The sequence below is a fragment of the Chamaea fasciata genome, unplaced genomic scaffold, assembly GCF_029207755.1.
Source record: "Chamaea fasciata isolate MVZ Bird 193981 ecotype frontalis unplaced genomic scaffold, bChaFas1.0.hap1 SCAF_1, whole genome shotgun sequence".
Taxonomy (NCBI): Eukaryota; Metazoa; Chordata; class Aves; order Passeriformes; family Sylviidae; genus Chamaea; species Chamaea fasciata.
The window spans coordinates 117977644-118186531 of record NW_027094086.1 but is presented as its reverse complement, the minus strand read 5'-3'; the positions used below and the strand labels follow the sequence as shown (position 1 = coordinate 118186531).

Here is a 208888-nt window from a genome sequence, read left to right as displayed (position 1 = left end):
ACAAGAAATTACGTTTAAAGAAAACATCAGCATTGAACATCAGTGGCCATGTTATGTACTGTTTGAGTACTTGAACTTCCCCTGTTTAAAAGAGAAGTAATTTTAAGACTGTTTTGACTTTAAGACATCTTACACACTGTTCATGAATTTATTCAAGAGCAGTTATGAAAAGCACAGAAGAAGCTGTGAGACTGCAAGGATTTTGCATCAATGCTTCATGTGCCAGATGGCAGGTTTGTGCTGCTGAGAAAAACACACCATTTTTTCCAGAGCAATAACTAGATTAATTGCTATAGCTGTTCTACTGCAGTGAAGAAGTTGGGAAGGGAATATTCAAAGGCTGTTAATTTGGGGTTAAATTCAGACAAGTGAATGTATTTTCAAGCATTATAATTTAATGGGGTCTTATTGGCTATTATGACTTCATCTGGGTAATGGCTGTTGAGTAATGGAATAAACACAAGTGTTCCTTTGGTGAGTCCTTGTGTTCCAGCTGCTCTGTTAGTCAGGCTGAGAGTAGCAGAGCACAGGAGACAGGAAAGCTGGGAGTCTCCCTTTGTTTTGGTGGTCTGAATTGATTCAAACTCAAACCACTACAGCTACAAGGATGAGTCCTGAGAGGTGCTCAGTCAGCTCCTGCTTTGAATGAACTCACTTTCTGGTTTCAGAAAGCAAAACAGCCAAAAAATTGCTGAATTTCTACCTTAGGGTTTCTTAGATACTTCCACAGAATTAGTGTATAATTATGGAAGGGCTTGGGCTCTATCAAACCTCCCTTCTCCAGTCTGAATCCCTGTGAGTCAGGCCCTTGTCAAACACCGCTCTGACACAGCAGCACAACCAGTTTGTTTATCCTGCAGCATCTGTTGGACAGAAATATGGAGAGGGGAATGTCTGTATCTCATTAGGCATAAATTTGCTGCTATAAAAGTAGGCCATTCCACCACAGGGTTATTAAAGATCATTCTTTGGCACCCATACCCTGTTCTTGCTGATTGCTGCACGATTCCAGGACATACAGGGTGGAACAGAAAAGCATTTGCTTGTTGATGCTTCTGCTTCTAGTACCACATGACCAAGTCTGAAAGAATGGAACAATGAACAACTGGAGATATCAGCTCTCAGGACCCTCCACCTTGGAGGCTGAAAAACATGCAGCTTCATGCACTAAAATACTCTTTGGGATTTAGTTCCAGAGCAGACCATTATTACAGTGAGTCAGGCTAAACAAATAAATAGCATTACACATATTTGCTACACCACACATGGGTGGCTTCTGGAAGTGTGTGCTGGAGCAGCAATCCCAGCACTGCTCTGTTCCCAAACAAGCCTGCAGTCTTGTGAGTGAAGCTACTTACCACGTGCTGAGGAGGTGTGAGAAGGCTTCAGCAAGGCTGATGTTCACTAGTAACACACTGTCATGCAGCCCATCATCTAATGGATATGAGCAGTTTCATTAAAGCTTCCTGAGCCATTCCTGTCTGAGAGAGGAACAAAACCAAACCAGGACACAAGGATTTTTGACATAGAGGAATAGAGCTGAAATCTAGAGCAACTTTTAACCGCTCAGTATGTGGACCAAAGTGAAACCAGGATTTGGGAGTTTGTACTGACACTAAAGAAACTTCCTCTCTGAGACAGGAGGGGATGGTGTCTTTAAAGGACACTGCTCGTGGAAAGGATAACAACCACAGAAACTCTCTGTCCAGGTAGGAGTAACAGCACGTGAGTCAGAAGGGTTGGAAGGTTCCTCATAGGGATCTGCTGCTTCAGGATTCACAGTGATTTTTCCAGGTGGATAGTGGGATACTCTCCTTACCGTGAGAGAAACACCAGAAAGCACATCGAAGGAACAGCTGGAAAACAGAGCCTTGGAGTTGAGCTATCGAGAGGCATGGGAAGAGGCTGAGGTGACAATCTGTTCAGATCAGAAACCTTCACAATCCCTACTGGGCATAAGCTCCTTTAGGCAAATCTCAGCCGGTGAAATGAAAACCCCAGACATTCACAGGCTGAACTGAATTATCAAGTTTTTAAAAGTCAACAACAATGAAAATCCTTGAGAGATCACTGTGCTCTCCTTTTTCCCTGCTCTGGGAGAGCAGGTGTGGGCAACATAGGTCAGAAATCGGAGATAATAGTAGGACCCACAGCAAATGAAACAAACTCTTGGTAGAAGAGATCAGAAAGGCTGAATTAATTAAGACTTAGATAGATTAGGAAGATTTTTAAGATTTTTAGACAATTATGCAGACAGTTTGTCTGTGTAATGCCAAACAAAGTTTGGCAAGGGACAGAAAATACTTGACAGGGTACATGAATCACTAGATTTTGCTTTAAAACTATTTAAGCTATCTAACCTATTCTTTTAACATACAACACCTGACTTATGTCAGATCCCAGGTATTTTACAGAGAAGAAAACCTGCAAGTCTGTCCTTTGACAAGGCTTCAAAGCAGGTTTTGTTTTGTTCTGTTGTAAACCTGAATAGCAAGAGTTTTGGCTGCATCTATTGCAATTTTAATTAAAAAAAGAAAGATTGTAAGGTGTTTTTTTCTTCTTTAAATATTTAGTGACACCATCAACATGAAAGGCTCTTTACGTTCTCTATTATTCAACTATGTTTACAGTTACATGGGGGAAAATTGCAAGATCTCTTTCCCAACCTCAGCTTGAAAATTGCCAAAACATAGCATAGAATGAAGTGAGCTAAATTTATCCTAATATAAAATAACACACAGCACACCAGGGATGCATAGATAATTTAAATACTGCTTTATTTCAAGACAAATAGTGTGCTAAAGAGACTGGCATACCAGGCTGGAAAGAGCTGCAAGAAATCTTCAAGCTCTGTAAGCAGGGAGTGTTGTCTTTCCTTGTCAGGTAAGTTCAGTTGTGAGACGAGCTGCAGAATTTGAAAATTTTAGTCATGTTTATAACTAATCTTTCCCAGGGAAATGAAACCAAAACAGTCTTGTGATCTTGCTGGGCTCTAGCTGCCTGAACAACTGAACAAAATGCTTTTCAAAGGCTGCCATCTCAGATGATTTTTCTCTCAGTAGGTTTGAGAGGGAACACAGATCAGGCTGGGGGCCTGGGTGACATTCACCATGTCCAGCCAGGCATTTCCTTCTCCTCTTAAGCAGTAAAATGAAGGAATTTTGTGATAAGGCTTACAGATTCTCATAACTACAATAACAGGATAGTTTCTTAAGAATAGCCAGTTGTTTTGTCATTAAAATTAATACACAGTGATATCTTTGCACTTAACATTTGAAAACATAGGGATATTACAGTGAGAGAAGGACTCCAGAAAAAGCAAAAAGCCAATGCTATCAGCTAAAAACGAGGGCTGTGCTGTGTCTCTTCCCATTTCATAGAATATGATGGGAAAGGACCCACTAAGATCGTTGAAGCTCAACTCCTGGCCCTGCACATGGTCACCCCAAGATCACACCACATTCCCAAAAACATTTACCACCTCAGGTTCCAGTCTGTAAAATTTGGAGCCCCATGTTTTAAATATTCTTATCTTGTCCAATTCAGAGTCACAGCTTCACACTTACATACAAAAAAACATTTTCCATCCCAATCAGAATTCTACTGCAATTGTCCTGCCAGCTTCTGCAGCATATTAAAGAGGATTACAAGGAAATCATCACAAATCACTGAGATTACTGCAAGAGACAATAACTACTGATCGTGGATTTAAGGTTTTGTATAAATTGCCTTGACCAGCTTTAAGAATTTAAATACTTACCTTCTTGTGGTATTAATATCAATTTTACAAAGTTTGAATTCAGACCTATGGAAGTTGTGTTAGAAGTTTAAACTACTTATTAAGAGATTAAAAAAGGCCCTTCTCTCCAAAGTCCAGTTAGTCTGATTCCAATAGGACTGGATTATCAGAAATTACTGTCAGTGGGAGTCAAAGCTTTTTAACCGGAAGTGTGATGGCATTTCTTTTGTGGATACATACCATTAGCAGAGGTCCAGTGCAAAGCTGTGGGAGCTGAGGAAGAGTTTAGTTTACTTCAAGCTAAACTTTGAAGTATTAATTTTTACATATTAACTTATTTTTCAACCAAACACTTGTTAGTTCTTTGGCCTGACAGCCAAAACCAGAACACAGACAAATCAGAATTTTAAACAAAATAAATTACCAGAAAAAAACCCCCAAACAATTACAGCCAATCTATGTTTAAAAAGTGCCTAGAATAAAAGCTCTGACTGTTCCACATATATTTATACAACTATTTTGGAGACAGCTAAGCATGAGAAGGCAACAAAAATTTACAGGAGGAAATACAAAGCAGGACACAGAGATTTTATATGGAATTACACAAAAAATCTCCTCAATTACAATAGGGTCACTCTTAGGGGGAGACAGACTGATTCTTCATCTAATCAGCATGCAGCATTTATCCTGCAACATGACACTCTAAAAGTAACAGCTCAACCTATGAGGTTAATACTGACTTGGCATTTTCTCCTGCAGAACATTTATCCTGAGAATGGAAAACCCATAAAACATCCCAGAAGTCAGAGTACATAGAAAGCTGAGCAGAGCCAGCTGTCCTCATTCCTTAAGTCCATTTGATTTTTTTTTTCCCCAGGAAAAAAATGGTTTCTTTTATTCTAATATATTGCTTCAGTAGTCCAGCCAAGGCTCACTGCTCTCCCTTGGTGAAAATCCAAGAGATTGTCTGGATAAAGGCTGTCAGAATAACTGTGCAATATTCATCTGTAGAAAATCAGGAGGATTTCTTTTAGAAAAATGGAGGTTCTGACATAATTTTGTGGAAATGAACAGACCTCCAACTGAGATATGAACCTTTTTTTTTAAACCCCTACCAGACACCGTCATCATTATCTGCTTTTCAGAAACAAGGAACCTGCTGTTCCTTGACCTCTCATTAAGGAAGTGGTCTCTGAGCACAGTAGCGTGGTCTTTAAACAAATCACGTTCCATTTTTGGAATTAGACCACATTATAATAATAATTATCACTTACAAGGTACAATTAATGTCCTACCAATACTGCCAGGTAGTAATAGAGTTTTGGGGATTTTTTTTAACAAATACATGCAAATTTCAAGGTACAGGCTCAATGAATAAACTGCAATGATGAGATACACAAATCATGCAACTATGAACTCCTAACTGGATTTAATAATTCATAATTAGAAAAGACAGATATCTAGCTCAAAAAAGTTCACAAAACCTAGGTTAAAATAATGCAATTTAATGCAGTGAGAAACTTTTCCTCAAGAGGCGAGTAGCAACAAAATGAAAGGAACAATTTCTAATTGACATAAGGAATCAAACATGTTCAACAGCATGGTTTTCTGCATGTCCCTGTATTCCATATCTAAATCTTTGACTTTTCACGAAACCAATGCCATCTGAGCTTTTCCTCCTCTGTCACCCAGACACACAGTAGTCATGAACAGCTCAGCCTCTACTGCACTGCAATTTTTCCAGCAGAACAGGAATGTCCCCTGCTATAGCTGGTGCCCTATGGCTACAGACAGCACACAGAGATAACAGGTCATCTCCAAGTCAGACAGAGGTCAACATAGATAATAAAGGCCTATTAATATCATCCTTTCACAGTGCTTTTGAATTAACATCAGACAGTTTCACGAACAGAAGCATGCAGCTGTTACCTTTTAAATAACAGACACACCACTTGGCGCTCTCATCAGGTTTCCCACAAGCATTTGAGGAAAAAATGGCTCCACATTGCTTCAGCCTTTGCATTTAAATGCTTACAGTGAATCCCAAGACAGGCCAATGTGGATGTTGTGAGTGCTGCCTGTGGCACAAACATCACTGCCACAGAGCCACACACGTGAGAGATTCAAAGGGAAGAGAGCACAGAAATCACGACCTCCCTGAAGTCCTCTAACTCTGCTCACAGATAAACAATGAACACAGGCACAAATGGTTAAGAAAGCAGTATTCATAAGGAAGCCTAAAGGAATAATGAAGTACTGTAATATTTAAAATTACTTTAAGTAGCTCACCCTCACTTTAGAATTAAAACACTGGCAAAGCCTTTGTGAAGATTTTATAAACTCCAACAGTTCGACAAGAGACTTTGTCATTAATTCTTAGTACATACAAATAAATTATTCATTAGTAGAACTCACATTTGGGTTTTATTATACTCTGTAAAATATACAGGAATCTTGAAGTACTGAAAGAGTGCAGGTAAATACAGTATTCAAGCAGTCACTATTTCTATGTACATGCTCATTAATTCTTCAAAAAACCCACAAAATTATCAAATAGATCAAAATATTGTCCCATGTTTCCACACTATGTTCAGAAAAGCAGCTGTTAATTTACAATATCAAAGTTTTCCAGTTTCACAATACAAAAAAAGGATAAAAATGAAATTGGAATCAGTTTGTAGTAATTTATTTGTACTTTGCCAGGACACGCAAGGATTCCTTGCATGTACATAAACAAATTCACTTGAAAAGTAACAGTTATAGTTAAAGCAGAGCCAAATAAAGTAAATTCATATTTAACAGACAAAACTTCAGCTTACTTATGTCAGTTTTTCATTTTTCAGGCAATTAAAGAAAACACAGTAGTCTGTTATAAATTAAAAAAAAAAATAAAAATTGGGCAAGTCTGAACTACATTACAGGGACCTGTTTCTGCTGTTTATTTTCTAAATGGAGCACAACAAAGATACACAGCTCTTCCCACAGACCAGACACTGTACTTTTTTCTCTAATAGGGAAATATACTTTTAAATTCACCTCCCCTCCTCCCTCCCCCCTCTATAAATCTGGGATTGAAAAAAAAAAAGGTGACAGGGATATACAATTTTAATCTTACATACAAATTTATGATGTAAGGAAGTAGGTAAATTACTGAAAAGAACTCTCAGTCACAACAGGGTTATCAAGACATTTCAATTCAGGTTTTTATGCAGTTTCATAGTTTCCAAGTTACTCATGTATTTTTAAATTAAGAAAAATTCCATCCCAAACCCAAGAGTTAAAAAAAAATCTGTAACTGTGCAACAATTACTTCTTCCCTCCCACATCTCCCACCCCTTCCTTCCCTTATTACACTATACATTTTTCACCCTGACTTCACCTTGTTAGCTGGTCTAATTTTAGTATTATAAAAGTATGACCGATCATTTTCATTTCACCTAAAAGAAAAAGAAAATAAAACTTAAAAGCACATCTGCTTTTTTTCATGGTACATTTAATAGTGTCGGAAGGCTTTCAGATGATTAAAAAAAAATAAAATTCAACATTTAAACCCAAATCTAAGCTTCTTTTCCAGAAGTAATTAAGGTTTGGTTGAAATAACTTCTCAAATAACCTATTCCAGTTTTCACAAAAACGTATTTAATTAAAAAAATCTTTAAGTTATTTGGTCCTTTGGCAATTTGCAGCACAAACAATGCCTACTGTACCAAACTCATTTATTGCCTTCAAAATGGTTTTAAGTTTATTGAGAGCATTTGAATCTAGCATCCTTTGTCTTGTACAATAGTGTTGTTCATTTACACCAAGTTGGGTGCCCAGTCTGCAGGAATTGCTCCTGGCACCAGAAACAGAATGGTAGAATACAGTTAAATAAAACAGTTTTGACATTCTTTTTTTTTTTTTTTTTCCCATCAATTCCAAGTACTTATTCAAGAATTTATGCTTCTTCTGCAAAATATGCTCTTAAAAATATTCCTAGAGTCTCACAGATTTATTTTTTTTTTATATGCAACCACAATAAAAAACATCTTCTCAAAGGTGTCTCCTCCTTCTGTATTCAAACAGCAACAGCTTTCCGAGAGCACAAGTCTGACCTTCCAGCGTGAGGGTTCACTCAGACCTACAAAAAGTATCTTCTAATAGGTCTCAGAATCTGAGTCATTGAGCTCATCTTCTTCTGTGTAGGGGTAGCCACCTTCCCTGCCAATGTTGTTGAAAGTACAGTAGGAGCTGTGGTCACTCCTCATGATTGGCAAGGAATCGAAGGTGACAGTTTTTGAGGTGTTGGTGTAATGATTAATGGCATTGAAGGTGAGGGAGGGCAATGTGCTGCTCGATGACACAGGCATCATGGTGGCCAGGATGAGAGCCAGGCAATCGGCCACGTCCTTGTTGGGCGCGCAGGCCAAAGCCGGCGTGTAACCTACAAACCAAGAGAAAGCAAATCCTTCATTTAAAATAAAGACGAATGTACAGATTTCTCCAAGTTCATACAATCTGTCAGCTGCAAAAAGCATTTTACATTTCTTAGTTCCGCACTGTTTAAAAAAACAACAACAACAAAAAAGAAATAAATGCATTATCAATTAGTATTTTTAAACTTCTGGTTACAAAAACAATCTTGAAATTAGTGGGCTTTGCAAAAAAGATGTAATTGTTTTGTTAAGCACAGCCAAACACTCTAGGCCAGTAAGAAAAGCCCAGATCTGCAAATGGTGAGGAAGTCACCTGGCTGAGGAGAGACAACTAACAGCAGCCAGCAGTGATAGGTGATAACATTCTCTAAAGAGCTACTGCAGAAACTACAGCTCAAATATTTCTTCATCCAGAAGCTCCACCACAGCTGTTCATCACAGACAGTTACTTTAGTAACACTGTGCTATCTCAGTAACAAGCTGGCTAAAGGATCAGGGCCAGTTAATTGAAAAGGCAGAGTATAATTAACCTATACTTTATTACAATATTCAGTAATATAAATTATAAAGCCAATGCCTAATTTTTATTTGCATGGTATCAGTTAAGAAATCCAGAGAAGTTTGAGGAAATGCCAGCTGGGTTAGCAGGCTAGAATTTGCAGGGACACCTCTTGGTTGGCCAGCTGGTCCAACCAAACTTCTGCCAGGCATTGCTGCTGTGACAACCCCCAAAGCAGGAGGTCTTGGGCTATGGAATGATTTGCAGTCAGGTCACGTAGCTGTGACATCTCTTCTGGGTTTCTTTGGCTCTAATAATCATCCACCATTGTTTCTTCTGCAGCTTCCCCTTCTCTGTGTACTTGCCTCAACTCATTCAGTGTCAAGAAAACTGCTTCAAATTCTCCTCAGCAGAGATCTCTACATTGCTCCTGTCTCAGGCTTAACCATTCGGACGGTGCCTGGGGGTGAGTTCTGGCACAGGTCTCGGTGCAGCTACAGCACCAAGGGACCACACTTGGTGGTGCCATTGGCAGCTCTAAAAGCAGGGCAGTCTCCTAAATACAACCACATCTCACAGCTAATTCTGCCGCCAAGAGCAGGACAAGTTCTCCTCCCTGGCTCCACCCAGCAGCGTGTGCCCAAGTCACCCTGCAGCATCTCGCCCTGTGTGGGACAGAAATGCCCACAATGAGCTCAACAGGAAGACTCATATTCAGGTACATTTGGGAGTCTGAAGTCCCGCACTACCCCAAAGTCCAGAACGTTAAGGTGTACGACATCCGAGTAAAAAGCACACAAGTAATTCTAAATAATAGAGGGCTTTAACCCAAAGTACATGATAGACTTCTATCCAGACTTCAGGAAGGCAGGGAAAATGAGGCAGTGCTCATTCTACCAGCAAGTGTTTCAACTACTTCAAAAGAATCATCTTTAATTTTAGAAGTAGGTCCAGATCAAGTTTTATGATAGAGCTCAGGAGCAGTTACTGTCTTGTACCATTGCACATAAGTATTAAACCAGTAAGCACATTATGGGAAATAACTGTAGCTAGAAATTAAGAAAACAGCAAGCAGGGGACAGTCTTGCAGTTGAACTATTATTCGCTCAGGACAGACCTTGTGCTTGATGCTTTGAACAGAGCAAGACAAGAGTCCCTGCCCAAAGGAGCACACAATCCAAGGAAACACAGAGAAGTCAAGCACAGAACGCACCAGCTGACCATGCGATAGGGCCGTACAGAAGTGCAGCGCAGCGGATGTTTTCATTGTTAGTAAGGTACCACAGCACTTAAACAGCTCAGAGTTAACAGTGACAGTCTGCAGAAGAGATACATTTTGAGAGGATTCAGAAGCAAGGGCCAGAGCTCGCCACACCTGGATCATGACTGCATTTCAGGCATGTAAGGCAGAACAGAAGGCTCAGAACTGATACTCAGATGCACACCATTTAGTATCTACAGTTGCTGGAGGTTGTATGAAGGTAAGATGACACAACAAAGTAAGTTTATTCAAGCTGGTCATATTCAACACCATTCCTTTCACTAATGTGACTTGATAAAAGTTCAAAGAAGAAAAACAAGCAGTCACCTGCTATTTTTAAGGATTTTGTTTATTTGTTTGTTTGCCCCCTTCCCCCCTCCCCTCTTTTAAAGACTTCTAGGGTCCTGACTACTCATGCTCCTTCTGGAGCAGAGCATCCCAGTTCATCCTAAAAAAGGTTAATGTAAGGATTAAACAAAATACTTGCTTCTGTTAAAAGTTTTCTGTTTTCTAAAAACTGTGTTTATAATTAATATACAATCTCGAGCTCCTGGCTTTCATAAGCAGGAATAAAATATCCCAGTTTTATTCTTGCCTTAGACATAGCAAGATGAAGTAACTGCTTACACCACGAAAGACTGACATCTGTGTCCTCCACCATATTAACTTACATTAACTCCACTATATCAAATTTAAATTTATAAGAACAAATTGTTATTTTATGTCACTTGACTGCAGAGTGATAATTCATAAGTCAGGGAAACAGCTGATATAAATACTTTATATTTCCTTTGAAGATGATGTTAGTAAATAAACTGACTCCACTAAATACTCTTACTCAGCTCTCCTGTAATGGTCCCCATAATCTGCACTTGTACCTGCATAAGGCTTCGCAGAACACAAAATATTTACTATCTTCATTTGTAGATGGGGCAATAAAAGTAGAATGAGTTGGGGCAGCATCCTTGCACAACAGAAAACAAGAGTCTGCTTGATGGACACTGACTTAAGGCTGGGGTTCCCCCTGCCCAAATGCAGAGCTGCTCCCTCCCCTGGGGCCTGAAAGTTGCTAGGAAGGCGTCTACAGGAAAATCAGAGGGTTATTAATGTGGTCAGTGTAATGAGAATTCTCAAGATCAGCTGAATGACGTATTAACACTGGGAAAGAGATGAGAGTCTGAGGCACAAGTCATTTTATAAGCACTTACAGAAAAATTCCTTGCAGAAAACTGGACATCTCCAATATAAACTAAAAAAAAAATTTAAATATCCAGGAAAAAAAAAACCAAAACACAAAAACCCACTACAAAACAAAACAAACCCCTGAAAAGTTGCTTGAGCGACAAAATAAAACCTCATATGGTGTCAAATGAAAGAAAAAGTCAAAAATTTATTTTAAGACAGGCAAATTTGTCCATTTCAACAGAATTTTTGTAGATGAAGGTGATGGCAATTTCATCATGACTGGTAGGCAAAAACGGGTAAAAAAAAATTGACTAAGAACTGCTCTCTACAGAGCAGAGAATGAACCCTCAACACAACTGCTTTGGGGAAGTGTACTGGACAGTTAATTTGCTGTTTCAGCTGCATTTAATCTGTTAAATGCAGATTTAAATTAATTAAGAGGATTAAATTTTTTCTACTGACATTAGTTCTTCAACAAAAATGATCTCACCACTTTAAGAGATGCTCTATGACAAAAGCAGTGTGACTTCAAATTCACAGTTTTAAAAATCTTATAGGTAACTGGAGTGATGTTGATTTTTTGCAAAGCTCATGTTTTTCAATAATGATCTATAGCTCAGATATAGCAGCAGAGGACTCAATTTATACAGCTGTAGATATGAATAGAGACTGCTTGCAAATGTCAATGTAGTTTTTACAGAAAGGGACAAATTCAAAGACAACAGCTGAGGCTCTACTGGTTACATGCTCTATATATCAAGACAGGCTTCCATGTAAAACACCAGAACTTTCTAAAACTAAAAATGAACTCCCGTATCATCTAATTCTGTATGAAATGCCAATCTTGTTTGGCAGATCACCGAACTTATCTGGACTATGGTAAAGTAAGAGAATGCCAGCGGTGTGATCCAAAATATTCCACTGCCTATTTCTTCAGTCAGAAAAAAGAATTCATCAAGGCTGCTTGATATATTCTCAAGGCTGCTTAAGATTTTATAAACAAAGCAATTGCTATTAGAAAGAACCACAATGAGGAAAAATATTACACAGCGCTCAGTCTTACTTTAAAATTTAAAATGTGAGCAGAATTAAAAAGAAGATTTTTAGATCCCCAGGCTTCCAGGGTACTTTGACACAAATGTTTTTCCTCTGTTATGTCAAAGATCCATTCTAACAAAGGACTGGCTGGCTGTATGTGAGAAGCCCACAAAAATGCAAATGTCTCCAGTCAGCTTACATGTGATGAGAAACAAAAATAAAAAATATATATCTTTCAGTCTTTTCATTTTAGGGAGTTTCTTTTAGCGCTTACTCTTGTGCCCTATTTTAGGCAAGGAATGATCTTTAAGTCACCCCCATGTCACTTTAAGCAGTGTAATTTGAGAAACACACAGAGAAAGTCACACAGAACATTAAAAGAGGAAAAACTTTCCAAACTGGAAATATAATTAGAACTATTAGTTAGGCATCACTTCTGGAATAAAAACCAACAAACAAACCCAAAGAAAGCAAAAAAGCAAAAAATCCATCGCCTCACTCCTCCCCAAATCCCAGCTACTGCTTTCATGGCATAAGAGACAAAGACTTACACTTTCAAAAGCACAGCTTCAGAGGACTAGGGATATTTTACATGAAAATATGTAAATTAGTCAGTAAATCTAATTTTCTTTTGTTCTTACAAGATGCAGGATTTATTCTCGTGATAAAGCAGTTACTTCTTACTTCTATGTGCCAAAATACTCTGAAGAGCCAGAAGCTTGAGAACAGTAACTGTGAGCTGTAAATCATACTAGCTTTTAAAAGCTAACACCAATGTACCTACTGTGACAAAACAAGTAGCAATTCAATCCAGCTTCTTAACAGCTGAAAGTTATATTTTACTTTGAGCATTATGTTTTTCTGACCATTTTTGGTATGCCAAAGCTAGTGCATTCATGGGTGCATCATAAAACTACTTTTATAGTGCATCATGAAACTACAAATGCAAACCAAACATTTCTGTGCCGTAACCTGCTTCGTTCTGAAAGTCTTCACTCTCTCTATACTTCTGCTGCTTTGCAAAAATGATCCATCACCAGTGCATTCTTTTCTGTGAGGGCAACCTACTGCAAAGGCTCATCTGAAGTTTCCAGAGTTAGTGCTTTTCAGGGAGTTGAGTTTAGAACCACAGTTCCTTACAGGAAAACAAAGTTAGGTTTTTCTTACCATTTTCATCTACAGCAAGTACACTTGCTCCCTTCCCTAAAAGCTCTTGAACTACAACCGTTAGTCCATTTCGAGCAGCAACATGCAGAGGTCTGTGAAGACAAGCACACTCATATATAAACCTTAGAACAAGTCATTAAGATAGGTAGCTTGCATCTAGTTAAATGTAATACTTATACTTCTATGTTATTTACACATTATATAAATATTGTAGATATAGTAACCCAGATGAGAAACTGAGCAAAACTCTTTTCCTATTGCAAAGAAACTCTACAATAGCAACTATGAACTTCCTTCTTTCCATGGCAGCACACAGTGAGGAAGCAGCTGCTAGTAAAGATGTGCCTGCTTATTGACTTTATCATGTTAAAAAGTCAGAAACACTTGGCACTCTCTGTTGATAAATCCCCCACTCAACTGCTGTAACAGATACTGTCGCATCTGAGAGTTACTGCATATCACTGTCATCAGTCACTGGAGTTCAAACAGCAGAATGGCAGTCGTTTTGCTGCTACATATAAATGGTCATAAGAGATGCAGAAGCACTTCGTCAGCCTGCCTTCTAGAAACCACTATATTCCATTGTGATTAGAGATGAAAAAACATTTCACAGTATAATGCATGAAGCAAGAAGAGATTACTTTTCAAAACCTCAAACTATTAGCCATAAATCAATTTTGTGTTAACTTGCTCTATAAAGGAAAGTGTGGCTTTATCTCAAATATTCTAATTATATCTTTTTCAAATGCAACAGTTTTTCAAAATTGGTTCCCACTGGCTTGAATAAAACCTCACCATCACTCAGCAGGAAAAGGAATAATCAGCTTACTTCCCTTCGGCTGTATATTGCTCTCCATTCATTCTAAGATTCCTGAAGTTGTTTGAATTAACTATAAGCTATATTTTGAGTTGGAAACAAATGCCTTACTTACATATCAGAAATGCAAAATATACAAACACGAGCAGCTGTATCTATGGTGCTTACATTAAAGTATTAAAAATTCAAGAACAACCACACCCCACAGATACACTGAAAAATGTACTGTAATTAAAATAATTTTAATGTAGAGACCAACAATTTCCATGCTTATCTTGCACAAAGAAGGACTTTAAGCTGTTCAGAAAGTCAATTTAGTTATTAAATATTCGCTAAAGAAGTCATATTTTAAAGAACTGTTAAAACCTTGCAATTTATGAACACTTCATGGATGTGCAAATGTGTACCTATTTTATCCCATGACATCTCTTGATCAAACTATTTGAGCCAAGGCATGTGGGTGGAATTACATGAGCCTGTGGTAGCATACTTTCCCACATCTGTTCCCATCTCCTTTTTGCTTTTCCTTCTCCCAAGACATCCTTGCTTAAAGCCAGAAACGAGGCAATCAATCCTTTCCTGCTTTCTGGTTATTTCATGCTGCCTGAGGTGCACCATGGTGAGCAGCAAAAGCAAAGGAAGAATTTTTAGTATTTTAACTCCTTAATTCAAGCAGATGTCAGGGAATACTTGGAAGCACTGTATAAGCTTGAACATGGCAAGATTCCAGAAGGAATGTAAGGCCAGAATAATATGTGAGCTGCTTACAAGTTCCAGTGTAAGGTGTTTTTTGGTGTTTTGGGATTTTTTTTTTTTCCTAAATGGACTGTGACAGCATTACTGAAGCAGTCTAATAATTCATAGTATGCATAATTCAGCTACACCTCATGTGTCAAGTATTCCCTGTAACACTCTAAAAGGAAAAAATGCAGTAGAGTCATTTTAGTAGCCCATCCTGATGGGTATGACGTACTGTACATTTCTAAGGTTTCCTTCTGATTTAGGCTAACAAAAGAGGTTTAATTCTACTTGAGATATGATCTTCAGGAAGGTTTAAGAATAGTGTATTCTCCATGATATTTAATAGAAAATAATGTTTCATCCCTGAAACATGAAACAGAAAGCATGCTGAAGAATAAAAGCACACTTCAGGCAGTTATTTTTTTTTAAAGTAGCTGTCTTTGAAGACCAAGTCTTAGTTTGCCTCAAGTTGTTAAATAAAGTGATTTTTAATTGAAAAACTGGATAATTTTTAAAATAGAAAAATCTCAGTTTGCAGGTCATCTCAGTGTATTGCAGTAACTCCACAGAGGAATCACAATAAAGTAAATTTTATTTATCATCCTATTCACCCTCAAGGAAAAAAAAAAAAAACCAAAACATCTAGAGCTTTATATATGAGCAAAACAGCAATTCAATTCCAAGTTGATTCAACTCTTAACAGTTTAATTAAATGAATTTGAACAAAAAATTCTGCAAAATATTCCTCTTTATGAGCAAGATACACACCAAGAAGCCAACTTTCAAACACCCTCCCTGCTCATACATACGTTTGCAAGGCTGCATTGGTGGCGTTGATGAGGTTTCTATCCGTAATCTTCTCCAGGATTAACAAGGCACTAGTTTCATGACCCTTAACACAGAAAAAACATATGTCACATAAACAAATATTCTTCACAAATTGCTTTGAGTGTTCTTTTCAAAGTAACAATACTCTCAAACAGTGCTTGGTAACACCAAGCTCAGCACCGATAAGTCAGACCATGCACACACCTTGCTGCAAGCCAAATGGAGTGCTGTGTTCTTAGAACTGTCTTGCAAAGTCAGATCAGCCTTAGCACTGCTAACCAGCACCTCTGGGGAAATAAAGACTTGTATTACCTAAAAGCATACTCCTTAAAACCTAAATGGCAAAATGAAAACAGAATTTTGACAAAATATATTCACAAGAATGTTAACTGTAAGGGTACTTCAGCCACAGTAAGATTACCAAAGCTAAGAGCAGAAATATATAAAGCTTTCTCTTTACCAACTGTATTCGTCTGTCCATTTTCTGCAGCCATCATTAAAGGTGTTTTCCCAGAAGAATCTACAGCATTTACTTGAGCACTGTGACCAAGCAGAAGCTGTAGACACTCAACGTGATCTGTAAAAGCTGCTGCATGCAGAGGAGTTCTACAACAGATCAAAAGACAATATGGCCATGTTCAGCCATGCTATTTACTGTATTCAAAGGGGCATCCCTGGCTGTGATCCTACAAATAAAAAAGACTCTACAGCCTCTCCCACTGATCCTTTGCAATCAGCATTGCTGGAGTTGTGACTGCTGCCTTTAAAAAGTCCCTTTCTAGTTTCAATTAATGTCACCTATGCAGGTTATAATAGAGATACAATTTGATTTAACAAAAATAAAAGATGCATAAAGTTCCATCCACAAAGTGATAAAATTTAAAACGTGCTCTAAGATGCCCGTATAATTAAATGCCAATTCAAGTTTACTGAATCAGAACAGGATTTTTTAAATCTAAAATTTATTTCTAGCACAGAATAAAACAAAAATCTTCAAAGAATAAAACCAGGGGAATGAGGGATTAATGTTAAGTAGCAAATACAAAACCCCCAAATGACTGAAGAATTTAGCACAGCCACTGTATGACATTATAAACATTCTTTCTGCATTACACTTACCTTCCTTTTGAATCTGTTGAATTTACAATACCAGCACCTAGTGTATCAATTAACATTTCTGCAGCACCTTCATTGTCATTTATCCTATAATGAATTAAACAGACTGTTATTTACAGAATGATAAATCTTTTGTTAAATACAGCAATGAAATTTATGAAGAATAATTTTGTACTTCCTTACACAGCACAATGCAAGGGACTGAATGAATTTCCTTCCATTTTCTGAAAAACTTCCTGTTCCAGGAGCAGCTCTACACAACTGTCATGACCTAAAGCAAATATAAGAGTTAGGTACTGAAAAGAAGGGAAAAGGTCTAACTATGGCTTACAATGAAAAATATGTATCTAAAATAGATTAAGCAGTATTGTATTTGAAAGTTTCAAAGAAAGACTTTTTATATTCAACAGGGCTACATTTAGGAGCCAAAACACTCTTAGAATCTGGAAAATCAAACCGACATGTAATACTACTGTAAACTTTATGAAATTTATAAGGTATCTCATGCTGTCTGAACAACATCCAGAACACCTAATTTAATTCTTTACACCTCTGCATTTCAAATTCTTCTGTACATTCCCCACTTTGTCTCCATGAAAACAGCTCCACCATTTGAGACTTATTTTTGTTCCACATTTAGTTGAAATTATCACCCAGCTGCATCAGCTCAGTAGTTATTCACTTAATAATAATTGGTGAAATTAAGGTTTAATCTCTTACTTCTTTTTTTTTCTCTATTATGTCATTCAGAGATGAAATAATAAAACACCTCTACTATGTTCTAAATGAACACACAGAACAAAATCTTTAGCAAAGGAGCTGAGTGATTTTCCTGCATTTTAAGGCCTCCCTCACTTTCAAATCCATGAAAAGTATCAGTGAAGAAAAAACTAAATTTTTATTGAATCACTTTTATATACTTGAGTTCCTTATACCTACCATAGTTTATATGAAGCAAGTTTAAAACCAGATTTAATCTGAAACCATTACTCCCTATAAAAGTTTTTCTTTTGGGATCTGTGTCACATTTCTGTTCAAAGGTATTATGCTGAATTTCTTTTAAGACTCCTTGAGGCATAAAACTAAAATAGTATACGATAAAAATGTAGGACAAAAGTAAACATCTCTTATGTATTAGATGTTAATACATTCCTCTTCAAGATATCATGTCTGTCATTTTCTCTCATTCACTGAAAGGAACTGAATGAGGACAGACTTTATATTTTGCTTCTGTAAGTATTAATAATTTCTACCTCAAAATCAACAAATGGGTTTAGAGCTGTATTTTAATGCATTTTACCATTATAGCAGGCCCAGTGCAGTGATGTATAGCCATGATTGTCTGCCATTGCAGGTGCTGCATCCACAGAAGAAGCTGACTGCAGGAGAGCTCCCAGAACACCTATATGGCCACACGCAGCTGACAAGTGGATGGGGGTCCGTCCCCTACAGTCTCGTAGTAAGGACTTAGCACCATGTTGAAGCAATGCTTCCACACATTCCTCATGCCCAGTAACTGCCTGTGAGAGGGAGGCAGGAAAGGGCCAGTTTGAAAATATTCATGTGTATAAGCCAAGGTGTAGAACTAAAGCAAGCAAACCTCAGGCAAATTCTTGCATTTTTAAGGCATAACAAAATAAGCAAAGTAAGTTGTCATTTTTGTTCCTGAAAACAGCCATTCTGTTGGGAAAATAGCAATGTATTATAATACTTATGACAGAATATTTTCTCGAAATAACACTGAATGAACTACTAATCTCTAGGGCTCATTCAATTGTCTGGCAGACACTATGAACAAAATATCTGGCATGTGGCATGCATCATGCTTTTCTTCCTTCCATCAACACTACCTTCCCCCCAGTAAAAAACTGTACTCTAAGACCTCTCCAGTGAACACTTTACAGCAAGATTAGGAGGTTCTAGAAGTCCAAAGGAATTCTGAGGGTAGGTAGCAAACAGGCAAAATCAATCTTTTGAATGCAACTAAAAATACTATTAAAAATTAAAATGGCAGGATGAGAATAATGAGAAATTCATTAATACTACATATTAAGTCTTTCTTTGAAATTAGCATGAAGGAAACTGGAAATGAAAGAAAAGGAATATTCTCTTACCCCTCTATGTAATGCTGTCCTTCCCCACTTATCTTTGGCATCTACATTTGCTCCTTTGTTAAGGAGTGAATAAACGCAGTCAGTGTGCCCATTGAGAACTGACAACATCAGAGGCGTCCTAAGCAGAGACAGAAATAAAATGGAAATTTACACTTGGAAATTTAACTGACTAGCACTCAGCTCAAGTATAATAACTGCTATGCTTCCAATCAATGGTTAAGATTTACATCATCAATGACATTCCACTCATTTGCTTTCTAGATTCAAGAAAATAAAGTAACATGCCCCAGTTCAGAAGCCCTGATTAAGTAACTAGAATCCGTTTTCTCAGCATCTGGGCACTAAGACACATTTTTAGTTTCCATCTGACTGAACAAGGACATTTTCACTCACAACTTTATGTTTATTGCAATAATTTTCTTTTAAAATAAGTTAAAAATAAATACTGTAAAATATTTGCTTTTCTCCTTTAAGAAATGCAGTAGCTTGTGTAGAACAGAATGTTCATCATTTTAACTCACTGTCCATTTCCATCTTGAATGTCCACTGCATTCTGTGGTTCTGCATTTCCTATCAATAGCCGCAAACATTCTGAATGACCATTTGTAGCTGTAAAACATTATAAAAACATGGGATTTACATTAATTGCCTTTGAGTAGAGACCTCACACAGAATGGCAACCTACCTGCTCAGACTAAAGCCCATTAGCTTGAAAACCCACTGTACAGCTTCACCATTGTTATAACTTAAATTAAAATATGAACACTACAAAATAATTTCAGAAATCAGGTATTTTTGACTGTACAGTGTTAGAAACAACTCATTCCAACTATCAATTGCCAACAGATTTTTTTATGTATATAAATGAGGTTGCACATATTAAAAGTAATTGGAATATATGCTTATACAACATACACAGGAAGGAACATTAAAATATAGGAATTAGCATAATTTTTGCTTGTTTTAAGGCACAGGTAAACACAGACCTGGCAAATCATAGTCAGATTTTGTTAGCAAGTGTAGTGTGTGCATAGTTATAAAATAATAATGGAAATCACATTTAGAAAAGGGAAGGAAATGTAATGCATAGATGTAATAAACCAAGCAGTTAAAAAAAATGGAAAAAGAACAAACAGAAAATTGAGAAATCTCATTTAAATGCGACTCATGAAAGATAAATGATTGCTTCTTGGAAGGGAAATTACTTCCGACCTACAGCTGCAGTATTCAGTCCACACAAGCACAGCAACAATTCATGTTTCTGTAACTGACAGACATGCTAACACAAGTTAGGAAAGCTCAATCAAATAGAAGAATGCGGCTTGTGCTCATGGACAACAAGTTAAGTGGTTAGAATGATGATGTTTTGTACATAATGCTCTTTTTAACTGCAACACTTCTGTAACACCATTACTATAAATGTCAAATTTAATAAGCCTATTTTTAATGCAAGGAAAAAGATAAGACTATAGTGTGGATTCCAGACTCAGAGAAAGGCAGGCCTAGATTTTTTTTTTTTCTAGGAAAGTCAGCAAAAAAATACTGCAAAGGATTGCTGTTATTTTGAAAATGCTCAGGAGTCATTTAAATCCTTGGAAAAAAATCAAAGTAAGTTTTCATGTCTCTTCTCAAACTGCCAAAATTCTCCAAGACTCCAGTCATTTTTAGCAGCATTTTACTGCCAAGACAGGCAATGCAATTTGCCTATCTAAATTTGGGCCTGCAGTTCGGGCTGCGTGAAGGACGAGGAGAGAAGCAGGGACATGTCACTGACACCTGTCAGCAGAGCCAGTTGAATGGAAAAGGACAATGCACCCTTCCAGAGGGAACTGTGGAACAGCAGCCCTTTGGACTCAGGTGGCGTGTTCGATTAATGCTGGTTCCTGCCTGCAACTCTTTTGCTACATGCTTCTCAGCACCGCATATACCTTAAAAGTCATCCTCTGCCCCTAAACATTATTTCTTAGAACATTAATGACAGAGACTTCTAAACAGATTATCCACTTCAAAAGCCAAAATTTTGGAGATTAGTGGCTAGCACATACCTGCAGCATGAATTGGGGTCCTCTTTACAACATAATCTTTCACCAAGATTGATGCTCCCTGATTAATGAGCACATCTACACATTCCACGTGTCCCTTAAAGGCAGCAAGATCCAGTGGTGTCCTTCCATTGTTATTCCTCACATCAAGGTCCACCAGTGACTGTACCAGCACTTCCAGAGCTTGATGGTGGCCATGATAGGCCTACAAGAATAAGAAGATCCTTTAATTTTCCCATCCTTAATGTTTTTCCCTTTCTTGCCAGAACTACATAAATGGAACTGTAAAGAGACTATTCTTATTTTAGCATGCAGAAGAGCAACTGATGCAGCACATAAGTAGTTACAACAGTTACAACAAATTTAAAAAAACCCACATATTCAGCAAGAAGGTTGGTGGGTTTTTCTATTTTATCCTTTCAGTCAGCAACTGCAACTACTCTCAGAAAATCATCTGTCTTTGATCTGCATAAATAACAGTATTTTGACTACTGCATGTTCCATTGCTTTATTTTGTAGTTGCATCATCCTCAGATTATTTCAAGTGAGGAATATAAGCAAACTTAAGTAATTCCTTTTAACTTTTTACATAAAATATTTTTAAAAAGCACCTGTAAGAAACATGCAATACAAATAGTTTTCATTTACCACTATCAAAGATTATTTTTTACTTTGTAGATCTATCTTTATGTACTGCATGAGACTCTAGTTGCAGAAATTATAGTGTGGTTTTTCAATGGCTTTAAATTCAGTGAAAAGATCAAAGCTACACATTGACCTGGTTAGTCTGTATTTTGAATATATTTGTATAGACAGAATTTCATCACTGTCCTACACCACTCCCATTGTGCAAATCTTTCTTAAAGTATTGAGGACAAACATTTCTCATACTAAACAATTATGAGAGTAAAACAATATAATGATTTAAAGTCATAATTACTTATAGAACAAGCCTTGTAAAAGTTTCATTAGCATAAATTTTAATTAGAAGATTCCACATGAAAGTTGTTCCATAAAGCAAATTTCAAGGGACATACAAAAATTATCCTGTATACCTCATTCAGGAATATTAGTACGTATGTTTGCATTTTGTTTATTAACCTATTTTGAAAAAATCCACAATGAATAAACCTGTGAACCACTCTTTGCTACCAGATGAGCTGTCATCACCAATGAACTGAGCACTTACAGCTAAATGCAGCGGGCTTATAGGCGCTCTGTTGTCTGAGTCATTCAGCATGTCAGTACCTGATGTTTCCATCAGCTTAAAGAGAGAAAGTCAGAGTGAGTGCAAAACCCCCTCACCTTTGAAAACACTCAGCAATAATTACTACAGTTTCCCATATAAACAGATTGAAAAATAAAGGAGAAAAAGTAGGAAGAACAGTATAGAATTACAGATGTCCTGATCTTCAACTTTAACTGCAACACCTCCCCCATATTCATGCTTCAAACCTGGTAGTTTACTTTTGAATAATAATGCAATAATTCAATCAGAAACTAAACTAAAATGAATATTTTTTTCTGAAGTAGCAATATGAAAGATGAATACAAAGGTAAGACAAGGACAGGTGACAGCAGCAGCAGGAAAAAAAAACCCCAAACATCAGCCAAGTAAGCATTTTGATTAGGTGAGAAGTCAGCAAGAAAACAAAATATAAGGCCAGAAGGCAGGACAAATTTCTCAGAACAGGAAAACATTTCTCAGAGAGAAAAAATGGACTCAAAACAGCATTTCAGCATTAAAATATCTATGTATATACATTTCTATTTGTGACTTTCAGATGTGTTCTAAAGTTTTACTTCAGGGTCTTTTTCAAGACTATATCTAATTAAGTACATTAGTAGAATTAAAATATTCAAAGTATTTGAAGAACACCAAATACATTCAAATGAAATTTTCATTATCACACTTTTATATCATGGTCATGCAACTGTGTAAGTAAAAAACCACATGGCTTAAAAAATAATTTCCTGTTTTAAAGTTACAAAGTCCAGTTAGATCTAAATTGCAGTTGAAATTAAATAATACATTCATGCATAAGCTGAAATGGTTAAGTCTAAAAAATAAGCAGTATTTTTAACACTACATGTTCCCTTTTGCTCCACAGTAGTACTTAAAAAATGAGAAATAATACACTTACAACATCTAGAGGCGTTTCGTTTGCAATCTGTGATTAAAAACATCCACAATTCATGTTTGAATACATTTAAATATAAAAGCACAATTTTAATAAAAATATGGCGATTGTATAACACAGCATATCAAATAACCTACATATTTTTGCAAGGGGAGCAATAAAAAACTAACTATGGCTTTATTATCTGAAATTCTATTATGTGGCCTTTAGTTCCTGTAACTGCATGAATTATTTTATAAAGCACCCTTTCTTTACAGGTTTCCCCCACGTTTTCATTTGCTCCATTCAAATTACAGTCATGAAATTTCTTAAAAGTTCTCAATGGGATAACTTGCGGTTATTTTATTTCAGCCACCAGCAAAAAAGTAGTGTAGTCTAAATGAAGAAACAAACCAAAACTAATATATCCCACAACTACAACCAGTTATCTCTTCATCTGAGATTTTTTTCTTCTTTTAAGCCAGTATCTAGATCTAGCATCCTAGCTCCTCACCTTGCTTCTAATTTAAGAATACCAAATGCTTAACTTTATCTGCACAGAGGCTGAAAACAGTATTGACCCAGCTGACAGCCAAGGTGAAGAAATCTCCTGACCTCTCCATCACATGCTGTAAAAGCAGCTGTTACACCTTTCATCTAGGATATGTTCTCTTACCAGTTCAAGACATAAGCGGTGACCATACGCAGCTGAATAATGAACTGCATTGTATCCTTGTTTGTCTCGGATCCCCGGGTTGGCGTCGTTTCTTAGCAAATATTCCAGGCACCTATTCAAATTGACATATGCAACCATGTATCTAAATGCTGAATTTCAACTTAATGCTAAGTGATAAATTGTTCCAATTCAACTGGAAAATAGAATACAGCACACAGGGACACTGATTTAATGTACGATATTGGCTAGGACTAGAGAAAGTCTACCTCATTACATCAAACATAAAGGTCAATCACAAAGCTTCAAAATTTGAAATAATCCTCCTCTGCAGACACCCTGTATCTTCTGAGTTATCTGACTTGGTTAAAACCAGTATTTCATGGCTGTTTTCCTCCTAGCTAACACAGCTGCAGTTACCTTTGCTAATACCAGTGATTACTATTTTGTATGCTTTTCTGCATTAATCCCTTCTTCTGTATGTTATATGGAAAGAAGAGAAGCAGTTCTTCATGGTAGCATACAAGAGTAACACACACTTCCACTACCAGACACTATTTTTTTTTCATTTATTTATACAGTAAATACTCAGTTGTTGCCATACTTATATCTTACCATTCCTTACTTTCAGGGGACAAATTTATAAGGCAGAACATGATCAGCCCAGTTTCAACCACAGCCAGGAGGATGAGAAACTGGGGATTCAAGTCAGCTCACTCCCTAGTTTTCTAAGAGACTGCATGTGTGCACACCAAACGATTGCAAGCAGTAGTCTTGCTATTTCATAATTTTATATTGTCTATCATTTCAGCAACGTTTTCCAAAGTCATTATCATGACCTTGAACTTGCTGGTGAAGCCATTTATTATTCTGAAGTGTACAACCATCCAGGATCACCATCCTTTCTTCTCTCTGAGATCACTAAATACTTCTTTATCGAAGGTGAACTCTCATTTCCATCATTTTTGCCCAGCATAAACAAGGGCTTAGTATGTAGTGAAAAAGGTAAAATTTCTTGAGTTTTAAAGAATAACATATGTAAACATAAGATGCAAGTAACTTTAAAACTAGTTCAGTGTAGCTAATAAAAAGCTACTTGTAAAGCATATCTAACCAATCAATTCAGGTTTTATTTGCCCAGTAAACAAATGCCTGGATTTCATTAATGACAACTGTGCTTGCATGTTTTTGTTTGAATTAAAATGAGATGAGATTTCTGAGAACCCAGAGACAAATCAATTTGTCTCAAGTAAGAATTATAGTTCTTACATTTCATTTGTTCAATCATCTAACTTTCTTTTTATTTTTTCAGCAAAAAAATCCCTGTCTTTAAAATCTGTCTCTAAAGATGTCTGAACAAAGACCACAAAACCACATATAAATATTGTTGGAATTTTATACAGATGGTTTCCTGACATGTTTTTTTTTTCCCAGGCTTTATATTCCAACTCCAGTAATCCTTTTTAACTTCATTCTTCTTTTGAATGACCTGAGCCATACTGGTTTTCCAGCTGTTACTACTCATCTTGGTGCATCAATATAAAAAGCTTCCCCTCAGGCCGTTCTGCTTTGCAGCCTGTGTTCCAGAGACCTAAATGTTAATCAGAAGGGCAAGAGCCCCTGGGCTCCAGAGACGATGCTTTGAGTTACCTCACAGAGCTCTGCAGTGTTGTCATCATCATCCCTGCTCGTACCTTTTGTAAGACAGATGGCAAAACAATGTCATCTGAAGAACCATTACAGTTTGGAGGTTTTCAGAGCAACTGTGAAGCTAAAATTAATCCTAGCTCAACTTGTGAGAGGGCAATTGAAGTAAAATTATCTCAGCAAGCTCCAGCAGGAATTGAAATTATTTCTAAAATGCAGCAGACAATTTAATTTTGAAATTTGGCTCTACATAAAAAAGGCACATTCTTCAAATATAAGTTAAATGGCCATGAAAGTATTCTTTATTTTGGCTTCAAAACCCAAACTTGTAAGTTATACACAACCTCATTCTTATTGCTACCTCACCCTTTAAAAGGTGCTGTATTAAAAGAAAGATGATTTGCAACGAAACAGCACTTCTCTGGGGAAGGTGTCACTGTGTGAACGTGGAATGTGCTGCTGCACACCACGACCTGCATGTGTGAGTGTGTGCACAAGAAATGATGCACTTCTTGTCTCCTCAATATATCCAACGTCTGGAGTTAAAATAAACTCACCAGTTTGGTGCTACCTATATACACTTTGCATATAAGCATTTAAGCCATTAGTAAGTATGTCAAATATAACCTTTGGTTAGAAAATAAATACATGTAAGAGATCAGCGGATTTATGAGAGATTCTGGATGTGTTTTATTAAGAAAAGTGTAACTACCTTATAAAAATTTACACTATAAAGGGATAGTCATGTTTGGCATTACAACTCTGGTTTACTCAAACATCAAATAGATGAAGCATCCTATATTAAAATACCAAGTTAATATCCATCCTTCATCAGAATTTGATTTTAGGGCAAAATGACCCTACTGCCCACAACTAACTTAAAAACCCCCACAAAGAATATTTACTCAACTGCTACACAGCAGATGGGATTAAGAACTCAATTCCTTATTAAGGAAATCTGCATTATAGGACATAAAATTTTTATAATACCTTTTTCTGTTGTTCATTTTTTTCCTCTGAAATATTTTTTTACATAAAGTCTTTTATATACGATGCACACACCACTGTCAAGTTTAATCTTTAAAAATACAAGAGATGCATTTGGCAAATCTGAAGGCAGAACACACATGAAATTCACAGCTCAAATGTTCCTAATGAGAAAGGCTTTAGTACAAAGCATGCCACTTACTTCCCATCTGTGTCTGATGCAGCTGCATAGTGCAGAGGTGTACAACCCCTCTCATCAAGGTCATTCACACTAGCTCCAGATCCCACAAGGGCAAACAGGCACTGATAATTACAATTGGCAGCAGCATAATGGAGTGGAGTTCTTTAGTACACATTTAAATAAAAAGTACAATGGTAAATAACAGCAAAATAATATTATAGAGACAGAAAAAGCAAAATAAAGTGAAACTTAAATACTCCTTACATTTTAAAATAAGTATTTGTGATGAAAAATGCATCTTTACAGTACTAAAGAATTGGGCCATTTTTTAGGGACCACTTAACAGTGCTGAACAATATATAGTGGATTTATTTGCCAGCCAAAATATGCACAAAGTTCATATTAAAGGAAGCTTTATGTGAATTTTCTTGTGTAAACTTAGAGAGAGAAATCCAGTTTATATTAGAAATACTATTTTCTGTCAAGTTATTTTAAGCGACATGAAAAAATATGGACAAATCAAAAATTGCACAACAACTAAATATAGCACAAATAAAATAAACAATAGCACAAACAGACATTTTGAATAAACATATCACAATTTGCCCAAGAGAGGAAGACATTATTTTAATCTATACTGACATAGCAGAGGCACTGTTAAATATGCCTTGTCTTCTTGTAACAAAACCATGAAATGATAGCATTGATGTATAATCTCAGAGAAAACTTATCCTAGTTTCAAATAAATAAACAATTCTCTAAATCTGCCAGTATAGCTAAAATTTTAAAGAGACCAGTATGACTCAGAATTCCATTTTCTATTTTTAAAAAGAGACTGCTGCTATAAATATCTTGATTTTGAGGAGACAGGTTCTTTCCTCTCACTGAAAATGTCTTTTTCCCATTTGTCTCCATTTTAAACTATTATTTTCCACCTCCTGAAAAAACTGCTCTATATAACATGGACGTTAAACCAAAATCCAAACCAAACCAAAAGGAAACCCCAACTTTTGATGACAAAAGTTGTGACAGATAGTTGCTCCTTTCTCAGGAAATAACGGAAGTGGAATTTAAAGCAAAATACAACTTTGGATCTGTAACTTTTTCTTTAAGTCCTACTCCTGTGCTCTTCCCATCCTGGAAAAATCATATTTTCCATGGCGTGATGTGAGATTTTACATGAGCACTGATCCTGCCATCTAAACCTAAATAATCCTATACTAAAAACAGAAATTAATGTCATTCCAAAAGAGTTCAGAGCTCAAGCAGGGAAACAGAAAAGGATAGATGTCATGAAAGGAAAAAGGTGAAGCAGTTATAATAAAGTACTGTTTTTTCTAAATAAAAGAGCTTAGAAATAGACACAGATTTATAGATTTGACTAATACATTATTTGGAAAACATTTAGTCATGTCCTTGGATGAGAGCAATCTAAACCCCTGTCATAAGGAAAAAAGGTTCACAAAAATTACAGATGAATGTGAAATTCAGTCTTTAAAAACGAGACTGAACACCTACCTAACAAAATAGGATTACAAAATATGTTTGTGACTTTTGAGAATATATGCTGAAACAAAGTTTATTAGAGACATCATATCATTAAAAAAATTTAAACTGCAAAACAGACTTGGTCACATATCAACAAACTGCTACTGCAATGCTTAAAACAGCCCTTTCCAACATACAAATCTGGAATGTCTTACCTTCCAAATCTGTCCTTTTTGTTGAAGTCTGCACCAGTATTTAGCAGAAGATTTAGGCACTCCAAATTCCTGTTAAATTAATACACTATTATTTGTGATTGCAAACTTTATTTTCGTAATATTGGCCTCTATAAATATCAGAACCGCTACACATGTACATCTTGTATGTTAGTTAATGGAACTGAACTACAATGTGGAATTTTTGATATATACATTTGTGTATGTAAAATAGATTCCATAATTTCTGGACCAAACCAATAAAGAATATAAATTATTTCAAGACCACATATATAAATTTAATTGATACCAAATGGCATGCATAAAGCACATAAACATGAACCTTATTCAATAAAATTCAATTCCTATAAACAAACAAACAGTAACGCCTGAATGTCACATGCTTTTGCTACCAGGATTCCTGCACAGAGGCAAGATTTTACTGCATATTTTTTAAGGCCAAATGTAAGTTGAAACATTTATATTTTACTTTTTAGTGTAATCAATTTTCAATAAAATATGATCATCATAATAGATACACTATATTGTTTAAACACTATTTTTGGTAACTTTCCTAAACTGGAGATGAGTGAGGAAATGTGTCACAAATTATTCAGTTTTTATATGAAAAGATAGCATTTTAACCTTTATCACTTACAACAAGGATGTATCTAGCGTGTACTTTTGACTTAGAATGATTACTTAACAGTATTACTTAAACAATATTCAAACAGAAAAATGAAAATATCAATATCATGGAGTTTTTGTGTCCCACAAAGTGTATCATGAAATTTATTACCCAATTCTTCCAGGCAATTTTGAGTAGCTGCTATAGAAAACCTACAATACAATAACAATAATCAATATGGATCACAACTCAAGTGATGAGCAAGTAGTTCTGACTACTTCATCCACCTAAATTCTGGAATTTAATTATTGCTTTTAGTTTATTTAGATTCACCTTTTATTTATGGATTGGGTAAAAACAAATTTCCCAAAGTTGCTGTTCTCTGTCTCCTGTCCCTCAGTGATCTGAGGTGGGCATGCCATCTTTGAATGCTGTAAATTCTATAAATTTCATCAGCATCCTTGGGAAATTAAAAAAAAAAGAATCAGTTCATCCCCAAACATAAACCTAAGGTAAGGCTGATGATACTTGGACACTGTACTCCAGCAACAACTTACTAAGCTGAACAGTTAATTAATTTTTTGTTTGCAGATAGAATCCATCTTGAAATTATTTTCATGTTTACATAAGTTCCAAGGGGAGAGGGCAGGAAAAGCAGAGAGGAGATAATAGAAAAAAAGAACAAGAATGATCAGCAGTTGAAAAAGAAACACTGAATCTAAAAGCATGAATGCTTTTTTACACACCCTCCAGCTGCAGCTGCATGAAGACAAGTCCTGCCAAAGTCATCTGGTGTGTCAATGTCAAAACCTACAAAGCAAATATTTTGTAAAATCATTATGTAACATCACCTTTCACAAAACTGCTGTCATCTGCTGTTAAGAGAAATGCTTGCTAAGCAAACTTAACAGCTATTGGCAAAAGAGCACTCAAGCATTAAAAATTACTTCATTTGAAACATGTCCTTGCTATTTACAATGTTTTGAAAAACAGGCATTTAAATAAAACTGAAAGGGGTAAGGTAAAAGACAAATAGCTGCACTGAGGCTGTGTTCCTTCTCATTCTATTTACCTGCTAATATTTCAGTGCCATTTACTATTGAGTATAAGATATATGCAGGTTATATGAAAATTGAAGAATACACTAGAATTTATCATTGTTGTGCAGAGATTATTAATTTTTGGGAATGACAGTATTACTAAATATAAGAGCTACTTAAAATTTATCTTTGAGTTTAGTGCCTTAGTCCCAAAGAAAGAACTTTATTGAGTTGGAGTGATGGCTGCAAATAGCAGTTAATTACAGAGGAGCTCTTTGCAGAACACTGTCGTTTTCTCTATCCAAAAAGGCTCAGCTGTGGAACTTCAAATCCAAGATCACAAACTTTAACTGTGTAATTCCATATCTAACCATATATTTTGACAGAAAGATTACTATTTAAATCAGGTTTCAAAGCTACATTTTTGTTTTGAGAAAACTACCATGCTCTCAGGAGAGGTTTGTTCTTGTGTAATGGAACTGATTTACTAAATCTCCAGTTGTCGAACCTGGGAATGCTGGCTTTTTTTTTTTCTTTTTAAGAGATGTTTAATAAAAATAGATAGTGGATAACACAAGATGTGTTATTCAAGAACATTATTATTTCAAGACTGTTTTCCTACTCCATATCCCCTAAAACAGGTTTTGTATGCACCATTATGCTCTTATCCCATTTCAACAGGGAATGCTCTATAGCAATTAGCTTAAGACAGTTTACTAGTTTGGTTTGAAGAATAGCATTTGATGCCTGTCCACATCTCCAAGTTGCTTGTCTACCATCACTAACTACTTGAATGTCATTCAGTACTGGGACAAGGCAGATTGGTGCCATTTTGTTAAGGTTTGCACATGAATATTAATGAATTTAAAAAACAGCAATCTTTAATTTACATAAAAGAGACATTTCCCAACCACAAAAAGGACACGTGCTCTGCACATACCAATCCCCACACCAAGAGTACACCCTAAAAGCTCTCAGCAGTATCTAGTCTTTCTAGCTGAAGGCTGAACATACTCTTCTAGTCCTTATCTGGTCCAGGCTAGATCTGCATCCAAGTTTTCTCAATTCATGTAAAGCCACTCTTCCAAGTCCTCCACATGACCTCCTTTGCCATACAGAACCTCCAGTAAGGCACAGCCAGCACCACAGCACGTGCAGGAACGAGAAAGAGCCAGTATCCCTCATTTTGAACACATCCAGTTGAAATATTGTCAAGTATTGGACAGTTCTTTCCTGAAGTGAATCCTTGCAAGTTTGCCCATGACAGGACAGTAAATAAAAAGCCTTAGCAGGAGGTAGCTTTAGTTGTATTTTTTGGTTCTTCTCCTTTTCCCCAACTCTCTCCTCCCCACTTCTCTTTTTTCAAAAAACATTAGGTGGTTTCAGATTAATACAGAACCATTTAGTTTATTCTTATCCTTCTTCTGTTCCAGAAGCTTCATTTGGATAATTCTACTTTCTCAGAATTACAATAGTTCAAAGAGCTCAGAATTCACATTAGATTCTGGCCAACAAGAGAAGTAATGACCATCCAATATCAACATCTTCAGGGAGGAGTCAAACATCAAAAGAAAAGTGCAGTTTGCATTGCATTTGATAAAAAACATAATACCAATGCAACAGTTTCTTAATATAGCAGTCCACAGAGTCTTCAGAGTTATTAGGTGCCCACTACAGGAACAGATAGGAATAGACTGATCTGTATTAAGCTAAAGGCATCATGGAATGGAAATTGGATGCTCCATGAAGTAATAAAAAAGACTATCAATCTCTCTCCTCGAAATTTCATTATAGTCTAAACCAGCCATCCCACCTCTATGGCTAAATGCACAAACACAAAGTTAAAGCAATTATAAATGCATTATTGAAATTTGGACGAATTCTTTTTAACTTATGTCTGCAAAGGTTTGCATACACTTTAACTATTGACTGTCCATTAAAAAACAAGCATTGGGCCCAAGGTACCAGTAAACTCTAAGGACTTCTATGTATCACTAAATTAAGATTTAATTAAAAGCTATTCTGTGAAATAAAAAATGAAGTTCAAAGCACTTTGTAAGAATTTAAAGGAGTATCCTACCTGATGAGAGGAGCTTTCTGCAGCAGTCTGAAAATCCACTTAATGCTGCCAAATGGAGAGGAAACATCCCATGTATACCCCGCCTAAGATACACCATAATCAGGTATCACAGTTTCATTACAATTATAATAAAACAAACATGATTGTGTGCCAAAGTGCACATGCATGGTGGCTTCAGCAAGCCACTTAATTAGAAGAGTGAGCTAACTTCACATCTTAAACACTTCCTTCCAAGCTATCAGCATGCATTATCAGTGCAACAGCCTATTTAAACTTTCAGAGCTTTTACTTCAAATGCATTACAGAAACCTCTATTTCTCTTTGTTTCAGTACAAATTGTGATATACTGACTAGCTACTTCCAAGTATAATACAGGATAATAAACAAAGTATTTCCTATTGCAAGTTGATATTAAAAATTGTACTAGTTCTGTTAACCTAATAAATACACTTCTAAATTATGTCAGCTTGCATTCACGCCAGTAAAGTTACCTACTTTGCAGTGTCAGCACCACTCGTAATCAGAGTGTTGATTAATAGCTCATGGCCATATCTAGCTGCTATGTGCAAAGGGGTATTTCCATTCTTATCTTCACAGTCTATTTCAGCTCCTATAATAAAGAGTAATTACTAAGTAAGGGTATATGTAGGCATACAGATACTTTGTTAGAAAATCAAGACAGATGATCATTCAAGCAACGTCATTAATTGTCAGTGACTGACTAGTTTGGATTTAAAACCTATATAGATTTCAGTGGTAGAGAAAAGCATTTTATAATGTAACCTTATGGGACAAACTCTCTACAACCTGGGTTATGGAAAACAAATATATATATATATATATTCCTGCATTCTGAAAAAGAAATGGTTCATCAGTGTAACTTGTCAAACTTTATAAACAGATATGCCAGACTCCACCACTATTACTGGGGACACCTGACATGAAAAAAATTCAGCATATTGTTAACCAATACAAGAGGATGAAAACGTCCAAATGGGAAGGCTTATGACAAAAATACTCCCTCCCCCTTTTTACCATTTTGAATGATGGTTTGGGATCTTGAAAATCTACCATGGATTGCTGTCATGTGCAAAGGTGTTTTCCCATCTTTACTCTGGAAAAGAAAAAAAAATCCTGTGTTTACTTACGGCCAGTAACAGCAACTAATAAGAACTGCAAAAACAAACAAACAAACAAACAACACAAAAAAAACCCCCACAACAAAAAGGACATTTCTTTCTTCTTTTCTCTCTACACTCCACCCTTTAAATTGTTTCTATGCACTTTTGCCAGACAGATGCTGGCAATGACAAGTTAGCATGACATGGCAAGCTTTTCACAAGAGCTGCTCTTAGTCACTCTTCCAGCTGCGAGTGACAACTCAAGGATGCCCACTCACTCACACTTATGTCCTTAAGATAGTAACTCTCAAGAGGATGAGGACAGCACACAATTTCAGCAACATGTCTATGTCCAAACCCTCCCCTTTCCAAGGCTAAAATAAAATAATGTTTTAAGTTTGTTTCTTAAAAGAAAGTAGCTGTATTTACTAGAGGGCTTTACACATTATATTAAAAGACAACACATCACAAAGTTCATGTGTTTCCTGGAAATTTCTGTAAAGTGATGTTTGTAAGCAATTTATCATAAACCACAAGTAGCCCTAGGGTAGAACTGTTCAACCCTACTAGGTACTATACATTTGAAATGCTCACCTTAAATGTGCACTTAGCCATTCACCCAGTAAAGACATCCTTGGAGCAGGACAACAGTAACACATAAGGAAACTTCAGTTTTTAACAGCTCAGCCTCAGTGCATTTACAAACCCATTTTTTTCAGTTGCTATTACTTTGGAACTATTTTCCCCTCGTACTTACCACAGGTAATGGGAAAGCTTTACTGCAGAAATAAGTTTTTACACATGCACCCAAAAAATTGCAAACACGACACAGAAAATCAGAGGACCCTTGAATGCACATGCATACCGCATCTATGTCTTCAGTGATGGCTTTGAAGAGTATGAAATGTTCACAAAATACAAAGTTATATTAGACAAAGATGGTAGGGGAATATATGATGTGAATATTTGTATTGAAACATCACGAACAGCTGTTGTATGCAAAAGTGTCTATCCCTATTTACTCTCCTTTTGACACCAAATGGACATGGTTCTATGGATGTGATACTGAAAGTCTGCTGGAGACCCTTTTAGGGATGGGTACAGAATTTTTCATTGTTTCACTGCCCTGAACAGCATAACAATGCAATTATATGAAACACTGTCTTCTCAGACCTAGACTGAAAGAAATAAAATACTTGATAAGGAAAGCCAAGTTATCTCCAGATTTTCCAGCTAGCAGATTTCTTTGACCATAAATAATCCAAAAGACAACATACATACATCCATAGCAGATGCAACTAAACACAGAAAATGGGGTTGAAATCCTCTTGAGAAATTAGACCATCAATTTTATTGCTGTCATTAGAGGCCTTAAGAAAAGGCCAAATAAACACACCATAAGTGTCAACTTCCCCAAGCAACCTCTGTGCTCCAATTTTCTTTCATCTTTCTCCCTACAGTTAGTTCTCATCTCTTCATCTAACCGTTAACAGTTTCTGAGTCCAATTACTTTAAAACAACTGTTAGACATCTGGTGACTTTTTCCCTTACTTCTATCCTTCTTCAACCTGAGGAATCTATAGAATCTATTAATTTAAAGAAAAATTATCATATAAAATAAGCTTACTGAAGTAACAGACAGAAGAATTTCAGAACTCAGATGAAAGTAGCCTGCAGTCTCACTGGCTTAGACAGGATAAATCTGTATTTCAAAGGAAGGCTAATGAAGAGGAAGAAGATGGAGCTGAAAAAACAGATCTAATAATGCACCTTACAAAAACATAGGAATAACTTAAGGTGACAATATTAGAAAGTGAAGAGCACTGTAGTTAAGTGAGAACCCTCACAAGAGAACTTTAGTAAGATCTTGCAAAGAACAGCAAAACAAGCTACTCAATTGTTTTCCACTTATAAATGAAAAAACACAGTACAATCAATAAGAGAGTTTTAGATTTACTCTGTTCAAATTATTTAAAAATGCACTTAACATAGATTTCTAAGACAATGAATTTTATGAGACTGCCTCTTTCATGTCTAACAGTCTCAGGTTCCTTTCCAGCCCAGGAATAACAGAACATGCAATTGTCTATCAAGATATAAACATGGAGCAGGTATAAAATTAAATTAATTTTAATTTGACAATTTGTATATTGAAGCTGAACTGCTAGGAATAGGACTGCATTCAGAATCCCCCTCTAGAACACGAGAAAAGGATATATAGGACCAGAACCAGCAGCCAAACATTTTTTCAAGCAATGAAATATCAAGGCTCTATTAACCAAAACACTATTTCCTGAGATGCCAGGAGACTGGACTGCACAAGCAGGGAGATATCTTCTAAATTTTGCTTCCATTTCCCTTTCTTTATGTCTTTAAGGTCTTCTCTCTAAATAACAAGCTAACTACAGCTGTGTGATTTAAGGAGATCAGATAGGATCACAGCACATGACAGGACAGCTATGGGCTAACAATAACTTTTGTTGTCTTCACTGAAACTCAGCTAAATGTGGTAATAGGAAAGAAATCATGCCAATCTCCTCTGTCACTAGAGAAAATATATCCACAAAATACTTAGGTCATAGCAAATTTGCTAAGAACAGTAATTGTTAATAACACACAGCACAAGGTGTCTTAGTGAGTGATTACTCACATATTAACTGTACTCAGACTACTGAGCTTCCCTGCAGGAGAGGAAATGTGGGTCTATCATGTCACAGCATTCCTCCAAATGAAATCTCCCCCCTAGCAACAATTCTTATGTTCTAGTACCAGCAATGGAAGTAAAAAACTTTTTCTATTTAGGTCACTGAATTTTCAAGCAGCAACCGAGTCCATAAAGCAATTAATACTGTCCCATTACATACTCATTTCAATGTGTTCTTCCATGCATGGAAATCCTGAATAGTGAGGAGGGAGTGCTGCAGTAATGAGCAATACTTAATACGATTCACTGTTCTACAGTGGACACTGACAAGGCTATGAAAACAAGTAGGAAATTATGTCCAGAGGTGACAAAAAGCATATAACTAACATATTTCTACTGTTCTATTATCTTCTGCTATATAATCCCTTCTTGAGATGAGACCAGCATTCACAGATCTGCACAAGAACTTCCCCTCTATCTGCCATCAAGAATAGGAGTGTTTCTCTTTCGCTCTCCCCACCAAGTCATCCACAGCAGGAAGTGCTATAATAGTACTGTCTAGTCTGCACCTAGATTACCATCCATACCCACTGTCTTACCTCTAAAATCACAGGAAAAGTTGCCCATGGGAGGAAATGATTGAATCAGCCTACACAAGCAATATAATTATGATTAAAAAATACATCTTATAGTCCTTTTAAGAACTACTTTGAACTCCAGCCTCAGTATTTGGAAACTGAACAGGCTTGGTTTCAATAAATATTTTGTAAGAACACCCTAATTCCATCTCATTTTAAACCCACAATTCATTCTTAGTTTACACAACATATTCTATTTTTTTTTTTTAGGGATTGCTCTTCTGATTAAATCCAAGATTTATCTTTATAGGCCTTTCCAGGGAAGTAGCAGTTAGAAATTATTTTCTTTTGTTCAAGTTCTTGCACTTTTCCACAGTGCAAGTTCTAAGTTTTCATATGCAAAGTAAGGCTGCTCACGCCTTCAGGTGCAAATTTACAGGCCAAATTCACTCCTACTGGTATAAACCCACAGAAATGCTACTAACAGCATTACAACAGAAACACCTTGATGAGGAAACTGGGGGAAATGCTGTTTTCAAGGTATAATTGCTTAAAATCCCTACACAGCCCTACTCATTTAATTTCGCACTTAAGAACTTCAATATGTACAAAATCAACACATTTTAATAACAACCAACCTATAGCTAAAGCTAAAGTTGTTTCTGAAATGTAGCCCTGCCCACTTCTTTCTTCTGCATCAGAAATATGCACAAAATCATGAACCCTTGCAGCCTTGCATTTAGAAAAACAGTAATTCTTGGCTTGTTAATATTTGTCTTATCATCACAGAAGAGTTTGGGTTCAAAGGGACCTTAAAGATCATCTGGTTGCAACCCCGCTAGCATGGGCAGGGTTCCACTTAACTAAGTAGCTCAAAGCCCCATCCAACCTGGCATTGAGCGCTTTCAGGCACGGGGCATCCACAGCTTCTCTGGGCAACCTGCTCCAGTGCCTCACCACCCTCACAGTAAAGAATTCCTTCCTAATAGCTAATTTGGTCCTACCCTCAAAGTCTGAAGCCATTTCCCCTTGTCCTATAACTCCACGCCCTTGCAGAAAGTCCCTCTCCAGTTCTCTTGTAGGCCCCCCTTCAGGTACTAGAAGGTGCTACAAGCTCTCCTTTGCTCTTATTTGTGTGAGTAACACACAAATATAATCATTAGTATATTTAACAGTGTGGGATTATTTTCATGGCAGACCACACTTTACTGAAAAATGATGTTTCAAGAATGTAGGACAAAAGTCAGCCAGCCCTGCAACACTGAACACTCAGTCATATGCAGCCTGGGACATTATGCAGAGCAGAAAGCTGGCAACAAAAATAAATGGACTGTGACCTGGATATTTTAGGACAAGTTGGCAATAAACCCTGTAACACAGCTCTTTACTTCTGCAGGGCACTTTGGTGATGAATTTTTCCACAGCTGAGTTATGCACATTTTCATTAAATGAGCTGCATGTCTAAATATATGTAACAGTGAGCAGGAACATACGTTTAGGATTTTTCCACATCAAAGACCTTATTCTTAAAATACTCCCAAATTTTCAGCTGGCTATGCGTTTTGTACTAACAATAGACTTCAAACTGTGTTTTGGAATTAATTAGCTGAAAATCAGCATGAATCACTGTAAAAATACCTGCTTACATGAAGTGAACCAAAAACCCCAAGATTTTTAACAGAAATGTCAGCTTATTCTAACATTCACCTCCTGTACAGATTGTGCTGAAATTCAAGCATAGACCTACTAAGCAGATTTTTTTCCCCCCACATTTTTTCAAGAAATTAAACAACAGATAATTCTCTTCATACTACATGTGGGTGACAGTTCAGACAACCAGACATTTTACCATTAGGAACACTTGGACTTTTCACTCCACATACCCATTTCCCACTTCCCTCAGCCTAAAACCTGCCAAGACACCAGATACTGCCACTAAATATTTCTGAACACAGTTTTCATTACAAGACTAAAAATCAACATCATACAAACCAGAAGGTCTTACATTTCTTTCACACATCTCAAGACCTTACCCTACACACCGGAGAAGAAAATAGAAGATACAGGTTATAGTTTCCTTTGAAGCTTGCTTGTCTTAAATTCTACCTACAATAAGGCTGGATTCTAAGGACTATCCTGCAGTCAAAGACTCGTGGCCAAACAGTCAGTAAAATGCATATTGACACTGCTCACACAATTCTTCTGAAGTAATTAAAACACCAGCTGTTTAAGATTTTCTATTGGCCTGATCTGCTTATCTTTGTATTGTAATACACTCTTCCCAAATCTCCCTGATGGATTAGATTTTAACATCTTACATTATCACCTTTTCAACTGCTCCAGCAATTAGCCAGGTCATATACATCTCCCTGAAATATCCTTGATTATGTCCATATTACTAATTTTTAAAAAAAAACATGTAGTTTTGCATTTTTTCAAATTATTTGCTCTTTTTTATATGGCTATACTAGGGAAAATAAATCATACATAATTCTGACATTTAAATGTAATTGAGATCAACCAGACAATATTGTCACTCTTCTTCATCCTTTTGGGCTATATATAATACCTCCCATTGAGGTTTCCAGATTCAGATCAAGTTTCTGGCTCCTTTTCACTTGAGTACTTTGCAAACAAATACTCCATCTGTGAGTAGGAACCTCTCTCCATGTTATCAAAACAAGTATTTTTGAAAACACTACCTCTGATAAAGATGTACAGCATTTTTAAGGGTGAATGGACGGCTTTGGATATACCTACCTTTATATTTACATCTGCTCCATTGCAGACCAACAGCTCTAAACACAATGCTCCGTGTGTTGACGCAGCAGCAAAGTGCAAAGGTGTAAACCCCTTCTCATTCACTTGATTTACATTAGCACCACAGTCTATGAGTTCATTCACTACAACGTCTTGCCCATTGTAACAAGCTACATGGAGAGGAGTATTTCCATAGGCATTTGGCTCATTCATCTATAAGAGAAAAAGCCCCCAAGGTTAGTTAGTAGGCAAAAAGCTGTACTTAATGCAGCATTTAATTCTAACAAACACAAAATCTCATGTCATGAGATTATGTTTTGGAACTCTTCAAAACCAGAAATTAAAAGCAAGTTCTGGATATAGCATTTTGACTGAGATCTGTGTCCTGGGGGAGAGTATGATTGCTTTGCAAGTGAGCCAACCTCCTCCAATTGTCTCCACACCAGTTTCCTGTATTCAACTTAAGAGAACCCACACATGCCAAAAATATCAACTGTGGCAATTTGCACAGATGCTACACACAAAGCATAGCACAGACCTCTATAAAACAACATTGCAAGTTTTCATTAAAAACAGAGGTCAAAGAGCCTTTTTGTATGTGTATGTGCACATATAGAAACAGAATTTCTTGTACACAACATGACACTGAATTCTGATCTACTTCTCAATATTAAGCTTGAGTTGCAATCTCCAGCCTTGCAAGACTAAGACTGTGATTCACAATCTAGAATTCTTACACAGTTTCACAGTTTACTGTTAACACACTTTTTATAGGCAGCTATTGTAGAACCTTTTAATTTATTTTGCATTTCAATATTAATATGGTCTCACTTCAGTACTGAAGTTTCTCACAATTTTTAGTATTAACTAAAATTTCTGTCATGTAGGAAAAGTCAATTCCATGTATATTTTACCAACCGAGGAAAAAGCATTTAATTTCCTGCACTTCAAAAATTATTGTGGGGCAAAGCTAGGATCGGAATTCCTATTTCCTGACTTCCAGCCCAATGAATTAAGAGCAAGAAATATCAAATAAACAAAAAGCTCTACTAAATACACATTTATGTTCCAATTATTGTGCAAAATCTGTAAGGCTCTTAACAAGGTTTTCTTTTAATAGAGAAATGAGGGTTTATAAAAGAAAAAGCAGTATTTCCAGAGATCTTCCTTCACATACTTTCACTATATCCTAACTGTCCCTAACTAATAAACAGTATGCTACACAATGTAGCAGTGTACCAACAAGAGCATTTCAAACAATTAAAAAAAAAAATCCCATTTAATTTTATTTTTCCTTACATCAACTCCAAGATCCAGAAGATATTTGACTACACTAATCATCCCACTAGATGCTGCAGCATGTAAGGGTGTATATGATTTCTTGTCTTTGCATGTCACTTCAGCTGTATGGGTCACGAGTAATTTCACAACTTCAATATGACCTAAAATAATAAAGACAAATAAAACACAGCATATTTTATTAACCAGCGCAGGTTCACAAACTTAATAATTCTACAGTTGTTATAACATGATCAAGACATTATGCCTTTGGACCTAACGTGGAAAACAAAGAATTGTTCTTGTTTTCTAATCCTATCATGAACTATAAAAGCAACATAATCATCTCCACACACTGCACCCAACAATCATAGCATTTACATGGCAAAAAAAAATTTGTATACTCAAAACACAAGCCTGTCTTCTGCTTAAACAGAAGGGGTTTTTCTGAAGACTTGAGAAGTAGAGAGGCAAAATAACTTCGTAATTATTAAATATTTACCACAAATTTACATTAACAACTTGAGAGACAATGTGACTGTCAATCTTCCACCATCACCCCAATTCCAAACATGCCCATTAAGATTTTTAAATCTTAGGTAGAAACTTTGAAAAATTGTTGCAAATACAAAAAGAAGAAAATATTCTACTTTTACATAAAAATATATCTATCTCCCCAATCCAACTCCCTTTACCCCAAAGCATTTAAAATGTTAAGCCACATCATACAGGATTTAGTACAGCTCTATTTTCAAGACTGACAAGATGGTCTTTGAGGAACTGCAGCCTTTTAAAAGCATGAACTGCTCTCCTAAGACAATGGAAGGAGAGTAAGAGTAAGAGAGCAAGAGCTGGGATAATGAGGAAGGCATGACATGGCGGAAGTTCCAGGTGGAAAAGAGAAGGGAGGGCAGGGAGCCCACCCTGAAATGGTGGGCAGCAGCTCTCACTGCCAGCTTTGGGCCAGGGACCCCAGCACCAACACCCACCCCTGCTGCAAAGGCAATGAGCTTTCCCCTTCCGTGCCCACATGCTCCTCTTCTGCTTCTAGGCACTTGTGACGCTGCCTGCTAAGAAGCCATGAAAATGGGGTAACCAAGTATCTGTCATTCTTGCTCCATTGTTAATTTAACTGCCAAACAACTTATCACTGAAAGCACATGGATAGTCATGACAAAGACTGCAGAATAAAGAAATACATGACTTTATCAGAGCACAATATGCTCGGGGCTTTACCTTTGTAACTGACCCATACAGACATACGGGACTCTTTATTTTACTTTTCAAGTGACACCATTTCCTTAGTTAATGAAGTGGAGGGGCACACTGAATACTTATGTTTATACTTATCCAGCCAGACATCTAAGTAGAAAGTATCAAATCCAGCTTTCAGTTTAGGTGCTTCACAAAGAGTGTGGGTCTTTGCTTTTCAAGCAGTTAAGAGAATTTGCAAAAGTTTGAATAGGAAGTGCCTACCCAAAGAAGTACAGACAAAGCTATTTTTATAAACATTCAGACACTGTGAGACTTATTTTATGCTGCATACCCAACAGCACACAAAACACCGTTTCACCTAGCTATACAAACCAAACCTGTAAAACTTTACCAGTGCAAAGTGAAGTGCTGCACTAACATTTCACTTAATTACCTCAGTATAGTAGGAAAGAAGTGAAAGAGAAATACAAGCACAATACTCATCATTTGACCCAAATATAATGGGGACAAGAATGAAAACAAGCCCTACAGGAGAGACAGAAGTACAGAAGATATAGAAAGCAGTGAAAGGAATAGAGACAGCGAACAAAACAGTGGCAGAAAAAACTTCAGAGGGAAGATAAAAAACCAAAAAAACCACCCTGACCTGCACTGAAAAGGCAAGCAGCGATCAGTGGAAGACTCTCAGAGAGAAGAGCAAGGTACTTGAGGTGAGAAGTGCTGCAGGGACATGCCGGTGCACCAGTGAGGGCAACAGCAGCACACAGGATTGTCAGTCCATTCCAGTCGCAGCTTTGCAGCTGGACGGCAATGGAGCCGGGTGAAAAGCAGGAAGGAAGCAAAACAATGGATACAGCCCTAGAAAGTTATTTATAGTAGAGTGACGAAAAGCATAACTTTTTTATTTTATGACCAGTTTTACACGGTGGAAAAGTTTTTAAGGTTTTCTCCAAACAATTGGAGCAATGTAAAATGGCTCTAAATTGTGAGAGAGAATGTCATAATTATTTTTACTTTGATTGAAGACTTTCAAAAGCTTTTTCTTCTCTATTGTCTACAAGGAAATTTAGGTAGATCAACATCAGTTAAATTACATTTTTCCTGCCCAAACTCTGTTCGTTAAGAGAGTTCCCTCTAAATAGCCTACAAAATAGCACTGATTAAAACTGGAATAAACTTAGCTTATCTGCAAAACAGAACACTTTTATCTCATTTAGACAAGAACAAGACAGAAGGTGTCTCTGACCTTTCATTGACATTTGTCAGTTCTCTGAAATTTCATGTACAAGTTTCATTCAACAAAATTTTGCAAATAACCACATTTAGTAAAGTGGCTGCACAGACTGTCACAGACATTGCTTTGCAAATACAAGTACATTAAAATCACCAATGTGAAATACTGAAAGAACATTAGATCAATAATGAAGATTGTCCTTTAACTTCTGGGGTTTTAAGTACTGGTATCAATACCTCAAGTGCAATATCATCGAGCTTCAAATAAAGAAGAAATTAAGAGCATTATTACTGTGATGATCACTCCATAATTGAATGGCACATTCAATTCTTTTCAAGCCTGACACAAGGCAAGGAAGAACATTACTCTGGCAGTATTGCCAGGGCATTGATCAAGACCATGAGAACAGTAATTACCCACTCTTGGAATAAGAACGGCAAGGCAAGAACTTGTAGTTTCAGAGATGAAATATTCTTTGAAAATACAATCCCCAAGGATGCTGTAATGATCTTCTGTTTCAAATGCCCCTTAAATATTAACTGCTTACTTTTTATTTAGCATTACTAAATATTTCTATTTTATTTTATGATTTAATTTTTAAATTACTAAATATTTGCAAAATTTTTCGGCTGTGACTAGACTTGCTGACTGAAGAACATAGGTCCTCCTTTTTAAAGAACAAAACTACCTACCTTACTTTTCTTTTTCCAACAAATTGATTTTTCTCACCACGAAACACACATTAACAAGGCAATTTGAACTATACTATTAAATTTTTTGGCAGACACAGATAATCTCCATGCTTACAATGCAAATATTTTTCCTAGAAGTATGTCAAACCACTAAACATGAGATGATTTTTTTTATTACTACAGTATTAATCAACAGAAATATGTACATACCCATATATGCTGCCCAATGTATAGCTCGTCTGTCTTTCTTGTCAAATGCATTAATATTGGCCCCTCTAGACAACAGTAAACTGACCATCTGTGAGAAAGAACAGAAATCTTCTGTTCATAATGGAAAAAACTTTGCTTCAACAGAGAAAAACCATGGAAGAAAACAAAAGTTTATGCATTTTAAGAGGATTTAAATGCGTTGGGTTTTGAATATTCCATAAGTCTTAAAAAACTGTCTGTCACAATGAAGTGACTGTAAGGAACACAAAACTTGATACAACAAAAACACTTCTCAATTAAATATTGCAAGCCATGAAATCTTTTAAATCTTCAGGTTCTTACTAAGGGACTAATGAGTCAGAGCTTATTACATATATTTCCTCTAAATTTCAGTGACAACATACTCCCTCTGCTCACTATTTACTAAAAAGAAAAATATCATGGCTTTTTCATTTTACATTTATGTGTTCCTAATTTAACTCCACTTAACTCGACGAATTTGGTTTTGTCATAAGAAAAGTGAACACTGTAATAAACTTCCAATTAAATGACGTAACGTTTATTTTCCACAACTTTTCTGCACAGAGATGGATACGGAAACCAAATTCAACTACAAAATAGGACTTGAGGATTTTTGAGGGAATGGGGGAGAAATTGTTGTAAACTCAAAAATGAAACATCAGTAATGTGAGGGACAGAATGACGAGTGGAAGAGAAGAAAATTAACTTTTACCTCAACGTGTCCACTGAAGGCTGCATGATGCAATGCCGTTCTGCCTGCTCGATCAGACACGTTTACATTGCTTAGGAGAGGCACCAAAGCTTCAGCACACTTCACAGCTTTGTTTGCAGCTGCTATGTGTAGGGGTGTCTGCCAGTTTTTATCACGAGCATTGACATCTGCTGAATGCTTTAACAACACCTGAACAGCATCCTGGAAGCATTTACAAAAAAAAAAAAGCTGCTTAGTAAAGATCAGAAACGACAGCCTCTGATTTAAGGACAGTGCAGTAGAAAACAACTCTTTACAATTCGCTCATTTGCAAACATAATCTTTAGGATACTTTGGGATTTGTACTTTATCATAAATCCAAACTTGGAGATGTTCTCAATGACATGAATAATTTAACCAAATCAACCATTTCCAGGTCTTTTATCCACTTCCTTAAGCCACATGGAAAACTGATTTGTCATCACAACTAATTTCCAAAGTTCAATAAACCATCATAGGATTTCTTCCATTAGTGGATTCCTTAGCCAAGGATTAGTGAAGTACTATGAACTTATAATGAATTTCCATCAATCTGGCAAGCAAAAGTTTTCAACTGTCCAAGTCTACAAATGGCAAACCTGAGACTATTGAATGTACATTTAGAGAATGACAAATAATACAGTGCACGGTCACAGAAAGTTTCAACATACACTGTTGCAAAACTCCGAAAACCGTTTTAAAATATTGCACTTAATTCTGTCTCTCAAAATGATTATTCTCTTCCTTTTGTTAGAAGTACAAGCTGTGAAAATTTGATAAATAAGGCTGTAATTCTTACAGCAAGATAAACAAATCCCATTAAAATATGCACACACAATTGGAATGCATAAAAAAATAAACACGTTGGCAGTATCAACATGATGATGAATATTGCATTTTGCATCAGCTGTGTGACCTTCCCATGATCCACTAATTGCTTTTGGTGACTGCCAACTCAGTCACTGAGCACACAAATAATTGATTACCACTTTGAACTTAAAACATGTTACCACAGGTTGTTACTAGAGATCCTAAATTACACTGCAGTACCATAGCAAGGTCTATGGACAGAATGCTAAGTCACTATTGATCCTATTTATATTAGAATAAATCATATTTTAAATGTTGGAATTTCTTGTACTGTCAATAAAAACAAGGATTGGAACAAACACAGAAGTGAAAATACTGCATCATAGGCTAGTAGTTTAATGAGAAAATTGAATAGGTCTTCTCTAAGAAACTGAAGCAGATTTAGTACTTAAAAAAACTAATTATATTTTAAGTCTTGCCTTTTTTAACCCAAATATTAAGAAATATCATATCAGAACAAGGATATTTCAGAACAGCTATTACCCCTATTGCAGAAGGAAGCACAACAATATTAGTATAAAAATAATGTATCGCATTTTTATATGCATTTGCATGAATGAATTTCATGACTGAATTTACTTGGGTTTTTTTTTTTTTAATTTGCAACATACAGCAGACACACACAAATAAAAATGGCACTGTCTTGACTGTCATGACTGCCGGAACTTGTGCAGCTGACAGCAGCTATTTTTCCTAAATTTCAATGTCCTTGTTTAATTGCAGCCGTCTTAACTGCAAGAGTCCAGACATTTTACTGAAAACATTATCTAGTTTTCTCATTACAGCTTTTCACCCAGTACCCCAAACCCATATAGGTCTGTCAGCTAGAAAATAGTGCCTACACGTATCAGCCCTGGTTATGGGCTCCCATGACTCACTGTATTTATAAATAGAGAATTCTGACGAGTGTCTATCAAGCATCTGACAGGTTTACTTGTCCTGTTTGCCTTTGATTAATATTTTGTTTAAAATCTTCCATATTAAAAAAAAAAACAACACAAACAACAAACTATGACCACAGTTGCATTTCTTGAAGTTATCATCTAAACCCAGTTTGTTTGCAGCACACCCCTGCCTCTGCAAGCATTACTGATGTGGAGAGCTTTTATCGTTCCTCAGCTCTGAAGAATGCTGCATTTGGTGCTTTGGTCAGCTCCCAAAGGAACAGTCTAAAAATATCTCAAGAACAAATAGCATTTGGGAATAACGTGCCCTTGAAGATTCATTTTCAAACACTGTTTTTTTGAATAACATGATCTCTACATAACTTTGCTATTAATGCTACTGACAAAATACTGCAATTTATCCAGGGAATTCAAAAGCAAAAACTGAAACAAAGCTTGTTTAGATAGCTCATGATCAAACACTTGAAGTTCAATGCTTGTCAAAACTAAAATATTCAATTCTATCTTCCCAAACAAAAATTTACTAATAAAAAACCTTTATTTGAAACGTACTGAAATGAGCATCAGTTTGACTCAGGATCTCAAAGGAGATAGTTTTGCATAAACTCTTCCACATAACAAGCTTAGCATTTTTCTGTTTTGATCTTCTACAGGCATTTGAATTTTTTAGTAGGACAACCACCACAGAGAAACAATAACCAAGTAATTTCTTGCATTATGATATTCTCACAACTGTATAACTGGCAGACTTCAAAAAACAGTCTACATTCCACTTAAAAATTTTAAAGTGATATTCAATACTATTAATTAATCACTTTTTAAAAAAAAAGACACTGGCAGGCCTTTAAAAGAAACATTTATTTCTTCAATGCCTGAACACACAGCATGTAAAATATATGAAGTAATGCAAAGACCATGCTGTACAAGTTGTTCCAAATCTTAATTCATCTGTACTTCTCTCATGCTGAACTGTCCTGGTTACCTCAGGAGAAGTAAACTGGACTTGAGAACACTGCATGCAGACTCCTCTGCTAGGGAAGTCACAGAGAGCAAAGCTGAGAACTCAGAGTTTATAGTTTTCCTCCTTTCTTACAGCTTAAGCAATAGCTATGCATATATACATACCCTCGAAAAGCACCAAAAAAAAAAAAAAAAAAAAAAAAAAAAAAAAAAAAAAAAAAGTGAAAATGTTCTGCAATTCCAAGTGTTAGGAGTAGTTTCACTTTTTAAAAATTGAACAACGGACAGAAGGTTAATTTGAGATGTCTTATTTTAACACAAAGTAGTCAAAAAAGAGCAACATACCTCACTACAAGATGCTACAGCTCTGTGTAAAGGAGTCAACCATTTGCTGTCTTTGGCATTAACTCTAGCTCCTGTAACAAAAAATAAAAACAGGAATTTAGAAGATCTTTACGGAATGACTGAAATATTTTCAAGCACAGAAATAGAACTATTTACTTATTCTAGGCATTTCTTTGCATTTTTCATGCAAAAAATGAAAAGGAATCCTTTCTCCAGCTGAAGTCAACCCTTTCAGAAAATGCTTTTAACATTATACCAATAATACTCTTCCACATCAAAATATACCCATATTTTTACACTAGGTCATGCTCTATAATCTTTTGCCCCTCCAAAGCCATATAAAAGGCTGCTGTGCAAGAAAGATAAACTCCTTGCCTTGACACAGCAACAAAGATTTCATAGCTTCCCATTATAGTTGAAATTCTCCATGAAAATACAGAAAGAGGCTGCATTTACTCCCACACCTACAGTTTCCTTGTGGTTGCCATGTCTGATGGACAGGTGTAAGAATGAGGACAATTCTTCTACTGGGACTTACTTTGGGAACAAATCTTCACTACTCCAGCAGGTCACCTAGCCCATCCCAGGACCTCCTGGTCCTCTCTGAGACTAACAGGCACCACTCTCTACTTCTGAAAGCACACTCAAGGAAAAGTCATCCCTGCCCCCAGGAAATAAGGCTGCACAAACATCTCTAAGGGACACAAGCCTGGGTTTGGATTTTAATTTTTTTCTTAATAATAAAAGGAAAGAAGGGTTTGGGAACTTCTTTCCCCTGAAAGAAGCAGCTGAACTACATCTTAACTTCCAGTGAACTCCAACAAACAAGAAAACCTAATGATTCAAGTTAATAATTTAATTTCTTACTGATACACACACATAGAGAACCTTGTAGCATATTTATACCTTGATTGGAAACTTACCTGTTTTTATTTCAAAACTTCTGAGAATCTACAGGGATAGCTTAGACAAAATCTTACACTTTTGAAAAAAAAGAGTTTGGAAATACTATTGGAAAGAATCATACAGTAACATTAATGCTACATGACCAGAACTGATAAACATCTCAAGCTAAACATTATGTCAGGTATGTCAGTACCAACTGCAGTTTCTTCTATGCAAAGAACAGAAAATGATGGAAGGCTAATAAGACACAAGATGCCAAAAAGGTTGCTGGTCAAGTCAAGACATTCATTTGAGAGACAGGAATTTTGATCCAAGATCTGCACCAGCAAAGAAGTCTCTCCCAGCCAACATGATCAAGAAACACAGCAGTGTGTACAAAATCACGGTTGTACATATCAAGTAACTCAAATATCTGAGGTGAATTCTCTTGAGTTTCTAATCAATCCATCCCTTTCAGTCATAAGAAGAGAACACAGAAGCTGATGCAGGATCCAAACTTCCAGTTTCATCTTAGGTCTTCCATGCACTGGACGGAGACTGAGGTCTAGTCACTGGCTACAATTTCAAGGATTTCCATATTTCCTTACCTAAATTTCAGAATAGAATTTTGTCCTATTTTCCTAAGTGCAAAAGTTTTTGAAAAATAAGACTAGCAAATAGGGAAGAAAGGCCAAGCCCATTTGAAGAAAACCCCCACAGACTAACACAAGTTTAGGAGATACCACAAGTATCTTTTTTTTGTCACAAATTTAACAACCCAGTGGTGCACTGCAACACATGTGCCACTGCAGACTGTACTTTATCAAGTCTTGCATAGAACTCAAGCAAAGAAAGAATCTGAGTATTCTAAAAGTTACTAGAAATGCCTGAGGATTTTTGGCAATCCTTCCCAAAAGACAGTAAGTGATGAATGCCATCAGAAATATAATGAAGTAATGATTGGTAGGTGAGAATGTAATAAATATATTTCAAAAGTATCTGTAATTCTTGATTATATTCCAGGTAATTGTTGGCCACATCTTGGTTTTAGCAGATGAGACAAAAACAAGAGCCAAAATCGTACTCCAAACTCCACCTGACTTCACATCCAGCCAACAACCAAGGAATAAAGACTTTCATAGTCTGATTTCTATCTCTAACTTTAGGATACAAATGCCTTTAAAGCATTTGAAAGAACTTGAGTGAGTGACTAAGTCATTAATTACTGTCCTGATTTTCCTCAGGAAAATGCGTTTGCAAGACTTGGGGTCAGGTCAGATTCATCGACGTAATGAGACCCAAGATAGGAAAAGCAACATGCCCATCAGATGAGAAGAAATGCACATTTCCACTACAAAAAAAGCAGCAGTTACCTAGGCTCTAGCTCAAAGTGAAAATGTGCTTGGAGTCCAAGCAGTGTTTATGTGTCCAGATTTTGCTGACATTTCTGGTACTTTTAACACACAGCCTAAAAACTACACCAGAAGAGAGAAGAAATAAACACAAAAAGATACTGTACTTTACCATAAGTTAATCACACCTGCTTAGACTAAAAGAAAAGAATACGTGAAAGTAAGGAAGAAAATCAGCATTAGCTAGAGAAATATCTAAGGAAATCTGAAGTGATATCTAAACGTAATATGGTCCTCTTAAAAGAACAAAAATCAACAGCAAATACCTGCCTCCCATTCCGTAAGTGGTCTTCCACCCAAAGAAACAAGGATGCCTAGGTCTGGCACATTAAAATAGTGTAAAATACAGATACTAAAATAAGTTAACTTTTCAAATACACAAAAAATGGTAGATTCTGTGACACAGGAAAAGCTGAAGTTGACTTTTGATAACAAATCTGAATATCTGATGGGCTTACTGAAGAAAGAATCACCTAGCTTTTTTTTTTCCTTCCACAACAAAAACTCTTAAAGAAGTTGCAAAATGATTATATTGAAAGAAAGTTTTTAAGCAAGAATCAGAATAAATGTACTACCAAAAAACACATATGCATTATTAATGTGGGGATTGGGAGATCTACAGATTTAGATACATTAAACAAAATAACATTTTTAAATTAATAGGGAGATACTTTGCCCTTAAATTTCTCCAAGAAGCCATGCTGCCAAGAATCATTTAAATTTCATAAATGAGCTTCTCCAAACAGCCTTGTATCTGAGGACATAATCCTCCTCTCGGGTGTTCTTTACTGTGTAGCACATGATTTGGGGAAAATGTCACTGTTCCTCCCTGACCCTTCACGGGCTCCCTCAAACTTACCACAGTCCTACCATGCAACAGTAAGGCAGTTTACAGCCTTGATTATCTGAGGTAAAGCTCTACTCCAGCCCACTGCAAAAAAATGTTACAAAAATGTATTACACCTCTACTGAATAACTTTTGCTTTAAGATATTGCTTCACAGTTGACTTAAAGAGTCTGGACACATGTATGTGTATAACCAGCCGCACAACACTGCCAATGCAATATTATCCCTGTAAAGCTCAACCTGCTGACATGTTAACCAGAGCATTTCTCACATTTCAAATGCCAGCTATGAGCAGCTTGCTCTTTTAAAGCACAGTACAGTGTACCTTAATTCCCTGTGTGCAAAACCCAAAAAACCAAAACAAAAACCAACCCTAAAAAACCACTGTTCTCTCCCCTCCCTGCCTCCATCCCTTGGATCTTCCAGACTTCAAGGGCCAGGTCTTAACATGTTTATCAAAACTTCTCATTTGTTTACTGTAAAATTCCTTATATTTCAATTCTTTTAATGCCATAGAGTTTGCCGGAGAAGGATTAGGGCGCTTGTGAGAAAGAGCAATCACAATGCTGAAACACAAATATTTGACTTGAACTTAAGAATCAACCACATAAACGACCCTCCCCTAAAACAGCACCTTCCAAACAAAGCAAATTATTCTTCCATGTTGGTGCACTAAGCCAAAACATTAAACAAGATCACCCCTTTCATCACTAATTTTGCTAGTACAGTCCACTAAGTTTACACCTCTAGGCAAATATAAAAGCAGGAGTTTTGCTCTGCAAAAGGTGGGGTAAGAGGAGGGAATGAGAGAGGTATTACCTAATTTTCTTCCCTTGACCCTGAATCTTACATCTCATCTTGCCAAGTTGTACTCACAAGACTGGCAATTAGAAAGACATGTTTTATTTAGTAAATAAAGTACAGAAGCTATTGAAAATCTGTGATGCTTACTTCTAGCAAATTTATGTTTCAAGAGACACATTTTCTAATTGAATACATGCACTGACTTACAGAATGATCCTGGAAGGTTTAATTCTACCAGTCCACAAGTAGCAATTGCACATTTAAATGTGCTATTAGCCACCAATTCCTGGACATATGTTTCTGCATGCTTCCTGGTGTCCACATCCTTACATTCCAGTAAGAGCTAGCATCTCAACTATCCCTTAGAAAGACAGACAGAAAAGAACTACTGGGAAGGAAATGCTGCAAAGAACAACCACACATCTCTTCTTTCACCCAAAAACTTCCACACAACTCTTCCACTGCCCTGTCTCACACCACCTCTGTGTTCCTCTCACAAAAAAAATCTTGCTGTGACACTCCTCCACAGCTCCTCTGCACCAGAACTCTTCCTATATGGAAATGTCCTCAGAAGACTAATGAATGCAGTAGCTGAATTACTTATGCGTCACTAGTTGGAAATAGATTAAGAAATACAACAGAACTGACAAGACATTTTCATCTTTGCTCACAGTACTGACTTAAGTACTCAATTGCCTTCCACTGTTCTGTTTGCAGCCTGTATTTTTAGACTCTCGAGGATGGTATTTTCCTTTGTTATTGTACAAGATGTGCTAGTGACTGAGTAATATCATAACATAAGCAAAGAAAGCAAAAGTGTTTTCATTCAATTATGCAATACAGACACCCAATGTTCAGTATCTGAAGCTCTGAAATGCCTATTTAGGAGTAAAAAATGTAAATAAGATCTTTATAGAGAGCATTTAAGAAAGTAACAAACTTCATCCTAAAAACTAGTATAATAAAATAATTTTAGATATGATCTTTGGAGAAATTAGGAAGATCTCAGGTATAAATCACTGAGTGTAACCACTAGTTCTACTGTAATTAGATTTTACTTAATTATTTTCCTAACACCTAGTAATAGGTGTAGAAGTTCTTCCTTTTCAATGATCTACTTTTTTATCTAGAAACAATGACCTTAGAAGCACTTAAACTGGCAAGCAGAAATTCTCAGAGTATACTGAGGAATAAACAGAGATGAAAACTTTTCCTTAGATAGAAAAATATGCGAACAGTCTGGAGGAGATACAGAAGTTTTTAAAGTATAAGAAGATTTGAGATATGAATTTGAATAATCAATAATAGGAACTGAGTAATTTCCTATTGAAAACTTGGATACTTGGAAAATCATTGCTGCAAAGATAATGAGTAAGACCTTATGGAAAGAAAGCTTCTTGCTATTTAAGAGCTAAATGCATAGTATAAGGTCTATAGAATAGTGAAAAAATCCAAGAGGAACACGTCTGGAATCTTTTGTCCAGAGAGAATGAGACTTCAAGAACAATTTTTCTTTTTGTTCCTTAAGAAACAAACAAAACCACTCCCAAACCCCAAAACAACCCCACAAAACAAATACACACGGAGACACACTGGCCAGAAAAGGGAGGAAAACCACAATCAAGTTGAAGCCATCCTTCCAGGACTTTATTGATCTGTCAATATAAGCCAATTACCTTTCAGAATTTCAGTTTCTGCCGCATCTCAGCCACCACCCCCTTGAGCTTCAGTGAGCAACATTAAGTCCTCCGACTGAAGCTACCGAACAGTTCTATCTTTTCCTGAGTCAGCTTAACTTTTTCTCTCAAAAAACATCAGAGCTACTTTCTTTACAGCAATTGACTTTTACCGCTGCCAGGGGCAAGTTAGGCCAGCTTGGAAAAGAAAAACATCAGCCAACAACGCTGTCAAAAGAAGAGGAAGCGGCCAAAAGATTCAGTCAGTGTCAAAGGGGTCCCTGTGAAACGCCCTCAGTGTGTGGGTACATCTGCAATCCAAACAAAGGGAGCTTCATTCGCCTGGGACTGAGGCAGCAAGAGCCTTTCAACAGCTGAGCTCTGTGACTGTCATGGCATGGATTTCTAATACTTGCAGAGATTCATGATTAGATGAAAGAAACACAGGTACAGTGGTGTAACACTGAAGGGTCTTTACTATCTTTCAAAATCTGTTATTACTACAGTGGCAGTTTTCCAGCATCAGCACAGTTCGTACATTTTCCAGCTGACCCAGAGGAAACAAAAACTCATGGGCTGCCAAACCTTAATGAGATGAAGTTCAACCACATTCATGTAACACTGAGCTTCATGCAGAGAAAATGTTGGGTTAAGCAAACAGCGATGTGTTGTGTTAATATTTAAGTATCAGTGCAATATAGTAACTAAATCTATTCAGAAGAAAACAACAGACAACTCAAATGTTGATTGTTGTGAATTACATTGATTTCAGTGAAAGCAATAATCATCTCTGTGGTATTTTTAGAAAATAAATGGAAAAAGTTAGTAATCAAAAGAATACATTTGGTGATCACACTAATCTGTTCTGCTTTTCACATGATACTTCCTGGCACAGTAGACTCTGATGGAATTAAAAATCATAGGACAGCTGGAAAGAACTATTTTTTTATAAGGCAAGAAGCCTCTCCACAACAGTTTGCATGCAGGACTTAAAGAAGGGTTTGATTTTTTTCATCAGGACTTCTTGGAAAGAACAAAAAGCTGGACATTCAGTTACTTTAGACTTAGCTATTATACTTTTTTACTTTTCAGTAGTTTGCCATCATTTACACTCTAAAAGTCAGTGCAATTATTGCAACTATGCAAGTAGACAGAAGTATTTGTGTACCAGGATGCAGAGCTGCATAAAGGTCATAAAAATACAACTGTGATGAGTGTTACTACTCTTCCCAGAGTAATACAAAAAGGAAAATGCTTCTAAAATTATGATTCTCAAGTGACTAAAATATAAACTTCTGTTCTACCCTTCTGGATGCTATAAATCATCTTCATGCCTCTTCTTGGTCACTTCCCTACACAACAAATTTAGGAATGCTGGAATAATTGTTTATCAAGCTACAATTCCAAAGTGAGATATTATTTGAAAATTTAGACTTCCACAGACCGCAGTGGTATGAAAAAACTGTTGGTAAGACATTCACATCCTCAGGGGATGAGTTTATTAGTGTCTCAAAATAAAATCCAAAAGGCAATTCAATGTCCAGGTCCAAAATGGAGTCAGTAAAGCAATTTTCTTTGATATTTGGAGCCTGTATCCAAACCATCACCTAACAGATTCCTTGTCCAGGTGAAGGACAAAAGAAAAGGTCACAGAGCAACCTTAAGATTTAGTTGAAAAAGATCTCAAGAATTCAACAACTAAGTAAGAATGCTCTTGAGACTGAAAACTTACTCCAAACAAGTCTGCAAAAAGGCTGAATCAGTTATATCTTCAGGATGTGCAATATGGGTTACTTAGATCTGTGGCAAAGTAATATAAAGACACTGTGATTGCAATATGTGATCCATAATACATATTTGAAAGCAAAGCGGATTCCCTGGAGCAGGATGAAAAAGTCTAATCAAATTTTAAAAAAACTAAGGGGTCTATAATAACACTGTAAGAATAGAGAATAATGAGAAAGAATCAAGTAAGAGCCACCGAATAGCAGAAAGATTAATACTGGCTTCAGTAATTTTGAGGTCCAGTTTGAAGAAAGAATAAAAACATCAAAGCAAACAGTCTTTGTAGAATAGTTCGCACAGCAGGAAAACTGTAAAGTGGTTCCTGGTAACATTCCAGCAAAGCCATGTTAGAGGACATTACAAGTTGCAAGGACAAGCTTTCACAAGGTGAGAAATGTTAGGATGAAAGAAGTCTACACTTAACTCAATCCCTTGTGCAGGTATGTTAAATAGGTCGGTTAGTGCCACATACCCAACTTTTACATGCAAATTTACTGCACAGAAAAAATGGTTGCACAGAAATGCTATTTATTCAACAAACCACTTTCCTCAATTTTATAAAAGAGGTCTTGCAACACAACAAACAATTTTCAAGCCTTGCTGTGGTAACAGATGTTCTTTATTTGCTCCCTAATGCTCATCTATTATGACAAAATGTAACATACATCTGTCTCAAAGGAGATATTTGATTTCCAGCTGAAACACAACAGATGAATTTTCCTTATCTTTATGAAATGGAGATGATAAATACACTTAACCTCTGTTCCCCACCTTTCAATTAAGAGAGCTAAAAGACAAATCATAGCTTGTGTATTTTGAGACACCTAGACCTGATTTCTCTGAGAAGCAGCTGGCTCAGCGCTTCTGATACAGCTGAGTGCTCATATTTCACCAAACACAAAGATTTCAAATCCAGCATTCAGAAATGAGGAAGATTAAATTGGTGAATACTTTTTAAAGATTTAAGAGGCTTGCCTAAGACTACTGCTTGCAGGCAGGCAACATACAGATTTGTGCCCAAGTACAGCACAGCCTTGCAAACTGAACAGCCTGAACACTCAGACATCCCTTTCACCCTGCAGTTGATGCCCCTCTTCACTCACTAACAAAGGTATCAACAATTCACACCTACCTGTGCACCCCTCACTGCATCACCCCAGCTCACTCCCAGTGCAGCCTCTCTCTGGGACTTTCAGGAGGCTGTGCCTCTCCAGCAAGGCACAACACGGTACTGCAGTCCACAGCGCCACATGAGAGCACAGCAAGGTTGGACTGACATCGCCACAGCTTTCAAAGCTTTTGATTTGCAACTATCTAATGCATCGTTTTGTCGTAAGCAAATCTTGATTTTCATTAAATAAATGTTATCTGGGACATATCAATGCCTCACATCCTCCCTGAACAATCTGCAGACACTGCAGCACTCACAGCCTCACTTCCATGCAACTGCTCAGCTTTGGACTATTTGTACAGTCCTAATTCTTACCGCCCTTCTTTGTTCTCCATTTTTCCTTACACTTAACCCCACAGTACATGCCCAAATAGCAAGAGTAATATTTCTTCTCCTACCACTTCCCCCCAGTCAGGATCATGTTTCACTCCCATCTGAACTAGAATTCCCCTCCTTCCATATGCCCTTCGCCCAAGAAAGGGGTATTTTGTTCTATCATGGCTCTGGTAAATGGACTGTGTTCATCTAAACCAGACATAAGATTCACTCTCAGAAGTAGCTGACTACAACTTTGCAAAGTTTGTAACATTGTTAGTTGATGAAAGGGTTCCTTCCCTATATATTTTCAAGAGTTATCAGAACTTGCCTTTCTTCTTGATAGGGAAAAACAGCACCTTTTTAGCTTTTCAAACCTTGCACCTTTTCAAAAGTGAACTTTTCTGGACAAAATGTCACTATAGAGTATGTCCATACAATAGATATATTAATTAATAGCACATCATGTATTTTTACGGTATGTGTATATACTTACAGAGAGATCACAAGTAATAAATATAATGAAAATATTACATCATACTAAAATTAGATAAAATTAATTAACGCCTAGCAAATTCAGATGAAGGTCTGGAAGTGACTCCTATAATCCTAAAAGTGGTATTTCCTTAAAGCAGAAGTTGTTAGAAGGAGTTGATGGGGGGTGGTGGTGATGGAAGTAGGCAGCTTTGCACAGGTGAGGTATGCAATTAAGCAGACTGAAGATTAAAGTAGTTCTATGAGACTGCTACAAGTTTTCATCTTTCTATGAAAGCTTGAAGCCTTGTATTACAAATTCAGCCTCAAACTACTTGATGGGTAGGTCTCTCCAAGATCAAAGACAGTCAATTCAGTCCTTCAGTCATGATGTTCTTCAGGTTTTTAGTTTAGTTTATTGGTTTTCTACCCTTTTTAAAAGAAAAAAACAAAACAAAACAAAACAAAACAAAACAAAACAAAACAAACCCCAAAAAAACCAAACCAACCCAAAGTATACTGTTTTACAGAACTTGGATTTTTTTCTTAGTACAAATAAATAGGGGGGGAAAAAGTGATTTTAACATTTTCAGATGTTTCTAATTATATTCTCTGCATTTAAGCCAACAGGCAAAGATACTTAAAAAAATACAAGCAACTCTGGATGGTGTCTTTATGATCAAATGTAATTGCTTTTCTTAAGGGCATTTCAGAATGAAAGCAATGCTGCTAACACCTGCCTGTACCATATACACTATTACTTCTTTGAACTAGTGTTGAACTATTGAAAGCTGATCAAGCTACAAGTAAAAATACCTACAACCAAGAAAGCTTTCTACAAAGAAATATTTTAGAGTAGAACTATAGAACTACACAGTATTGTAACACTAATAAGTCTGGAAAATAAAATTTCAGTACAAGCATCTTCAATTTCTAGTACATTAAATATCTCACTAAAAGCTACACAGACTAAGATGTACATAAATACTTCTTTGGATGTGCATAGAGTTATTTGTTTTCCATTAAGAGGAACAGAACATACCAGATAAAATAAGTAGTTCAATAATTTCTGCATCTCCCAGATAGGCAGCAGCATGTAAAGGGGTCCTTTTCTCATTATCCTGTGGTAAGAGGGGGGAAAAAAGGTTTTATTTAAAATAAAAAAAAAGTACGGTTTAGCATTTTGTATGTTACGAAAACACTGCATAAAAGTTCATCTTTCAAATATTATACATTATATATTTTAAAAAACCATAATTACTCTGAAGACATCAGTCACATTTACTAAGACAAGCATGCTTCTCCCTAAGGAGCTCTTAACACCTACATAGTGAACCACTGTTCTCCTGACACACACACAGAGGATGCTCATTCCCATCTTTAGATTAACCCACCAGTTATAAATCACCATTCACTTGTCCCTAGAGACAAGAACTTGAGTCTGCCCTACACAGTTAAAACAGTGTGTTATTGTCATATGCAACAATTAGTCAGAAACATTTTCTTGGTGAAGTTTAAAGCAATTTCAGAAGTTTTCATTTTAATAGAAAATAGAAAAGAAGCTAGAGTGTGTAAGGGCAAAAATAGTGGAATCCAATTTCAACTGTTTTGTTTACTGTAAATGAGAAAAGACAAGATAGAGGTGAAATTTATTTTGCAAAAAACCCACTCTGCAAGTAATACCCAGTACTTTTAATTAGTTCAAGCTGATCTAAGGTGCTTCTGAAGGTACCAGTAAGAAAAGTTATTTACTCAAGCACAATATATACCAATGAAGATTCTCTTTTGAAAGATCAACACAAAATATCTTGTAACTCTTTCAGAATCAGTGCCGATTTCCCTGCACCAGTTTATAGTTTAAGCAGAAAATTAAGATCACATCACAGTGAGTTATAAAAATGGACAAGAACCAACCAGTTTGCTCTCTGAGGGAAGTCTGGTGAGAAATCAGAAAAGAGACATATAATCAGTCAGCATCCTGGTTCTGGCCTAAGCCCTGCTTGGATATCCAGATCCTTTTAGTAGAGTTTCAAATACACTGGGGATGAGGGATCAAGATTATATGCAGCAAGAAATTTTAAGTGGCAAGGCATTTCTACTAATTCAACTGTTGTGTCAAAACTATCATAAAATTAACAGACATTTTTATTGACATTTTTATTGTGAAAAGCATTTTTCTCCCTTGCTAGAATAATCTCATGTAGTGAATCCCAACTTGAGAGCTAGCATCACGTAAGGATAAAATTAGAGTTCATAGCAGGAAAGATCTTATAGCAAAACTGGAGCTGAGACTCAAGAGGTTCTTCTGAAACTTAAAAGACAACTTCAGAATTCAGAGCATTCAAACCACCCCCTCTAAAAAATATCACCTGCTCCCTTTCCTAGTCCCAGCTCAGAAAAAGTCAAAGCAACACAGTTCACCATATTAGCAACGTTTCCTAACAAAATTTCTGAATTACACGCAAGAAATTCCAACTTGAGCAGTGCAAACCTGACACTGATGCACCCTAAGGAATCAATGCTACACTTAACACCACATAGAACCTCACCAATTTCTTGCCAGGATGTCTCAAATGCAGCTTTCACATCTAGGATAAAAAAAGACAGGACCCTGCCACAAAGGACTTGCTATCTTGAAAAAAAACTCTAAAAAAAGGAGAAAAACGAAACACCCCCCCCCAAAAAAAAAAAAAACAAACACCAAAACCACAAACAAACAAGGAAGGGAAGGGAAAAATATTAGAAGCACAAATGAAAAAGAAAAGCAATACAAGTATTAAACTTGCTTCCCCAGTTGAAAGACAGTAAAGACCAGCCAGCAATGAAAATCCGTTTTCATTCCTCCAGTACGGAGAACAGAGCTCCTATAGGTACCTAGCACTGAAGCCTTTTTGATAATGCTAAAGAGCCTATAAACTAGAGATTAGGGAACACATGAGTATGATAGGATATTGTCTGCAATTTCATCATAGAATTAGAGAAAATAAGATGGACCATGAGCACTGTCTTCTGCAGAGACAGCATTTACACAGGAACATGAGAAAAACTGCATTCCCCACTCCAAGGGCAAAACGCATTATTATAAAAATGTTTATCACACTTGTGTTGTTGGTTACTTTGTTTTGTTTTGGGGTTATTTTAACATCTCAGTGACAGAAGTCATACCAGTAACCAATGTGACAGAATGAATCACAAATCAAAACTAATAAAACAGCGGGCAGAAGGGAGGCATTTATCTAGAAATACACTAATCACCAAACCACAAATACATTTTCCTGTAAAGAATACCAAAAAAATCCAACCTCTATTAATAAAAACGCATCCTAAACCCACCAAGATACAAACATAAAAGCAGCTTAAACACAAGCAACGTTTCCACTCCACCACTCCTGTTTCCAAGCTGTGAGTTTCCAGCCATGCAAATATTTCATTTTTGCTGCTCTTAAGCTGACAAACTGAAAACACTCAAAGCCCAGCTTCCAGTTCTGCAGCACGGAGCACAAACTGGGAGCATACCTAGGCCAGAGGTTGGAGATGTCCCTGCTCTCTGCAGCACCAGGGCAGCACTGCTGGGACACTCAGGGTTTGTCGCTTTCTGGGTCAACTCCAGAGACTGGAATTTCAAAAATCCCAAGCCCTGGGGTATCTACCGACCACAAATATTCCACATGCTGAGGGTGCTTTGACAGAAGCCCTGGCCTTTCCCTCCCCTCTAGTTTCACAGCTGGCATTTTTTATTTTTTTGATGCATCCAAACATTTTTTTTTTAATTTAACATCTCTGTGCAAAAGTGTTTAGTTTAGTATTTAAAAAAATGGTTTTCAGAACCTATTAAAAAAAAAGAAATGCTGCATTCAGCAACCTGTCATGAAGAAGTTTTTACTTCCACTAAAGGAAAATTCTCATTTTGCTCCATCTGAAGACGTACACTTAATGAATGAATTTTAATAAATGAAATCTGAATAAAATTAAAGAGAATTCTGTATTTTAAATACTACTAAAATACTGAACATCCATGATCAACTACTTTTTATTAAAAAAGTAATCATTTGATGAACAAAATTCATCTGCAAATACAAACTACTGTGCATAAAGGACTACTTTAAATAACACTAAGAAAGCATTCAGCCTTAACAAGGAACTTTGGAAGTCAACATCTTGCAGCACTGGTGTTGACATACTAATATAAATACTGGCCCTAATATTCTTCCTTTAATTTCATAAATTTAAATGATACTAAAAGAAAAATTTCACTGGAAAAGGGATTTTGTACATTATAGTCACTGTTGCACAGAATGTAAAATCTAACACTATTGGTACTCTTTAATTCCAAGTGTTGAAGTAGTATTTGACAACACAGAAAAGAAGTGTTGTGGCACCTTCATTTTCCAATCCAAAAATCTGCAAGGCAAATGGAACTCTAAATCAGCTGTAATGGTAGTAAGGACACAGATCACATTGATGGTATTAAGCAGGTTTTACATAGTTGAAAGAGTACTTTCAACTTTAAAAAACTTGTTTCCAGTGGAAACAGCAAAGGAATTTATATTCCCAATAAGAAACTCTCAAGTTTAATTCCAGATATTGATCAGTACTGTCATTAAACTAAAAAGCAATAAAAGGGCTCAGTTCTTAAGGAATCAGTTTTCAGAATGATAGTGTTGCATCACAAAAGCCCCAGCATCATATCTCTATGTGCCTTTGGGTTGCAATACATGAAAAATACATAATCCTGCCATTCCCAGTACTTCCATTTACCAAGTTTCCCAAGCATTTCATCTACACAGGAGTTTGCATAAGATGGCAACATGAGAAATGCACAGGAGAAGGCCTTATGACCCTGCCAAAATCAAGTTTGGAATAAAGCAACACGGATAGTGGCACTGTGAGCTTAAAATCTAACCTAGAACAATGGTGATGCCACCTTTTGGCCTAAACCAGAAGCTTTAATTGCTTCATTGCCTATTTCATGGATCAAAACTTCCACAATGGACAAATCTATGCTAATTTAAAGACAGAGGTTTCAAACCTACCTCTTTTTAAAGTATCCTTTGAGTAAGTGTCCTTTGAGATTAAACAATTTATTCCTGGTTTGGGCTCTATCTCAGTAATTGATTTAGAGTAACCACATACAACTACAGTGAGTTTTAAGGAGCTAGATGCCTTAAAGGCAAATCTCTCATCCCATGCATATTCAGCAGGACTGCCATAACCAGTCTATGAGTCCCCCAAGAGTACATTAGAATATGATTTCAATTTGCCCTTCAAATAGTTCAACATCTACTAATATGGAATCTTTGAATTAAAGCATTTTTTGAAATAGCTTGAATGCAACTTCCCCCTTCATAAAAACTCCTCTTTAGCTATCTGCTCTTCAAAACCAAATTCTGCAATAACACTTTAGACTCTCATTATTTCATGACCACACTTAGAAAATATCATTTAATAGGTGTTTTGTGCTGTATGACTTGTCATCTGTCTGCTTCTAGTGCCATCTGTTCCTGGTAGAAATCAACCCTAAATACATGATCACAAATCTTGAACGAGTTTCAATTCCAACACACCCTGCAGTAGCTTTAACAAACATTCCTTTTAAGTGAAACTGGGTTTTAATGTAACTCTTAGTGTATTTTTCAGTTAGTTTAGAGAGACAGCACTTTTCAACCAGGATGATGTATAACTCCTGAGTTCACAGAAAATGTCGAAGAAATGATTACAAAGTATTTCCAATTCTTTGATAGTGTCCACCATCACAGTGGGAAGTCCCAGTGCTACTCTTGGGAGTCATTAGAACAACAAATTTTAGTTACAAATTTTGCTGCAGTTTTTTAGAATACTCATTTCCTCAGGTGGACTAATTGTCTACTCTAACTAAATTTTTTGTTCCTATATTAAAAAAAAAAAAAATCCCCATGTAAATATTTGGCCTTTACATTCCAACTTCAAACTTCTCAGAAGTTTACTTTAGGTACTAGTTTCCAGAAATGAGGACTAACTCTTTGGAAGTATGTTCAATCACAACGGTGTCCTAAAAACCTTCTAACGCTAGCATTAGAAAATTAGTGAATTGAAACTAGAAGAAAAAGATTAAATACTAGTCTTTCAAGACTTGTAAATATGTGAGAAATTAATAATGTATCCCTACCCTACCTTAACCGTAATTCATCTGATATTTCTTTGGATTTTTTTCTGGTATTTTTACATCAATTCTCAAAACTTAGCATTGCCAAAAATCAACAAATTTCTAAGTAATTTTGTTTGACTGAATTTTTGGAAGCAGACCTCTATTTTCTCCCCATATGTCAAAATCCATACCCAATACAGAGAGTGAGCTAATGTTACACTGATGGTCTCCTGGCATGCTTAAAATATGAAGAAAGCATGACAGTAACAAAAAATCCAATACATATTACATGGCTAGCCACAAAGTATCCTTTGAAGCCAGACAATAAATACATTTTAGTTTAAATTATTAGATTTGTCATACTGACTGCAATAATTTCTTGAGCTAATTGTCATGCTCCTATTTGTATGAACACTTGTACTGCATTTGCAAGAAACATTTTTGAAAGCCAGTATTAAACTTTCACTAGTAAGACCTTATCACTATTTATTAAATTTCAGGACACGTCCTTTTCATGCCATCTATTAGGAGGGCAGAGCAAATCTAGACCTCCAAACAATCGCAAAAAACCAGAGAGTAATCTTTGCCCTCTTGCTCATTAAGACAGAGTGACCATTGACTCGAGAGATTTTATCTTGTAAGAGAAAAGTGGTTTTAGCAACAAGGGTCATGTCAGCCATAATCTGCCAACCCCGCTGTTGTTTCTAGTTAAAATCTTCAGTACCATTTCAAAAGTGCATGCTCTTTACTTGCTTCTAGCTGATAATAATGACAATGATAATGGTAACAACAACAATAATAAAAACTGGCACACCATGGAATAAAGCACAAAATCATTTACTCATGACTACCATTTGTGGCACTGTGAGTTTGTGGAGGCCTTAAAAAAAAACTGGATAGTAGCTGTAGGTTACAATAAAAAGTGAAAGATATGTTAGAAGAGAACTACAAGGTAGTCTGGAAAAAGTCACCAGAGCATCATTTTATGACGTTTACCTGAACATAAATCTATCTAAACACCTGAGTTCCTTGAGAGCACAGCCCCACAGTTTTCTAAATTGTCACAAGAAACAATAATAAAGAATAAAGTCTGATGATAAGATAATTTTTTAATAGATCTACATTGAGCCACAGAATAACCATGAAGCACCATACTTGTAGCATGTAAGAAGAAACTACTATTAGCTGTATAATTGCAAAGGAGACACTAACTTTCCACTCCAAAATATGATTTTCCAAACATCAAAATCCCTCAGCAACTGCAAATGGTCAGATCTTGCATATGGGCATAATTCAGAAACGAGACCGAAGTTTAACTTGAGTCTGGGTGAACAGGATGAGCAAAAGGTGGGAAACCCATGCTGAGTGGCATTAAAAACTACAGCAGTGAAAAAGTCTGATCTATTCTGATTTCATTATCTAGGGCAGTCATAATTGGCTAAGAAATTTGACTATAAAAGCTATCAAGATACATTCACATTTCCACCACGAGAAATGAATGAATTAGAGCAACACAGTGAAGCTTGGTCTGGAAACCTCCTTCTCTTGGACAGTAAGTTATCTGCCATGGTGAAAACCTAAAGGGGGAAAAAACGTATCACGTATGCCAAATTGGAGTTTTAGAGTCTACAAAAACAATGACCAACATTTCATAACCAAACAACTGTCCTTTCCTTTTCTGATCACTGGAATATCCCAAGCAATCAAATTTCTTTTCTAACATGAAACCTGGGGAACATTTAAAGTTTTACAGAAAAAAAAAATCAAACATCTGAGTTTTACTTTTATCTAGAGAAGAGCAGAATCACATTATCTGTTTGCACACCATTCCACATTGCATGCACACAAATGAGCATCCCCACCAGGGAGGCAGAGGAGAATTCACATTGCATGGCTTTGCTGTATGGACATACTTGGCAGCTCCAAAAGCATCCTCGTTTGGCATGATGCCTCCAGGCATTTTTAAAATGGAAATTTTGTGACTGAATTTAAGCTCATGTTAACAGACAGCACTAAAATCCCTGGAAAAAAATTTAGTACCCATTCAGCTAATGATTCTCATCAAATAATAAACCTAAAACTGATAAAAATCTCTACCCTTACTGAACCACTGCATACAATGAATACATAATGTAAAAACTTATAAAAATGAAGCACACTGAAGGTATGGTTAATTTCTAAAACACCTGAACACTAAAAACAATCTGGTGGGAATCACTTAAAAATTAAGTTTGCACAGAAAAAAATATCATTTTATACATACATACATATATATATATATATATATGTATGTGTATATATATGTATATATAGGTATATGTATGTATGTATATATATATATATATGATAGAGACATGTTGTATTGGAACATTCACTAACATTCAATCACTTCTCATTAAAAATTCCTTTTCAGAAACAAGATATCTCATTTGTATCTTTCTAATACTTTTAAATAACACCAAGAAATATTTTTTATAAATATTGTACAAAAACCACTGGATGCCAAACTACCCTTTTCTAAAAGACAAACTAGTTTTTAACTTTGACATAGTAGAACAACTTGACAGGAGGAGGACAGAAGAAAATTTGCTGGCTTAACTTTTACTGAATCCCAAACTTTCATGTCCATAGAAACTCTAGTGAAGTGAGAAATGTAAGTTAATACTACATCTAAAAAAAGATTGGTAAAAATGGAACCCGAAATTCAGAACAATTCATGTTGTTAAATAACACCATTCCAGACATCTTTCATTCCAAGAGTTAACTTCAGATGCTGTCTTACATGACAACAATTAGGTACAAAACACCATTCAGGTGTAATTGTTTGAAGCCCTGTTCCTCTTAGAAGAGTTGCCCCAATAGAAAGATACACAAAAGAAAGGGAGTCACATTTAGAGCAAGGAACAGCTATTAAGCTTCAAACTCCACCTAAAATTATGATTGCTGGACCTTACAGCAAGCTAATGTCTCATTCAGAACAAGAGAGTAAAAAATTCTCATTTAAGTATGTACAGTAAAAAAAAACCCAACAAGTTATTTTGATGTGGTTAAGATGTTTAAGAAGTCAGATTCAGTATTTGAGCATGTCTTCTTCACAGATGAGAACAGGAGTGCTTGAGGTGTTCTGGTAGACATTGCATCTATATTTGTCTCAACTAAAGAGGTCCGCAACAAGACTTTTTGACTTGTTGTCAAGTATTTAAAGAAGCAGATTTTGAAACAACTAAACATCTCTGCATTTTTCCACTTCCAAGTAATTCAGCTCAAAACAATTTATCTTCAATTATTCTTTTCTGAAAGTACTGAGTCAGATTATTTTTTGGAAATACACATTTTCTCATACCTTGTAACCTTGATGTTCCACACAGGTTTTGTAATATTCCTCTCATAATTGCACTGCTCAGGTTTTAGAACTTGTGTACAGAACAAGCACAGCTTGTAAGAAAAGCTAAATCCAGGTTTTTACATGTTTCTACATTTTTACATGCTATGTAGACATTTTTACACATGAAAGTGTTTCTGGCTGAATTAGAACGGCCAGGGTTTCTTGTGAGCAAACTCAAGCATTCATTTGGATATTGGATAAGGACCTGAATAACTAAGCAGGTTTTGCAAGCTACTGCACTCTTTCACGGAAAAGTTCCAACATCAAGAACTGGTCCCATTTATCACTTATAAAGGTTACTGAATTCTTGCCCAATACATAGAATGAATAAAGAGCTATTCTGTACCCTTTGGTAAGAGCAACTCAATCTCACAGCGCAGCTGAGGCATTTTGGATTATTTTCCTTACTTTAACTCAGGAATGAAAAAAAAAAAAAAAAAAAGCAACTTTTAGGGCCAAGACAACTTGTTAGCATGCTAGATTCCTGTGGGGGAGAGAGCAACAACAACAAAAAAAAACCCAAACAAAAAAAAAACAACAAAACAAACAAACAAACAAAAAAACCCCACTAAAATTAAAACATACCTATCCATTAACCTCTAGAGCATTCAGAACTCTGCTATACTAAAAAAGAAAAAATAAACACACAAAACCCCAACAAAACAACCACCAAAAAACACAACCCCCCAAAACCGGTAATATATAATTGAAAATATTTGCCCTTGGCTTTATCCTTCCCAAATGCCAGTTATACGAATTGTAAACATTTACCTGGTAGTTATGGCAGAAGAAAAACCCAGCTTTTAAACAGAATGAAGTTGCTGGTAAGAAAAATGAAAAATAATTCTGAAACTATTTCTGGGGGAAAAAAAAAAAAAAGTAGTATGAGAAAACAATGGATATTCTATAATGAGAGTACAGTGCTGTGGAGCACATTACGTAATCCAGCCTATGCTCACAGAGTGGGCTGGAATAGGGGCACTGCCTCGTCTTACAGTGTCATCATCTGCAATGTTTGAGGACACAAATAAGAAAATATGCCAAGAGAGAAAAGAGTACAATACAGGCTCTGTTTATGCTCCAGTGAAAGATCACACACCACACTAGGTAAGGTATGCACATCTCCACCACAGTTTAAATCCAGCACATTACGTTCGGGCCACTGACACTTTTGTTCAGAAAAGCTGGGGTTTCTGCCCTTTTCACTGCAAAGGCAAGTGCTCAAATGACAAGCACCGATGTAAAACAGTTATTTGTCCCACTAACTGCACCGTCTTGCTGACAGGAAAAGATGCGCTTTTCAGGTTGTATGTTTAGTGTTAGCACCTCTTCTTGGAGCAAGGCAAAACATTTTCCTGGTGTGTGTTAAGTCGAGCAGCTTCATGAGGTAAGGTCATCCAGCTGGAATACGCAAAGCCCTCCTTTTAAGAGACCTCTGCACCATTCTGAACTCCAAACAGCATACAACACAATCTATGCTAATTCAAAGGCTAATTGTTAGGCAAGAAAAATCCTAGAGAACACATCTATTCTGAAAAACATGAGTGAAATGAGAGTAAAAAAAACTTCCAGCCACTAACAGTCTGCAATGGAAAATGAAAAGTCCCCACACTGATCACAAAAGAAACCCAACAGAAAGCCTCTGATAGTGAGGATAAGAACTCATCTAAAGCTGCTGGTTACCTTAGGATCTAAGTATCTTACAAGCGCTATTTCTTAGGCTAAGTGGACACAGGAAAAGATTAGAAGATAACTGTCATTACAGGAAAAGCTTGCAACAACTAAGGCAAGATATCTGCACTACTTTGAGATAGCAAGTCAGCATCATGTAATTTATTTATAAGTTACCATAATTATACATATGTATATAAGTAGTATTTAACGCAAATTCAAACAGAAATTAAATTAATGATCAGGAAGGATGATAATAATAAAGCAGGACTTTAAAAGACTGAAAAGACAACAGAATTCCACTGGTTTTGTAAACAGAAAGGTACAGGCTGATATCATAGGCCTGAGAAAACACTCCCTCAAATTTCATAATCAAGACATTGTATCTGAACTTTCGGAGCATACTCTTCAGGAAGAACTCATTGCAATGACCTTCCAGTTCCTTGGTCCCGACACCTGACACCAGTATGAGCCTTTCCAGGTTCCACTGACAGTAGACAAGAGTCCTCCTCCTTGGGTATTTATGGGACAGCCCTCCCTACATCATGTAGCAAACAAATGAGAAACACTTTCTTTTCACTGTTTTTGCTGTACATCCATCCTTTAATAAAGAAAATTTAAGGACCTTAAAAGATGCATCTACCTAACGTAGAGCTTGTTTACAAGGGCCAAACTGGACGAAAGAACTCATGTTTACTGATAGCATATTGGATATCCCACAGTAAGCTTTAACAACTCGCATAGTAGAGAAAATAGTCTTGTTCAAAGGTATGTTGCATATGCATAAAGGGTTTTCATTCAGAAAATTACTACAAATAATCAGTAAATTCAAATCCTATCTTGCTTTTCCCAGCAATGCCCTCTTTAAGGACTGTGTCTATGTTGGGAAGCTAATGCACATTAAGACTATTGAACTTTTTCCTTCTCTCTGCTCTTTCAGTGGGGATGTTCTGTTCTAAAATACCAATCCTTTGCATGTCAGGCACAGCAACTGCCAGGAATAACTCCAGTAAGCTCTAACTATTCAAGACTTTGCCTCTAGCTTGTTTTGTAAAAGCAGCAGGAAATGCAGAACTTTAATTATGCTTTGAAGGTTACAATCTTAAGCAATAATCGCTAAAAGTAAAATGGCAAATCAGACATGATCTACAAAATCATTATCACTAAGAATCATACTGGAGACTCAAACACAAAACCCTTGAAACTTTAAAACCTCTTGAAACTTTTAAATTTGAAGTAATTATTCATGGCTCTGTACACCAATGAGAATTTTTCAACATTAAAGAAATCACAGTGACTGAAACAAAAGCTGTCTGTCAAATTCCCAATTACTGCAAAAGAAATTCAGTGTTTGGCCAATACTGTAAACCACTGCCATGCAGACATCCAGGCTTGTTTGCCCAGTTTAGCAAACAGTAAATCCACATTAGGATAGTACTGGGCAAGCTTACTAGGCCTGATGAGAAGGAGGATATGTTTGCCTGAGTAGCACACTAATATTAATTCATACTAAAGTCTTTAAAGAATAATTCCCATTTCCTGTTCGAGGCAGCAGCATGCCATGTAAGCACAATGTTCTCAGTTCTGCCCTTTGCAATGGCAACTTTCAAGAGCTCCTGCCCATAAGATCACTGTACTGAGTACCAGTTTGCTGATGTTGGTCAGATTGTTCTGTAACTCTGTTGAAGGTTTGTTTGTACCACTCTAATAAGAGTAATAACTTCATACATATGAAAATCTCATTTGCAGAAGCTAAAGACAGTGCTATTGACACAAAGCAAATAATTATTCCTCTCTAGACTGGCAAGTTTCTCTCATTAAACATTTCAATTCTGAAGGAAAATGCCTAATTATGGAGATTTGTATTTAAAACATCTTGAATCTATTTCTACACCAGAAGAGGAACTCAACACCATTTGGACAGACTTTATATTGAGGCTGAAAAACATGATTCACTCTAAACCACTACAGAGGAACTAAGATATCTTATTAATCATTACAGATGACATGCTTGAAAAGCATCCCACACTAATGAACAGGAAATGCTCAACTTTAAAGTTAAGTTACAGTAAATAATTTCTGTATGAAGAATTTAAATAATCTTTGAGCAGCTGGTGGATACTGTTTACAATATACAACTGGCAGTAAGTTCCCACTGCACCTGGAAGAATTACTCTCCAAAAGTCTCCATTTCTGGAAACAGTCAGGCTTCAGATCAATGGATCAAACAACCTAATATCCAATCCTTTAGAAGTAGAACCAGCTTTTGTATAGAAAGAGTTTCCCTACCTTTCCTGCAGCAAAGTTTTTTCTTATCTCTTTGTCACAGAACATGAATATTCATGTATTTAAGAAGGTACTTAATTCTTCACCAAAATAACTCCCAGACATCCCCATATGGTAGTGCTGCACTCCACTTCCTCCTTGAAAAACACCTCACTAAAAATTGATCAGGCTTAGTGACAAGGTGTTTCACAAGCACTGCCTCTTGTTAATACAACACCACACACATTGATTGGCCTGTGCTATTCACCAAATGTCCTTCTGAAAACCAATTCCTGGACTTTCTTACATGTGAAATATTTCAGCTCCACATTAAAAGCCAATGCACAGATGCAAGTTCTGAGCAGCCACAACCTGCTCCTGTTCATTCCAGATCACAAACACTCCCCTCAAAACCAGAAGTCCTCACAAAATTTTTCTTGCCAAATTTCAATTAACTGAACACATTATAAAGCAAGAGTCGCATATGACTCATCATTTCATCAGGCTGGTCACACAGGAAATGGGGACTCCTGCTTGTGGTAAAAACACTTAGAAAGTTTAGTACAGAGATTATCTAGAAGCAGAAAGCAATACAGTACACTGAGGCGGACATTGGACAAAAATCCAAACACAGGTTTAAGGAGAAAGAAACCTCTTGCTCCCATTAGAAAGCTGTTTTTTATTAGAAGTATGTGGGCAAACTAATAGAGAAGATAAGAACAACCATCAATCTCTGAGGTTATACACTATATTTTTCTCACCCATACATTTAAAAAAGTATATTTACATATACTTTGCACAAAATGAAAACATACCAAATTAAAGCCATCAACTATTTTAAATGCCTCTATCTAATTAAAAAAGCTCTCTGTTTTTCTTAGAAATCAGTTCTTACTAAGAGATAGGTATAATTATGTTATTTAAATGGGTAATAAAAATTCTTTTATTAGAAGTCAACAGTAGAGGGGTCTGAAAACACACACAGCTTGTTCTGTGATTTATGTCCACCCTGAGTTCATCTGCGCTTTGTGAAGTCTCATAGCCCCTCACTTTCCCAATATAAGATTTCTTGGCCTCTGCTCCAGCACCTGAAGTTGGGTTCCAGGCAGAGGCTGCCAGGCAGCAGCTGCTCCCCTCAGTTTCTCAGCAGTGTATTTTACTGCAGGAATTCTCATTATTAGTGTTTGTTTATACAGGAATGTTTTATTTCCTCTCCAACCTCCTGCAGTTATTTCAGAGGACTGTTCTCACTGTCATTTCATTATATGCCTACTGTTAACATTAGGTAAGTGACCTCACACTTTATATATAACTTGCATGCATTCATATACAGGCATACACATGTACGTGTTCTTGCAATATCCAGTCCTTATTTGCAAGAAAACTGAGGGGGAATTACTGCTTGAAAATCCAAAGGATGAAACTGAATTAAAATAACTGGTGCCAAGCTCTAAGATATAACATATCCTATGTTCTCATCATATTAAAAATTCTTTCAAACTCACAAATACCTGTAATTTTATCCCCCTAATCTGCTACACTCTCAACTGAAGATAAAAACATATTAGAAAGAATGTTCAACCAAGCAGAAACTTTTCTAGTGAAGAAAGAAAGGACTTTGAGGTTGAACAGATTTTTAAATAGATAAAATAACATGGGAAATTAGCAAGCAGTTTAAAAACAATTTTTCCCCTAGATGTGTTTGGTATGATGTGATGATATAAATATTAAGATACACAGAAGCTATTAAAAATGCATTACAACGATAGGAAACTAAATTTGTCCTTATTCTAATTATCTCTGAGGAAAAAGTAGTGTTCTCAATACAGGAGAAAAACATGCAGGTATTTCTACGCACTTTATTAATACCTCAAAAGTCACCATTTTTCACTAAATACTTCTTTGCTATGATTAGAGACTCAGGACATTACAACATTTTTAGAAAGAAGACCTTAAATTCAAGTTTTATTTTAATAGGTCTAAACTGTGCACTCCTCCAAAATACTACTGCAGCTACACTTTCACAATGTCAGTCTAGATGGTTCAAGTTACAATAACTACAGTGTCTCTTTATTAAAAGCTTGCCTGTATTTGGAAATTAGCAAAAGACTCAATAAAAAAACAGCGACTGACACTATTAAAGAAGAAAAACGCGTAACAGATTGAAACTCTTAAGCAATGAAATGAGAAGTGTATAACCCGACCTACTAAAATAGGAACCAAAAAAATAAATAAATTGTGCTCTTCAGAATAGTTTTCAATTTTCCGGGCATCTTTTTAATTCCTCCCTCGCATTCAAATGAGCAAACCAGACATTATGTCTGTCCTGCCAAGGAATACAGCAAGATGCTGCTCCACAGTAACAAATACTTTAGTGCAAGTTTTTGTTGCCAACTCCAGTTGCCAGTGAAAAAGTCCTTCCTGTAAATCATCTGATGTGCCTGCAGGATCATGACAAAATAGTTACCAACACTGGGCGGGTGTGAGGCATGTCTGGGACAAATAGACTGCTTAACAAACCCATAATCTCACCTCTTCAGAAACACAACTCAAAGAGTTAAAAACTTTTCATAACTCCTGCTTAGCTTTTGCTACATTGCACCCGTTTTTAAGCACTATTTACTCTCACCAGTTTAGGTACAAAAACCAGAGGGTCGCTTTGCTGTGATAAGCCAGAAGCTTTCTCTAGAACCAAGAGGTGTTACAGCTGAACTGGCCTGGAAAATTATTTCCCTGCAAACATACTCTGAGTGCACCAAATCACAAACCACTATGAACCCCTTTTCCTGATCAATAGTGTCAGCATTGCTGAAGTGGAAAGGAGGACTGTTTGGACATACCTGTCTTCCCATTGCTTTTATCTGGCCCATACAAATCTCTGTAAAACCGTCAAAGTCTTCTCCCCAGTCCTCAAAACTATTTCCACTCCCTGTTAAAAACAGCCTCTCTGAGTCCTGCCCTCACCAAAAGCACAGAAACATGGGGCTGCACATCAACAACCACTGTTTAAAGAACATCATATATTAACCTGCTTTCAGAACTTCTTCCAGTTGTCCCAACTTGCAGATTCTTACACTAACAGTTACTGATAACAAAAGGCATAGCTCAAACACTTTCTGCATATCTTAATGCAGAAAAATTTCTAGAAGCACAGATAAGTCAAACTAAAATGAATTTACATTTGTAGTCTGCATGTATACTTTTCCTAAAATAAACCCCAAATAAAAAAGAAAACCCACATTAGTAATTGGTAAAATATTTGGCTACAGAAAGATTGTGAACACAAAGGTAAGAAAATACCTAACGATTATTTTTACCTCAGTACAAATTATGGCTTCTCGTTCATTTGTTTTCAAGCAAGTCCATGGTATTTACTCATACAAGGTTCTTTACACTGAGAAATATTTCAATGTAATTGCTGAATTAGGGAGAAATTACAATTTCCTACAGAAAAACATATATAAAATTTCTTTTAATGTATGAAATAGGCACAGGATTCGTTTGTATGGTCAGAACATCACACTTTATTAAATCTTATAGAATGTTCCATACTGCAGCCAAATAATTCAGGCTTTCCTGTTCTACACTGCACTCTCCAGTGTACAGAAAAACACTTGCTACTCCAGCAGTTCAAACAAGGAGGTTGTTATACTTTATACCAAAGTACAAAGATGAAAGCCAGGTCACCATACATCCATTACCTCTTTTTACTATTTAATCTCTTTTAGGGCTTTGCTGACCATAACCATCATCTCAAAGGACCTTTCTTGTTATTTAAACTGTACTGAAATTTTCATTATTCATTCTTAAATTACCAATATATTTCAGACCCTCAATAATCTAATTCTCCTGGTACCCAGACCCAATGCTGTATAAGGAGTCCTAGACTTGTCACTAGACTAAAAAGCAAATTTTCTTCCCCTTTCACTATATACAGTGACCTGCAGAGTAGGATAACCTAATGTTGTGTTTTACCCTAGAACAACATCCAGCAGCATTCTCCTACAATGCAAAAAAAAACCAAAGAAGATGTTATGCAAACCCACATTTGGCAGGACTGGGAATGAAGCCCACATGTCTACTAGAACAGTCATCCATGGAGCCACCCTACCACTCAAAATACCAGCCAGACACAGCTTTAGCCACCCTGTTTATAACCAGCACTTTGGTGCTACAGGATCATCCCCCTTGTCAGTCCCACCAACAAAACTTGGGATTTATGGGCAACACATCATTGCTATTTAATATAGGTGTGGATTAGGGAGCACTGACCAAAGACCATTTGGTTCCATAGCTTTGTTTTGTTTTTCCCTTTTTCCCAAAATAGCAGCACAGGTGAATTTTTACTTTGCAGTTACTTATGATACAAAAAAGACATTAAATTAAGAGCCATGCTGGATCGATAATTTGGAATAGAAATCATACAGAGAACCCTGATTGCTACAGAGTAATAATGGCTGTAATGGTACAGTATGAGGTATTTCGCTTCCCATTTTTACATTTTACATTGGGGAAAAAAACCCAAAACAACTCACACACAAAGCAGCTTTAGAACATTTCATAGTTTAAATATCTTTTAATCTCATAAAGCACAATTTACAGTAAAATCCAGGTATTTCATGTTTAAGTTCTTTGTCACATATATCAATGTAACTATTTTATATAGCAACAGTGAGCACTTTTGAGCATTGTGAGAGATCTGTGTGATTTTTGGGAATCCTCAAAAAAAAAGAGCTTGTTTAGCTTTAGTATGAGAAGAGCAAGGGGCACACTGACACCAGTTCCAGAGAGGATCAGATGTTTGTCCCCTCAGCTAAGATCAAGTGCAATGGGGTTATAAAAAATGCATATTGGGTTACCTGAAGTATCAATTTTCATGGCAAGAAATCCTACCCTAATAGATCTAGGAGGAGGAAAAATTGTTCTGATTTTGAGCAGTCACTTCAGTAGTCATATTTGCAACCTTTATATAATTTCTGACAGTGTAATTCTCTCGAGAGAATTACATTCTTAACTAATAGCTGAGATGAAATATTCCATTTTCATGATCTTTTAAACTAAACATACACCATATGAGTTTTGATTACAAACAGAAATGGCAGAGTTTACAATAGTAACAGGTCTCCAAATCTTTAAAATAAAAAAAGCCCAAGCCAATACTAATTTATAAATGCAATGCTGAAATCATTCCGCTAGCTAAAACTAATTGCTGAAAAGTAGAATTCAAACCAGCCACACTAATCTAATCAGCAAGAGCAGGAAATGCTGAGGTTTTCCATTAACTAATAGATATTAAATGTGTCATTATCATGCAAGATTTTCCTTTCTGTCATGTCTCAAAAGCTCAGCATGGTACCAAGCAATAATAATAATATTTTTTTAAACAAAAAAACACCAGAGCATAGCAAAAGCCATGCTTGTAACAGAAACTCTCTGCTGTTTGACATATGTGATGCATGTGATTTAAGCCTGATTTATGAAACAAGCAGCTACAGTTACTCAAGCTTTCTTGGGGAAAGAGGAGTGAGAAGCAACCCCTTCCCCTCTGGTTTTTTTTTTTTTTCTTCATTCACTAGAGCCTCAGGAAGTACACCTTCCAAACAATTTATTTGAACAAAATTCCTGTAAATCAGGTTTTTCTATAAAGAGCTGCATATTTCCAGCTTGCAGAGAGGGTAAGCCTTTTTGAACCTCAGTTTAAGCAGCTAGGGATACACTCAATTTGCTCTTTCTTCACAAAAGATAACAAGAGCAGACAAAATACAACACATACTTTCTAAATCTAAACTGAGCCTGGGACTCAGGAGGCTGATGTGGCATGAACAGAGAACAATCTTCTTCCTGAAAAAAGCCCATTTGCTATTTGTACATCATCTTACAGTCACACACAGCAACTCACGATCTGAAAGACTTTGTAAAAGTAAGAAGGTAAATGAAGATGGATGAAACAGATGGAAAAAATACCCACATTTCATCATAAAAAAACTTTCCTAGATGAATGTCACTGTCACAACAAAGATATCCAACAGCCCTGTCTTCACTTTGGGGCAAAATTAACTCACAGGACGCTGCTGGGTCTCCAGTTACAGAGCCCAGCCCATGCACAGGGGAAGGGAGGATGGAAGGAATCTCAACTATTAGAATACAAACTGCAAAATAATTAGTTGCTCTTGAGAGGGGGAAATGACTCTGCAGAGACATTGGAGGGAATGTCTCTGGAATTCAAATAACTGTATGAAATACTTGGATAGCAAAGTGGAAAAAAATCCAGTGTATACACTGGTTTAATACAATCCACAATGGTCTAATCCTTCTCTTTTTTAGGATCCCTCCAATCCTTCTCTTTTTTTAGGAATATAAATAACTACTTCATTTTCTTCATTTTTGCCTCCTTCTATCCACACCAATTTGTAACACCTAAGTCAGGGAACAGCTCTGCATCTAGACTTATGTAGAGATAGATTACCTCCAGCCAAGGATGTCTTCAACAAAAAACTCAAGGAAAGGAATAAAATGCACAAAGACACACAGAAAAATGTACTAGGCAGTCTACCTCATTTCTACCAGACGATGGGAGAATCTACATGTTCATTTAGTCCCAACAAACAGCATCTAAGGGACAAATGTCAATTTAATATTAAATACTGTAGTAAGACTAGTATTGCCCTAATAATAAACAGTGGTCATGTGTGATAAGCATCTCCCTACGCTGAAGAAGGTGGTTGTGAAAAAATGGCATATTTGTCCTGCATGGACTCTAACCACACCTTGGGTGTTACCAGGATAACACCTAGTGCACACATGTTCTATTAAAGCAAGATGTATCAACAGAAAGGAATAAAATATATATTAAAAAAATAATATATAAAATACTAAAACCTTCAGATTTTTACTATTCTGCCTGGCAATCTGAAGTAATTCTCTTCAAAGACAGCAAAAAATTATGAGATTTCCTATTTCAGCACATCACTTGACTTCCTGTCTTCCTAATAATTTGCAACTGTTTGACAAAACTTGAGAAAGAACAAAACCCAATAGCAAACCACTCCCACATACAGACTGAAATACAGCAGAAGCTTTGGCAACACATAATAAAAAAAGCAGAAAGATAGTAAACCTAGCTTTGTTTACAAGCTCTATAGCTATGAATGCTAAACTTGACTTTAACACATGAATGAATACAAAGTAATAACACAAACTTCTAAAAATAAAAATGGCAATGTGACCAGAGCATATAGATGCAGACATGGGAAGGATACCAAAGTAATGTTCTCATAACAAGAAAGAATATTAAGTCTTCTGGTATAATTCATCATACAATCTTGCTTAAGGACATATAAAACTCCTGAAAGAAGAAAAAAAGTCCAACCTTATCAAAAAAAGCTGCAGATTTGACAGATTATTTCTTTATATAGGCTCTTACTCAAGCTCTTCAAGACAATTGGAGAGCTCCCTTATACTGGGACCTTTCAGCTGGCTGAAAAGCTGACAACTTCTCAGCTGTAAATTCTGCAGAATGCTTTTAAATGTCAAAAGAGACATACCAAGTTAAATATTTGCTTTTGGTTTACATCTCCCCAGAAGAAAGTGTAAACAATCATCATGGTCTTAAATGGGCCGCTAGGTAGCAACTACATCTTAGCCTCTGCCTTTTAGTATGACTCTTGTTCTGAGGCACTTGGAGGAGAAACAGCCATATACATTCCTGCAGCATAAGCCCCAAATGGTTTGAGCCAGTTTGCTCTAATAATCAAAGCAACTTCTAATCCGTGTAGAGTTTATGCTATATTATCTTTCATAGTGTCAAACACACATATTAGAATTTTAATAGAAATACAGTAACTGCCTGCTGTTCAAATCTTGAATTTCACCCAATGGAACAAACTTAGTATCATTTTAATATAATTTTTATGTCTGCAGTGCCTGAGTTTGCAGCGCTGCAAAGATATAAACCCAGTTTCTCATTCTTACTAATATAATCATCAGGCTTCCCTGTTTAAAATCCACTACTAAATGTACTTACTGAAACCCCAGACTATGTTCTTATAATTGTCTTATGTATCCTATATGCTATATTCGATTTAAATAGGCTTCAAGTTACATAGTATCACACTCAACCAGTCTAGCTTTCTGTAAATTAGTCTGGTGCAACTGTGTAAACAAACTTTGCAGCTACCCAAGCACTGCAGAACTAACATTTACAAGGAATATAAAATTAGGTCTTTACTACTCACACAAATCTGCAAAGCTAAACGCCTGATTCCCAGTATTAAATGCATGTACAGGCTTTACTTTGCCTAGCATATAGAGGGTACAGCTCAAGAATTAGCAAAGTTTTAAAGAGATTAGTACAGCAGAAAGATATAACAAACAAAATTCAAATATATTCAAAATTAAAATATTTTCAAAGATAATGATATTTGATTTTACCTGAAAATTAACATCTTCTTTCTTAAATATTAGTGCTCGAACTTCATCAGGATCTCCATTAAATATAGCTTGAACCAATGGTGGCTGAAATGAAGAAAAAACACATCTTAAAATAAAACTCTATTTTAGGTTTCAGTGATGTTCGTAGAGTTTTTTTGATACACAACAGAAACACAAGGTAATGACAAAAAAACCCCCATTCCAGGCAGTAAAACAAAGAAACCAGCACCAGTATTTAGAATCAAAGAAACTGCAAGTTTTAAAAACCTCAAACACATGGACATCCTCTAAGTCAATTAAGTATATATGTGAAAGAAAAAAAAAATAATTGAGAAGACAAGCTTGTAACAGCTGAAAAGAGAACGCCTTAGAACAAAATTAGGGTTGTCATTACATGCTGCAAATTCTATACAGTATAAGCAAACAATCCCCTTTTACATTAGCAAGTGACTCAAGTTACTGGAAGTCTTTCACCTGTTTAGACAGAGTGGGAAAGCAAAGTGCATCAGATAAGTATGGTAACAAATTCACACTCACACATCTATTACTAAATATAGCAGGATTTCTTAGTAAGTAAGAAAAGCTGCTGAGGTATGCTAGCAAGATTTAAGTCAGTCACTTGACAGAATAAAATGATTTAAAGTACTAAAAGCACAGTTCCCCAGTGTCGATCATTTCCAGAAAGTGCTAACTTGACTCTAACAGTTATACCAAAATTGTGACTTACATTAATTTTTGTTTTAGCTTAGAATTGCTCTAGTTTGATATAACGATATATTCCATCCATTCTCAAAATAAACACAGCCTGTTATTATAATGCAATGATCACATCAGCTTCCAAAGTGGTACTGCCTAAATGTACTATTGAAGAGTGGGAAGTGGAGCAGGGAAAACCCATTTACTTAAAATACATTTCCTCGAGCCTTCTAAAACCCCACTGCTATTACACAAGAATCAAGACCTGTTCTTGCTGCACCATAAATAAGATTACATGAAATAGAATGGACCTTTGCAAGCAGAAATTCTACCACTAAGTTTCAGCTTTTCCCATCTTTATTATGAGCAGATTTTACCACCTTGTCTTGTTTCAATGTTGCAGGTATTCATCCTAATCTTAGGAATATAGCTATTGGTATTTGAGACAGCATTGTAAGCAGGAAATATGCCAACAAACAACATGCCTTACCAGCACATTTCCAGAGGGTGATGGATGTACAGATGCATTTTCCTGAGGTAAATTGGAAATAAATGTGGGAGAATCATCTTCCTCCTCCTCCAAAACAACAATACAGACTCGACTCATTCGATCCGTTTGAGGAAGCAAAAGCAAACAAAAAAATGCCAGCAACGGTATTTTTGGAAGCAGACTGCAGGTATGACAATAGTGACCATAGAGGAAATACTTTCACCTGTTTCACATGCCCTCACAAACTTGTGAGTGCTACTGCTGGTGCCTTAGCATCTAGAAAGGGACATTCCAATCCCCCCTCACACTTCATTTTCCAGACTTAAACACCACAAGATGTTCAAGACACTGCTAAAAAAAAAAAAAAAAAAGTTGTTCTTTATAAAATAAAAAGTCCCTAAGCATCAAAACCGCAATAACGAAAGTGTGGAACAGCTGATAAAAATATCCCAAGATCCAATCCCATTCGAGCAGCACTCACTGTCGCACACAGCTTTCCTTTCACGAGCAAATTTGTCTTTGTTAATGTCACAACTTCCACAGCGTCCTTCTACCCCCACAGTGAAGTCATTGTCGCAGAAGACACGACTCTGTCCTGCAGAGGACGGAACAAGGAACAATTGCCCCGAGAGAGACGGCCGCAGCTATTCCCACTCCTGCAAGGTCAGTTTAAATCAACCCTCCCAGGCTTTCTGGTGACTGAAAATAAACGTGCCTCCCGATCATCCTGCCATTCTACAGCTTCCCTTTCTCAATGTCAAAAACAGTCCAGACAGAAAAACACATCTCGGTTCCAGCAGTTATTCAGGACCTGCTCAGAGGAAAATAATTCTTTCCCATGCAAGAAAAGAGCTGCAACGTGCAGCACGGCTGCAGCACATTTACATGCGATGAGTCAGACCACAGGGACAATGAACTCCTTGAATAAGACTGCCGGCTGAATCCAGCAAAAGCAAAGCAGCCGGTGTTACTCCGTCAGGGACACGAGCAATGCGGAGCGTTCGTTTTTCCTCCACCAGGCAGTAGCTGTGGCTTCTCCATCAGGGAATGCGTAAGGCAGAAATACTGTTGCGGAGGAATGCTTCAGCAAAACAAGCTAGCTACTGCACACAAAAGCTCCAATTACTGCCTTAGACGACTTCTGCAAAAGCAGCTCATCACTCAAGTGTTTCTTTTGATCACCATGTGAATGCAGTTCCCATGATAGTCTTCATTCAGATTGAGGAGGAGGAAAAATAAGGAAAAAAAAAAAATCAGACTCTGTATATCTTCTCTGAGCCAACTTCTTTATTCGAACATCTGTCACTGCGCCAACCTGATCCTCTTCTTCAGTTACAGCTTCTTCTTATCAGGTTTTTTCCTTGATGAATTAAATGATACAATCAGCAGATAGCCTTGTAAAGCTCAGAGAACAGCTTGGCTGTCCGAGGCGGCAGGAGCGGCGCACCAACCACTGCCACGGCAGCGCTCCCCCTGGGCAGCAGCCTGGCGAGCAGCGACTGCAGCCTGGCAGGGCGAACTGCCTAGTAATGCTCACATGTCACACTTACCAGAGCACCCAGCCACCGCTCCCAGGGTAACTTCCTCTGGCACCAAAAAAAACCCGCCTTTTCATTTCTTTGGGGGCAGTCTTTGCAGTCTGCGCCAGTTCGGTGACTAACGCGGCTGAAAACGTAAAAATTCTATAACTGAAGAAAGAGCGACTGTTTAATATTTTCCACTAAAAGCCGCAAAGAAATGTGGTGTACTGGCTCTGCTGACTAACTACACTTCAGGCGGTAAACAATTCCAGCGCTTTAACTGTTTTCATATGGCACTGGTCAGAGCAGCAAAACAGTCCTCACTTAACTCATTGAAGACAACAAATGCCCCACCATAAATCCTCTGAAAATTAAATAAAAAGTAAAATCTTAAAGCAATAGGCTGACTATTAAAAAGCCAGCTATTAATGACTAAACCTCTGGATTTTTTGCAATTAGTACAGACAAACATAACCTCAACTTGAAAAAAAAATTACATCAAGTATAATTTAAATATAATGTTATTAAAATATACCACAATAATGAAGTATAATATGAAGCCCTACAACTTGCTGAATAGATACTTCAGCTTGAATCTGCCTAAATGGTGCTGGCTCGTGGGTGTATTATGTAAATGGCTTCTGTCAAAAGTTGCTGGATAAGCTTCAGTGTTACAGGAACAGAGGGAGGGGTTTTGCTCCTGCTGTGCAGCACGAAGGCAATTCTGGTGTCCTTCAGTGGCTGCTAAGAGCAGAATTTGTCAATGGTGAGCAAGATTATAGCTCTTCAATAAAGTATTTGCACTCAGGTTTCACAGAGGAATCCAGGCAGAGAGAAAGACGGGTTTAAATAGTGTGTAAATGGTCTGGATATAAATAGACATACTGAATTCCTACCTCTGCGGACCACAGGCAGGAAAAGCTTACATGAACTCTTTTGCAAAAATGTCTACAGTAGCTTCATTGCAACATAATAAATTGCTTAAACACCTCCCTTTCCCCCTGACACTTTGTGCAGGTGAAAGTTTTCTAAATGCAAAAGAGTACCTTGGCCAAGGGCTCCCTGACCTCAAGAGTCCTGGCCTGGCAGAAAATAGCACCAGATTTTGATTCATCATGAAATTTCTGATTAAAATTTCTCAAGATTAACAAATACCTTTATAAATATATTCTGTTCATTACATAGAGTCTAGTTGTTTTGAAATCTCATACTTTTGGTCTTAATTACAAAAAAGCAATGATTTGTACACCACACTGCTTTGTTCTAGCATTTCAGCCATTTACTAAAAAAGCAACAACACAGATTCACATGAGTACATATGAAAGCTCGTGTTCTTCTTGGCCACAGCAGAACTAGTTTTAATAAACTATGGACGTCCTCAAAGCTCAGCTACTGCAACACCCTACTGTCTGCTATGGAATACAACAACCTCAACATAGAAAACAGCTTGTTTTCTATTTGTCTAAGGAACAGACACTTTAGCTTATTTGCATAATTAAACATGCCTTTTTAAAAAATTAAAAATCAGATTTTATGTGTAAAAGCAAAATACTGGCAAAATGCATACTCAAGCTTCATATGATACACACACACTTGCTAAATAATGGTTTTCCAGCTAAGCCCATACGTTCAGTGTAAATGAATACTTTTCAAGAGTCAGTACATTTATACAGTAAGCAAATGCCAAGGGTTCCATATGCTTTTTTTGGAATTACCAACTGGACACATTGCTAGATAGAGATAATGCCTAATTTGGTTCAAATTATCTGAACATAGTCCCTTTTTTACTTTTGTAATTAATGTTTCAAAGTCAGCTAGAAATTCAATAGTTACCTTAAAAAGTACACTTTCACACTCAGTTAATTGCAAAAATCCATAACATTTTCATTTACTCTGATAATTATTCTAGCGATCTTAGATATAATTATAATACAATTTATATCAACTATTTCCAAAAGAAAGTTAACAGATATCTCACCTAACATTGTACTTTTTTGAATTGTGACATTACTACAGAGAGTTAAAAGCCAGTACATTGCAGTTTGCATTGGAAAGAGACCCAACACAACTGAGTCAATATTATATTGATTTCTATAGCAATCTAAACCATGTAAGTTATCAAAAACACCCTACTCATGATAGGACTGTGTGTGAGCAATTGGTTCCATAACCAAAGAAAAACCCAGCTCTGGATATTGAATTTTTGCTCGCAATTAACTGGCATTGCCCCCTTACATCCCCTTCAACCAAAAGAAGTGCCTTCACCTCAACGCAAACAGCATCTCTAATCACCTCTTCTTTCAACTTCAATAAACCATCCAAAGCATCTTCTGGTGTGCAAAATGCAGTTTCTAATGTTACCTAAGAGGTCTTCTAAAAACCAAAAGCTGTTTAGAATTCTACTGTGAGAAACCAAATGAAGGTTTCAATTTTTCAGCAGCTTATCTAGACTAACAACTTTCTATGCAGAAGAGTTAAGAGTAGCAGAGAATGGAAGCAGAGTAAATTCAAGATGATTAATTTAAGCTTCTGTTCCTCAAACTAATTTAGGAATCATAACAGAACTTTGCGAAGGTATAAAGAACATTGCATCTCAAACAGTTTGTATTAATAAAACTTAAAATAACTGAAGACAGCAGGTCATCACCATCCATCTTCTCCAAATGTCATCTATTTCCAATAAAAAGGTTCTGAAATGAGAAGTAGGAAAGAAGGCTCAGAAATGGCCTAACTAAAAAAAAGAATGCCATGTCTACAGGGGTTTAAGTGGTGATCTGATGACCTCCATAAGATCTGTTAGCAAAGTAAGATCTCCACACTTAACTCTCAAATTTTAAGAAGTGCAATGATGATACGCATTTTTGCAAAAATAAAGGCTTTTTTTTGTTGTCATGATAGCTGTAAGGAAAAAAAAAGTGTCGTAATTTTCAAACTACAGTTGTCTTTAAGTAAATCAAGTTTCAAGAGTCTTTAATGGGTGCATATAAAGAGAATATATTACAAGAATGCAACCTGCAGGTTAAAACACAGATGTCTGCCATCTATACTAGAGAGAAAAACATGAACTCTGAATCAGCTAAAAATAGCAACCTTTTCTATAGATCTTCCCTCTTTTCTAGGAACAAATGAGCAGAAGACTATAGCAGCGCTGCCAATGACACCGAAAACCAGAGGACATTTAGTATCAAAGAATCTACTCAGATAAAGATTTCTGTCTTGCCAATCAGCATTTACCAAGTTTTTTTTTCTTGGCTAATGTTAATCCAACTGGTTTCAGGCAATATTTTGTATCATTAAAAAGATCTAGGAAAGGAAGAAAGTTGTTCTGTCAGGTTCCAGTAAAAATGAAAAAAAACTTAGAACCGAGTCGTGTATCAACTCTGCAAGGCAAACACCTAATCTGTGTATTTCTTCAGAAGACAAAGATTGCTTTTAACAGACACAGCTCTAAGTAAACAGGCATGCCCCAGTATAAGCTGATTTTATCAAATACAGACAGAGAGAAGTGTTCAGCATCACCATGAATATAAGTTACAATACTCCTAGAATACTTCTCATGAGTCACACATCTGAACTCCTCTGCTGTTTCCTCCCCACTCCTGAGGGAATGAGGTGGAGTCAGGAAAGAGAACAGTCTAAAGCAAGAAATTAGTACCTTTCTTCCCAGTTTTGTTCCTTTTATTCCAGACCATCTGGATCTGCAGAATAGTTTTAACCCCTGGACTCCACAATTCTGCTTCTAAGGACAAGCAAAACAGCTCTGCTTGCACCTCATGATACCATAGGCAATTAATACTTTTTAAATGCAATTATACAGTCTCTTTAATCTAAAGAACTATTTATTTTTTAAAGATCTTTGAACATTTGGTAATTAATAAAATCCAGTATCTGAACAGCCATTTCAGCTGAAACTGAAACGCAAATAAAAAGAAGAAAAATAATCCAGCATTCATTCTAACTTTTCTCAACTGGAGCAACACAAGAAAAGTTAATAACAAAAAATGTCTGTGACTCAGACATAAACTTCAGTTGTATACTTAAACACTCTGTAACATGTTAAAAATATTATCTGATCAAAGAGGAATAAAGCACCTTGAAAGTGTTAAAAGTCTACTAAGCAATTTTCTTTTTAAGACTTCTCTTTTTTTATGTCTGAACAATACACCTGCAGACAAACGCTTGGCTGAAGGACCATAAAACAAGATACAAGATAAGTAAATACCTTAAATAATTATTTCTGGAGTCCAAAATATGGAGTCTAGCAATCAAACTGTGCACAGACCAAAACCCAGAACAGCAAATGCAACTCCTATTTCTCTTAAAAGAAAGTGAAAACGAGAGTCCTGCATCTTCCAACATGTTTTCTAGCTAGGATAACAACCAGCACACTTTCCTTTTAGGCCAGATTTAAACTCACTGGCAGAAGGAGGTTCCTTGTGCACTTTCGGTGCACTAGCCTAAAATCAAAATCAACAATTCCATCTTACATTAGCATACAGCACATAAAAGAAGTCCTCCGGTCTGTCTGAATTCACGGTCTCAAGGTACTTTGTAGAAAATGTGTGTGCTCAGATTTATCAGCTGCACCCAACAGCAGCCACCTCTCTGGCTTTTGAGAAACAGAAGGCAGCTATTACATGCAACAGCTTTTCTAAACAACAACCACACAAGTCTGACAGTGGTATTGCCAGACTTGTAAAACAACAACAGTTTCAGGGAAGGGAGACCACAAAAAGGTGCACCTATCCACATATATTATTATGAATAGTTAAGGTAAGTTTGCATCCATGACGACAAACAAAGATCTTGACAAACTACTTTAGCTACTGTGGCATGGATTTTGGACAGAAGACAGGTTGTTTTTTAAGCAATTTTTCTTTTTGGGAGAAGGTAAGTGAAAGAAGATAACTACTGTTCGAAAATGGAGAAGGTATTATCTTAAAATACCAATTTAGTCAAAGAGAGAAGCAGGCAAAACACTTCAGCATTTGTTACACCCACACAAACACAAAATTATTAGAGTTGGAGTTTTTGCAAGCATGACAGCTTTTAGAAATGTTTTCATAATACAAAAAAACAAGGCCCACAGGTTTGTTAAAAGTATTTCCACCTGTTGGCAGAGTAAAGGCAGAAAAGACACTGATAGAGGCAATTCTTCTGGCCTCCTTAGCTCCTTCCAGCTCAGATCACGTCCACGGCCAATTTTGGGTTTTGGCACTGAAAATAGCATCAATTACAATAATAACCACAGTGTCCTTCCAGGAATAATTACTGAGGGCACCAATTTCAGCTGTGGACACCAGCTCTAAAAGCAGAGTTGACGAAAACAAAACAGAAATCAAAGGCTCAGTCTCAGCAGTCCCCATTTGCTCTTTCACATGTCAACCACCCTCTCCCAGCACACCCAGCCCGTTGCTGGGAGGTGAGGCTGGACAGGAATGCCAACAAGAGCAAAAACAAAAACCCCAGACACACTGGAAGACCAACCCACTGTCACAGCTGGCACTGACAGCCTGATGCTTCAGGGAATGATGATATTACATTTTTCCAAGGAGAAGAAACAGGTAGCTTGGCTGGAGCAAATGAATGAATGGAGAATTCCTAATCATAGTTTTATATCATCCATCACCTTGCTTTAAAAGTGTTTATACCAATACTGTACACACTCCAATAAATTAGCTAAAATATGATCCTACTAAGTTATATTAATGCAGCTGGTGAAACAGCCAAGTAATTCCCTTTGGGCCTGTGGGTGCACGCATACACTGAGAAGAATTAGTACATCTCCTTTGATCTACTTTTTTACTGATCTATAGTCACGCTCAAGATGAACAGAGGAAGTGCTGATTTTACATATTTCCTCTTTGAAAATTTCTTCCTGCAATACTGTTCCCGCAGAGAAAAAAAGAATCAAACTCATTATTCATTACAGAAAACGAGCCCGCATCACAGAAGGTCAACATAACACTGCCTTCTTTTTCACCATGCAATAGGTTTGCTCTTCCCTCTTCAGAAGGAATTAAGGGGTTTGTGAATAGAGTATGGGATTCAAGGACAGACACTATAACAGACAAGAGCACGGCAAGCCTCTCAGAGACTGCATCCTTGAATACCAGAAATTCCTTGGGATTTTCTAATGTACGGCATAACAGGCTTCTTCTGTCCTGATGCACTGAAACCAATTCTCTATGTTTGTATCCCAAAGAAAAGAAGCAGTTCTCACCGGGAAGCTGCTTACTCAAAAAAACCCCTGAGTGTGATCTTTCATTGCTACATGGGAAAAGAAGTCGTCCCAATTTCACTGGATTTGTATGCTTTTCTGCTTTGTTTTTGAACAAACTGCTGTTTCTCCAGCAGATGATTAGAACACATTACATTTGATCTGTAGGGCCCAGCTTCCCCACAGAGGCTCATTTAGCTGGATGGGCTATAAACCAATAACCTTTGTCCTTTGCTCTTTTTCTAACTTTGGTTCTTTAGCTGGAAGGCTGGAAACCCCCTTGAAGGAAAGGCAGCACAATGCAAAACACCTAGATTCAGCACTGGACAGTGCTGGTTTTGAGACTGAAAATGAGGTTCTCACTGGGGCCAAGAAATCTGGCATAAAGTTTGTAATTTCCTCATTAAAACTCTGTTAGGCTGCCATGCTGCTGAGCTTCTGAAGAAGAAAATGGCAGTCAGGTAGATTTCTAGAAATGAGAATTGCTCTGCTGCCTACAGTGAGTAACCCCTCTGATTCAATCCCAATCTGCACTATATTGATGACATATCAAACCTTTCATTGGACCATGTTTGATGAGCTTGGGATGACAGACAAATCAGTTAGCCCTTTCCAGGTCACATCAAGGTTATCCCCCTAATACCATTCTTTAACACAGATGTGCTGATTCTTTTCCTTTACCCCTTCTCTTTCCCCTATAAGATTCACTAGCTAACTGATTTTTTTCAGTACCATTTCAGTAAACAGTGGAGTATGCATCGTTTTTGATGCTCCACGTTATGTAGAAAGAACAAGGAAACCTGAAATTACCTAAGAGCATATGAAACTACAGAGGAGATGTGGGTTCATAAAAAACATCTCAATTTTGGAAGATAGGAACAGTAGCAGGCAGCCATATAAAAATGCAACACAAATTCTAGCATTCTACGAGACATTCTATGCACTTGAAAAGCAGTTCTCATGACTGAACTTTTATCCTATACCACTTAACACATTTTAGGTAGAAAAGTCAAGTCAGTCATGCCAGTCAGAAGAGGACTTTCAAAGTTTTATGTCACCAACCACATCAATCCTTGTGGGTAAGTTGTCATCGTTACAAAATGTTTGCTTTTATACATTTGTCAGAAGTTCCTATGGAATTCCCTCATGACCAAAATCAGCAGTGGCTGGGAGTGCTCCACCAACATTTAGGAACTTGAGTCAGAAACACATACCACTTCCACTCAGACTATTATCTGGGAAACACTAAAAAAAATGATTCATACCATTTTGAGCCATGGAAGGGAGGAAACAAACAGCATATTCAACTATTTAAATCCTTCACTGATGACTCACATCAGTTTTGAACATTTCCAGAACCAGTTGCTTTCTCAAGTAACAAACAGCAGTTGCCTATTCAAAAAAATAAACAACACTGACAGACCCGCTTTCAACAGAACCATTCAATGATGAAAGAATTAGTAAAAAGCAAAGAGTTGGGAGGATTTTTTTGTCCTCCCCTCTCCTCCCAAGGCACAAAACTCAAGAAGCTCAGTGGATCTATCTCTGTTAGCCAAGGTCAGAAAGCTCACTGACTTCCAACTGCTAATTATGCTTATTTAAGTTTGATTTCAGCAATATTTGCAAGAATCAGCTCAGATATGCTGCTACAGCGAACAGTCCATTACCTGTCTCATATCAGCAATATTAGCAGGTTTTTATCTTAGTCCATGTTTTGCTTGGACTCACAGTTGTGTTATTTCAGCAGCAAATACTAACAAAATATTAATCCAGTCACAGAAGCAAGAAGATATAACCGATTAAAAGTGAGAAGTAATGAACACCCTGTGAAAAACTAAGAACCGGAGCAGAGCAATGCATCCAAAGGAGTGTTAAACAGCACTCACTGGCTTCCAGTGGTTAAATGACCAAGAGGGGAAATAACACAGGTTGGATTGAGGAGCAAAGATAAAACCTAAGTAGGAGCAATTATACTGTACAGGCTGCTTTACCTCTACTACAAGGGCATCAGGAAGAGAATACTTCCAAATCTGACCATCTTAGGGAAGGAAAGTTTACTCAGCTTCAAATGTATGTCTGCTATTCACTCAGTCTGATAAGTAAAAGAACTAAAATGCATTACCCATCTATACCAGGAAACTATTTAGAATGGCAGAGTGATAGCAGCATATATTTTCTAAGAGGACCCCATAATTTCTGCTATTCAAAACAAAGCTCTGATCTTGTTAAGAAGAAAAGGACTACAAAATCTGCTCGTTCAAAATACCTATTCAATACTTTTGTCATTACTGAAACTCTCCTAGCAGAAAGTTGAGGGAGTCCGTAATACTGAGGGGAGGAAGAGGCTGAATTATTTCATAGCTCTAAAAGAAAACAGAAAAACTGTGGCCTTCAAAAGTTTCTGTTCAGATTTTCCTACTCATTAGTCATGTGATGGTACAATCTGCCTACAACCCAGTCTCCCCCTCCCTGTTCCACCCAGGGATGAGTGTTGCAGGGACAGAGGAGGTGAAAAGGGGGGACACTTTAATGGTGAGGGCTTTTTTCCCAGGATGGAGTTTGGGAGGGAAAGGTCCTGAATACATTAATTTTTTTAGAAAATTTAAAAGTTTTCTTTTAAAGAAAACTTTCTTAAAATCAGTTCCCTCTTGCAGAAGAGTTATAAGAGTTGGAACAAACTTTTAAATAAACAATTAACTATTATAATACTAAAAATGCATATAACATTCCTACGAGTGCAACACTTTTAATTCAATTTTGGGTAGATAGGAATAGATTGTGACCACAGAAGCCACAGTTCAGCTGGCTTGCTCACATGTGAAATTTTGGTTTCCATACATGCCAGGAACTCAAAATACTGTATGTGAGTGAGCAAAATGAATCCCAGTTGCTATGGATACCACATTTTATTTTTCTCTCTTCAGTATGTAAACAGTCAGTGTCACTGTACACAAATTACTTTGATTATCTTTAAAATAGTGTGTGTCAATAGCTGCCTCAAACATCAGAATTTGCAGCTTGGGGAAAGCCAAACTTCCTAGAAGTTTCTAGGAACCCCTTACATCTCCCTTATGATGTCCAAGAAAAAGCTCCTGTCTGGCAACTGAAAACACTCTATAAAACACAGCTGGATAAAATCCCCATGTTCACACACACACACACACACACACATACAAGCACTAGTACAGGATGAAAGAGCTCATCTAAAATTTCTGCAGCTGCCAAAATAGATGTGGCTTTTCCCAAACTGAGCAGGGAGAAACACAGCTGCAGACAAAAATCTCCCCTGCTTGCTTCAAACCTTCCAAGGAGTCCTCCCCACAATGGAAGCAGCTCTCAGGAGGGCTCTTACATATTGCTACAGGATAAGAGCATGGACACAACCTTCACTACTTAGTTACTTTTCCCGTCAATTTTTCAATTCTGTGGTTAAAAGATTAAAAAGCACTTTGCTTAAAAAGTCTATTACCAAATGAAGTTGCATAAAATGCAACAGAGTATTACTTTAGAATGCTAATTTAATTCTTACCACCCTAGAAATCTGTTTGTTTGTTATTTGTAGGTTGCCTTTTTTTGTTTGTTTGTTTAAGTGACATTTGAGAAAGTGTATTAGTCTGATTTTAACGAGTGGTCACCAGACAGACTCTTTACTCCTCCCTTCCCCACATGATCCTTGCACATTCACATCCCTTTCCTGAGCCAGCACAGGCAGCTTATGTGACCCAACTGCCCCTATTTACTTTTTTTTTGCTGGTGAATTGTGTGAGCCAGCTCACCATGGGCCAGCAGCTGCCACAGAGCAGTGGGAGCATTCATATTGCTCACTGCAAACCCACACCCATCAACCGAGCTGCCTTCATCAACCATGTGTCAGAACTATTCCATTCCTTGTATTTTCCTTAAAATATCTCAAAACAGTTTTCATGACACCTGAACTTTTCCAAACTTGGACACTATTACAACCAAGTATATCACTCCTTAAATTCTTTCCAATTACACAAAACCATAGTTATGCAAGAATTCTAAGTTTCTCCTCCCATGATTCAATGTGTAAATTGCTCCTAGTAAATTTCCCCTAAAAAAAGCATTTTGCAACACAGAAATTTCACAGATTGTGTTAATTAAACTGTCCCTACAGTACTAACAGAATTTATAAAGCATATGGCTTTATAAAGAAAATACTAGAGGATTTTAGGGCCCAGACTTCAAAAAAAGCAGACAAAACCAATTACGTATCCAGAATCCACACACAAGCAATTTATATATTAAATACAAGCATAATAAGGTAGTTACAACTTTTACACAATTATCCATATATGATCTAAAACTTGTGAGGTTGGGGGGGGGGGGGGGGGGGCACTGTACTTTTTTATTTTTTAAATCAGGATTGTTTTGGACTTCATGTCTTCCAAAATCTTCCTAACACTGCCTTCAATGAGTGATTTATTCAATTAAGACGACACCTAGAGGAGATCTTGCAAAGTAAATTTTGGCATTCTTATGAGCCAACAAATTGCATTATAAAGGAATATTATCATACAGAATCAGAAAGATGGTATCAAAGCACAATACATAATACACAACACATACGAGCGGCATATTACTTATTCAATATATTAAGAAAATTAACTTCCATACACCCTTGCCTCTGAAACTCCTTTAGGATTACGTATCTTAGAACCTACAAAAAACCAAACCCCAGTCAGCAAATAAGTGGGTATAAAAGGGAGAGTATTTGGTCAAGTTTTGTGGCAAAAATTAGGCCAGAGAGCATCTCATATGCAATTGTTTTCTACCTCTTCTTGGCAAGACAACGTTTATTTTATAAAAGCATTATGAAAAACCAATACCAGATTTCTATAAAATATAAATATGTTACAGAGGCTTCAATATTTAGTAACAAGAAGTCAGTAATATGGTTAGGAGTAGTCCTATTAGTTTATACCTTACATAACAAGCTGTGGAGTGTGTTCCCCAGAAAACACCTCATGCAACCAGCATGCTTATAATGCAGGGTAATGAAGAGAGAACACCTCTGAACACATGAACTGTTCTGCAAACTAAACTAGAGCCTAGAAAATACATCAACCAACTTGCACATCTTGGTTAAAAAACAGCACATAACTATGAAAATGTAACCTCTAAGTCATGCAGATATAAATTTTTAAAGCCTTGACTCAGCTGTTGTAACCTTCTGCCCTAGAGATTATTTCAGCTCCTAGGAAATAAAGGCAACCAATTATTTATTCAGAAGTGTTGATCACCCAGGTTTCTTTTTAGATGTACACTGACACCTCATGGCCATTTAAAAAATACTTAAAGTCTACACTCTCTTAGTTCTGTTTTTCTCTCTTTTTTAAAAACTCCAATCAATTTCTTTTTCTTTTAATGAAATGTTGTCCTCTTTAGAAATGTCATTCTTTAGATGACATTATTTGGTCTATTGCTCCTTTTCTTTTAGTAAGAAACTACTTAGCATTAATTTTTGATAAGCAGTGAGGAACTCTGCCCCCCCACAAACACTGAATCATGGAAGACAGAAGGACAAGTATCTCTTCTCTCCAGCTTCAGACCCTGCAAACTGCAGAGAAGCAACCACAGCTGCTGTAACTCTTCACAGAAAAGAGAGATCAGGAAGATAAATAGGACTACTGCCATATGAAGAATGAGACCAGAAATGTTCTTCCCCAAATGACAGAAGCAGCCTCTGGATAAATTCCTGGCACTATGCAAAAGCCTTTTATTCTTTGAAGTACATGAAAACCTTCAAAGTTACACACATGATTACCTAAGAATATTAATAAAATTCATTACTTCCTCCAGATTCTCATACTGGAAGTAGAAGTGTGTTATTTTTCACTTTTTCCAACACGGTGATGTAATATATATGAAAAAAACACCAAACCTCTGCCATTTCTTCCTTCTTGAATGAGAACTCTGTGGCATACCTATACGAAGAGTGAAGTCACACACTACATATCTCAAGACTGATAATCTGACAAACTACTCCTTGCTAACTAAAATTATAACAGTGTCTTCAACTGTGAAAAATAAAGAGGAATATATATGTAATAGGTTTGTAATGTTATTTGCTAGGGGTATTACCAACTCTTTTAAAATACTGTAGAGCTAACTGAATTAGCGTTATCCAAGAAATGTTAATATCCATACAAAAAAGACTCATTCTTTTGAAATATTTATCTTTACCTAAATATGCAAGACAAAGCCATTTAGAGGATATTGTCAGTTCTTAAAATGAAAAGCAGCTACCTGATATCATTTCTTTAGAGATGCTACTTCAAATTTCTTGACCTTCTAAGAAAGAACACCTGAATTCTGTTCTCCAAAGTATTTATAACATTAATGAATACAAAGTTAATATTTTGGCAAAATCTGAAAAACCTTCCATTTTTAAAATTGTTAAAAACAAATTAAAAATAAGCCTTTGCTCCATCCTTTTACCAAGCCTAAGGGAAGAGGAAAAGACTCTCAAGCATTTACTCTTTACTTAATACAAGCTTTGTTTTACATATTTTGAAGTGGAATTCCTACAACATCAAAACATGATCAGAAAGGACAAAAAGATTTCCATATCAGAGAAACATCCAACCAACTTCTTGTCCCACAGAACTCCTGCCTTTAACAGAGATGGAACAAGCAAACTGCCAGTCAGCATATTTTTACAACACATTCCCTCCCACCCCTGCCAAAAAGCAGCAGCTGATAAATTCCATTCATCATAGAAGGGAGCTTATTTTTCAGTCATTACTATCACCATCTGGTCAGCAGAAGGGAAATATCACAAGTAGTCACTTAAAAGATTAAAATGAGGTCATCTTGAAGTGCACACTGGAGAAAGAATCCAAGGTAACACAACTAAAAAGAAAACTTATTTTGCTCCTCATTATTTGCATTAAAGAGCTACCACAACATCTGCACAAATGTTAGACCACGCATACTAAGTGCCACAGGCATTCAGCTTTTTAACTCAGCCAAAATTCAGACTCAAGTTTTCTGAATCAGGTGCCAGATGAGTTAAAAAAATATAGGGAAAAGAAAAATTTTTTTAAACCCAAACAAAACCAAAAACAAACAAAACCCCCAAACAACAACAAAAACCAAAAACACAACACAAAAACAAAACAAAAAAAACCAAACAAAAAACACCAACAAAGAACGTCCATCCACCCAGTATTATTAAGATTAGGAGAAAAATAAATTTTATCTTCATCTCTTAAATCCACACAGTAATTTAAGTTATAGGACCATAAGGGTTATATAGCAGTATATTATATTATATTATATTATATTATATTATATTATATTATATTATATTATATTATATTATATTATATTATATTATATTATATTATATTATATTATATTATATTATATTATATTATATTACATTATATTATATTACATTATATTATATTATATTATATTATATTATATTATATTATATTATATTATATTATATTATATTATATTATATTATATTATATTATATTATATTATATTATATTATATTATATTATATTATATTTCAGCTGGTACTGAAATTTTGAAAGGTCAAAGAAAGAAACATGCACCGTTCTGGTACACGTTACACACAAGTAATTGATATGTTAAAGTCTCTTATCTGTACATGACCAATGTGTTTGGATAGCTTGTAGCTGTCTGGTGACCCATTTTCCTGAATAATTTACCCCAAAAGAACAATTTCCAGGCACAAACAATTCCTATAACATGTATAAAGTGGACTGCATGTCCCACCCCAAAACCAATCACCCATCTATCAGCAAGTGCATTTTGGAAATTACTATAGCTAGCACTGTATTTCCAGTATTTCTAAATAAGGACATGCATCACGCTTGTATTGACACAAAAACAAAAAAAGGTTTATCAGCTACCATCGTTTTCAGTTTCAACACTAAACCACTATAACCCATCATCTTCACAGCCAAGGGCAAAGTCCTGCATGTGGGTTGGGGCAATCCCAAACACAAGGCTGGGCTGAGAATGGATTGAGAATAGCCCTGGGAAGAAGGACCCAGGTGCATGGTGGACAAGAAGCTCATTGTAACCCAGCAATGTGTGCCTGCAGCACAGAGAGCCAGCTATGTCCTGGGCTCCATCAAAAGCTGCATGGCCAGCAGACCAAGGGAGGTGATTCTCCCCCTCTGCTCTGCTCCATGGAGACCCCACCTGGAGTGCTGTGTCCTGTTCTGGGACCCCCAGCACAACAAAGACTTTGACCTGTTGGAAGGAGCCCTGGGGAGAGGCTTAAGTTGATCACACAGGACAGTCGCACCTGTCCCACAAACACAGGCTGAGAGAGCTGGGGCTGCTCAGCCTGGAGAAGAGAAAGCTCCACAGAGACCTTAGAGCAGCCTTTCAGGACCTAAAGAGGGCCTAGAAGAAAGCTGGAAAGCTTTTCACAAGGGTATGGAGTGACAGGACAAGGCAGAATGGCCTTAAACTAAAGGAGGGCAGGTTCAGACTAGATATTAGGAAAAAATTCTTTTCTGTAAGGGTGGTGAGGTACAGGTTTTCCAGAGAGGCTTTGGACTCCCCATCCCTGGAGGTGATCAAGAGCTGGCTGGCTGGAGCTCTGAGCAGCCTGGTCAAGAGGGAGGTGTCCCTGCCCATGGAAGGGGCACTGGAACTGGATGAACTTCTAGGTCCCTTCCAACTCAAACGATTCTATACAGGGAAAGAGACCAATGGATTCCTCTCTCCTTGGGGAAAATAAGAAAGGTTCTTGGAAGCACTTCAACAATACTATGAACAACTGTACTCTTGGAAACCAGTGAAAATATAGCCACTTTTTTCCCTGTGAGGACTAATTTAAAGCATACCCCTCAGAAAGGTACAATGTTGCAGGCCCTTACTGGGCTTCACCACACAGTACCAAATCAGGGTGCAAAGGTTGACTGCATAGACTGATGGGAGCAGGCAGAGGTTCTGCAAACCTCAGTATGTTCCCTACTAAGGGATACCTATTTTTAATCTAATTACAGTCCTGTATCAGTAAACTGAAGCACTTCTGGGTGTCGGGGGGGTTTGCTGTTTCTACTTTTTTGTGTGTATTTTTTGTTGGATTTTTTTAAGGTTTCTACCAGTTGCAGGGTTTTCTGAATATCAACAAAATTGTTCCAATTCAAGAAGAAAAAAACATCAAATTACTCATGCTAGCCAGAAGGTAGGAACTTCTCATATATTCAAATGTATATCCGTTACAGCAGTTGTACAGCTTCTCAATGAAAATTAAAGCTTATGAGGGTAGGGCAGGTGAGGCAGCCAAGAACAAAAAAACAATACAGTGATAATACCCAGCCCCTATACAAATCTTGATGCTTCTTAATCATTAGGCTACTTGATCCAACTTTATATGCAAAGTTTACAACTTTCTGGGGCAAGCAGATTCAAAAAGATATACCTTCTTCCCCACTGACAGCAGAGAAAACTATAACAAAGAATTCCTTATAGAGGAGGCTTTTGAAAATATCAGTCACAGTCCAAAATAAACACCTGCATAAACTGAACAGTTTGGAGAGGTTGTTCTAACCAATATCTGAAAGAGTTCTGTACACCATCTCTCTCCTGATGCCAAACATGAGTTTGGCCATCTATTCTGCTGAAATTCTGAATATAATTTACCTTGAAACCCTGGAAAGACATAATCACCCTAACCATAGAGTAACTATCACAAACTGAACACCTCTGTGCAAATCATAGCAACTTCAGAAACATCCAGACAAAACAAAAGGAGTATAGTGGAACCATCTGAAGTCTCTTCTAGCCTCAAGAGGAATGTGTCTTGGAAGAAGGCTTTAATCAAACTGTACCAGTTTTAACAATTTTGCTGCAAATGCTGCAAGTATAGTCAGGAATAGCCACAAGCAATACTTACCAACCAAAGACTCTACTGTTAAGCTCTGCAAGTTAAGGGTCTTGCTGAACATCAACTCACAAGGGAGATGGTTTCCCACTGCACCCCAGCTGGGGAGCCCCCAGCAGCCAAACCCAGTCCCTGCATGTACAGGGCCAGAAGTATCCCATTTGCTGGGGACATGGACTGCCAGGCTGTCCAAGGTCCCAACAGAGATCAGGGTGAGATCAGCTCTGGTGGGCTGTGAAAAGCTTGCTTCAGTTTTATAAACAGACTTGCTCACATGGAGCTCCAAGACAAATCACAGCTTTTTGGTTTGATTTTGAAAGTCACATGTTTAAGCAGTAGAAACACATGAAGAAAGAAGGATTACTGTATAAGCATGAAAGGTGTCAATAAACTAAGCGAGGGTCATGTCCCACACCATTAAAGCAAAAACTTCCAAGAACTAAAACCACCATTTCATGACAATCTTCCTCATCCAGTACAAGAAAATTGTTGAGACTGGAGAGAGAAGTACTGAAACTACTTCCTCTTACATCCAGCAACAATTCCTCTGTTTAGAAATCCATCACACTATCATGAACTTTTAGAATGCAAAGTTCTACCAAAATTGTCCTAATATCATTGTTACCGCTCCCAGAATCCGGTGCTTTCAAACAGAAATAATACGAACAACACACCTTTTCATTATTGGCAAGAAGTATTCCTGCTGTTTGTTTCGATGTCACAGTATACATGGAGGTGGTATGTGGAACAGGGTAAGAACATGCTAAGTGACAACAGCCTCCAATTTTCTAACCTGGTGGTAGCAGCACAGAAAAAAAAACATGTAGGTGCTACTTCGTTCAAAGTAGAGGTCTTCTTCAATACAGAACCAGCACAGTAAAAACAAACAAACAAACAAACCCCATACTATTTAAAACTCATGAACATGCAGCCTGTTGGTCAAAACTGGCATACTCAGCTTCTATTCAGCAGTAATAATCTCAAACTATGTACACTAGCTTCCTAGGTAAATTCACTTTTGAAGTCAAGCATTAAGAACTGCAACGATTCTCCAAAAATCCAGAATAGTCTACAAATAACCAGTTCTTCCTCAACAGACAAGAAAAAGATGGGATTTACATCTTCTCTAAGCTCTTATGATTTTTTCACTATGCCAAGTTTACATATCTTTACATCTGTAAGTGTTTCCGCTTAGCAAGAGGAATCAACAAAAAGAGTGTAACAGCTTAAAACTGTTCTGGCCCCCATCAAGAGCGAAGCAACTACTTCAGACCTATATAAAAAAAATTACAGAAAACCTGTTGGGAAAAAAGAGTAGTTTTATACCACTAAAGTAGCTATGCAAGCAAACTCTAAATTAGACTTTTGTCAACAGGGACCACTTTGTTCAAAGAATCCATAGATACTACACTGGCAATAGCAGCATAGGATAATCTCCTCTAGGGAGATTCTAGCCCCAGGGGAAAGCTTAACACTAATGCTCTTTTTACAGTTTCAGAACTACTTCTTAAGTGTAAAGAGTCCAGATCTATTTTCCCATACTAGAAGGAAGAAAGGAAGCAGCTGAACTAGTCTAAACCGGAAGGCAATAGACCAACCAAGAGTCACTGTCATGGTTAAACAGGAAAACATGCCTCAGTTAAAAAAAATTTTAAAAATCTGTAATTTCAAATGAAACAATGATGTTTAGTGTTGAAACTGAGATCCATAAGACAGAGTTCAGAATCTGAAGCAAAAAAACCCCAACATGTAAGAAATGACAGCGAATGCAACTTCAGATGCAAAGCTAAAACACATCCGCAGCACTAAAGCAGCAATGGAAATCTACTTGCGTTCTCCTAAAGGCTTCCATAACCAGTGACCTTCTTTATCAACCTAAACCAATTTTTCTCATGGCCTTCTACAATCCAGATACTATCAAAATAAATATAGTTAAAAAAAAAGGGCTGCCACAAACCATATGAACTCATACAATTTACTTGTTACAATAGTTACCTTTGTCCAAACACACAAAGGACAGAAACACTGCACACAAAACACTAGCTCAAGGTACTCAGTGTACTGGCGTTGGCTGGGACAGAGGGTAATTTTCTTCACAGTAGCTGTAATGGGGCTGTGTTTTGGATTTGTGATGAAAACAACATTAATAACGTAGGGTTGTTCTACTTATTGCTGAGCTGTGCTTGCACAGCACCACGGCCTTTTCTGCTTCTCACAATGCCCCACCAGCAAGCAGGCTGGTGATCTGAAAGCTGGAAGGGACAGAGCTGGGACAGCTGACCCCAAGTGACCCAAGAGATATCTCATGCCATATGAGATCATGCTCAGCATATAAAGATGACGGAAGGTGGACAAAGAGAGGAGTGTTTGGAACGATGGCATTCCCAAGTCATCATTATGTGTGATGGGGCCTTTGCTTTCCTGGAGATGGCTCAACACCTGCCTACCCATGCAAAATGGTGAATTAATTCCTTGCTTTGCTTTGCTTGCATCCACAGTTTTTACTTTCCCTATTGAACTGCCTTTACCTCAACTCACTACTTTTCTCATGTTTATGTTTCTGACTCTCTCCCCCATTGCACTGGTGGAGAATGAGCAAGTGCCTGCATGGGGCTGAACTGCCCACCAGGATCAAACTAAGCTAGAAAATGACAGAATTAAGGTAATGTACAACCTTGATATATTTACCTTAAACAGAATAAAGACAGTGCTTAATTACACATCCCTACTACTTCGAAAGTTGGGAGGATAAGTGTTTTTTAATTACAAAATCAATCCCCAATACACTAATACACAATATCTAAACACTTTGGATATTCCTTTATAGATCAGTTCTGTAAGGGGGACCAATGAAACTTATGTCATAGAACACAGAGTGGATTTCATTAAATTCACTTATTTTGCTATTTTAATAAGTAATACAAGCACTTGAAGAACATTAGGAGAACAAGGAAATATGCATCAGGAAACAGAGCACTTAATGAAATTATACAGAAGCATCTTAACCCTGTAAAATGACATGTGACTGTTGCAGCCTTTATGCGTCATGAGACAGGAACACTTACACTGGAGCTGAAATGGCCACAGGCAAAATTAATTCCTAATTTACAGGGAAAAAACCCCCAGAACTTAAATCCTCTTTCACTAGGTTTAAATATAACTCAATATATCATATGCTGGATACATTTTACAGGAACGACTACTGTCACCTCAGAAGTAAACGTTTTAAGTATGCTAAAACTGTTGCTATAGTTTACTGAGGTAAACAAAACCGTACCTTGGGTAATTAATTTTTTTCTTTTGCAAAATAAGAAGCACAGATGGCATATTGATAGGCCAATACTTTGGGACAGAACTGGCAGCATAGTCAGCAACACGTGACTTTTCCTGTGCCAGAGAGATCTCTGGAAGCTTCAATGTATTTATATAAACAGTTTTAGTCTTTATTGCTATTAGGTTTTCCTGACGGATTTCCTCTCTGTGGACCAAAACAAGTGAATCACTGTTTTCCCCTCCTCCTTTACGCATGATATTTACAAAGAAAGCCTAGCCTTCACAGATGCCTCCCTTCCACCTGAGGAGGGGCAAAAGGGGAGAGCAAGCAGCAAACCTCAAAAGATTCAGCTTTCGTAGTTAAGAGAGGGTGTAGAATGCAAATGGAAAGGTAACAGCTGTGGCAACAGGTACAGAACAATCCAAAATAAGGACACGATTACAACACTGTTTAGATGAGCCTTAATGATAAATTAATTACTCAGGTTAAAAAACAATCCTCAGTCACCTTTCCAAACTGGGTGGAGTAGCACGTGGCACATTCAGCCCCAGCAGAGCCAAGACCAAAGACAGACTGCTGCTGTAGTTCCATGTTCCCGGTGGGTTTTTTGTGCTGTCACTGCATTTACCTTACTGTCCCATAAGCTGGCCTACAGAGAACGACCGGCAGAAAGCTAAAACTGTTTTTTGCTATTTCAGCCCCCAAACTAGTCTGCTGTAAGATCTGCTGAACAACAGTGCAAGAGAACAGCCAGGAAACTCCCAAGGGACCAAAATGAAAGAAGACCACTTTTTCTAGCAAGAGGTTGAAGTTTAAAGTCTTTTAAAAGAGCACTTAGGATGGATTTGCTAATCTGTGCAAATTTGGCTACTGGTCTCATTCTCAAATCAGACCTTTAATCAAGCTCCCCATGATGCTGTAACTAAAGTCTTAAATGTCTTAACTTTCTTAGAAAGAAAGTATAATTTCACTGCTCAGCAACTTTTATAGTGCTCAAGTCTGTAAGAATCAGAAGAGTATAAACAATCAGTGGCAATGCATAATCTTTTCTAATTTCTGCACCCCACCATCATTTCTGTCCACACACTGTGCCCAGCAGGTCAAGTAGACAGCACACCTCAGATGTGTGAACTGCACAGAGTGAGGTCACCCCCAGCACCCCATGACCACCCCACTCTATCTGCAACACTCTCCCCTTAGACACACCAACAATCCTTTATCTTATCAAGCAAAGCAATTTTTGCATAGATTAGCATAGGGAAGTATTTTGAGCACTTTGGGTCTTGCTCAGAATATTGGTTTGATATACTGACTATTTTTATAAGATTGTTCATCAAAAGATGCCCTGAAATGTCTAAATGTAGGATTCGGACATTAATTCCATAATCCATTTTGATCTGCCAGATATTGTTTTTCGATCTCAGCATTTTTATACTTGATGTTTATGTTCAGACGCGTGCCTACATTGTATTGTTTTGGGCTGAAGATTATTTCCAATCATGGAATCACAGGATGGGTGAGGTTGGAAGGGACCACAATGGGTGATCTTGGTCCAAACCTCCCTGCTCAAGCAGAATCATCCTACAGCACACGGCACAGGATTGCATCCAGATAACTCTTGAATATCTCCAGTGATGGAGACTCCACAATAATTTACAGAATCCAGAATATCTAAACTGAACAGCAGAATGATGGGGAGAAAAAAGCTTAGTTTCAACAGTTTTTTTTATCCTAGAAATTTTCAGTCAGACTTTCCAAGCAGTCATGTTATTCTGAATAATAATTTGGAATATTGTATGTGAATGTACCAGGAGTGTAAAGTAATATTCTAACTTTTTCAGTTTGAAAGAAAGAAAAGAGTCATTAGTGGAAATCAGTCCTTACAAAAACCCAAAACAAAACCAAAAAAACAAGAGGAGCAATATCAAGCCTTGTCACTTGGTGGCAGCACACCAAAGAAAACCAAAAACACTTGAGCAAGACCACAAAATTTCTTCCCAGCCAGCACATACTACTTAAATATCTCTCCTAAAAATGCCAGAATTCCTGGAAGGCTCTAGTCACTTCACATATTTAAGGTAGGCACCTAAATTTTTAAGACTACTGACTTCACATTCAAGGAGATACTAAAGGCTCAAAATTAAAAGAACTTTATTTCAGTCTTTTTGACATGTTTAGAGGTTCACCTTCCTCCACTAAAACTGCCAGAAACGTGCTAAATAGTATTCCCAAAAAGGTGCAAGGCTGAGCAAGCAAACAGAAGCAATAGTTGAAAGCCTGACATCCCAACAGTTCCTACAAACTGAACAAAATAGGGGACTCTGAGTCAGATGCACCATGGATTTAGATTTTGTGGCATCGGAAAAGGCCTGACAACACACCAGAAAACTCCTTACAGTCCTACATCTCTTCCACCAGCTGAAACTCTTGTGAGGATCACACATGAAAGGCAACACCGCACACAGCAAGTACCCAACCGTGTGACTGTAGTCAGTGACAATGAACGAGAATTCATAGTCTTTATCCATTTAAATAATTGATGTTAAGCAAAGGTTAGATTTAATTAAATTAGTAATATTTAATAGTAATTAAATAATTTAGCAAACACTTTCCAGAAACATTTGAACCTACTACCACTGAAGCAGGAAAGAGATGCAATGAGAACACAAAGACCTGCTGACTTCCTTCTCCTCTGAGTAATGCTGTAGCAAAGCGTCGTTTATCAAAGGGGCAACAGGATCGCTATTTTTTCTCTCAAACTGGTCTTCTACACACAGATGTACAAAGACATACAAACTATACAATGTCTTATTTCTGTAACCACATGATAAACAGCTTTGTTTTGCACTATTTGTAATCTACATGCCTAATTTACTAATAAAAGATTACCATATGCTATCACATCATTAACACACAAGTTGCAATGACAGTTCTATTTTCTCCATATTAAATCTTTATTAGTATAACTACAAGATTTAAAACACAGTCGTTTCTTAATAATAATCCCATACAAAAGCAATTAGTGAAGTCTTAATAGTACTGAGGGTTTTTTGCACCAAACATAAGATGATATTATTCAAACAATTGATTTCTGGAACAAATAATTTGAGCTTAAAAGAGCAGAGTACTCATACACAAGCTTCGGGGAGATAAAGTAATCAGTTTAAGCCAAGCATTAGGAAGTAAGTATGACTTGTACCACAGAAGAGTGACTGCAGTAGTTAAAAATATTAAATAAATTCAAGTAGAGGAGATAAGCTCTCCCTCCTTTCCCCTACCTAACCAAAAAGCTTACTGTTGTCTAGTATACATACAGTCTGGTAGGGCCCTTCAGATTTATCAGCCTCATTAAAACTGCACTTTCAGTGGGACACACATGAAACAGCAGCCTAATCCAGCTCCGCAGCAAGAAGATAAAATGGAGACCAAGGGAGAAAGATGAAAGTGAACACAGAAAGCAAGAGAAGCGCAGCAGTTTGCCATTGGAGGGAGTACGAGCCTTAAACAAGAGTGTTCAGGTTCCCGGTGGGAGCAGACACACAGTTCTGTGATTATGAACACCTACACAGGTTTAAGGGAGGACTGGTCCTCCTAATTCTTGTTGAGAAACAGCATATATGTGAAAGAGCGGCAAGGAAACAAAGGTTTTGTTGTAAAACAGAGCTGCTATACTATTTTTACAAGTAAAAAGATATAGCCACGGGAAAATGAAAAACAACTTCAAAGTTCTGCCCATTTAAATTCTAATATCAAAAAAGAGTTAGGAAATGTGCTCCTGATCCTTTTTCTCAGTAAACTTACCACCTTCAAAAGAAAAAAAAGGCATTCCATATCACAACATGGAACTTGATTTTGGGCCTGACTGAAATGAAAAGGGAAACACTAAACAAATAAGGCACATGACTATATATCAACCTGCACTTTATCCCAAACTCTCATCTACATGTCGGAGCTGTTCAGTGCCAAGTATGCCTTCAACACACTGCATGCTCCTCCTCAACATGACCTGTAAGAGCAGATCCTCAGCTGAGGTATGGAGAAAAGAGAGGTGAATGATTCTGTGTAAAAAGAAATAATATTCCACCACTAGCACCACCACACACAAGTTCCAAAGATTTCTTTTTTATCCCTGCTCCGAAAGAGGAAAGATAAACCATTCAGCATATCCAAGACTGCCAGACAAGGTCTAGACAACAACGAAGTGCTATCAGACCCACTGTGTTTTAGAAAGGAAAGTGTTTGCCCATTTATCTGTATCCCAAGTTGCAGAATACACAAACTTCCTCATATACTAGGAAAACCAGTTCTCTATATTCCAGAGGTACTGAAAAAGTAGCAGAGTAGGTCTACAGTACCTCAGTGCATTTTCTACATCCAAACAATAGAGCCATTCATTTGCTCATCTTCATTTTTCCTATTTACAAGTGGTCTCAGAAAAATCAGCAGAGCATCTTTTAAAAATAGTGTCAGTTGCATTTTAGATAGGGGAAAAAAAAAAAAGAGACTGCTTCCCTAATTTTAAAAGGAAAGCGAACTCAAATCTGATTGAATCATTGCAAAATAGCTCTCTCGTTGGGGTGGTGAGAGGGAAACACTCTTTTTCAGAGGAATCAAAAGCTGGAGGCACATACTTGGTGTTAAGTACCTGCTTAGGACAAGTGTAAATGAGTCATACCATCTGTACTCACATTCAAATGATAGTCTGGCAAGATAGCAGGGATAACACAAAGCAATGTGACACTCGGCTCTTAATGCTATGGATGCAGTTAAGCTGGGAAATAGAGGGAGACTTAGCAGTTAAACTAAGAACTACCTACAGTGACAAACACTGAACACCTTATTCTCTGAATTTATAATTGGTTGTAGAATGCTGCACAGAAATCTATAGTACAGAGGTACCTAAAAACTCACATATAACAATACTGCAGAGGCTGATTAATGCTGTATTTCACATGAATATTTCCGTCTCACAGAATAATGCAGAGATGCTCCAAGTATAAACAGATTGGAGGAAGAAGTCATTGTGGAACATCAATAATTCAGAGAGAAGCTATTTAAGATAACCATTTGTTATAGAGACAATACCAAATGCATTGACTAAGAAAAAAACAACATGAAAACAACAGAATCAACACTGGCAAGCAGCCTTCTGAAGCAAGTTGTACTGAGCAGAGTAAAAGCAATAACCACGTTGGAAGAAACAAGGAGCTCACAGAGATGGGGTGTGAGACTAATCTCAGCAAAGGTGGGGGAAGTCTCATCCAAAAAGATGACTCGCGGCAGTGTCTGAGCAAGGGCAGACTAAGCCATCACCAGCGTCTGGAGCAACATGCCACAGAAAGCTGCTATTCCCAAAAGAGCCGGGTGGGTGGGGGACCCAAACTCATGGAAGTCATAACCAAGGCTTACCATGAAACAAACTACTAATACTGGAAAAATATGCCAAGTTCAGGTTTCTTCAGTATTCTTTTAAAAATCCTGGAAAGTCAAACTGCGTGGAAGGCTGAACTTACCAGCATTATTTTAGTTCTAATAAAAGCAATATATTTTAAAGTACAAAACTAAGCTTTACTTTGGATCTCAGGATATGTAATTTAACACATGTAGCACCGACCCGTCCATCTTTTGCATCTGATGAGAGTCAGTGGTACCAGATGATGCTAAAGACTGTTTCAACTTAGCATAAACACAGAGTTTATTTATCATGGCTACATACAAACTAGAGTACTTACAGGAAGGACAAGTTCTTCCCGAGATATTCCTGGATATCTCAGGGGCTGGAAGGACAATAGACATCCATCTGCTGTTCCAAAACCCTTGTGATGATTTTTTTATATTTATACCAAGCTTTGAGAAGCATGAAATGTACAAATAATTTAAAACGGTATCTCACTTCCCCTCGTTTTCATGCCTTCATCTTTTAATTATATGAAAAAACTATTTACAATCTTAAAAAAAGATCACCGATGCACTAATGTTGGTTTACTTACTCGAGTCTCTAAATTTTTTTGTTGGTTAAAATCAGGCATATTATTTCAGAGCATTCTAGAGGTTATATTAACAGCATTTACAACTCCCAGCAGGTTTAGCAGCAGCAAATATTCGCAAGGATGTCTGCCCCCAATCATCACAGTTCACAAGTAGGTACACGAACATAAAATCAATACCATTAACATACACATGCAGCTGTGAGCCGAGCTGATTTGAGGGGAAGGAGGAGGATTTGAGAGGGTAGGAGGATGCTATCCCCTTACTATTTCCTCTGTGACTACTATTTACCAAGGACAACCACACGGAGGAGCTTCACAGGCAAACAAAGCAGTAATTCAAGCTGTTTCATTATGAATCAGCAGAACAGTCAGAGATCATGGCAAAAGTATTAGATCATTTTAAAATAAAAGTAAATTAAAAAACAGATTTAATAGTTCTCCTGATGTTGAATCTGACTCTGTGATTTGCTATTCAGACAAAGGCTTTGAGCTTGAACAGTTCCCTGGCATAAAACAAGAGGTGAAATAATGAACTGACAAGCCTGAAAACCTGTGAACCTATGAAGCATCCCAAATGATATAAATGAAAACACGTGTTGATCCTCTGATGTTCACACCACTGTTGAAAATGAAAAATGATCAAAGCAGAAGAGGAGTAAGATCCTCTAACAAATCCAGAAACCATTGCCTACATGTTATTTCACAATGTGCACATGCATAATTTCAAACAGTAACTACTTACCCAAAAAGCCATTGAAAATACTTACTTGGAAATGACATACCTTAAAAAAACCCTACAAATAAACTAATGCAGCTCAGATGCCACTACGGCCCTCATTTTCACTTTTGCAATTCTTTAAGCACTTCAGAGATAATTTCCATTTTAAAATTTGGGAAGAAGGCAAAGCAAGCAGAAGATGAATTCTGATCAAACTTAACATCAAAAGGACAGATAGACAATAGCATTGCTCCTCAAGCTGAGGGAAGAAATCTTTAGATTTCACACATCTTTTAGCAAGGTAATTATCTGGATAAAAATAAGGTAGTGTGCTATGAGTCACAGCAGTTCATACATAAATCAACCCATTAAGAAACTTCACAACCAGGACAGACTTCTTTAGAACCTAGAGCTACTCTTCAAAAACACTGTACATAAGATCAGAAAAGAGTAATGCTTTCCAATCTGCACACATGCCTGTCACATTCAAAGAGAAATAAAAATCAGGAGGTAATGTTCATAGACATTAAAATCAGAAGAAAGCACAGGTTTGTAGCTATTTGAGTCTATGTTTGCCCATAGCAGGTCACCTCCCAAAGCCTACAGTCTGCTTCACCTCAGTGCTTAAAACACACCAGAGGACTGAAGAGTTAAAACCCGCAGATTATGACTGTGGAACAGAGACTCTCTAGCATACAGCTGTGACATACTTCAGAACATCTATGGGAAGACAGCAGTTAAAAATGTGTATTGGGTAGAGGGAGGAAAGAATTGCGTATTTAGGTACCTCTCAAGGCACAAAGATTAGACTTGATCAGTAGTATTTATAGGATGGCAGGGTGGCAGTTTGTGAGGTAATCTTTTACCAGCACACCACCTTTAAGAAATTGTTTCTTGATTCATGGGTATTAATCATTACTATTTAATTTTCATGTGTCTGAATTTTAACATTTCCAATTGTCGTGGGTTTTGTAAAGAATATGTTATTCTATTCCATCTGGGTGGAGCAGAATTGCTTATCTTTGCCCAAACAGGTCAGTGTCGCTTATCAGATGGTGGAGTGTTACTTATCTCTCTACATTGTTTCACTACTCCCATGGGGATATCTTCTGCTAATGGACCATTAAGACCTCACCAATGACATGACACATTACATTGTACTATTGTAAGATGCTCCACACAGGGAGGAGGAGCCAAACCATCTTAACCTAGATAAAAAGGAGCCACAGTGCCACAAGGTATCCAGTTTTCCACCGGATCCCTGGAGGAAGACCGGACCCATCTCACCATTACTGGACCCTTCTTCTTCAACAGGACCATCTCTACTCCAACAGAACCACATCTGCCACTCCAGGAGGGCTTACTTTGGACTGCTTCCAACACCCTGACCAACAGGGTGTCAGGTTGTATTTCTGACTCTGTCAGGGTTTTCTAGGATCTCTTGTCTGTTTGTTTGCTTGCTTATTCTTCTGTACTACAACATCTGTATTTTTATATCCCTAGTAAAGAACTGCTATACCTATTCCCAAAATCTTTGCCAGACAGCCTTTTAATTGCAAATTTATAATAATTCAGAAAAGGGGGGAGGGGCTTACATTTCAAGGGAGACTCCAACCCTCCCTGGCAGATACCTGTCTATCTAAATCAAGACACCAATCTAGCTAACACAAGGGTAGGAAAAACAGGAAGAAGGGTTAGGAGTATTTTAGAAAATACACATCCATCAGACAGAATGACAAAACCTACATACTATTTCAAACAAAAAAAGTATGCATTTGCAACTTAAGTTACAGGCATAAAAAAGAATGCCTACTGGAAACATTCAGCTCATGCACTAATAGGAACAAACCATCATAAGTGAAAACTTCCTTGGAGTTGTTTCTCCCTCCCTGAAAGGAAAACAGTACCTTTAAAAATATTTTTAGATTAATTTTTGAAAGCAAAGATAGCAGTACATCCAAATGGCCTCACTGGATCTTTAATGAGGAAGTGCCATAATACACAGGGAATAACAGTGCATGCAGTCATTTCTCTATTCCCAGGGCCAGCAATGCAAATAGCTGCTGTCTTCTTAATCCGACTGACTAGGCCTTTTTAGGAAAAAGATTGGAAAACATAGCAAAATATATGGAATAACCAGTTCTGTGAACAGATTTAAGAGTCTGCAATTTCATATAAACACTGGTGCACATAGGGTGGTGTTGTCTTATTAGCCTTGAGGCTATTATAACAGGACAAAACCAGGTTTTTAAAATAGGACAGGAGAAGGGACAGAATTCACTTGGAACAGAGGCATTCCACATAGGGGTGTCCAAACAAAGCTTTGAGATTTTAACCCAATAATAACCCAGTTCTAACTCAATAATACACAGCTTTCATTCCCTAAAATGCAAAACAGTAAAAGAGAAGTGGCCAGTAGACTCAGAGACACATCTTCACATATAGATGTAGCAGCACGTCTCTTTACAAGAGGCGCAAATCAGTCAATTGCAAGTCAAATATCTGAGTGAAAAACAAGATCCACATTTTCCAGTTCACTGTAATTCCTCAGGAAATGCGGAGGGTACTACCACACACTTTAGGACTTTCTTATTCCTGGGAAAAATCCAGTTACTTTGACAGGACACATGGACAAACATCTCCTTTATGTGCACTCTGTCAACTGCTTAAAGCTTAAATCATGACTGCCATTTCCACGTAAGTGCATGAGGAAAACTGGCATTCTTACCTGCCATGCACAAGTGCCACAGCAGACTCCACTACATCAATACTGCCTGCAAAGGGAAGAAAATCAGATACCTCTGACTGCCAGAAGTCAGTCACCTTCTCTATCTGACCTGAGGACTGCTGTACATAAGAGCACAATTTTGAAGCTCAGCAAGATCTTGTCATTACAGGTAAATTAAAAAAAAAGTACAACTACATTTCACAGATAGTGAAATACTTAAAGGGATGAGAAAAAAGACAGGTTAACTGTAACAGCTAAGTCCACTTGCATGGTGGACACACATTCCCAGGAAAATTAATCCCAACCAAGTAATGCCATCAATGTAAAGCAGATCACACAAACCAAACTAAGACCTTGCTCAGTTAAAGTGCCATTACACTGACTAAATAGAATTAGCTTCCTAAGTACATTTGCCTACCTACAATTATCTAGGTGCAATGCTCTTAAAAACAAACAAACAAAAAAAAAACAAGTCAGATTTTTTTTCTTAACAGACAGGCACCCAAGAATTGTGCCACATGAAAATTTCTAGTTTTTCACTTCTTCAGGGTAAAGATAGGGGCCAGATGGGAAAAGATTGTTAGAACACATCTCCTCTTAAGAGGAAAGACTGTGGGAGCTGGACCTGTTAGGTTAGAGAGGGGATCTCAACAATGCTTATAAATATCTTAAAGGTGGGTGCCAAGAGGATGGTGCCAGATTCTTTTCAGCGGTGCACAGTGACAGGACAAGGAGCAGTGTCCATAAACCAAACCACAAGAAGTTTCACCTCAACACAAGGAACAATTTCTTTTCATTGAGGTGGTGGAGCACTAGAACAGGCTGCCCAGATAGGTCGTGGAGCCTCCCTCTCTGGAGACACCTAAAACTCACCTGAGTGTATTTCTGTGTCACCTGCTCTTTGCGACCCTGCCTTGGGAGGGGTTGGACTCATCATCTCCAGAGGTCATTTCCAACCCTAGTGATTAGAAGACAACCTTCCAAACACAGAACAGCAAAATGATGTGCACTAAACAAGGTGTAATCCAGCACACCAAAACTAGACACACAAGAAACCCCCCATAAAATGATTATTCTAGCATCTCTCCACAATTGCGATGCAATGTTGCAGCAATACCTCTCAGTCCTGACTGCTTAAATCCCTCCACAGTGAGAAGACAAGCAAGCTACCACTAAATAAGATCACCAGGTGTAACACTCTTCAGAACAGACAGCTGATTGCTTTACCAATACTTTTTCAACTAATCTCCCCCTGTGTTCAGAAGAAGGGCAGAGCTGGGCAAATCAAAGTGAGTTATCCTGGGTTCTATTTTTGCTTTTGGATGCACTTAAATAGCATATGATAACCTTTACACCACATTAATTACTTTAATGCATTAATTACTTTACTGTTATTACTTTTGCTATACTTTTTAATTTGTGATTTTATCAGAGCAGCTAACAAAGAAATTTTAAAAAAAAACCATTTTAAGTTGTTTTAATTACATATGCCACTAATTAAAATCTTCCAAAAACAGTATCTCCTTCATACAATGACAGTTAATGAGCTGAATCAATGACTTGGGGTTGTCCACAAAGTCTGTCAGAATTTTAGGATTAGCACAGTTCTGTAAGACTTCATATGAGAAAGTTTTCTTTTTCCCAGCGTCTTCTGGTTTTCAACACTGAACAGACCAATTAAGAGGAGTAATTGTAAAGAAAATACCATTTGTTCCAGAAGAGGCTACCGTCTAATGCTGCTTTCACACAGTGAGCTTTCACAAACTCGTTCCAAGTGCTTAGCTCATGACTTCCGTCCGTGAAGCAGTTTGAATTCAATCCTCTGGCAACAAATATATACTACCTAAGTGTTATTTTTTATAATCCTTTGAAAGCAAGTAGATGCCATCTAAATCTCAGCAAGTTACAGTCGTATCTTTTCCTAACGCAATTTTTAAATCAAAAATTTCCCTGTCCTGTTCTCTACGTACTCAAGCTTGAACATTCTCCTGAAGTTCCCACAATCCTTGCCAATGAACCACACTGAAAATAGATTAACCTTTTGTCTAGTCTTATCACTGAGAACCTTTGTACAACATAATACAAAAAGCACAACAAAAAGTACTCTGTATCTCCTATAAAACAAGGAACATAAAGTACAGAATAATGAGAAATTTGCCATAAATGTAATTCAATTTGCAGCACTGACTCTGATTTTTAAACACTAATAGCTCCACAATATAGGTATTCTCAAAACTTTGCATACTTTTAGTAACTTGATTTATTTCAGCATAGCAAAGAAGATTCTACTACCCTCTCACATTCTGTCCTCTTACCAGGAAAATCTATAATCTGATACTTAGGTGAGCTGGTTTAAATACCAAACTGTGCAAAACAGTTCTTTATTTAATGTTTGTCATTCTCATTCCCTCTCCTCATTCTTCTCCCATTCCCCTGTTCATTTGTTTATGTTTTACATTTTTATGTCACCCATCTGGGGTTTGACACCTACTAGAAGCAGCATAATACCATCCTCCAGCCCACAGGAGAGACAGCTGACCTACTCAGAAAGCAGCCCCTGAACAGCTGCCTAAGACTTTTAGGCTAAAATTTAAAAAAAAAATTAAATGGTGCTGATGACCAGCTTCAAGAACCACCCTGAAGTAGGGGCTGTAACCTAAGGCCTCACAAACGTACAGGTGATATGTAGGCAACCGTTTGTTTGGAAACTGTTAAGAACGATTTTATTATACCCTTATTTGCCAAGGTAATTATTCCCAGTGTATTCTCATAGTCAAAGGAGATGCCAAATTTGGTGGTTTTTTTCTTTTAAATGAAGCTTTGTAGTTTCACCATTGTTTATTCCAGAAAATAAAACCAGCCAGATGAATGAATAGCCTCATCCATAACCCACTGAATTAAATGTTTTTGCAGCATAATCAAACTGAGAAACAGAATAAAGTAAGGAACAGTCCACCTTGATAAGGTTTCATTAATGATAATTCAAAATGTTATCTTCCCTAGCTGCTGATAAAAATATTTGCACAACCAGTGTGCTTATGTTGTGGTATTCATACAACTATATGAGGTGATATGTGGAATATAAAACATTAATTACTATTTTTTGCTTCCATTTCCTATTGAGCTGAGATGAAAAAAATTCTTCCATTTCAAAAGGTTGCAGTTTACTCTTAGACTGACATGCTTCATTAATTACTATTTGTAGAGTTTATTTCAACATTTATTATTAGGCATTTTTCTATCAGCATGTTTTTTTTCTAGCTATTTCCCTACCCCAAGCACCTATCTCTGTGCAGGGAGATAGAGAGATCACTAGTCACAAGAGGCATGACTCCAAGCCATCACTGGATGGTGTCCAAGAATTAAAGCTGCACACACAGGAAGCACAAATGTTGAAGGGCCTTTTATCGCTACACGTTTCTAAGAGAAAAAAAAAGCTGCAGCAAGTTCAGACTACTTCTGGCATATGATTTTCAGTTAACTGGACTACCTGAACATGGTCTTACACTTTCACTGTAACCTCTTGAGATGGAAGGCAAGAGAAAGTAAGTCTTTTTGGTGTCATTTTCAGAGCTCCAGTTGTAAAACTGACTGGTAGAGCATGTGATCAGCCTAAGAGAGGGAAAAAACAACTTTAAAATGCTGGCGGAAAATTGCCATGCTGTTGTCAGATGGGAGATGGGAAAAAGCTGAGGATCCTGAAAGGCAGCGCATATGGTAAACAAGGACGTTACAGAAGAACTTTTCTTCTTCCGAAGTTTTCAGTCAGTATAAGCCAACATGGTGTGTTATAAATACAAGCAGACTTCTGAAGACCCTAGGATCTTTCACAGTTAAAGAGGAATTCACAACCACACTCAAACCCCAGAACAACCAAGAACCAGACAAGAAAATCAAGCCTGTTCTTCAGTTTCGAAACACATTCTAAGAAATTAAGACCAATAGCATGAAAGTTATTCAGAGAGAAAGGTCCAAGGCAGACCACACTCAAGTTTCTCCACTCACCTCCAGCCTCCAAACCAAAGGACACTCATACAAGACACATCATCTGTGATTACAGGACTTCTGACACAAAGACAGACAGTAGAGTTAGTTTATCTGATCCAAAACACTCCTTTCTACTTCCTACTTAGGAAAAGTCTCAAGAAACAACTTCACAGTCCTATGCTAACCTTAATAATTTGCCTCTCCCCTCCCTTGTCACTACTTTGCAGAAGAAAAGAATGAGAGACTGCTTAAGCTCAGCTACCACCTAATATCAAACCATGGCCTTAGGCAGGAGATTAGAAGCCAGTGAGTTTCAACCATTATTGTTAGAAACCTTGCAAATGAAAAAACAAACAAACAAACAAAAAACCCAAACAAAAATCCACAAAAACCTCAGCAAAACACCCAAGGAGAAGCATATAATTAAACTTCATCCTGAAGTTACTGAATTCTAACCTTTCATGAACATTTACCTGCTCCACTGGCTTAAAAGAACAGGGCTGATTCAGGCAATGTACTCCATTCCTCACACACACAGTCCTACCCTACACCAGGAATACATTTGCATTCAGTAGTTCATGTATCTGTATTTCCTTCTCCTATCTGTCAGCTGAAAATGTGGGCCTTCACTGTGGTACATAATTTCCAAGTCATATAACTAGCATAGTTTTGGCTATTAATTAACCTCTTAAAAGAAAAACAGAATTACAAGAAAAACATATCCTAATGTTTCTGTCAGTATTTAACCTTGCTCGTTACAGGTCATTTTCATAGTTTCTTATCTAGTGAAAAAATCAAGACAGCATAAATATACACCAAAGGAGTTGCCACCTCAGTTCTGCAGCCATGTCACACAGTGAAAAGTAAGAACTTGGCATTCTGAACAGGCATCCCATGACAACACAGTACTTCATCACTGCACTCCACACAAGCAGGTCACAAAACGTTGAGGTCAAATGATGTAGTTCCAACAATTCCTCCTCTTTTCTTCAATTATCCATCCTACCTTTACAGGTTACTGTTCCCAAAAACAAGATGCATCAGGCATCACAAAAAGAAGCACCAGTGGGTACTACACTCATATATGTATGACTACATATGTAAAAAAAAATCAACAAAACAGGGGTTTTCTGGACATGTCTAAAACACCTGTACATCAGCAGAGGTAATAAGGATTGCCACAACATGGAAGGCTGAGCTCCAGCAGACCCTTCTGAGATCTCTTCTGCAGGCACATTCATCCTGTCTTTGGGTTCAGTCCACTGTGACCAACTGCTGCCACCAGACCAAGCTTCAGGCAACAAATTTTATTTGTGCTCGTGGCCATTGCAGAGGCAAAGAGCTAATTTTCTAAGAACTTACTCCAGAATGACAGTTCCCAAATTACTCTGCAACACCTCCAATCAACACGGAGGAGAGCACTGCTAGTACTGGTGTGGCAAAATTCCAGGGACTCGGAGCTGAATTTCTCTGACAGTCTCCACAGCACCACTGGCATTGCTGTTCCTCCCCTCCTTCAAACAGATACTGTTTCTTTGGCTTGTGTAAGTTCCAGCAGAGAGCTTTATAGAAGGAAATATATCTCACTGCTCCCCCATGGAAGGGGTGGGATGGCGAGACAGGAAACCAGTGTGATATCCTAAATGTGTGGGGTATTTTGTACAGCCATTGCAACAGCAAAAGAGAGCCTTCCAGACCACAATAAGGCTAAAATGCAAAGATATAATCAACATATTTTTAAGTCATGGCAATTTTTCTGCAAAATTCTTCTAATACTTGTGGACACAGACTCATGAACCATGGCACTTCTGGCAATTATTCTTGAATTATGTGTGCAGTGATTTTAATACTTAAATGATAATGAAAGCAGTTTTAACCTATGCAGAGTATTACACAAATTTTATCAACCTTCAGGTATGGAAACCCCATGAATAATCTGTTCAAATGCATGCTATAAAAAAAATCACATTTTTTAAACAATTATGGCTTCTAGATGTTCAGAGTTAAAAAAAAAAAAAAAAAAAGGAAGCAAATTCATGATGTGCAGAGTCAAAGTGCTTTCAGAGGTAAAAGATGTGGCTGCATCCAGCTATATTTGCCCTTCCAAAATAACAAATTTGATATACTTGATCCAGAAACATTTTTGACATCTCTGGGTGTAGAAAAACAGCAGGAGGCATCCTCTTCCGTGTATTATTCACAGTGTTAGTTTGAGATTATAGATGCTGTGAAAGTCCCCTTCCTGTGCTATAAAAAGGTATGGTAGGTAGAAAAAGGAATCAGTATCTTCAAGTCATTGCAAACACAGCTCCGCAGGGTAGCTGGATACCTGTTGGTTTTTGGATGATCCTTGACTATGAAACTTGAAGTTCATCAGAAGAGCATTGCTGTTCACTGATGCTGACAAGCTGTGATATCCCAGCCATTTCTGTCCTCCTGGTTCTCTCTAGTGTCATATAAATCCTCTCTTCACCTTTCCTTTTCTCTCCCATTATGAAAACATCCAAAGAACTCCTCTCTGGTGCTCTGTTTCTTATGGAGTAGATTAACTTGACTATTTATATCCCTGATTGCAGTAATTATAATTTGCTAAACTTATGGTAAAAAAGAATAGAGAAATGTCTATGGACAAGTCATAAAATATTCTTTACTTGAAAGGTTCTATTTTAATAGCTTTACCATTTTGTAATCTAAGTAGTGTTAGATAATAAACTTTAAATGTTCCAGTGTACATAGATGGAAAGAAACCACAAACAATGTCAGCGGGTAGGAGTGGAAGAAATAAATAAGCTGGTTGGTTACTGCAGGACCAGTACTGTTGGAGGTCAATAATGGCCTTTGCAACCTTGCAGGTGACAAAAACAAGAAGAGAAAGTGTTCTTCTAAAAGTATTCCTTAATACTGAAAATTATCCCCCAGAATAAAAGAGCACTGTTTAAAAAAAAAAAAAGGGGGGGGGGGGGGTAATAGAAAAATAGATACAGCAGAGCTATAAAACAAAATACAGCTCCTGGAACTGAGACAAGGAGCAAAGGAAATAAAAGCCATCAGGCAGTACCACTACAGGGTTCTGATTTGGCAGAGGCTGCACAACAACACAGTATCAAGCATAAAACCTCTTTCCATCGATCCTCATGTTTTAGCAAACACAGCAAGAATGGAACAAAACGCTGCAGTTACAAAGGGAGAGAGGAGAGGGATGGGGAATTCCATTAGCAGGCTGTTTCTGAAGCGTCCTTCTACCATGACTTGGGACATTGCACTAATTTGAAACAATGAGTAATAATGTAACTAGAAAAACAATGTTAGCATTTTGTTTTTCTTCCTCTCCTGATTTTAGGTCCTTCATTTTAACCAACAATACTTTGTGGGGACACACCGGTGAGTGAATGAAATGTTAGCAGACGCTACACAGAGATGTGAGGCAGGAAAGACACATCAAGTGCTTGGGATGAAAAAAAGGACTTGCACAGATTACCTGCCCACTCTCATGAGCAACAGACAGAAGAAGAAGATGACCTGAAGATGGGACAGGGAAGGAGAGAATACCAATTAGCCCAAACACAGTACAAAACTTAGTCTGCAGCAATAGATTTCAATTACTTCATTATTTATTAGTTACAGATAATGTCAGTATATAAATAAATACAGAACTTCCTGAAAATGGTTTTCACTGCCCCCAAGTGAGTTGTCTATGACACAAGTACCTCCATCATCTATGAGTCAGGTAGATCCCTGGTCTACTATGCTGCCTGCTGCTTGATGACCAGGCTCCTGATGGAACTTCCTCCTTTGTCAAGGGGACCAGAATAGATGGAGCTATCAAAATAAAATGAGAAAGGAGGACAAACAACAAAATCTTGAAATAAAACATGGATTCTTCATGACTGCTAGAAGTTCTGTAAGCTCTAAAAAAGGCTCGTTCTCAACGCTTTAACTAACCATAATTTCATTTTCATTTTGTCATGCTGACAGTTCTTGTTTGCGCTCCCTTCTCTTCCTCCATTAAGGAAGTACTGTATCTTCACTTTGCCAAAGTAAAAAGAAAAAAAAAAATCCAGATGTATCCATGCTTTCTTCTCTGCACCAAATGGAAGTAGGTACAGAACTTTAGCACAAAGTGAGAGTGGACCTTAAGTATAATTGCATGACTGCAAAATGACCAAGAATGACTTATAGGCAAACATTCATCATCTTGAATTAGAAAGGCCATTAAGTGAATTTCATTGTCTGAGAATATGGAAACATTAAACATTTAGGATGACTTCACAACAGTTCAGGACGCAGTCAGAATTAGACTTAAGTCATGTAAACAGGCAGTTACCTACAAAACCTGAACATTCAGGAAGTTCTAATATGAGTCAGTTAAAATTACTTGTAAACACTTTCACCCCCATCCGTGTAAAATTAATTCTGAAGTTTAACAACATAAGCTTAAGTTGGGTTGTTTGTTTGTTTGTTTTACCAGACTTCAAGGATTAGAATAGGGAGACCTCTGCTTCATACTTCTTAAATTTATATACCATTTCAGTAATTTACTGAGAAAAATATTTGTTCTCAGGCTGCCCTAAACAGGTAGACTTTATTCATGTAGAAAACCAATCTACTTACATAGTACTGTTCACTCAATTCAAATACATACATTACTGTAGAGATAAACAATGAAAATCTCAGATTATATCCAATTCACAGTAAAGAGCATCTCATTATTTAAGGACAGAAGTCATCAGCTAAGTCATTAGCTTCAGCAGTTTCCTAATCTACAAGAATGCTACAAACCAACTATTTTGTCCCTCTTTTATTTGCATATCACTGCTAGTGCTTCCCCTTTATCTCTCTGCACCCATACAGCTGGCTACAAGTCTCTTCTTCCCTTCTCTTCCAACTGCTCAGTCCCACCCCCCTCACATTAGCTCTGGTTTCTATGCTGAAATGGGTCAGTGCTGTATAATTCATCAACACCAGAATCACAACTGAATTAACAGAGTTAAACCGGTATATTGCCACCCCCTGAGGAGAGTGCTAATGTCTTTACTAAGGAAAGAATAACATCCCCTGATATTTTGGAGTTTAAACATTAAGATTCTTTTCTCATTTATACAAAGGATAACACCAAGACACCTTATTTCAGATGCATCTTCAAATGCCAGATTAGAACTTGTCCTCCACCCCCAACAATGAAAGGAAAACAAACCTCCCAAAAATCAGCACTGTAAGCATGCTCCCAGTGATGTACTGCTTTGTTTACTTTTTTATTGATGTGAAATGTTCTGTGATTCCTATCGTGATACAGGTTATTTAAACACAAACATTATAAATAACTTTGAAACAGTTAGTCACTGTAACTAAGGCAACGAGTCTCCCACTCAATTTCCAGAAATAGGAGTAAGGAATAGAGGTAAGAACAAAGTAAAAAGTTGACAGGAGCAAGAAAACAAATCATCAGATACTCATTGACCTCAGCACGGCCCAGCTGATTAGAGAAAAATATCAGGTATGGCAAATGAGAAACAAACCTGCTGACAAAAGATGAGGTGGAGAATATCAAATAATAATAATAATACCAAATACACTTAATTTCCATAATCTTATTCCACAACCCATTCCAGTGAATGGAACAACCGTAGGAATCTGGGAAAATAACAATCCATGTCAGATAGCAGACTGCTAGTTCAGAGTCTCAACAGCTACTAGTTTCCTACAGGAATCATCTTTTTCTATGGGTGCTAAAGAAGTCACTTCTTCATAGAGATGTGCCCGCTTGCCTCATTTTTCCCGATATTTGCCTCCAAATAATGGTCAGAAACCTTCGATGCTATCTGCATGAATAGACCTTTATATCCTCACAGAAGGCTGCTGAGTTAACAGGATCCGCCTTAAGGATCTGACTGCAGAATCAAGGCTTGCTTTGTTTCTCCCCCACCTTTTTTTTCCTTCTTCTTTTAAAAGGTTTATTTTCTTGACTGAGGAGAACTGCTTGTTCACAAGTCAAAAGTTCCCAAGTTATCATGGGGCAATCTGATCCCCCCAAACGAACACGTGGTAGAACTAGGTTCTCTCAACACATTCTAATGGAAGGGCTGGTAATTACTGAGTATAACAAGATAAACAGAGTTCAAGTTACTCAGAGTTGTCCATCAGCTAAAGAAACTTATCTTCTCAGCACATGTAAGTTCTTCGCCTGGGAACAAGAGAACTAACAGTAAGACTTTAGGTGTCTTGGTAAGAATTATGATTTCTTAATTTAATTATCTTGTATGCAGTTTGAAAAGATTAGATGCAAATTTTAGGAAGAACGTATGATGGACAACAGAGCACATTAGTCTACATGTGACCAGAATCTGTAGAGCAATACCACATAATTCCATTCCCACCACAGCCCTCCTTATTGAGCAGCAGCAGCTCCTTTTCATCACCACAGGAGACCATTCCTCCTCTTAGTGTAACAAGGAACTAGTTGGGACATTTATTCTTGGCATGAATTCTAAAAGAATGAAGTCTAACTCTGGCAGTAATGAAAATAGCAACCATAGAGGCATTCAGAGCGTTCACTATGACACTGCAAACATTTGTTTAACTGCCAATTGAACAAGATCCATCTTAGCTAAGAGAAAGATATAAATGGGCAATAAAGAAGTCAGTGCTCTCACTGTTCAAGGACTTTGAAGATAAGTGGTCATTCTAATATCCTCATGCAGTTGTTCCTACTCAGATCCTTACCACTCATATCTGACTTCTGGAAATAAATGCACTGCCCCAAGCACAGTATAGCAGTCATAGAGGAAAATCCCATACAAAATCCTTCCAAATGCCCATCATTATTAGCCCTAACACATCTTCCTATTACATGTTTAAGATTCAGAGAAAATGGGGAATGCATAATATTAAAACTATGATGCACTCAAAGAAAATAATAAAGCTTTGCTAAATACAATGACACTGCATCCAGTCAGTGAGATTTTCCAGAAACAGTTATATAGCTGCAAAACTAAAGAAAAAAAAAAAAAACAGTTTTGATTAGTTTCACACCTTTCAGCAAAACTCTGCTGAGATATAGGCTTATATGAGCCTAAAAGATGACCTGTAGGCACATATGCAGGTAAGGCTTGTAACAGAAAAGGAATAAATCCCTGGGCTGTTGGGCAATCCAAATTTCACCTACACATTAAGAAAAACTAAGCTGTCAATTACCTCTTAGGTGTATGAGAGACTAACTCACAACCCCTTAAAGAGTAAGAATGTATCTGTTCTGGGAAACAATTAATGTACCTAGAAACTATGATTGCATAACAAAAAGCCCAGAAGATACTTAGCCTTTCACAGTTAGCTATGCACAGGTGAGAGGGTTTTGACTCAGGAGACCAAGGCATACCACTATGGATATCCACAAGCAAGTTACTCCGTTTTTTTTCCCCCCACCCATACCTTCCCTTCCACACAATCCCCACCCCCCCTCAAAAAAAAAAAAAAAGTGATAAAACATTAGTAACCCTTGACCTAAACTGGACTGTCAGTGCAGTTTCCTACTGCAGCAGTGTAACACAGCATTTCAGGAAGAAACAAACTTTTCTAGTCTTCATCTCACTTAGCATTTTTGTCGTTAAAGCAGCATCTCATCTGGAAGAACCTGGTATACAAGCACCAATATATGAAGACAGTACAAAAGCAAATAAATTTAACAGCAATAATATCTCAATTATAATGGACATTTACCATATTTTTCATCTCTACCTTGAATAGTGTAACATTCAGAATCTGCAGATTTGTTTCCTTTGTTATTAAACAACAACTGCACAACACTGCACAAAAACCCAAGAGCAACGAGAACAATCTACAGCTTTTAATTTGACATTCAATTATTGCTTTTCTATACCTGAGTTACAGTTTGCTATTGAGCATTACAGGTATCAGCTTTGCCCAATACAGTTCAATTTAGCTTTAAATGCAATTTTTGCAAACATGGCTTATGAGATTTCTTGATACCAGATATACTTTGAAAGCAAACACAAGTCACTTCTGAAAGTGCAGTGTACACCCTCATTTATGTCAAATTTTTGAAACATATTCCTACCTGGTAGGATGGCAAAGCAATAAAGCTCAAGTAGTAACACAAATGTATAGATAATGTACTGGCTGGCTGGTTGTTGAACCCAAGGAAAGGCCTACTTTTCTCAGTGCGTGGAAAATGTGTATTCTGAAGGTTAAATGTGTCAAATCAGCCTCCACAGACAAACAAATATTTGAGCTTCACAAACACATTAAGCATCTGCAGGATCAAAGTTTTGTTTATCAGGTACTAAGTAAATTAAATCAAGCAAGCGGAACTGGGATTTCACCCTCCCAGCTCAACTAAGAGCCTCAGAGCAGAATTTCTCACCTCGTTGTAACTTCCCCAGCACTGCTTTTATACTAGCTTCCAGTAACTTGAAAAACTAAGCAAGTGCAAGAAAACACTAAGCTCCTTGTATGGCATAAGTCTGTCTGTCTCCAGCATAGTTCTGACATTTAACACAGAGCCCTTCTACATTATCAAAGAATAACATCAACAGGTTTATGTTGTATCAGGAAAAATAATCCTGATAATTACATTTAAGTAATACTTCATTTAGTAAAATTTTTGTTTCAGAAAGTTATTAATCTGATAGTTGTAGAAAGAATCTAGCAAATCACTTCCCTTCTTCACAGCAGCTGGACAGCACAAACAATAGAGCAGCCTTTGCATTTCCCTGTGAAGCACAGCCACCACTGAAGACAGAGTCACTATAAGGACCACAAATACACTAGACAACTTACTTTATTGTAACCAAACACACCACTGTGGAGCAAAGCATATGGTCCAAGCAAACAAGAAGCATGTTTCATGAACCACTGAAGAGGAACACCTCTACTCCCATACAGTACCACAGGTTGGTTTTCATAAAGAGCAGGTGGTGCCACACTCTCAGTACAGCATCCTGTCCTCATCTTGCAGCACACTGCAATACTGACCTGCAGGAATGCTCTGTGCCTACCAAAGCTGAGGGATTTCATGTTAACAGGATTCCTCATGACTTTTTGGCATTCTTTGGCAGTTATAACAGAATTCAGTTTGAAATAACTGATTTGTCAAGCAACTGACACTTCAGCAGCAGAAATGCAGCTGCTGCTAAAAATCACTCCCTCTACAAAAGACTGTCCAAAACCAGCATTCCCTTCCTTCCCTCCTTCCCTCCCCTGCCTAGCACTCCCTCCTTTATGCAAAAGAATACTTCAATTCCCAGTGTATCAATTCACCTTTACAAATCTGTGAAGCCTCTAAAAAATCCACCTTGTACTTCTTCTGGATTAAAACTTGCATTATGACAGAAGCTGAAAGCCTCACATGCATTACTCTGTCAAACCAATGGTCCCACACAGTCCGATATTTCCCTTCCACACCTGTCAACAGCAGGATCCTTCCCAGAAGCAAAGTTCTGAAAGACAGTACTTTCATGTTAACATATTGATAATGGGGTTTTTGCTAACTATTTCACAACGATTACTTGCAGAAGGGTTTATTTAATAGAAGAGATGAACAAGTGCTTATTTCTGTGGGAAGTCTCCCATACAAGAACAGCAACAAATCCTGAAAGGAGATCTAACTCAAGGGACACTAAGTGGATTTCAGATCCACAATTGTTGCTGATTCATAGGTGAAGTTCTGAAACAACATGAGACTTCACCAAGTTTACATACAACACAGCAGGACACGAGAGATCCCAGCCCCGTATCACCAAATGTTCCTTAGAACAAAATCCCGAGGGATCATGCAACCTAAGAGTAAAAACAGGTAACTAATGAAAGGACTTGCAGGTAAGGATGGGCTGATACTGATCAGCATAACAAACACAGGATACCAGCTGCCTAACCACCCAAGTTTCTACAGGCCCTTTTTCAATTTTTTTTAAGGGGGTGGGGTCTTCAAGTGCTACAGTTCGTTATCTTTAAGGAAGAGTAACAAGGAGACCCACTGCAGGATGTATGAGTTTTTCACATGGAATTTGACCTCACACACATGAAAACACGAGAAAACACCATTCCTAAGAAACATCTTTTCATAGGCGGCAAACTGGCAGCGCAGACCCTCCCACCTTTGTATCCTGATACCGCACAGGAGACAATAGGTAGGACAGGGGAGACACCAAGAAAGGACAGAGCAGCGAAGACAAGTATTTTTCACCAGCTGGGATGGAAACCGAAGAGCCTGGCAGACAAAGAAGGGTGTGATGCGACGAGAGCAACAACCCACTGAAGGCACGAAGAACCTCCTTCGCTTTCAGGAGGGGAGCGCGGGCTCGGGGAAGGTCTGTCAAGACCGCGGGAGGCGAAAGACACGGCGGCCAAACAAAAGATTTTAAAGGCCTGGAAGGGAAAGGTGGAGGGACGAGCAGGCGGCTCCCGGGCACGTGAAACTGCGCAGGGCCAGGGCCGGGTCCGGGTCCGGGGGAGCGGCGCCAGCTCCAGCTCCCGCTCCGGGCACGCCACAGCCCGCCGGCAGTCTCCGGGTCGATCCCCTCTCCCGGGCCAGTCCCTCAGGCCCGGGTCCCCGCGTACAGAGACCCTTCCCTTTCCAAAACAGGCGCGGGGCAGGGCTGGCCCGGGGGGAGCCGTCAGACCCACCCCCATCACCCCTCCCGAGCTTCCCCTCCGCTGCGGGGCGGGGGTTCGGTAGGGACCCGCCGGCGAGGCAAGGCGAGGGGCGGGCGGGCTGCCGCGGCCACCTGTTCGGCCCGGTACCTGCCAGCGCACACATGGCGCCTCCCACCCAGCCCGGACCCCGGCGGCGGCAGCAGCCATGCTGCCTCCCGCTGCCCGCCGCCTGTCACCCGCGCACGCACGGCACCCCGCGGCGGCGGAGGGCGCGCCCGGCGGCACCGGGAGGGGAGGAGAAGGGAAGGGAAGCTCGGGAATCCCCACCTGCTCGCGGAGTTTCAGGAACACCATGGCGAGCGCGCGCCGCCGCCTCCGCCCGCCGCCAACGACTCCCGGCTCCGCGCGCCGCGCGGCCACGCCCCCCCGCCGCCACCGCCCGCGCGCCGCCCGCGCCCCCGGCCACGCCCCCCGCGCCCGCCGCCACCGCCCCGCGCCGGGGCCGAGCGCCCTGCCCCGCTGGGGGCGGGGCCTCCTCGCGCCCCGCCCCGCCGGCCCCGCCCCGCCGCTCGCGCTCCCCAGCCGCTTCCTGAATGAACCCGCCCGCGCGCACCACCAAGGGTCTCGCTGATTGGCCCTCGAGAGGCGGGGCAGAGTAAGGGCGGTGCTGATTGGCGGGTCGGGCGCGGCGGGCCCGGCACGGGGCGATAACGTGCGATGGGCACGTGGGAGCGGAGCGGGCACGGCCCGGCAGCAGCGCGGGCCCTGGGAATGGCCAGGCATGGACTGAGCGACTCGGAGCGAAAAGCCCCGGGACGGGGTTACCGGCACAGGCGGCTTGGCCCGAGGCGGGATTCCTCCGGCACCAAAGGCAGCTCTGAGATCCTGATCCCAGGGGAAGGGTCCGGGAAGGAAGGAGGGGGAGCTGGAGAGGCGTCGTGCTGGGAGTGTCAGCAGGCCGGATAAACACACAGAAAGACGCTCTGACAAAATGCCAGACGGAAAAGACGTGTACCAATAAAATGCCGAAGACAGTTAATTCGAAAAAGAGAAAGATGGTTTTGCAATGTATTTATTCAGTGTTCACCTCTTCTGGCAGAGGACCAGCGGAGATGTCATCTGCAATGCTCTGATACTGTATTTTGACACATAATTTAGAGGCTTATTATATGCTGTACATCAAGCACAAAGTGACATATTAGAATAGGAAGGACATAGGTGGGACTTGAAAAGCCTCTTGTGAAAGGAACCAGAAGTGATGTCTGTAACCCTGAAATTAGACTGGGCTTCTCTTCCATAATATAATGCTGCAGCCAGCCAGCCCAGCATGGTGTCTATGACTGGGAGGAGTTATTTTCTCCTGAATTTTGATTTCCCTGCCTAACAAATAGCAGACTACAGAGACTGACACTTTTCGGAATTGCATACTGCTACAGATAATGCTGATGAGAATGTTTCAAGTTTCTTGATTTTCTTGTAGCTTCAATATAGACTGTAACTTCTTAATGCTCCACATGCAGTTAAATCTACTTAGACTTTAGTATTAACATAAGAAAAATGAAATTTTAATAAAGCAACGAGAGTATTGTGTGTGAACCCTCATTTGTGTGGTTGTGCCCTCACTCCTGTGCTTGTTACTGATTCCTGTAGGAGCCTGGCACGTGGACATGTTCTTTTGGAGAATGTCAACATGAGAACAGAAGGGTTTTCTATAGATACTGAGACAGATATTTTAGTTAGCTTTGAATACCAGTGATCTGATGGGGTATGTTTGTTTGGCTTATTTTATTTTAACCAGTTAAGAATTAACTGGTCTAAATTTTTTGGTCTGATTTTACCAGGCAAAGGAAAAAAAATCAACATTGCCGCACTTTCTAAATGAATGTTTTTGACATCTGGGTATGTCCAGAAATGCTGATGATGATAAGTAAATGTTTTAATTTCAAATAGCCCTCTAATTTATTATTTGCATATGTATGGGTTTTTGTTGTTGTTTGTTTGTGAATAGAAGTATTTCATAAATTGCAAATATGAAACAGGTAGATTTTTAGACTGTGCAAAACGGTTGAGGACTGTGATAACAATGTGGTAAAGAGGCCAATGCTTGTGGAAATTAGAGATAATTTTATCAATGCAGTCAGTGAAGGAGAAAATGACATCAGGAAGCATTGCTTTTGTCTGTCCCCAAATTAGACTGCTCCTTTTCAAAGTGAAAAGAATGTCTGGCAGCTGATAAAGTCCTTTCGCCCTCCGTGAAGCTTATCACTTTATGGAGTTATTTAGAAAAGCATCTAATTTCAGCTTACCTGCTATTTTGACCAATTTATGTAGACAGTTTATCCTACATGAAACTGTCTCACCTGTCTCAGGAGCACCTCGTGCAGCTTGGAGCCAGGTTCTGTTTCAGTGGGGGAAGGCAAATCTTTATGTTATTGGTTTTCCAGCTCCTTACTGCAGCACTCAGGATACAGCCAGGGACAGGCCTGTTGGCTGAACCATCTGCACTTATATGTGTCATCAACCAACAGATCTCTGACCGCTGATAATATAAGATAAAATAGCATGAAAAAGTTTAGGTGGTAAAATGTAGAAGTAAAAATACGGATCTTGGAGATACCTGGCTGTTTCAGTTTCAGCACAAGGGGTTGTTGAGATGGTTTGCATACGTGAAAATGGATAACACAGAAGTGGGGGATTTTCTTAGTGTTGTTTCCCTGATACCAATCAGTTGCATGTGGATATTGTTACTCAAGTCACAATATAAACTACTGCCTTATTCTTATTCTGTGAAAAACAGCCCAAATGGTCATTAGAACTGAAACAAAAAAAAGAGAATATCACCAACAGTATTATTGCCTGATCTGCTAGTGTCCCCAAAATACAGTATTTGACTGCAGAGTGATAGAAATAGAACAAAAAGGAAATCTCAGAAGTTAGACGTAACACTGCTGCAAGGAAATGAGTGCTTTTAAATGTTTTTGTTAAAGGACAAGTAACTGCCCAAGCGTCCCTTAGGAACATTCACATATTTCACGCAAGACTGAGTATTGACATACAAACATACCGAGAGCCACAGCATTTCTGATAGTGTTCAGAAGATACATCTGCAGAAGTTAGAAAATTCCACAACACTTTTTAATTGGACAATTGGTAAATTATTAGCAGCCCAGCTCTCCTGAGGGCACACTTTCAGCAGAGAGCCATGGGCTTTAACTGCACAGCTCCCATTAATGTTAATATTAAATCTTCATGCTGTAACATATCCCACAGCACGTAACACTACCCAGTGTTTTAAAGATAGGACCGTGTGTGCTGCACTGAAATACATAACGGGATCGAATTGAAGAGACCATAGAAACCTCATACTGGAGATGTTTTCTGAACTCATCTGAAACATCTTCCTGATTTATTTACTTTGCCAGGAATGCCCATATGCTTGGCTCTTTCTGGCTGAGGGCTTCAACCCCAGTGAAGTAGGTATTCATTCATTTTTCATTGTTCAACATGGGTAAACAGGCACGGAGGTCAACAGGCTCACACCAAGGTCATGGCATGAGTCACTGCTGTGGCTAGGAATAGAATCCAGGAGTCCTCCTTGCCACTGCTCTCCTCCAAACACTGCCCTGTACTCCCAAATTAAAGCAGGGCTAATTTTATTTTTGCGCAGAATAGAAGGTGTCTGAAATCAATATAAATGTTATAGTTTGCAGCAGAGGGATGCATTTCTCTTTATGGCCCTGAATCAGCACTACTGGGGAGCTAGATGGAAACCACACTCATTTTATAATGGTACGCTGGGAGCATCATCATAAAGATTTTTACACATTCTGTGACACCTTTTATCTATCAAAATCTGAAACAGTCAAGGATTTGTAGTTCTGTCCCAGAGATTACATTTTGAATTGTGGGCTGTTCATAGTTACTGACTGTGGTGGAAACATATTAAGTATCATAATGTCTTCATCAATCAAATACCATCGACTGGCACTTCTAAAGCACCCTTATGCTTATGGTGGCTCATTAGACCAATTTTGTTCCTGTCTGGTGCAGACAGGAGGAGAGAGAACTCCTGTGCCCTCCTTATTGAAAAAACAAATTTAATATCCAGAGGAGGGTAGGGCAAATATGAGTGTCCTTTGAGCAATCAACAAGGGACAAGGGCTAGCAAAACAGCTCTAAGTTTCTATCAGTCCTGTATTCTAAGGAAAATTCAAGTAGAAGTGAGAGAAAACAGAAAATTAAGAACTTACAGAATGAGGCAGCAATGGCAAGAAATTACATCACTCACATTTTGATAGGAAAAATGTTTCAGAAAGTTTGCAAGATGTTTGGTGTGTCCTTATGCTGCCTATTTTACAGTATTACTGGTAAAAACATACAGTAATACTTGTAAAAAGGGGATACAAAGGAGGCATTTACAAAGGTAGCAGTTTTATCTGGAATCACATATTAGAAATCATGTTCACATTTCTTCTAGTCTGAATACCATTCAACTTTTTTTCCCCATAAATTATCTTCTTCAGCAGGATAGGGTCTCAAAGAGACATAAGAAAGGTACAAGGGATCCTGGTGTCTGGGTGGACAGAGAGGAAAATTTTATGCAAAATCATCTTATGATTTCTTTTTTTTATGTCTCCAAACTGTCCAAGCATAGTGAAAAGAAGTTGTATGCTCTTGGGAATGAGATCTGAAAATCTATTAGTTCTGAGTAGCTGTGGAGCCAAAATGAATATAATAAACATTAAAGATACATAAATTGTATCTTTAAAATTACCTGAGACATGGAAAGAAAAACATAATTAACATATTTTCTTTTATTAGCCCACCCCAAAATGACTCCCTCTTAAAACACAGTGAGTATCGGCACTCTCATACATTCTCATATCATTCTACCTCGAATTAGTGTTCATAGGCTAGAATATTTTTGACAGAATTCTTTATATAAACAAAATAGAATATTTTACTTTTATTTATTCAACAAAATACTCTGCTTTGTTTATATAAATAACCAAATGCCTCATAAAGTTTTGGGTTTTTTTTTCAGGCTCATTGTACATCAGAGTGGACAGTATTGACTAACTGGAAACTCCAGTGGGATGTGATTTTGCAAATTATTTTTTCTGGCCTGGCCAGTTCTTCAAAGACTAACAACCAACATGAAGCACCTAAGCCCAAGGAGAGGGAATGAGTTTTGGTCAGTCACCTTGGCTGGCTGAAAGCTTTATGCACCATCAAATCTTGTTGGGAGGTTTCACCTGGTACACAGGGATATTTTGTTGAAATGCATTTCACCAGTTCTGTAGCAAAGTATTAAGGGGTAGTAGTGAAAGTATTAAAATGGAAATGCCGATTTTCATGCGAGAAGCAAAATAGAAGATCTGACTTCTGAATGAGAAATTTTTGGGCATCCAAACCCCTTTCTTTCTGATGGTGGATGATATAATTCTAATATTGAAACCAGCTGCCTGTTTAGAGAAGAGGATTTCTGCATACATAAATTTCCTCTCCTGATGAGATGAAGATCCGTTATTGGCTATATCCTCTGGGCTTTGCTTTCAAACTGGTTTGGTTTCAATTCTGGGAAAGTGATTCCAGTTAATAGTTTACGTATTTGGCTACAAAGCACTGAAGTGCTCACCAAGGTGGGAATAGGGAAACAAGGGAAAAGACATTTTTTCCACTAGCCAAATTCCAGTGGAAATGAGACTTATGAAAATTAGCTACATTACACAGTGTAAGCTCAGAAAGGAGGACAAGTTGGAGTTCTGCTTTCACAAGTTCCCCTTTCACACCCAATACTCTGGGAGTAGGTGCCATTGAAAAGGGAACATTTTATAAAGAAAATAAAGTGCATAAAGAAAAGTGAAGATGAAGAAAAGCTTATTTTTCCAATACCACAGTTGCTGTAGTAATGGTCAATTTTCTCAGCTCTCATTCCCCTCAGGACGGCTGTATAATCCAAAATGCTGTAGCTATACGCACATATTCTACCTAGTAATAATGTGTTGCCTGATGCCATCTTATGTAAATGGCTATTACACATCCAAATGTAGTAATGTAGCTGCATTGCCACACATTGAGAACCTCCAACTAAACTTTTAAGTTCATAAAATGCGCTTGCATGCTCCTTAATTGCTACAGCAGAGAGCATTTCACTGTCCAAACACAGTGGAAGGATGATCACTGCGCAGCCATTGTGGAAATAAGATTCTGTCATAAAGAATATCCCTCCTTAAAGCTGATTTTTTTTCTTGGAAGTACGATTTTTTCGAATACTTTGATGAGGTGCGTGAGCCTACAGCCACACAGATATGTATGTAAACTCTTCTCAGAAAAATACTTTTATCATCTAAAGGAATAAAGTGCTTGAGGCAGAAGACAGGAATCTCTGGGAAGTACACACTGTGATGAATACATTTGTCAACCGAGTGCCACAGTGATGAATTTCAGGAAAGATGAAAAGGTTTCTCATGACAGCAAGAAATTTGTAACTCAAAGAAGAGAAAATGAAGCAAACAGTTTGCATTTATCTTTGCATCTTAATGGACAACTTTATTCCTGTTTTCACGATGTTGTCTTCATTCTCATGCAAAGGATTTCCATTTGTATAAAATATTAAAACAAAATGGAGTCGTACAGGTACGTGTTAGTACTGTTGTCAGTCGCAGCAGTTAGAGAACCTAATATATGGATATTTTAGTCTGAGATTTTTCATTAGTACTGATTTTGGAGCTGCTTTGGACCTGACAGTTGATATGCACATAGAAAATGCATTAAAATACCTCCAACTTTATTATTAATTGGGATTTGGTAACTTGCTCCTCCTGCCCTCCCTAGAACATATGCCACAATGAATTAAATCAGGCGTTTCAGCTCTTTGATAGCTGGGTCTGCTACTACAGTGCTGGAATCAGTGTTTTTGGTTTTTTTTTCTTTAGTAGGTGCAAAGATTGAGCTCTAGCAAGCTGCATATGGTGTGTTTTCTGCTCAGAATCTGTACTGATGATCTGCTCTCCCTCCTTACCTGACACAGCCTGAGTTTCTTAACTTGTAGGGCATGCTAATAACCTGTGTTTTCATTTTCTAAATAGCAAAGTATGATACTTTTCTTGGAAAAGTGGATATAATAACCTCCACATCAGCCAGCACTGGGATGAAGGTAATTAAAGCTCTTTTACTGAAGACATTAACACCAAATATTCCCTAAAGTACTGGCTGTAGACTACTACATTGCCATAAGGTGAAATTTGCTAAATTTAAATTTACATACACTGAAATAGCCTAATTTAACTGAAATGCGGGAAAAGTTCCATGCAACATATTTGGCAATGGTTCTGTACAGGAGTCTGGTCTGTACAACACACTGTTGATTTAGGGAAAGACTTTGCATTTGCCCACATGCCCATTAGTAAGTGAACTGGAATGTGAGCATGTATTGAAAGTTCTGCACACACTGGGTAGTTTTGTTTCTCAACTGCAAGTCTTCCAATTCTATAAAATAATCTGAAATTTATTTATTATGTTCCTGAGAATTAAGTCCTGCAGTCATACTGTGGAATTGTGTTTTAAGTTGAATGCCCGCTGAAACACAAATTGAGGAGGGGAATTGCTGTTGGACTTGCCATGGATCTAAGGATAACTAGCATCTTCCCTGCACTATAGCTCAGACACATCCACCCACACATAACTGTATGTTATACCCATATAAATATATATATTTCCTTACTGCTGTCATTTAGAGCAGGCGTTTGGCTGAATGCCGAAGTTTTCTTTTTACTGGCATTATTACTATCTGCATTACTATTCCAGATAAGATTTCCTGCTGTTCATTTCTTTCACAAATTTCTGTAAGCATCAAAGCAACACCCTTTCAGCTGCAAAGACGCCGTTTTGGTAGAAAAACATGCAATTTCTTTCGCAGAGATCATGCCCTGCAAGCCCGAGGCCGGTGGCGGTGGTGCAGGATGCAGGGATGAGGCGGCAGCGGCGGCTGTGTCAGCTCCCGGGTAACCTGACCGCTGTCTGGCACTCGCAGAGTGATGATGGGCCGAGGCCGTGGCTGGATCGGTTTTCAGTGGATTCCCTGCCACGGGCAGGGCTGCACGACTGCCGACAGGCTGTGGCAAAGAGGCAGGAGTGCCTGAATGGGGACAGAGGAGGCTTCTGAGCGTCCCTCCTGCTGAGGGTTTGGATGGAAAAGGTTGTGGCTACAGCAGTGCCCAGCCGAAGGTCAGAGCTGCTGAGCTCAGGTGGATTTCAGGGGTCTGAGACATTTTTGATGGGGCCAAACTTGGTGAAGTCGAGGTGAATGAATCTAGCTGTAATTTTAACACTTCCAGAAAATAGTATGTCCATCAGAGCATCATAGCACAAAAAGAGTCCTTTTCTCCACATATCTGTGACAGCTTTTTGGAGATAAAAGGAAGCCAGCTTGCTGCAGCCTGCATTGTACCTTCCCCAGCCACCCAGAACCGCCACTGCCGGCCTTGCACTGCATCTGCTGAGAGCAATGAAACAGCTCCACTGCATGATTGTATCTGGTGTTAGACATTATTAATAGTTTCACTTGTGGAGACTGGCCAGAATTGTCTTTGTGCCAAACAAATACAAATAAAATGTAGCTCAAAAATCCTTTCAGTGTCTGATACCTTTGCTTCTCCCCTTTGGAAAAATGCAGCATAAACTCCTTCACCTCACATCTGGTACAGACATTTACATCTTTGGGGCTGAGGTCGCCGCATCACTGCCCTCCCACCATGGGAACCCAGCGATTCCTCTGCACTGATGTGACCAGGTCCTGCATAAAACAGGCTGTGTCTGCTTAGCCCATTGTTCACAGGTACATGTAATGACTCATAATGCAAAACAGAAGCACTGTGCAAGGCAAAGTGGTTTTGGCTGCGAGTCACATATTCATCCACCTGAAATCAGTGTTTGTTTTCTTATAGCAGTCTTTTGGACAGGCTTGCATGAGGCCAAGCTGTGTGAGAACACACTGGAGGGGAGGGAAGAAGAAAGTTGGCACTCAAATTGTGGTTGTAAAAAAGTGCCTATCTCAAATGTGAAATATAGATCTGTGTGTATGTATTGGCAGGTCTGCATGTGCTGATCTGCAGATTTTCACCCAATGTAAATCTTGTGATTTCTCTCAGACCATCAGCAGTGCTGAGCTGGAACCGTCTCCTGATAGTCCATTTTCCAACTCTGTCAAAACACTTCAGCTGCATCATAAATAATGCATATGGGCATTCTTTGATCACCCATAAACCCAAGAGGAGATATACATAATCTGAAACTTTTACTGGTTCATGGGAGGTTTTGATCTTCAGAGGATTTGCCAAATTAAATCAGCAGAGTGCAGGGGAAAAGTATTTCCTGATGACAACTTACTTGGCAGGCTCTGGAGTAGGCTGTGACCCAAAATGGTGTGTGTGGCACACCAGCAGGTCAGTGGACTTGGAGCTCACCCACCAGCACTGTGTGCCTACAGGTGCCTGCAGCTCAGGGACCTCACTGCTTACCTGGAGCTGGCAGCAAGGAATCATGGCCAGCCCCAGCAGCACATGCCCACCACAGCAGCCTGGTAAGTTTTGATTAAGTTATCAGATTCAGATTCTGCTTTCTGATACACGTCAGATATGCTGAGTAGATAAAGAGCCACCAAGAAAAGGCTGGTTATATTTTCTGAGCAGAATGTAAACCTTGGTTTGTGATTGTATCAATCTAGTCCCTCTGAAAAGTCTAAGAAGATGTGCATTCAGTATCTCATGTACCCTAAAGGTTAAGACTGCAGCAACAATTAAAATAAATAATACCTTTCTTATTTTTAAAGACCTTATGTCTTCTGCCAGCCCAACTCAGGATTTGAGTTGCTTGGGGCTGGCACTACCATCATTTCCATTATCACACAATCCCTTTCCCTGACCCAGCTTGGTGCTCTTCCATGTCAGCAAACACCAGGGTGGATAAAGTGAGCTAATAGGACGCCCCTCACTCTTTCCTGTTCCTCAGCAGAGGAGTTTTGCAGTGAGGCTGTGGTTCCACAGGAGCTGCTGCAAGCAGCTGGGTATATGAGCATCCCTGGATGCACTGCCAAGAGCCTGCTTCTGCCACCTTAGCAGCTAGACTGAAAAATAACTTTTTTCTTTCTATTTTTTTTTCTTTTTTTTTTTTTTCTTGAATGATCTTTAACTAAGACTTGTCCACTGAGCCAGCTCATTGCAGTCACAGAAATAATCTTGCTAAGCATGGTCAAGGATAGCATGGGGCTGGGAGAGAGGGGTGGGAGTTATGGGACTGCTTCCAGTGGCTGCTGCCAAATGCACGTGTGAAAGCACATCCTGTTAGCAAGGCTGGGATGTCTCTGGGTATTCAAAGCTTGACCTAGAGCCCTTTGTTCCTTGTTAAATGTGATTTCTAATGACTATCGTAGATAGAAACTGTAAATTTTTTTCCTGCTGAAACCATGTAAAGAGGGTGTGGGATAGGTGGTGACTGTTCCCATCAAAACAGACACTTCTGTGCAGGACACAGCAGATTTTCTTCAAAATGTACAGGAAAGTGATATTAATCACCTCATCAATTCCATAGGTATCTGGTTCCTCATTTGTGACCCACAGCTTATCCTGTTTCTGTTCAACTCGTTGATTCAAAACATCAGGCTTAAGAAAACTCTGGAGAGCAAACAGGGAAATCCTCACTGCCCCTTTTGTAATGGAAACCTAGATTTACTTTTCCTTTCTTCTAAAAGGAAAAAAAATTAAAAAGAAATGTAAATACTTATATCAGTTTAATTTAAAAATAACAGAACTATTCTATTTGTATTCCCACTGACATATTTTGTGCTGTTTTTAAATACCCTTATTAAATCTAATCATCCTTCCCAAAATATATTTGTATTTAACAGTGTTTTACAGCACCCCACAGCTTACTCTCTGTGATATATCAAAAGAAATATGTGATGCTTTCTTTGCTGTCTCCAACAGTGATCTACGGAAGAAAACGGAGAAAACAATTTTCTTCTCTGTGTCCCAAAGACAGTTTAAGGGCATCTGTGGTCTTTTCTGTGATTATATTTAACATTTACACTCAGTATTTTAATCCCCTTTGGGTTAAGAAAGTACAGTAACACATTAATTTGAAAACATAGTATTCAAATCATTTAATTGCATGGTCAAGGTATGGGAAGAAGGGGTAAGTTAACTTGGGATGGTAAGAGACACAGGACTGTCTAAAAGACTACTGGCTCTCCATTACTATCATGTCTCTCTTCACTTGTAGCAATGACAAATCTAGATGGGATCCTGTAGCCACTAAGCCCCGAGACTTAAGACAGATCCCTGGAATTCTTTGGTAATTGAATGGGAGGGACCTGGTGTTGGAGACCTTTCTCCAGAAAGATGTGACAGCTGCCCTTCAGAATGAGAACCTGAGTTCTTACCTGTGAAAGCAAAAGTCACCACTGGATTAGCTTCTGTCCTTGTAAACTGTCAGTAGGTTGTCAGTGTCCCTCCTGGGCAGGAGAGCTGGCAGCCATCGGGTCTCACAGGTTGTGCACAGCTGCAGGTACACATACTGTAACATGAGCACAGACAAAATTTTTCATTATTTCACTATTCCTTATTTCATAATACACATATTTTGTGATGTTAAATCTGCATAGCCCATTATAAGAATATATTATTTATATATACAAATATACACATAGGTTAAAAATAATTGTTATATTTATCTAACAACTGAAATTACTTCAAAAATAAAAAGTACAACTCAGGTTTGTCAACCCTTTCCAGCATCCTTGTACTAGCCTTCCAGTGCAAAATTATCCTGGAGGAATACATCCACTTTCTAGCACATCCAGGGTAAAAAAAAAAGAAAGAAGTGTGGAATCCTGATGACTTTACATTGCAGTGCAAGACTGGCTGGGGTAAGAACTGTAAGGTAGCTGGGACATCCTTGAAACTTGAGCAGGATCCAAGTACAGGTTGGAGCTCTCAGCAGGTGTTGCCATAGTCAGAATTTTTTTGGCTGTTCTAGTCTGTATCCTCAAACCTGGGGACAAGCAAATGCATGATGTTGTATCCTGCTTGCTGATTTTGCCCTGCTGGCTGTGCAGTTACATTTGGGCATTTGCTTCAAAAGGAAAAGAAAAAACTCTGAGCACAATCTGCTGCTAGCAGAAACCTGTATTTTAATGCTGTTAGAGTGCTGATACACCTTATTTTCTAGATCACAAAGTCAGTGACCACATTTTGCATGAAAGTAACAGAAAAACACAGAAGTTCAGTTTCTAGGGAAAGAGCAAAGCTATTAGATGATCAAGGGAAGCTATAACAGAGAACTGATCAAGATAAATTTAAAAGAACAATGTAAATCCATTAAACTGGTAATTGCCTACGTGTGACAAATTTCTTTCAGTTACTACACTTTTCTTGTAGTAATACTGACACAGCACTATAAAATTTAGGGCTCTTTTTCATGTCTGCTCCATCCCAGTGGGATCTCTGGCTGAAATGCTGCTCCAAGGAATACAGCACATAATCAGTCCCTTTGAAACTGCTTCAGTAATGCTGAATCCATATAAGTGCAGATGCCAATTATGCTAATGAACCTGCAATGGGCCCGTGGTTCTTGCCATCCTCTAGCATTGCGGTAAAACTACTGTCACACTCAGCAACTACGTTTTTGTAGCATACGACCACAGAGAACACTGAAATCTGCTGCATGGTGGAGGTGATGCTACATGTTCCCCAAACCTAATCCTGCTAAGAACACAAAGAAAGCAACAGGTAACTGTAGAAAATCTAGGAAGCTTGTTGTCGTCGTTGTTGTTGTTGTTCCCTTTTCTATTTGTCCTATATTCACATCTCCAGAAGATGCAAGGCTAGTGCAAATATTATTTATATTGCCCTCCTTCCTTGTTCCCTGTTTACCTCCAAGGTAATGCTCCATCCTGAGGAGCAGGCACTGGGAAACATAGCGGGCTAGCAAAATTTCAAGGTGCCCCTGAGAAAACCCAAGACAGATCCTTAACATCTTTTCTCCATTTCCTCTTCTGGGCTGGTAGGATCTCTTACAGAAATACTCACTGCTGCCTTGGCAGGGCATTTCTTTGGGCTCAGGCAAGACCAGTCACGTGTGGTTTCTCTTTTCCTCTCTTGAATTCTCTCACACAGCCCTACTGTGGCAAGGATGACTTTTCTTCTCAGGCAACAAGTGGGGGGTTCAAAGTCTATATGTTAAAATGTCTACATCCCCTCCCCTTTGTCTTTACAGCCTGGCAATGTTATAATCATCTCTGCAATACAGCACAGGCCAAGGTACCAATCAGCCTGTGTGAGCAACAGCCTTAAGGCTACTATAAAATCCCACTGAGGACACTTTTAGGGTGTGGTGGCTGTAGTTAATACAGATCATGAGAAGACACAGACAGGAATATGGATTCATCAGTAGTAATAGCTTTCACACATGATTAGTTCAGGATTAAAAAAAATGGCAATGCAAGGCTGACCAGTCTACATTATTGGGCTATTACTTCTTGCATCAGTGGAAAGTCCTGTCTTGCTATTTTTTTTGTACACTAAATCCCATCACCACCATTATGGTCCCAGCACTGCTGTGTTTCAGCAGCATTTCATCCCTTCTTCATGCACACATTACAAATACTACAGTCTCAGGGAAACAGCTTTGAAATCACTGTTGCTGCAAGAGCATCTGCCTTCAATTCTGTCATCACTTTGTGGACCATGACAATTGCAGTCCATAATATTTTTATAAAAGCAGTGAAAGCCTACACATGTTAACCTTTTGTTTAGTTTATGGTTTAAAAAACAATAATGTGCTGTCATGTTTTCCCATCCTCTCATCTGCCTTCAAAGGGGCATCTCAATAATGACACTAATTCCATGATAGGTGAGGGATACTTGGAATTACTGTTGTAGTTAATGGCTGGCAGCTTTTCTGGGGATAGGCTTCATTCCTTGGCATGCCTGGAAATCCATGCTAACGTTCCTCCCTAACTTCTCAGGGCACTGGTTGAAGAGCAAAGGCAGACTGTGGTGGGGAGGTCCTTCAGGTCACAGGAGTCACCTACTCCACCCCTGCTCCACAGGCTGCAGATGAGTTCATGAAGCAGTTCCTAAACCATTTGCAGCCGGTCATTTGAAAACGTAGCTTCACAGGTCTCAAAATGAGGTAGAAATACTAATCTTCTCATGTTTCCTGACACCTACTGTGCCTTTTCTTGAGTCAGAGCCTAGAGATGTGCTGTAATACTTGATCTTTAGGCTGCTCAGATGTAACACAAAGTAACAAAGTAATTTCCAAAATTAAGTCTCCTGACACTGACATAGTGCTAACAATGTTCAGATAACGAATATTTATTTTTGTCCAAGGAAAATTATGAAAATATTAAACGTAGTTGTTATTTGCTTAACTGGTTCTATATTATTATTAATTTCTTACATACAGCTCTATTTTGACTTAATTAGGTTTGCCTTCTTCTCTGCTCTAGAAGAGGAGGAGCAAGGACATGACACCCCAACATAACAAGGCACACCCTTCTCTGCATTTCACTGTTGGCTTCAGCATCCCATCCTCAGCCCTGAGCTGGCAATAGATATTTTAAGAGCAGTTGCTGCAACCTAGGCTTGGGGAGTAGGATAAGCAGCAACAGCTAAGAAGTGTTACCTTGCTCCTGTGTTTGTGAGGATCATCTGGTTCCTGTCTATGGTCTGAACTGCTCGTTAGAAGCAATCAAATACACACACACACACATACACACAGAGTGGGATAAAATGCCCTCAGAAAAAAACTCATACTCACCCGGACTTGCAAAGATACACATAAAGAATGCAGAAATGTAAACGTGGGCACATGGAAAATTCAGCAGTTCTGTGGAATTTGCCCATACCTTATGCTCCTTGAAGCTTGAGTATGGATTTTATCATTCCTTCCTTGCTACTCACTGCTGCCACCACGTGTTAACCACAATTTTGGTTTATTTCTGAAATAATAATGCCCCTTGAAATAGAAACGTGTTCTTCCGTGGGTGAGAAGGATCTGGAATTTGGCAGTACTGAAGAGAAAAGATGTGAAATAGGTAAGCCATTCCTTGGCAGACTGGACATTGCTGGAAACAGCATAACAAGCTTCAGAAGATCCTCCTATAAGCAAAACTTCAAATTCTGAATTGAGGATTCATGCTATTTATTACCAGTACAGTTTATGGATGTGTGTTAGGAAGTGCCAGGCTAGTGCTAGTAAGTTCAAGTTCATACACTGACAGTTTCTCTCTCTCTCTCTCCCCCCACCATGCCTTCCTCCTGCACTTGGATCTCTTGTCATGCTTTTTGAGGATGAAAAATGCATTAATAATGAACAAAAGTGGAATGCAGTCAGGAAAGCACTTTCTTCCGAATTCCCATGATCTAGTAGTGTGCCTGTTCCCTTGGGAATGAAAGGCGGTCTTCCAGTTTGGGCTCAATAAGAGTAATTGTGGATATTTTTGCTATTGCTACAAATGACTAATTAAATTATTATTAACATTTGCTGTGTCTCCATCATATGGTTAAGTTTTACCCATGTCATTACACACTACTAAAAATGAGTGTGGCTCAGAGCTAATAGGACAGCAAATTTCTACAAGCTGAACTTCCCCCAGTGTGGCTTGATTCTCGGCTAAATTTATTTCATCTTAAATAACTCATGAAGGATGACATTTAAGTGACAATCTGTTGATAGCTAATCACAAGCCCACAGCGTATCATTTCAATGGAATGTCTTCATATGCAAGTTAAGGTTAGTGTAACAATTTGCTGGTTTATGGTCTTGTTGAGGGAAACAGGGAGCATATGCAAGGCTTAGCTGTTCTCTCTTCCCTCTGTCTGGCAAGGTCTGAAAGCACATGCCTAGGTATAGATGCAGTGTTACCAGTTCTCACATTGGTTAATGTGTTACCAGCACATACTCCTGGGCCAAGGATTGATTTCAGAGTATCAGTTTGCATTTAAAACATAAATTCAAGCTTGGTTTCCAGCTTTTGTGCCTGAGAGATAATGGATGGGTAATCTTTGCTCCAAGCCAAGAATGATGATGAAGATGAGTATGAAGCTGTGACACTGTAGTCCCTCATGTTTCTGAGAGACTGTTTATGCTTATAAAATTTGTCTTAAGTCAGTGGTCCTCTACACAAGTGTCCTCCCAGCTGAACCCATGTTTGTCACACCTTGCTGGATCAGCATGCTGGGGAAGGATAGAGAGCTAATGCTCAGTCAGGATCGAGAAGGAGAGGAAATGGGAGACCCCGATACGAAAGTCCGATGTTAAGGTCGACAAATTGTAGCCTATTTAGGATTTACTTCTGCTTTTGAACATCATTTGATTCCAGTGCCTACAAGGAGGTTTTTGAGGAAACAGAAACAGGGTTTTCATGGTAGTGCATGGCAAGGGCATGTGAGAAAACAGGTGTAGCTTGAAAGAGGAGATGCTCTGACTAGATAGATAGAAACATCATGAGGCAAATTGAGCATGGGAAAGCATTGCCCAGAGAGGTTGTACGGTCTCTGTCCTTGGAGGTTTTAAAGAACCTGACTGTTTAGAGCCCTGAGGACAGGAGCCCTCCAGAGGCGCCTTTCCACTTGGATTACCTCATAAGCTAGTAGGTGTAATCTTTTTTGGACTACAGCAAAGCTTTTGAAACTGTCTCCCACAGTATCCTTCTGGACAAAATGTCCAGCACACAGCTGGGTAACAGTGTTATGCAATGGGTAAGCAACTGGCTCATGGGTCAGGCACATAGAGTTATAGGGAATGGGGTGACATCACACTGGTGTCCTGTCCCTAGGGGAGTTCCCCAGGGCACCATCCTTGTCCTAGGGTGACTTTATGATGCTTGTATCCCCAGTCTGTTCTGTTTACGCTGGATATTAAGTTCTGCACCTTTAAGGCTGGTTCCGAGAGCGAAGGGAGAGAGAAGCGCGCAGTTTGTTTGCAGGAACTGCACTTGCTCCCCCGCATTCCTTCTCACGAATTGTATTGTCTGCAGTGCGGACAGCGAGAGAGCTCTCCTTTGCTTTTAGTTAGGGTTTTTTTTTTAGCTAGCTGAGGCAGAGAAATTCCCCAAACTGTGGCTTTTCCTTTTCTTGTAACTCATCATCCCTGCTCTGGACTGAAAACCCAGAAAAACACCGGGAGGTCACACCTGTGGCCCACCCGGGCCCGGGACGTGGCATTTTCCAGCGCAGGAGGGATTGATGGGAGACTCAGTGAGCCGAGCTACACCCCACAACAAGGGCTTTCTGAATCTGACACCTCTTCACAACAGCGAGAGGTTTTATTGTTTAATATTATTCTTTTTTTATGCTTGTGAATACTTTGCCTGTTAATTAAACAGGTTTTTTCCACTTTTCTCCACAAAAATCTTTCCCCAAACCAGCTGGGGGAGGGGCTGCTTGAATCTGCTTTCTAGAGGGACCCCTTTGAAAGTTTCCTCCCAAATTTGCCCTAAACCAGGACCATCTTCCACCCACTTCAACATCTTCATTAATGACTTGGACACAGGACCCAAAGTTTGCCAATGACACTAAAACGGTAGAAGCTGTAGACTCCCTCAAAGGCAGAGAGGCCCTGCAGAGAGACCTTGACAAATTAGAGAGGTGGGAAATCACCAATCAAATGAAGTTCAACAAGGGAAAGTCCTGGATTTGGCACCTGGGACAGGAAAATCCTGGTTGCGTGCACAGACCAGGGAGCAAGAGGCCAGAGAGAAGCACTGTAGAAAGGGACCTGAGGATCCTGGTCGATGGCAAGTTGAATCTGAGTCAGCAGTGCCCTGGCAGCTGAGAAGGCCAACCCTGTCCTGCGGGGGGCATCAGGCACAGCATCGCCAGCTGGGCAAGGGAGGGGATTGTCCTGCTCTGCTCTGCACTGCGGTGGCCTTACCTCAAGTGCTGGGGACAGTTTTGGGTGCCACAACATAAAAAAGACATTAAGTTATTAGAGTGTCCAAAGGAGGGCCACGAGGATGGTGAATCATACAATCATGGAATATGCAGATTGGAAGGGACCCATCAGGATCAGTGAGTGGGGAGGCATTATGAGGTCACTTGATCTGTTTGGCCTGGAGCAGACTGAGGGAAGATCTCACTGTGGTCTTCAACATCCTCACAATGGGAAGAGGAGTGAAAGACATTGATCTGTTCACTCTCGTGACCAGTGACAGGACTTGAGGAAATTACATGATGCAGAGTCAGGGGAGGTTTAGGTTGGATATCTGAAAACAGTTCTTCACCCACAGAGTGGCTGGGCATTGGAACAGGCTCCCCAGGGAAATGTTCACAGCGCTGAGCTGGACAGAGTTCAAGAAGCATTTGGACAGCACTCTCAGGAACATGGTGGGATTCTTGGGGGTGTCCAACTCCAGGGCCAGGAGTTGGACTCAATGATCCTGATGGGTCTCTTCCAACACAGCATATTCTATGAATCTGTAATTCTGTGGTGCTCTGATGCTATGGTCTTCAATGACAGCAAGAGCAGACTCCAGCAGTGTTGAAAAGTAACCATCATGCACTAAACATTAAACATTGTATTTTAATCATCAAGACAGATTGAAGTCGTTAATCTGTGTTTTCAATGATCAGTTTTCAAAGAAACATTTAAAAATGTGGGACTCCTATTTATTCTCTGCGGCAGGAACACCTTTATTGATGGGAGAAGAGAACAGAAGGAAACCGAACTGATTTAGTATCTGTGTAATGCTGGTGTAGGCATCACCTCTGTGATCACCCTCTGTCCTACTGAGATACTTTTGAAAATACAAAAAGTACAGGGCCCCTTTTGCAATAGGACCTAGGTCCCTCAGATGGAATGAAATTCATTACCTTGAGCTTTCCACTGCCAACCCAATGCTTTCCACTGCCAACCCTCCTCAACATGGCACATGTGCCTCTGTTTTGGGACCAATGGGAGAGCCTAACAGTCTGTCTCAGACTGTCCTTGATATTATGAAATTAATATTCCATTTTCTTCTGTTCTTGCTTCTGTTTTCACCTCACCGTGAAGTGCTTTGTTACAACATACTTTCCTTTTGTTTACTGCCCAACTACTGGCTCATAATGAAGCAAGAAGAGAAGGGTGTGTAAATAATAGGAGTGTCCTGTCATTAAAAAAAATTAGATTGCATTGGATTTCACTTTCAAGACCAGAGATGGTAAACTACTACTTCTAAGTGATGGAGCCATGACATTTCCTACTTGAGGGACAAGACAAAGAAGACTTAGGTCTTCAGTTTTTGCTGTTTTCTCTGACTCCTGGTTAAGGTCATGTCATTACAATGATGCTATGATGACATACATTCTTTTTTTGTTTGGCAGAGGCTTATGGCTTCAAAAATTTACTTCAAAAGTGATATGGGTGTCCGGAGTGCTCTATAATCTTGAAACAAACAGTGTTGTCTTGTTTGAGCTGTCACTACAGTATTTGACATGAAACAGGAAAGAAAAAGAAAAGAGTGCATTTTGGAGGAGGTGAAGGGATTTGAATCAGTTTAGAAGGATAATGTTTCTTTAACAGGGTAATGCATATGAGACTTGCCTACCAAGTACAAAAGGATCCACATCAGCCACCTCTAGGACAAGTCTAAAAAATACTGCAGATGATTTAGGCAGTCATTAAATATGACCTTTGTTCTTGGCAGCAGCACAAGGAAAGCAAGAAGCAATTAAGCAAGTGATTGTTGAAAGCACTACTGACCGATTTCAACACTGAGTTTGTTTTCTGCTGTGAGATGTTTTTGCCTCTTGTAGTTTCATTTTCCCATGTTGGAAGAAAGACAAAGATGTCATTTTAGTGTCTACAAATATAGTTATGTTGATTAGCAGTATAGTATACATTTAGAATTGGCATCAGTTATTTTCATGCATTGTGCAGCATCCAGCATTATTGTTTACATTTTTATGTTTCTAGGTTATGAATTTTTTAGTAATTCTCTGGTATCTGCCAAGTAAGGTATAGTGTGTTGCTGAGCTCTGGGGGGAAAAAAAAAAGCAGTACTGGGCCAAATGCTCCTTCAAGGCATAAGAAATTATTAAGAAAAGTCTTTTGGTCCTTTGCCCTTTCATCTCACTGAGCTGGACCAAAATAGTCTAATTGCTCTAAGAATGGCATTGGACATCTGCCCTGACCACTGACAGGTGCTAAAGAGACTTTCCAAAATGCCTAAGTATTTAGCTACCAAGCTCCTCTTGATTCTCACGAAATCAGGCAGCTCAACACTTGGAAATATCCCACTAGGGTCCAGATTCTTTAACATTTCTAAGAAGTTGCAGGAAGATTCAGAATCTTTTAACATAAGAACCCAAATTAATTTTATTTCTAGAATCTACTGAAAAAATTGTCTGCTTTTCTCTTACACTAAATGCTTACAGTAGGATGCAATACAGAAAAACCAACCTAAGGGATTCCATGATTGATTCTATGAGAATACACATAGGAAACCTCTTTTAAGCAAGTATATAACAGGCTAGTTTACCTAAAATACTTTGTTTCTCAATTCAGTTATTGTGAATGAAATAAAATATTTTTTGACATTAGAAGAATAATAAATTTTAATAGGTTTTGAGCCCTCAGATCTGTTTCAGCAGATCTTCACTGGGATATTATCCTTGGAGGATGATAGCACTATCTGCCCTGACAAAAGAGAGAGAAAACAAAAATTTACAGTCATCAGAAGCTCCATGAATTCAAGTACTGAAGTAACAACATATTCTTTCTGTGCAAATGGTAAAAACTGGACAGCAAGGGGTGGGTTCCACTACAAAGTCAGCCAATATAGAGGTATTCTGCATACAATCACTTCTATTCCATCATTTAAATTGTTTACATACCACAAGAATTGCCATCAACTAATTACACATGCACCATTTCTAATTAAAATATCTCACAAATTTAATAGAAAAGTCAAACTTACTCTTTAGTGGTGGGAGAACAGGGTGAGGAGAAGATGGATCTGGTGCATAAGAGCAACATATAACCCTTTGGTTATGTGATACTGTGCTTTATAAGCACAGGTTAAAAGAATTGGAATTACCTTGTCAGGCAAGGAGAAGAATTACAGGGGGAATGTGATGCCTCTTGAAATGTGTAAGTGGTTGGAAAAGTGGAATGAAGTGCTATTTATCAGAATATTCCCTGTGGGGAAGATGAGACCTAAAGGGCTTCAAATGCAACAAGGAAGACTTAGGTTACGTGTTAGGAAAAAAAGAGTTTAACTGTAAAGGCTGGTTGGAGACAGGACAAAGAGGCCTGTAGGGGCCTTGCACTTATCACCTGAAAGTGGCCTTAATAATATCTGCTGGATTTGGAAAAGGTCTGGCTGGCTCTGCCACAAGGCAAAAGGATGAACTAGATGAGCTCTTGGACTCCTTTCCAGCCATCACTGCTGTGATTCTGATTCATCATACCGGAAAGCTTTTCTACAGTTATATAGTCCAGCAGCAATAATTCCCCTATCAAAACCACATTATTCGTGGGAGACGTGAGCATGTGGGAATAGAAGTTTTCTGAGGAGTGGATACTTCTTCCATATTTTGTTATCATTTTTTTCTTAGTTATGAAACAGTGGTGTGGTCTAGCTCAAGAAATTTGGGAGTTATCAAGAACCCTGTTATTAGGAACCATCTGTTTTATTTCAATGTTTCAAAGGTTAGAGGGTAGATGCTCAGCAGTAGTTTCATTTCTGTAGCCTAAACGGTCACTGAAAGGCTTGCTTATGAAAAAAAAATTAGAAAAGGTTTATTACATTAAGAGAGCTATTTTTTACAAATCTTTAAATAATGTATGAACTTAGTTCCATTATTTCATCATGTGAACCCTTAAATAACATGCTGTTATGCCAGTCACATCAAGAAATCAAACCGATTGGAAACAAATTAGGTACCAGATATAGTTTAATTGTCCATGTAAGTAAAATACAAATGGTAAGCAAATAACTTTAATAGTAATAAAAAGGTCTAATACTGACATTGCATCATAATGAAGCTAATTTTTAGCACAGATGATGATTTCCTTAAAGAAGAAGCAGTAAACTTTGACAGTAAATAGAGCTTTCAAGCCATGCAGAGGAGACAGGAGGATGAAGTTTTATTCCCAGATACCTATGTTATTGGAGAAAATAGTTCCTTATGTGTTTGTGCAAGGGAATGTTTCTCCTACATTAAACCATGAATATAGACCAGTGGCATGCAAAAGGGAATGCCTGCACATGAACATACTTATCTGGTGCTTTCTTTGGTCTCTCAGATACAGGAAAACAAGAACCTCAGATCTGGGCCTAGGAAGAGCTGCTCTACATGTTGCTCATCCCTGAACTCCAAGAAAAAGCCACTTTATCTGAATTCTCATCTTCATGCATTTTCTTTGAAGAGAAGTACTCTGCCACCTTAATGGGAGCTCAATTTCTTATGCCTCCACCTCCATGAATGTATGCCAGTTTAAATATCAAAACTGCTGTGTGCATTTCCATACAATTGAAAATAAACATCTCTCATCTTCCTTCCTACAGAGAACTTTAAATGCCACATCCCAGCCTATAATTTATTGACAGAAAGAAAGGCTACTACCATGGTTTATCAGCCTTCCCCCTGCTCCCGGAGGAGGCTGAGGATGCAATGCAGCCACCTGAGCAGCCCCTTGCTGTCACTGCGTGCAATCCTTGCAAAGAACAGGCACTGGGCTGGTGCTCAGACATGAGAGCACAAAGAGCCACTCTCAATGCTCCCAAAAACTTGCCAGCCCCATTTTCTCCTCCCTGCAGATACCTTCCTGGGTTGTGCTTCTGAAGAGGTCTGGCCCTCTGCTTCTATTCTGTCTCTTGTAATGAACTGTATTTGGATAATGGCTGTCCCTCCCTCCTCCTACCTACCCAGGCAGCTGGAGTCATTATATCCTGTCTTCCTACATTTTTTTATTTCTATACCTCATCAACGCTTGTTTTTTGTAAGTGGTTGCTCTTTGCAGATTGGACTTCCCTCAACATGTTGAAAGAACTTGCCAGTCTTGTGGAAGAGACCAGCTTGGAACATAAAAACATCTGATAAAATGCATTATGAAGCCCATTAAACTCCCATCATGGGTTGTCCATTATCATTAACAAAAAAGTTATAGCATCTCTTGTTTATCATCACACCCTCCTCTTGAAAGTCCTGTCTGAAAGCATTTAATGTCTTTACATCTCATCTCTCAACTTTTTTTTACCTTATTCACCAGCTCCTCATTTCTGTTATGCATTGTAGCACAAGAAAAAGGTTCCCATCACAATTTCCCAAAGAAAGAGTGTAAGAATCAAAGTTAGATGTCAAAGTGCATTCACTAAGAGCTCTTAAAGGGAGTCAGCAGGGTTTATTCATAGACTAACCAGTATTTTTGATTTTGGGTTAATGACAGTCCATCAGGTTCTGTTGCTCAGCAAAAGCTATAATCAGAAACAAAATCTAGCTGACACCATTTCTATTATTCTACAGTGTGTGAGTTTAATATCCTGGACTTTGAAACAACTTTCATTTCATTTCTGTAGAACTTCCATAGTGTAAAACATTACATTCACTGGGTAGATCAGTAATTATGTTCCTGTCGTTTGAAGAATCATCCACTTCTCAGGAAAAAACCCCACCAAATCAAAGCTATAAGAATGAATAAGGAAGGATAATTCAAGCTATGCATTTTGTTTCTTACTGCTCTGGCATCCTTCCTTCTACACTTTTCTGTTCAGCTTAAGTGATTTGACTTCCTGAGCCAATTCTTTAGACAAACTAGTGTTCTAATTTTAGGTTTATCAGATGGCTCACAAAACATTTTCTTTGTGTGATTCTGCAGTGTCCGTTTCCATACAGTCATTACTGTGTTGGGGGTCAGAAGAAGAAAGAACATTTAGACTCTATTTCTAATTAATCTTGTGTATATTTGCAGGGAATTTAGTTCCAAGAAAGCTCTAAATAATAAAATGCATGGCATCACAACATGCTGCAAAGTGCTCATTATCTGAATATACTCTGACTGCTTTTGCAAACAGATGCTCCAAATACTGTTCTTAATTAAATATCAAGGGTTGGATTCAAATGTTGGTCCATGCCAGCAGAAGATAGCATAAATCCTGGCACTGGGCCCCAGTCCAACAAAAGGTTGGTTGTGAATGCCTGAAACATTGCAGGCTTCCCTCTCTTGTGGGCAGACTTGCCAGACATTGAGATATAATGCAAAGAGTCTGGATTTTGGGGTGTTTCTCAGGTGTCAGGGTGGGAGTGCAGTCCAGATGGCTGCTTGACAGCAGACTTGTGTATGGATTGGGCATGATGCTCTCCAGTCAGGCTGGAGAGAGCTGCTTCCTCATATCGCCAACAGCCACCACTACAAATTCCTTGAATCTTTGAGGAGATACAGGAGTCAAAATAAATCAGGAGTTGGAGAAAGAATTTTGAGCTGAGCTTTCACTTAAACAACTCCTCTTTTTTCTCATCACCTTGTGGGATTTTTTTCTGCTTAGTAATGGCTGTTTTTAGATAGTGATGGAGATGGTAAATGATTTATTTTTGGAGTGTGGAGTGATTAGTCAGGGTTTTGGTGTTTTGTTTTGGCAAGGAGAAGAGAGGTAAAGAAAAGAAAAATGCAGGTAACAAAGGGATCTTTTCTTTGAGCTGATGACTTTTGAGCCACATCAACATTGCATAGTGCAACCTGTGTAAAGAAGATGAACTAACCTTGGAGAGCAGCATAGCACGGCTGTACAGCCTTCCTGATCTGGTAGCAGAGATTTCAAATATTTCAAAAGACAGTATTTCAGATGGTCAAAGATCTAGCATTTACCTACAGAGAAAGTCTGAAAAAAAGCAAAGACATAGCACAGTTAGATCAGCCATTGCATAATATATACTAATCCCACTGAAGCATAGTTTTGGTGTTGTTTTTTTGGGTTTTTTTAAGATCCTTTCTTCTCATGGGTTCACAGCTCTTTTGGAAGAAGATTTAATCTTGGACAGCAAGGCTAAACATTTTCCTTAAGAGGCACACAAAAAATGAGGAGAACAGAAAAGGAGCAGGAAGCAAAAATTAAAATGGACAAAGAGGCAGAAACATGATGGGTTGCCAGCTGGGTTCCTTTTTGGTCCCCTTCTTTAAGAACTGGTCAAGTTATTTCTTTGGCTTAACAAGGTACCCTGGGCTCAAGGTCATGGGTATCCTGAGGCAAAGGAGCTTACAGAGCTCGAAAGCTTTCCTGGCTGCCTGTTCTTCCAGCCTCTGTGTCAGGCTATCAACCTCCTCAAAGGTCTATTACCTACTTTCCAACACAGAGTTTTAGTCAATTGATTAATATCCATTTGTTTGTGTTTTTTTTTTTTTTATTTAAAAGCCGTAGTATTAGCATCATGTTTTGATGCATGAAGTAGGGTTTTATTTATTTTTAACTTTGTTGTCTTTTATGCACAAGTTTGCAGAGCAAACTGATTCAAACTTTTCTATGCTTTATAGGTCTATACACCCTCACCCACAACTGAGGCATCTCAATCTACCATCTGTCTTTTCTCAGTACACACAGACATAGTTTTTAGGGCAAGACCTGGGTGGTGGTCTTCTTCCTTCACCACTGTTACAAGAAAACTGCCAGAAGCAGCCAGCCTGAGATGCCAGCTGATGAGAAAAAACAAAGCTTTACGGATCCTTGGAAAACATTTTACTTTTCTATCACTCTCTCTTTGCTGTGTGCTGCCTCTGTAATGATTGCTTTACCTCTTTATCACTCATTCGTCGATCTGTTCTTTTTTTCTTTTTTTTCACCTTTCCTATTTAGTCATCCTCATCTCACAATTTGCTTTCTGTCTATCTGATTTCCTTCTAATTCAACCCTTCAGAAAAGATGGGAAGAACACCTGTGGAGCAAACATCCTAATTTTTGCCAACATTCCAGTGAACCTCATTGCTTATGCTTTATGCCTCTTTCCTCACCCCATTTATATCTGATCTATCTCTAATTCAAGCTGTGTAGTAGAGACACTGCCTACAACTTTTTGTTTGTACAAAGATGCCTCATTCATATTTTGTTCCTACCTAGCATTGAAATAACATGCTAATGTTTAACATTGATGTATAGAGGCAAACTAAGCAGGGCCAGCACTGTAGGACTTCATGACATTCTAAAGAAAAAAACACCTGTATTCTAATCCCAGTTTTACTTTATTAGATCCTTAGCTTCAGGCACTGGGAAAAATCTTCAGGGATTGCGTCTTATCAGTCTGTTTTGTTCCATACTTAAGTGAGGTTTAAGGCTAACAACCTCCATGAAAAAGAAATGCCCCTTTTTGGTGGAGAATTGGATGCTCAGCACAGCAGCAGCAATAAAACTCAGCAAACTGGAATGCACACTCAGGTATTCCTGTAAAACTTACATCTCTCTTGTCTCCTTCAATGGGAATGGTCACAAAAAACTTGCAGGAAGTTGTCTGCCTTTTCCTCAACAGATCTGTTGTGTAGAAATCCCTGAAGACAGTGAAAGGCACAGTGCTTTCCCCCGCATCTCCACTGCCATTTTTAAGCATTGTCCCAGGCTTTTTTACCAAGCCCATCTGTTCTACTTTATGCCACTTCTCTGCAATATAAGAGAACTAGAGGGCTTCTTTGGGGAGGAAAAGCAGAGTACAAATACCCTCTTTACTGTATCCTCTCAATATCTTCCTCTGGGTGCAGTTGACTGCATGGCAGCCTAGTGGGGTTTCACCCTGGGTGTGTATCCAGCAGCCTTTCGGGGCTAACACACTGTCCATTAATAACTCCTGATCAGCAAACCCTAACTGTGAGTCAGGAATGGAAGCAATCCATACTTGGAAGGGTTCTGGCAGCAAAGATACAAACACGTGTAGACCTGGCAGATGCTATGGACGTGAGAGCTCCAGGAGAGGCTGGGGGCAGTGCTGTCAGTGCATGGTACTGCTGTAGGTGGGCTTGGACCCCCAGACTGAAAGTGCCTCTGAGGTCTGAGACAGTCCAGCAGTCAATGTCTTGTATGGCCTCATCAGGGAGCAAATGCTGAGGAAAGCAATATGAAGAGAGGGGGAAAAGCATGGAGACTCCAACATGTGATTATGTAAAATGCAAGGTGTGGCTGGATGCATGTGCTTTCTCATTAAGATGACTTTCACATGATTACAAGAAGCCAACAAGAGATAAATCTGTTGTAATGCAATCAGTTTGTCATGTTTTCCTGTTTTGGTTTTGTGCGTGTGTCTACCTGCAGGAAAATCAAGTGAGGAAAAGGAAGCATATAAAACATTATCTATAAAAACTGGCTGTATGGCGTCTAACAGATTCTCCTTTAACATTAGGGGAAAAAAAAAAAAAAAGGAAAGAACAAAAAAAAAGAGAATTCAACATTTGCATGAAGCTTATTTCCACCACAGCCAGGTAAGAAGTCACATTCCTGCCAAGCATTACAAGAGTATTCCAGTCATAAAACTCTTTTACATGTCCAGCTTCATGGTGTCTTCTCAGGAATAAATTGCATTCCCAGCAGGTCAATAAAGAGTTTTCAACATGCCAGAATCATGAATCCACTCAGTGAAAAAGCAAAACAAAGATATGCAGTGCAAGCTGCTTTGAAGGGTCAACAAGATAATGGTGAGTTTTAAAACTATGAGGGGTTGTTGTACTGACCTCTACAAAGATAAAGCTGTTGCTTTGCATGTCAGTTACTTCTGACTGTACTTTTCTCTTTCCCCACAATTGGTGTGCATGTCTGGCAGAGTGCAATTGCCTTTTTGAGTATGAAGAGGAAATTAACAATTTTTTTTCTTTCTATGCAGAAATGAAGGAAAATATTTTATCAATTTGGAGTTATGAGAACAAACAACATGACTAGTAGAAAGCTTTTAAAAAATTGTGATTTTTTTTAATGCATCAAAGAGGTAAAGCAATCACAGAATCTGAGCATAGAGGAAGAGATCTAGGAATTTTGGAATGATTGAGCCCTTTTGATTCAACCTTGCAGTGCCTGTCCAGAAATGTTGAAACCCTGCTAAACAGACTCCTGTTTATCTGCAAAAATAAGTGCTGCGATTGAGGGTGACAGTACCAAGAGAGTACTGCAGTGTTAAGTAGTGTTTTCTGCATGTCTTTTTGTATTAGAAAAGTAAGATGTGATTCATTTAGTGTGCCTCTTTCCCCAAATATATATGGTGCCATTCAGTTGATTTTTTACAGTATAACATTCCGAAGACCAAATCCCAGTGAGGTAGTTTCAGGAATTTATTTCTTATGGCAACATCCATGGTATATTGTAGCAATTAGCAGTGTGCAAGAATAGAATCTCTCTCCTTCAGAGCACCATGGTCATGACAATGCATCAATTATATGAGGACGTTACACACTTTTATAGGCACAATTAAAAGGATTGAGTGAGTTTGCTGAATATATTCTCCATGTGGGGCAATGCTTAATTGTAATCATTGTATAATGAATGTAGCATGCAAGTTATCTTGTGTGACCTGATTAGTCAGAAATAATGTTTCCACTCTTTGGAATGAGATTGTTATCAGTTTCAATAAAAGCAAGCAAGACTTCCCTTGATGTGAACTGTGTGCTTCTAGCATTGTTGAATCTGTACATAAAACTTTGAGACAAACTGTGAGGAACTGAAATGGAGGTAAAGCAGACAGCTTCACAGTTTGATGGCAACAGCAATGAAGGTATGAGATAACTCATTTTGGGAGAGCCACTAGCAAAATTGCTTTTCCAATTGCTCCAAGAAGCAAGAAGTCCCGATTTTATGTGTGCCCTAAAGGAGGCCAGTTTCAGCCTGATTACTTTGTCCCCTGTCTAAACAGACCTGTCTCTGTAAGGTATACAACAAGTTCTTCTACCAGGAATTTCTTAGACTCAAATATGCTTGACTTTTTGACTGTTCACCACACATAGGTGCTGCCAGCTTCTGATCTCAGTTTATGCTTTAGTTGGAGTCATCCGTACAGGGCAGTTGCCAGAAGCTGGAACCTACGTCCTGCTGAGGTTGTGGTGAGCACCGTCCCCAGCTCTCTCCCTGCACCTGGAGGCACCACACTTCTCCCACCTGGACTGTGTTTCCTCCCATTTCCCTATTCTCTAATTCCAGAGATATGCTTATTTCTGGGAAAAGGCATGTACTTCAAGGGCTGTTCCTTCTTCTTGTGAAGGGAGCCAGGTGACAGCAACCACAGCAAAGCACTCATTCTGACTCCTCACATCTCCTCACATTGCTTTTTGTTTGAGTACCTTCTGTTGAGCTTCTAAGGAAATACCTCATAATGAACTTGGTTCCTTCTAGGACTAAATATCTTTCCCAACATTGGTGCATGTTATTTTGATGCTGTGCCTCTGATTCTCAAGTACGAATGCAGAGGTCTCTAGGTCCAGGATCTGTCTGCCTTATCCCCTTCCTTCTTTCTCAGTCACTCCTGATCCATGGTGTTCAAGTACCTTCTTATCTCAAAGGCTTTATCTAACATTAGTTATTTCTCAGTTTTACAACTTTTCATCCAGTACTGATGGTTTTTTCATCCAGTCTGTTCTCCTGTCACCTCCACATGTTTTTGGGACTGTCCCCTCAACCACAGTAGTCCAAGCACAGGTATCTAGGATAGTGGGTGTTGTCCACATCACTATAACCATGACCTCCCTTGTCCTTGATATAAGGCAGTTCTTTTAACACATCAGTGAGTGCTTCCAGGCCACTTTTCTTTGCTGCCATTTTATTCCTTGGTGTCTCTGCTCTCAGAAATCCCTGCCATGACCTCTGTTGCTCTACATGAAGGCTAGACAGACAATATCACAGGTCCTCTGCTGTATTTCCTCCTGCTGCTTCTGTAACGCCACTTACATCTCCACATATTTTTCTCTGGGAAGGCCATCTGCAATACCTCTATCCAGAGCTCTTCTTTGCAAGCAGCAGTGTATTATTTAAGTGCAATGGCCTCTGATATTTCAATGTTTTGGTAAATCAACCAAACTTGAACAGTTTCAAGAAAGCAAATCAAGTTCCTCCATCGCAAGTTAATTTTATTCAGGATCCCTTTTCTGCAGATTGCTGCATCTCTCACACTGTCAGGATAGTGAGTCCCAAGATGTTCCATTGTGCCTATCTGCTTTTCCCACCCTTGTCAATCTTTATCTTTTCTCTCCTAAGTTCTCCTTCCTGACTGGCTTTCAACTATTGCCTTACAATTTTTGGCATCTGGCTGCTGGTGGGTGTTCATACACCACTGCTCTCCTGAGCCCAAGTCCCACACTTTTTACTTTTACCCAACTCCTGATCATTTGCTGCTTGAAGGTGACATCAGAGTCAGATGGCCACCCTTCAAGGATTCAGATCTCTAGTGCAGTCCCTTCTGGTCCTCCTGTCAGTGTTTAAAAACTGCTAAAGGAAGAGTCCCCTTTAAAGATATAACTGAATTTAAAACATACTTTCACAGGTATGTGCCACAAACAAGACTAAATTCTCTGTCACACGACAACAGGACACTACCATTTGTTCACTGAAAACACAGAAAATTGAATAAACGCAGAAAACAGCCATCAAGAGCTAGTCTTTGAAAAGGCACTGTCCGTCAGTCAGGAAATCCCTCTGCAGCACAATGCTGGTGCCTGTGCAAGTATTTCAGGGAAGCATTTTTGTATGGTTTGCATTACTGCCAAAAGTCAGAAACGAGACGCTGAGCCAGCTGGATCTCCGCCTGATCACCTTACAGTATTTTAATTTTCTGTGTTCTTAGGCTGTATTTACAAGCGTTAAATACTTCCAGGAAGTTCTTGGATGTGCTAATACAGCAAAGATGAAATTTCAAAGGTGTCTCTAATTTAAAAGCCTGAACGACAGAGCTGTTGATTACACATCAATAGCAACAAAAGGGAAAGGACCAGAGAAGATTTTAAAAGAAAAACGTGTTAATTTTTGGTCATTGTAAGGTGGAAGGTCATGTGGAGTCATTCACTAGAAGAAGTTTCTCTAGTTTTCACTTTCTGTTTTCTGATCTTGAAATCTGAAAAGTTTGAGAGTTGCTGCTAGTTAAAAGCCTGAGCTGATACCAAAATAAACCCCAGGAATTACACTGGGAATTTACAGACTTTGCAACTGCCCCTTGTTTGTTTATATTCCTGAGACAAATTCAGGCAGAAATATTAGAAACCTGTTTACTGAACAAGCAAAGCTGTGGAGTTGAGCACATCCTGAGCTCAAAGGAGCATTTTGTTCATTGTTAACCGACTGAGGCCCGACAGTGCTGAGACATCCCTTTGTTGGGAGGATCTGAAGAGGCAGTTTGTAGGTGCCGGACAGCCCAGCTTGGACAGCTTTGTCAGCTTAATTAACACATTTCTCCCTCTGGGAGGAGGGAGCTTCTGAACTGATGGAAAGAGCCCCACACTGTTTGTAAAGTCACCCAAGTGCCACCAGCCCAGAGACTTTACCAGAAGGCTAGCTAGAAGCACAGACTTCAGCTTTCCCTTTTTTCCCCAGTGAGTACCTTGGAGTGGAGAGCAAATCTGTTTCCCGACAAAGAATGACTCACGAAGGCTGCTTGGCTTCCCTTGCTAGGTCGGTGATAGGGCATTTGGCCGTGTCTTCCAGGCTACCTTTTGTATACAAAATACCTGGTGGCTTTGCTCTTGCAGAGATGTGTTCGAGAGCAAACACAGCAGGCTCAGGTGACTCATGGGGTGTTGCTAGAGCTAACTAAAAGAAGCAAGCTGGGGACATGTTCAGGTCTCAAGTTCATGTCTAAGTGTGACTGAGGCATAGCAGCTAAGGAGGGAAACTGGATTTGACATTCCCAAACCTTGACCAGAGCAGTGGTAAGTGCCTCAGCTGTGCCTGAGCTCCTAGCAGAGGGCAGAGCAGCAGAGCTTGCTGGCCAGAGAGCCTGGTTAGCCCCCTCTGCCCTCCTGGTGCATGTCAGCTCTCCTGCCAGGAGCCCCACAGTGCTGGGAAGGGAGCAAGCCAACAGGTCTGGGGCTGCCCCACAAACTGAAGAAAGGACTGCTGATGCTGCTTTCCTCACTGCTGGTACATGGCTCTGCTGTCAACTGTGGTTCTTGAATGAAAGCAATTTTAAAGAATTTGGGTCAGTTTGTTTTTCTGCATAGAGGATGCAAGTGTTCAGTGCTTTACTGAGGGGTAATACAAACAATCCCTGTATTCCTCTGTGAGACAACTTGTTCTGAACAAACTTGCTTTATCACTTTGGTGTGCTCGAGGCTGTTGTTTTGTTTTTAATTGCTCTTATTTCAGCAGCACCTCAAAGACCCTACCAAAAGCAGGGCAGCGTCTTCCTAGCATTACAGAATGTAAAACAGTGCCGTCCCCAAACAGGTGGTGATCTCAGTATGTCTTGGAGGCTAAAGGGAGGATGCAATGGAGCAAAGGTGTGATGCACCAAGGCTCTTCCTCACAGGCATCCATCAGGTTAATGACCAAGTGGAGACTGGAGGTCGGGTTTCCTGGCACTGTGGCATGCACTCACTTTTCCAGTCACCCCAATCATCACACCTGCGCGTTTGGATTAAAGTGGAATTTGTCCTCTTGCCCACGCCAAACTGTGTGTCTGGGCAGGCTCCCTGAGTACTTCTTTTCTAAACACATCACATCAGCCCTTCTCACTGTCAGGATATCACCTCACAAGCATTCATACAAGAGCTAGTCCAGCACAACCATCAAAGAGGAGGAGCAATTTAAAGCAGGTCTCACTCCATAACTCTCTCCAGATGAACAAGCCCTGATTTATGACCCTTACAAATCCCAGGCTATAGTGAATGAAACGAAAAAGATGACAGCTATATGTCCAGAAGAATTTGGGATAATTCTGCAGTGAAAATTTCCTTCTACAAAAAAAGCGAGAGAAAAGAGGAAATGTGTGGGACAGACAACAGGTATCACTAGCAACTTCTCTGCCATCTTCTGCAAAATTTCAGGCTCAAAGGGAAGAAGTGACAGACACTCAGAAAATACTCCTTATATTGTGATTTTTAAAGGAAGTGCTCAAAACACGGGAGTGAGGTACAGCATGATAAGATACCCAGGGTTACATTAGGAAATTAAATACTTTAAAATGAAGACCCACCATGTGAACTAGCAATTGCATCTCAATCAGGATGTTATTTATCTATCACCAGAAGCACACATGGTTGTTAGCAGACAAAAGAAAAATAAAAACCCCTCCAGCATGAGTTTGCTAATCATAATTAGGTATAATCAGATTGGAAGATATTTTGTCAATTATTTTTGTTTTGTTCTGTTCTATTCTTTGGAAAGGGCAAATTTACTAAAAGGGAAAGATTTTGCAGAGAGATTCACATAAATAAATTTCCTATGCAACCTTGCTGAAAGAAAACATTCATACAAGGAAACGCTTTAGACATTTAAAAATTAAAACACTTCCATGTGAAATTAACCTAAGTTTTGTGATGATTTCTCCTATTGCAAACTGTAAGGATCTTTGTTTTTCACTCTGCTTTGTTGCAAAACACACTCTATAAACTGCTCATTGAAAGAATTTTTTTGACTGTGTGGTGCAATGAAGTATGAAACCATATCAAGAGTGGGGGTCAGGATAGTCCTGGGCATCAGAGACCCACTGAAAGTTTCACACAGGCTTAGAAACACGGACAGGTTACAGACTGCATGGGCTGAGAGCAATCCAAGCAGAGCAGTAGCAAAAGAAACATCATAGAATTTCTCCTGGAAAGAGGCCAAAGGAGCCTCAAGGGCAGGTGAATTGACAGGGCTTAGGGGGAGAGGGGCAGCAGGGGAGCACAGTATGATACAGAGCTATTGCTAAGGAAATGGCTGATCCAGGAAAGGATGTGCTGTAAGGAAATGTCAGCATGAATATTTCATATGTTGACCCTTTTTGTAGTTTTAACGTCTTAAAAGACAGTGACTGTAACTGACGTTAGACTCCGGGAAGAGAATGCAATTCCTGTCCCAGGAGACTGACGTATATTACCCCAAAAATGCAGCTCCAGGCTATGTTCTGCAAGGTGACATGCACTGCTACATGTATTCACTGAAGGAGCATCATCATTATCTCCCTGAACCTTAATTTCCCGTGGAATATCACCTCTGTGCTTTTTTCTTTCTAGCTAATGTTGCAGTTTCATATATAAGGGCTCTTGTGGAACAGAAAGGTATAATAAGACTCAGTGGATGCAGGTTGAAACCTGACGAGTTCAGACTGCAAATTAGCTGAGGCATTTCTGCTTATCACTGGAGGTAAGTAAACATTAACAAGGGCTGTAGTGGATTTTCCACAATTGGAAAACTTAACATTGTAATTGGTTGTTTTTCTAGAACCAAACAATGCTAATGATTTTTGCACAGGAATTAAGAGAGGGGCATTCTTTGGTCTGTGTTACAGACTAGTGCCTTCTGGCCTAAGTTGTTGATTACTCTAAAGTAAACTCTCTTGCCCTCAGTAAGAAGAAATTTGTGAACTGAAAGCTAACTACAGATGCCTCAGGTTCTAGCAAAACCCTTTTATTGTGAAAGCTATTTCCCTGGCTCTAGTTTGTATAAAACATCATCCTATGCATTGGGGCCCTTTAAATGATTTACCCTCTGGTAGCTGGTGCAGCATCTAATGGACACATCTAGTGTGGGAGTGAAAACAATATGTGATATGAAAAGGTTTATGCACTGACCCTAGTATTGCCTAGCATGGTTTCTTTTCCATGTTTTGACATCACAGTCCCGGCTGTCCTTACCCATGAAATCTTTCAAGCAGAGCTCCCATCTGCCTACCCCCCAGGCTCCACAGAGGTGCCAGGACCTTGCATTTTTGGAGCGCAGGACTGGAGCTCTTGCTGCTCTCTGGGCTATCTGAGCTGTCTCACTGTTGGAGAAGCCTTTCAGTGAGGGACTGTTTCCAAGACTGTCCTTCTGCTCTGCAGCAACAGGGTTTCACTACCAGACATAGTCCTCATGCCACCCCTATAGCACACAAGGAGTGCAGACAGGAACTAGCTGGCTGATTGACCCCATGGACACACAGCCACCACGGGAGCCAAAGAAACTTCATCAATCACCCCATTTGTCCAAGCAATACAAGTCATGTAATTCATAAGCCAAAGGCTTGGAAACTGAGCTCTGCATGCGCTGAGAGCACAGACCTCTCTGTGAAGGGGCTGGGCAAAGAGCACTTTCTAGGTGACCTCAGGGAGGGGGGTTTGCCAAGCAATCTGTGCCATGAAGATGTGCCTTGTTGACCATGAGTGAGGTTACGTGCTCCTCTGACCCACACAGCCGCTCTGGGAGCTGTGAGTGCAGAACAGGAACAGAGCACTAAGGGACCTGGAGCCTACTCCTAAGAGCTGAAAGTTAAGTACCTACTGAAGTGCTTTGCTGATCAAAGCCTTTGCACAAGAGACTTTTTCACCAAACAGTACAATGCCATTGTCTCATGGCCCTTCACACCAACCCCTACGGTCAGTTTCTCTCGGGAAGATGTAATAAGAAAGTCAATATGCATCAAGTAGAAGATGGAAGAATAAACCCCAAAGTTGGCCTTCATTTTAGTTTCACCAAAACATCTTTGTTGTCATCAAAGGGATTTTGTTTGTTCCAAGTCAATTTAAATATTAATATAGGCTAAAACACGGGATAAACCAAAACAAGGAAAACATTTTACTAATCTATAAACTAGATAGAACAAGCTGCCAGCTGGGAATAATGCTAAATGGTCCCTTTAAGCTACTCTGTGGAATGTGAGTTTAATCAATTTAGTCCAAGCCACATTAGTTTCATAAAAGCTGAGAGCAGTGCTTTCTCCCAGGGGTTTCCTTTGAGGGATATTCCTCTCAGAGCACAGTATCACAGAAACAATTAAGGATGATAACATTTTTTGCATACACCAAGCAACTGATGAATCAACACTGATCAAGACATACTTTCATAATTATTTTTTAAACTGCACTTCCAAGTTCACAGTATAGTCACCAAGCTGACAGAAGTAGTAATGACTAGTGAAAATTATTGTCCCACGACCCTGTGAACTATTTTTGACAAGCAAATACTTTCCAGGAAGGTGATAGGGGGGGAAAAAAAAAAAAAAAAAAAAGGTGTTCTCATTAATAGTCTGTGCACCTACTCAGGTGGAAGACAAGGTGGGTATAAGTCTTTCTAGCATCATTGGCACATTCTTAGTCTTCCCTCTCAGATTAATGGGCACTAAGGTTCCCAGGTCTCAGTGATGGTTGCAAGCTCATTACAGGTGCTACTTTGCTTGTATATCATTGCTGTCCCACAAGCCTATAATTTATTGCTTAGAAAGGATTTCTGGATATTTTCCCAGATGTAAAATCACAGAGGGTTGTATTTAGTGCTCCAGCTGATGACAACCCTACCTGCATACATTCTCTCTCTCTCTCACACACACACATACTTGGCTTTGAACTCTGACATTTATTTTATGTCATAAATTCCTTCAATTAAGCAACACAGTGCATTAGTATAATTGTTAGTCCCAGCCTGCATTGTCTTTTGGAATAGCTAAGTAGAATTCTAGCGATGTTGTTGCAGTTCATATTGTACATAAAGTCTGCTAATAGGCATTTAAGGAGGTTTTGGTGAAGCTCTTTGCTACGGTAATGCTCTTACTTCAAGGTTATTTATATAAAAAGGTGTCTAGCCTTTGTAAGGAAAAACTCAGCATCCCTCTGTGCTTCCTGTACAATAACATGATGCAATACTTTTTGTTCTGAAGTTATTATCTTGGTTTCTCTATATACATTTTCATATACATTATGAAAATTCAGGCAGGCCTTAAAACAAATTGAAAAGATTAATTCAAAGGTGCCCTTGAAAATTCAGGGCCATAAAATGGGAACAGAAAAAAACCAGCATGATAAAAAGCAGTCCAGTTGTGGACTCATTTGCTTAAGTCAGACTTCTCTGTCCATTAGAACAGCAAGATGATCCAATGTTAACTAAAGTTCAGGAAAACCCATAGCATCACTCAGAAACATGCAGTTCAGAGAAGAGTGAAACTCCCATCCTTTTTCTAATTATGCAGTTCAGCTTTGCAGAGAGAATTTTTTCCCCTGTGAAATATGAGGGGACATAGAAGGATCTGGGAATGCCAGCAAGCACCACTGGACCATCACAAGTTAGCACTTTCATCAATAACATCACCTGTCAGTCAGTCCTAAATGGTTTCCTTAAAGTCAGTCCTAAATGATTTCCTTAAAGTCATATGCCAACTCCCAGGGCCAGAGCATCCTCACAATTCATGGATGATGGTAGGAACAAAGCGTGTACCAATCTTTTTGCTTTTTTAACGGGGAACCAAGAAATCATTTTTCACAGAGTGAAGGTTCTTACAGCAGCAGAGTCCACATGTTTCCTGTCCCAACACATTGCTAAGAGACCCTTAGAGCTCTGCAGGACTGCCTGTCTTCACTGTATTGATCCCTGCTGCAGCAAGCACTACAGGGAAACACTTTTAATTAAATAATCACCCACTCCCAAGTCCATCACATTATTGCTGAATCACAGCTTTCTGACCATTAAAATAATGTTTTGTCATATGTTTTCAGCAGTCTTTTCTGCACAATCCAGCATTGTTTTGCATGGAAAGGGCAGTGGACTTGCTTGCTTAGAGTGACTTATTACAGACATGAAGTATTCACACCCAGAGCAATAATTAACATACTTCCAAGATGGCACAGAACGAGGGAGGTGGGGGTGCTGTGAGGCTTTCCATTGCTCTGGGATAAAAGCCTTTGTCACACTTTACAGTACCATGCCATTTCCACAAATTTACCCGTGGCGAATCACTTGTTTCTGGGGTGATTCATAGCCACGGCTGTTTCCCGTCTTCCTGGGGGCTTTCTGCAGCATGAGGCTTCTCACAGTCTCAGCAAGACCCACGCTTGGAGAGGACTGTCATCAGCATCCAGCCTGGGCTTCTTTTCTGGCGAGAGCGGGTGATAAGGACGGCAGGCTGAACAATGGACGCTCCTCCACAAGCAGATTAGCCCGGCCCTGCAGAACATCATGTATCTTTTAAAGGATGCTGTCAGGAAGAAAACGGCAGGTCAAATCCTTGGTGGGAGCAAATTAGCCCGGCTGCGTCAGCTGCACTGCGGTTGGTGGAGCAGCGCCAGCTGATAGGAGCTGAGGATGTGACCCTGTCTGTCTAGGAAAAGCAGTGTGTGTGTCTGGGACTTGAACAATGCTGGAGGAGGGATTACTGGACTCCAAGGCAGCGTTAGCTTTTTGCTCACTTTTCATCACTTGTGCTGTTGCCCACACTGTCTGCTATAGTGCTGACAGGGCTGGGCAGCTCCGGCCTCTGCGAATGCATTTCTGGCTTTCGTGGGATTGCAAAATAACTGCTGTAATGAGGCTTTCTCACTAAGATTAGAAAACACTGGGAAAGGTTCTCAAGCATACTGAATTTCTATTACATGGAAGGCTGCATCCCACCCCTTCTCTCTTCAAGTGAAGGGGATCGGGTACTGAGGAATAGCAGCAGCAGCATTTTCCCTCTGTGCCACCTCAGCCTACTGGCACCCACCAGAAATCCTCAAAGGATGTGAATCTGCTGCAGGGGCAGCAGAGAGACGAGGGGACAGACCCTCCCATCCCCCTGCAAGGCACAAACATGATGTTCTCTGCGGGAACATCAAGTGCATTTTGAGGACTGACAGAAATGTCACAGCGCATCACAAGTGCTTTCATCCCCTCACCAGAAATAAAACACATGTCAGGTCACAGAAGGCTGTTTTCACTCTTACCAACAGTGCCGGCTGTTGTCTGGCTGTGAAGGACCTCCCAGCCTCTCCAAAGGCACTTTTATGCCAAGGAAACAAGCATCAACCTAAATGATTCTATGATTTTATGGAAGTGTTTTCCTCTCTTTCCTTCTCAGTGGTTTGGTTATTTTTTTGGTCACTCAAGCCTGAAGTAAAAAGTCCAGCTCACTGGAGCCTGTTGGTACAGATACAGCTTCATTTGCTGAGGTTTTGATATCACTCAAACCAGGATTTATCTAGCTTTCATGGATTGTGGCTAAACTTTTTGAACAGTCTGTCCTTCAGGATTTCCCAGATGTCTCAGCTGACACTTTCCTGGCATATATTTCAGGGGAGGAAAGATGTAAAGAAACCCTGTCACTCATCTAACTGGATTTTTTTTTTTATTGCTACAGTGCTATAATAGTGTTGATAAATACTGAGAAAAATTGGCTTCAACTCCACTTTTCTTTCTGTCTGCCAGGACATGTCCAGCTTGAGTTTGCTGGGTGATCTGCAAACTTTGTTGGCAGGTGGCCTGTACAGTATTGTCCACAGTTTTGGCCTGCTCTCTTCACACTCATTTTACATCCAGGATTTAGAGGGTTTCCCAGAAGTCATCTTTGGTTCTCTGATACTGTGCAGGCAGCATACTAACAATCACGTTTAATGGTAGGTTTTCAATTAATGCTTCTTATTCAGTGATCCAGTTGCCAAAGGCTGTTTGTTTTATTAATTCTGGGGGAAATCTGCCCCGATCATTTGCCTGAATCTGTTTGGTACCTAAACCGTGAAATCAATTTTAATAGGCCTTAAGGGATGTGCAGATAATCCAACGTATAACCCTAAGTGTGTCTGATTCCCAAATGAGGTAAATTGTGCCCATTAGTTTGTGGTTAATATTTTGCTTGGTAAAGCCAGTATCATGCATTAATGATTCAGAAAAGAGTCTTAAGCTTCTATGGATTCAGTTAACACACAAACTGTTGAGGGCTGAAACAGATCCACACTTTTGGCAGATCAGCTGGAGGCATCTGTATCACACTGAGGCTGGTTTCTGTCAGCCTTCTGACTCTAGATATGTTTGAACCTAGAGGTATTTGAAGTTTTCCATCTTTCCAGGACAAGAAAAGTGCCTTCGCTGGGTTGCCCCATGCAAACATTCAGGAGACAGCCCAAGAAACTGAGTACCTGACACCTCTAAACTCACTGAAGACCCTACAGGATTGCTTACAGATGGAGAGGCTTGTTCCATTGCATTTGCCAAACATTCTTCTCTAAAGCATGTAAATGCTTGGGCCTTTAGTTTCTGGGATTAGTGAGCAATTTGCTCCACTTGCAACACTGCCCAGCACAACCAAGTGCAGGAAGTTTACATGCCAGTACTTGGACACTTCCCTAGATGCAGTGGCCTTCCTAGAAAAAGGGCTACATTTCCTTTCTGCCTGGCTGAGAAGCTGAAACTGCCCTTAAATATAATTCAGGTCAGTAGGAGGTGGTGGCAAATTAAGATCGTGCATATTACACATCACAGCTGAGAGAGCTTAGTCAGAGGAAGGCACCTGTAATGGTAACTATTTTCTTCTAATGGTAAATATTTCCCTGTTATATCTGTAGTCTTTGTGTCTGCAGGCTCTCCTAGGTTCCACACAGATCCTGCAGTTCCCATGTTTCCTCCTGACATGTGGTCAGCAGTACCATGTCTCTGTGTACCCAGGACTCGAGTCACTGCAAGAAGGCAGGGTAATGCATTTGGTTTTTTTTTTATCAGTAGCTTTTGCAGCAATCAGTTACACTTCTCTAAAAACTGCCTCAAGTGAGAATCACTCCTGCTATTAGTAATTTGATTTCAAGGTGAGCTCATGGTCATGGCAAGTTCCCAGCACAGTAATTACTTGGGGTGCTTAAGAGCAATGAGAACTCCTGGAGAATTTGATAGAATACTAATTATATCAGAAAGGTTTTTAATGATTCCTTTCTGTATAAAGATGGAGGAACAAAATAAGGCATATATTCTGCATATATCCCGAGAGTTGGCAAATCAATTTTCCTTGCATGAGGGGTCTCATGGTTGCTCTAACAAGAAATAGCACTCACAGGAGCTCTGACTTACTCAGAGTCAACAAGCAAATGCACCTCTGTTGTGGCACTACCCAAATTCTGTACCTCTCTACAACATGTTCATTTATATAAGAATATCCTCAGGAATCTGTGAAGTTTAACACATTCTTGTATCATAAACACACATTATTTATAAATTATTTCACTTATGAGTTTGACACTTCATAAAGTATAATTTCTGGAAAGATGAACACTTTAGAGAGGATCTTCTCTTTGAGGAGAAGTATAAATACTCATATGTAGATATTACAATACTGAGCCTTTCATTAAAGTAGAATTAGCTGGAATCCAAACACACTGGGCCTGAATGTGCTCTATTCTTCAACAGGATAAGGAATATATCCCTTGCACAGCAAATAATGCAAAGTCCAGTTCCAAAGTCTCTTTCTATAGTTAATTGATTTCTTCCCTGGCCTAAGAACATTTGGTGATGAGTGATAATCTAAGTACTACAGATCTTCATTCCTAAAAGAAAAAAAACCCTCCTAACATCAATGAACTTACTGGGTTTGGATTTTCTCATGGTATTTGGTAAACACAAAGACTGGAGAGGTCCACGCTTGGTCTTTGGGCACCTCAGCCAGTATGAGGTGCCTCATTTGCACAAAAGCTGAGCTCTTTCTCCAAAGAAAATTGCAGCAGCTCTATTTACTTCACAAGGAGTTGGAAATATGGAGCATCTACTGGAAGACCAGGCTGCTCATATCCAGTGCACATATGTAGGCTTGGAAATTTTGGCCAGAGTGGCTGACTTTTTTTTTTACTCGTCCACACCTGATTTCATGCAAGCGGTGAGACTGTGCCATAAGGGAAGGGTGCCATTGTGCAAACTGACATACATTTCTGCAAGAACAACCACGGGAGGAAACACCTGCATTCCACTCTCAGTGAGCCATCTTAATACCATCTGTGGGGTTTTTTGAACTACAGATGGTCTGTGATTTTTAAGAGAGTTCCTTCTTCCCAGGACATGGTGTTTGAAACACTGCCCACAGCAGCATTTTCTTTTCCACCCGTGCAGTATTGTATTGCAATGCACTCACATGTGCCTTGGTTTCCACAGCAATTTCACATGTATGGACAATTCTGTCCCATAGTCTTTTAGCAAACTTATTGATGGCAGTTCTAGCACCCTTCCAAAGTGAAGGGAGTGGAATGAGCTGCATTTCACAACCACATGAAGCCTGTTCACCACAAAGCAAAGAGGTCTGGCAAGTAGCAGAGAGCAACAACCTTTTCAGGCATTGGGAAGGAAGGCCAGTAGACTGGAGACTATCCAGGTAGTTTACTCAGGTGAAATACACTGCTCTTCTTTGGTTTAAGACACTGTGATGTTATTCAGTGCTTAAGCACTACATCTTTTGTCTCTTCTTTCCTCACCTTTAATTATCCTCCCTAAAAACTACAGCATCAAGACTACTCTTTTTTGCCAATAAGTAAATCTAACATCCATTTAAATATGTTAGATACATTCTTACCCAAGAAACTAAAAAAGAAAAGTCTCCAGCACCATCCTAGATGAAACCATGTTTAGCATGCTAGTCTGCATTATTAACTTCAGCAGTTTTCAGAAGTGATAAAACCAAATTCCCACAAAAATAAAATACTGGCTGTCATTTCTTAGTGACTGGTTTTTCTGATTTAGGAACTAGATTATGTAGAACAGATGGGGCCAAATTTTGCTCTCATTTGCATCAGCATAAGTCAATTTATTTAAATGACAGCAGTTCCTAGCACAGTTATGAGACATCTCTTTTTGGAGCTCCTGGAACATCACCGCGCAACAGCAAAAAAAGCAAAGGAATACTTTCAAGAATCTTTGGTTAAACAACCAGTAAAATGAGATTATTTAGGAAGTATATAGTGCTGTCACTTAAAACATGTTATCACCACCACACTGTGAAGATGGGATAGTATCAAAACCCTGGGAAATACAGTAAATAATTCAGAGGATAATGGTAGTGCACAGAAGAGCACCAGGAAAAAAGAATGAAGCCACCAAACAGAAGCAGAAATATTACAGAGTGCAGACAATGAAGACTTCTTGCTCAACTTGAATGTATATTCTATTTTTATATAGAGAGCAATTTCTTTTACCTCTTTAATATGAACACAGAATTTCTACCAATGCATGTATGTGTATGTAGGTATATAAATATACATGGAAAACTAGTACCATATCTTAAAAATGTAACTGGGATTTTAATATAAATATTGCTTTGTGACTATGTCACAAAACATAACAAAATCTTTTTATTCTATCAATGTTTATGTGGCCAATCACCTGAACATGACCTGCACACAGCTGAACAGATGCATTTTCTTCATGTTCATGTTTGCTGTTGGCTGTTTCAGGCTTGTCTATTTCTAAGGACCAGATACCTGAGGAAATTAAAAGCATGGGGTCAGAGGAGGAACACAATGGGTTTTAGAGGCTTGGCAGAGGAAAGCCGGGGAAATCTACTTGATTGAGGATCTCTGCTGTTTTGGCCTGAAAAAACACAGGTTTCATGCCCACATGTACACCACATGGCTGCAGTGCAGCTGAGCTCTGCTGGACAGGACTCCCAGAGTGTGTAACACTGAGCCACACTCGTCAGAAGGGATTTATCTACGCACGCGCGGTAAGTAGTTCCCTGGGGTGCAAACCAGAGTCACTGAAAAAAAGCAGCCAGTTGCAGTGAAAATACAGGAAATGTCCCACAATATCCCTTGGAGTAAACCTGAGCCTTCCAGTATGGAAAGCTCTCACCCATTGCACAATGGCCAACACCATGGCCTGGGTGGTGGCTCATGGGAGCACCAGCATGGGGGCTCACAGGACCACATCAAGGCGGTGCTGGTGGGAACTGCATGTCCCTGCAGCATGGTAGGAAGGATTAACCATCCTGAACAGAAGAAACCTTCTCCATTTTCAGCAGAATGAAGCTATTTGGAGAAACTCTTTCTGGGGAGAATACCCTTCTGTCCAGGTAATATTCTGCATGTGCTGGATTTCACACACAATTGACCAGACTTAGGCAGGTATCCTAGTTCAGTCATGCCAGTGCTATCAACATCTGCCTCACCTCCAGCCAAAAACCCCTTATTGCCTGCACTCATCTGTCTAGTTTAAAAGGTGGTTCCCCTCAGGGACCTGCCTCACCAGCACAGCCCTGTCACCGGCATGTCCCCCTCCACCCGGCCCAAGCTGACAATCAGATGCCCTGGTTCAGCGGCTGTGGGATGGGATTCAGCAGAACAAGCTTCCCCTATTACTTTTGGTTCCCCTTTGCCAGCCACAGAGGGTTTGAGTTATTCCTGTCTATTGCACCAAAGCGTAGATTATTAGCGGATGTGTCAGCCTGTAATTTGTTTCACAATGTGAGCCCGCATGCCTGAGTGGTTCTGTTCCCCTTTCTTTCAACAAAGCCAGTCCATCCTTTAATTCAATTAAATCCCTTTATAGCTGGCTTCCTTGCAGATCCCCAGCAAACCATCCTCTTTGCTTTGCAGCTGATAAGAGTACTAGCACCCTGGATTCTTGAACTCAATTTTTATGCAAGCGACAAAGATAAGGGGCCTGTGTTTTTTCAATCAACACACTCTGATCCTCTGAGATGAAGAGCTCTTGTCCTGCTCCAGAATGCCCCCTTTGCTTTAGAGGAAAGAAATGCTCCTCAGTGTGTGCTCAGCACTTGCGAGACCCCACAATTAAGTCATTTCCTGAAGACCACTAAGTGAGTCAGAAACAGTGCCAAGAACTTAATATGGCTTCCTGAATCCATCCCCTGCTAACCATGAGAACAAAACCATGCTCTGTTTACACAGAAATTAAATGTCACTGAAGTTTTACTATTACACAATTGCAATCCATTTGTAATTAATTTTTCCCTCAGCTCTCTTTTCCACACTTTTCATCTGGAGCATTAATTTCTCTGTTGAAGCTGCATATTTTCTAGAGGTCCCAATGGGAGAATCGCAGCCGCTGGCCAGATTTGGGCCCTGAAGGGCTTTGTGTACCAGCATCCGCCTCTCCTCCAAAAGAGACATCACCTTTTCCAGTCTCTTCTGTGTTTCTCCCAGCCCCTGCATTGGATTTGCCTGGGGTCCTATTTCAGGAGAGAGTAGGGTGAAAAGGAAAGAAGACACCTTTCTCCTCACCTCTCTTTGAAATGAGGGTCTCCTAAAGACAGGGTCCACAGCCAAGACTAGGGACTGCTCCTAGGCAAAGTCTCCTCTCCTCTGTCAAAACAAGGGAAGAGAGACATTCTCCAACTCAGTGTCTTCCCTTTGCAGAACATACTTCCTGGAGAAGGGCTAAGATTCAGGGTTGGGGAAAGTCCAAGTCTTGCAGTCCAGAAATTGTATTGGAGTGACCTCAGCTGTAGTGGTCTAGACCCAAGCAACATAAGGGAATACTGCTGAGCTGCTGTTTATGTCATTTCCACCCCCGTCTCTCTAACATATGGCCTTTTCCTCTCCTATTTGCTGTCAGAACTGATACGGGCTATATCAGACTCTCAGAGGGGCTTTTCCTGTCACTGTATCTTTTCCCACCTATGGTTGCTCATCCAATACTCTAAGATCCCTGCTTCTGAAACAACACAAGTTTGCATGCTCCCATCTAACTGAAAATGAATTCACATCCCATCTGCTGACATTTGCTCCACACACTGCTGTGCTGAGACTCCTTTGTCACCCATGGCACTGCTATCACCCCTTGGGTTTGTCTCTTCCAGGGGACCACAGGCCACAGCACTACTGGTCCCCAAATGCAAGGTGTTGGCTGGGGGTGGGAGTTTGCTCAGTCTGTGCAGCTCATGCTTTTTATATAGTCTGTCAGAGATTCACATCACTTTCTGCCTCGGGTCTGCTGCCAGGTCTCAGAGAACTGCCCACTTCTGTGAGCTTCACCACAGCTGGGAACTTTCCTCTCAGGCTATGTTTTGATAATCTTGTCAAGGGTTTAGCCTTTACAGAGTATTTTGCTGTACAAACTCATCCTAGTCTCCTACCAAGAGTTCAACACTTTCCCAAAATGACTATGTTGGCTCACTGGGCCAATCACTTATGTGTCTGTGCTCTTGCCATCCTTTTGGTTTGTCGCTTACAAATATTTTGCTCACATTTCATGGGCTGCCATTGCCACTCAAATGCCCATAATACAGTTTCATAGCTAGCTGCATTCTCTTAAATCAAGTGGAAACTTTCACAATCATCAAATGCTTTAGAGAAAACAATGGTCAGAAATTAGAGTAGTTTGGCTTAACTATCTTTATTTTGAAACCCATTGCTTGCAGTTAGAGAATTGAGTCACTGTTTAAACTCTCTCCAGAAGATCTTTATATCCCAGAGAATTTTAGCCCTGGAAGGCAGAAAGCTTTCACGCTTCCTTTCAGGGAATATTCTCACTTTCTTTTAATCCTGGTTCCCTGTATTGCTCAGCAATTATTCCAAACCCTGAGTTCTGAGCTCCTGGAGTGCTTCTCTCCCAGTCGTAGTTATAATCAGATGCAGCCTCAAGCCTGGCCCAAGGGGAATCTCTTCACTATTTGGGCATCAGCTCTGACTGACTCTTGCACAGACCTCTGGGGAGTGCCATCCCCTAGCAAAGGCAAGCCCACAAAAAAAAACCCTCCATGAAAAGCAGAGATCAACACTGTTACCAGTCTCAGGGAAGGAACATGGGACCTTTCACACAGATTAAATACAGAACAGTGAGTAGAAATTAGTAGATTCTGCACAAATAAGTGATTTTCTGCTCCCACAAGATGGAAGTGGGGAGTAATTTCCAAGGCGGTTATGTCAGTATTCTCAATATCATCTCTATTTCAAAGAGGTCTTCCTAAGTGTCAAGAAATGCATTGACAAGATGAAATTCAAAGCCAAATGACAGCTCCAAATCCATAGATTCTCCCCTCCTCCCCCAAGAAAATAAAAAATAGTACACACTGTACGCCAATCTGTTTCTTGGAAAACTGGCATATTGCAACACCGAGGGTTGGCTCAGATGCTTCCATAGCAGCCAGACTCTTGCAAACTCGAGCAGTGATTGCTGAGGATAGCACCAGGCTTTTTTCCATGGCAATGCAGACCACTTCTGCTCAGCCATCTGTCTTATCCATCACCTTTTAAATTTCACTGCTGTCCTTGTACATACAATTCTGACATTTCACATGCAAGCATGCTGCATACAAATCCCCAGTGCAGGATTTCTCTATAAAACTCCAGGTGCTGTTCAGAGATTTTATTTAAATGAAGTAATACATATATTATCATCACAGTGAAGATTATAAGGACTTGCTTTTTTTCCTTTTTTTCACACTGACTAAGCCAGTTCAATTTTATTTAAGGTTACTTAAGAGATAAAAAAATGACAGGCTTGCTTACTGAAATGTATTCTGTTTTTCTTATAGGCACAACTCAGGCTTTTAATTCTGTTCCTGGATGCCAAGGAGTTACATAATGATGATAATTACCTTGCATTTCTATGGTATTTTCATGTCTTGAGTGTGTTCTGTGAGCTGAACATGGAAATAAATGGAAACGCCACCATTCCCAGGGATTTTACAGCCATTGTGAGTGCTAGGTAGATAATAAGGAATGATAACCTATCTAAATGAAATCCTTTGGGCAGGCTTGTTTGGAATGCAGGCAGCTACAGAACTGCTATTTTCACAGGAAAATTTTGGGATTTACTTACAGCTTCTGCTCTTGAAATCATGGGATTACAATGATTTTACTGGAAATATCTCTCTTTTGATCTGCCATTCAGAAAAGCTTGAGCATAAGAAACTCAGAAACTTGAAAACAAATGGAGGCAACCCCTGCTACATTCAGTTTGAGGCAGTGTTATGATATGAGAAGGAAGGGGAAGCTGCACCCCTGTTTTCAGTACATGCAGTCAGCAGGCACGGTTTTTGACAAGCTGACTGCAACTTGTCACAGAGACAAGATGCAGTCTATGTTAATTAATAGAGGTCTGGCAATCTCTATTCACAGGGCTTCCAGTGATCTGTACTTTCAAACAACAGATCTGACTCTGATCTTTGCCCTGAGTAACAAATCATGGAATACCTGAAACCTGGGAGTGTAAAATACATGGCTCCATTTCTTACAGCCTGTGGCCATATTGTTAAAAAATTCTTTGCTTTTACTGATTGTTCACATTAAACTTCTATTCTACTAAATGTACTGGAGAATCCTTCTGGGGCCTCAAGAAGCAAAATGTTTGCTAGATCTACCATAGCAGGGGTGTTTGGACGTCTCACTATAGGGGAAAATCCTTCCAAATCTATCAAAGATGTGAAATTGTGGAGGATTCTTTTATAGAATCACAGAATGGTTTAGGTGGGAAAAGACCTTTAAGATTATGGTCAAGTCCAGTTGTTAACCCAGCACTGCCAAGTCCACCACAAACCAACATCTCCATGTGCCACATCTACACATAAATGTGGTTAATACTTAACCACGTTAAACTCCCATAGGGATGTTCCTACCTAAACTAGTTCCATTTGACCAAGTCCACTTTCTTTTGGAAAGATTTAAATAGAGTCACAGTGCAGCCACTTTAGTTTAGAATGGGATTAGAGCAAGCTCAAATCAGCTTATTCCTCTCTCTATGAAGCATGGCCCTCAGTGTAATGATTCACACACAGATAACCCTGTTCTTCCACAGCTCTTTGTGCAATTTCAGTCCATCTTTTTCCCCTCCATTCTGGAAAAAATAGTGAATGGACCAGGTAGCCACAAAAGGCACAGCACTTGAACACAGAAAACTGACATCTCGCCTGCCTGCACGTCGCTCTCTGACTCAGCAGCCAGAGGAGGAGACCTTTCAGCTCACAGTATTTATTTGTTCACGTCTGGAATGCCTGCATTTCATGAGGGAATGTCAGGCTGCTCAGGCCTTTTGCAACCTTTACAGGTGGGCAGAGTCCAAATGCCATCACATATTTTACAACCCTCCCGAAGGGGTTTAACCCAGAGGATGTCTCAACCTTTTACATCTGAGCCCCCTCGAGTTTACTGAGTTTACTAGCATCACCACTGACAAAACAGGACAAAGTGAAAGGAAGCCAGGAATTGCAGAAATGCTGGCCCATTGTGCAGTACTTGCAAATGCTAATCAGGCTTTAGAAAAATGCAGTAAGTTATGGCTGATCCAGCAAAAAGAGACAAAAAAAAAAAATGAAGATATCAAGTAATGTCTGTCTTCCCCCAAGCTGTGTGTTTTGTTTACCCATATGAGGGCCACTGAGCAAAACAGGTGGACATTTTGCTTGTTTCTTTCTTTTTTTACACTTAGAGGATGACTTGGCAGCAGGGTTTGATTTGAAGAAAGAAATCCAAGTCAATACAATCCAGATGATTAATTCCATTATAAGCAATGATTACTTAAACTGGCAGGCTTAAAAATTCTGAGGGTGTCACTTTATCATTTGTAATTATCTAATGTTTCAGTGCCTTTTCCTTTACTCTGCTTGCCACTTGAATTAAAGTGGAATCTGAAATTTCAAAGCTAAAGCATTTGAAAGGAATTTTTAGGGGGAAAGAGAAGAAGAGATGCATCTGATTTTTTTCTATTTGCAGTCCAATCAAACCCATAAAGGCCCTCCTCTGAGATTCCCATTCAAAAGGAACCAACGTCATGAGAAAGCAGGACATCTTAATGTTAATATTTTAAATCTGAACTTGAACCACAGCCTTCATTTGACCTTGACTCAAAAACATTTAAAGCTCCTTTGCCTCAGCCTATTGCCATGCACTGCACATTTAGCCAGTATCTCTCCTGGCACGATTTCTGGTTCTGTATCCCATTTATTTTGCTTTTCCAGCAAGTTATCTTTCTTCTTCCCTATCTATAAAAAAGGTCAGAAAGGAGAATTACGGGGCATAGGAAATCAGCATTACTTCCTTTTGCATTTGCAGCCAGCTGCCAAGCACAATAAACACATCCAGCGTCAGCCCGGCTCCCTTCCCCTCCACAGCCCTCCCACACCTGGCCAAAGAAAGACGAAAAACGGCTAAAGGGAAAATATTCTGGAGTTTGCGGGAGGATGCCCGGCTGGGAGCGTGTTGTTTCCACGCTGAACAGCAGAGGGGAGCAGCAGAACGGCGTCCGTCCGGCCGCTCAAGGGCTGCCAGGACCAGCACCGGGGACGGCCGCGGTACCACTGGCTCCCCAGTACTGGGGAGACCTAAATCCTCTCATGCATTAAAATGTAGCATTAAATATGTCTCCTAAATGGCTGTGAGGTGAATGAACCTCTTTGGTAACAAAGCACACATCTTTAAGAAGGGGCTCTAGGTTTTTTCCCACTCTTAACTCTGTATTACACCCTTAATGGTCCAGACCCGCAGAGATGTCTAGTACCTAACTCTCACTATTTTGGAGTGGTGTCCACAGCCCTTTGAAAATGCATCAGCTGGTTTTTCCCTAGGATAAATATGTTTGAGCAAATGACACAGCCAACTACATTCAATTAAATCCAACCTGGCATATAAGAGACCCTGGAAATAAGTTCAGATTAAGAAAAATATACAGTGTTATCACAGTTTTTTATAGGAAATGTGGGAGCTGACCCACAAAATAGAGCAGAAGCCATTGGAACTGGTTCATATTGGGGTTGGGAGCCAAGAATGCAGAGTATTAGGAAGCACTCAACCTGTGAAAAACTCATGACAAGGGCTTAAATTCATGAAACAAATGATAGGGAGGCCTTTTAAGAAGGCTGAAGACTGGATATCTTCAGCCTCCTCGTGGGTTATATGCAAAGCCTAGAAAAGAGGTTGCCTTGAAATTCACCTGGTTTTCATAGGGACCAGCATACACATCTTGCAGCTACCTAATGAATAGCCTTGGCATGATACCAAGTTGTGTATGATTTGTAAGGAGATAGTCTGGAAAGTGTAACAGCCTTGCAGGTTATCTCAGGAATTGGGCTCGCTATAGCAAATGCAGGGTTTGCCACATGATCACGTCCACTGCTCATTATGGTACACCCAGATTTGCAATAGAGCACACTCCTGGAAGTTTGGGCATCATGAACACAGAGAACACGGTGCCAGCACTGTTCTGGAGTGGCACATCAAAGGAATGGGCTCCTTCAGACGAAAGTATTAAGCAGGGGTGCAGGTGGTGTGTGCCTAAATGAAGCCATCCCTACTCTGAAGTTTTTCTGGGAAAGCAGTCAAAGACCCTGGAGATGTAATAGCAGATATGCATTTGTAGAAGCCCCTACACCAAAAACCTAATTTTAGGCAGAACTGAAGGAAAAGGGACTGTGGTGGATGGCTTTTCCTGGAACAACAAAGAAATCCAGGATCTCGGGGTGGTCCTTTTGAAGTTAAACCATGTTCCTGAAGGCATGGAAAATTTGGAGGTCTAGGGAACTTGTTGGAAGACAGGAGCTGAAAAGGCTCTTTTGAGTTTCACAGCAAGACACAGTCCGTTAGCTGAACTGCTGCTAGGGTTACACAAGGAGATGTGATGGCCAAGTCACAGGCATTGGATCAATTTCCAATGGATCACATATTCCAAACTACTCTTGTGCACTCCAATGTGCCTGTGTATCTGCACACATGTGTACGTTGTGTATCTAGCTCAACCAGAAGCTGAGATGATGACCAGCCTCAAAGTTTGAGAAGCCTTTGGGGTAATAAACTGTAGAAGTCCTCATCTCTGTGGTGAGTCTCTGAATTCAAATGCACAAGTCACTTGGAGGGTCATCTTACCCAAAATAACCCTGTAGTACTTCAACTCCTTCAAATATGCCTTTCTGGCAACAATGGCACAACATTTTACTAAAAAAAAGGCAGATAAAAAAAAAAACCCAAACGAACAAGCAACAGACCAATTGCACTGGTCTTCATTTTCTTACCAAACTGTGAAATAATTTGTATAACTGAGGTCCCTACACCAAAATTTCAGCCTGATTTTTATTCATTCAAGACTTCCCATATTTCCTCTGCAGTCTTGCCAGTCTGGCTTCCCACACAATGATAATATTAATGTTGACTAAAAACTTTACATGCACGGTTTCAAAACACACTTGTGGACTTTGGAAGAAACAAATGCATCTTGCAAGAGTGAAGTGTCATGTCAGCGAACACTAAAAGAACCAGACCTGCTAGTAACGGTAGCTATGAAATAAGGGCAGTGCAAGCCACCTGAGCACTAGGACTGTTGCTTTTGTTGTGGATAGGCAGAGCCAAAGCAAATTGCATCGACTAGACAAATTTAACAGAAGAAAGAAATTATGCACTGTTAATTAGTGAAATTAATAGTTCACTGCCTATTTTTCCCCACAGTAATTATCAGAATTAATTCATGTCATAAGGATAAATGTATAGGAGCTGTCAAGTGACACGGTCAGATCTAGGAAGAGGGAAGGAAGAAGAGGAAAGAAACACTGACAGCCAAACTGGTGGGCATGCACACCAGGCAGAATGATGTTGTTTCAAAAGCACTTAAAACAGCTACAACACAGGGAGGGATTCAGTCATGGAAATAGCCCTAAAACATATGTCTCTAAAACATATGCAAGAGAAAGGAAGACCCTACAGAATCCCTGTGTCCCATGCAAGGATCCTGATGGGTGTCCCTCAGCCCAGGGAAAGTCAGGCACAGACCAAGACAACTGCAAGAGGTGTTTCAGCCTCTTGGTCCTGAAGAGGGAGAGGGAAGAAGTCTGCAGCACCCAACACCTGCATGGAGTTCACATGGGGGTGTGAGGAGACGTTGCTGAGATCCTGAGGATGAAATCACTTTGTCACAGCTGAATAAACAGAGCTTATTGTCATAGGGACTTCACAGACTTAGAGGGCAGGGCACAGGTACTGAGGTGCCAGTTAACATGAATGGATAAAAAGAGAATCAGGGAGCAGACACAGTATGGATGGCAGGTAGTAAAGGCAGTGAATGGCTCCAAAGCCCGTTTATGAAGCTGGGCTGATAAAGAAATGCAGATGGGAAGAAAAGTCCTTCACTTCATAAGTGTCTGTTGCTAGCCACTACATCTTCCTACCAGTATATTTACCGGAGGGTTGCTAACGCAGACAAGGGTGGCATAGAACTGTTTTTTAAGCAGAAATATTGGATGTACTGGGCATTTTTCACCTGCCACTGCAATGATGGCATTTCTAAAGTCAAAAGTAGCTTGTAACACTCTCATATTAGCTGTATGCAATGATTTAAAATGAGATCCTGGAAAATAAGTACTGACATCTGATCATGGGGGCGTTTGGGCCATCAGAAAAGACTTTGGAAGGACGTTTAAGGATCCTAAATTGACACAAACTCTGTTTTATAGCTTAGCCAAAAAATCCTTATGAAACCGAAGAGCTCATAATTAACTTTACAACACCTAGAAATGCATGCATGTTGCTCAGTTTGTACTGTAATCACTCCCAGCAGAGTCCAAACTCTTTCAGTGAACCAAGCAAAATCACTTGCCTTCTTCCCAGACAGAAAATAAAATTAGTCTGAAAGAGATAAAAAGGAAAAAGGAAAATTGTGAGGTCTAAGGAGAGAGGACAGACAGAAGGGGAGAGAAAAATGACTGCTGAGGTATATTTGTCTCGCTTTCTACTATTTCTGTATGTTAACGGCCCTATTTTGAGCTGCACTGTTACACAAGTTTCCTAGCCTTTTCATACATACTGTAACACTGATGGAACCAGATGGATTTTGTCAAAAAGAGGCTCCCTGTTTTGACTTTTGCCTTCAGGAGTGGTACACGGGTGTTTTTTTACCTTATCAGATCTTCAGAATGGGTGCATTTTGGCATCACTCATTCCAGCAAAGAAAACGTCCAATATCCATAACCACACAATAACAACAGGGTGAGGCTTAGCCAGCCACAGATTTGAGAACTGATTTCAAACACAGCAATAGGTTTTCTCTCACATATAACTTCTCTATTTTTTTTTTTACACTTCCAATTCTCAGAAACAGCTCGGCAGAAAGTCATACAAATAAAACAGTAAGCCTAGATGGAGCCCAGAACATACAGCAAGGGGGCCGAGATTTATTAGAATTTGTAACGTAAGAAAAACATTTTCATTACTCATATGTGGGAAGCGGCTGCTTCTTTCAGCTGGGGTGGGTGGGGGAGCTTAGTGGGGCTCTGACTTGGGTGATACAGATGGAGAATTTCCAGCAGTTTCCCTGCTGTGAGCATGAGTTTCTCAGAAGGAAGCAGCATGTAGGATTTCAGCATAAGATGAAGAATATGACACAGTTCATATTCTCTGTGGGCTATCTTCATGCAAAGGCACAGCACACAACAGCCGTGGCTGCTTGCAGTGAAAAAACTCAGCTAGCGGTGAGGATTTTGAAAGAAGGGCAGCTGTTATGGCTCATGGCTTTCCCTCTACACAATCCCTATAAAATGCTGCCTGTGCAGGTGGCAGTGGAGCACAAACCAATAACTTCTGTGTTTCCACAGTACAGTCAAGGCTGACTACCTCAAAAAATTTTGTTAGGATAGTCTGCCACAGAACCACTCTTCCAGGTTCCTCCTTTGTTTGTTGTCAGTGACATGAGTAAGCAATCTCATACCAGCCCTGTGTAAGCAGGGTGTCATCACATCAGGAATTTGCTAGCAGCCTTCTGGCTGCCTCAATGGACTAAACCGCTGGAAATGGGCTACAGTCACTAGAAATGTCAGGCCAAGCTCAGGTATGCTATATGCAGACAGAAATGGAGCTTTAGAGGGTGGTGTTCACTCTACACGAAGGCCAGTTTTGCCCTGGGGCCTGGAAACTAAATGAAGCATAAAATGAAGCAATGCATGATGGCAGATAGAACAGATACTATGCATGTAACAGGGCCAGATAAAGAGACTGACTTTTAGGGCCATCTAGTCTTTCCTTGGTAGCTAAACCACATAAAGTTGAAAATTCAAAACAGCCAAAAAAATCAAATCCTGTGATTAGAGAATCTTTGGAATGTCATTTCAGTCAATATTGTTCTCCACAGATTAAGTCTTGCTAGTAGGATAGATGCCACCAGACCCCTGTCAAAAAGATAAGAAATGCCTGCCTTTCCTGGTCCTGTCCTAGATGACTGTGATGCTGCAGGCATACTGCAGTCACAGTCGCCATGAGAGCATGAAATGCGCTACATCTTTCTTTTGGGAGACAACAAACTTGACTGCCATGGAGAACACAGTAGAGCTTGGGCAACTGCACTTCAGATGAGCACCGCAACCAAGAAACCTCCTAGCGCTGGAAAAATATTTGATAGAAGAACCTTTTTTGTTGAATCTGTCTTCTGTACTTCAGTATTGTTTGGGAATTTTTAGTATCAAGAAACACAATAGAGAGCTCTAGCAGGCTTAAGGAGAAGCACAGCCACCTAGTACTCCCATGAAAGTCCTTTGAATAGTTAATGGGCCTTACCATGAGTACAAAACCAACTCAGAGTGGCTGTGTCTTGTGAATGCATGGGCACCCAGAGATAAACTTAGCACAGAACCATGATGAGACATATATGAAGACAGTTGTGCTTGTCTTTTGAGGCCTGTGAATTTTTCAAGACTGATTCCAGCAAGTCCTTTTTAAAAAAACCAAGTCAGAACTTGATATGATTTCTCTTCTTTTCATTGACTTCCAAGCAAAAACCTTAATGTCCTCCCTATACTGCAAGTAGTTAAGAAATCCACTCCACATCTGGACAATTAAACTGCCTGGAAATGCTCCAGCTCTGAGCTTTGAAGAAAACACTTTAAATGTTGAAACGAAACATTGATAGGCCAAAAATAGATGGGTGGATTCCATCAACTTTCATAAATCCAAGATCATGTACATATGTATTTAATTGCAGAGACAGTTTCTGTTCTGCTTTGAATTGCTTTAATCTGGAACATTTCTATTGCTCCTCACATTTACACTTTGAGATTCTACCCTGATGTGCCTTTTTTTTTTTTTTTTAATTAATAGGATTTCAAATTGCTGAGATAACTTTCAAGCAAGATAATTGTTGGCCTGTGCCACTGGATACCATATTCTATCAGCATATCTTTGAAAGGCCTTAATAAGTCACACGACCTTTCATTCCCCATGGGAAATGACTATGTCCCATATTCCCTTCCTGTCCCCTTTTTAAATTGCTTTTTTGGCTTCTTGGATTTGCTGGAGGGTTTGGAGCCTGGTTGTGAGTGCTTGCTGTGGTGAGAACTGAGAATGTTTTTCTACTCTCCTTAGTGTGAAATTCCAGGTACAGTACTATGTCACATCAGATCTCTGTGAAAAAATGTATCTTGGCTCCAAAAAGAAAGATTAATGGAAAAATCATTCTCAACCTGCCAGGAAAATAATTTTTCCCTTTCAGCATGAAAACAAAATGTAGAGTTAGCTGAGAGATCTAAGGATTAAAGGGAAAGTAATGTTCCAAGCTTTTCTCAACCTCCGTCCCCAAATTATGTAAAAGCTCTTGCAGGAAGAGGAACAAAATAAAGAAAACAACTTTGTTTATTCCTGTATAACAAAGTACCTTACTAGAGCTGTTTTATTTTGATGTAAATGCTAAGGACTTTTTTTTTTTTTAAACCAGCAGTGCTATTTTGAGCAATCATTCATAGCAAAAAAAAAAAAAAGGGTTAAAAAATAACTGAATAATACAGAACAGCATCTTTGGCTCTGGAGCGGCTCCGTCCTTTATCTTTCTAGCAGTCACAGGAAGTTTCTAGTGCTAAGTAACAGCAATGAATTGTAACATATGCTAGCCTGAATCTTTACTGTCACATGTTATTAAACCTGCTACAGTGTATTTAACTTCAGAAAAGACAAAAAATAAATGTGGAGGAGACAGAGAAGGACTGACACAGCAAATTTTCAAGTTCTGCACACCTGGCTAGAAGGGTGTATTCAGCTGAGGGACACAAAGAACAAGTTTGAGTAATGCTTGCTCTTCCTGTCAAACTCCTGATGGCCCCAAGGAGAGGCATGTTGTGCCCCAAGGTGAGCACTGCCCTGTGAGGTGATAAGCAGTGACCAGGTTTGCCCCAGTTTGGCAGAGAAGAGATGCTGTGCCCTCATCCCACAGCCAAGCTCTCATCAATTTAGTGGAGGGCAGCTATCCCAGGTTGGAGACAAAATTTCACTAGCATTCCTTAGTATCCTATTGACTGGCATCCTAAGGCAGCTTACTGCTCTTCTGGCTTGTCATGCCAAGATGTGGTTTCATGTTAGCAAGCAAAAAATTTCCTGGTGCCTCCAGCAATTTCTCCCCTAAGAGCTCAGTGGCCCTTGTGTGCTCAGGTTTCTTCTCTGCTACACATCCAGAAAGGCAGGGGAGCAAATGCTCCCTGTCACTGAGCAATGGTTTGGGTACGTTTTTGAGACCTGCCCATGCCAAAGGGGCCCAAGGAGAAACAGAGAGATCAGGCACCGAGAGAGGGGCAGGCATCTTTTGAAATTCTTCAAAGACAGAAAAATGCAAGGCCCCAGACTAACCTGCCACCACAAAACAAACAGGGTAATACAGCACAAAAATCTGCTCCAGTGCTTACTGAAATCAACAGGAACCTTAACACTGCTTTGAAGGGGAATTTCCAATGGGAAGCTGACCAAGGAGAAATGAAGTGTGGCAGCCAAGTTTTTTTTTCAGTGAAAATGCATTCTACAAAGTATGATGCAGAAACAGCAGACAGTAAGGACTCAGAAGACCAAATACACCACCGGATTTAGGAAACAACCTTGCACTAAATTCTGCTCTTTTAAAATGCCCTGATGCTGAGTGGCAGCAATCTAGAGGGACAAGTAGTAGTCAGAAAGAAGAAACATTATCCCAAACCTAGCAACGATTCCCATCTTAGCATGCCTTATACTCTTGACCAATCCACATAAAAATATACACACATATAAAAATCTTGGCAAAAGGTCTAGCATTTCATTTGGATAAATTACTTCCACATTTAATCAACCAACACTGAGCTGTATTTGTTAGAGAGTGCAAAGCTTCTGGCAATTTAAGGCAGCTGCCTATGTCATTGTCTTCTCAAGCACTATTAAAACACTGCTACATTATCACTATGGAGCTTGGCAAAACATTTGTTGTGTGGAACAAGATTCAAAAGACATGAATTTTAACTAAATTTAGACATAAAGAGGACCTTTTTGAGAATGGAATGCTTTCTCCAATTGGTCAGGCCAGTTCCATAGGCCGGCCCTTAGCATGGTCTCTTCTCAGAGGCCAGAATCCCAGAAAAGAGTTGCACAAATAACGGAGACTTGGGGCTGATATGTGAACTTTCAAGTCAAAAGTGCTGTTCCAGAGCAACGTGAAATGAAGCACATCAAGTTTTGACACAGAAATTAATAGCCAAATTGTTGTTGTAAGTCAAACAGACTGTTTTGGTCAGCATGACATGATATGTTTCATTTTGAGAGTACAGGAAGTAGTAGGCTCTTCAAAACATTCTTCGGGTATGAAAGCTAAATTTTGTTTCAAGAGAACAAATGGATTCCAGGAGAAAATACTGATACTAAACATTTGTATTTCTTTTTCTGCCATCTTAAAAACCTGCTTCTAGAAATAAAAAAAAATCAAAGATAATTTTCTTTGACTTGAATCCACATTTTTCACCAAAAAATGCAAAAACATCACCAAGATCCACCCTTGAACAAGCTCCCCAAATACAATTTAAGTCAACGGAGTCCATTCTCAGCGTGGGAGAAAAAACCCAGACTTCTTTCTCAATTCAGTCATTTGCTTCCATTTTATTTGAACTAGTAACAGAGTACTTTAACAAATTTTCAAGCTAAATTAAACCTCAGTAATTCAGAAGTTCTACTGTGTAGTGAAGCAATGCTGTAATTGACAGATCAGTCTCCATTTAAATTAGCTCCTGGGAGGATTAACTATGTGGGGATTAAATCCTTTCATATCTGACCCAAATCCCCCCCAAATTAATATTAGCTCCCAAAGTCAGCTGGTTTAAAATATACTTTGATCACCTGGGAAACTTTTCTCTTCTTCTCACTGATAGGATTTCTGTGTTGAAAACAAACTCATTGCTCTTCTCTTTGACCTGATCCCGAAAACATGACATGAGCCTTGTAACTCCACACAAACACAGAGATATATACTGGAAATCCACATATTCCATATCATCTGCAAATGAATTCTTATCATCTTTCATTTTTTCTTAACTTATATGGATGCCAAAATACAAGGGTTTTGATTTTTTTTAAATAAAAGAAAGCAGAAATTCCAGGGTGGTCCTAATCTTCTCATCTTGAATTTGTATTTTTATATGTCAGGGATGGAACATGTGGGCAGAGTGGAATGTCAGACAGGCAGAGTATTAGGAACAGACAGAGTAGCATAAAGCAAGCAACGTTCACGTAACTAATTTACTATGTGTTAAACTGGATCAAATTCCTACAAATGTGAAGTTAAACACTTACGTATGGCAATATATTTTTATGGAACAGGATTAAGAAATGATGTAAATTTCCAAGCATAAAATTTTGGCTAATCAAAATCTTTTGGCAAGTTAGCTGCTTTCATTTTGAATGAACCCTCCCCATTACCACTTTGCCTCTAGAAAAGACTGGACATATATCTTCACATACATTCCTTGAAAATGGAATGGATAATTTATTTTCCTGGCTCAAAGAATTTCCCTGCACCATCATCATCCCTATTTATTTCCATATATTTTATTATGTACAAACCAAGTATTTTTTTTAGTAGGAACAGACCTTCTGTGTGAAATATAAGCACTTAACCAAGTTTCCTTAACTTCTGACCTATCAGCAATGAAAACCTGACAGAAAATCCAGCAGTAGAGGAACATTTCTGTTTAAAGGGGAGCACTGAGAAGATGTGCAGATGTGGGAGTAGGTTAGAGCAGTGTATGGCAGATTATTGCAGTTTCTAAAGTTATACATGGAGACTACATCATCATCATCATCCAAGTCTCTAATAATGTATTTCAAGATAGTAGGGGGAAAAAAAAAAAAGAGCTCTGACTCTGCTGCTCCCTCCTGTCTTCACATGACTCAACCCTCAGCTGCAACAGCGTGACTGGATTTATCCCTTTTGATCTGACCAGCTGAAATTCAGGATCTTGTCTATTCAAACCAGAAAAAGAACTGGAAGTGGACTGAGACTTCATCAGAGCAACTGCCACTATGTAAAAACATTTTCAAGACCTTATTGCTTACCCACAGGAAGCCCTGAACCACTCCACTTAAGGATCTGAACATCTTTCAGTCTGCTTTTGGACCATAGGCCTCCAGATCCAAGTGGCCAAGTCAGGAGTGACACCTCTGGCCAGACTGAGGCCTGTAACTCATCGTTTGGTGAGATTTTCCTTCTACCCAACTGTACAGGGCAGCTTCCCTGCAGAAGTGCAATGACAGTGCTGCCATCCTGCCCTGCTCCCAGCTGTACCAAAGGCCACACTGTGCCACATCCATATGAGGCTGAGTTCAAGCACATCTCTCTCCCGTCTCAGGGTTTTCTCAGGGAAAAAATTCTATTTTTCAGCAAGAGGTGTTTATACGTTGTTTTTCCACCTGTCCCTCCTTTTCTTACATTTACGTGCACAGTCTAATTCCTTTTTTTTTAATTCTGGCTCAGCTTTCTCATTGATTGCAGGAAAGGATTCACCCAGGGGCTTTAGGCAATTGAACTTAAACCATTCATTTCTAAACAAATCTCATTTTGAGAAAAACATCAGCTGGGGAGCTTGCTCTGGACCACTGGGCCCACCTGAGATAACTAAGAAACATATTTCTCTCCTAGGGTCTTCATCAGTACTTCTGCCCCAACAGAAGCAAATTAAGGCAACTCTTGGTGTAGTTGGCAGAAGAAAACTTGATAATGTCCCTGTGAGGCACAGCTGAGATGGCAGGGTAGGCAAAGAAGGTGAGTCAGAATTGGTACCATCACACTTATAGCAAGATGCAAATGAAACCACTGTCTCCTTGAGGTGCTCCAATCTGCTGTCCCACCTCTCGGGGGCCTTGTAAAGCCCACTGGCAGCAGCAAGTACAAGAACAGCTCAAGCTGCTCTTTGTACTGGAAAAAAAATCTATCATAAAGGTCCCACCAAGCTATTCCATCTCTCAAGTCTGAAATACAGGAATAGAGGGGCAGTGCTGCTTTCTGGAAGCAGGCAGTACTCCTGGAATTGGTGCTGGGGGCAAAATGAGGGAAGTTTCTTTGTTTTAGCAGAAAAGGAGGAGGAGGAGGAGTAGGATAGTAGAAAAAAGGTGGCTGTAAGAAGAACCGTATGAGCAAGAAGGAAGCGATCATTTACTTTTCTTTACCATCTAATTAAAAAAGCATGTTACAGAACATTTAGGCTATGAAAAGGTCTGTTTCTCTAGGACTGTATTTTGACTTCTGGGATGCACTTGAGCGTGAAGGACGTACTCAGGCAAAAACCTCAGTGACTTAGAGCCCTACTTGCCATGTGACCTTCACCTATGTGTCTGAGCACATAGGACACACAGGTACTTTGTTCATAAAGCCATACTGATGGGCAGAGACCACCTGAGAGGAAGCTGCTGTACTGACAACTCTCTCATATGAACCCAGCAACTGGGAAAACGGAGGTGGGTGGATGTGCAGGGAAAAGCTTCTGTTGTGCAGCAGATGTTTTCAGCCTGCTTGGGTGGAGGCTTCTTCCAGCTTACAGTCAGGGAGGCCAAGCTGAGGGGACACAGATCAGTTTGGGAGTTCATAGTCCTGTTGACTAATTTTTCTATTGGGGAAATGTCAGGGTGTGTTTGGTTGTACTTCGGGATATCTTAATTCCCTCCTCTGATGATGATTCCTGTCCTTGTAAATGTTTTCACTGTTGCTGGTTAATGAATTCATTTCAGCCTGGCAACTTATCTGCTAAGGCAGTCTGAGCAGCAGATAGTTGATATTTACCAGGCTGGAGTTAAAAAGAATTCACGCATTACATTCAAATGTTGAATCTGAGGTAACCAGTCAACACGAGAGCATAGTCCATAAGTAAGAACAGATGCAAAATTAATCAGATACATTTTTTTCTGTTTTTTTTTTTCCCCCATGACTATTCTATTTTTCTGCTAAACTCTGACTGTTCCCATCTTTTCCCTGTTGCAGGGAATAAAACCTGCATGCCAAGCTCACAAACAAAACTGCCTTTGACTGTCTTTCTCCTGATAAACACAGCAAAGCGTCTATCCATTCTTGCAATCCCGGGAGTCGCTGTAATGACAATGTTATGTGCAACCAAAGCAGTGCCAGGAGGTGCAGACTGGAGTGTGACGGAACAGAACGTCCCTGAGCAGCAGCTGGTGGCCAGGAACCAGGGAACACAAACCCAAGAAATGCCTCTCAATATCTTTGCTTTGCTTACAATGGAAAGACTTTTGTCTGACCTACCATGGCAGTTCCTACGGCTTGTTTGGTGCTTTTCTGTTTTCTTAACCATCTATTCACACAGCAATACTGTCAAGGGAGAAAGCCCAGAGATTTATATTAGCTGGGCTGGATTAAAAATTCCTTTAAGCACAATGCTGCCCAAAGGCTCATGGCTGTGCTGCATTGGGAAAGTAGCACAGCAAAGTAATTAAAAATGGTCCCAAAGACACACACCCCACACGAGTTCCCCGGACTGGGAGCCTTGCTCATCTGGCGTGGTCTTCACAAGTGGCTCCAAGGACTGAGTGAGGAGTCCTTATGGGCAGCAGGGGTGAACAGGGTCCATCCTGCCCTCAAGAGGACTCTGTCCCAAAAAGGCCACCAGGCTTGACACCTCTGATTTCTACTGACTAGTGATACTGGAGAGGTTGGAGTCTACAACTCAAGAGTCCAACAGCTATTGATGCTGTTCCTACAATTGCTTTTCTTGCCACACTGTCTCTGTTAGGAAGGATTTAAAAGGTTTTAGGGGCAGGCTATGAATAGGCTTTATTTCTTGCCCTGTAGGAATATGGTAAAGGCAAGTGAGAGACGTGCATTGTGGCAAGTTGACTGTGCTTATGTCTGGTCCTATTAGCATGCTGGGAACAGGCCTGCCATTTTGACACCAGAAGACTAGGATTTCACAGGGAAAGGACATAAATTAGCATTAGTTACCTCAGAGACTGTAAATGAACTGTAAAATACACAATGTTCTTTGCTACCAAAGACAACCAACAGGCCACCATCCATATCACATAAATTTTGGGCAGTTAAAAATTGGTGAATCATTTTTAGTGGCTGTGGAGACAGAGAACTTTGAATGCCACCCTTAATTCTGGCACTGAGGAGTTGAGCTAGTGCTTGGGGCAGGAAATGGCAAAAGCTGAAGAGTTTAACACCCATGTGAATTGGTGTATTGGCCATCCTTGAGCAGACAACCAGACACAGATTTCCTGGGAGGGGCCAGTGATCCCTTCAGCGCATTCCTGCAGTGACACCACTTGTCTTGCACACCTGTGTCACCCCACTGCCTCTTCTCTGTCACCCACAGAGATGGAAGGTCATAGTTCCTGGTCTAATCCTGACACTGAACAATGGGGTGTGTGAGGAAAACACACTCTTGCAGGCCAGTCTTTTTCTCTGGTATTTGCAAGCAAAGGCCAAGAGCAACAGCTGGTACATCTCCAAGGTGCCATGGAGAGAATATGTTCTGGAACACCCCAGAGCAGATCCTTTACCCTCATAGCTATGCTGTGGTCATTGCCACTCTCCTTGTGGAACAGCCCCTTCCCCTCGCTCCTGCTCCTGGGAGTAGTGGAATATTTACAACACACTTGTTTTGAAGCTCAGCTCCTGCTCCATTGCACTAGTTGTTTATTGAGTATTGAATTTTTAAGAATTAACTTAAAAGTTGCATCAATACAAAAGAAGGATGTGACAGGATCTATATGTTTTAATGCAGACTTTTAGAGGTTTCCCCCCTAAAATTACTAACATCACATCTCATCTCATTTGATTTCACACCAGTATCACACTGCTTTTCCTTCTGTCCTCCCAGGAACCAAGAGCAAATCAGCCCTAAGAACCATCTCTCTGAAAACGACACCATGGAGCAGGAGTGTAGGAGTCTCCCTGAGAACTTGTACAGGCTGCACCTGAGGTTGCCTGTCCCGGCATCAGGCACAACTTCTGACAACAATCCTCCAAACTTGGGCAGAACCATGAGGGCTGAGCCAAGAACTTCCTGCCCACAGGCATCACTGCTGCACAGATCCCCAGGGAAAGTGTTGCCCCTACTTAGAGTCAATCAACCCCAGGATAATTCACTTCTCTCAGTAATATGCAAAAGAGGCCTCTTTTTTGGGAGTATCATCTAACTAAAACACCCTCCTAGCTGAAAACGACAAAAATGCAGGGCAGCTACAGGAAGATTTCTTAGGCCTGTTGCTGTAGGTCTATCGTTCATCGTGGAGTGCAGACACTGCCATATCGTCATCCCTCACCAAAAGGCAGGCTGAGAGAAAAGAGGGAGCCAGCACAGATGCAGAGGCAATATAAAAGGATGAAGCTGGGAAGGTGGTGAGAGCTGCCAGCATCAGAGCTGCCTTGACCTTGGGTAGGATGGTAGTTGTGTCTGTCACAGCAAGGATGGGGTAACTTTTTCTCTGGGGGGAACCTTGTCTCTGCCTTGCTTTACTGCCACTGCATCTGCAGAGGCCTTCAGGAACAGAGTTCATTTTGGTCCAAAGATGTCCCTCCACTCTCCAGTCTTGTACTCAACTCTCTGTCCTCAGCTAGGTTTCTGCAGTCCAGAAGAGTGGCTTGACCTGCTCTTTGTCTGTGTCCTGCAACCCAGACAGCCAAAAGAGGCACTAAGTATCTCAGCTGGCTGTCTTAAAGGTGCCTGCTGTCATTCAGGAGAGGATAAGAAGAGGTGGCTCCATAATGTCCACAGACAGTTCCAGCAAGTGCTTGAAAGAATGTTTGCCTCCTTTTTCTAGGACATGAATCTGAAAAACACTCAGTGGATATTAAAAACAATAAACATTTGTAAGATAATAAATCCCAGACTATGCTTTCTTGATAAACTGGATGATTTTATAAGGACTCCCCCGTGACTGAAGGCAGATTCTTTCACAGTGTCGTAATTTGTTTTGAGCTTTGCTCTTCATTACCTGGTTTTGCCTACACCCTACTCTATGAATGAGGAAAACACCTCCAATTGCCCTTTGTGCAATCTTAAGGGAGAAATTCAAGTAACTGGTAAAGTAATAAATCCTTACTACAGATCATCACTCATTTTTTATGAATCTATTTGGGACTTTTACCACTGGCTGGAGGAGGAGAAAGCAAAAGGTAGGGCAGTTTCTCTCCTTTGTTACTACAACAGACTGAAAAAAAAATTTTAAAAAAAATCATTCCCTCTATCGAGCTATTGCACTAGTCCAAGTCTATTCAGTGGGACCATTAGTCATGTCACCACCAACTCTGCAAGAACAGAGCTATTTCTACATCCTAACAAAAGCAATTCTGTAGCTCAGGATGACAAATTCATGAAACATCTGTGAAAGGTCAAGAAAAAAACATGCCACTTTGGGACAAACAGCCTTTCTTCTGAGGTCCCACACTTCAGAGAAAATCTCTGCTTCTCAGCACATGCTGCCAAAAGTTATATTAAAAATACTATACTATAAAAAATGTTAATATAACAGTGCTGTTTTATTTATGTCTTTTAGCAAACTCAGAAGGGCAGTTATAATATTTTAAGAAAACAGCAAGCCAGCAGCCAGGTACTAGCATACTTCTCTCTGTACAGATCCTTCCCTTCCCGCCAAATCTGATTTTTACCCATTTCTGCTGTTCCTTTCCCTCTCTGTATAACCTGTGCAACCAGGGGCCAAAGGCTGCACAGTTTTCATCTCTCCCTTTTCCATTCCAGAGACTGCTCCCAACAAACTGTGACAGCTAAAAGGCTGGTTCCAAAGTAGTATAACTGGGGGTAGAGGTAAGGTGAGGAGGAAGAAAGATCATTAGGGCAGAACCTGAAATAAGAGAGCTCAGGCATCTGTGTGCCTACTTGGAATAGAAAATCTGCCCCATTTGGAAAGCAGAAAAAGAGATTCTGCCTCAGGGATGAGTCTGGGTCAGGTCTGCAGATCGGTGTGTAGCAGTTTCCAAAAATCCCCTTCTGTGGGTTTCAACATGGAAGGCGACAATCTAGCCCAGGTTTTAAAAAAACCTAAACTCCTCTTAAATCCCTTGGAATGTAGTTTTCCTTTCTGTTTCGTCACTTACAATCATAATTATAGGTGTTGCTACTGCTCCATCCTTTGTTACCCCCAGCTAATATTTTCCATCATATCCACTCTTTCCAGTTGCTGGCAGCTTTGTCAGACTTCAGCTTTCAAGATCTAAAACCTTCCATGCTCTTTCTCTGACTGAAGTCGATCAGGAAATATCCATGTTCAGATCCTTTAACAAAAATTAGTGACAAAGGCAGCTTTCCCCACCAACTCTTGGGATGATTGTGAAGGTTCAGTACAGGAAGTTGAAATTTGACCACAAGACAACAGTGAAGTTAGAAGGCTGTGTGACACCATCTCATAGATAGTTATTTTGAATAAATTGATGTGGACTTGATAGCAATGCCTGTCCCTCCTGCATGCACAGGGTTTGATCAGTTCTCTGTTATACTGTGGCTAAGGCAGAGTGTAGCTGGTGGGAGATCAAGCTCCTGCTGGACACCACATTGGCAAGCCTGGTACTGTTCGGAAGGGACCACGTGGGTTTCTTATGCCATACAGGAGGGAGAGAACAGGGCATGCACTGCCCCAAAATCTCGTTTAGACTGATGTCATGATCAGTGCTGCAGCAGCAGAGCAGCCCTGTACTCCCAAGTCACCAGGCAGACGTTGTGCCTGAGCCATCAGTCAGGCACACCTTGTGTCACTGCCACAAGCCTGGCTATAGAACTGGGGAGGAGGCACACCTCAGTAATCGTCTCAGCTGTGGCATGGGCACAACATGCTGGTACTTTAAACTGCACTTATGGCAACCCAGCCCTGGGCTACCCTGGTGCACTGCAGGGCCACAGATCTTTCACACAGTGGGAATATTTGTGACTGGCTCCTCCAGAGGACCAGCCTTTAGCATGGCCTTCCAGGCCTGGCTCCCCTCCCACAAAAAGTATATTGCCACTGTCTGGGTGCATTCTGCAGAGCAAGCCAGGCAGTATTAGATACTTCTGGGCAGGGTTTCCATGCTCTTTTTCCCAAATGAACTTGGTTATTAGTGGATGATCTATTAAGGGACTCAGTGGCCATATTTTCTAAACCTTGTGCCTAATATTTCTCACAGAAGTATGGGATTCACTGGAAGTAAATGGAAACTACAAGCAGGGCATAGTACACTTTGGAAAAGAAACAGAAAGCATCAGGCATCCCTCTTCCACAGACTTGTTCTTTGAGGAGGTCTCAGCAAAGCCACAGGAGCGGAAACAAACCATCTCTGGCTCTCAGTGCCTCCACAATACTGACTGAATCACTTTGACCAGAAGAAGAACAAAGTCTGCTGGCAGAGGTATCACCAGCACACAACTACAGCACTTCCACCAGATTCCAGATCTGTGGCTGCTGGCATCTAATCTGCCTCCAGCCTAGGGGATGGACCATAGAGATGAACCCTCCTGATCTCTGCTGTATTCAAGGTGCTTTGTGCCTGGAGGAGGCAGCAAGGCAGAAAAAAAATGCTCGGATGAAAGACGTTCTTAGTGCTGCTTCTTCACGTATATTCATTTTTATACCTTATTAATTAAATTTTATATAAACAAGCACAAATAAGAATTCCCATTGTAAATGTCAAAGCTCCAAAGACCTGAGACTGCAAGGCTCCACTAACTTTTAAGGAAATAAAGGCTCACGAGTGGCAATATTATTGCTGAGAACAAGATCTAAGTCGCTTAGATCTTTGAAAGTCTCAGACACAGCTTTCAGTTACATGCTTGAATCACTAAAGCATGTACAACAATAACATCATGAATGTATATAAATATCCACTTAATGAACACAAATGTTCACATGTATTTAATTTAATTGGATTTTATAGTAGCTTTTACACACTATCTGCTTTCTCTGTTTGTGTCTGGGACTGAGCTAAGACACTGATTTAGAATTTCCTTTTCTTCAGTTTTTTGTAACTTTCTTAGGATAAATTCTCCTATTCGCTCACACCACAAAATTCTACTCTTACTATATATAGAAAAAACCTGCCATTTCAGCTATTTTCTAATATAATCCAAACACTTTTAAAAAACACTCAGATAAAATAAAATGTTATTCTAAAAACTTTTTCTTCAAAACTAGGATACTTTTTATGAGAAAGAGATCTGCTGAGAAAAGTGTTCTGTTTAACACCCAGATAAGCAGATCTGCACTTATGAGTTGCATTGATTTCAAAGGATCTGTTTGGAGTGGCAGGTTTATACAGAAGGACTGGACCATCCTGTCATATGTGATTCTCTTGCCTCCCAGCACTCACTACAGATGCACTTCCGTTGTTTATTCAACATTTGGACTATATTTTATTGAAAATCAACCCCAAACCAAGCAGTAATTCATTATGCTGCTTTTAAAGAGAAAAGACTTTAAAGTTTTTGAAGCGAGAAGACTTTTTGACTTGTACCAAAAGCACTACAATCCAACTCCAAGACTTGGCCTTTATCTTGCAGCTATGCTACAAACAAGCAATAGGATAAACCAAGATATGCTTGAGATGCAGGTATTTGAACAACAAAGGAAAATGTGATTTTTCCAAGGAACATTCAAATCTTTTTTAAGCCTCCACTTAAATCAATATCTAACAGGCCACACCACTGACTTACACTCCGAATATTACACCTGCATGTGTATTAGACAATTATCATGCCAAGAGAATGTTTTGCTTTCATTTTTACTCCTGGCTCTGTCCTTGTTTCTGCAGATTGCATTGATTCAAAGCCAGTGACCTTGGCTAATTTGTGGAGGACAACTAACACTCAAGCAAGAGTGTTTCAAAATCCGGCTACTGATAACTTGCCAAAAGAAAGGACAAAGTCATAAAATGCACATTATGGTTGGGGGAAAAAAAGAAAAAAGAAAAGAGAGCAGTGGGGGGAAAGAGCTGACTTCAAACCTGTGAAAGGAGAAAAGATCAAGATAAATGGAAGCAGGTATCAAATCCACTGAATGCCTAAGCAGTGAATTGTTTTTTTTGAATGGTTGATAAACTTACATGGGAATCTGGGAACCAAAGAATATAACAAACATAAAAGCACTCTATTTGCGTTTGCTTAAAGAATAAAAAAGGCCATTTATGCAGCAGAAGAGACTTGGTGAAATATGAAAAATATGTTACTATTTAGCACTATAATCAATGTATTCAAAGTACTGATGGCATAAGTATTTTCTTCCTGTTTAAGTTCCAGCAAAACACACAAAAAAGAGAATAAGAGATTCCCCAAATCCACCTCTATTTCTTCTAAGACTTTAATAAAACGAAGAATTCTTCAAGAGAACCATAGCCTAAGCCCACCTTCCCACCACTTTTGGAAACAGAACTCTGAACTTTACTATCTTCATGTTGGCAAAATTTATTCTACACACTGATTTTAGCTAAACTACTTTATCAGAAATTGCTAAAGAAATTGAGCTGCTTTATAAAGTACTTAAACCACTTGCATATCCTCTCTTTTACATGGGCTTACAGATCATCTCAGGGGTGAACGGGTCAAACTCAAGTTTCAGCAGGGGATGGGCCAAGGGAGGAAAGGGACAACAGAAATCCTTTATGGCAAAGGACCATAATTTTGATAATGACTTGGAAGATACTTATTTCATAGACAAATCACCCTGGATGACAAATCCTTCACATAAGTACATTATAACTAGTCAAAAGCACACCCACTTTGAGAGTATAAAAATATTCTGAGACTGGTTAGGGCTACCCACATATTAACATTATATATTACAGTGGTTTCAAATGAAGATTTTCAAAATACACCAACAGGATCTTTTTTATGGGTAGCTATATTGTGCTGGAGAGAGCAGACACTTCAGTGGAGAAGGCTGCTGTGAAGGATGACCTCCCTCTACCTTTCTTTCTACTTTTAGGTTTGGTTTTTTTTCTTAGTCAGCAGAACTCTTTAATCTCATCACATTACACAATTACACAAGGCAAAGCAGAAAATCTGTTCATTCAGGATGCTCATACAGAAACCAAAGTCTGTAGTTTTCAATGCACCCCCAAATGAAAACGGAGCCCAGCAGTCCCACTTCATAAGCAGTAAGAGGGCAGGGCAGAGAGCAGAGAGACTTTCCCAAAATTGTGCGATGGTTTGTTGACAGATGGAAGCAGAATGCACTCTCTTTGCAGTACTCTAATGCCTTTATCCTTGCCTGAACAAGTGGGCAAACAGAAATGCCATGGAGAGTAGCTTGCAGTGATCACTACTTCTCATTATCCTGTTCCCTCATGATCATCCATTTTATTTGGAACCCAGAAATGACAGCAATGGGAAGAGTAAGAACTGCCCTGCAGTTTAGGGACTCCGTGTTGACAGAAAGTAGAAAAGATGGGGAGACTGATCTCAAGCCTCCTTGTCTTGAGCTGCAATACAATCTGGGACTTTGGCAAAAACCTCAATTTGCAATGAATTGTCATGGACTACAGCTTTATAACCCTGAAGAGAAAAGCCACCAAAAGTTTCTTGACAAACCTCAAAACTACTGTCTGACCACAACTTACATAACCCTGTGGAGTACCAAAGCTGGTCTGCAGCAGTGTTTAAATTACGCAGGTCTGAACAGTAAGAACGGGGGAACAACAGAATGAAACATTTAGAGAAAAAAAAAAGTGAAACAATATGAGAAAATTTACATGTTTTTCGCACACTGCACACTTGCCTCTTCACTTTGCCCTCTTTGGCAGTCCAGTTGCAAGGCTTGAAGTTATTCTTTTAGCCCAGTTGAACTGTTACTTTCTTTTCTTCACAGCAAACCTGGCAATATCTTAATTAAGAGGAAAATAAACCAACAAACCTATATCCTGCATAATCCCAGTATGGGAAAAATATTGGAAGTCTTAACATTTTTTTTTTCATTTAAACACCTGGGAAAAGCAGCTCCAAAATTTTAATTCAGCCTTATGGCAACAACTGCAAAAACAATGCCTGAAATTGAAATTATTCTTATTCTGAATGCTTTCTTATTGTTCAAAACTAACTTTGTCTTACTGAGCAGATGTAAGAACATGTATCTTTTATAAAACTAGACACAATGCAATTGCCTTCTCTTCCAGTGGGTTGGGATATTCACTCATCAATTTAATAACAAATATGAGCCTAAAATTCATTTTGAAGCTTTAGGTTTATCCACGGCTTTCTCTGGAAAAATTCTCCAATTTAGTCTCACATTTTTGGGTTCCAAAGAACTGAACAAATTGCTAAATTGTTTGCTCAAGCTCAAGCTAATAAACAAGTTGGCTGGCACAATTTAAGAACAAAGTCTTGCATTTCTATGCAGCATCTTTAAAACTCCAACTTTCTCACAAGGACAAGAGCAGTCACGATGCAGTAACTTAGCCCAGAATAGGTATGCAAATGTTGGCTGTACTGGATCACTAAGCCACCTGCTAGAGGGTCATTTGCATCTTCTTAAACAGAACAGACTTTACTGGCATGCAGACTGATTTCTTAAATATCTGTTAGGATCTAGGCAGGACAATTTTCACTTCTTAATGGAAAAGGTCAAATTCTGCAATACACACACTAATAAGAATTTTGAAGAACTAAGAACAGAGCAGCATTAAGAACACCTGTATTCACATAATCAAATGAGTCTCCAAAATAAATGCCACGATCACTTTAAAGGCAGATGAGCTATCTAATGTACTTGTACGTGGGAATGCAGCTCTCCCTGTACTGGCAAGTTTAACACCTGAGTGTGCAGCAGTCAATCCAGGTAAACAAGCTTTCTGCACAATTGGAATCAGAAAGCTTTATCAAAGCAAAGGTTTTTAATTTCTGGAAAGACAAGAGACATCATCCTGAAGTGCCAAGAATGGCAGTTCCTGTAAAGCAATACATCTGCCTGCCTGTGATCACCACTCCAGGATCTGAAGTCTGTGTGCTGCCAACAAACAGCCCCACGACAGAAAAAGTCTAATTGAAGTATTTTCACTACACAGGCCCTGAATCTTCCCCCAGTTCTGGTTCTTGCCAGTACTGCAGTGAATCCATTAAAAATAGTGGAGTTGCAGCAACATAAGCCTACAGTCTCCCTGCCTTTGGTGGAATTATCTGTCAAAATAGAGGTCACCTCCCCTTGCTGGTCACTACTGAGACCAGCAGAAATCCATATATGCCAGAGAAATGGAGCCAGTGACACTACCGGTGAGTTTTCACACAGAAAATTACAGGTGTGGGTAAGACAGCTACAGCAGAGACAGACCAGGCACCACCACCTTTGTACCCCTTTATATGAAAGTTTTCCATAGAATTATCTTTTGTAAATTTCCTTGTGGGTCTTGTGATGGGTCATTCTGTTTAAATACTTCATCAGGGCCTTTCTTTAGGATGGTGATGCCTGATGGGATAGAAGGGATGTGGTGGAAGCGGGCGATCCTGGACACAACTAAAGCAATCTTAGACTTCTTTAATTGTTGATTGGGAACTGACCATGAGAATACTGCTACAGATTACAAAACTAACAAAATAACCAAAATGCTAAGGAAGTGTAAAATAAACGCCAGTGTACATCAACCTTAAAAAGAGACAATTCAAAGAATTAGGTAATTATGTAATTAAAGTACTGACATAGCCTTTTTACATATCAGTATGTTTTTGCTTCCCTAACAGTATTTTTTCTGCAGCAAATATGTATCTGTATGAAATATATTCAGTATGTAAAACTTAAAGGTGGAACATATGTGTCTGATAAATAGCCTGTTACAAACTTATTGTATTTCAGGATTGTTCCACTTCAGTTTACAATTTGTTTTCATGTTCTTTTGAAATTGTTTCGGTAAAACTGGGATTAATTTAACACACATTTTATTAAAATTGTTTGTAGTAGGGTAAGGCGAAATTATTAAGTACAGCAGACACTGAAGCACTGAGCTGCCTACAGTGTTTAGGACAACTAAAAATAAAGCATGTCAAACTGCAAATTTCAAAAATTTCCTGATGTCCTGGCACGAGTTACTCTGCCTCAGATGCATGCTAGAGTGAAAGGTCTTTTACACTATTCAGTTTTTCTTTAGACAACAGAATAGGTATATCATCGCATTATTTCCATGGACCCACTGTGTACGAACAATAAAATTCTCAGCCCAACTCATTTTGTAAATATATTAGAGCTGTTCAAGGGTTCTCTGAGCTCATGTGATGGGAGTGATGGCCCTCAATGGTCAAAAGAAAGGAAAATTCTCTGCTGGGATTTTTCCATCTGGTTTACATTGCAGTCCAAACTTTATGGATCAAAGAAAAAGCATTTTCTCTTTCACTGTGTTATCTAACATGAGCCAAAGTATTTTTGGGTCTGTTCAGTGGAAAAGAAAGAGAGCACCACTTTATGGAAACTATCCCTATTTTTATTAGTTTCAAGTCACTTTTCAAACTCACAATGTGTATTAATAGACATGGGCATCAGCCATGTGAATGCTGGTACAGAGAGCTGAACAATGAAATCTTTGCTCCATTTTTTTTTGGTTCTTAGAAAAGCTGTGACTGCCATTCCTAGAAAGATAATCACATGGCTGCAAGTTTAGAGGCAAACGTAAGCAAATTTCTGGCTTTTTGCATCCACAAATCAATAGCAGAGCTACCAAATTCTTATAGCTGTAAGGCTATCTGGCCTTTAAGGCTTGGACTGAAATATAGGAGTCTAGAAGAACTTTAGTCATACAGAGCTTTGACTTGAAGCCCTCAAAGCCAGACATGCTCTGCTTTCTTTCCATTTCAGACACTTTCTTCTAATGCTTCTTAGTTATATCAACAACCCCTCTAAGTCATAAGTTCTGATGCTCACTTCTGGTTAGCTAGCACCTAACCTTGCTGCCTAGCTAGTAGAGTTGGGGTGGGGATAGAAATAAGACTTCTAAAAGAGAGAAATTAAAACAAACAAAAAAATCCATGTGCCAGACACATGGACTACTCTGAACTTTCCAGGAATGTAACAAATGAAATTACAGAATCATTTAGGTTGGAAAAGACCAAGCAACAGGACTAGAGGAAAGGGGAAGAGACTGATGCACAGGAAGTTCCACCTGCATATGAGGAAGAACTTCTGTACTGTGTTAGTGACCAGCCACTGGAACAGGTTGGCGGGAGAGGTTGTGGAGTCTCCCTCATTGGAGACATTCCAGAACCATCTGGATGCAATCCTGTGCCATGTGCTCTAGGATGACCCTGCTTGAGCAGGGAGGTTGGCCCAGATGACCCACTGTGGTCCCTTTCAACCTAATCCATTCTGTGATTCCATGATCACAGAATTCAACCACAAACCTAAAATGGCCAACTCCACGACTAAACCATGCCTTAAGTGCCAAATCTACAAGCCTTTGAAATACCACCAGGGATGATGATTCCACCCTTCCCTGGATAGCCTGTTCCAGCACCTGACATCTCTTTCAGTGAAGATTTTTTTCCCAATATCCAATCTAAAAATTCCCTGGTACAACTTGAGGCTTATTTCTCTTGTCCTATTGCTTGTTACCCGGGAGAAGAGACCAACCCCCACCTCTCTATGGCCTCCTTTCAGGTAGTTGTAGAGACTGATAAGCCAACCCCCCCCCCCCCCCCCCCCCGTCTCCTTTTCTCCAGGCTGAATAATCCCAGCTCCTTCAGTTACTTCCCATATGATTCTTCACCAACTTTGTTGTCATTCTCTGAATGCACTCCAGCGCCTCAATGTCTTTTGTGTAGTTTCAAAGTCTTTTCGTGACAAGGTACAGAGTTCCAAACAAAACCCTACTGCCAAACAAAACACCTCAAAACCACACAAAAAAACATAAAGCAGCCATAGTTTTTGTATTTTTTTCCTGTCTCTTAGGCATAGAGAGACTTTTAGGAGCTATAACTTTCCAGAGAATCAAAGTACGTCAACTGTGCAGTCAAAGACTTTCTTCTGGACTGCTTAAAGTCTTTTAGTCACATCAGTGTTTTAATGGGGATCAGAAACCAAACTTTTTAAAACTTGCTGGATTTAAACTTGGAAAAAGCAAAGATTAATTAGATATACAGGTTGCACCTATCAGATCTTAGTGGGAAAACTCTCAGATAGTAAGTAGCACAGGCAACTGAGTGTGCTTATTCTACAAAGTCTGAAGCAGCCCAACCTTGGAGGAGGTAAGGAGCGCACGTGGGAGCACTGCTGTGTCCAACTGTTGGGAAAAACTTGTCTGTCTGCAAGAAAACCAGACATTTTTACACCAGTCTGGGAAAAGGAAAAAACTACACCCTAAACTAGTCCAAAGCGCATATATTCCAAATAAAGGAAATTGCAGCTAAAGAAAGGAAAAAATATCAGAATTCAAGAGCTAGATATTTCCAGTGATTGGAATATTATGTTGGATTTAGATGAGATGATTATTACAAACAGGACATGACTACATTGATTAATGTGACATCTGAATCTAAAATAAAGATTTTGCAGAGAAAGTTGATTCATATGGAATACAGATGGATGAAACTTCAGGCAGACTCCCTGCAAGGGGAAATGAAGTCTTGAGAAATAGAAAAGTTTGCATTTGTCTATGGAAACAGAATATCTGTTCTTGTGTTGAAAGAATATCTAAGTGAATATTTCACTTAAAGACATTATAGTGCAGAGGATGAGAAAACCTTGAAAACAGGAACCGTTTCTGTAGGAGGAAGAAAATAGAGCCCAGCTGTGCATTAAAGCTGAAGTGCTGTAACAATGGGTGGCCACCAAGAGGAGAAGGCCATCCTTCCCCATCTTCCTCTCGGGCTGCAGCATCTGCTGTCCTCCCATGCATCAGTCCAGCTCCATCCGTTCAGCTTGCTCACCTCCAACAGAACTAGTTGCTGTTGTGGGGGATTTGTTGAATCTGTTGTGGTGTTGCATTGTTCACTGAACCAGTTCCTGCCTTGACCAGATATTTAGCAGCTGTTTACTGTAACCAGATTATGCTCGACAGAGAATGGGGGAGAGAAGAACCACGTCTTCTGGTGGCAGCTTACAGTTACACAAAGTTCTGCACAATGTAAAACTTGGTGTAAGCAAGAGGACACCAAAGGAAGAGAAATTGCCAGCAAGTAAAGAAGTATCATAGACACTCCATTACTGTCTGCTTTTAGCGCTAGAAAACTTCTTTAAATAAACCCGCTGTTGAAAACTTTGTTTAAAACAGAAGAGGCATAGTGAAAACAGTCCGAAATTACACACACTGGCATGTGCAAATAAATCCATGGTACAAGTCTGGCCTGGGACTTCTTGGTGATGTTGATCCTGGGTAGTGGTTCTGCATTACTCTTGTCACTATCCAGATCTCCTAAAGAATATGTTATACATAAATTTTATATTTAATACTTATGACAAACCAGCTGAGCATAATGTCACACACTGTATCACAATTTGATTGTTATGTTTTCTGACAGCTGTGATTTGAATGATATTACTTCGTAAGCAGGGAATTATAATTAAGCTGTCTTATGAAAAACAGTGTCAATATTGTTCAAATTACATTTTACAAACCTGATAAGCTAAGTTTGCATAGCTAGGTAGTATTAACCCGTAGGACAACACACCTGGGACTATCACCTGTTGAAATCCTGTGCAATAAAAGTCTTAGAAATAGGCCACTATCGCTAAAAGTAAGAGTATTGCTAGTTCCTGCAAATACAATGAGAAAAAGTGAGACAAAGGAAAGCAATACAGGCACAGGCCTATGCACATATATAATATCAAAAACATAGTCCTCATCCTAGAGGCCTCTGTATCTTACAAAGCTGCTTCTGTGTGTTGACTGTTCTGGCCCTGGATACAACACAGGCCTCTGTATTTTAACTCCTGCATGGCACTGGGTTTATGCGTCCAAAAGTAGTGTGGGAATTGGAGCAGCTTTTTGCAGCAAACAAAACAATGACTTGAGAGAAAGAGGTGTTGCAGAAAAAACCCCCAGACCTAAACCAGATGAGGTTGAGGTGAAAGTCAGTGTGGTATTGAAGGCTGCTTCATAAGAGTTAAAAACATATATCCAGCATTTAAATTCTGTGCACCAGTGACAGGAGCAGGGGAACATATAATGACAGGCTTCAGGTTTTTGTGAGTCCCCAGGCATGCAGATATTATTACATGCTAAAAAAATAGCAAACCGTGAATCTAGAAAGAAAGAGCATTTCCCTGGCAGTGGCAGCATGGGCTAATTTCTAAAGGAACTCTATAATCCGCAGTGGAGAGGCAGAGCGAGCCAAAGGAGGAGAAAAATTATATCTGAGAATGGCAGTGAATGTAGGTGAAACTAAGAAAACTTAACACACCCTTTTAGTATTGCTTCCCAATGGAGCACAATCATGATCATCTTGGGATGTGATGTTTCGTTCAGGTCTTGAAAGAGCAGGATACAGGAAATAAAGAAAAATGGAGTTCTTCACTAACCCCAGGACTGGAAGATTTAGAATAACTCATAGTGTATTGAATATTAGCTCCTCTGCTGCTTATGGAAGTGCAGATGAGAGTTTAATGTATTCACTTGTTTAATGAAACTGCAGATTAAAGTTTAATGTATTCTTTTGTCATGCATACAATTAAACCAAAAATTTGTAGCTGATTGTGAATTGTTTACTAATGAGACTAATAATTACCTGCCATATGCATTTGAGACAGGCCAGCAACTATATAGACTGTCTTCTGGCTAGATACGCGAGAATAATTTACAATCGGAAAGGATGTCTTAGGAAGCAAGATTCTCTTGGAGAAAGTTGGCAGTGGATAGAGAGGCAGAAGTTTAAAAAAGCATTAGACATTTCAGACATGTAAACTTTCCTTGTGAGGGTAGTTTACACTGCCTGATACGTCCTTTTGTAAAATATTTGCTTTCCTGGCCAGAGGCCCAATTCTCTGGTCACATTCACAGACAGCTCTCATGTGAGAACAGACTCAGACACAGGGGATGAGAATCAGTTTTTGATGTGTATCTTGGATGATACGAAGAGGAATAATAAAACAAATCCAAACTCATTCTATGAAATAAACATCACTGCCAGCTTATAGCAGATACTTGTGGACAAGATGCTCAGCAGATGTGCAAGTGTATAGTGTTACTGACTTCAGTAGCACAAACACAACTTATCCTGTGCAGAGCAAAGCCTTGAAACTTCACAGTTAGCAAGTTTAACTTCTGTGGAGGTTTGCATGCATAATGCTCAGATTGCTGAGCCTTTTCCAGGGAGTAAAACATGGGGCTAAACTAAATATTTTTAAATTAAATGAATGATTGCTCTCCAAAAATAGGCACCTTTCACAGAGCAGAAATTTGCCTCTTGTTTCTGCTAAAAGAAAACCTCACAACTTCAAAATTTCTCTCCAATAACCCTACATGAGGCTGACAACGGACATATTCCTGTATATCTGGATATGTACCTGGCCTGCTGTCATAACTTCTGATTTCTGTTGCTGAGGAATTTTATTTGGCACGTGAAGTGGTTGCCAGCAACCACATATGGCATCCCTGCCCCATAGGAAGAGCTTCATAGGAAGAGCTGTGTTGCCCCATCCTCAGAGCCTGCAGTGACATGGGCTAACTGCCCTGGCAGTGCTTACCACGATTTCATGCAGGTGGGCTCTGGGCAGCCATAGGGACTCACCACAGGTGAGCAAACCAAGGAGCAGCTTAGCTTGTGAGACTGTCTTAAGGGAACTCCAGAGTGCTGAGGGTCCTTCCCTCTACCAGCTGTGAGACCTGGCAGCACAACCTGGCACCAGCTGCCAGGGAATTTATGCCTTGGAAGAGTTAAAGTGCACTGATGCAATTTCAACCCTCCAGGGCAAGACAGGAAGCCATTTTTGTGACTTATTTTAAGAGCCTCACATGGGCTGACTTCTGCAGTTTTTGACGGTACCTGGCTGCCCAGCACAGGCAGGTAACACACCTCCTCACTAGGTCACACACAATCCCACAAACTGTAGAGCAGTCCTGGCAGCAGAGCTGCTCCATGTCTACCTGGCAGGCCAGAGATTTGTGCTTTACAGCCTGCAATAGCAAAGACTGACTGCAGGAAACAACACCTCAGCATCCCAGACCAGATTTGGGTTTTGTCTTCAGTAGACGTTTGAGGTGCTTGTGGAGTTTTCTGTTGGCTCTTGAAGACAAAAGCTTTTTCCCAAAGAATTGGTTGACCAAGCTGAATTACCTGCTTTGGACTTCATCCTTAAGATGACCTTCATAGCTTGCTGAAGCAAAAGAGGTATTTTTTTCCTTTGGAAAATGTGCATCAACATTACAAATACCTTTTTCCTGCATTATTGAAGCATGCTGCATAAATTGCACTTTGCAATCCTTTGCCAGAAGTTCAGGGGTAGACTAATTTTAACAAACCATCATCATCACCCTCCCATTTCTTCCTTATGGGCTGCACTGATTTTTAGGGGATAAATTTACCACAGCAGTCAGGGTTCTATTTTCTAGCTTTTAAAAAAAAAAAAATCCAACACAGAATTATATAATTACATAATGCAGAAACACTTTCAACTCATTACTATACTGAAAAAGCAAATGAAAAAGCTCAAGTTTAATGTGCCTCAGAGTTCTTGCTTCGGAAAATGACTTAGTACAGAAAACGGTGATGCAAGAAAAGCCCCTTTGGGCTTTAAGGCATGACTCAGAAGCCATGAGATATTGCTCCTTCTGCAAACTGACACGGGCTGCACCTTCCCTTTATGGTGGTGCAGGTGAGACTGGCAGCGGGTTAAGGACCACTCCAGAGCACAGAGCTAACCATGGAAACCACAGCAAAGAGGAACTCCATCAAAAATCCTAGGGTTAATGAACCATGCAGCAGCACCTTGAGACTCTCATTTCATTCCAATGAATGCTTGTAATTGGGAATTAAAACCACCAGCAAAGCTAAAACCATGAAAGAAAGAAGAGATTTACACTCACCTGCATGGGGAGTTTTGAATACCTCATTCCTTCAAGACAGACTCTTAACTCACCCAGCAGGAAGTGTGGTTTGCCAAGATGCTTTAGCCATACAGATTTTCCACATAAACACCCACTACACACAATTTGTACTCCATGAGCTGTATGTGTTACCACAGGTGGGATCTGCAGACAAAAAAAGCAAAGGTGAACCCATATTTAAGTAGTTTTTATTCACTTCTGCTTTTAACATGACCTTGGAGAGCATACTTATTCTTTTTCCATATTATACATACTCATGCACCTATGGGTTAGATTTTTTATTTTAATTCTGAAGTTTGTATTGTTATTTTTGTTATAGGGTCTATAAAAAAGATTTCAGGAAGCTGCTACTTTTTGAAGTTCTTCCTCCTAAGATCACAAAAAAACCCCCAAAAAACCCAGAGTCAGCTTTCTCTTTCTTTTTTACTTTTATCTTTGAGAAAATAAAAAAAAAAAAATCAACAGGTAAGATGACTTAAAGCATACATCTCTGAGTTTTTCAAATAAACTGTTTGCTCTTTCTGGCTTTGGAGGCTTGGGGAGATGCAATTTGAAGCAGTAGCTCCCATTTTATTCCAAAGTATTTTACCAGAAACTGTGGTCAGATCAATGCTGCTTTTCATGAGAAATTTGATCATAGATTAGCACAAGAAATGCAGGTCATCTCAGGAGCAATGCTGTACAGAACTGAAGCACAAGACTGTCAAACTGTAAATATCATGAGGCTCTGCCAGAGGAGAGGGGACACAGGCTCATTCTGCCCTGAGCTAGAAGGAAATATTCCCATTCCATACAAAAAACTATTCCAAAATATTTTGATCAGCACCATAAAAACAATCTGATTTAATGCTTTTCTTCACTTGCTATTCTGTGAAATATACCTTCAGGCTTTTCACCTTAACTGGACATTTTGCTTTTGAAATAATCTGGGTTTTCTAGCAGACAGCTAGTTTGCTTCTCCATGAGCTCTAAGAAGGCCAGCTCATCTCTTTCTCCTTGGCAGAGGTGGTAGGATGATGGACTCAGCATTCCAGCTAGGAAGCTGCTCTCCAGAGCAGCTGGAGACCCCAGTGCATGTAACTTGAAAAGGCAAATAATGAGTTTTTCTTAATACATGTCTTTGAGAAAAACATACCTCTAATCCCTATGGTCACATTACACAGTGAACACTAGCAACATGTCATTTAAAAGCATATTTTAAAGGAACAGATGAAAAAAAAGCAGAGCCAGTGGGTATAGAAATCTGTAACTGTAAACCAGCTCCATCAGTAAAAGGTTGAATTTCCACGACTGAGAGAAGGGGAGCTTTCTACCAAGGCTAAAAACAAGTTCCTTGTGCCAGCATCTGGGGAAAACATGACACTGCAAGGAATCATGGTTCCCACATCCTCAACATGGCTGAGCAGCCCCCCAAGCAATGGGGCATTGCACGCCTAATTCCACGAGGAGAAAGCCCACAGAGTAGAGGTGTACAATAATCACTGAAGGGCAGAGTGGAAAAAAGCTCTGTTAATGCTCTGACAGGACAAAACTGGCAGTTGTTACATCCCCAGTTATTTAGGCCTTTATGAACCAGGACACTGAGTTTGACCTCAGATCTTGCATGGCAGCAACAAAGGGCTCAGAACACTAGCAAGGCTGATCACCTTGATATGACTGGCCTGCAGAAGGAATTTCCCTGTCTCAAGTTTCAAATCAGTGGAATCCCCAGGATTGTTCAGGTCAGGAAGATGTTTCTTTCTCACCTTTACTTCAATTTCACTATAAGGTAAGTGCAACAGCTTCCAGCCTGGAGACACTTTGAGTGTATGTAAGGTCTGTCTAGGACACATGTAAAGGTCTGTCCAGGATAACAGAATAACTGAACACAGGGATAAGAAAACAGAGCTGGGCAACCTGACCAACTACAGATGTCAGAAAGGGGAGAAGGGTTACTGACTTTTTTTTTTTTTTTTTTTTTTTTTTTTTTTTTTTTTTTTTTTTTTGTGAGAATGTGAGCAGGCACAACCCACACAGAAAGGTCTGCTTTCTGAAGAGAGTAATAAACCCCCATGAACAAGTGTGATATAGCATTTCCTTATTTACTGAGAAATTGAGGCAGAGGCGGATATTCACATGATCGAATTGCTGATGCCAACAATAAGTCTTTCAGGTTCTCTGTAGGTAATAGTGAAAATTAGATGCACCTCCTAAGGGTCAGCCAGTTTATCTACATTACACTCCTGTTATAAATCCCCTTCTCAATAAAGGAAGCATCTCTGTCTCCATTAATAATGCTTGACTTAGGAGTGTAATCAGTGCCAGAAGTTTGATGCTGTTAGTACTACCAGGTTGTCTTTTCTCTTTGTAGTGTCAGAGCTGTAGAGCAGGTTGTTCTCTGATCTTTTCTAATGGTTTCTGTCTGCTTTCAAACAAAAGAAAAGCACAGGTTGCATCTAGGTTGTGATTAGACATCAACACACTGGTACCAGATATGCACACTGCAGACAGTAGTTTTACAAAAAAGACAAGGTAAATATTAATAAGTATGACAACGTCTTCTTCATGGGGGCCTACTCGCAGAAAACAGAGGGGTGTGCAAGCACAGGGCATCAATGGCAGAAACCAGCAAGGCAGCAAGTAATTTTCAAGACTAAAATAAAGATAAAAGCCAAGCAGAAACATACTCCATAAAACTTCTCCTTCAAGCTGCCTTCCTCCTAAAGAGAAATGGAGGTATTATTCTGACAAATGTTATCATGAAAAGTTCTGCAGTATATTTATTGTTAAGGTTTCCTGTGTTAGAAAAACAGCTATTTTTTTTTTCTCTGAGTTCAGTTTACCTTACACAAAAATATTTAAATATAGGAGAAGAAAAAGGGAAAAGAAATGAATAAGAAAGAACCTTAAGCTCTAGAAACATTTTTTTTCTGTGGTGAACTCAGAGTGACCGAAGTTCGTAACATAAGTTGAGTATGCAATATTTTCCACTGCTTACAGTTCCCTTCTGAACTTCCATTTTGTGGGAATACACTTGGATCATTGCTGACCTGTCTTTGGAAAAGGCTCACTGTGTATTTTGGCTTGGCTTCCTTCCATTTCTACTCCTCTAAGTCTGTTCCCCATTTCAACATCTCTTATTGCCACATTGCCAAACACGTTACACAACCCCAGAGAAGCAATTTATAGGAATATTAGTAATTCAGCTGTGACAAAACAAGCACTTTTCCCTTTTAACAGATCATTCTCTCCTGGGAATCATTGTTATGTAGCTGTTTGCTCCCTTGTTTACAGCATTGCACTGGATGTGGTATTTAAACAGACAAACGAACCAAAGCAGTATAAACCTGTGAAAGCCAGAGCTCAGCAGCAGCTTTCAAAGCAAAACCTGGCTGGAAATATCCTGTGAAAACTTTTTCAACAGAGACTGTAAGAGTCTCATAGATGACTATGTAATGTTCTTATAGCCAATCAAATCAAACCAAATGTGCATAACAGAGAGATCCTGATTTGATGTCTGTAGTCTGAGGCAGCACCATCCTGATGAGTCTCCTCAGCACTCTGAGAATGCAATCCATCACCAAGTACAGGGTACTCTTAAAATGCCAGCAGATACGAGGGTATGAAGCTGCATAACTTAGCCCAGGACTGGAATTGCCCACAAATTATAAAAAGCTTTAAAAGCAGTCTTGATAAAAGTACTGAAATTCACAACTGTTGCCTGAACTTGTAAGCTCTGTTTACTAGAACACTGGCTCCCATGAGATACTTCAACAGGCCATCAGTTTGCTAGGTCAGAGACCTTAGTTTTCAGTATCTTATTGGAAAATTACATCAAGTTAAATGTCAGTTTCTCTAGAAAAAGATGACCCCCTTTATGTGAGATTAAAACCTGAGCCACATCAAGACCTTTTCATCCATCTCTCTCACAAAACAAAAACTTCTGATTCATAACAGTGTTTTGATGACCCTCA

General features: G+C 39.1%; 1 protein-coding gene and 1 long non-coding RNA gene across 8 annotated transcripts; both read right to left on the bottom strand.

The window, feature by feature from the left end:
* Positions 1-6144: 6144 nt before the first annotated feature.
* On the bottom strand, positions 6145-125372 carry ANKRD28 (ankyrin repeat domain 28). 5 transcript variants are annotated; one of them, XM_066194925.1, is made up of 29 exons: positions 80493-81418; positions 80012-80362; positions 78826-78909; positions 57993-58071; positions 47582-47652; positions 44484-44684; positions 43751-43838; positions 40421-40563; positions 39122-39334; positions 33054-33132; positions 32514-32628; positions 32019-32101; positions 29645-29708; positions 28274-28342; positions 26592-26732; positions 23759-23870; positions 23107-23133; positions 22152-22226; positions 20966-21167; positions 19442-19529; positions 18921-19038; positions 18107-18326; positions 16990-17077; positions 16810-16893; positions 16151-16296; positions 15895-15977; positions 15672-15754; positions 13305-13396; positions 6145-8162 (listed from the first exon to the last, which is right to left on the bottom strand). In XM_066194925.1, exons 2-29 carry the CDS (start codon positions 80126-80128, stop codon positions 7876-7878), a joined length of 3252 nt encoding a protein of 1083 aa, XP_066051022.1. In that variant the 5' UTR covers positions 80129-80362; positions 80493-81418; the 3' UTR covers positions 6145-7875. The 5 variants fall into 5 exon arrangements, with proteins under 5 accessions (XP_066051022.1, XP_066051040.1, XP_066051015.1 ...); XM_066194943.1 differs by lacking the exons at positions 80012-80362; positions 80493-81418 and adding an exon at positions 125288-125372; XM_066194918.1 differs by having other exon boundaries at positions 80012-81418.
* An 8431-nt stretch (positions 125373-133803) lies between these two features.
* LOC136296072 (uncharacterized) lies at positions 133804-205054 on the bottom strand. 3 transcript variants are annotated; one of them, XR_010722860.1, is made up of 4 exons: positions 204915-205054; positions 149710-149828; positions 139872-140036; positions 133804-136534 (listed from the first exon to the last, which is right to left on the bottom strand). It is a non-coding gene; the product is annotated as an uncharacterized lncRNA (long non-coding RNA). The 3 variants fall into 3 exon arrangements; XR_010722862.1 differs by lacking the exon at positions 204915-205054 and having other exon boundaries at positions 133804-135949; positions 136401-136534; positions 149710-151854; XR_010722859.1 differs by lacking the exon at positions 204915-205054 and having other exon boundaries at positions 149710-151854.
* Between the last annotated feature and the right edge of the window lie 3834 nt (positions 205055-208888).

Bases quoted from the DNA above. Each gene is read 5' to 3' on its own strand.
- ANKRD28 (XM_066194918.1), bottom strand. From the start codon at position 80,128: ATGAGTCGAGTCTGTATTGTTGTTTTGGAGGAGGAGGAAGATGATTCT. The intron at 47,653-57,992 runs GTATGTTCTGTT...TTTTTGTTACAG, and splicing joins TGAACTACTTATTTTATCTG to GAGCTAGAGTTAATGCCAAA. The intron at 16,297-16,809 runs GTAAGTGTAATG...GATCTGTTGTAG, and splicing joins TCAACAGATTCAAAAGGAAG to AACTCCTCTGCATGCAGCAG.